Here is a 240863-nt window from a genome sequence, read left to right as displayed (position 1 = left end):
TTCCTGACCAAGTCCTACTTGCTATGTAGCCAAGTGACCTCAAATTCAGAGATGCACTTGCATCTGCTTCCTGAGTGCTGTGATGAAAGGTGTGCCACCATGCCCAGCTAAAAGCAAAATCTTGAATTCATCCTGGCCTCTACCTCTGTAGAACTCCATGCAGAAGGGACAGGGCGAGTCCTTATTTCTCAAGGGAGCCCTATTTTGTACTGAAAACTGCCTCTTTAGGTTGAGCATAGTGGTTCACACAACCCCAGCACTCAAGAGGCAGGGGCAGGTGGATGCCTACGAGTTCAGGGTAGACTGAGACACAGTTATTGAGGATGCACGCCAGCACACATGTGGACGCCAGGGAACAGCTTTTGGGAGTTGTTCCTTCCACCCTCTTGGGAATCAGACATGCGTTGTCGGGCTTACCCTGAAACAAGCAATTCTACCCATCTCTTTTTTCCTGCTTCTTTTCCAGTGTGTCTGTGTGCTTACTCCTGGCTGTCCCAGTTTTCTGCACTCTCTTGGATTCCTTCTCCTGGCTATTGTGTGTCTTCCTCATCACCTGTCTTCCTGATTGTAATTCTGTATCTACCATATTGTTACATTGTGACTGATTAAATTATTACTGGTGAGCCATGTAATTGCTGAAGTAATAACATCCTTGCCAATACTTATCTTGGCTTTAGTTGCTGTATATTCCAAACTCAAATAAAGACCTTGAGTCCTTATCTGCTATCAGTTTTTTATCTGTACCATACGAATTGGTATGACCTCTTGCTATGACCTCTTGCGTGTTTTCCGTTTTCCTGGGCTTAGCTTGTTTTCCATGTAGGTTCTTCCTCTTGGTTTATTGTTTTGTAATGGGCTGGAGAGATGGCTCAGCTGTTAACGGCTAGGCTCACAAGCAAAACTTTGTACTTTTGAGACTACCTTTCTGATAATTAAAGTTGGAACTGGCTGTCCGTCACATTGAATGACTATTCCTGGGAGAGATGAGCAAGTATCTACTCATCCCAGATAAGGAATCAACAGTAGACCGAAGTCCAACTTGGTGAACCAATGGAGTTGATTAGGGTAATTTATAGGAATATGGATGACTAAAACCTGGAGTGCATTAAAACCTGGAGGCAGCTCTGATTGTCTAAGTGTGGCAGCAGTCCTTACTGCTTAGATGTGCTTACTGAGGTAGGAGCATGGTGAATCAGTTACAGGGACTTCCTGAATCCTTCTGAGTTGTTCAGTTCCTGAACTTAAGAAGCTTCCTGCAGGATGGAGGGTTCTGTTTCCCCTTCAAATGCCCTGTGTCTTGAACTTCCATGCACATAGACTGTTTTATCTCCGAGGACATCACTATACAACACCTGGGGAGTTTGAGGGCACTAATACTTTGTAAATTTGCAGGTGTTATGAAATGTCGCCGTGTACACACTTTGAGACAGGTGTGTTGTTGGGCAGGCCATGATGAGTTCAGAATGGATCCTGCCTTTTTCTGGGAAGTCTTTCTTGCCTTATTTGTTAATAATTTCCTTCCATGGCATGCCTGTGACAGTCTAGGGACAACTTTTGGATTCTGGGTGGTCAAGTTGAGGTCAGGAGCTTGGCAGCAAGCACCTTTCCCAATGAACCATCTAACCAGCCCGTGTTTCAGTCTTTGGGAAAGTTGATTGCCCCAGGTTGGTTTTCTGAACATTCTGGGGTGTAGTTTTGAATGTAATGGTTCCTGTTCCTTGATGGTAGTGTCTTCTCTGGAAACATTAATGTATCTGATGCTTTTGTCTCCTCACATAAGTTTTTCTACTTTTTTGGTTTTTGGAATCCCATGTTACAGATTTTAGATTGCCTAACAATCATTAGTAATCTGTAGGATTACTAAAGATTGCTAATGTGTGTATATATTACATAAACACACATACACACGTGTGTGTTTTGTAATAGTAGGAATATCTGTAGGGTGGTCTGACTGCTAGGAATTGAACAGAGCCTTACGCATACTAAGGAAGCACTCTGCCATTGAGCTAGCGCTCAGCCCACTGTCTTAAGACTTTCCTGGTCTTCCTATATACAGGAAAGTTTAGACTGCAGGAATCTGTGGTATCAACTGTCCCAGCAAGGAAAGTTTCTTACTGAGTATTCCATACTTAAGTGTGTAGGATTTTTTTTTCTACCATTGGCAAAAGGCAATTAGATTTACAATTGTCCCTGAAAAAAAGTAGGCAAAATACATGAAACCAGTTTTCCAAATCCCAGGCCTCAGCTATTGAAGGAAACTGATTCTTAATAAATAGCTTAGGTTTCTGGGGAGTGCCAGCCTACAATCCTATTGCCAGAGAGTCTGGGAAACAGAAACTTCATTTACTGGCTGGTTAAGTACTGAGCTGAACTCAAGAAAGCCAGTATCAGAGAGGGAGGACTGATGATCAAAGGGATTAAGACTGGGCTGGTTGAACCCCCAGAAACAGCTGACCAGACAAAGGTTAACTCTTGAATCCCAGGCATCAGCCTGGGAATCCAGCATGGGACTGATCAAGACCCCCTGAATCTGGGTGTCAGTGAGGAGGCCTAGGTAATCTATTGAGCCTTGGACAGCAGATCAGTACCCATCCCAAGTATACACACGGTCTCTGGACTCCCATAGAACAATGTGAGGTGCACTCTCACCCTGAACTCTTGGGGAAGGGTCTAGGCCCTGCCCTATATGAAATGACAGACATCCCCATGGAGGGCCTCACCCTCCCTGGGGGAATGAGGGGATAACGGGGGGGGGGGAGGGCACGGGAGGAGGGGAGGGAAAGGGAGAGGGACCTCGTACTGACTTGTGAAGCAACCTTGTTTCTTATCTAAATTTAAAATGGAAAATAAAAAAAATATTAATAAATAAATAAATAAATAGCTTAGGTTTTACAAAGAGATTCACCCTTTGGACCAGAAAGCAGGTCTGAACCTTACTGGAGTCTGCCTTCATGAAGAATCAGAGCTAAGAAATAGAAGCATGGAGAACCCAGGGTATCTGCAGGTTGATTTTGAGAATTGCACAGAATACAGATCGGCATATGACTCAGAAAAGGCTACAGTGAGCAGGAAGGTCTCTTGGTATAGACCTCAGATGCTGTCTGAAGACACTTTTAGCATTTGAGTTGTTGAAGGCTCGTACTTTTACCTGATAATCACAGGATATCAGGACACACACAGAGGGTGATGATTTGGGGGACCAAAGATAAAGGGAGATGATTTGGCTCTGGATCTGACAAATTACAATTCTCCACAATCAATCAGTTTTGAATCTTTAATGGGTGTGGGATTTTTCTAGAAAAATCAGTTCACCTAGAGACGCACTAAGGTCAAGAAAAGAAAATGATTGATCACAGAGAACACTAAAACACAATCAAGGCTCTTTGTGACAAGCGTCAGTTATTTAGGAGGGAAACCTTGTCTATAGGCAAGAAAAATGGCTTTTTAGAAATCCAGTCTTGCCGGGCATTGGTGGCACACACCTTTAATCCTAGCACTCAGGAAGCAGAGGCAGGTGGATCTCTGTGAGTTCCAGGACAGCCTGGTCTACAAAGCAAGTTCCAGGACAGCCTCTAAAAACAATACAGAGAAACCCTGTCTCAAAAAACAAACAAACAAACAAAAACAAAAACAAAAAAAAAAAAGGAAAGAAAGAAAGAAAACCAGTCTTATTAATTTTATATTTTTATTATTGAGTGGAGGCGTGGGTGCCGTGGGGGTACATACGAAGGTCAGAGGATAATTTTCAGGAGTTGGTTCTCCTTCCACCATGGGATCCAGGAATCAAACTCAGGTCATCAGGCTTGTGTCCTTTTACCCATTGAACTGTGTCACAAACCCACCAAACTGACATTTAGCATTCAATATAGTAAATAAAAGTTAAAAAAAAAAGAGATATCTTTACCGTTTCCCATTTTTAAAAGATTTTTTCCGGGGAGGGGGGGTCGGGCAGGTTTAAGACAGTTTCTATGTGTATCCCTGGCTGTCCTGGAACTGCTCTGCCTCAGACTCACATAGATCTGCCAATACAGAGAAACCCTGTCTCAAAATTTGGTAGCTCCCAAATGCTGGGCTTAAAGGTGTGTGCCACCACTGCACAGTTTAAAAGATACTCTTAAGAAATTACAATAAATTATATTTAAATAGCTGAGTTTTGCTGTTTTGTTGCTGTCTGGTATAGAAAGTTTATTTGCTTGGGTTGCTCGGGAATCTTTAGGTTTACATACTTCCTCTTATGTGTATGAGTGGTTTTCTTTCACGTTTGTAGCCGCACTATGTGCATGTTCATTGCCCGTGGAGGTCAAGCAAGGGCATCAGGTCTAGAGCTGGAGTTAGGGATGGTTGTGAATCCCCTTGTGGTCTCTATAGGAACCAAACCTGGGTCCTCAACAAGAGCAACAAGTGCTAATAACTGCTGAGCCAGCTCTCCACCCCCAAACTTAGGGTTTAATGTCTTTATCCTTTAGGATAAAGTTGAGACTTATATTTGAACTGCATTATAAGGACAATAATGTCTGGTGACATGATGTGACTTTTACATGGTACTATTATGGTTGTCTTTCCAAATGTACTTTCATTTTTATTTTTTTAAAAAAAAGGTATTTAGAAAGCCTTGCAGAGTTTCGAAGATGTCTGAGTAAAAATGCTTGCTTCACACAAATGAAGACCTGAGTTCAATGACCAGCAGGATGTAAAAAGCCTGGCATGACCGTGTAAGTCATATTGTAGGGTGTGGACAGGTTTGCTGGCTGCTGGCCAAGCACCAGACAGTGAGAGACCTGGTCTCAAGGAAACTAGGCAGAGATAAGTAGAGCACAGCTGTACATGTGTACACACACCCCCACAGCTGTACATGTGTATACGCACCCCCAACACACATTTGTACATGTGTACACCCCCAACACACAGCTGTACATGTGTACACACCCAACACACAGCTGTACATGTGTACACATACCCCCACACAGCTGTACATGTGTATACACACCCCCACAGCTGTACATGTGTACACACCCCCACACAGCTGTACATGTGTACACACACACCCCCACAGCTGTACATGTGTATACGCACCCCCAACACACAGCTGTACATGTGTACACACCCCCAACACACAGCTGTACATGTGTATACGCACCCCCAACACACAGCTGTACATGTGTACACACCCACACAGCTGTACATGTGTACACACCCCCAACACACAGCTGTACATGTGTACACACACCCCCACAGCTGTATATGTGTACACACACCCCCCACACACAGCTGTACATGTGTACACACCCACACACACAGCTGTACATGTGTACACACACCCCCCACACACAGCTGTACATGTGTACACACACCCCCACACACAGCTGTCACTGTTATGGACAATATGCAAGGAAATGAATATAATAATCTAATTTGTCAAGTAAAAGGTTACAGTAGCTTATGTGTGTGTATAAGCAACACTTTAAAGTTAAATTATTTAACCTTTGACTGAATTCAGTAACTGAAAAATAAAGAGGGCGTTACATTTGAGAAACAAACAAAAACAGACTAATTATCAGGTCTTGTCTCATCGGTGAGGAGCAATTAGCCTGGACAAGCACTGCTGTGGACCTGCCTAACAAGTCATAAAAGCAATACTTAAAAAAATCAAATTGTTTTTCCAAACCAATTAAGTATATCTTAGAGTAGACTGGGTATGGTGATACATGCCTGTAGCATCAAGATGAGCTTAGGCCAGACTGGATTACAGAGTAATTGCCGGGTCTGCTTGGGCTAGAATGAGACTCTAGCTCAAAGCAAAAGAATTTCAAAAATGCATATAGTAGAGTACCACTAAAAAAGATGATATAAGAATATAAAAGTATCCAGCATCTTGGTAAAATAAATAATGTCTGGCATCCACTCAAAAATTGGTAGGTAATCAGAAGATAGGAAAGCACAATCAACCAATAATGAGAGTAATCAAAAGAAGTCCGAGCTGATACAGATGTTCCATGAGCAGAGAATGGTATTAATAGAATCCTTATAACTGCATTTCATATTCAAATAGCTAAATAGAAGAGTTGGAGAGAGTTAAGAGTGCTATTGCACTTGCAGAGGACCCAGGTTCAGTTCCCAGCACATGGTGGCTCATTCTAGGGAATCCAGCACCATCTTCTGATCTCTAGAGACACTATGCACATGATACACAACATTTATACACATAAAATAAATATTAAGTAGAAAGTTTTGATAGGAGAGTGGTTGGGGAGAGGAGGAAGAGGAAGAAAATCTCAAATTGAATTTCTGGGTGTGATTAACAGCATATTACTCATTTCACAAGAAAACCAAACTGAACCTGGCAGCTCAGACCTGTAATCCCATTTACCCAGGAAGCTGAAGCAGGAAGGTCAAAAGTTCTTAAGACCGACTGAGTAATTTAATAACATCCTGTCTCCAAAAAGTCACAGTCAGGTGTGGTATAGTGGTTTGTGTCTGTAATCCCAGACCTTGGAAGATAGAGGCAGAAGGAGCCGAGTCATCCTCCAACATACAATGAGTTTAAGACCAACCAAGATTACATAAGATGCCCATCTAAAAAATGGAGGGAAACAATGGTCTGGGGATATAGCTCAATAGTAGAGGCTTGCCTAGCATGCATGGAGCCCTAGGTTCAATCACCAGTACAGGTAAAGAACGAATATGAATTTGAGGCTTGTGGTGCTTTGAATGAGAATGACACCAAAGGCTCATATATTCCTACACTTGGTCCGCAGCTGGTGGAACTTGCTTGGGAAGGAAAGTTGATTCCCAGTGTTCGCACACTGCTTCGTGATTGGATCAAGATGTGAGCTCTCAGTTTTTCCTTTGCTTCCTATCATGGACTCTGAAACTGTAAACCAAGTAAAATACTTTATTTTATAAGTTGCCTTGGACACGGTGTTTTATCACGGAAATATCAAAATAATAGAGAAAAGACAAACTAAAAGAAACTACCCAAAAATTAAAGAGGGTAAAAAGATGGAAAAAGTGAACTGTGGGGTACTTCAAGTGACCCAAAGGAGTAACTGAAACACCCAAAGGAAGAACAAAAGAATTATTTGAAAATATAATTGAAAGACCCCTACCCAGGACCCCCTAGGAAAAGAAAAGCAAGGCCAGGCCAGTGCCTAATGAAAGAAACCCAGACCAGGTGTTTCACCCTCAAAACAGGATGTCTGTGATCACTATAGCAGTCATGGGACCCGGATAATAATTGCTGAAGCGTGCTGGGAACTTTCATATGACAATACTAGAAAACCTAGTCCTTGGCAACTACCCTGGCCCCCAATTGTGTCTGATCACTATAGCAATCATGGGACCCGGATAATAATTACTGAAGCGTGCTGGGAACTTTCATATGACAATACCAGGACACCTAGTCCTTGGCAACTACCCTTGCCCCCAGTTGTGTCTATGATCACCATAGTAGTCATGGGACCAGGATAATAATTGCTGAAGTATGCCTGGGTCTTTCATAAAGTAATACCAGGAAACTTAGTCCATGGGAACTACCCCTGCCCCCAAGATGAGCCAATGAAATGCCTGTTACTTATGTAACCATTGAAACTCTATAAATATTGTACTCCCTGAAAGCCCGGTATGCTCTGCACCCGAGTTGCAGTAGCATCCGCAGGCGCCTGTGTACTCAATAAATCACCTCTTGCATTTGCAGCCAGTGGTCTGGCCCTGGTTCTTGGGCAGAGGGTTCGGTTCAGTGCCCGGCGCTTTGATGCTGAGGTTTTTCATAATGTTCAGAATTTTTCCAAACTTTATGAAAATTAAACCCATAGATCCAACACACATGTTGTGGAGTATCATTTAAAGATGTGTTACATTGTTTACGCTGTGGAATATTTAATGATACCGTGTTACTTTGACTGCTTAAAACACCTGATTGGCCTAATAAAGAGCTGAACAGTCAGTAGCTAGGCAGGACAGGGATAACCAGGGTTGGGCAGACAGAGAGAATAAACAGGAGAAAAAGAGAAGAGGGAGGAGTGAGGAGAGGAGGATGTAGGGGCCAGTCACACAGCCACACAGCCAGCCACAGATTAAGAAGTAAAGAAAGGTATATAGGATAGAGAAAGATAAAAACTCAGAAGCAAAAGGTAGATGGGCTAATTTAAGTTAAGAAAGCTGGCTAGAAACAACTCAAGCTAAGGCTGGGCATTTATAAGTAGTAATTAGTCTCCATGTGATTATTTGGAAGCTTTCGGGGAAATGCAAATTAAAACTTCTTTGGGATTTCATCTTGGCTGATCAGAATGGCCAAAATCAATTTAAAAAAATGATGGTACATGCTGGAAAGGCTTTTGGCAAAGAGGAGCACTTACTCATTGATAGTGGAACTGCAAACTTGTACAGCCACTATGGAAATCAGTGTGCTGGTTCCTCGGGAAGCTGAGAGTTGATCTACCATATGATCCAGCTACACCACTCTTGGGCATATGTCCAAAAGACCCTACATCTTTCTGCAGAGCTACATGTTCATCCATGTTCATTGCTCCTCTACTTATAATTGCCAGAAATTGGGAATAGCCTACATGACCATTAATTGGTGAATAGTGTGTAACTCAGACCTGAAAAGCAAATATTGCATGTTTTACATGTGGATGTTGACTTTTAAGCTTTCAATATGTGTGCTACACTCGAATAACCACAGAGATTAGGCATCTAGTAATAGATGGGGTGTAGGGAGGAGCATCTTCCAAGAGTTATACAGAAATAAAGAGGAAACTAGGAGGATAAAGTGGAAGGGGGAATGAGAGGACAGGGGAGGAGGGACAGCTAACACTTTTGCCCTCAAATGTGGTAAAATCAAGATGATGCCTAACTAGAAGCTTCACCCCTACAGATTAACATCCATGGTACTTGAAGGTACTCTACAAAGAAGAAAAGTAGTCATCAATATCACCCAGCTACATAGCTGAGTGGTGGTAGCATACACCTGTAATCCCAGCACGCCAGGAGGCAGATGCAGGTAGATCTTGAGTTTGAGGACAGCCTGGTCTACAGAGCAGGTTCCAAGATGGCCAAGGCTACACAGAGAAACCATGTCTCAAAAAAAAGGAAGAAAGAAAGAAAAAAGGAAGGAAGAGAGAGAAAGAAAAGCACCCAGCTACAAGCTACAAACCCTCTTTGACTGGTGGCACAAATGTTATAGGAATAATCAACTTTTGATTGGACCACTCCACTCAATAGAATCCATACCCGACACTGCCAGAATCTGAGAGTATGCGCTCCAGGAGAAAACCTACTGCTGTTTTTTCTGCTAAAAGAACATAGAAATAAAATGACATCTAATGACATGTTATTCTAGACAGGCCATGAGCTCCAGGAGAAAATCTACTACTAGTATTCTGCTAAAGGAACATGGCAATAAAGACTTCTAATGACATGTTATTATGCCCATAGATCAGCCCATTGCTCAACCCCCATCAGAGAACTTGCCTTTTTTCAGTGGGTGGTGATTAACATACAGACCCACTGCTGAACAATATGCAGAAATTGAGAGGCCTTGGAGCACATGGTCCTACATGGGATGTCTTTGCCAAATCCCTCCTCTCAAGACTCAGGGATCTATAAGAAGTGGGAGTCAGCCCGGCGTTGGTGACGCACGCCTTTAATCCCAGCACTCGGGAGGCAGAGGCAGGTGGATCTCTGTGAGTTCGAGGCCAGCCTGGTCTACAGAGCGAGTTCCAGGACAGCCTCTAAAACAATACAGAGAAACCCTGTCTCGAAAAACCAAAAAAAAAAAAAAAAAAAAAAAAAAAGAAGTGGGAGTCTGTAGGCTCCAGATGTGGTGGATGATCCTAAGGAAACAGTGTCTTCCAGACACAACGGAGACTCTAACAACATGCATAGGCCCTGCACAGCTTCGGCACTGAGAAAGGAGAGAGATAAGTAGTTCCATCTCTGACAAGAAGTTCTTTGTAGCGATGCCTTCTGGGAGGGGGAAAATCAGTTTCCTCCAGTAGCATTTCACTGAATCTATCAACCACAATCCAAGACAGGCTACATGCTCAGGAGTAGTTGATGGACTCCATTTTTTATGTATGGTGTGTGTGGGGGGGTACTTTTTGTTTCATTTTGGTATTTTTTTATCTTACTGTTTTTTGTGTTTCCATTTTTTGTTTTTAGAAAGAAAGAACTTGAGGTTGAGTATTAGGGAGTCAGAGAGTATCAAGAGGGGAAGGAGATGATCAAAATATATCGTAAGAAAAAAAAAACCAAAGTAAATATTAAAGGAGAAGGATGCAAAGGGTCTGAGAGGAGACTGGAGAGACTTCACTGTTTAAGAGCACTCTTGCAGAGGACCTCAGTTCCCAGCACCCGCATTCGGTGGGTTACAGTCATCTGTAACTAGGTCTCCACACACACACACACACACACACACACACACACACACACACACACACACTTAAAAGTAATAAAAATAAATCTCTTGCTGTGACAAAACACCACAACCAAAAGCAACTTGGAGAAGAAAGGGTTTATTTCAGCTTACAGTTCCACATCACAGTTCATCACTGAGGGACCTCAGGACAGGAACTCAAGTAGGACAGGAATTTGGAGACAGGAACTGACACAGAGGCCATGGAGGGGTGTTGCTTACTGGCTTCCTCCTCCTGGCTTGCTCAAGCTGCTTCTTATAGATCCCAGGACCACCAGCCCAGGGATGGCCCTACCAACAATCACAAATTAACAAAATGTACCACAGTCTTATGTATAGATAGACCAATCTCGTGGGCACATTTTCTTAACTGATTCCCTCTTCCCAAATGGCTCTAGCTTGTATCAAGTTGACATAAAGCCTAGCCATTAATAATAATCTAATAATAAGTGTCACATGACTCAGTATCAGTTAGGCACATTTCAGAAGAAGGAATATCACCAGGATAGGATAAGAGTCCTTCCATGACAATAGCAGGGCAATGGTTCATGGCAGACCTAAATGTTTATGCTCCCAGTAATAAATCTTCAGAGCATACAAAACAAAAAAGTGGTAGAACATCAGTAAGAAATAAACAAATTCACACTTAAAGTCAGAGACTTCGGTGTTCCACACTTATAGTCAGAGACTTCGGTGTTCCCACTCAACAGATCAAACAAATAGGGAGAAAATCAGCAAGCATAGCTTAGACTTAAACAATACTATCAGCCACCCTGACTTTAATTAACACTTAACATCCAGCAGCAATGGAATATACATTCTTTACAAGCAACAAATTTACCAGTACTGGCCATATGATGAGCTGTGAAGCTAACCAAAAAATTCAAACAGCACAGAGCCACACTGCATTCTCGGACAATAGTAAGTTAAATTAAATCCATAGGACCAGCGAGATGGCTCAGTGGGTGGATGCTCTTGCTGTACAAGCCTAGTAACCTAAGTTCAATTCCTGGAGCCCATGTAGATAAAGAAGAAGGAAACTAAGTTCATATAGTTGTCTTCTGACCCCCATATGTGTGCCATGGGACGTGTACCCACCCACCCCTACACACCACACTAATCATTACCAGTGTTTTCAGTTAGCAGCTATACATGGGAGGACCTGAAATCCTGTACGCTACTGGTAAGACTGAGAAATTATATAAAGACCTTGAAAATCAGTGTGACCCTTTCTTAAAGTGTTAGAGATACCTACCATGTGTCCTAGCCATTCTTCTCTCGATGGTTGAGATATGAACAGTAGCCCCTAAAGGCTAATAAGCTGATGGCTTAGCTGGTGGTGGTCTACAGAGGAGACTGGATCATTAGCGGGATAATTCACCAATGGGTTTAGAATTGGAGGAAAAAGGTCGCCCAAAGTCTCCCCTTTTCTGCCCCCGCCCTTTCTCTCTTTTCTAGCGGCCACAAGGTGAGTGACTTTGCTTGAACACGTTTCGCCTTCTCTCAGGCCCAAAAGTGTGGGGCCAAAGGACCGAATACACGTGGAGAGACACCCCTGAAATAACAAGCCAAAGCACCCCTGAAATAACAAGCCAAAGCAAATTCTTCTGTTCCTTGGTTGTCTTTCTTAGGTATTTCCTCTTAGCAACGGAAGACTAATTAACACACATACCCAGGTTCTTACTCAAGAGAAATGAAATGCTCACGCCACAACTAGTACAAGAATTTTCACAGCAGCCTTGTCTGTCATAGCCAGAACCTAGAAACAACCAAATATCTATCAACAGGTTCATGGGTAAACTGTGGTGCACCCACGAAATACTATTCAAAAAGCAATTCTTGATACATGCAATAATATAGGGGAGTCTGAAAATAATGCTTTCTTTAATATGTATATAGTACATATGTATGTATATGTAAAGTACGTTTGTAGGATCCCATGCACTAATCTAAATCTAGAAAGTGGAAACTAATTTATGGGGCAGAACAGGCTAATGGCTTTTGAGTGAGGTAGGCGTGGAAGGAATGGGGTTGGCAGACAATGCAGCAAGCTTAGGGATGACATTTACTGCTGTGGTTGTCATGAATGTGTAAATGTGGCAAAACTATGCTGCACACTTTAAACTTGTCACAGTTTGTTTGCTTTATGATGTTGCAATTTTATGGATACTTACTACATAGCCAAGGCTGGCCTACAAGCCTGTGCTGACACACCTAGCTCATAATGACTTGCTTTTTAAATACATTTCTGTTTTTCAAAAAAAAAGTATACAGTTGGGAAGAAAACAATGGAGGTCTCTGTTGGTAGAGATGACAGTGGTGGTGGTGGTGACTGCAATGATCTCCCAGGACAAGTGCACTTTCCCTTTCCACCCGGAGAAAGCCTTGGTGCAACAGGGACCAGTTGTCTATGATTCTGGATTCTCAGAAAGATTGTGCTAGGCAACAGTGGCACAGGCTTGTCATCCCAGCACTCAGAAGGTGGGTGCAGGATGATTGAAAGTTCAAACCCAGCATAGGCTACATCACAAGACTCTGGCTAAAATGGAAAGCTGGGATATAGTGCAGTGAAAAAGAACTTGCCTAGTGTGCTTCAGGGCCAGAGTTCGATTCTCAGTGCTAAACAGACAGGCAGGCAGATGGTAGGTAGGTAGGTAGGTAGATAGATAGATAGATAGATAGATAGATAGATAGATAGATAGATAGATAATGATGATAGCAGATAGGTAAAGATGATAGACAGACAGACAGATGATAGATGTGTTTTCAGCCTAGCTCTTGCCAAACCTCACCACAGAGAGCCTGGATGGACTCCCTGATACTACAGCATGCTGGCCTACACCCCTCATGTGACAGGCTCTTTTCAAATCTCATTTCCTCCTCACTTCAGAAGGACAAGAAGGACTTTTGTACTTAGTTCCCAAATGGACCACACTGGTAGAAAGTGATGGTCTGGACCATGGATGGGTTTGTGTGTCTCCAAGCTGGCACCCGAGCAAGGCCCTACATGCTTCCTTCTCTCCCAGCCGAGGCTCTCCTCACCACCAAACTGAATGGAGCATACTACAGGCTTGAATCCCTCCCACAGAATGCATGCACTGAAAACCCACCAGGTAAGAGACACGATTTAAAGAGTGATTAGGTCTGCAGGGCTCTGCCCTCATGCATGTAAGTCCTTATTGCCACAGTGGACCCCCTTCCATGCTCTCCAGACGTGTGATACATACAGTGACAAAGCAAGAACTCCCTCACCAGATGCACGCCTTCTGTCTGACTTCTCAGCCTTTGGAACCACGAGCTAAGTAGACTTCTGTTGTTTATAAATTACCAGGATGTGGTGTTCTGTTACAGTCGCACAAAGACAAGACACAGCCCTCACTTCTGGAAATCTCTGTCCCTGCCCATGGAATCTCCCTGCTGGTTAGTCATGAAAAGTCCGTGAAGGGCCAGGACCACTTGCATAGCAAGCAGCGAGGCCAACTTTGGCCACATCTCCTAAGCCGTCTCAGGATCTGGCTCAGCTGCTGCACCACTTGCCTGTAAAAGGTGGAGAAATTGAGACCATCTGCTGCCACCTGGATTTGCCTGGACACCGCCTGGGACACCTTGCTCCGGACGTCACACATCATCCTAAGAGGAATCTCGCTGCACAGTGACATCTAAAGGTTTGTGGGCCCACCTCAGACCAGCTGTGGGCAGAGAGTAAGAAGGCCAGGGCAGACCCCGAGCTCTGGTGTGGTCCGGGAAGGAGTTACAGGGAGAACTCAGCTTCCCCGGGCATGTGACGGGGTTATCAGTCTGCTGGGCCCAAACCTGGCTCTCCCTTCACTGCTGGCCCATACTACACTCAGCTTTGCCTGGCTCCAGAAAGCCCAAACCCTTGTCCCGAGTTAGTAAGGCACAGGGAAAGTTCTCTAACTCCAAGCCACATCTTTAAAACAAGCGGGGGTGGGGGAGAGACAGAGGGTGAGGTTAGTACCCCTAGATGAAGCACTGAGTGCCAGGATCCAGGACAGTCAGTTCTGTTTGACAGACAGGGGGAAGTTGGGTTAAAGTAGAGGGCACAGCCAGTTCCCCAGGCAAGTAGACAGCAGAGCCAGAGGCCTGCGTTCTCATTGTCCCTTGATAAGCAGTTGTCCAAAGCAGTGGAGCATGAGGTGAAATCCTTTCCCTCACCGGACCTGTTCCAGTCCTGGGAGTGACATAATCCAGCCCACTCCCGTCTTGGCCACTGGTCTGGGGATCTGCTGAAACTGATGTTTTTGGGGGTGCTAAACTTACTGTCTGCCTGGAGATGGACAGGGAGGTGGGTGGATCAGAGCTGATGGGCTCTAGGCACATGGGTCCAGTGTAGACTCCCCACCCCCAGGCTTTACCAGGGCCCTCAGGCTGCCCTCTGTTACCGGGTCTCTCCATTGTCACCAGACCTTAAGTCTTGACTCTACACAGAGACCTTAGGCCACTGATTTCCCCACCCAGAGCTTCTCTGAGTCCCTTTCCCCACATGCTCTGTACGCCTACTGGTTGAGCTAAAAACTCTAGTCTCCTAAATGGGGCAGTGAGGGTGACCAGGCACTAGGCTTCTAGTTGGGAACCCACCTTGAGAGATTTAGGGGAGGAAGACGTAACTCCCCATAGAGATCCCTTAGGTCTGTTGTGCTGTACTCTCCCTCCACCCCTAACATGCTGTGTGTGACCCCAGAGCTAGAGGAAACACCATATCTCATCTCTAGCCAGCCAGATCTCCTCACCCTGTACAGGAAGTCTGGGGACCAGAGCTGGGGAGAGTGGGCAGTGCTGTGCCCTGTTGGGGACAAGCACAGACTCAGCCCCCTCAGATCCACCGTGGCTTTGCCTTTGGTGTGTGAAGCCTTTTCCCCAGCCCAGCGCACACTGAAGGGCCCCCGACTGCACTTGGTGAGGGGCCCCATACAAAGCTCGGCCTGTCTGTGACTCCCAACCTGCTCCCCTGAACCCCCAGATGTATAAAGCTCAAATGCTGCCCAGATGTCATGTCTCCTCTCACGGCCAAGTCCATACCATTGAATCTATGACCCCCTACACCTCGGTCTCCATTGAGCCTTGTCAGTGAGCACTAACAGGCCATCAGCATAGCTCTGGTTGGCTCTGGTCCACCCATTCTTGGCAGGTGAGGTTTCCCTACCTCTGCAGCAAGCCTAAGCTCAGTGAGTCTGAAGTCCGTAGAACAGAAAGCCTGAGGTGAGGGCCACCATGCTTTCCTGGAAGGTCTGGGCTGTGGGGCCCCTCCTTGCTGGGTGAGGTGGAGCCCCTAGCCTGGGCTGGCTGACCTGTCTTCCATGAAACCCTTCTCCCGCCCGCTTCATCCCAAGTTGAGCATTTGCGCTGACTCTCTGTGGGACATTGTGGGTCCTCGATACCTCGTTCTTAAAAGACCCCAGTCAGTAGCAATGGACCAGACCAGTACTTAGTCACCTAGCACAACAACCCTGAGGCTCTGGTCCTGGCTCGGTGGCTGCAGAGCCCCAGGTGGAGACAGCAGCGGTGGCCTCAGCCACGCCACCCCCGGGCTCGAGGTCCAGACCCTCATAGATGGTGGGGAGGGAAGTGTGCTGACTCAGGCGCCTTCGCAGGCCAACCAGCAGGGGCTGGGGAAGCGAGGCCACGTCCACATTGTTACCCAGGTCCACCCAGGCCAACACCGGGAATTTGGTGGTGTCCTTGATAGCCTCAGTGAGCTCACGGGCAGCAGCTCGCGTAAGTCGGTTGCCATTGAGCAGCAGCTGGGTGAGGCGGGGCAGAGCCCAAAGGCTGGGCAGCAGCAGGTGCAGCAGCTCATCGCTCAGCCCCGTGAAGCTCAGGTCTAGGACCACCAGCTCAACGCCGTGGCTGCCCAGGTAGCGTGTTATGTGTTGCACATCTCGGGCGGATAGCGGGATGCCAGAAAGGTCCACAGTCTCCCCTACCAGCAGAGTCTTCTGGAGGCTGCTCTTGAGGCTACGGGAGAATGCAGGCGGGTGCACTGAACCAGAGCCCAGGTCCAGGCCTGGGCCGGACACCACCCGCCGCAGACAGTTACCCACCAAGGGCAACCTAGGTCCCCTGGCCTGGCAAAGTCTGCTTTAAAATGCCACTTCTGGGACTGGAGAGATAGCTTAGCCATCAAGAGTACTTGCTGCTCTTTCAGAGGACTCAAGTTCATTCCTAGAATCCACATGCTGACTAACAACTGACTGTGTCTGCAGTGCCAAGTAATCCAACACCCTCTAGTCTTTTCAGGCTCCAAGCACATGCACAATGTGCATGCATGCATGCAGGGAAAACACTCATACACTTAAAAACTACAAATAAGGAAATCACTTTTAAGCCATTTTTTAAGTTGGTGGCCAAAAGCAATTCTGCAGATCTCTCTGAGCACAGATTCCCCTCTGGTGAATGGGGGCAGGACTGTAGTGAGGATTACACAGACGATGAAGGATCTATTGGTGGACTATTATCATGGTGCTCTGTGCACCTGTTAATACTATTTATCTTCACGTTAGCCCAAGGGTGTATATAGGTGAGAGCCCATTCTACGAAGGAACTAAGAGAAGTGACAAAGGTCCTTTGGCTGTACATCACTAAGTGAGGACCAGGGCCCTACATCACAGTGCCCTGACCCCGGAGCCTATACTCTTTTCCCTGTGGCCCTCTATAAGCAGCATCCTTTAAGATAATGAAAAATTTTGCCATGAGTGGATATGGTGTCATTCTGGTCCTCTCAGTGCTTGGGGTCTAGAGATGGGCCAGGCCCAGGATAGCCAAGAGTGGGAAGTAGACAATGAGGCTAACGGATTGCTAGGGGAGGCCTCCCTGTGTTAAACCGAAAGAGGCACTAGAGACTGGGGGTGCCCTCCAGGGCCCCTGGCACACTTTATCCACGGCCCTCTAGGAGGACAGGACCGCTTTGGGTAAGAGCAGTGAGAACACTGCCAGGGCCCCATCTGCTGTGTCAAGAAGCAGTCTCAAGGGTTCTGGGTTCACCTTGGGTCACAAGGTATAAGAACGGAACAGGTCGACCCCCAGCTGTGGTTCTAGGCCTTTGCTTCTGGGCTGAGACTGTGCCATGGGGTCCCCAAAACAGGCAACCACAAGCAGAGCAAGCTGTCAAGAGGCTGCGGAAGTCTCTGCATCAGGACGCCTGGAGCTGATAGGTCCCCAAAGGCTGCAGGGTGATCAGGGAAGGGGCGACCTTAGGCAAGCTACTTTCCCCATCCTTACTCAGCCTTCCTCCCTGTGAAATGGGAGACTCAGAATCTGTCCTTATGAGGATTTTACCTGATATACCCAAGGAGACACAGGTACTGGAAAGGGACAGGGATGGAGGGTCCAGGGGCTGGCAAGAGGGTGTCACTGTCCTGGAAGAAATGGGAAGCAGCTCACATGGAACACGCAGCTTGGTTTAGGGGTATTGCTGCTGTGGGCCAGGGTGGTTGCCAGGGCTGGAGCCTTAATGTAGACGAAGTAAGAGAGCAACAGAGAGAGGTCTTTGTGCACTTAGCTCTCAGAGAAGGGACCCTGAAAGAGGGCGCAGCGGATGTGTGGCTGGGCTCTCCTTACCTGTTCTGGGTTTTCCGGTGGGGCTTTCGCTTGGAGTGAGGAGTCAGGTGGTAGATGAGCTGCCGACAGATCTTATCAGAGGACTTCCAGGGCTCGTGGTCCTAAGGTGGCGGGGAGGGGGGAAGGACGGGGAGGCGGGGGAATGTCATGGTGAGGATGAGCCTGAGCCCCTTCCATTCTGCCCCGGCTGTAGCCTGGCTCACTGCCAAGAGAGACTGCTGCGGGGAGCTGGACAGGCTCGCCTGAGTGAGGCCCGCAGTGCCCGGTGGGAGGAAGCCCAGACAATGAGCCCTTGTTCCCTGTCCTCAGGCCTAAGGCCAGCAGCTCAAGCTATCAGCCAGCAGCTTGCCACCCTCAACACCCCCAAGGGACTTGCCACAAGGAAGAGGCCACACCAGGCCCCTTGAGGGAGCCCTATTCCAGAGACGCCAGTCCCAGAGAATAGGAACGAGCCAGGTCAGCATGTTATATTCCTCTCATTCTCCAAGCTATGCTGCGCCTGTGGGGCCTGTGGGGCCTGAGGGGCCTGTGGGGCCTGGGTCTGGGCTGACAGGGCCGGGCTCGCTCGCTCCATGTTTTACTGCACCACACGGTTCTCTCTTGGTCCTAATTGTATCCCCAAAGAGGCCCAGCTTGGGGGCACACAAAGTACTTTCCACACAGCTGGCACTGAGCACATTCCATATGCGGAACAGTCCTTTGAAGCAGCCCCCAGAGCTTGCAACACACACACACACACACACACCACACAACACACACACACACACACACACACACCACACAACACACACACACACCACACAACACACACACATGCACACACACACACCACACAACACACACGCACACACACACACACACCACACAACACACACACACACCACACAACACACACACATACACACACGCACGCACACACACGCACGCACACACACATGCACACACACACACACACACTGCCGATTAGGTAGCTACTGGGATGACTGTGGATTAACCGGCTGAATACTGACGTGGGTCCAGAGCTGACAGTAGACCCCTTATTTCATATCCATTGTGTTGAAGATTCTTGGGGCCCCATGGCTGTCCACAGATCTGTAGGCCAGTGCTGTGCCCATGTTCACAGTAGGACATCAGCAGGTGTTGTCAGAGCAGGGTCCAAGGAGGTAGAGGCTGTAGGCAGCAGGATCCAACTTAGCATGGCATAGGACTTGTGACCCAAGGGGCAATGGAAGGGATTGTGAACCCCCATCCCCGAAGGTGTCCAATTAGGACACAGCAGCTCCCTTCTGACCCAGGAACAAGAATACATGGTTCTGACAGTGGATGTGTCAAGACAGACTGTGTTCTGGGTCCTTATAGGTCTTCTCAGGTGGGGTTCTACCTAGGAGCATGGTTTGGGGGCTCAGCAAAACAGTTCACACCTGCTCCTGAAGCTGTTCTTGAAAACCGGTAGTGGCTAGCCTAAGGCCTAAGCAAGCATGAGAAGCTAAGTTCCCCGGGCCTATGCCTGCTGACCTCACCTTCTTGGGGCACTGCAGGTCCCGGGCCAGGTTCACCAGCAAGTCATGGGAGATGGGGTCCACCAGGTTAAGCAAAGCCACGTTCCTGTAGAGGATGTCAGTGAGGAGGTTCCCTTCAAGGCCCAGGTCCTATGGGTGGTGAAGAGATGGTTGGGTAAGCTGGGGGAAGGGGTCAGGGCTTTCCTCCTTCCATCCAGGCAGAAGATACATGCTTTACTGGTTTACACGCTTCTAACACCCTCTACCCACACCCCTGGCTTGCTGGAATCTCTCAACATATGGTAGCAGCCAAGTGTCTAGAGAGAGAGAGCACAGTACAGCCTCAGTGTGTGTGTGTGTGTATGTGTGTGTGTGTGTGTATGTGTGTGTGTGTGCCTATGTATGTGTATGCCTGTGTGTATGTATGTATATGCCTCTGTGTGTGTATATGTCTGTGTGTGTATGTATGCCTGTGTGTGTGTATGTATGTATGTATGTATGTATGTATGTATGTATATGCCTCTGTGTGTGTATGCCCGTGTGTGTATGTATGTATATGCCTGTGTGTGTGTATGTCTGTGTGTGTGTGTATGCCTCTGTGTGTGTATGTCTGTGTGTGTATGTATGTATGTATCTATGTGTATATGTATGTGTATGCCTCTGTGTGTGTATGCCTGTGTGTGTATTTATGTATGTGTGTATGTATGTGTATGCCTCTGTGTGTGTATGCCTGTGTGTGTATTTATGTATGTGTGTATGTATGTGTATGCCTCTGTGTGTGTATGCCTGTGTGTGTATTTATGTATGTGTGTATGTATGTGTATGCCTCTGTGTGTGTATGCCTGTGTGTGTATGTGTGTATGTATGTGTATGCTTCTGTGTGTGTATGCCTGTGTGTGTGTATGCCTCTGTGTGTGTGTGATACCGGGTTACTCATGCTAGTTGTTGGGTGTATAATGTCTTGCTGCGATACCTTACTCGTCTAATAGTCTTGACTCTGATGTCCCTAGTACTCCCTTTGGGCCCTTTCTTCCCCCCACCCCCGAGGTCACTTGACTTGTTCTGCCACCTTTTTTTCTCTGGGAGCGAGCCTCTTCCCCAGATCATGTTCCCCAAGGCAGTGCAAACTCAGCCTGCTCACTTGCTGACTTTGTGTCCCTTTCCAGGGTGCAGTAGGGGTCCTACGATGTTCCCTCTGTAGGACTCACTTAGCACCCTTCCCCTCTGTCTCCTGCTTGCCAGGTGGGGCTGCTGCCGCCAAGGTTCAGACCTCCTACCCAGTCACCTTAGCTCAGGGTTCCCAGCCTTCCATGTTCATCCCTGGGCTACCGGGGCCACTCTACAAAACACACATGACCTTTACCCTTCATTCCATTGGTGGAGACTAAACACTAGAAGCTGTGCCACCGGAGACTTACAGAAAGTGCAGCGTCATGACTCCGTTGGACTTGGCCATCCCCCCTTCCCAGCCTACCAGCCTTCTTCTCTTTAGCCAGACCTCAGGGTGGGGGGCCTGGCCCTTCATCCATCAGCCTTTTCCAATCTACACCTATAGGCCGGATGTAAGGCTGAGCATCTTAATTTATTTTTATTTTTCAAAACAGAGCCTCACTGTGTAACCCCAATTGGCTTGGAACTTGCTGAGGCTGGCTTGGAACTCAGAGATCTTCTGCCTCAGCCTCCTGTATACTGAGATTGATGGCGTGAACACAATGGGTTTTTTTGGAAAATACAAAGGCAGCCTACAAGCACCCAGCCTCCATGTGCCATTTTCTCACCCCTTAGCCAGAGAAGGATATGCCCTGAGCTGTCCTGAGCGCACAGGAAGTCAGGCTAGGCAGCAGGAATGCAATGGGTTACAGTCACAGACTTCCTGTAGCTTATGGGGCAGGATGGGTCCTGGATATGCATCGAATCTCAACTTCTAGGAAATGAGGAGGGGGCTTAACTGGTCTCTGAGGTTGGTCCCCTCCCAGATGCTTCCAGGGAAAATGCAAGCCAGTGCCTTGGGCTCCACCATTCCAAACAGCGATCTGTATTTCTAGGCAGTATGCCTGGCTGGGTGCTGCTTGGCAGTTGCTCTCCTGTTTGTATTTTCAATATGGTTCAAGCCACAGATGCCAGCAAAGGGGGAGGATCCAGAGGGAAGGAGGCTGGTGAGTCTGGGCAGACCTAGACGAGCCCCAGGCAGCAAATTACCTTCCACTGGCCTGGTCAGTGCCTCTTAAAGTGACAGGTCCACTTTTCCAGACTGCTGAGTCTACAGGGAGGGCACCCAGTGGTGGGGGAAGAGCAGGGTAGGAAGTGTCTGACCCTGGGTGGTCTCTGAGATTCTCCCCAACCTCCCTCCCTCCCTCCCTCCCTCCCTCCCTCCCTCCCTCCCTCCCTGCCTCCCTCATTATAAGTTGGTCCTGAACTTGCTATGTAGCTGAGGATGACCTTGAACTCCTGATCTCCTGCCTCCATCTCCCAAGTGCTGGGAATACAGGCGTGTACCACCATGCCAGGTCTTTCTTTCTCTTCCTTTCTTCCTTTCTTCCTTCCTCCCCCCTCCCCCCCCCATGCTAGGATACATAGCGCTCGGGCTTCTCAAATGTTCTAACAATGACCGACATCCCTAGACCCCTCCTCTCGGTTTTCTGTCTGGGTCCTGGCTCATCACTTCTCTGTCTCTCCATCTCTAAGCATCTACCTTCTACCTTCATGGTGGGGGCAGCAGCTACTGCAGGGGGGCGGTGAGGAGGCTGAATGGGAAGTGATTTCCCCAGGGGTAGGGCTGGGACAGGCATCCCTGTCTCCTAGGGCAACTCAAGGCTCAGGATCTCTGGCTAGGGTACCAAAAGTGTCTCCCAAGGGCCCAGGTGCGGCACTGTCATGTACTAATGTGATTGTGCGTTCTCAGTGGGTTCAAGCTGCCTGTTAGAATGGCTGGTGCGTGCACTGTGGCTTTGTCTGGGCTGTCATGATGTCTGTCTCCAGGCGCACCCGCAGGCCATCTGAGCCGTGCCTCCCAGAGCCCTTTCTCCCGGATCTGGTGCTTTCTTTCTTCCTGCAGGATGGGGAGCTGCGCTCTTCCCATTGTCCTTCCGCATGAGATGCCCCTACCCTCACCCACTCCAACTCTTGAGAAGGTCCAAATGCGGGCTCTTAGCTCCAGACTGGTGGAGGTCCCTCCCTGGCAAATCCCAGTGCCCCAACACGCCAGCCCCATCTTTGGCAAGCAATCCCCCAGCCCCACCTGGCCCTCACTTTAACCCGCGCCCTCCCTTCACGCACGAACCTCAACGTCTGCAAAACCCACCGTGAGCGCTAGGAATCCACCCATCCCGAAGCCCGCAGCCCCGGCTCCTCCCTGACCCCCCCAATCCCGGACCGGCCCGCTCCTTCTCTCGCCTGGCGCAGGAGGCGCAGCAGCTGCCGAGCGCGCTCCGGCCGCCGCTCGCGGAGCGTGGACTGGATCTCTCGCAGCCAGCGCACCCGGCGCTCGTAGGGCGCGGGCCCAGCTCCCGCCGCCGCAGGGGCATCTGAACCGGCCGCTGCCCTTGCCCGTCGCCCCAGCCGCGCCCCCATGGCCGCCGCGGGCGGGCGGGCGGGAGGGCTCCGAGACGGTGGAACGGAGGCGGGCTATCTGCGGCCGCGCCCCGCCCGGGATGCGCGGGGTGGGCAGCGCTGGGTCTACGGCTGCGCGCCCAGGCACTGGTCGCCAGCGTGGAGCCCAGGATCACTCCTCTTTGGCAGAGGTTTCCCTGTCGAGGGCCCCGCCCGCGAAGGACCTGGCGTTGGAGCTCTTTTCCCCGAGGCGGCCAGGGGAGATGCCGAGGACGAGGTGGCATTTGGCACCTCTCAATCATGTGGCCCCAGTGCTGACTGACTGGGCGGGGGCATAGTCGTCCACTGGACAAAAAATGCTTAAGGTGGCTGAAGGTGCTTTCGGCTGTGTCAACGCCCCCACTTTGGGGAATCCCCCCCTGCGAGCAAGTGTATCTGTCTTGTCCACTCTGTGTGGCTGTTACTGGTCTTGGCAAATCTCAAATAGACACTTCCTGCTGTGAGGGGGACAGAGACAGGCCTGGGCAGGCTGAGTATACCCGATCTCCTCTAACCCCCATGCCTGAGAGATGAACAGATTAAGCCCAGCTCTAGAAAACCTGGTACCAGGCTCTGCATACGCTCCTGGTCCAGCTTTTCCTGCCTAACAAAAGGGGATGGTCGCGCCTGCAGGGGGTCTCCGGCTCCTCCGAAGACCAAATTTGAACTCAGATCATCTAGCTCTAGAGGGGTTTCCTCCGCAGACCCTACTGGAAGCCCGTTGCCTGCTGCAGCCCTACCTGGTCCCAGTTCTGAGCTTCTCTCATTACGTAGGAGGGGGCCCTCTAGCCTCCCACCCCCACCTCTAGTTAAGGAACGTATCCAGCCTGAGTCTGGAATGCCGGGCTGGGCAAGTGTGCAAGCCTAGTGGAAGCATGTGCGGGGAGACCTATTTCAGGGCATTTAGGAAGGGATGTCTGCCAGGATCCTTCTCTGGGTCAGGCATTGCTTGACCAGAATGGAGGTGGAGGCGGAGACTGGTCCTCTGGGACTGAGACCCTCCAGACAAGGCAGAAGTCAGCAGAATGGGTAGTGACTTGACTACTCCCAGATACCCCCTAACCACTTTTACCCTATTCCTAGGCTTCCATTTTCCTCAGCAGCCTCCCGTCCCCTCCTCTGCAGCAGTATTGTCCTAGGGCCACCTTGGCACGACAGGTTTCCTCCCTGGCAAACCTGCCTGACTACCCAGCCTGCCCTCCCCTAGGGCCAAGGCCGTTGCTGAATTGACAGTGTGTGAAAGCCAGAGCTTTGCCCAGCAGTCCAAGTGTCCCAGGGACTTCTCAGACCCCTTGCCCAGAGCTGGAGGCCAGGTAAGCGCTCTCCCTCTCTCTTCCTCCCTGCATCCTCAGGGCTGGAAAAGGACCTGGATGCCTCCCAGATGCCTCCCAGATCCTGACCATGTCGTTTTCCCCGAGGCTAAGCCAGGCCTAAGTATCCTACCTTGGAGCATGAGAAGATGAAGGTAGGAACCAAGGGGGAGGAGAAAGGATCGAGGAGTACAGAGCACCACGTTGGAAAGGAACAAGCTGGCCAGTGGCTCAGTCCTGCGGCAGGTAGAGAACTGCTCCCGCCCCTCCTCTATAATCCTCACTAGCCCAGGGATTCCTAAAGGCCTTTTTCCAGGAAAAGAGAAAGTTTGGTATCTGGCCCCAGATCCCTGGGTGAGCTTTCCTTAGCCTGCTGTCGAGGTGCCTAGGTGAACTGGCTCTTGGGCACGGTTTCCCGCTCAACCTGACGTAGACAAGAGCCCCCATAGAGCTGTCTCCTCAGGAGTGGGCATATCACCTCACCACTCTCTATGTATACTGAACTGGAAAGGCTGCCATCCTTCTCCCTGGTTGAGGCAGACGCTAATGCTGCCAACTCCATCTTCAGGAATGATGTAGGGCTTAGGGGTCTGACCTGGGTACTTCAGGACAGACTCGTCACCCTTACAAAGCCCACGGGGCTATAAAAATGTCAGTCTCCAGGCCTTGATGAGGACATATGAGGCCCCAAGTGGGAACTGCCTGAAGTATTGGCAACAGTTGCATCTTGGTTCTTCTAAACCCTTAACTGCCCATGTGGTAACCCACCGGGAGTGGACAGGAACCCAAGGTCTGAGTGACCCCACAAGTAGTGTGGAGGGCTTCAGAAGGACATGGAACTTAACCAGTCCCCCATCCAGACTCTTTCTCCATCTACCCAATGAGAAATCTCCCCTCTTCCCTCTCACACACACACGTGTGCACACACACAGGCACCAACTCAAAGCTATTATCTCAGCAATAAATCGTGTAATACCGATCTCAGCAAGAAATCACGTGATCCCAACCAAGCTGGGCTTCCTGGGAGCCATGACAATCTTTGTTGTTTGTTTTTTGAGATAGAGTTTCACATAACTTAGGCTGGTCTCAGTTATGCTGGCTGAGGATGGCCTTGAACTCCTGATCTTCCTCTGTCCACCTCCAAAGTGCTGGGATTACGGATTTGAGCCACCATGTCCAGTCACAGAATGGTCTTGAAACCTTCACTGGGAGGAAGAATAGGTCCTCTACGGAGACCGTTCCCCTGAGTTTACTCTATCAGGAGATGAAAAGAGGCAACAGATGGGATTCAGATTCCCCGGCGGCTGTTTGCTGAGGGTGTAGCCTTAGACAACACAGGACAGAATATTACTTTCCTGTGGTTGCTGCAATCAATTGCAGCAAGTTCATTAGCTTAAAGCAGCCAAGCTCTGGTGTTGGAAGCCTGGAACCCGAATGTTAGCAGAGCCATGCTCCCTCGAAGAGTATGGGACCAGATCCTTCTTTGCCTCCCCTCCTTCCGAGCTCTTTCTCCAGCAGTCCTTGGGGCTGTTTGGCTTGAACTTGTCACTCCAATTTCAGCTTCTGTCTTCACATGGCTGCCTTCCCTGTGCAGCTGCTCAAATGGCCATCTTGTAAGACCACTAATTACTGCATTTAGGGCCTACCCTAATGCAGTATGATCTCATCTTAACACAATTACCTTGTGAAGACTCTATTTCTAAATAAGGTCATACTTTGAGCTCCCTCGAAGTGGGCATGAGGTTGGTGGTAGGGAAAAACAACAAGCTGCAGAAACCTCGGCAAACCTCAGTTTCCTTGTCTGTAAAATGACAAAGGCATTGTAGGGTTGGAGACGTGAATAAAGGGGCTGATGTGGCATAATTAATCTTCTGTGGCATTTCTTCTTCTTCTTCTTCTTCTTCTTCTTCTTCTTCTTCTTCTTCTTCTTCTTCTTCTTCTTCTTCTTCTTCTTCTTCTTCTCCTTCCCCTTCCTCTTCCCCTTCCCCTCCTCCTCCTCTTTCTCCTCCTCCTTCTCCTACTTCTTCTCCTCCTCCTCCTCCTTCTCCTACTTCTTCTTCTTCTTCTTCTCCTCCTCCTCTTTCTCCTCCTCCTCCTCCTTCTCCTTCTCCTCCTCCTTCTCCTTCTCCTTCTCCTTCTCCTACTTCTCCTCCTCCTCCTCCTCTTTCTCCTTCTCCTCCTCCTCCTCCTCCTCTTTCTCCTTCTCCTCCTCCTCCTCCTCCTCCTCCTCCTCTTTCTCCTTCTCCTTCTTCTTCCGTGCCGATGGTTGAACCATTGAACCCAGGGTTCTTTGCATGCTTGGCAACCACTCCGCCTTTGAGTAACACCTCGCTCCTCGTTGCGGCTTTACAGTGAACCCACCCCACCTGCCCACCCCTCAGCCAGCACCGATCCACTCAGGAACAATTACTGGGTGCTGTGAATGCCGCCCAGACTATGTACGGCAGAGGAAGTAGGAGTGACAGCTTACCCACAGAGTTCGGTGCAAATAAAGGTTAAAGAAGGTGGTGTTGAAATAGGGGGTTTGAGGAAGACTGGGCCAAGGTGGTAGCCTGTAAAATGTCCTGGCAGGAGCATTGAGTGCAGAGAGAAGGCAGGGCAGGCACCAGCAAGGCAAGAATTTCTCTGCAGGGCAAAGGGAAAGGGGGCCTTTGAAGGGCTTTCCAGTGGGAGAGGAAAGTGTTCCAATTTACATGTTGAACAACACTGGAGTCCCATTAGAGAAACAGCCACATTACAGCCTATGGCTGGGCGTCACCAGGTGATAGGAGTGGCCCGTAGGGGCTGGTGGGGGAGGGTGTTAGGTGTGGCTTGGAGGAGGTCACAGATAGCACCAATTGGAAGGGACCAGTGGAGGCCTCTGAGGGGCTGGACTCTGGCTTTTGTGGCTGGTAAAAGTGTGAGGAGGGCAGTTGCCTGCTCAGGTTTGGGCATGTTGACCTTGGGCATCTGACACAGCCAGTGGCTCAGACTTGGCATCCGTGTGAATAATGCAGTAGTTCAGCATCCAAGAGGTAAGAGAGGCAGAGGAACCGCTGCAAAAGAAGGGAACTCTAGGAGCCTGGGGAAGCTGGGCATGGTGTGTATGGAAAGTGTTGGGTGGTCTGCGTACCAGTAAAGTCACAGGGGATGGGCGGGTGAACAGGAGTGCTTGGCTTGTGGTCCAGGAGACTGTGAGACAGAACTAAGTTTGGCTTTCCTGCAGACTATGGCATGTGATGGGGGGACCAGGATGTGGAGAGGGCAGGACTTCTCTCCCAGCTCCCTGGAGATCCCAGACACCACAGAAGATTACCAGGTGACATAATAAATGCCACCTGAGCAGGGAGGATAGGACAAACAGGAAGGGGACACTTGGTGTCTTTCCTCTGGATTGCTCATCGGGCAGAACAGACATGACTTCAGCTCTGAGTGCCAGAGGCAGGCTAACACTGAGGCTCCTAGGTCTCCTGAAGTCCGTCTCATTGACTCTTCTAGTTCCCTAGCCTCTCTGGAGAGGAAACTGAGGCCAGAAACGGAAAGGCTTCCCGGGACCCCATATCAGCTCTCGGTGAGGTCAGGTTTGAAATGGGTCCTGTGTCTCTGTAATTCTACCCTTAGGTTTTGGAGCTGGACTTGACCCGCCAAACGCCAGACTGTCCCTGATTGATGCTCAGGGTTAACAGGCTGACAACCCTGGAGAATCACACACTTGGCTCAGGTTTCACTTACGCCAAAGGTGAGTACTGGATGGTATCAAAAAACCAGGCTTGGGGAGGGGAGGGGCGCACAGGAGCTCTGTCCCTGCTGTGGTCAGCCAGGGCTCGCCTCCTCAACACTATTGGATGACACTAGCCTACTTGAGAGCTCTTCTGCCCAGCCAGTGTGTTCTGTGTGGTTCTGAGAGGTCATAGCCAGGTAGCCACAGGGCATGGGTGTCCCCTGCCTCTCTGATCTGTGGCCTCTGATGATTAGAAGGGTCTGAGACCAGACGCATCCAAAATGAGCTGCCTCTTATAGCTTGTAGAAGGCATCACAAGAGATAGGCTGGGGCTTGTCAACCACTTTTGGAGATGATGAACTCCCCAACAGGACAGATGTGTAAGCTGATTTTTCTAGGAGGCTGGAAAATCAGAACAGACTTTGGGAGTCTGTGATCCTAAAGTTGATTAAGTTGTTATGATGTTTGAGATCTGAAGTCATTGTCATTCCAGCAGTTTACTAAGACAAGAGGGGGAGAGGGGGGGCATAAAATTTCCTGATGGTATCGGAGTTCTTGGCTTCCGGGGTGAGGAGGGTGATACTGCCCCAGGGAGTTCTAGAGTGAGGGGCACATGCTGCTACATCTGGGCCCGCCCACTTTGCTTACTCACACTGAATGTGCTGTTTAGAACATTGACCTCACTTGTAACCCTTACCCACCAGGGGTTCACTCACACTGTTGGGGTGTGGTCAGCCTCCTGGACCTGACAGTGATGTGGGGTGTGGCTGGAGGCTGCAATGAGATGCTGGTTTCAGAACATGGTTAGCACAGCCTCTCCTTGACAGGTTTCTGCCCTGGTGAGTGGCTGTGGGCAGAACCCCTCCCCATGCCACTGGACCGCAGCGACAGCATTTGTTTTCCTGTCTGATAGCACAAGTCTTGCTTTACCCACACCTGTGAGATGGGGTTGGGGGAAGAAGATCCTTTTGAAACAGGGAGTACCTTGGGGCCCCACCCCACGCTGTGAATCCATTTCTCTAGAATGTTCTCCGGGGAGGGGGGCTGGAGCAATTCCTGAGCCTCCCCCTAGATGTGTTCCTAAGTCTCTTGCCTGGCCGAGGCCTCTGAGGCTCGGACTGATGGTACCAGCACAGAAGGAATTGGAAGATGAAAGACACAGGGATGGTGGTGTGACACCCTCAGGGTACCTAACCCTGCCAAAGGTCCTGCAGGAGTAAGCAAGGCAGGAGCCCAGGTCAGCCCTTACCAAGGCCCCCAGCAACACTCCCTTCTCAAGGCTGTCCTCCGCCCAGTTAGCTCCCCACCACTAGCTAAGGAGTGAAGAGGCACCCGCAAGGGTCTTAATGAGCAAGCCAGGGTTAATGGGTTACCCAGCATGGTGATTTATTCACCAGCCTCCCCGGGTTCTCAAAGTCCAGACTGGCCCGGCTCTCAAGGTCTAGGCTTGTAGGCTTGGCTACCCCCATTTCCAGCCTTGACACCTTAGAGTTCAATGCGGGTCAAGAGAGGTCAAGAGGCTTCCAGGCTGCCCATGGATCTGTCTGAGGCTGCCTCTGCAGGAAGACTCTAGGTCCGGCTCCAGACTCACCTCAGGTTTCCTCATGCCTCAGTCCAGCCCTGGTCCTTTCCTGGGGTTTCCATCCCAGCCTTTGGTCCTCCTAGGTCCTGGCTTCCCTAACTGGCTAAAAGCAGTGTTTGTTTGTTTTGTTGTTTTAATTTTGTTTCCTGTGTCTGTGTTTGCTTGCATGCATGTCTGTGAACCACACATGTGCCTGGTGCCCTGGAGACCAGAACAGAGAGTCACATCCCCTGGAACTAGAGTCACAGACAGTTCTGGGCCACCGTGTGGGTGATGGGAATCGCAGGTCCTCTGGAAGAGCAGTCAGTGTCTTAACCTTGGGACTATCTCTCCAGTCCCTGGGTTTTTCTGTTTGTTTCTTTTTTTAAGCCTTTCTTTCAAGTTTGTTTTTATTTTACTGTTTTGGAGCTGGAGAGATATCTCAGTGGTGAAGAGCACATAGTGTTCTTGCAGAGGATTCAGATTCAATTCCCTGTAGCCACCGAAGGCAGCTCACGACTGCCAGTGACTCCAGCTTCAGGGACCTGACAGCCCTCTGACCTTCTCATACACAGACAGACACATGCACACATAAGTAATAATAAAAGTATTCTAAGTTTTATTTTATTATTCTATGTGAATGCCTATGCACCACATACATGCAAATGCTCCAGGAAGTCAAAGAGGACATCAGAGTCCCTGGAACTGGAGTTAGAGATGGCTGTGAGCCACCGTGTTGGTGCTCGGAATCAAACCTGCACCCTCAGAAGAAAGTGGTCAGTGCTCTTAAGTGCTGAGGCATCTTTTTAGCCCCAACATTTATTCATTTATTTCTTGTGTGTGTGCACGTGTGTGTGCTGTGTATGTCTGTGTGTGTGAGCGTGTGCGGGTGTATATGCGTGCATGTGTGTGTGAGTGAGTGTGTGTGTGTGTGTGTGTGTGTGTGTGTGTGTGTGCTGTGTACATACATGTGCTCCATAATGCGCATGGCGGTCAGAGGACAGCTTTCGGGAGTCAGTTCTCTCCTACACCACACAGCTTTAGCCTTCCCTTTCTCTGGCTTCGCAGGTTCAGCAGGAACCGTTTCCTACTGAGCCATTGGGCAGAGACAGAGAGCTCGGTGTTATTTCCAAGCAGGTTGGAGGCTTCTCAGGAGAAGACCTCAGAGGGACTAGGAGTAGAAGGTGGGGAGGGGGATTGAATGAGTGAGGGGAAGCTGAGGGCCGTGATAATGAAAGAAAATCTAACAGGCTGGGAGAACCCAGAGCCTAGGGGCTTGGGATTTCCTCTCAGTTGGAAACTGACCCAATCTCATTTAATGAGAGATTGTGAAGGCTTGAATGGACTGTTCCCCTGCCAAGTGCACCGCCCCGCGCTCCCCCCTCCGCCCCCACCGGCCAGATTGCCTTTATCTAGAAATTTAGGGATTAGTAAAGACTTGGGTTGTGAGACTTCCTTTAGTCCAGGTAACCAAAATTAACTGGGAGGAGGGGTTCCAGAGGGCCAGCCTCCATCTGCCAACACTCCTTACACCTTGGAGGGTCTCAGAGGGTTTCAGCCATACCTCTGGCTGCGCCCCAGCTCTATGTGACCCCTATTGGAAGACGGGAGCCACAGTTGTCCCTCCTCCTTTTGAAATATTTGAAATATAGTTTCTTTAAGATCTACCGGGTCCCTCTGGGCTCAGGTTTCTCATCGGGAACCTCCCAGGCTCTGAGCTATCCCTACTGTACCAGGTTACATGGCACCAGGGATTGGATTGGGAGCCAACCCTCTCTCTACCTGGAGTAGTCCCTGTACCTTTAAAGCCTCCTCCCATCCCAGGCCAGCTGGGGGAGGGAAGGGAGGAGTTGGGTCACAGCTGGGGATGGGGACTTAGTCTTCAGCCGGTGTGGAACCGGGAGTGAATGCAGCACCTGTCTGGCTGTGCCCCAGCTGCTGTGTGACCCCAAAGCTCTCCTCACCCTCTCTGAGCTGCTGGACATCGTAGGTGGGGCAAAATAGACTTGGGAGCCCTTAAGAATGTGTGAAGACCTGGTTCTGCCCCTGGGCTCTGTCATGCCATTCTGGGGGCTCTAGTGATCCCCTCAGAGCCTGAGGGTAGCCACCGACGCAGCAGGAGCACACCACACTTCTGGTTAACCGGGCGGCAGGCTCCTGTGCCCTGGTCGCTGTGGGTTCACACAGGTAGGCAGAGCCTGGCAATTGGGCTCCAGGGGCCCTGCCCAGGCTCTCCTCTGGCTCTTCTGCAGGTGTAGAGGGTGGCTGTTAAGTGTTTGGAGTGGAGTCACAGGCTTCTCAGAAGCAGCCTTTGAGTCCTGGTTCCCAGAAAGTGAATTTGGGACTAAGAGTGAAGTAGCTGAGAGCCAGGAAGATCTGACAGTCCTGGCTGCAATGATGGTCAGCGTTCCCGAGGCGCTGTGCCCTCCAAGCCTGCCCCTCTCTGGGTTTGGGGTGGGGGCGGGGCAGGGACCATTGTGCAATGAGTAATTTACCCAGCTCCAGGAGGCTCTGTCACCTCGAGGTCTGTGCCTAGACATTTTAAGCGCTTTCATCAGGTTTCCAGCAAGCAGTGCTTTTCAAGTCATTGGAAGGCTATAAGTGTGTAAGGAGTATAGACAGGTGTGTGTGTGTATATATAAGGGTTATAGGTGTGTATAAGAGGTATAGGTGTGTGTGTGCACGAGTAAGGGATGTAGGTGTGTGTAAGGAGGTATAGGCATGTGTGTGAGGGTTATAGGTTTGTGCATAAGAGGGTATAGTTGTGTGGGCAAGGAGTATAGGTGTGAATAAGAGATACAGGTGTGTGTGTGAAGGAGTATAGGTGTGTGTAAGAGATATAGGTGTGTGTTTATGAAGGAGTATAGGTCTCTGTAAGAGATATAGGTGTGTGTGTAAAGGAGTATAGGCGTGTATAAGAGATATAGGTGTGAGCCGGGCATTGGTGACGCACGCCTTTAATCCCAGCACTCGGGAGGCAGAGGCAGGCGGATCTCTGTGAGTTCGAGGCTGGGCTGGACCAATAGCCTCCAAAACAATACAGAGAAACCCTGTCTTGTAAAACCAAAAAAAAAAAAAAGAGGGAGAGATAGGTGTGGCCTTTCCACGCTGCCCTGGGACCGGTCCATACAGGCGTCGTTCTTGATTCCCATTGTAATTTAAAAGGGAAACTTACACAATGTCTGGAGCCCTTGATGTCCTGCAGATGAAGGAGGAAGATGTCCTCAAGTTCCTTGCTGCAGGAACCCACTTAGGTGGCACCAACCTTGACTTTCAGATGGAGCAGTAGATCTACAAAAGGGAAAGTGATGGTTTCTACATCATAAATCTGAAGACGACATGGGAGAAGCTGTTGCTGGCAGCCCGGGCCATCGTTGCCGTTGAGAACCCCGTTGATGTCTGCGTTATCTCCTCCAGGAACACTGGGCAGCGAGCTGTGCTGAAGTTTGCCGCTGCCACCGGGGCCACTCCAATCGCTGGCCGTTTCACTCCTGGCACCTTCACCAACCAGATCCAAGCAGCCTTCCGGGAGCCACGGCTTCTGGTGGTCACTCACCCCAGGGCTGACCACCAGCCCCTCACCGAGGCGTCTTACGTCAACCGGCCCCCCATTGCTCTGTGTAACAGACTCTCCTCTGCGCTACGTGGACATTGCTATCCCATGCAACAACAAGGGAGCTCACTCAGTGGGTCTGATGTGGTGGATGCTGGCCCGGGCAGTACTCCGCATGTGTGGCACTATCTCCCGAGAGCACTCATTGGAGGTCATGCCTGACCTTTACTTCTACAGAGACCCAGAGGAGATTGAGGAGGAGGAGCAGGCTGCTGCCCAGAAGGCTATGACCAAGGAGGAATTTCAGGGTGAATGGACGGCACCTGAGTTCACAGCTGCTCAGCCAGGGGTGGCCGACCGGTCTGAGGGTGTGCAGGTGCCCTCTGTACCCATCCAGCAGTTTCCTACTGAAGACTGGAGTGCCTGGCCAGCCACTGAGGACTGGTCAGCAGCTCCCACAGCGCAGGCCACTGAGTGGGTTGGAGCCACTACTGAGTGGTCCCGAGCTGCTCTGCAGACACCCGAGCAAAGGGAAAAAAGGTGGAAGGAAAATAAAGTTTCTACAAGCTGAAAAAAAAGATATAGGTGTGTGTAAAGGAGTATACGTGTATGTAAGAGATATAGGTGTGTGTAAAGGAGTATAGGTGTGTGTAAGAGATATTAGTGTGTTTTCTGATCCACTGCCACCTACACTAGTTTGGGCAGCAAAATTCAGATAGATTCCAACCTCAGGTCTGGGAGAAGTTAGTGTCCTTCTGACTTACAGGCATGACTGGGAGACCAAAGAGATGTATGTTCTTGTACCCAGGTGTCCTTACAAGCATGCAGAATGGGATGGAGTGTCCTGGCCCGTGTGTGCTCCGCTGACCTCCCAGGGACAGCTGATCTCAGACAAATTGCTTTTGTCCAAACTTCAGTATCTTTTGTTTTCTTTCTTTCTTTTTTTGAGACATGTCACTATGTAGCTCTGGCTGACCTCAAACTCACAGAGATCAGTCTGACTCTGCCCAAGCCCCAACCCCTCCAGTGCTCAGGTTAAAGGCATGAGCCACCATGCCTAGCCTTACAACTCATTTCTTGCTGGTGGGCATGTTTAGACTGTGCCCAGTTTGACTCCTGTGTCCCTGAGACATCATAGCAGCCCTCGGACTCCAGTGGATCTGCTGCAGAGACGTTTCAGTCCGGTTGTCAGTTTGTCTTTCTTGTATTTGCATCATGGGAACCTGCTATACTCAGCCTAGATTCAGCTGGGGGTGTGTGTGAGTGATGTGTGTGTGTGTGCAGTGTGCATGTGTGTGGTATTGAGGGTTGTCTGAAGGATAGCACTGGCAGCATCGCAGCCGTCAGCATCTCTAGGTATACGAGGTTTGTACACTGATGATATAGGGAGTTCACCACACTGGGCTGGAGTCAGGGAACTGCTCCTCTTGGCCAATGAGGACCAAGAGGGAATAGTATGCCCTTTGGGGCAGACCCACAACTGTGTCTAGTTGAAACTTCATTGGTGAGCTAGTCAGAGACATGCAGCAGTTTGGGACAGGATTGTCCTGGTGGGTTGTGTGACTGGCCTTCTCTGGGCCTTACCTTCTAGTCTGTTCCTGTTATTGATTGAACCCATGGGGCTTATGTTCCTTGATTGGTGGTTGAACCGGTCTGGACACTGAGGCCCTAGGCCCTGTTCCAGGAATGCACCTATGTCCCTGACCAGTAAGGTACAATGAGGTCTCTTGGATCTGGGCTATGGTGTAATGCCAGAGGGCACCCCTACTTCACTGCCTCAGGACCGTTTCAAGAACATTGCGTCTGTTTTAAAGTCACAGGGGGACTTAACAGAAGCTCTCAGGAAGGGCTTACCTGTGGCTTCCTCCCTTTGGAGAGAAATCTAAGGAGAGTCCCTTTCCCAGGCTCTTAGCACCTCCTACCTCCCTGCCCAGGGTCCTCCTGGGGCTGTGTGAACTTTAGTCACCTGGTGACAAGTCTAACCACTGCCTCCTTGCTGCTGTGACGTCAACACTGACCGGCCTCCCAGCCTGGCTGGACCTCTTGCAGAGGGTTCCCTATTCCACACTCCACTCAGAGGCTTCCAGCTGCCCTTCTGGGATGCTGGGCACCCCTTAGCTGACCTCCTGCCCCTCTGGGATTAGGTAAGCACACGGGTCCTTGACTATATACCAGCCCATTCCTACCTCTGCCCTGAGGAGATGCTCAGCCTCAGATCCTGATACCAAGTGGGGGCGGGGGGGGGGCATTAAGCTGTTCTACAAGGCTGATAGGCTTGGCTCTGGCTACTTCTGGGAGTGTGTGGGGGTGGGGGTGGTACAATCAGTTCTGCGGCCAGGATTTCCTGGGTAGATCCATTTACCTCTTCCTTCCCATCCTGCAACTGTCCTTTGAGGAAGAGGGGGGCTCTCTCCTAGGTCCCCACTGGCTCCAGGGCTAGTTACAGAGAGGGAGGGGTCTGGGTTTGAGGAGCAATGCCTCAGTTTCCCTCCCAACATGGATTTGGGTGGAGCCGTGGCTTCTGGCCTTACATATTCAGTTAGTGAGCCTTTGAGAAAACTTGGGGTGGGGGGCTGGGAAATGGAAGCCCAGGCTCCCAGCAGGGTGTCTTCCGCTTGGACTGAAACATCTGCTTGCAGGAGGCAGAGCCAGCCCTCCCCATCACGATGTCCCAGGAGGAAGGGACAGGGTTCAGGGGTCAAGGCTGCCTACTTCCTTCCCCCGGCCTCTTTGGAAGAGGGTATCCTGCTGGGTGCCCTTATGGGTTGTGCAGCGGACGGACGGATGGATGGGTGGATAAGGAAGGGTGACTCATGTAATATGGGAGCCACAGATGGCTCTCACCTCAGGGCCCTGAGACTGCTTTCAGTTTACAGCCCCAAACCTGGGAGAAAAGAAGCCCAAGACACCCCAGTTGGCCCAGAATTGCACGAGACCACGCCCATTCCCTTCCCTACTACACAAATGGGAGCAGAGCATTCTGTACTAACAATGAATGATGCCACGTGTTGCCGGTCTGGCTCCTAAGACCCCTTGAAACTGCAATGTGACTTTCTCACCAGGAATCCTAGAGTCTGACCTAGGCTCTCCCCAGGGCCCAGGGTATGTGCTCAGACGGCTGCCAGGTCTAGAGAAGAGTATAGACTGTCCCTTGGACAGCGAGGACAAGGTTCTGGTTGCTATGGTGAATAGAAGGAACCCTCCAGCTGCCTTCTGGAGGACCAAGCTGGCCAGAGGAATTATAGGAATGAGACTGTGACTTCAGGTCAGATCCATGCCTGGGTTCAGCCAGGGAGAGCTACCAGGGATGCTACTGGGGACACAGGCTGGCATCCCCTCTGCCCTGAGGCTGTTTCGCGCCCCCCTCTGCTTTAAGAGTTGTAAATCTACTTGTCCACATGAGATAAGGCACCAAATCCTGTTATACCACTCACCACCCAATCCTCCAAGCCAGGGGACAGGAGTTTTTCCATTACGGAGTCAGTAACTTTCTCCTTAGGTATGGGGAGGGGACAAGAACTCCATTCCTAGACCATGGAATAGCCTGTCTGATCCTGAACCTGAGTGCTCTGAACAGGGACAGAGAGAAGCAGAGAGGGAGGCAGCCTGAGGCTTCCCGAAAAGGTTCTCCAGTGGACGCTACCCTTTGGAGGAAATAGAGTCTGGGAAGGGCACCCCACGCCTCTGTCAACACGTTTCTCCCTCTTGTTGAGTTACATCCTCCCCACTAGCCTCAGAGTAGGGCTGGGGTTTTCCTTCTATGTGTGGTCTGGAAGGAAATCCCCAAGGGAAATAGCTAAGAGGCACACCTATTTTTTTTTAAAAAGATTTGTTTACTTTATTTTCTGTGTATGAGTGTTTTGCTTGCATGCCTGGTGCCCTCAGAGACCAAAAGAGGGCATTAGATCTGTCAACTGCCGTGTGATTGCCGGGAATGGAATCCAGGTTCTCTGGAAAGGCAGCCTGTGAGTGCTCTTAACCACTGAGCCATCTGTCCACCCCCACAGCCCCTCCCCCTTTTTTGAGACTATCTCACACTGTAGCACAGGCTAGCCTAGGACTCACTAGGTAGCCTATGCTGGGCTTAAATCCCTGGCAATTCTTCGGCTTCTGCTTCCTCAGCGCTAGCGTTACAGCTGTTAGCCACGATGCCCGGTTTAGCACTTCACGTGTTCTCATCCAAGTCAATCAAACCCCCCCCCACCCCCGCAAGTGAGAGCAGTGCTACCTACATAAAGGAGTCCCACAGCAGGCAAATGGCAGCTCCGGCCGATGCAAGGGCCTGGACCCTCGAATCCCTTTGTGCACATGCTGTCTTCCTTCCAAATCCTGGGCTTCCACATGAATGCCCCAGCCCCTCCCTGCCCTGCTCCATGACCCCATCCCTGGGCAGTGCTTGAGAGAAGTCATGCATACATGTAAGCGCTGGCTGCCTCTTTGGCTCCAGAGTTCAATGGGAGGCAGAGATCAGCCAGAGGCAGAGGGAAGACTATCACATCAGGCTCTCCAGGAAGTGCTGGGCCAGCTTCACGCTTCACGTATAACTCTGTGACTTCTAGGGGTCTAAGGAGGTGGCCTGCTCTGGGAGTTTCAGGGGAAGCCTGACCGTAAGTTTCTGCGGAGTGTGGGGTGTTCCTGCCTATCTACACAGCTGTTTTCAGGAGTCACCTTCCAGGGAAGTTGTGGAGCTCTACTGGGCGGTAAGTCCCGACCTATGTAGCTAGTCTACTTATTTCAGAGACTGTTGGGTGCCTCCTTGGAAGGCATGATAGATATCCAACCCCAAGCCACTCTAGGGGTCCATGAACAGGGCCGGGCCCTTGGCTAGGGTAGGGGACACAGAAGGAATGTGGTGAATCCTATCCTTCCTGGAGTTTATCTCTGGGCAGTAGCATCTCAGCTTCTGTAAGCAGATCCCCAGGGCACATGGAGTCTGAAGGGTCTCCTTGGGAGGGTCTGTGCTGGGAATGAAATCCATACAAGAATGAGCTCTGAAAATAAACAGGATTTGTAACGGCAGAGGTGGGATCCAGAGCTTCCGGCAGAAGGAATGATCTGACCAAAGGTCTGGGGGCTGGACAGCCCACGCATGTTCTAGGAGGCTAAGAGGAGGCCCGGGGCTGTGTCCCTGAGGTTTGACTTTAGACTGTGCCCTGTGGGGGATGGTCTGGAAGTTCCCAAGGCTGAACCTGACCCTCCTCCTTCTCACTGGGCAACAGAGCCATGAAGAGTCGGTTTGTGGTGCTGGGCCTGGTGGCCGTGGTTCTGGTATTTGTCACCATCAGCCTCTGCATCTGGCTGCCCTACACTTCCAGGAAGCAGGACCATGTGTATCCCAGGGCAGCTGTGGCCACAGACGCCAAGCGCTGCTCAGAGATCGGACGGTAAGTAGGTCTGCCAGCACCGGGACAAGGCGCAGTGGAAGACAGCAGCTAGTGAGCTTGGGCAAGACTCGGGTTCCCCATCTGTAAGCTGGGCAGAGTGTCTGATGAATGGGGAGCTGTCCACCCTTTCCCTGGACCTTCTTGGTAGCCTCTATCGGAACAGGGATTCTGATAGCTGGGTATTAATTTTCCCACAGTCTACTTGGAGCCCTCTTTTTCAGTGCTGTCTCTGAAAAATGCTGCTATTCCGTTTACATTTTAGATTGTGGATTTTTTTTATTAAAAAAAATTATGGCAAGGCTGTGGTGGCACACGCCTTTAATCCCAGAACTCGGGAGGCAGAGGCAGGTGGATCTCTTTGAATTTGAAGTCTTCCTGGTTTACATAGTGAGTTCAAGAGCTGCATAGTGAGAACCTATCTCAGAAAAACAAAAAGCCAACTTTGGAGCTAGTGAGATGGTCCAGTGATTCCGAATGTGCGCTGCGCCTTTCAAAGAGCCGGAGTCCAGTTTTCTCACACCCGTGTCAGGCAGCTCACAACTGCCTGTAACTTCAGTCCAAGGGATCTGATGGCCTCCTCTGATCTTCATGTACTCTCTCTCTCTCTCTCTGTCTCTCTGTCTCTCTGTCTCTCTCTCGTCTCTGTCTCTCTCTCTGTCTCGTCTCTCTCTCGTCTCTGTCTCTCTGTCTCTCTGTCTCTGTCTCTCTGTCTCTCTCTCTCATCTCTGTCTCTCTGTCTCTCTCTCAGATAAAACAACTCCTTAAAAAAAAAAGCCAATCCAAACCAAAAATTTCACCTGTCCTCTCAGCCTCGGGATAAGACCCTATCTCAATAAACTAAAGCAGGTGAACGAACAAGGAAAACCTGGCCTGCTGACTGCAGCTCAGCTCAGCTCTCCTCTCAGGAGGCTGGGGTTTGAGGCCAGTGTAGGCTCGCTCCTCTTTTGTCTTCCTTTGGGCAGGGTGACCAGAGAGGGTGGCAGGGTAGTTCCGAGAAGCTGGGAGGCTCTCACCTTCCTATGTGCTGCCTGTAGGGACGTGCTACAGGAAGGCGGCTCCGTGGTGGATGCAGCTATTGCAAGCCTGCTGTGTATGGGGCTCATGAATGCTCACAGCATGGGCATCGGGGGCGGCCTGTTCTTCACCATCTACAACAGCACCACACGTGAGTGCCCAGGGGGAGGAGGGTGAGTGGCTCAGTCCGTCCCCACAGTGACTTGGACTAGAACAGCATAGCTGGGTGACCGCTGGGCTCCCTTGACAGGAGGGGTTGGGGGATAACCTGGCCCGCCAACACGTTTCTTTTTATAGGGAAAGCTGAGGTTATCAACGCCCGTGAGATGGCTCCCAAGCTGGCCAGCACCAACATGTTCAACAACTCGAAAGAATCTGAAGAAGGTGAGCCGTCGTATGGGCCACAGGTGTGGCTATGCATTCACAGGGCACACACACCGCCTGCCTGAGGTCTGGGGCAGCTCTGGTACCCATAACATCCTCCTGTACCAAGTGGCTAATCACCATCGTGAGGGGAGTGGATAATCACCACTGTGAGGGGAGTGGCTAATCATCATCGTGAGGGTAGGGTAGGTTCTTTTATTTCTCCTCAGCCCTGTATGCAAATGGACAATCACCAAGGGGCCACAGAGGGCCTGGGTTTGAGTCCTAGCACCAAATGGTGGCTTGCAACCACCTGTAAACTCCAGCCCAGGGCAATCTGATGCCCTTCTGATCCCCTCCCAGTCATGTACAAGGTCACGGTACACACACATGCACGTGGGCCAAGCATTCACACTCATAAAAATAAATAATCTCTTCTTTATTTTTTTAAATAATTTACTTTATGTTCGATGGCGTCAGATCCCCTGGAACTGTGTTACAGACAGGTGTGAGCTGCCGTGTGGGTGCTGGGAAGTGAACCCAGGTCCTCTGGAAAGGCAGCCAGTGCTCTTAACCATTGAGCCATCTCTCCAGCCCATAAATAAACCTCTTTATAAAAGCCCCATTGCTTCTATATTGAACACACTAGACTTTATTCCTGTCAACACTCCCAGACAGTCAAGTGGACAGCTAGTTACACAGCCTTGACAGGGCATTAACTACCGTGAGCAATCATCAGACAATTAAATACACAGGAAGGTGCTTCATTTAAGAGATGTGGGCATCCATGAATTTTGGTATTCTTGGGGGGCTTCTGGATACTGACAGATTATTCATCCTTCCCAGGGGTCACTGGGACTGCCCCCTTGCCCGGTGGTATTTGCTGAGGAGGCTCTTGTATCCTCCCTGTACCCCTGGGGCTGGAGAGAAAATGCCATGTTTAATTCCTGTCCTACAGGTGGGTTGGTAAAACCCAGCAAGGTCATGCAAACTGGGTGAGATTACACAGCTAGAAGATGGAGCTAGGGTGCGCTGTCGCCATCCTGTGTTTTTAATAGTAGAGATGAAATTCATTCATCCAATTAGTCGCTTCTCCATTTGTGGAGACAGCTCACTTAGGTATGGGTGGAGTCTCTCAGGGAGGTGAGTGAAAGCCGGTGTTCCCCTTGGAGTAGAACTGGAGTAGATTTCAGAATAAGAAGGCGGGAAGTGGGGGCGGGTTGGGGCGACGCCCTCTGTGCGTCCTCTCTGGATTCCTCCCCTGGCAACTGTCTCTGGACTCCCATTTATTGAGAAACTCAGGATGAAATCTCTTGGGTATGAGACTACTTATGGGCGCTTAGAGCTCACTGTTTAACCAGGGTTACTGGAATCTCTTACGGCACAGGGTGCTGTTTCCTAAAGCCAGGTTACAAGGCAGAGAGGATTGATGCTACTCATGACCAGGACAAGAGCCCTTGCAGGAGAATTGAGCACAGGGCAGGGTAATTTACATTGCGAAGGGGGCAGAAGGTAGAGTTCCACCCCCACCCCCACCCCCATCCCCTTCCCCCCACCCCCACCCCCCGCACCTCTGAGTCTGGGCAGGTGTGGGATGTGTGGGGTGGGAAAGTCATGCTGGTGTCTCAGGAAAGGTGGGGAAAGGTGAGGGACCCAGGAGGAGGGATGGAAAGTAAGCCTCATAGAGACCCAGGGAGGTGGCCAGGAAGTGGCCTGAGAGGAGGGGAGCCTGGTATCCGAGGAAATGGCACAAGTGGCTTGGGATCTTATAGGTTACTAAGCACCTGCCTCTTGTCTGATGGCTAAATGGGACCCCCTAAGGCTGCTGTGTAAGGAGCAGGGAACAAATAAGGACATATTAGGAAGGCATATTAGTTACCCCAGTAATCCATGGTCAGGGCTAAAAACACATGGATGAAATCAAGGTCCATCAACTCTTTTGGGTGATATATGATTACAGGAAACCGGGGTGACCCACCACAGTCTTTGGTCTGTGCCTGGGTGGAGAGGGTAACCTTAAGAGAGGCAGACAGGGATGTTGGAGGGTAGGTTTCAATGGTTGTCTGGGGCATGTGAGGTCTGAAGCACTTGCTTCCTGTGGGTAGGTGGGATCCTGGGATCTGATGAGGAGGGGAATGATCCAAGCAAGAGGATAAACATGAGAGGCGTCAGCAGAAGTTCAAGGCGAGAGCTGAGAGACATCACTGAGAAAGAGACAATGTCTCAGTGGGTGAGGAGAAGGAAGACGGGCAGACATGACATAGGTGTCTGAGGAGAGTCATAACCCAGCGAGACTTAGGCGGGATGCTGGGTCGGACAGTGCCAGGGTCACCAGCCAGCTTCACAGGCAGGGTGGTGTGAGACCAGAGAGAGCAGGAGAGGAGTGACTTGTTCATTAGCTGTTGCTGTCTGCGGTACTGGGAATTGAACCCAGGGTCTCACGCTTGCTTGGCAAGTGTTTGCTCGTCTCTCACCAAGCTACTTCACCTACCCTCAACGAAGATTACCCTTTTCATGTTTTGTTTTTGAGACAGGGTTTGCTCTGTGTTGCTTTGGAGCCTGTCCTGGAACTCACTCTGTAGACCAGGCTGGTCTCAGATGCACAGAGATCGATCGGCCTGCCTCTGCCTCTCAAGTGCTGGGATTAAAGGCGTGCGCCACCACTGCCTGGCACGCAGATTGCTCTTAAGATGGCACGGATCGTGTGCTGGGCGTAAGGTGTGGCTTGTGACTGCAAGGCGGGAGCAGAAAAAGCAGCAGCTTCGGAGTGTCTGAAATGGGCCCTGGTGACCTCAGTGGTGAAAGCAGGGGGTTGGGCTCGGAGCAGGTGGCAGTCATGGCTGTACTTTAATAGTCAAAGAGGTCAGGATCTGGCTTCAGGTGTCATTCGGCTTAGGTGGGCAATGGGGCCTGCTGGGGAATCCAGTATAGGAATGTGTTTCTGACGGACTCATTGGCTCCTTAAAGGTATGAACTGGAGGGTAAGACCCATCGGGTCAGATGGGTAAACTGAAGAACGCGGAGTAAACAAGGCTGGGATTGGGGCTCAGGTCAGTAGGAAAGAGGAAAGACCCTGTCTTAGTTTGGGTTACTATTGCTGTGGTCAAACACCATGGTCAAAGCAACTTGGAAAGTGAAGGGTGTATTTCACTCACCCTTCCACACAACAGTCCGTTATCAAAAGCAGTGAGGACAGGATCCTGGAGGCAGGAGCTGATGCAGAGACCATGGAGGGTGCTGCTCACTGCCTTGCTTCCCATGGTTTGCTCAGCCTGCTTTCTTATAGAACCCAGGACCACCAGCATAGGCTGGGCCCTCCCCCATCAATCACTAATTAAGAAAATGTCCTACAGGCTCACCTACAGCCTGGTCTTGGAGGCACTTTCTCAGTTGAGGCTCCCTCCTGATGACTCTAGCTGTGTCAAGTTGACTTAAAACTACCCAGTGCATGGCTCTTGCCACAGAGCTAGCTCACCTCATTGCTGACCTTGCTTTGGTGTATTCTAGAGGAGCCCAGGGACAAGAATGACTGAGGTAACTCAGACTGGGAGTTGGGAGGGGTCCAGCTTTCCCCCAAGTCTCGCATATAGCCACAGGCCTGATACAGGATCTCTCCTTTGGAAGACACATCCACTCGTCTGGGGCAGCACACCTTCCCGCACACCCACCTGCTCCTCGTTCTGTGTCCTGTGAGAAGTGTTTGGTCAGTGCTTCTTGCCTGTGGAGCTCAGCTATGATCTTAAATTTTTTCTTTGCCTGGGATGGGGCTATAGCTCAGTGGTGGAGCCCTTGTCTAATACTCAGGAAGTCCTGGGTTTGAACGTTAGTACCACCCTAGCAGCAAACCCCTTCCCTTCCAAGCTGCTCTAGACCCAGCATCAAATAGGCCTGGGAAAGCGCCTGGGATTCTGCTGCTGCTGCTGCTTTTTTTTTTAAAGATATATTTATTTATTACATATACAGTGTTCTGCCTACATGCCAGAAGAGGGCACCAGATTGAATTGTAGATGGTTGTGAGCCACAATGTGGTTGCTGGGAATTGAACTCAGGACCCTGGAAGAGCAACCAGTGCTCTTAACCTCTGAGCTTCTCTCCAGCCCTGTGCTGCTTTTTTTTAAAACATGGATCTGGGAACAAACCAGAACCAGATCAACACTCTACCAGAGTAACCACACCAGCCCTTTATTCATTTTCTTTTTTTAATTTGTTTTAGAGATTTATTTATTGTACATGTAGTGTTCTGTCTGCACATATCCCGGCACACCAGAAGAGGGCACCATGTGGGTGCTGGGAACTGAATTCAGGACCTCTGAAAGAGCAGCCAGTATCTCTGAGCCATTTCTCCAGCACTTAATTTGTTGTTGTTGTTGTTGTTGTTGTTGTTTTGAGACAGGGGTCTCTGTGTTGCTCCAGCTGCCCTGGAACTAGCTCTGTAGACCAGGATGACCTTGAACTCATGAGATCCACCTCATGAGTAACAATGACGAGACTCAGCCTCTCTCTCTGTCTCTCTCTCTCTGTCTCTGTCTCTCTCAAACTCTGCTTCCTTCATCCCTGGTTCCTAGGTGGCCTTTCAGTGGCAGTTCCTGGTGAAATTCGTGGCTACCAGCTGGCACACCAACGGCATGGGCGACTACCCTGGGCTCGCCTCTTCCAGCCCAGCATTGAGCTGGCTCGCCATGGATTCCCTGTGGGCAAGAGCTTGGCAGCAGCCCTGAAACAAAAACGGGACGTCATTGAGCAGACACCTGCCTTGTGGTGAGTGGCCTCATGTGTAAGTAGCCCAGCTGGGAGAGCTGGTGGAGCTGTGTTCTCTGCTTTTGGGAGCCTGCCATTCACCCAGGTTAAAGTTGTTAGACTGATCATTTTGTGTGTGTGTGTGTGTGTGTGTGTGTGTGTGTGTGTGTGTGTGTGTAGGCCAAATTGTGCTGACTTTCCTATTGCTGCAATTAAAAGGCCTAACAACGGGATAATGCTGTTGAAACTCTCATGAATTTATGTTTAGGCTTAATCAGGCTATTGTAGCGATAAATCCAATATCACCAATACGGTTGTAGAGAATGGCTTGAAGTGCTTCTGTGTTGTGTGTGTGTGTGTGTGTAGACACATTTAGAACCTGGTTCAGAAGCCACAGTGTTGACTATGACCTGAGCAAGATGGGACACTAGAAGCCCCAAGTGAGAGGACAGCCCACCCGAGATGGGTGTGAGGTATGACAGGTCCAGTTTGTGGCATCTGATACCTTACATGAGTCCTCTCTGCCCCAGCGAGGTATTCTGCCGGCAAGGAAAGGTGCTTCGGGAAGGAGAGACAGTGACTATGCCAAAGCTGGCGAAAACGTTGGAGGTGCTTGCCCAGGAAGGTGCCCAGGCCTTCTACAACGGGAGCCTCACAGCCCAGATTGTGAAGGACATCCAGGAAGCTGGTAAGTGGGTATGAGTGAGAAACACTCACAGAAGGAGCACTGAGTGAGGCCCAGCTGGCCTCTGGGTCCCCAGGGAGCACTTAGCAGGGGAGGGTCAGTGTGGACCACTCAGATCCATAGCTCCTAGCTCATCCGTAGAGCCTGGGCTGCACAGGAAAGTCCCTAGAGTGTGAGTAGGGGTCTGTGGTGATATCTTTCTTGCACAAATAAAGCCTGTCTGGGGGGGGGGTCAGAGAATGGAGCTTGCCACTAGCTAACCATAGAGGTCTGCAGGTCTGTACAGACAGACAGGAAGTGACGAAGCTGGGCGGAAAACAGGATATAAGCAGGGAGAAACAGGAAATCGCTCTCTTCTCTGCTGAGATGCTTAGGAGTATCCAAAGGTTGGACAACAGTGGAATAAGTCAGATCAGAGCTTCAGAGTCTTTGGACTTGCTTTGGTGGTACCTACCACACCTGCTGGCCAGTCAGTGTTTTATTCATCAACCAATAAGAGAAACATATACAGAAGGACGTCCCCCGTCAGGGGTCTAGTAGCCTTGGGGCTGAGGAGGAACTGAAGGATGAGGGCCTGGGAGCATGACCTGTGAGAAGTGAGATGCAATGGCTGGGTAGAGAAAGGAGAGCGTGGGCTAAGGGAAGAAGGAAGGTTTGACTCGCTGACAGGGTTACAAGGTCTGAGGGAGAATTTGTGAGAGGACCTCTAGGGGGTTTTGGTTGGGGCAGCCCAAGGGCTTGGCTGTGGCCTTGTTTATGTTAGTTTTGTCCTGTTTCACTGTCATATTGACATTTACTGCTGTAAATCCTACCCAGATCCAATTCCTCAGAGAGCCACATCTTCATTCGTCAATGAGGGAGGGGCCTGGTAAGGGGTGGGGGATGGAAGCAGGTAGTCGGCACTTGGGAAAGACCCTTCGGCTGCAGAGATGAAAGAAGGTTGGCCAGGAGGCTGTTGTTTGGGCCTGGCATAGGTGATAAGCACCGTTAGTGCCTAGGGCTCCCAGCAATGGTCAGGGTTACCAACTGATGGTCCTGTGGCCCCTTCTGGTGGTATAGACCATCTTCTCACTATGGTACAGACTAACTTCCTTCTTAAACAGCCCTGACTTCATAGTGTACCCTTGGCCATACTTCTTATTTCACCCTGTACTCTACCCAGTGGTAAACTGAGTCAGTAAGCCAAGTCTCACAGGCTGCAGCCCTGTCCCCAACCACAGTACAATCCCACTGAGCTGCTGTCTCATGGCAGGAGGCATTATGACAGTTGAGGACCTGAATAACTACCGTGCCGAACTGATTGAGCATCCAATAAGCATCAGCCTTGGGGACTCGACACTGTATGTGCCCAGTGCCCCACTCAGCGGACCAGTCCTGGTTCTCATCTTGAACATCCTCAAAGGTGAGAAAGCTCCCTCTAGCCCTGCTGAGGAACAGGAACACTCTCCAGAAGCATGGTGTTGGTGCTCCATATTTGCCGGGTCTCTTTGCCAGATTATTTTCCATCAGTGAACTGGTAGAGTGTCCACCATGCCCCATGACTTGTGACCTCCTGGAGGCAGTGTTGAGAGCAAGAGCTCCCCCATGGCGGGTTGGAGGGGGTGACAACAGCTGGAAGAGGAAAAATGCTCAGGAAGAAGGAGAGTATGGCAGAGGCCTTGTCCAGTGTGTTTCTAGCTAGTCTAAGTGGTCTTCCAGAAACCTATAGACCTCTAGCTGCACCTGTCATGTCCATGTTGGTATGCCCTTTTAAACCGCGTCTTTCTCAAATGGCCATTGTTGGTCATTGCGGATTCCTTTTCCTAAGGCAGAGTGTAGGGAACATAGTTCAGAGATGTAGTGTAACCCCTTGAGCCCCTCCAGGCCCCAATTGCCTGTCAATGTGTGCTTGGATATCACTCAGGATACAACTTCTCTCCGAAGAGTGTGGCAACCCCGGAGCAGAAGGCGCTGACGTATCACCGTATCGTGGAGGCCTTTCGGTTTGCCTATGCTAAGAGGACATTGCTTGGTGACCCAAAGTTTGTCAATGTGACTCAGGTAAGGGGCTACCCCACAGTGGGTAGGAGACCTACCAGAGAGGTGCTGGGTGAGCTCTGAAAGGCACCCCCAGCTTCATGTGTGCTTTCTGAACCCATTAATAATTCAGAGTAGACTTGTTACCCTATACCCTGACCTCCGTTTTGTGGAGCTCAGAGTGCGGGGGAAACTGAGGGAAGCCGACTTGAGAATGGATAATTGGTGTGTCGTTCTCCCCCCTCCAAGCCCCCCACCCCCGAAACCCGGGGATCCTGTCTTAGATCCTTTCGTACGCTTGGGCCCTTGGCCTGGAAGATTCTAGAATGCTCAGTGCAGAAGGGGGGAATGGATAGAGAGGTTGCATCCCTCAGGAATGGTGAGGGATATGGGAGGGATTAAGACCAGGTGGGCAGAGAGCCTCACTGTGTAGTCCAAGGTGGCTTCAACCTCGGCCTGGTAGTGCTGGGGTTACAGGCGTGAGCCAGCAGGCTCAGTCCTGCTTCCCTTCATGTCATAAAAATGGACCCACAGACAAAGCGATCTAAAACATCAGTGCGCACCTGCGGGCTTTTCCTGGAGCCCCTACTTGATTGTGAGCATTTTGCTAGAAGGCTTTTCCTTTCTCTCTACCGCCTCCTTTCCTATCCCCACCCCCATTTCCTGAACGGGTCAACACACCACAGTCCAGGGCGTATTCCCTAAGAGCAAGGCTTCACACGGTGAGTGGGAAACCCCACTCTCTGCCAGTGGTGGAACCCCCACCCCAGGGTCTCAGTATCTTTTAGGTGCAATATTCATCAAATCACACCTTACACTTTTCCATGGTGCATTTTTTGGGGGGGAGGGGGTTTGGGACCAAAGCAAGCAAGTCCTTAACTGCCCCTACATCTGCTCCTTCTTTAACGTTTACTTTCCCAGTTAAAGGCAACTCCAGGCCAAAGACCTCAAGGACATCCTCTATTCTTTTTTCTCCCACCCACAGTGACATTTTTAATCTGGTTGTCCAGAGTCTTTTCCAGAGGGACCCTATGTAAATATTTCCCAGCCTGCTTGCCCTCTACCCTAAGCTTCTGTGTGACTCTGTAGCAAAAGCCGAAGTCCCTCTTCATAATGAGGTCTTACAGAATGGATGCATGCTAGCCAGCATCCTCTCCCCTCATTCCATTCATTCTTGGTTATCCAGGGCCTTTACACTTAACCTTTTAGGCTTCATTCTGAGCTCTTTCTAGGTACCACCTCCACCAAGATGCCTTTTCCATCCCTGTTTTAGGGCCTCTCCTTTCCAGGACTCTCCCTGCCTGCTAGGGAGGCAAGACCCGTGGTGTCTCTTCCCTGTTGGTTCCTCAGCTTTGAGGACGTGGCCCACGTTCCATAAATAATTGCACAAGTCGTGTAAGATGATGGCAAGAGTCCAGAGGCTTGATGGATGGGCAGACACCAGCTGGAGGTTAGAGAGGGCGTGTCAGACAGGGTTTAGAAAGCGCTGCCCCCGGGCGGTGGTGGCGTGCACCTTTAATCCCAGCACTTGGGAGGCAGAGGAGGCAGAGGCAGGCGGATCTCTGTGAGTTCGAGGCCGGGCTGGACCGACAGCCTCCAAAACAATACAGAGAAACCCTGTCTCGTAAAAACCAAAAAAAAAAAAAAAAAAAGAAAAGAAAAGAAAGAAAGAAAGCGCTGCCCCTGGTCCTGGGGGCGGTGGTCCTGGTTTATCATAGAGGTAAGTTGTCGTCAGATCCAAGGCTGGGGCTTCTTGAGACTTCCGGGGACAGCCCTGTTGTTCTCCCCTCCCCCTCCTTCCCCTAACCTCCTCAGGCCAGCTCTGGGGTCTCGGCAGGTCATCCACAACATGAGCTCTGAGTTCTTCGCGGCTCAGCTTCAAGCCCGCATCTCTGATGAAACCACTCATCCAACCTCCTTCTATGATCCGGAATTCTACAGTCCTGATGATGGGGGCACTGCTCACCTGTCTGTGGTTTCGGAGGACGGCAGTGCTGTGTCTGCCACCAGCACCATCAACCTCTAGTAGGGACTGCGCGGCTGCTGGGCGGAACCGGGATATGATCAGCGGGTTGGGGGCTACCTTCATTTCCTATGAGGGCCTCCCTCCTCTGTGTTGGGAAACAGGCTCCGCCTTGGTTGCACGCCTGGGGTGGGCCTCCTAGGGAGCACTCTTGGCCTGGTGTGGGTGGGCACAAGGGTGGGGAGTGGCTGGGTTGTGCGTATATTGTTCTCTGAGCTGGCTATCTTCAGTTTTGGCTCCAAGGTCCTTTCTCGGGTCAGTGGGATCCTGTTTAATGACGAGATGGATGACTTCAGCTCACCCAACTTCAGCAACCAGTTTGGGGTGTCCCCCTCACCGGCTAACTTCATCATCCCAGGTGCAGGGTGGGGGCCCTGGGATAAAGGACTTGAGTTGGGAGGGGCTGGTACGCTGACAGGCAGCTGACCGGCCTCTCTGTCCCCTCCTGCGGACCGCAGGGAAGCAGCCGCTGTCCTCCATGTGTCCCTCCATCATTGTGGACAAGGACGGCAAGGTGCAGCTGGTGGTGGGCGCCTCGGGAGGCACGCAGATCACCACATCCACCGCCCTGGTACGTGACGCCCGCCTGCCCCTTCCTGCCCCCCTCTCTCGCGCTGCCCGTGCTCCGGGGCTGCGCTGACATCTTGGCTGTCCTGTCCTGCCAGACCATCATCAACAACCTGTGGTTTGGCTATGGCGTGAAGAGAGCGGTGGAGGAGCCCCGACTGCACAACCAGCTTTTGCCCAACACCACAACAATAGAGAAAGACATTGATCCGGTAGGCGGGGGGCCGGGCAAGCAGAGTGACGGTGTGGGGTTGGAGGACATCCTTGGCTGGGGACCAGCATCTTTTGAGTCACCAGAGCAAAGAGCAGCAGCTCTCCCCTGTCCAAAGCCCTCAGCTTTGGGTCATGTCGAGCCCTTGTCAGTGACAGCCAAACAGACTGCTCCCGGGAGACCTTAGAAGCGCGGGTGTCTCTCGGGTTCTCCCTGCTCACTGGACCGGAAGTAGCGCCCACTGGACCGGAAGTAGCCCTAAGTGGGTGTGTGAGGCCCATGACCACCGAAGGGTGGTTTCGGCCACACCCGTGACCCTGCTGAGACGCCTTCGGCCCTCTCACCCCCAGGTGGTGACTGCAGGCCTGGAGGCTCGGAACCACTACACAGAGGTCACACCCACCTTCATCGCTGTGGTCCAGGCCGTCGCTCGAACATCCAGTGGTTGGGCAGCTGCTTCAGACTCCAGGAAAGGCGGCGAGCCAGCTGGCTACTGAGCGCTCAGAAGGGGGGCAGGACAGACCTGCAATCCAGGGACAAGATACTGACAAAGAACAAGAGTGGGACTTTGGAGGACGTGCTGTCCCTGTGTGGGACCGAGCAGCAGAATAAATGGGGCCAACGGCCAAGCTCCGGGAAGTCTTGCTGGCTGGACTTCCCATATTTCAGGCTTTATTGTCTTGTTATGAAACGGAGCCATCTGGCTGGGAGAACGATGAGGCAGGATCCTAAGACTTACTACTGTTAGTGATGGGGCTAACCTCAACCTTTAAGTGGGGGGAGCCCAGTGTGCCCGCGAGTTGTGACCCTCGTCGTAAATTGTCCTAGGCAGTAACACCACCCAGTGTCGGTCACTAGAGGGCGCCCCGACCGTGCCGTTAACTGGGATAACCGGACCTTGAGAATGCTTTCACATTGGGGATGGGTGTGGGCTCTCATTGCCCGGCACTTAATGGAGGTAAAACTGACAGGGAGTGAACTAGACAAGAGCCATACCTTGAAGTCACTTTCCAAGTACAGACCCAAAATGAAATGCAAAGAGGTCCAGTTCTCAATGAACACAGGCCAGCAAGCTACAGGAAAACCACAGACCCATGAGGGGAACACAGAACAGCAGTTAGGCACAACGTCCCTCTGTCCTAGTAAGGGTTACTGTTGCTGTGATGAAACACCTGGGGAGGAACTGGTTTATTGGGCTCACCCTTCCACATCATAGTCCATCTTCAAAGGGAGTCAGGACAGGAACTCAAACGAGCAGGGACCTGGAGGGCAGGAGCTGATGCAGAGACCCTGGAGGGGAGCTACTTACTGATGGCTCCCATGGCTTGCTCGGCCTGCTTTCTTTCAGAACCCAGGGCCTTCTGCTGCGCCCTCCCCCACCAATCACTAGTTAAAAAAAGGCACCTTCTCAGGTGAGGCTCCCTCCTCCAGCCAGGGTCTGTAGAGCTCACAGCTATCAACATGAGGTCAGGAGCCACTGAAGACATGTGGAAGTGGGCCTTTGGGGCCCTCACATTCTGAGAGCTAAATGTCGCCCCTAGAAATGAGCACAAGTTGGAGTCCCTGAGGGGAGGGGCCCGGTGGCTGGAGGAGGGACCCAGGAGGTTAGAAATCCCGGTGCTCCCAACCTGCCCACAGGAAAGCTGGGTTCTGTGCCTGTGGGTGTGAACCATGTCTGAGCCCTAAGGGTCTCTGTCTCTGGGGTTCCCTGGGGAAGACACATGGGCTGTAAGGGGTGGCAGTCATTCCTCCATAATCGCAGTGGAGAAGGCAGGCCAGTGTATTGACCTGTCATGTGTCACAGTATTCCATGCCCCATGCCAGAGAGTTCTGTGAACCCAGGATGCCAGAGGTGAACCTCACTCTTCCAGAGCTTCTTCGGGGACTTGGGGACTTGAGTGGCCTTTCCATCCCATCATCCTTTCCCCCTGTCAGGGCCAGCAGAACAGGCTCCCCCCCCCCGCCAAGTCCAAGCCCTTTGGGGATTCGCAGAGCTGCCTCTTTGCTCTGGCCTATGCCTGACCAGGATGGGAGGGATGATAAGCTGCCCTTGAGTCTGCTTGTCCCCCACTGCTTTTGTCTTTAGAGCTTGAGGGCCACCAGTGGGTGGGCTGGCCCACACTCAGGAATGTGCTCTGGCTCCTGGCTGAGCAATGACACGGCAATGTGGGTGACAGTTGGGATGGGAAAATTCCCACAGACACTGCCCTAGGCAGATGTGGGAAGGCTTACAGGAAACGGTCTGTCTGGCCCACGCTGAGCAGGGTGTCTGGATGTGACACTTAACAGGCTGGCCCTCGTATTTATTATGTATACAGGGTTCTGCCTGCATGTACGCCTGCAGGCCCCCAGGGGCACCAGATCTCATTATGGATGGTTGTGAGCCACCATGTGGTTGCTGGGATTTGAACCCAGGTCCTCTGGAAGAGCAGCCATTGCTCTTAACCACTGAGCCATCTCCAGCCCCCCCTGGGCCTCGTTTTTGGAGATGGGAGGGGGCCATGCTCAGTGGAAAGAGAAGGAGGGATGCTGCGAAGGTATTGAGACTGAGAGAAAGCTGAGCCCAGGGCTCTTCTGCCCTGCCAGCCTTTTAAGTCTGCTCAAGGGAGCACCTCAGTGGGGCCTCTCTCTCCAACTGCCTCCCATTTGAACATCCCGAGGCCAGGGAAAGACAGGTCCCAAGAGGACGGGGCTCACCAGCACAGGCACAGTCCTCAGTACCTCCGGACCCAGGGAGGCAGGCTAGCAGCCAGTGGGGCTCTGAGCTGCAGGAGTGAGGGTACCCAGGCAGGACAGCCTCATCCCCTAGAGGTCTAAGGTGGTGCTTCTGGGTCACCGTGTCCTAGGGTGGATGATGCAGTGGCGGCGGGGGGGGGGGGGGCAGGGGTTAGACATGTGGTCCATCTGCTCATCTCCTTCCTAGGCATGGGTGTGGCTGTGCCAGGTTGTGGTAAATGGTCCTGAGCGGCTGCCTTGGTCCATTTTCAGCCCCACCCCTGTACCATGTGGGTGCCTAGATTGAGCTGCTGCCTAGATGGACCCAGCTGGGGGTGCAGGGCTGGGGACTAAGGAGCTCCACCCTGCAGGAGACACCCTGGCCCTGAGCTGCTGGGAGCCAGGGAAGTGGCGGGAGAGTCTCCGTGAGTCCTGTGCCGCAGTTCTCCTGGGTACGGCAAGCATCACATTGCCAATGGCACTGGGATGGGGAGCCCCTGGGTGCCCTTGGGCCATCAGGAAAGGCCACGGGATCGACTGGCAGTGAAAGAGTTAACGGCAGCAGCTGGGCCCTTCTCTTCGAGGAAAAAAAAAAACCTCCCTGTAGATGCCTGGCCTGCCTCCAGGGCCAAGCTGTAGGAGCTAAAAACTGGGAAGTTCAGACCTGTGGCCAGATCTGCTTCTGTAACAAGCACTGGAGGAGCCTGGCTGCCGTGTCTGCCCGTCTGTCTGTCTGTACGTCTGTCCTCTGTCTCTCCATAAACCCATCTGGCTGGCTGACCAGCTTCCTGTTGATCCTCTGTAAACCCGCCTGCCCACCTATCTGTAAGCCTATCTATTATCTTTTCCATCCAGCTGTCTGGCCTGTGTGATAATTTATCTTTATCTCCAGATCCATTGATTTTTTTCCCCCATCTATCTGTTCGCCTGAGTTTACCCGTATAGTTTCTTTTCCATTCATCTGCCAGCCGGTTTGCTTCTCTTGTCTGTCCACTGCCCTGTGTGCCTGCCTGCCTCCCCTGCCCTCTCTCCCTGGACCTCAGAGCCATGGCCTGGAGTCACAGGACCACAGTGTGCCTGGTTCTGCTAGGTCTTGGTTTGGGTCTGGCCATCATCGTGTTGGCTGTGGCCCTTTCTCATCGGCACGCCTCTTGCGGCCCCGGGGCCTTTGCGCATGCTGCCGTAGCTGCTGACTCCAAGATCTGCTCAGATATTGGACGGTGAGTAAGAGGGGGTGTGAGTTTGGTGGCCCTTGGTGGCTTCGGGAGACTGTGTGACTGTGGTAGGGGTGTGAAGAGGACATGTGAGTGCCATGCTGGTTGTGAGGTAAGGGCCTTGTATGTTTGGCTTCCCACATCAGCCCCAGGGTCCCTACATAGAGCAGTGTAGGCGTGTCCATAGGGAAGATGGGGACTCAGGACAGAGTTGCAAAGACAGTGTGACTCTATTGCTCAAGAAGGCCACCTGGACAATGCTGGTCGGAAAAGCAGACTAAATGAGGCCTGCTCCCTTGCCCCTGCCTGTTCTGACCAAGGCTGGAACTTTTTTGGGGGGAGGGGTTCAAGACAGGGTTTCTCTGTGTAACTTTGGAACTTGTCCTAGAACTTGCTTTGTAGACCAGAACTCACAGAGATCCTTGCCTCTGCCTCCTGAGTACCAGGATGAAAGGTGTGTACCACCGCTGCCTGGCATGCAAGGCTGGAACTTTTTCAGGGGCCTAGGCAACAGGCTTTAGGGTTCCATATGTAGGTCCTGCCTACCTGCCACATACAATGATTCCCAGGGCCAAGCTTCTTCTCCAAGTCTTTGAGAACACTCACACACACATGCATACACGTACACTCACACACACATGCATACATATACATTTACACACTCATGCACACATGTATACACATACACACACTCATGTATAAACATATACACATAGACACACACTCACACACATGTGCATACACATACACTCATATATACTCATGCATGCATGCATACACACACTCATGTATACACATATACACATACTCACACACTCATGCACACATGCATGTACACACACTCACACAGGCATGTACATGCACACATTCACACACACACACCAGTGCCACAGCTATCAGGACCTCCCCCTCCTCGGCAGGGTCTGGGTGAGCGGAGTGACTGATACTAGTCGGACTAGGAGGAAAACAGAGTGACAGGAGCCACAGTAGGTATTCCCTGACCATCCAGGAAACCCAACCCACGGAAGCTTCTGCTACCCACCACGCTGCCACACACCAGGCTGTGGCAGGAAGCCACACTTAGTCCCCTGCCTCCAACTGGACCCCCAGTAACCTGGGCAAACCTGTTCATCCTTCCAGCCATCTGGGCCTCCTTCCCAGAGTATTAGCCTGGCAGCCACTGTGAGGGGTCAAGTGCCTTACACACCCAAGGCTGGGTTCTGCAACAGAGAGAATGGTGGTCTCCACCCAAAATACCACTCTAGCATGCTCTTTTACTGTTCTCGAATTCACCCACCCCTTATCCTTCCTTCCTCCCTCTTGTCCTTCCTTCCTTCTTCCCTCCCTTGACCCATCTGTCTGCGCATTCTTTCCCACCCCCCTGCTCGTAGCAGCCCCCACCCCTGCTGACCTGGTCCTCTACGTTCCCAGACTTCTGTCTCCTCTGTGCGTGCGCGTCTCCATTTAACTTGGGGACAGAAGCTCGGATCCGTAGAGGCCGCCCTCTTTACTCCACAGGGTGTTCCCAAAGGAGGCAGGAGTTAAGGCCAACTGTTGCTCTGTGCTATGAGACTCAGTGTCTATTTAATCCTCCCAGAATGCATGTGAGTATGTGTGTGTGTGAGTGTGTGTGTGTGGGGGGGTGGGGGCACACACACATACACGCGTGTGCACTCAGGCCTCACAGATTACCAGCCAGATGAGCCGCACCCATGAACAAAGGGGTGTTTCTACGAATCTCTGAGGGAGGTCTTTGAACAGGACTTGGTCTAGGAAGGTTGGGCTGTGATCGGCGCTTGGAGCTTGGGTCCTGTAACCCCTTGCACTCAAAACTCTCCCTGTTGGAAAGCGGATGTGGGTTCCCTCCAGTGTTTTGTCAAACGGTGGCTCTCCCTGCTTCCTGTTCTAGTGTTAAGAACCCAGGAGTGGGAGAGAGCCTCTGACCCCAGCTACTTATGGTAAAGGAAAGGTCAGAGACCATAGTCAGGCTAGGCCTCTGACCCCAGCTGCTTATGGTAAAGGAAAGGTCAGAGACCATAGTCAGGCTAGGCCTCTGACCCCAGCTGCTTACGGTAAAGGAAAGGCCAGGGACCATAGTCAGGCTAGGCCTCTGACCCCAGTGTCTCCCTGCCAAGCTTTCCATTTGACTTAGAAGGTTTGCCCAGGGGAAGAACCTGGCCAGTGTCACAGCAGACAGTCTCGGAGTACTGGAGTTTCCTCCTTACTGTTGTTACTGCTGCTCCTGCCATGGTGGGAGGATTGTGAAAGGGGCAGTCTTCCCCAAGTCCCCTACCCCTCCCCTTCGACCCCAATCTGCCCAGCCCTGGGCACATGACGGCTATAGCTTTATTTACCAAAATTGCAGAAGGTAGGACTCCCTTGGGTTTCTGGGCAGCAAGTTTCTGCAGGGCCACTGTCTGGACTGTGACTATAAGTGTGGTGACAGTTGAACCCCAAGGGCTTCGTGTGGCCTGTTAATCCATGTCCACCTGGTGTCTGGGGAGATGAATAACACAGGCCAAGCTATAGAATTGCACGAGTCTCAGTTTCCCTTCTGGGAGGTGGCGTTTAGGCTTGCACCGCCCTCGTAGGATGCCTGTGAGCTCACAGGTGTGTTTATCCCCACACTGGACATGTTCCCTTAGTAGCTCTGTACAGTGTCATCCGCCTGGGTTGATCTGGACATGGCCTGCATCTGAGGGAAGATTAGCGCCCGGCGCCTAGTCCCTCCCTTCCAGGACCTTGGCTGGAATTTCCACTCTTCCTTCCAGCCCGACACTTGTTCTACGAACTTCATGTTCTCTGAATTCCTGGCCGCCTCATCAGGAAGTAACGCCTTCCCTGGCCACTGGACCTCATAATGAAAGTCCCTTGGCACCTAGGGATGGTATGCGTGTATGCAAATTTCTGTGTGAGCCCACACATCCGATGAGCATGTCACGGAAGTGGTGACAACAGCCCGCTGGTTCCTTGTGGACAAGTGCCCTTGATATGTACAATTATCCTGCTGACAAAAACATTTCTCAGCGGAGAAAAGCCAGGCTCCGGAAACTGAGTTACCCGCCCTCCCCCCCCCCCCCAGCCTCTTGCAGCTGGCTAGTAGGAATATAGTGTTACTATAGTGGGACTACTGTGGCCCCGGGCTCCCAGTCTGTGTCCATGGTCGGGGGTTGGAGATACATGTGGGTAATCCATGGGCCTGTCTCTTCCCTGTAACATGTAATACTTTCGTTTGTCATGCATCAAGTATGTGAGGGGTGGTGCCTGGTTCAGCGGCACAGCTTTACCTGACATACACGGGGTTCTGGATTCCATTTCCATAACGGTAAATTAACATGTGAGGAACCCCTCTAGTCTGTCATGGATTAGGGACACCGTAGTAAGCAAGGGGGACAGAACACCCACCCACCCCCAGCAAACAGATCTGTGACTATGTTGGATGTTGGGTGTGGTCACTGTTTATCTGAAGTTTCTGTTTTATGAAAAATCTCCTCTCTATTGCCTGGCAGCATGGGGCACTTCCGATACCCTCTTTCTGCCATTTTTTTAAAATTAGGTTGTACATTAGATTTACTTTCTCTTTTTTCTCAAACATCTATTATGTATACAGTGTTCTGCCTGCATGTCTGCCTGCACACCAGAAGAGGGCACCAGATCTCATTACGGATAGCTGTGAGCCACCATGTGGTTGTTGGGAACTGAACTCAGGACCTCTGGAAGAGCAGCCAGTGCTCTTAACCACTGAGCCATTTCTGCAGCCCTAGCTCTATTTTTTTTAAATCTTGTTATTTCTCCCCCTTTAAAATGCAGTATTAAGTCACCTTTGTGTTCCTAGCACAAATTCAGCTTACTAGTGATTCAGTATGATTTTTATATCATAGACGATAAAAATATGATATGCTCATTTTTGTCCTGACAGTCTGCAGTTTTCCTTTGTTACAATTGTTTCCTCAGTTTAGCTGTGTTCAGCGCGTGAATCCAATCCAGGGCCTCGCGCCACGCTAGGCACACGCCATTCTTGCATTTGGTATGGGGCTCATGCGGATCTCATAAAGAACTGGGAAACTGAGCTTTCTTTCCCCATGGCTGTTAAAATACCCTGGTGACAGCAGTTTGAAAGAGAAAGGGTTTGTTCTGATTGACAACTCAAGATACAGTTCATCGTGATGGGGAACTCAAGGCAACAGGAACCTGGAGCAGCTGAGCGTGCCACATCCGCAATCAAGAGACGGAACAAGGACCGCCTGTGCCCTGTTATTTTTCTCCTTTCTGTACGATCCAGGGCCCCCAGTTCCAGGGGCCAGCTGGGACAACCCACAATGGGGGAATCCTGGCACCTCAATTAGCCTAATCAAGAAAATCCCTACGCACATGCCCAGCGGTGTCCCAGGTGGTGCTAAAGCGAGGCTCCCAGGTGACACTGTTACAGAGGCATTCTCTCCCCGCCTCTCTCCCTCTCTCTCCCTCTCCCTCTCTCTCCCTCTCTCCCTCTCTCCCTCTCTCTCCCTCTCTCTCCCTCTCTCTCCCCCTCTCTCTCCCTCTCCCTCTCTCTCCCTCTCCCTCCCCCTCCCCCTCCCCCTCCCTCTCTCTCTCTCTCTCTCTTTCCCTCTTTCCCTCTCTCTCCCTCCCCCTCTCTCTCCCTCCCCCTCTCTCTCCCTCTCTCCCTCCCTCTCTCTCCCTCCCCCTCTTCCCCTCTTTCCCCCTTTCCCCCTCTCTCCCCCTCTCTCCCTCCCCCTCTCTTTCCCCCTCCCTCTCCCCCTCAGTTCTCCGGAAGAAAAGCGTATTTCGTGTTATTTTAAAATCGGCTTATTCCATCCTGCCTTGTTTAAAAGAACTTATGGCTGAGCCTCCGGCACCAGCTTAGATCTTAAAGGTCGTCTCAAGGTCGTGTGGAATGTCGAGCTCTCCACTTGGTGGGACATGGGTGAACTTAAGGGGTGGGCAGAGTGGGGGGCCTCGTGAGTACTGGGGCATGCCCTGGAAGAGGACTGTGGGACCCCTCTCTCCTCCATTTTTCCCTTGTCGCTGTCAAACACCACAGCCCTTAGTCACAGAAGCAAGTTGCCTCAGACTACAACTTCTGGGCAATGACTCAGAATAGACCTTTTCTTCTTAAAAGTTGATTATTTCAGTAATTGTTATAGTAATAGAAAGCTATCGGTCCCTCTATGCTTGAGTTATTTGTGTATGTGAATGCGGAACTTTTAAATCACGACTTCTGTGTCTTTAACAGGTACCAGTTTCTTATGTTTTAAATATTTTACATTTATCTGTTTGCTTGTTGAAGGTGTGTGTGTGTGTGTGTGTGCGCGCGCGTTATGTAGGTCAGGTGATAGCTTGTGGGAGCTGGTTTTCTCCATCATGTGGATTCTGGAACCTGTGCTGAAGTCAGCACACTTGGCAGCAAGCCCCTCTACCCACAGAATAGGCCCACCAGCCTGTTTCTGTTTCTTTGTATGAATCACCAGAAGGTAGTAAATTCTTTTCAAGAAATGTGTCTAGCATGTGCAAGGCCCTAAGCTAATTACCAGCATTAAGAAAAAAAAAAAAAACCACCAGGCAATGGTGGTGCACGCCTTTAATCCCAGCACTTGGGAGGCAGAGGCAGGCGGATCTCTGTGAGTTCGAGGCCAGCCTGGTCTGCAGAGCGAGTTCCAGGACAGCCTCCAAAACAATACAGAGAAACCCTGTCTCGAAAAAAAAAATTGTTGTGCCCAAGTCTTGAAGACCCTCAGAAACTACCAAGGAGCTAGACTCACCAAACTGCAAACATAAGGCTCTTTGGTTTAATCCTACTGGTAGGGACTCAGTCTAGCAGACTAATGCAGCAGCCTCCAGAAGAGTGACGTCCCTTGTCTATCGCCAGAATTTAAAAAAAAAAAAATCACAGAATTACATCAGTAGGTGTGGGTCGGATCCTGATTGGTTAACATTTGGGGGACAATTAGGGGAATTTCCCAGAGTCAGGGCAACTGGTTTGTTAGTGTTTTTGATTGGTTGGCTACAGACGGGAGCATTGGTGGTTTCTATGGCTTTGTCTGTTACTTGCAGGTAGCCTGTTCTCATTGGTTGGTGCTGGGAGGGAGCATTCTGTGGTTTCTGTCTCTTGGAGGTGGTTTGTCGTCAAACAATTTCCAGGAAGGTTGTCATGGAGTTTTACTCACAACATAAGAACTACAGGCTAGGGGACTGGATTTGTTTTGAAGGCTTTCCCACAGCCTTTACATTTATATAGTTTCTCTCTAGCATGAATGAGAGTTGAATGGGAACTTAAGGCTTTGCCACATTTATATAATTTCTCCCCCGTGTGATTTACTAGAAGTGAAGCCTTTGAGTTTAGCTTACCTCTTTCAGTATTCATGCTGAATTTATGTTTCCATACAGCTTAAGAAACAAATTATAGCTGGGTGGGTAGTGGCACACGCCTTTAATCCCAGCACTCAGGAGGCAGAGGCAGGTGGATCTCTGTGAGTTCAAGGCCAGCCTGGTCTACAGAGTGAGTTCCAGTGCAGCCAGGGCTACACAGAGAAACCCTGTCTCAAGAAGAAAAAAAAAAAAAAGGAGAGGAAGGAAGAAAGGAAGCAAATGAGAACAAATTATGACTTGTTCCTAAATTGTAAAGAAGAGGCTTATCTTGACTCTTGGCTCCGGGCCAGTATTGAGTAGCCGCACGTGGTGATGGCCTCTTGTTGGCAGACTCCAGAGGAGTCACATGACTAAAGAAAGGGACAAAAGTGAATTCCCAAACTTAATGATTTCTTTGTTACTCACTATAATGACCCTCTCTAAACACCATCTCCACTCCCTGACCTCAAGTGCTTGGGTGTTTCTGTTGACTCACAGATAACTGCTTTGTTTTATTATTCTATAATCCCCAGTTGGTTTTATTTAGTTTGGCTTTTTCTTTTTCTTTCTTTTTTTTTTTTTTTTTTTTTTGGTTTTTTGAAACAGGGTTTCTCTGTGGATTTGGAGGCTGTCCGGGAACTTGCTCTTGTAGACCAGGCTGGTCTAGAATTCACAGAGATCCGCCTGCCTCTGTCTCCCAAGTGCTGAGATTAATGGCGTGTGCCACCAACGCCAGGCTAGTTTGGCTTTTTCTTTAAAGAATTATTTTGTGTGTGTGAAAGTTTACAGACATCCCACATGTTTGCATGGTGCCCAAGGAGGTCAGAAGAGAGGGCATCGGGTCCCCTGGAGCTGGAGTTACAGGTGGTTGTGAGCAGCCATATGGGTGCTGGGAACTGAACCTGGGTCCTCTGCAGGAGCAGCCAGTGCCCTTAACCACTGAGCCACCTCTCCAGTCCCTTCCTTATTTTTTCTAATGCTCAAGTTGTCACAACATGGACACAAAAGGAAACTAGGGGTTCCTTTACGTCAGAAACTATGTATTTTTTACTTTTTAGATTTATTTGTTTTTATGGGTATTTTGGTGCATGTATGTATGGGTACCACATGCATGCCTGGTGCCTTCAGAGGATGGAGACACTGGATCCCCTGAGACCGAAGCCACAGGTGGCTGTAAGTTACCATATGGGTACTGGAAGTCAAACCAGTGGTCCATGCAGGAACAACTAATGCTCTTAACCGCAGAGCCATCTCAACAGTCCATAGCCAAGTCCTTTTGCACATTGTGTTTCGTACATGGGGACCTCCCCATCCCCACACTCATCAGTCTCGGAGAGCACTCCTATCAACTAGCCCAGGATGTCTCTGCATCAATTTGCATATTCCTTTGACCAGCCCTGCAGTCAAGAGCTAACCAAGGATGGCATTCGTGTATGTACTGTGCACGTGTATTTCCAGTTATTTTGTATCCCTGGCTGGCTAGCTGAGCCCTCCCTCCAGCCCTTAGTCACCATGTTCAAGGAAATCCATTCGTGTGGCTATGATTTTCCCCCACTGTAAAATTTTTATTCTGTGTGCACTGTACACAGAATACAGAGTACAAGGCCTGCCTGAGTTACTTGAGTTGTGGTAGCTTGTCGTGCCAGTCAGGTTTCCAATACTATAATAATTACCCTGATAATCCATTTATAAAGAAAACAAGTTTACTCAGGCTTACAAATTTGCCAGTTTCAGCCCATGACTGGTTGGCCGGTTGACCTGTGACGAAACAATGCATCAGGGCAGAGTGTGGGAGAGGGCACAGCTGCTCACCTCCCGGCCAGGAATTGGAACAGAGAGTGAGAGAAGGGAGCAGAGGAAGGTCCCATGGTCTCCTTGGTGGACACACTCTCCCGTGATCTGAAGTCTCCCACTAGAACCTACCAGTGAAAATTTCTATTTTGGCTGGGTGGTGGTGAGTTCAAGGCCAGCCTGATCTTTGGAGTGAGTTCCAGGACAGCTAGGGTTGTTATTACAGACAAAAAAAGAATTCTTTTAAAATAAATGTTTTAGCTGGGCATTGGTGGCACTCACCTTTAATCCCAGCACTCAGGAGGCAGAGACAGGTGGATCTCTGTGAGTTTGAAGCCAGCCTGGACTACAGAGCGAGTTCCAGGACAGGCTCCAAAGCTACACAGAGAAACCCTGTCTTGAAAAACCAAAATAAATAAATAAATATTTTTAGTACTTATTACCAGTAATTATTTTATTTATAAACCCAGAGCCATACAAAAAGTTTCATCCATAAAAGGTGACCCTGTTTTTAGAGAATATTTTTAAGAAGCCATAGTATAATTCAATACAAATTAAAAAAAATCCAGGCATGGCAACATGGGCCTATGTTCCTATCTGAGGGAGACTGATGCAAGAGGGTCACAAGTTCAAGTCTAGCCTAGGCTACATAAAACACACACACACTCACACACACACACTCACACACTGTCAATAGCAAAAGCATTGTCTGTGGCTATACACAATTTTATTATTTATTTTTATACCCAATTTCAAACTGATATATTTTAATGGGTCTTTAATCCATGGCTTGGTTTGTTTTTTTATCCACAACTTGCTTTGTGTTTTGTTTTTGTTTTTGAGACAGGCTCTCATTGTGTGTCCCTGGCTGTCTTGAACTGACTACCAAGACAGGATTAACCTAGAACTCAGAGCTCCGCCTGCCTCTGACTCCCCAGGGCTGAGATTAAGGGTGTGCACCACCACGCCTGGTCTCGGCTCTGTGTTTCCCATTAGTTCCTCTCCATTCTCGCTGCTGCCTTTACAGAACTGCAGTGCCCTGTGTTTTCCCATTAGTTCCTTTCCAGTCTCGCTGCTGCCTTTACAGAACTGCAGTGCCCTGTGTTTTCCCGTTAGTTCCTCTCCATTCTCGCTCTTGCCTTTACAGGACTCCAGTGCCCTGTGGTTTCTACCTTCTTGTATCTTTTATGTCTCTTAATTTACTTCCTGCAAGTTCTCTTTTTCTCTCCCCTGTTTGGGCTGTGCCTGTGTGTAGGAATGTTAAGTGTGTGTGAATATAAGTATGTGAGAGTGTGTATGTGTGTGCACAGGTGTGTCTTAGTCGATGTTCTTTTGCTGTGGAGAGACATCATGACCAAAGGAACTCTTACAACAGAAAACGTTTAACTGGGGACTTGCTTACTCTTTCAGAGGGTTGGTCCATTGTCACCATGGCAGGGAACATGGAGGCAGGAGTGGTGTTAAGCAGTAGCTGAGAGCTATGTCCTGATCCACAGGCAGAGACAGAGAGAGCCTGGCTCTGGCATTGGCTTTGAAACCTCAAAACATGCCTTTAATCCCAGCACTCGGGAGGCAGAGGCAGGCAGATCTCTGAGAGTTGGAGGCCAGCCTGGTTTACAGAATGAGTTCCAGGACAGCCAGGACTGTTTCACAGAGAAACCCTGTCTCAAAAAATAAAATAAAATAAAATAAAATAAATGTGTTTGTGTGTGTGTGTGTGTGTGTGTGCGCGTGTGTATGTATGTATGTATGTGTGTGTGTCTAGTTATCTACTACAGGGCTATCTGGTGGCAAGTGGCCAGATTATTTTATTGAAATGTACAGAAATCAGGCAGACACAGGAGTCCAGGTCCAACAGGTAACTGTAGCCACCAGATGATGCTGGATAGCTTGGACTAGGGTGGTGGACAGGTGGAACTCACAGAGATCTCTCTGCCTCTGCCTCCTGAGTGCTGGGATTCAAGGCAAGGGGTACCACCATTATGTCGTTTTCTAAGTCTGTGAAGACAGCAGCCTCTTGTGGAGGTAGAGATGGGAGGGAAAAAACACTGCAGTTTAGATCATGGTGCATGTGCAATGCTTCTTAGCCCCCAGTGAGGCCTTTGGAGATGGCTTCACAGAAGTCTCCAGACTTTGGGAAGAGGACTTGATGTGGAATGTTATTGTAACTAGGCAGAGGTGTGTTACATTTGTTTATGCTGCCTTTGCTAATGACATAAGGATTTGTTACACTTATCTGAACTGCATTTGTTTAATTATGTAAAGATGTGTGGCGTTTGTTTCGCCTTGCCTGCCTAAGGCACCTGATTGGTCTAATAAAAGGCCGAATGGCCAATAGCTAGGTGGGAGAGGAACAGGTGGGGGCTGGCAGGCATCGAGAATAAGGAGGAGAAATCTAGGCTCGAAAAAAGAGAAGAATGAAGAGAACGAGGGAGAAAGAGAGGGACATGTCCCGGGTAGAAGCTGGGCCACCAGACAGACATGAGAAGCAGAGAGAGAGAGAGGAAGGGAGGGAGGGAGGGAGGGAGGCCCAAGGTAAAACATAAAGAGAAACAATAAAATAAGAGCTAAACTAAGATCGAGCATTTACAACTAATAAGTCTCTGTGTCATGATTTGGGAACTGGTTGGTGGCCCAAAAGAAAACCTGTTACACGAATATTATAGAAAATAAATTCAGAAATCGTAAGTATAGTTTGCATTTCATGGATGAGCTCAAATATGGATCAAGGACTCACATTAGGAGGTCAGGGAGGTGAAGAAAAACACAAGATGGAAATCAAAGACGCTGAGAGCAGAAAGGGCTTGCAGGGGGAGGGCAGCAGAAGACAAGCTTGGCTGCTGCTGAGGGGCCCCAGAGCCGAGGCCTTGGCTCCGGTGGGTTTATGTCACTTCTCCCTCTCCCTTCAACTGTATTGATGATGTTTATTCTGTACTTACCCAGCTGGAGAGAGGGGTCAAGAGCCCACGTCGGGGTCTCACATCCACTTCTAACTCTAGCTTTGGGGGCCTTCATGCACACACACACACACACACACACACACACACACACACACACACACACTAAATCTTTCTTGAAAATTGTACTTATGCCTGAATCTAGCAGTTTTGTTTCAGTTATGCCTCTTGTCCCTTTCCGTTCAAGATTACATGTATGGTGATGGGGTTCCCATGTGTATTAACATTGAGGTTAAGGAACCTGTACAGTGAGGCAGAGTGGAAGGAGACCGACCAAGGTATACTCTTGTGGGCCTCAAGTTCCTTATCGTACCTGGAGGTTAAACGGTAATCCCAGAGTTGCTGGGGAGGGTCTCTGGGTATGAAAGAAGGGCGATCCTTGGTGAGCTGTGTAGGATGTACTGGTACAGTAGCCACTGTGACACAGGCCGGTCTCACCAACATTTTGGAGTTGAAGGACCTGCTCCTGGGACCTTGGACAGATGAAGAAGCTGAAACCCAAGTGCATCGTCATAAACTTGGGGGTGAATAAAAAGATGTAGGGCTCATTAGTCCAAGCACTGGACCCTAGTAACAGGATCCTGGGGTCACCTGCCAAAGGCCAGCTTAGACAGTGGAGACTCAGAATGGGTCTTAGGGGTGTGGCCTAGGCCAGGTTCCACCGGTTGCAATGAGCCAGTGTTTCTGGGAGCTCCGGAGGAGTATCAGAGTCATTTGAAAATGGGAACTACCTTATGTGTGGCACAGGGAAGTGTAAATACCATCCTGCTTTGCAATCTATTGGGTGTGGTGATGGACCGTTGAGTAGCTGGATTTGAGGGGGCAGCTCAGCGTGTTTTTTCACCTAACTTGGTTTTTGGTGCCAATAGATAGACCATCAACCTGTCACTGCTTCCCGGTAAACACCAGTCACACGAGCCCAGGAAGAGATGGGGTAGGGAAGTCAGATTATTGATGTAGGGCACATGAGCCAGTCAAAGATGGCACTGAGGGCAATTCAGATGGGTGAGTCCTGAGTTGTTTACAAAAAAGGATGATTGGTTGCCTAGATTGAACCAGATGAAGTCAAGAACTACTCGTGTTCACTAGGTAAAGCATAGGGTGCCTAGACATACGACAGGCTGACCTTTAAACCATTAGCTGTTTCCCCACCCTGTGGCTTTTTCGCTTTAAAATGCTTGCTGTGTGGTAATAAATGAGCTCCTGCTTGACTAGAGGCCCTGCTGTGTCTGATTGTCTAGGGATCCTGGGAGGCTGAGGAATGGGTGAGCAGCACACTTACCCTTCCTCAGACCCAGCCCAACCTTCCATGGTTGGGCTAAGACTCTGCAATCGATTCTGTGTCATGACCCCTAGAGCCATCCTCCAGCAGCGGGGCTCGCCTACCGACGCCGCCATCGCAGCCTTGATCTGCACTGGTGTCGTTAACCCGCAGAGCATGGGCCTGGGCGGAGGGGTCGTCTTTACCATCTACAATGCAACAACAGGTGGGCCCTGGTGTAATGCCCCCTGGGGAGGTGGGCTTCCCTTCAGTCCTGGGGCATGAATTTCTTGGGCCTTCTTGCATGCTTTTTCCCTGGTACTCTTGGGATTCTGCCCTGCCTTTGCCTCTATGGTGTAAATCCCTGGTGATATGTAGTGTTTTAAGGGCTAGCACAGAGACCGAAACTAAGATATAGAGCAAGTTATAGCCATCTCTTACCCTGCCTCAACTCCAGGGAAGGTGGAAGTCATCAACGCTCGGGAGACAGTGCCCGCCAGCCATGTCCAGGGCCTGCTAGACCAGTGTAAAAAGGCCCAGTCACTAGGCACAGGTAAGGCCTTTGGAAGGGTTCTTTAGACAACCTGACTCCCTCTGATATGGGCCTGTCAAGAACCCCCTCCCCAAAGAGTCCATATGACTCATGAACAGGCTGTGACACGCTGACATTGGACACAACCTCTGGATATGGGAAACTGTGGACCCCTGACCATCTTGGATGGGTTAGAAGGCTTCTTTGTCGTGAAGATTCTGAGGATGGGGGTGGGGGCATAGGGAGGGACTCAGGGTAGTGGTTGTGGGTTTCCAAGGGGGAGACCAGTCTTGGGGAGCTCAATGGATCTGTGTTGGTGGGACAGGGGTCCAGTTTACTTGAAGGCTGAGTAGGTTCCTGGAGGGGTGGGGTGGTGTAGCCTGGGCCTGGTTCTGTCTACTACAATGATCCAGTGCCTGGTGGTCTTTTTATATGGAAGGCAGGTGGGAACCACAAGAGGTCTATGCAGGGATGCTGTGGTCAGGCGTGGACCCTGGAAGCTGGGAGAGCAGGCTGGCATGAGATGGTTGTGCCGGGCTGAGCACGGGTGCATATCGTGCAGGGGCCCAGTGGATTGGGGTCCCTGGGGAGCTCCGTGGCTATGCTGAGGCCCACCGCCGACACGGCCGCCTGCCTTGGGCACAGCTTTTCCAGCCCACCGTCACTCTGCTCCGGGAGGGTTTCCGTGTGCCCTCTGTCCTCAGCCAGTTCCTCAACAGCAGCTTCCTGCGGCCCTCATTGTACTCATCAACTCTGAGGTGAGCACTGTGGGGGGGCCCTCAAATCTATATCCTACTGTCCAGCTGTACCTCGGTCGTTCCTCAACTGGAGGGTTGACCCTAAGGCACCAAAGTCCTTATAGCCAGGGTAGCCAATGCTTTTCCCTGGTCATAACCTAACTTAAGTTAAGGACGGCTTATCCCTTCAGCTCTGGCTTCCCTTTGCTTCTCTTTGGGAGTGGCAGACAGTCTTTGGCTGGCCCATTTTGCTTACTATACTAGCTCAGTGATAGGTCCTCCCAGTAGGTGACAAGGTGACCCTGGGAGAAACACACACCAGAAAGGTTCCAGGGCCAGGAGTGCGGGTGGTGGTGCCAGCCCCACCTACTTCTAGAGAACACGTTCCCCAGCTCTTCAGTACTGGGGCCATGACTGTTCTCCCAGAAGAATCCTGAAGATTTCTCTAGAACCCAGAGGAATGTGAGTGTCCGCTGGGGTCTGGCATCTGTCTGAAGTTGCCTCCTACCCAATCCCCTCCACCCCAGACAGCTCTTCTTCAATGGGACAGAAACCTTGAGATCTCAGGACCCATTTCCATGGCCCGCACTGGCCAACACCCTGGAGACTGTGGCCACGGAGGGTCCGGAGGCCTTATACACAGGGAGACTGGGCCAGATGCTGGTGGAGGACATTGCCAAGGAAGGTTAGCTACACTGAAGCTCCAACACCCAGCCCAGCTAGAGAAAAAGCCCAGTTCTGGGCACTGGGGATTAAAGTCACACCTTTCCCCAGGCCCTTCAGAACTACTGGGTGCTCCCGGGATTCGGGAAAGGCCAGGTACCCATCTAGTCCAGCCTAGCCATTGCTAGCCTTTGGGGCCTCTGTGGTCAAGAACCTCGAGTGGCAGAGCTTTTCGCAAGTCTGCCTGTAAAGAGGCAATGGCAGGCTTGGGTGGCTGAGTTGGCTATTGCTCTCATCCTATTTCCTACTTGTCTTCCTCAGCTTGCTACCTGTCCACCCTATACCGCTGCCCATGCACTCGCCATCACCCCTCTGGGACTACGGTCTTCATGTGTCCTGGGATGAGTAGCAACTCTTCCTTGCTCTTTGGTGATCCCCATCTGTACCTGGAACTCTCACCATCTCTCTCCAGGAAGCCGGCTGACAGTTCAAGACTTGGCTGCCTTCCAGCCTGAAGTGGTGGCTCCCCTGGAGATGTCCCTAGGAAACTACACTCTGTACTCACCACCACCACCTGCAGGGGGTGCTATTCTTAGCTTCGTTCTCAATGTGCTGAAAGGTTAGATCTTCTCAGGCCTTCTCTCCCCCCTCCAGCTCTGCCCTGCAGGGGGCCTGAGCTCCCAGCTCGTCCCTAACTTTGCGGGACACATTAGCTTTCTGTCACTATAGTATAATGCTGGACACAGCTACCAATCAAGAACAGTTTAATGCTGGGAGTTTAGCTCAATGGTAGAGTACTGGTTTCCCAGGCTTGATTCCTTCCGTATCAGTCCTCTTGTAGGAACTACCAGAGTCACACGTGGACCACCACCAGACAGCAACCTCCCTGTGACCTGAAGACTTATCAGGTCCTACCTCTTAAAGGTTGAGCCACCTCCCAATGGGGATACTATGGGGATCAAGGCTCCAATCCCATTGGACCCTCGGGGACACCCAAGACATCCCCATGACAGCGTGTGGTCTTTTTTGACATAAACTAAGGTAACAGATGCATGATATCCAAGACTGTCCAGGGCCGTGGACAGTGATCAGGATGGTATGCTTTAGAGTTAGTCTCTCTCAGGAACTGTGCAGAAGGAAATGACATCCTTTTCCAACGTTCACGGCCCAGTCTCAGGGCACAGGAGTAGAAGGCTCTGTGGGTAGTGTGCTGCATGTCGGGTATAAACACTCGGGGCCGACACACAGCACAGGGAGTCACAGCCCACAGGGACTGCCCAAGGCCCCACAGTTCCAGAAGCTCACAGTCACATGGCAGGTTGTGTACAGGGCTGGTTCCCTCTGGAGTCTCCCAGGGAGAATCTGCCAGCTTTCCTTGTCTTGGGCTGCATCACGCTAGGCTCCGCCCTCATCGGTTCAGATGGTACAAAGCCATAAAGGTGCTACTTGTTCCCCTATGGCTACACTTGTGATAGTTTAATTATAAACTAGGGACAGTCAGACACAGCCTTTTCCCCTACAGGAAGCACTGTATGACTTCCCTTTGGCACAGGTAAATCACCAGCATCACCATCGTTGGTTAGCTTTCTGTTATGATAACATATACCTGGGATTAAAAACCCACTTGTAGGGCTGGAGAGATGGCTCGGAGGTTAAGAGCACTGACTGTTCTCCCAGAGGTCATGAGTTCAATTCCCAGCAACCACATGGTGGCTCACAACCATCTATAATGAGATTTGGTGCCCTCTGCTGGCATGTAGGCATAATAAATAAATATTTTTAAAAACCCACTTGTAAAGAGAAACAGTTAATTTTGCCTCACAGGTTTGCGGTTTCTGTCTGTGTTTGGTTGGCTCCATTGCTTTGGGGCCTGTGGCGAGGCAGTGCATCATGGCAGGGACGTGTGGTAGAGCAAGAGCCCCTTCTCAAGGCTGCTGGGAAATGAAAGAAAAGGAAGGAGAGAATACCAGCCCCATCTGAGCACATGACCTAACCTTCCCACCGGGTCCCACAGCCTACAGTTCCCAGCAGTGCCACGCTCAGAACCAAGCCCACGAGTGCGCACTGGGGCCATTATTCACTAACATAGGTGATTATTCACTAATATAGGTGGCATCTTGACATAAGCCCTTCAGTATGGTGACAGTTGACCTGATCCTAGAGATGGTTAATGAGGCCTTTGAGCTCAGCGGTGGAATTCTTGTGTAACATGTGCCAGGTTCTGGGTACCGGTCTCAGTGCTAGGGCGGGTATTAAGAAGTGATTAAAGAGCAGGCAGCATGTGCAGTATGATCCATTAGACAACGGACTGGCTCACATCCGTGTGATGGAGCAAGACGGCACAGGGTGTAACCATGCTACTCAGAGGGACACTCACAATCGATGAGTTGTTGACTCTGGAACTTTCCACTTCATGTTTTCACACAATGACTGACTGCAGGTAACTGAAACTGTTGAAAGTCAAAGACCACAGACAAGAGGGGTCGTCTCTTCTCATCTGTGTGTCTGACTTAAAAGATGCATGTGGCTGGCGTGGTGGCACACGCCTTTTATCCAGGTACTCAGGAGGCAGAGGTAGTCAGAACTCTGAGTTTGGATCTTTGAATTTGAGGCCAGTCTGGTCAACAGAGAGAATTTCAGGACAGCCAGGGCTCCACAAAGAAACCCTGTCTTGAAACACACACACACACACACATACACACACACAATCATCACATTTAGGGTTAGCCTACATAATCTACACAATCCAGGGTAAACACTTCCTCTCAAAATCCTTAACATATTTTGCCATATAATGTGATATTAATTCTAAACCAGTATTCATGGATTCTGGGGCATAAAGAAATGAATAAATCCTTTGGGGGCCAACATCCATCCCACTACATAAAGTAATACCTCTGAACTCCATTACCTCCCCAGGGTTCAACTTTTCTGCAGAGACAGTGACCCGGCCTGAAGGGAAAGTGGACATGTACCATCACCTTGTAGAGACACTCAAGTTCGCAGTAGGGCAGAGGTGGCGGCTAAGGGACCCTTCCAGTCACCCAGGGACACTGGTAAGACTCCCTGGGACCGATGGTGTTGTCTCCCATCTCTTCCCTAGAACACAGCATGGGTCAGAACTGGCTGTGGGAAGGTAGAGGAAATTTCTTTGTAGTTCTAGGTAGGGATATCCTGGCAGTGGTCCTCAGAGGTGGAAGGGACTCTGAGGTGGTAGCTGTATCGGGTAGGATCTGGGTTTGACATGGGTTCAAGGAAGGCCCTTCTATGACAGACTGGAGAAAGGGTCTCCCGGGGGTAATCAGCTCATCTGACCATCTGCTCAGAGGACCCCAGCCTGCTCCTCACTAACTATCTGACTGCTTACCCCAGGACACCTCCCAGGACCTCCTGGGGGAGGCCCTAGCCGAACACATCCGCCAGCAGATCGATGGCCGCGGTGACCACCAACTCAGCCACTACAACCTGACTGGGGTCAGGGGCATCAGGATGGGCACCTCTCATGTGTCTGTGTTGGGAGAGGACGGCAGTGCTGTGGCAGCTACCAGCACCATCAACACACCGTGTGTGGGACCTGGGGAGAGGCGGGGTGGACAGGGTTCAGGGGCAGGTGGGTAGATCCCTCCCTTTTGCTCCTGACGTCAAAGTCTCCTTTGCCGCAGTTTGGTCTACACCCTCTGACCTCCCTTATTAGTCTCTAAGCAGACAGTATCTTGCTTTCGCTTTTCCCTCTGGCACCAGGGACATTCCTTGAGGACAAAAGCTATTGCTAGGTGGCCCTGAGTCAAAGGTGTCCTGATGGGGACCAGAGGGGATCTTTGGGATCTGTGGGTGGGCTCTGGTATGATGGAAGGCACTATAGTGAAGGATCCAGAGAGGTTGCAGCCCTGTGTTGCTGGGAGCCAAGGCCCCAAGGTCAGACTCCACCTTACCTATCTGCAGCTTTGGAGCGATGGTGTACTCGCCTCGGACAGGCATCCTCCTTAACAACGAGCTACTGGACTTATGCTGGAGGCACCTACCAGGTTCCGCTGTCACTCCCCCACCTGGTGAGCGCAAGGCCTCCCGCCCAGCTTCCCTTGAAGAGAGAAAGGAGGGTGGGTGGGCCGCTAACCCCTGGATGAGTCACTCCCATCACGAAGCAAAGCATGAAGGAGGGCGGGTGGTACTCCTGGAGGGTGTGGGTGATGCTTGGTGACCCCAGTTCCAGGTGAGCGCCCACCATCTTGTATGGTACCCTCCATCTTGGTGAACAAGGCCCAGGGATCCAAGCTGGTGATTGGCGGGGCTGGGGGAGACCTCATCATCTCTGCTGTGATCCAGGTGAGTCTGAGGGTTCCTGGCCAGGCTGTTTCCTGTCTGGCAAACTCCGTGGGGCAGGGATGGGAGTGTTGTGACAGGATGGCCAGCGCCTCCCCATTCCCTCTTACCCCTTCCAGACCATCATGAATAAGTTGTGGCTTGGCTTTGACCTGACGGAAGCCATTGCAGCCCCCATCCTACACGTCAACAGCCAGGGCCATGTGGCATATGAACCCGAGTTCAACCAGGTGAGACAGAGGTCCCACCTGCCTCCTGAAGCCCACGCTGCTCCCTGTCCCCTGTAAAGAATTCAGTAACTTCTTTCTCCCAGGGTGAGGACTTGAAAACCTTGTTCTGTGTTTACCATTTCCAGAAAGCTGGCTTTTCTGGCTGTGGCAGTTAGGCGCTCCTTCCTGGTGCCTTATTCCCACGTGTAGTGTGGAACTCACATTTGAGTTCCATTATTCGTGAAAGAGCTGACTTTTCCTGTGGCGTTTTGTTATGGAGCATTGAGGTCATGCTGCTGTTACCTCCAAACATGCGGTTTCCCCCACTAAAGCCCCAGAGCAGGACCAGGGGCTGAAGTCTCTTTAGTGGCTACCACCTTGCTTCCCAGAAACTTAGCTTTGGGGAGATTTTTGAAGCTAATTTGGATGCTTCCGTGTGGAACACATACAAATATTAGCAGCTTTGGGGCTGGAGAGACAGCGCAGTGGTTAAGGGTACTCAGTGGTTCTCAGTACCCACAGCGGAACTCACAACCACTCTACACTATAAGAGATCCGACACCCTCTTCTGACCTCCACAGGCTCCTATATGTGGTCTGCGTGCGCGCGCGCGCGCACACACACACACACACACACACACACACACAAGAATAGATAAATCTTTCAAGAATAAACTAGCTGGGCTGTGGTGGCTCACGCCTTTAATCCCAGCACATAGGAGGCAGAGGCAGGCAGATCTTAATGAGTTCAAGGCCAACCTGGTCTACAGAGTGAGTTCCAGGACAGTCAGGACTGTTACACGGAGAAACTCTGCCTTGAACAACTTAATTAATTAATTTATTTATTAAAAAATAAATCTTCAAAACAACCATTAGCTGTTTGAGGCCATAAACTTTGTGTTCAGGATCATTTCAACTATCTGTGTTTCAAGATTTTGGTTCCCAAAGCCATCTTCCAGGGCCCCTTAGAATTCTAAAAACCACCAGGCGTTGGTGGCACGCCCCTTTAATCCCAGCACTGGGAAGGCAGAGGCAGGCGGATCCCTGTGAGTTTGAGGCCAGCCTGATCTACAGAGCCAGTTCCAGGACAGGCTCCAAAACAATACAGAGAAACCCTGTCTCAAAAAAACAAACAAACAAAAAATTCTAAAAACCCTTAAACTAGGAGGCCTTTAGTAAAAAGTGGCATCAACAGACGGTCCTTGGCTCATAATAGTTTGGCTCATGAATTGTTCGACTTTCTAATGGTATAAAGGCCATATGTGCAGGGTTGGGGATGTAGCTCAGTGATAAGGTATGCACAAGCTCCCAGCACTACAAAAGACAAAAGTAATGTGTATTCAGTGGAAACCATTTAATGTCTATTATACATCAGTGGTAATTACTCACATAGCCACTCTGTGTTATAACTTCAGGACAGTAATCAGAAAATTACACGTGAGTTGTTCAACACTTTATAATAAAATAATCTTTGTTTTAGATGACACTGTAGGCCAAAGTGAGTGTTCAGCCCATTTAAGTCAGGCTACTGATGATATTTCATAGGTTAGATGTATTTGATTTTTTAAAAAATTATTTTATGAGCATTGGCATGAGTGTGTCAGATCCCCTGGAAATAGAGTTACAGACAGTTGTGAGTTGCCATGTGGGTGCTGGAAATTGAACTCAGGTCCTCTGGAAGAGCAGCCAGTGCTCTTAACCGCTGAGCCACCTCTCCAGCCCTGATGTACTTGATTTTTAAGTAGATTTATTTTATGTGGACAGTGTTTTTCCTGCATGTCTGCATGTGTACCATGTCCATGACTGGTGTTCATGATCTCTGGAAGGGCACTGGAATCCCTGGAACTGGAATTATGGTTATGAGCCACCCACTGTGTGGGTGCTGAGAACCGAACTCAGCTCCTTTGCAAAAGCAACAAGTGCTCTTAAGTGCTGAGTCATCTCTTCGGGTCAGGCATATTAAATATGTAAATTCATTTTAACTTACAATATTTTCAAGTTGTGATGGATTTATTGGGGCATCGTCATCCCATCAGAAGTTGAACAACATCTGTAGTGTTGAGAACTTGTTGTTCAGATCCTGAGGTTCAGGGCTTAGCCCGTTGGACTCAAATTCTTGGCATTTTTGCATCTATGCTGGGTTCTTCCAGCGACCTGAGATGTTCTCTCAGAGCACCAGACCCAAGGAACTAATGTTTAGAGGATGCAAGATCCAAGACAAGTTCTTTTAAGTCCTTGGATCTTGAGCTTTGACTCTTGAAACTAAAGATCTGTCCTCAGCGAATATTAATCCTTAATACTTGGCACTCTGAGAACCTTTGAGAATTTAGAAGATGACACATGGTCTGGGAATTGGGATTTATGAAATCCAGTGCCCTGTGAAGCCAAGATTGTCAGCTCCCTCAGGGCGTTAAAATGTCAGTTACACAGACCCAGGGCTTTCCATGGAGAAGCTCATAAACCCTGGCTTAGAGACCTCAAGTCTCCAAGGACCCTCAAAAGCAAAAGCCACCAGCAAAGTGAGGAAGGGCTTGGAGTTTGGCCACTACATTCTGAGAAATGGAGCCTCCGAGGACTCAAAGTTTAACCTTGGCTTTAGCACTGAGGACCTCAGCCCTTAATGCCAAGACCCTTGGGCAATTTATACAGTAAACAGAAAAACTTAAGAGCCCAAGGAGTGCCTCCAAATCTCACCTTGCCAGTGGCTCAAGTCACATGATGTCACCTGATTATAGGGACTGCAGAGATGTCGCCACGCCTGGACAACTGTGGATAATGGGCCACAGTGGACAAAATTCTTGGCCCATTAATCCAAAATAGCACATGGAAGTGTGGGACGGAAGAAATGCAGTTCTGAGGGGTTTTGCTCCCTTATAACATGATAAATGGCAGTAGTGGGGGGTTCATACCCCGAGGATATCAAAATCCTTAACACCAAAGAAATCAGAATTGCAGGGCTGGGGCCTTCAGTAGTCTCTACCTCCAAATTGACAGATTTAGTGTCTTACACCTGAGCAATTAGGACCCACGTCCTGAATGTCTCCCACTACCACTTCAGGGTTCTACTTTTCTTGGATTCATATGAGTTTGTTTGCTTTTGAGACAGAAGTTTTCTCAGGCTAGCCTTAGACTTCCTATGTAGCCTAGGCTGACGTCAAATCTATAACCCCGTCTCCTGCTCTTGCCCCCCAAGTGTTGTGTTGCAGGTATTCACCGCCATACCTGGCTGGATAGATGAGTGTTCCTTTATGCATATCTTTACATTCATGAGCACGTGCGCGCACGTGCACGCGCGCACACACACACACACACACTCACACGATGCTTCATGAGTTTACAAGTCATCCTTGAGCAAGGGCCGTGCTAATCTTTCTGTAATGTTCAATTTTATCGTATGTGTTGCTGAAGTGAGCATAGTGCAGCGCATGGACACCCTGGACAAACAGGATCAGCAGCCTTGGGTCCTCCTAGACACCCCCTTATCAGCCCTAAAGTTAGAGGCCCCCAGGAGTTTGACTGCTGCGTATCTCAATATTTTAGGTCTCGAGTCCTTGTGTCTGTGTTGCTGTTGTCCTATATGGTTTGGCAGTAGTCAGGTTGATGGCCCTGGACACCTAGTATCCAGTACTTCGTCCCTCTCAATGTCCCAGGACATCAGTGGATTCCAACGGGTGTTGCTTTGAAGAGATTCAAAATTGTGGCCACTTAGCCCAAGTCTTCTAAAGCTACCTTCTCCATCCATGGTAGCCCCTAGATACCTCAGATTTTGTCCTCTGGATCCACAGTGAAGTGGACCCAAGAACAGAATGAACTTGGTTCTGGATGGGTTGCTGCTTTGAGTTCACTGTCCTTCCATAGCCCCTCTGATACGTTCAAGCTGTAAACTCCATGCTCTAGGACCAGTTCCTGCCTAGTCTTTCCCTACCAGGGTCCTCGGGCCCTCCTCCCCTCCCCCACCCAGTCCCATCTCTCTAGGTCTGTTTTCCTATCTTTCGGTCAGTCACTCCCTTGTGTGCTGAGGGGACTTGCGCTGCCCTCTCTGTGAACGTCCCTTCTCTCTTCTTCAGGAGGTGCAGAAGGGGCTGCGAGAGCGGGGCCAGAGCGACAGCCCGAGACTGTTTTTCTTGAATGTGGTCCAGGCTGTGTCCCAGGAAGGACCCTGTGTCTATGCCGCATCTGATGCCAGGAAGGCTGGAAAGGCTTCGGGATACTAAGGCAGCTTTGCCCAGAGTTAGGATCTGACCCACTGTGTGCCCCACATGGATGAGGCTGTGGGTCTAAGTGTTCCAGGACCTGGATCCTTGGCTGTGAGACCAACCTGGGACTGAAAAGAGACTGAAGAGGGGGGATTGACTTGTCCGTGGTCCCTTCCCAACACCTGTGGTGGCCCTGCTTTGGCTCTTCTAGCCTCCTTAGGCCTCATGCCCTGACTCTACATGGAGTGCCTACCATTCCAGGATTAAAGAGGAGCCACACTATGGACTGATTTAGTGGTTCTAAGCAGGGAAAGGGACCCCCAGATAATAATGCCCAGTGGCACACAAGACGCCTCAGACTCCTATGGTCCTTCATGCCTCAACATCAAGGCTGAGAGATGGGCCAGGTTTCTTAAGGCTCAGTGAACAGGGGCAAGCATCCCACCCGCCTCTGCTCTGCTCAAGCTACAGTGTGTTTAGGGGCTTTGCAGTGTGTCCGTCCCCATCTCGCCTGTGACTGAGAAGGCAGGGGTGTGGCTTGTAGCACTTGTCCTCAACTCTTGTGAGGCCCTTCTCCACGCCAGGAAAAGGTTAGACGGAGCACAGCTTGCGGGCCCTTGATCAGGACCTAACATTCCACGTTCTTGAGACTAGGGCTCATTCTCGGTAGTACTGACACACGCGATGAACTCTGTTGTGTGGAGCTGTCCCTGCATCGCTCACCCTCGACACTATAGCATCTCCTCATATACTCCCGGATGCAACAGCACAAACTGTCTCTGGACAGGGATACGTCATCCCTGGCTGAGAACTGCAGGCTATCCAGCAGGGTGCCCATGATGGAGGTCTCTCTGGGAGCGTCAGGTACTTCTGTGTGACCCCAAGTGCCTGCAGGAGTTGCTTCGGTGAATCCAGGGTGCTACAACAGAAGTTCATCACTCTGGTTCAACAGTTAAGAGCCCTTTTCTTCGAGGACCCAGGTTTTGATTCCCAGCACCCACATGCTGGTTCATCACCTTCTGCAACTCCAGTTCCAGACACAGTTCCCTTTCTTACCTCCACAGGCTCCAAGGATGCATGCAGTCAAAACACTCACATGCAAAATTAAGTGAATAAATCTAATTTCAAAAATTTGAAAAAAGCTGAAGACTCATAACTCTGAAAACCACGCCGTCTGAGATAGAGATGCCAGCAGGTTCAGAGTTTGGTGAGGGTTTATCTCACAGATTGTCATCTGGTGGAAGGAGTTTGGTGAAGGTTCATCTCCTCACAGAGAGTCTGTCATCTGGTGGAAGGAGTTTGGTGAGGGTTCATCTCCTCACAGAGAGTCTGTCATCTGGTGGAAGGGGTTTGGTGAGGGTTCATCTCCTCACAGATAGATTGTCATCTGGTGGAAGGAATTTGCTGAGGGTTTATCTCCTCACAGAGAGTCTGTCATGTGGTGGAAGGGGTTAGGTAACTTGCTAGGGTTTCTTAAAAGACGTTAGAGCCACCCCTCACTATCTGTAGAAGATCAGTTCCAGCAAAGAAGACTGAGGTCTGTGGATGCTTCATCCTTTATATAAAACCGAGTGGTGCTTGGATCAGCTGCTTGTAAAATCAAGAGCTGCAAGCTAGGAGATTAAGTGAAGTCCAGATGGGATCTTTTGATGCTCTTGGTTACAATCAGATCTTCATCTCTGTCGTGGCGTTGTGGTAAGGTGTGGACTCCCCTCAATTCTCTCCTCTCTCCTGACCACAGCTCTCTGTGTGTCCACTTCTGTACCTGCTACAGGGCTTTCCTGGTCTTATGACTGTGCCCTCCAAGCTACTTAGTCTTGCTTCCCCACATGAACTTCTAACTCCTGCTACACCTGTGCTAAGCTGACTCAGGCGCTACCGAGCACAGAGGGGTGGCTACACCTTCTGGTATGTCTGTTGCCGTGTGATGACGTCAGTGTGTTTTCTACGCCAGACTAAAGCAGTAACATCAGAACTCCACCATGGGTTCTGTTCTTGAGAGACAATTTTACCTAGTATACTAATTGGGTTCTAAGAGGAACTTAGGGATTCCCCTATGACTATGTACCTCTGACACATTGTGACTGGAAAGAAATGGCAATTCAGGTTTCCTCCTTGATCCTTAAAAGAAATGAATGCCATATCTGAGAGAGACAATCATACCTTGTTCCTACTAATAATTCATCTCTTGATGTATAGTAGGATAAATTTAGTTCCCAAGCTTGAAAAAGAAAGAGGTTGACTTTGCTATGCACAATGCCACTGGGAAACTTATGTTAAATGTTGAAGAGAACAACCAATGATAAGCAATTTAACCTTTAATATCAGCTAAAACAAAAGGCAGTGAGATGTTCCTATGTCCAAACTTCCCATCAAGACTGGTGTAACTGACTCTCTGGGTGTTCAACAAGCAAACATGGAGGCCAACACCAATACGTATATAGAGACTAAGAGGACAGCCAATATGTTGGTCCTTACCCCAAGGTTAAGGCACATGACAGGACACATCTCAAAGTCTTCTACAGCTCTGGTAAGTCAACTGTCCTATCCTCTTGATGAGAGAAGCTACGCCAGGCCAGGGGAGCCATGGATAAACTTGTCTGAGTACAGATTAGAAGACAGACTGTGAAGAGGTTGGCTTTTAACTGATGAACAGTTGGCAAGAGGAAGGTTGATAACAGAAGAAATGTCTTCAGAGCTTCCAAGGGTCAGCAAGACCCTGACTCAACCCAGTAGATGACACAGCTCGTAGAGGAAAGACTGAAGAAGCCAGTCTTCTAAGAAGACTAAGAAGCTACTCTTGAGTCCCTAAGAGTAACCCCTAAAAAGCATCAAATGTCTTGAACAATAAAAACCGGTTGTTTTTTTACTATGCCTTGGTCTTAAACATCCAACAGGAAATATACCCAAAGAGCAAAATGATTGGAAATAACATTGGACAAAAAGAAGTAGACTGAACTTCAAAAGGAACAAAGACTCTGGCCTTGGACCTCCTCATGGGCTTTGAGCAAGACAGACAGGGTGATTACATCTTAGCTCTTTCCTACACCTGACACTGCATAAAGCGCATGACTAATAAGCATCTATCAAAGCCTTCCTCTGATTCACCGTATCACTCAGTGGACCCAGGGGACCGAAGGACATGTCGCTTGAAATCTGTTTCAGTGGTTCTCTATATTGACTCTGAAAAGAATATACTATTTAAATTTTTTACATTCATTTTCTGTAGGGGGGGTGTGGTGTGCATGCCTGCGCTGTGCCGCACGCAGGACAAGCTACCCAAGTGGGTTCACTCCTTTTACCACATCAGCTCCCGGGACTGAACTGGGTAGGCTTGGCAGCAAGTGCCCTTAACTCCTGAGTTATCTCATAAGCCCCTTTTTATCATTAACAGCACATTCCCAGGCTGATGAGATGACTCAGAGGTTAAAATGTCTGCCACACAACTGTGAGGATGGGGGTTTGGATCCCCAGAACCTATACACATGCTGAGTTGGGGTGGTGGCCCGGCACTTGGAAGGCAGAAACAGGGGATCCCTGGATCGAGCTGCCTAGCTAGCCTGTCTAGCACCAGCAAAGTTCTGCATTCAGCTGAGAGGCCCCGCCTTAAATGAATAGGGTGAAGAGCAACTGGACAAGACTCTTGACATTAAACTTGGTCTTCCACAAGCATATACACCCATGTACAGGCACACCTACACACATGTGCCTTGCATGGACAAACACGTGCATGCAAGCCACACACACACACACACACACACACAGATGAGGAAAAAATTCTGTCAATAAAACCCCCCAATAGATTGCATTGTGGGAATGGTTTAACTGGCCATCGGTGCCTAGCTGCCTGTAGATGAGTTCAACTTGTTTCTCTTCTTTCTGCCCTAGGCTCTAATCTGGTGAGTTAGAGCTGAGAAAGTAAAAAATGGAGTCGCTAAATTAAAACCCTTAGCTTATCACTTTGTGTCTCGAGATAGAAAGACAGGAAGAAAGGGGTGTCAGCTCATGACCAGAGTGGTACGGAAGGAGCTGAGGGAGTACAGGGAGCCTGAGACTAGCGTATTAGAAGATGACGGTGAGCCGAGCGGTGGTGGCACACACCTTTAATCCCAGCATTCGGAAGGTGGAGGCTGGCGGATCTCTGTGAGTTCGAGGCCACCTGGTCTACAGAGCGAGTTCCAGGACAGCCTCCAAAACAATACAGAGAAACCCTGTCTCGAAAAACCAAAAAAAAAAAAAAAAAAAAAAAAAATGACGGGGACCCGCATGCCGTGAGCTTTTCCTGTCCCCTCCCTGCTTATTACAGGGCAAAGTAAGGGCACACAGGGAATTGTGTAGGACTTCAGCGGTGTGGAATTGAGTTTGCAGAATCATTTAAACCGCTTCCCTTTAAGCACCAGACCACCTGGATACGTAGACCGTGGGACAGAGAGGGAGGAGTTATTTCTGTGGTGGGAAATGGTGTTGATAACACGGTGCCCTTAAGCCTTTCATTTGCCTGTGCAATGCCTTCCTGACCCAGGGAAATTGTCCCTTTGTGGATTGGCCCATCTAGGGCACATGAGAGGCATGCCAAAGGAAGAGTATCACGTGATAGAGGGCAGATAGAGCTGCCGGGTGGGCACGCTGAGTTTGGAGGAAACAGATTTAGAAAAGGGGGTGGTTTTGCAATCTGCTCATGGAAACTTCCATGGCTCTATTTGGTCAACAAGAAAAAGTCAGATGGAAGAACTTGGAAAATGAACATAAGTTATAGGGAGTCAAATATGGCGATGTTTCTTATCTGTGACACCGTGCCTAACAGTACCTACTTCCGGGGGTGTCTGTGTCATGGCTCCCTGAGCTCAACACCCGCTGTTTGTTCTATGGTAACGTTGATTCAGCACCCGTGTGAAACTGGACCCACAAGACCAGTTCACCCTCAAGTGGGAAGAAGACGGGTAGACACTTCCTGCTGATGGCCAGTAGACACTCCCTGCTGATAGCCAGTAGACACTCCCTGCTGATGGCTGGTAGACACTCCCTGCTGATGGTGTTTGGTTCCCTCGTACCCATGACAGTGTGCCAGCTGATACAGATTGTACTCTCTTACAGGACACTAGAGGATGCTTGCACACCTCTACACAAGGGATGGGTAGAAAGCACCCTACTGCCTACCCAGTCCCCAGGTATATTCCAGTCAGTGAAACCTGTCCAAATGCAGACATGCTGTGAAATAAGGCACACATCTTCTCTGTGGGGAGGGGCATTAAGGCTTTTGCATGACTCCTGGGCTGTTGATGGCTTTCATTCTTCATCCAGTTCGATGCCCATGCCCACTGAGTCCTCTCCTCAGGAAGGAAGTCAGATGACTTTGGGGCGGTGGCTCAATGGTAGAGTGTTTGCCTGGTGTGTACGAGGTCTTGTGTTCTCTAGAACCACAGCAAACAAACACTTAGAAATGGAAGGGGGGCTGCACAAAACTGAGATACTCCAACTGCGAGATTGCCTCTGCAAAAGCAAACACTCAGCAGCCCATCTCAGACCGTGGGCTCTGTTGGCACGAGCTTGGCTTTTCCAGCAAGCAGCAATGTAAAAGGCAGCTCTGGGCTTTTGCTCCTAGCGCTGAGGGAGCTAACCTAGGCTTTCTCGTTAGAACAGCCGTTTCGAGCAGTGCTTCATGCCTTAGAAGAGGAGGATCCACTGGCCGGGGCTTCCAGTCACAGCATGAAGTAGCCTGTCTATAACGGTGTAGGTGAGTGGCTCACTTCACCTGCCTTGGCCCACTGTCGTGTAGATCCTGCCTTTAAGTAAGTGCTGTTGTGTATCACAACATAGTTTTCTCAAGAGCTTCCTGACTCCTGAGCCACAGACAGTGTTAGGTCTGGCTACCTCTAAAACAGCCTCCACCAGGGTGGCATACATACAGATAAGTAATAAAATAAATAAATAAATAAATAATAATAATAAAAACACCAAACCTCTAGGGCTTTGGAAAAAGTGAACATAGAATGAACATAATATAGAATATAATCTAACATATATTTACATGTAATAGATAAACTAGCTACTGAATGAATTGAAGGAAGTATAAATGCACAAAATAATACATTAGGATGGAGAACTAACTGCAAATATAGATATAGAAGATGTTAAAATACTATAAAATATTATTCATTCTTATTAAAAAGGCAAGTATTTTGACAATAAATGCTTTCTAGGAAAAATGAATAAGGTTTCAGTATTGGGACACATTCAGACTAAATACAATGGTATTTACCTGAAATTTAGGCTTATTTGGCATCTTATATTTTTATTTGCTATGTCAAATGTGAATAACTAATGAGTGTGACATTAAGAGCAAAGATCTAGGCTGGGTATTGGTGGCACATGCCTTAATCCCAGCACTCGGGAGGCAGAGGCAGGTGAATCTCTGTGAGTTCGAGACCACCCTGGTCTACAAGAGCTAGTTCCAGGACAGCCTCCAAAGCCACAGAAAAACCTGTCTCAGAAAAAAAAAGAGCAAAGATCTAAACATATTAGTGGCTGTCCTGGCTAATTTTATGTCAACTTGACACTGAAAGGGGTAAACTAAACTCAAAGGCTTCACTTCTAATAATTTAAAAGTAAAGGGGCCAGACCCTCACTCAGCCCCCTGCTTTAGAAGCCATGGCCGGCTACAGAATACCTGACCCATCCTGATCCGCCTGAAATGCTTACAGGGACCAAAATCTCCCCTGTAGTCTCCAGGATACAGTTCTGAAAACTATTGGTATCTATGAACAACAGGCCACATGCAAGTGACAAGACAAAGCCATAGAAACCACAGAATGTTCCCTCTCAGCACTGGCCAACGAGAATAATTGGTACACAGATATTTCTGCCAAAACATGACTTTGAAAAATTCTCCTAATTGTTCCCAAGTGTCAACCAATCGGAAACCAACCCATACCTACTGATGTAAACTTTTGTCTTTAAAACCTAGCAGTAGACAGGGACTTCACTCCCGCTGGAGGCTGCTGTGTCAGCTTGCTAGACTGGAGTCCCTGTCATGGGTGGATGAACAATCAATAAAACCTTGCTTTTGCAGTTTGGTGGGTCTGTCTTCCTCGTGGTCTCTGGGGACTTTGCCAGTTGGGCACAACAGACACAAGTTAGAGTTATCTCAACTGAGAAAAGGCCTCCATAAGATCCAGCTGTAAGGTATTTTCTTAATTAGTGGTTGACATTGTGGATGGGGTCATCCCTGGGCTGGTGGTCCTGGGTGCTATAAGAAAGCAGGCTGAGCAAACCAGAGGAAGCAAGGCGGGAGGTAGCAGTCCTTCGTGGCCTCTGCCTCAGCTCCTGCTTCCTGGTTCCTGCCCTGCTTGAGTTCCTGTCCTGGCTTCCATCAGTGATGGACTGCAATGTGGTAGTGAAAGCCGAACAAAGCCTTTCATGGCGTTTAATCACAGCAGTAGTTATTCTAACTAAGATAAATTGGGGCCAGGATAGTGGAGTATTGATCTCACAGACCTGACCCTGTTGTTTATGGGAGGACCGTGGAAGGACTTTGGAATTTCGAGCTAGAAAAGCCATTAAGTGTCGAGAGCTCAGTGGGATGTTCTGTAGGAACCTGGAAGATAAGAATGCTGAGAGCAGTGTGGACGATGGAGACCCGGCTTGTGAAGTTCCAGAGGGAAGCGAAGACTATGGGGCCATTTGAGCTAAGAATCTGGTACTGGCCAGCTGGAGCTGATGATTAACAAGAGACTAGCACTACTGAAGTGAAACTTTTGCTTTTCTGGGACAGTGGATGCTGGCCAGCTGGGGCTGAAGAAGCAGCTGTGATTAACAAGAGACCAGCATCACTGAGATGAAATCTTCCTGGGAAGTATTTCCTAAGAGTCAGCATACGAAGTTGTGTTTCAGAGGCGGCCAAGGTTGTACCTGGTGCCGGCAGCTGAACTTGGTAGTGTAAGAGTCACCCAGGTGGTGCTAGATTTGAAGGCACGAAGGGGTCATGGAGAGCAGCTGAGGCTTGGCACTGTGTGGCAGGGCTGGAGTCCCTGAAGGGAACCTGTTGGTGAAAGGGACCCTAGCATTTTGAAGATGCCAGCACCATGCAATGACCACCAGGAACAGCAGCGGATGTGGAGCCTAGAAGACGAGCTGTGTGCTGCAGAGAGCAGAGCCAGAGACGAGGAGGAACTCTCTGAAGGGGCACACAAAACAGTGAGTGAATCGCAGATAACTGGACGCTGAGTTATTTTCCCTTTCGTAGTTTTGTTTGTTTTGTTCAGATTGTTATGCGCCCTGGTTCTTCCCTCTTGAAGAACGTATTGAACTTATTTTTTATTTTACAGAGGTCCACAGTTCAAATACTGAGTTTTAGAAGAGATTTGGATTTTTTTTTTCGAGACAGGGTTTCTCTGTTGTTTTTGGAGCCTGTCCTGGAACTCACTCTGTAGACCAGGCTGGCCTCGAACCCATAGAAATCCACCTGCCTCTGCCTCCCGAGTGCTGAGATTAAAAGTGTGCGCCACCAGCGCCTGGCAAGATATCGATTTTTAAGGAGACTGAATTTTTAAAGTGTTTAAATTTGTAAAGACCGTGGGACTTTGAGAGTTTGCAAATGTTTTATATTGTGACGTTGGTGTTTATTGGTGATCTTGGGGATGAACAAGGAAAGGCTATAGTGTAACAATGATAGGTTGTGTCAAGGCTAGTTTTTTTGTCGTTGTTGTTGTTGGTTTTTTGTTGTTGTTATTGTTGTTTTGAGACAGGATTTCTCTGTGTAGCCCTAGCTGTCCCAGAACTCACTTTGTAGACCAGGCTGGTCTTGAACTCAGAGACCTGCCTGCCTCTACCCCCCCCCAAGTTCCGGGATTAAAGTTATGTGACGTAACATCCAGCTCATCCTGGCTAGTTTATGTCAAGTTGACACACACTAGAGTCATCTGAAAAGAGGGAACCTCATTAAAGCAATAGAAACTCTAGGACAATGACTCTCAAAGAAATCGGGAGCCTTGCCTGAACCAAACCCATGTTAATCCCCCTTTGAAAAGTAAGTGTGTCCTACTATTAGGTCCAGGAAATTCTTTTATGAGTTAAGTCCCACAGTGTAAAGCAAGGAGGAAAATGTCCACATTTAACTTCATAAAGCCAGTGTCAATTCCAAACCTAGCAAAGAAAAGCCCAGACAAATGGGTTTCAGTACAATGCAAACTCTTAAATAAAACCCGGGCAAAGAGAATCCAGCCATATACTCAAAAGAATAGCATGTTGGGGCTGGAGAGATGGCTCAGTGGTTAAGAGCACTGGTTGTTCTTCCAGAGGACCTGAGTTCAAGTCCCAGCAACCACACCATCTGTCATGAGATCTGGCGCCCTCTTCTGGCCTGCAGCATACACGCAGACAGAACACTAGCAAGAGTAATCAACTAGACATTTCTTTCTTGCTGAAAACTTTTTTTTTTTTTTTGGTTTTATGAGACAGGGTTTCTCCGTATTGTTTTGGAGGCTGTCGGTCCAGCCTGGCCTCAAACTCACAGCGATCCGCCTGCCTCTGCCTCCCGAGTGCTGGGATTAAAGACATGCACCACCACTGCCCGGCAATAAATAAATCTTAAAAAAAAAAAAAAAGCATGTCCCACCTGCTTTGGTGGCGCTGGCTCTCATACTTCGAGAAAGATTTCTCAGTATAGCTATGTACATGACTTTTACCTTTGATCTTTCACTAGAAAAGAAACATGCAGGGCATCTCTAGAGGATGCAGAGGCATTTGACACTCCATGGCGTTTGGCATCATTCTTTTGTGTGCGTGGAGGTGAGGCAGGTGCCACTGTACTCAGGTAGAGGTCAGAGGACAGCCCTTGGGAGTCAGTTCTCTCCTGCCATCTTGTGGGACAAGGGGTTGTACCAATAGAGTCATCTTGCTGGCCATGCATCTGTGTGTGTGTGTGTGTGTGTGTGTGTGTGTGTGTGTGTGTGTGTGTGTGTGTGTGTGTGTGCTTCTGCATGTGTGCATGTGCACCACAAGCATGCAGGGGCCCATGGAGGCCAGAAGAGGGTTTTGAATCTTCTGGAACTAGAGTTACAGGCAGTTGTAAACCACCATGTAAGTCCTGGGAACCAAGCCCCAATCTTCTACAAGGCCAGTAGGTACTTTTAGCCACTGAGACGTCTCTCCAGCACTCCCACAGTAATCCTTTCTTTTCTTTTTATTTCATGTGCATGGATGTTTTGCATATATGCCCATGCACCACGAGCATGCAATGCCCAAGGAAACCAGAAAGGAGGCATTGAATCCCCAGGGACTGGAGTTACAGGCTGCAGTGAGTTTTCACATGGGTGCTGGGAACCAAAACCCAGTCCTCTGCAAGAACAGTCAGTGCCCTTAAACACTAAGCCATCTCTCCTGCCTCCCCTACCCCATCCATCCACAAAACCAAAACCAAACAAAATCATTTGGGAGGATGAGACAGGATGATTGCGTTTGAAGCAAGCCTGGGCTATACAGCAAGCTCTAGGACATCCTGGCTAGAGAGAGTGATCTTGTTTCAAAATAATATTTTAAAACACAAAATAAAAGAAAAATGTGAAGCAGGATCCTATTAATCTTATCAATAAAGATTAATCTTATCAATACCCAGAGTTCAGATATCGGGGTAAAAGTTGAAAAGATCAGAGAGGCAGAGCAGCAGCCACCGTGGACTTTCTGAATTCTCTGACCAAAAGGGTCCAGAACCTGTCTCCACCCACTCCTTATCACTTCCTGTCTCCACCCAGCCTTATCACTTCCTATCTCCTGTCTGTACAGACCTTCAGACCTCTAAAGTTAACTAGTGGCTAGCTCCACCCTCTGATCTCCAGGCAAGCTTTATTTGTTCAAACACAGCACTCGGGAGGCAGATGCAAGCGGATCTCTGAGTTCCAGGCCAGGCTAGTCTACAGAGCGAGTTCCAGCACAATCTCCAAAACAATACAGAGAAACCCCGTCTCAAAAAAATCAAACAAAAACCAAAATATCACACAACGCGAATGGAATGGATGGAGGTTCCCTCATAACACACACACACACACACACACACACACACACACACACAATGTATGTATCTTTTCTATTTGTTTTAATGTGATGTGATGTGTGTGTGTAGTTTTGTGTATGTGAGTACAAGTTCCCAACGAGTCCAGAATAGGGTTCCAAAATCCCCTGAAGCTTGAGTTACAGGTAGTTCCTGGGTTGTGAGCTACCCAGTGTGGACATTAGAAACTTCAATATTCTGAAGGAGCAGCAAGTGCTCTCTCTGACCAATGAATATGTATCTTAAACATAACACTTTTTGTTGGGTACTGACCATGGGCTAGGCCTATCACTTTACCTACTCAATTTATAGATTTTTTTTTTGAGTCAGGGTCTGTCTATGTAGCCCTACTGGCCTGGAACTATATATAGACTAGGCTGGTCTTGAACTCACAGAGATGTGGTTGCTTCTGTCACCTGAGTACAGGGATTAAAGGTGTTTACCCACAGTGCCTGGCCTCAGTTCATAGAATTCTAATGAAAGGAATCAGAATGCTCTCAGCTTCACCAGATGAGCTTACTGGAGTGTTAATAACCCAAGGGTGACCCAGAATAGAAGCAGAGCAGAACAGACACACTTGCAGGTGATCCCAGTAAACTCACTGCTCACCAATGAGCCATCTGTTCTGAGACACTATTCCTGGAGAGAAGAGAATAAGTGTCTACTCACCGCAGATAGGGAGCTGAGGACAGACCAAAGTACGAATCCTACTACCAAAGTGCAACTTGATGAACCAGTCAGTTTTACTGGGCTTACTGACAGGAATACGGGTGAGGGGTTACTGACAGGAGCAGAAAGGACTCTGAAGACAGAGGCATCACCGAAGTCCACCCCAGTATGCGTGAGAGCTCACAAAAGCTGGGAACCCAGAGCACACTTCACACCCTGCAGGCAGCTCAACAGTCTGGTGGCTCAGTTGGCCTGAGCTTCTTTTAGGCAGCCTGGTGGTTCTGGTTTCTTCTAGGCCAGCGGTTCGCAGCCTGTGGGTCATGACTCCTTTGGGGGACTGGAATGACCTTTTCAGAGACCATGGGAAAACACAGCTATTTATGGTACAATTCATAACAGGAGGAAAGTTCCAGTCATGAAGTAGCTATGAAAATAATGTTACAGTTGGGGGAGCACCGCCACATGAGGAACATGTGTTAGAAAGTATTAAACAGAGCCGGGCGTTGGTGGCACACGCCTTTACTCCCAGCACTCGGGAGGCAGAGGCAGGCAGATCTCTGTGAGTTCGAGGCCAGCCTGGTCTACAAAGTGAGTTCCAGGACAGCCTCCAAAGCCACAGAGAAACCCTGTCTCGAAAAACCAAAAAAAAAAAAAAAAAAAAAAAAGAAAGAAAGAAAGTATTAAACAGTGTTAGGAAGGGTGAGGACCACTGCTCTAGACTGTGACACTGGTCTCTGCTTCTTCCAGGATGCTTGTATTTGTTTCTTCTGCCAAGCAGGTTTGGTCTGAGCCTCTTCTGAGAGTGACGTCAGCAGTCTTAGTGCTTATATAATCTGGAGGACAACAAGGGGCCTAGTGAATGTGCTTAGTACAGAGAAGAAAGTTATTTCAAAAATTGGGGCCATTGAGACAGCTCAGACGATAACCAAGGCTGATAACCCGAGTTCAATCCCCAGAACTCATAGGGTTGAAGGAGATAACTGAGTCCCACAAGTTGTCTTGTGACCCCATATATGCATCATTTCACACAAATGCCTCCATCCCCCAACAATAAAATGTAAAGGAAAAATGGAAAAACCAAAATAAACCCTTTATTTCATAACAGTAATATATGCTAACAAAACAGAAGACTTATTTTAAAAGTGAAACCACAAATAAAACAAATAGAAAAATGAAACCCTTATTGAGCCTGGTGAGCACCTTTAATCTCAGTGGTCAGGGACAAGGGCAGGCAGAGCTCTGTTTGTTGGAGGTCACAATGGGATCTTATCTCATAAAAAATATCACTTTTTACATCTTGAATAAAATAACTGCATATCTAGTAAGAAAACTGATCAATTTAAACATAAAAATTAAAATTTTAATTTAGGAGACACGCAACTTAATCCCAGCACTCAGGAGGCAGAGGCAGGAGGATCTCTGTGAGGTCAGACTGGTTTATGTAGGGCGTTCCAGACCATTCAGGGCTACATAAAGATACTCTGTCTGAAAAAAATTAATTAAATTTAAAAGATAATATGAAAATATCTGAAATAACTAGTGGAAAACTTAGAGAAAAGATTTCAATATATAATATGATATGGGGCCCATTTCTTTAATATTTAAATATTTATAACTAAAGGCCAAGATCCATTAGAAATGCTCACTGGGACATGACTCATTCATCCATTAGAAATATTACAGAGGCCATGACTCACTTGTCCACGGAAAAGTCCTTCAAATGGCCCTTTCAAAATGCAAAAAGTTACTCAACTGAGCTCATAAATAAGCACTGCCAATTAAAACAGTGCCGAGATCCGGGAAGGGCAAAACAAAGAATTCATGGGGAAAAGTGTCCTCCACGAATCCTTGCAAACACAGAGCCAGGAAAACAACAGCAGTCTCTCACAGACTCTTCCAGAAAAGGAGAGGAAACATTTCCCAGCCTAAAACCTGACAACCTCTATGCAGGCAGCCCAGGAGGATTTTAGAACAAGGAAGTACAGCCAGAGGGGAGGAAGCCAAACCCAGGGACACAGAGTAAACCCCATCACCAAGGACACAAGAAGTGTTAAGTTTTAGAAAGACAAGCAGTGTGGTTCAGCACACTCACAGAATAAACAGAGAAGCAAAACTGACCGCCTTAATCGCTGTGGAAACGCATTTGATAAAGTTTGGCAACATTCACTCATGATAACAATTTGGAAACTTCCTCAATCTGATAGGATGTGGTTTAAAAAAAAAAAACCTACAGTGTAGAGAAGTTGTTTGACATACCAATGTCTGGCAAACAAATTTACTATGTCTAGTAAATGTCTAGTAACCATGCCTAGTAAACAAACATCTAGTAATAAAAAAAATATGCATCAGTGCTCATAAAAAATCTACAGTAAAGTATCATACTCAGTGGCAAAACAAGACAAAAATCCTTCCTTTTAACATCAGGGGCAAAATAAAAGTCACTTAGTTTTATCTTTTCCTTTCAGTAGTAACATAAGGGAAGTCCTGGCCAGTAGGTACACACACACACACACACACACACACACACACACACACACACACACACACAGAGAGAGAGAGAGAGACAGAGACAGAGAGAAGAGAGAGACAGAGAGAGACAGAGAGACAGAGACAGGGCATTAAGATCAAAAAGAAGAAACGTAGGGTGTGGGTGTGTTTCGTGGTAGACTGTTTTCATAGCATGCTAGAGTTCCTGAATTTCAAACCCAAGTAATGGGAAAAAGCAAGGAAAACTGTCAGGGGCGGGGACAGTGTTATCTACAGACCCTGAACTAGGAAGGCCTGGCCATCACGTCAGTGTAGGGTGGGTACAAAGTAAACAAATTGACTAACGGAACAGAGCTGGGACACCAGACCTCTGACTGATTCGACGTGCAATGCGGTGAAGAAGGGACAGCTTCTGTAGAGTCATCTGGACAGGGACGATTGCAATTTGACCACCACCTGAACAAACAATCTATTCCAGATGGTTTGCAAATCTAATTATGAAATATCAAACAACAAAACAGTTACAGGAAACCAGAAACCATCCCGGGACTTTCAAATAGTGAAATAACCAACCCTAAGAGAAAAAACAATCCACGGATCAGACTACATCATCAGTGAGAGCTGAATGGAGGATCAGGAATTAAATGTCTGCCTGGGGTTCGGAGCAAAATCCTAGGAAGAGGAGGAGAGGTAGAAGGGGACGGAGGGAGGAAAGAGGGAGGGAAGGCTTGCTTTGAACTTGGAAGTGGGCCTCAAGGGTGTTTTTCCGGCCTTGGGAGTAGAGCCAACTAGATCAGTTCAAGGTCATCTGCAGCTATGCAGCAAGTTGAGGCCAATTAGGGCTGCATGAGTCTTCGTCTACAAAAAAGCCAAAGAGATTGACTTTGACGGCTTCAGTTCGTGATGGTTCGCGCGCTGGGCGGGGGCGGTGGGGGTAATCGTGTTGAAAGGGCTTGGGTGAGGAAGGCCCCTTCTCTCAAGGCTGGGGCTTCACGGTCCCTCTTAGGGCGTGGCCATCGACCGGAAGACCTCCCACTAGGAGGAATCTCTAAAAGTTCCCTTGCCTCCTGATAAAGGGCTGGTGACAAAGTCTTTAGCAAATTCGGGCCTCTACAGAAAACATTTATCCAAAACACAAAAGATTAGGTGCAATCTATTTCATTATATAATTATAGTCATCTAGTAAATTTTCCACGATAAGGAATACACGTGGCAAAAATAGCCAACTTGGGCCTGGCATCTTAACCCAGATGAACCTTGTAAACGTAATTTGCAACAGAAGCTAACTGTACTAAATATAAAAAAAATATCGTTCCGCAGCTCTCTTTAAGTCAAACACCAGGCAAAGCTTATCCACAGTGGGGAAGTTCAGACAGTGCCAGGCAGGACAGTATGTCCCTGTAATCTCAGCAGCCAGGAGGCTGAGTTGGGCTAGCAAGACACTATCTGAAGAAAAAAAAATTGCCTGGCATGTGAGGGTTGCCAAAGGGAAGAAAAAGGAGAGGGTGGTGACTGTGGAAATGGTCGGGGTGGATGTGGTTCATTCTGGTCCAACTGGTGGCTGCCCGTGTGTAGTCAACTTTGGGCTAATCCATGGGGCTATGTCCTTAGCAGGTTAAGAGTTTTCCACTTCTAGCATATGACAGCCTCAGGGCTTTCTGCATAGCCCAGGCTAGCCTCAAACTCTTGATCCTCCTCTTGTCTGGCTTCCCAAATAGCAGAATCAGAGATCCCCACATCCAGAGTTCTCCCATTTTCTTCTTTACTGTTTCTGGTTAGAATGAGCCACAAGAGAAGTCCTCTTGCAACAGTAGACAGGAAGAAATGTCATTTGGGGGCTTACCCTCCCTGCTGATAATCTGTGGGATCAGTTTCTTGGGCTTAGCAGAACCTAGGCCTGAAAGCACCCCCACATCCTTCTTCAGCCTTTCTGATGAAGGGTCCCAGCTCCTGAAGGAAACCTTCATCACCCATCACCCACAGCCCTTTTATTTATTTATTTATTTATTTATTTATTTATTTATTTATTTATTGCTTTTTTGAGACATGGTTTCTCTGTGGAGATTTGGAGCCCAACCTGGCACTCACTCTGTAGACCAGGTTGGCCTCAAACTCACAGAGATCCACCTGCCTCTGCCTCCCGAGTGCTGGGATTAAAGATGTACGCCCCCAATGCCTGGCTCCCATGGCACTTTTTAAATTAATTCATTTTTTCAAGAATATTGAGTACAGGGGGCTGGAGAGATGGCTCAGTGGTTAAGAACATTGACCGCTCTTTCAGAGGACCTGGGTTCAATTCCCAGCACCCACATGGCAGCTCACAACTGTCTGACTCCAAGATCTGACACCCTCACACAGACATACATGCAGGCAAAAACAACAATGCACATAAGATAAAATAAATAAAAAATGTAAAAAAGAAGTATATTGAGTATACTGCAAGGGAACAGCAGGATAGGTAATAGCTAGAATACTGCCTTCTTACAATTCATATTTTACTTATGTTTAAGTGTACATGTATTATGTTGCATGTGTGTGTGAGCATGTGTGTCTGGGTGTGGGCATGCCACAGCTCATGTGTGTAGGCCAGAGGAAAACTTACAGGAATTGGTTCTCCCCTTTTGTCATGTGGGTCCTGGGAACTAAGCTCATGCTGTGAGTCTTCGAAGCAAACTCCTTTACCCACTGAACCCCTTGGTCCTTAATTCCTATTTTTAAAGACCAGTTAGGCCAGGTGTGGTGCCAGGCACCTGTAGTCCCAACTGCTACAGAAACTGAAGCAGGAGAAAAATTTGACCTTCGGAATTCTAGGCCCACCATGGCAACTGGAGGCGACCTGATCACAAAAAAAGGTAAATTGGGCTACAGAGATTGGTTCAGAGGTTAGGAGCACCGACTGCTCTTCCTGAATTTATTCCCAGCAACTACATGGTGGCTCACAACCACCTGTAGTGAGATCTGGTGCCCTCTTCTGGCCTGCAGGCAAACATGCAGACAGAGTACTGTATACTAATAAATAAATCTTTAAAAATAAATTAATTAAAAACAAAGGGACTGAGGGATACATCTCTGAGTGTTTGCCTGGTATGTCAAAAGCCCCAGATTTGATCTCTGGAATGGTAAGGGACAGAGAGAGAGAGAGAGAGAGAGAGAGAGAGAGAGAGAGAGAGAGAGAGAGAGAGAGAGAGAGAGAGAGGGAGAGAGGGAGAGAGGGAGAGAGGGAGAGAGGGAGAGAGGGAGAGAGGGAGAGAGGGGGAGGGAGAGGGGGAGGGAGAGGGGGAGGGAGAGGGGGAGGGAGAGGGGGAGGGAGAGGGGGAGGGAGAGGGGGAGAGAGAGAGGGGGAGAGAGAGAGGGGGAGAGAGAGAGGGGGAGAGAGAGAGGGGGAGAGAGAGAGGGGGAGAGAGAGAGGGGGAGAGAGAGAGGGGGGAGAGAGAGAGGGGAGAGAGAGAGGGGGAGAGAGAGGGGGAGAGAGAGGGGGAGAGAGAGAGAGAGAGAGAGAGAGAGAGAGAAAGTCTGGCTTGGTAGCTCACACTAGCCATCCCATGAGAAGAGGGGCTGGTCCAGGCGGATCTGGAGTTCAAAACTAGCCTTGGCTACAGAGAACTTGTCTCAGAAATAAAGGAGCCAGTAAACAACAAAGGCCCATAAATTGGGAATGGTGGTCTACACCTATACCCAGCACTGGGTTGGCTGAGGTAGGAGGATCACTGTGAGTTTGAGACTAATTTGGCTAGATAGTGGGTTCAGAGCCTGACTGTGCTACATGGAGTCTAAAAAACAAAAGCAAACCAACAACAAAAAGGAAAGAAAGAAGAAAGAGAAAGAAGGAAAGGAGAAGGGAAGACGGGGAGAGGAGAAAAGGAGGCGTGGTCCATGGGATGCTGGGGCAGGTGGCTCAGTGGCGATTGTACTCTGCGAGTAGGAAGCCTGGGGTTTGATCTCCAGAAGTCCACCCATGCCTACAGCTATCAGAGAAGCAGGTCCTGCAGCCGTGGGAGGGGGTGCTCCGACTGTCTCTAAATCTGTCCAGTGCTCTGTGATGGAACTTGAGATCCATGGGGCAGGAAGTCGGGAGGGAAAGAATGTGACATAGGGCAGGGGCCTCAGAGCTGGCTGGAACACCCGGTGCAGACTGATCCCGGGAGAAGCATTGACTTCAGGAGCTGGGACCTTCCCCTGAACGTCAGGCCTGGGATTCTACACAGCTGAAGGCCAAAGCAGGGGAGTGAGGGACACTTGCAGGCTAGGCTCTGCTAACCCCAATAAGTGGATCCCACGGATCATCAGTAGGGAGGGTGAGTCCCCAAATGACATTTCTTCCTGTCTGCTATTGCAAGCGGATCTCTCTTGTGCTCCTCCTAATCAGGGAAGAGGAAGGAAAGTGTGAGAATCAGGCAGTCTAGCTAAACCAACAAAGCCTCTGGGCTTTTTTTTTCCTGCCAATTTGGCAAAGAGCAAAACCAGAGAGATACACTTGTGCAATGATGGGGTTGGTAGTGTCAAGTGTGCATGGGTGTATGTGTGCACACGCATGTGTGTCAGGGGTGGCATCTGGCTTTAGGAGGGTGATGTGTGTCCTGGTTCATCAGCCAGCCCGTGTAGATTGCTTCTCCAAGGAAGCCAGACCTGATTGCCTGATCCTGAAGTGTGAAGTCAGCCAGGGACCCCAGCGGATGCTGTGTTCAGTAAAATACTTCTCAATTGGAGGCTGCTTTAGCTTCGACATTTAGTTTCAAAGCCAGCGGAAAATGCAAGGCCAGGTTTTCATAACTCTCTTCCTCTGGTGTTAATGTTTTTATGGTGGTGCACAACTTTAATTCCAGCACTTAGGAAGCAGAGGCAAGTGGATCTCTACGAGTTCAAGGAGACTGTCTCCTGTTATTTTGCAGCAGGGTATATAGCTCAGGCCTGAAACTCAGCTTCCCATGTGTTGGGACTAGTGGCAGGGACCACCTCGTCCTAATTTGTCTTCAAAGAGACCCTCTGTTGCAACAAATACCCGCTCCAAACATGTCATGGCTGGATCCCAAAAGAGGTTTATTTCTTGTTTTCCGCATTCTACAGGATGGCTGAACAGATTGGGGTGAGACTGGGACACAGGTTGGCATGTCTTCCAACGTCACCCTTTGGGTGACAAGAACAGGGGAAACAGCCTAGAGGAGTGCCAATAGATTGCATGGGCTTGGGCTAGAAGTGTCCCAGTCAGACATGTGACCACCCCAGGTGCAAGGGAGGCTGGGAAATGTAGTCCAGTGCATGGCTGGAAGGTGGGTCTGTGGGTGTAGGCTGCTGAGGCAGGAGCAAGGAAGCATCCAGTCAGCTTTCTTCATTGACTGATGCTCATTCTCAAAAACTCAGCTGGGAACAGGCACCGCCTGCTGCTTCCTGACTTGCCAGGGTCGCACATGCTACACTAAATACCTCTTTGTCTTCGTGGTACTGAAGTTGAGGGTGGGCGCCTCTCAAGCAAGCCCTGGAGAAGCCTTCCATTGCTCACCTGCTGACTCTCAGCCATTATGGAGCTTTTCAAGGGAACCATTTTGGTAGAAGAGGAAGGATCGCACACTCTCCCTCTGTGTTTGTTCCCAATGGCTCTTAGCCAGTGACAGGCCCTAGTTGCTCAAGTTTCCAGGCCTGGGAGACAGAAGAAAAGCGGGTACTTTCCTTTGCTTCAGCAGCCAGAGTCTGCAGTGACACTGTTGCTTCTGTGGCTCTTGCTGGGTATACCTACATGCATGGGCTCACCGTTCCGGCTTCTGTTGGTGCCTGGGCCCCACCAACAGGAACACACATCTCCTTTAATCTCTGTCTAGAGGCGATGCTACGAGCCTGCAAGTGCTTTCCTGGCTCCTGTTTGTTCTCCTGCTTCTCCCATCAACAGTTTCCAAGCCCCTGCATCCCTGTCTAACCTTTGCCCGTGGTAAGAGCTGGAGGGCAGACCACTGGGTTTGGATATTTGGATATTCTCACTCCAACCAGGGATAGGCTGTTCCCACTGTTGCCCTCCTGCAAATCCTGGGGCTGCCATTTGAAAGGCACTTCGCTGAGGTAAAGGCCCTTCCATGCTCTGAGGGTCTTTGCTCTGGAATCTTCCACCTTCATACAGGCTGAGCAAGCACCTGTGTAATGTTTAGTCTTCCTGCCCACCGCCTGTTTCCTGTTGCTGCTTTCAGCCCCCAAATAACACACAGGACACTATAATAATTATGAAGCTGTTGGCCGTCTGCTTGGTTTCTTATCAGCTAGCTGATTTGATTATTAACCCATAGTCAGTCACTAATATGTATTTTATAAGAACTTATCTTTTTGAGGATGCACTCCTGAGTGCCCATTGCTCCCGGGAGATCACATGGCGAGAGCTCTCCTCACTAAAATTCCCAGAATTCTCCTAGACTCCTAGTCCCACCTATCTTGTTCAAACAAATCAGACACATATTTACAGAATGATGTCTCCCAATATCTCCTCTTTTCTGTCTAAAATAAAAGAAAGGTTTTAACTTTATCATAGTCAAATTATATATAACAGAACAGTTACCAAGTAAGAACTATAGTTACAATATTTTGTCCATCACATTTAGTAAGATTTAAAGAAAATATTTTATCTATCCTATTTCTGTGAGTCTAAAGTCTTATATATAGCTTATCTTTTATCATAACTAAGGAAAACTATAATTACAACTATCTGTCTTCAACTCTATTAAAGGCCACAGAAGGATAATACATAAACACTAAAATTGACAGAGACATCTCACTACCTGGACAGTCACCCGAACTTCCTCTGTAATGTTGGGACATTCATCTTCAGCCCATAGGCCACAGTGTATCTGGAAGATTTCTCAGTAAAGCAGGAAATTTTAAACTGTCCATCTGCATTGGCAGTCTGCTAGTTATTTTCTGTGTCCTGCAGAAAGTCTGGCAGACTCTTCCATGAAGCAGGAACCCTGAAGGACTGTCCAAATTCAGTAGTCTCTTTTCTGTGGGTCTTGCATGTCCAGATTATATAGCGACAGTCAAACAGTCTAGGCAAGAGCAGTTTCTTGCCCAAATGGCTAATCTTGCCATGTTGAAAGCAAACTCCATAATGAGTTTCTTTGATGCCCATCTTCCTCTCAGATGTAATTGATATGCCAGGAGCAGACATTTCTCATTGTCAAGAAAAACCCTAAACCATTTTCTGAAGATCTTTGAAAGGTTTGAAGACAGTCTATCTCTTTCAAATATATCTCTATATCTATAAAACCTAACTAACCTAACTATAAGTTAGGTTATGACTATTATAGTACTATCTATAATCTGTATTTAATTATGTATTACATTTTTAAAAGATCAGTATAAACACAATACTTAATCAAGAGGAGAAATATACACATCACAAAATTGACCTTAAATTTGAATCAATAAATGAAAATCCATTCCAAGCCAGGCATTGGTGGCGCACGCCTTTAATCCCAGCACTCGGGAGGCAGAGGCAGGTGGATCTCTGTGAGTTCGAGACCAGCCTGGGCTACCAAGCGAGTTCCAGAACAGCCTCCAAAGCCACAGAGAAACCCTGTCTCGAAAAACCAAAAAAAAAAAAAAATCCATTCCAAGACAAAGTATTAATTTCTATACCATATTCCCTTTTTTCCCTTTAGAAAGAGATTGACTGTGACCATTACCATTTATAAGCAACCCTGTATAAATGAAAACAAACATTTAACAATATTTGGGAATTTGGGCGCTGTTCATTCCAAACTGCTTCTTGCTGATAGGGAGCGCTATCCATACCATGGGGATCATGACAAAACTCAGAAATCTGGCCAAGTCCTTGTTTTTGTAGTCCATAAGGCTGCATCATCTCAGCTGTTTCAGATGCTGGGTCACCTGGGCCACTGCTTCCAGGGGTCTTGGTTCATCACACCATAGAAGCCTGGAAGGAATTCACAGCTTTCCATTTTCTGTGGAAACATAAATAAAATCTTTTTTTTTTCTCAAGTAACCTATCCTTATGTTCAGATTTAGAAGTCAAAGCATTTTGAAAATATATAAGTTGGATTAATTTAGCAGTATTTATAATCAAGTATATTTTAGCAGTTGTTCCTTCCTTAGCAATTGAACAATTGAAAAACACAGTATCCAGACTCTTTGTGAATTTTTCATCTTTACATGGCTTTTTTTTTTTTTTTTTTTTGGTTTTTCGAGACAGGGTTTCTCTGTGGCTTTGGAGGCTGTCCTGGAACTCACTTTGTAGACCAGGCTGGCCTAGAACTCACAGAGATCTGCCTGCCTCTGCCTCCCAAATGCTGGGATTAAAGGCGTGTGCCACCAACGCCCGGCTTTACATGGCTTTTTTATTACTCCGTATCTTTTAATTTTCCTTTTTTGAGACAGGGTCTCTCTGTGTACTTTGGCTGCCCTTGAACTCGCTCTGTAGACCAGGCTGGCCTTGAACTCACAGAGATCCGCCTGCCTCTACCTCCTGAGAGCTGGGATTAAAGGCGTGCGTGCACCGCCACAGCCAGCTACTCTCTTTATTTTTTTCAGTATCTTGTTTCTTTTACTCTCCCAAGTCTACCTGTATTTTTAAACACAGTATAAACCTTTTTGAGATTTTACTTCATCTGTATCTGACTTTACTGTAAAACTTTATGCTTATCTGGCCACGTGTCTTATGTAGGCTAAAGAGCACTGCTAAAATTAAAGCAGAAATAGCCACTGGCTTTCCAACATGGTGGGCTTAAGTTTGCCACCAGGTCACTGGGAGCTGTGCTCACCACCTAGCCTGTGCCAACATCAAGCAAATGCTGCCAGCTTGGAGATGTGGCCACTCCCACTGTCAGCTGCAAGTACACGCCATTCAATTGTTAGCAGGGCCTCTTAAAAGATCCTCGAAGTTTTTCCACTTATGCTGACTCAGGAAGACTTCCTTATGTGAGCCACTGTGAGTCTCTGCTTATCTCTAGCAAAAGAGCTCACCCGAGAAAAATGCTACTACCGAGAAGAAGCTGTGCTTCTCTCTGTTCTTTTGTTTCTAAAATCCCTTTTGCACTTTTGTCATTTTATGTGAAAATTCACATCCCACATGCTGACACCATAATATAACGCTTAGTCTTCTAGTCTGCCCGCCGCCTGGTTCCTGTTGCTGCTTTCAGCCCCCAAATCACTGCTGGCCGTTTTCTTGGTTTCTTATCGACTAGCTCTGATTTGATTATTAACCCATAATTACTAATATACATTTTGGGTTTTTTTTTTTTTGAGACAGGGTTTCTCTGTATTGTTTTTGGAGGTTGTCCTGGAACTCGCTCTGTAGACCAGGCTGGCCTCGAACTCACAGAGATTCACCTGCCTCTGCCTCCCGAGTGCTGGGATTAAAGGCGTGCACCGCCAACACCCGGCTTAATATATATTTTATAAGAACTTTTTGAGGATGCACTCCTGAGCACCTGTTGCTCCCAGGAGATGACATGCCGAGAGCGCTCCTCACTAAAATTCCCAGAGTCCTCCTAGACTCCTAGTCTCACCTATCTTGTTTCCCTATTGGCTAACAGTGCTTTAATCACACCAGTCAGACACATATTTACAGAATGATGTCTTCTAACACACCTGGCTTCTCTAGACCCCCAGGAAGGTCCCTGCCAGGTTGTGGGGGCTTCCCAGTCCAGCCTGTCCTGGCTTGGAGCCAGAGCACCTGTTTTCCTTCTTTAGATAGGAGGTGTGGGCACAGGTCTAGGGCCCATCCCAGGTTGCAGTGGAAACAACTTCAGGCCAGGGTAGGCCATGGTTTTTTTTGTTTGTTTGTTTTGAGACAGGGTTTCTCTGTGACTTTGGAGGCTGTCCTGGAACTAGCTTTTGTAGACCAGGCTGGTCTTGAACTCACAGAGATCTGCCTGCCTCTGCCTCCCCAGTGCTGGGACTAAAGGCGTGCGCCTCCACCTGGCTCCCGGGGTAGGCCATGTTTTACTCACAATGAAGTCTGGATGCTTCAGCCCTGGCAAGAGACACACACTGAGTGTCCCCCATCTATCCTCACTGTTCCTCAGACACACCTACAAGTTCTTAGGCTGTTCCTTTAGCTGAAGTGACCCTGACCACTGTCTTTTTTCCATGAGACAGGGGCCTCACCATGGTGCATAGGTTGGCGTCCAAACTTATGAGCTCAAGCAATCGTCCTGTTCAGTCTCCTGAGTAGGGGAGACTGCAGACATGCTGCCACACTCAGGTTAGAGCTCCTGGGGTCCTGGTGTACAGAATATTCTGACGGGCCTGCGGCTACTCCCCGCAATGGGACTCCCTGCTCCCCCACATGACACATAGGCCCTGTCCAAGACACTAACCTCTCACTCAGCTGCCAAGTGACTGGCCTGGCTCGGGGACCTCTGGAGACTCGGGCAGGAGGAAGCAAGCCCTGCTTTACCTCCTCTGTGAGAGGAAAGTGCCAGACTGACAGCCAAGACAGAAACCCCCAGTCCTACCCTGCCCTGAGCTGCAAACCTAAAGAAATAGAAAAATGAAGCAGCGGGGGTTGGGCAGTCAGAACCTAGGAGGCCAAACCCTCCTCCAGCATTCTAGGGGCTCCATCCTCCAGGCCTGTAGTTTCCAGTCGTTTATCCCATCATGCGGTTCTTCTTTCTGGAACCCCTCTGAGGGAACTGCCCTTGCCACTCAGCTCTTCCATTTCTGGTCAGGACGCCTGGCTATCGGTAAAGCTACATAAGTAGGAAGGCTGGAATTACTCAGCTAGTAAGCTGACAAGCCTGTACAACCTTTCAGAGATTTCTGAGTCTGGAAGAGATGGGCTATGGGACATGGGCATGTGCAGGAACCTTGGCCTGGAGTATGACCAAGCTAGCAAGGGGTTGTCATGCCCAACCACCTAGGATCTGGTGCCACCAGAATTCACTGTTCCTGCCCACCTCTGCCCTCATGTGGCCGCCCCTAGAATTGCAGATCACACTATGTCCTAGATGTCCGTCTGGGCTATATTGTCAGTGAGTTCTGCCACATTTTTTGTCTGAGCCCACCCTACTTGGCCTAGGCCCTTCAGAGCACTCATTCGGGGGTCCTTCAACAAAGGAGAACCTTGGGTCCCCGCTTGTCCCTCTGCTGGCTACGGATATGTTTCCATGACATTTGCTCCAGGACTAGGTCTACGTGAGCAGGTCAAATAAAAGAGGTTTAGTTCTGTGCCTAGCTTCTTAGGTATGGCCCCCACAGTGATGGCACCTGGGCAGGGTTTGGAGCCCAGGCTTCCTGCAGCACAGTAGGTCGTAAACAGGGGAACAGTGTCACCGTGGCCAGCCCCTCGAGGGTGATACACAGGCATGTGGCTGGGGAGGAGGTAGGACAAGGCAAAAGGTTCCCGTCTCTTCCATCTCCAGAGGAGCCCAACGTGACAGCCCTGCTGAGCCTTTTGCAAGCATAGGCCTTCTCCCTGGTTCCCATGACTCTTCTTACACCTGGAAAAGCTTGGGGCGGACTATATCAGACGAAGCAGGCAGGGTTCAGCCTCTGATGCTGTCAATGAGAGACCGCACGGGCAACCATGGAAGAGTGGCGAAGCAAAAAGAGACACACATCAGGGCAGAGAGGGGAGGAGCTTGTTTTCTTGTTGTTCAGGCAGGGTAGGGTGTTCCTGAGTACGCGATGCAAGAGGTAGGAGTACAAGCCGCCTTCTAGAGGACTCGCCGTCTCTGCTCAGGCCCTGAGGCCTCTCCTCACTGTGGGAGTTGGACCTACCTGGGCTCTCAAGTTGGTACAGGAGCCAAGTCAGCTCAGTTCTGGGGGCCCTTCCAGGAGGGCAGGTGCCAGCCTTAGTCTGTCAGGGTTAGGGAGGTGAGGGGCTTGTGAGCTTTCAATGAAGGAATATTTGGGCTTGGGTCATAGGCACTCCCGTTTTAGGACAGGGGTCTGCAGTGTTGAAGGCACAGATATTAGATGGGGGAATCATAGGGACTAGGGTACGTGTGACTTGGGCTTCTCCTGGGAGGCGGGGTCTTGGTGACCACATGGCACGATGCTGTCAATCAAATGTGCTCCCGCCTCAGGGCTGTGAACCCCACATGGTCCTGTAACAGATAATGAGTTGAAGGTGGCACATGGGTCCCACCAACTACTTCTAAGACTTAAGATAGGTAAAAAGGGACAGAGGTGGGGGGTCTTTAGTGATGTCCCCACACAGGTACACTCTTACATGTTGCCCTTCCTGCGGCGGTGCAGCAACACATAGATGATAGAAATCAGGGCCACTATGCCCAGGCCTCCAAAGATGATACCCAGCAGCACCGCGTAGCTCCGTCCTGGCAGAGATGAAAGTAGTGGCCGTGGGCATGGGCAAGGAGACACAGGTGTGCAGAGGCAAGCTGGCTCGTGGGAGAGGCATCTCACCTGGCTGACACTCTGGGGTAGGCATAGACCAGGTACCATCAGCTCGGCAGATGCTAGTCTCTGATCCTACCAAGTTGTAACCACTGTTGCAGCTGAAACTCACAACGGAGTCCACCAGGTACTTCACGCCTTCCTTGTGCCCATTCGAAGGTGGGGGTAGCCAGCCACAGGACACCACTGGGAGAGGGGCAGAGCAGAGAGAGCAGGCCTGAGCTGCCGGCCACCGAGAGGTTGCTCGGCAACCTGAGAGGTCCACCCCTCGGCCCCGTTCCCAGCCCTACCGGCCTGCAGGCTATTCAGGTGATGTCGGTGCAGTTGGTGGGCAGCCCGGGTGGCATTGCCCACACTCAGGTTCCCTGTGCTTATCACGTCGAGGATGCAGAAACGGTCACCCTCACACAGTCTGTTCACCTCGTCTGCCTGGCTGGGGCTGAGTGCGATCTCCTCAGGGAACAGTGGTTTGAAGTTGGGGTCATGCTTGGGTTGGTTCAAGAATTTGTAGACCAGAAACCAAGAGTCATAGGTGAACAACGAAGAGGTGTTGGAAACAACCCCTGTAGAGACAGGCGTCAGTCTTGTGTGGGTACGGTCCCCCGCCACACGGGGATCCGCTGTCACCCTGTGTTCAATCCCTTGTCACCCTCCCTGCCATGCTTGTACCACCCGGTCACTCACAGTCCGCTCCAAACTGAAACACCTGCTGCGCGCTGGCATTCGGGGGCAGGATCTGCCCGTTGCGCAGGGTGAAGTCATCCTTGGGGTTATCGTTGAGTGTCCCCAGGAGGCCACGGGTGTGAGTCAGGAACTTCTCAGGCAGCAGGATGGTCACACTGAGGAAAGGGCCTTGTATGCCCACCTCGAGGCCAGCCCCCGATGACAACATGATTGATACCTTATCCTCAGAGGTCACTGACAGAAACATGCCTGTCCACAAGCAGAGATGGGTTAGGGTTGCCCTCTTGGGCCCTGTGTGTGGGGACACCAGACCTTCTGTGTTCTGCCTCCCAGCCCTCGCCACAGCACCAGGGTAGGGTGGAGAGTACTTGCAGGAAGACGGAGATGTACCTAGGACTGCCTGCTGACTCTCGCCTGCCACTGCTCCTACCCCACATCCGCAGAGGGTCTCAAGGCCACCCCCGCAGGGATTTCTCCTCCTCTTCCATGTTGAGGCCACGTTTGGGTCAATCCCTGATGTGACTACAACAGCCTGGCCTGCGGTGGCCCTTCCCGAAGGTCTTTGTGTACGATGCTCCCACCCACCCCACTAGGAGCTGTCTCATTGTTCGACTCTGGGGCAGTATGGCGTGGTGGCAAGGGTGTTGGATGCCACTGCTGTGGCTCCCGGCTGCCACTTCCAGCCTGTGTTCTTACATCGGCTGGGCCGGCGTCTTTGCAGTGGGTTTTGAAAGTTGAACGAGTAGCCACAGCAGAGAGGTGAGCCCCATCACCGTGGTCTTGGGCTTCTGTTGGCTATATGGAGGACTGTATTCTAGTCCTTGGCCATTCAGGGCCCTGAGTAGGTCCCATAGTTATGGCAGGTGGATATGAAGGTCTGAGAACAGACCTCAGGCTGAGCAACTGCTCTCTGTGGCCCACAACAGTCCCAAACAGGGCACGGATCCTCCAACCTGCAGCCATGTGCATCTTGACCTCGCCAAGGCCCAAGGAACCTTGGCGTTTGCGTTTGTGCCCCAGATTCTACCACAGCCTATGGCCAGGGCTAGGAGGAACGGTATGAAAGTCATGGGTGACCTCTGGATCATGCTTGGCCATGTGACCCTGTCACTCACCCTTCAGGTCCATCCAATTCTGCTCGGTGAAACTGAGGGCCTTCTGGTTCAGCAACACTTGCAGGGCCTGAGGCCTGTCAGTTAGCCGCACCTCTACCACATCCGAGTTGTCTTCTTGGACAGCCACTGCCATCAGCCCCGTGCCTCGGGCCTGGGTGCCTAGGTGGTGGGTGCAGAACGGGTTGTTTGGGTCCTGTCTACTAAGCCTGGGTGACCCCCAGATAGAGACCACGGGGCCCTGCCTCACCGTTGGGCATTCTTCCTGGTCGGGCCCGTCCCTGCACCCTCAGGTCAGTAAGTGTCGTCTCCAGCAGCACATACTCGCCACTTCCGCTGAATGAGAAGCTGGTGCCATCGAAGGTGACAAAGTGGGGGTCCCCAAAGGCAGAGGCTGAGGTGAAATCAGAGGATCAGGTAGATTTCTTTGAACTTTCCCAGTCAGGCATGACCCTCCCTGTGCAGGCACTCGGGCGCCCAGGCCAGCACCCACCCAGGCGTGGCGGTCGGTAGCTGCGGCAGTCGCTGGAGGGTCGCCGTTTCATGTAGCGGGAACACTCGGGAGCCCAGAGACAGCAATAATAGAAGCTCATGACATCATACAGCCAGTGGGACATGCCGGGCACACGGGGAGGGGTGCGGTATGGGGGTGCGCCCCAGTCATGGCCTCTGTCAGGGGTGCTGCCGCTCGTCGAGTCTGAGGTCAGGAGTTGTGTGCCTGCTGCGGTGTAGCAGCACTGCTGGCCGGAGCCATACCTGGGGCTGGGGTAAGAACAAGTCAGGGCCATTGCTGGCGGCTGCCCCGAATCCCTGCCCGTCCCCCGTCCCTGGTCGGGTAGCTCACCTGGCCTGCACGGAGCGCACACAGTGCACAGCCCCTGGGTGGTAGGTGCAAACACTGCCTTGCTCAATGTCACAGCCATAGTCAGTCTGCAGGATATCCAGGAGTTGTCACCTGGGCTCTGCATCATTCCCTCCCTCCCCGGGAACCAACCCCAAGGAGACCTTCAGATCCCACCCTACCTCCTGGTGGCCTCTGTCTACCTCAGTCCTCCCCCGTCTCTGGAGCCCTAATAGGTTCAGGGGCTTACAAAGAAGCGGCCAGAGTCAGCCCTGGCCTGGGCCAGAGTGCAGGGGCAGTCTGGCAGCTCCTTCAGGAAGTCGGGCAGCTGGTCTTCCAGTGCCTCCCAGGCCAGGCACTGTTCCCGGGCCCAGGCTACCGAGTCTGCCCGGAAGTCATCACCCAGGTGCCAGGCCAGTGCGTGATCATTGGTCCAGAGTGCCAGCACATCCCTGAGGAAGAAAGGACGCACCGTCTAAGGGCTGCTTTCCAAGCCTGAGCCCGGGGCCTTCCACAGCAAGCTCTGCCGTCTGCAGGCAGATGGTCCCGGCGGCGTATCATCTGCTAGGCCCTTACTGTTGTCCTTCATAGTTCCTGCTGTTGCTGATCCTCAGGGCGCCCACTCGCCACCTCTGGTGCTCAGGAGATGCGGGTTTGGGGATGAAAGTAAAGAAGCCAGTGTTGGGGGTGTTTCTAGTCAGAGAGTACAGATAGGACCACTTTGCTGTCCAGTTCTCAGAGTAGGGTTTCCCTAGAGGAAGAGATGACCATTGGTCAGCCCTCCCAACGACACCTTCCTTCCCTCAGTCTCTGGAGCTGACCGCCCGAATGATAGAAAGAAAGCAAATGGATAGCAAGATGGTCCCTGTGGATGGTCATGCGCTGATGTTTCAGCAGGGTCCCCGGCTCGGGTGACCAGTGGGGACACACGTGAATCACCGGCTCTGGTCCATGACAGGCCCAGAGAAGATGGAGCGGCAACGGCTGCTTCTGTCTTCAGCATACACCATCTACTCAAAGGTCACAGCATCCACCACTCCTACTGGCTCTGGGTCCGCCATGCATGCCGGCGGAAGTTACTGCTGTTCTTTTCCTCTCTCTGCAAAACCCTCCCCATCTACAACCCTCCCACTTGCAAACGGCTTCCCATACCCCTGCTTCCTTCCCCTCTTGGGACTCATCTTCTCCCATCTGAGCATCTGACGTTTCCAACACCTCCAGCAGCCCTTGGCAGGCCCTACCTGTCTCCTCATAACCCCACAGCTCAATGGCGACAGTCGGTGTGGGCAGCAGTGAGGTGTTCCAGGTGAGGCTGAGGTTCCCACTGGTGTCTGAAGTGCCGTAATACTGCCAACGGGTCTCATTCACCAGCTGGCTCTTCTCAGACTCGGACACTTTGTAGGGGTGTGCTGGGCAGGGGCGAGTGGGGAATGAGTAAAGACTTAATTGCACACCTGGAGGGCTCTGGGAACCTCTCAATAACAAACTCTGAAAGGGACTAGGTGATGTCTCCCTCAGGGTCTCTTGGCAGGAAGTCATCATGACAGGAGGGATGAAGGAGATGCAGAGCTGAGGAACCACGCCAGATTACTCTTGTCATTTGACCCTTCCCCAGACCCTTGTTGAGGGACTATCAGGTCTGGGCCAGATGGGGACCCCATAGCTCCAACTCCTTTGTGGGCTGGGACTCCGGTCTAGATGCCACGGGTGGAGTAATGAATGACAGAAACCCTTGCCCAAGGGACTGGTCGAGCCAGAGAGACAGGTAGGCAGACTGGGTCTAGTATCAGTGTGGGTATTAGCATTGGGGAAAGTCCCATGGCCTTGGATTGCAGATGGAAACCAGGGCCCACGGAGGGTGGGGTCTGCGGGCTTACAGCCTAGACCAACTTGGCAGAATAAGAGCTCACCAGCAAGCCAAGTGCCTGCGCGAGGGAAGGAACGTCCATTGTCCAGGGAGATGGTGAAGGGAATGTGGCCACTTTCATAGAGCAAGGGTGATATACAGTGAACTCGATTCAAGCTGTCAACATAGCCCAGGGTCTGGACACTGTCCTTAAACCTGAGGGACAGAGATGGCAGAGTCCAGCCTGAGTCAACAGCTCTGAGGGAATGGGTTAGGCTAGGTATCCCTGCACCCTCCTGCCTGCCCTTGGTCCCAGGGCAGTACCTCTGGGCCCCCCTCCACACATGGGCTGAGGGTATGGGAGCCCGGATGGTCCAGCTGCGTCGCCCTTCCCCCCCACCTGCAAATGACGCCGTCAGTAGAGCCAGGCCACTCTAGATGCTGCACCACGAAGTCTTTGCCACCCATCATGGAGCCCGAGGAGGGTGAAATCTCGAGGCAGTAGTTGAGAATGTCTTCACAACAGGTGCCAAGGCCAGAGCAGGTTGGGTGACAAGAGCAGGCTCCATGCTGCTCCCCACAGCGCAGGGAACAGCTCCCCCGGGCACCTGGGGAAGAAAGCCCTGTGTACTGGGGTCAATTACCCGGGGCTCCATGGATACCTCCCGGGAATTGCTCCAGCTACCAAATGACACAGGGGAAAGTCACAGACCCCATAGGCTGGGGCCCATCTTAGCACAGGTAATGGAGTGGCTTCTCCATGACTAGAAAAGGGTCTTCTTGCTTGCCTGGGGGCACAGAGCCACCCATAGTCCCACTCAAGGTCCAGGAGGGAATGGTATCTGGGCGGAATTTTTCCTATCTCTTTCTGGGGGTACGGTAACAGTCGACTCCCAGAGAGCCCCACCCTCTGTGAAGGCAGCCAGGACACTCCCTTTTAGGGGACAGGGGTACATTCCAGTGGGGATTCCAGCACAATGCACTTGGGAGGACACCACAGGGGCTGTGAACATTCTGTCCAGGCTTTCCTCTACGGGCTGTGGAGACCTATGGCAGGGGTGTATTTCAGCCCCAGGGCTACAAGGCCGTGACTGGGGTGGGGTGTTAACTTCCCAAGCCAGACCATATTCCCTCTCCCACCTGGCCCTTCCAGGCGCCTGGGGAAGGCGGTTCACCAGGGGTCAGGCCTGGGCCTAAGCCACTAGTCCACTGCACTAAGAGGAGAGCTTGCACTCAAGAGCAGCAATAAATATTTATTGGCTAAGGATTTAATGTTGGCAAGGGGTGTGGGAAGATGCTTCATGATGCCATGAGATAAAAGTGTCAGAAGGGTGGTGGCACTTTCCTGCAGTGGAAGATGGGGTGAGGCAGGGGACTGTGGGCCGGGAACTCCCAGCTCAGCTCAGGGAGAGGCCCTGGCTGTAAGCTCAGCAGCCTTCTCACTAGACTTTCTGGAGTCTGATAATAAGACCGGCACAGGGACAGACAGAGACCGGGCTCCCTGTGCAATCACAGCCTTCCCTGGGGCTCAGGGTGCAGGCCCGGGGCTCTTTGGTCTCCCCTGCTCCCTTCTTAGGCCGTGTTCTCGTCAAGAGCTCGGGTTGGGGTTGATTCAGATCTCCCGTCTCCACCAGAAATGTCTAGAAGCAGAGGCCAAAGAATTTCTTCCCAGTACTCCCCAGCACACAGCCCCAGATGGACCGCCAGATGGACAAACGCCGAACCCAGGCGGGTGTCTGCTTCGGGCCTGCCTCATCAGGCAGATGGACAGGGAGGGTCTGCAGGGCAGAGTGGGGCATACCTGCTGTGGGCCTGGGACCTGGGATTGTCACCAGCAGCATCAAAATCCAAGGCAGGAGGGCCAGCTTCATGGCGTGTCCCGTGCATGCAACCAGCTGGCAGCACAGTGGCTCAGAGATTGCAGGACAGGCTCCCTCCCTGCTGGCCTGGCCCCGCCCACCAGCCCCGCCCAGCGCTCTGCGGCAACACTCCTCCCCTTCCTTCGTTCCCTTCCCCCCTCCTCTCAAAGTCCACAGGTGCCCAGAGACCAGCAAAGCCTGATCTGCCTAGTTAGCACATTCTTGTCCCCTCATCACAGCCTTGGGACCCTGGGTGAGAATGAGGGGCTGGAGCGCCCAGACATTAAGACCTTTGACACGCAAGACGCCAGATGTCTTGAGGCAGTTCAGACCCTGGGTCACACAGTCCAGTCTTATGTGCAAGGCTTCTGCAGGGCGGGTGATGCAGTCCTGGTCCTCTCAGGACAGACCTAGACCTCTGTTTTCCTTAGGGAGGTGTTCTTCCTCTCACAGGCAGAGGTGGAGCACGGAGTTAGTCTGCTTGGAGTGCTGCATGGACTTGAGACTGGGTCATGTCTGATTCACAGCAGGCTTCGGTCACCACCCAGAGGAGCCCAGAGCTGAGGCCAGCCTGGCCCGGGTGTTGTCATTATTGACACCCTGTTCTGGCTTCTCTAAGCTTCTGCAGAGGAGGATCATGACGGAGCCCCTCACAGGATGACGAGCTAGGCAGGCTGGCTTATGAGCTGAAGCCATCTGGGCTGTGATCCTCCTCTGGTCCTGGGTCTCAGCCAGCCCATTGTTCTATGGGCCTTGTGCATTCTTAGCAACTAGTCAGGGCTGGAGGTCACCTGTGGGTCTCCCTTGAGTATCTGAGGAAACCTGTGCCAACTCCACAGGTGTGTGTGGTAACAAGTTTTCCAAGGCTGTCATGCTCACCTTGCAGAGGGGGAAGAAAATCTCCCAAGCCACAGGGTACTCTGGGTGCACACAGGACCCGTGGCAGGGAGTGGCCTGTGCCAGCACCCAGGCCCAGGACTGAGGGTTCTCCCTACCATGGCGGGTGGGGATATGGGTAGGCAGAGGTGCTTCGATGAGTGACCGCAGTCCCTGGTTTCTTGGCTCTTCAGGTGAGGACTCATCTTGGGTTGCCATATTTCTAGCTCCAAAGGGCCTGGATTAGGGATCTAGGGTCTAGTCTAGTTTCTTCCTTCTCAGTTGAGGGCATTGGCTCAGCCCACGAAGGCACAAAAGGGTACTCCATCTCCTTTCTGGCCTAGAGCTTTCAGGAGAGACAAATAGGGCTCTGAAGTGCTGTGGGTGACAGTCATGACAAGCAGGTATGAGCCCCTGGAACATAAGTATCTCCAAAATAAATGACATGGAGCCCGGGAAGGGAAACGGCCAGTATCACAGTCTGTTGCAGTCATTTTTTTTTTTTTCGAGACAGGGCTTCTCTGTATTGTCCTGGAACTTGCTCTGTAGACCAGGCTGGCCTTGAACTCACCAACGACTCTATTGTGGTCTTAAAAGTTAACTTTTAGGCTAAGCGTTTGTGGCACACGCCTTTAATCCCAGCACTTGGGAGGCAGAGGCAGGCAGATCTCTGTGAGTTCAAGGCCAGCCTGGTCTACAGAGCGAGTTCCAGGACAGCCTCCAAAGCCACAGAGAAACCCTGTCTCGAAAAACCAAAACAAAAAAGTTAACTTTCAGCCCAGTGCTGTGGCACATGCCTGTAATCTTGCTCAGGAGGCTGAGGCATGGCCTGCCCAGGCTACAGAGCCTATTTGGTTACATAGCAAGATCTTGTCTCATGGTTTCAATCTAGTGTCTCCCCAGATCTTCCGTTTCTAATTTGCTCATGTATGTCTGTGCACCACGTGTGTGCAGTGCCTGCGGAAGCAGGAAGGTGAGCATTGGCTCTCCTGGAACTGGAGTTGGAGCTGGATGTGGACTGCCATGTGTGTGCTGGGCACTGACCCTGGCAGAGTAGTTGGGGCTCTTGACGACTGAGCCAATTCTTCAGGCCCCAAATCTTCCTTCTGAGCCAGCAGCCCACATGTATTCTGTCTGGGCTGCACATGGGTGTACCTGCTCCTGTCAGGCACACCCCCCTGCTCCTGAGCTGCTTAGTCCCCTCCGAGTCCTTCTGTTAACTCCTTGGCATCACACAGCTCTGCCTTCTTTGTGTCCTTACACTGCAGAAGCTCCAGGAAACCTGACACCTTCTCAGACACAGGCCCATCCTCACCAGGAGGCTCCCCCAGCAGCCCAGGGGCTTTTAAACAGTAGTACCATCCCCCGCACCATGTGGGCACCCCCTCAGGGTAAGCAGAGAAACAAAGACCATTTTCTCAGCTTTATTAGAAAAGAACAACAATGACAAAAAAGGGTGTGGTGTGAGCTAGGCTCTCTGATGTCTCAGCAGAACCCAAGCTAGCCTATCTTGGCAATGAACTGTGGGCCTGGCCTGGCCAGGAGGGCACGGGCTTGTAAAGAAAGTCAATATTCATCAAACAAAAGTGCCAGCCCTTCTGAGCAGACCACAGCCCGTTCATCCTCAAGTGCCTAAGACAGGTCATCTTCCTCTGGACAACACACTGGTGTGGACAGCCTCAACCGGGGCAGGATGCTGTAGAGAGGGCTGGGCAGGCTTAGGGAAATGGTACCTCACACGGGCTTCTGGCCTTGCCCAGGGTCTGGACCACAGGGATTCCAGGCCTAGCTTTCGCTCTGGGTATGGCTGTAGGGCTCTGGGTGGGTGGCCCCCCCCTCCCCTCACATATCCATCCCATATTCGTCGTCATCGTCTGTCTCACTCTCCAATGAGGACTCCTGGCTGGACGTCTCCAGAACCTCCAAGGCTGGCTGGCACAGGCTCTCCTTCCTCACATTGGCAGCTGACTGGGCGGACAGGATGGCTGACTGCACACAGGGCAGGGCAGAACATGGTCAGGAGTGACTGGCCTTACCCTAACCCTCTTGACATCAATCCAAATTCTCACCCACGCCTCCCCGTAACTCAAGTCCCTTCCCTGAGCCCCACCAGACCTGGTACCCAGAGTCACCTTCAGCTTCTGCTTGGTCTCCTCCGAAATGCTTCCTTTGGGGGAAAGCAGGGTGGGGGTAGGTGGTGTGACGGTGATCTCAGGGGGAAACTTGGTGGTGGCTGAGGGGATCACCAGTTTTGGCATGTTGGACAGGAGGCGGGATTTGGTCCTGCTGGATTCAGCCTTGCCTTGGTGGCTCTCGGGTGTCTGCGTACTTCCAATGCTGGCAACCTTAGTGCTGGTGGCTGTTGGGAGACCTCAGAGTTTGAGTTCACTCAGCCTCTCAGTCTGCCTGTCTTTTCGCTAAGAACTCAGTTCCTCCTATGGAAGTCAGAGGGTCCATGCATGGATTCTTTTCTGGCCTACGCTGACGTAAAGAGTTCTGGGCTCACCTCGGGTTGCAGACTGGCATGATAGTTTTGTACTTGCAACTAGGAGAAGCCTGGGCTCTGAGGAGCATCGGTGGACTCCAGCAGTCTCTCTGAGATTTCCCAAAACCGTTGTTTTATCTTCTGAACTATTCCACTCCAGGGGGCCCAGTACACACTTTGTCTCTCACTCCAGGATGAGTAAGGAGCTGAGCCTCCTGGAGGCAGTCAAGGCCATGGCAGACTGCGGATCTGAGACCTGGCAGCCTCCAGGGAGCTGCGTGAACTGGGAATAACCCAGCTGCCCTGGCAAGGCTCCACATTCTTTTAGCCTCATCTCTTTAAAAGGAGTTGGGAGCTTATCCAGAGCCTTGCCCGGTGTTCGTGGGCTGGCGCCATGTCCTTCCATCCTGAGTGGTCTATGGGAGACCTGGCCAAATGGTCTCAAGGGGCTGGTGGATTCCCACAGAGAAACTTCAGTGACAGGTCCAAGCTCCTCCCCATACAGAACTTCCCCTCTGGGCTTAAGAGAGACTCCAAACCCTACCGGTAGGACCCTTCTGTGGAGCTGGGGTGAAAGGAGGTCTAGGGTCCCAATAACGGTCCCTGCCAGGCTCCAACCAGGGCTCTTCCTCATCTATCCTCCAGTCTACCAAGTGGGATCCTCTGTGGGGAAGCCTACCTACAGTGTCTGAGAACAGCATGGTGGAGCTGCGCTGGGCTGCTCTCCACTGACCTTACCTTGGCTACAGGTGGGCTCGGCACCTGTCTGGCAAGCAGCCTCCACTGACCAGCAGTGCTGCTCAACCAGGGGACCTGTGACAGCCATTTTCATCTGGTGACTGTGCCGTGGTTCCTGGGGTGGGAAGCTGGCACCTTCTGCCACTCCTGATGGCTCTTCTCTCTCTATGGAGACACAGACCAACTGCAAGTTACACCCCATTTCATGGGGATGGGGACAGGTTCCCTTGCCAGATCCCTGTGCCTCTGTGACAGGCCTTGTAGGCCCAGACTATGCCCTAGAACATGTGGTCAACATGGGAACTTTGGGATTAGGTGGCTCCCAACTCCACAGGAACCAGGAACCAGCATTCTTCTGCTGCATGAAGGCATAGGCTGATAATTTCAAGGTATTTATCACACCTCAAGGGGAGGGAGAGAGGAACGACACAAAAGAGAGGGACACAGAGGAGACAGGGAGAGAGAGTCACCAAGTGGAGCAGCTGTGCCTGACATAACCAGAGCCCTGCCTATCTTTATGGGCTGATGCCCTGTCCGTTTGTCCTGACATAACCAGAGCCCTGCCTACTCTTCATGGCCTGATGCCCTGTCCGTTTGTCCTGACAGAAATGAGCCACAGAGAGAGATATGTCTGTGCCCTGTCTCAGCTGCCCACAGGGACTCAGCTCTTGACCTCGGTAAGACCTCACCACATGGCTGTCGGGTGGGCCGTCCCTTTTCTGGTTCATAGGAATGGAAATCACAACTGCAGTCAAAAACCATTCAAGCCACTAAGGCCAAAGTAGACAGAGAACATGAGGGCACCATATCTTCCTGCTGGGCAAAATTCCTCCTTCCCTGGCACAAGGCAGGGGCTTGGAAGTGGTCACATGTGCCAAAGACGGGATGGAATCAGGGCCAACAGCATACCTGTATTACTAGTTAGGATCTGTTTCCCGCCTCCTTGAAGGTCTTGCAGGTGGCTCCCTCCTTCCTGCTCATTCAGCTCATTCAGGTGCACTATCTGCTCAGCTTTCACCCTGCCCCCCAGGCTTCTGCCAGGAACAGCCATCCCCTTCTTCCAGCAAGGAAAAGGCTGGGGCCTGAGTGCCACAGAACTGTCCCACCTAAATCTCCACACAGTGCTCCAGGGTCCAGAGGTCTCCTCTTTCTCATCTCTTTATTTACAGAAGAGCTCTTGCTATGGAGCCCAGGAGAGGTTCATGGGATGGCTAGCTTCAGCCTCCTGAGGAAGGTATGCACCACCACACCCAGGTTGGAGAAGACCATATCTCCCCTGATCTGAGCCACTCCCCGTCTTGTCTTCAATGCCTGGCAGTTTAGGTCATAGACAAACAACGACTAGCAGCACGGAGCACCTCAGGGTTCTCCTGCAGCATCCCCAGCACCACCTCCTATTTGCAAGATAGAAAGCTGGGTACACACCCACCAAGCTGCCTTCCCTGAGTCCTGAGCCAATACTGTATCTGCCCATAGGGGGCAGCACTCAACCTGATGTGGCCGGATGGCCCCTTAAGCAGGGGTTCCTTGAGTAGCAGAGGTGGGGGTCAGGATTCACAGGTAGGGAGAAGAAATATCTGTCTTTGAGTTGGGTGTGAAGGCCCGTGTCTATGATTTCAGCATTTGGTGGGTTGTGACAAGCTAGAGGCCAGCCTGGACTACCCGAGACCCTGCTCAAAAAGCTAAAACCAAACAAAACCTCATCTTTCTAGGTGATATGAATCAACAGGCCTGACTTCTCTGAGGTGGGCTCAGAGGCACAGTCTGGTAAGGCAGCAGCAGGAAAGCAAAGTTGGGGCAGCCTGGTAGGGAGGCAGAGCTGTCTGCCTTGGAGAAAGCACCCAGCAGGGCCTCCTTGGCAGTGCCCTTCTGGTTCGCCCGCCCGCCCGCCCGCCAGTAAGTTCCCTGAAGTGCGTCCTACAGGCATCTCAGCCTTTGCTTAGCCCCGCTTTCTGTTTACTATTGAAGTCCCCTCTGTGTCTGTCACTGAGGGCTTCTGTAAGCAGGCTCTACTATCAGAGGAACAGCAGACCCAGCCTTGCTGCTACCACCAGCCAATCAGGGATCTGGAGCCGGCTGGTGAGGCACTCTTTCCATGAAGGTTCAAATAGTTCCAGAGATGTAGGGTATGGACTTAAAAAGACATGTCTGTCCCAAACTGGTCCCAACATCACCCCCAGAAAGCTCTGGTGTCCACGGAAAAAGCCCCCAAGCGGCATGTGCTGACAGCTGGTACAGGAGGAGAGAGCAGGCTGGTTAGGGGATGGGAGAGGGCACGAGACTCTGTTGAGGGTTATCTCTATCCCATGTTTCTTAGAGTGCCACTGTGGTAAAAAGCCATTTACTCTAGTTTTGGGTGATTAATTCTGGTGAATATATACCTAGAAATAGGTACTCTTTCTCAGAGCTAACCTTTTGTGGGATTTTGCTTGCTTGGAGGCAGACAGGTGAGGGAGAGGAGGAATACAGACAGGTAGCCAGCCAGCTTCAAGCAGTCTTGATGTCTACTGGCTGTATCTACCAGAACAGCTGACACCAATAGACTCAAAAGGCAGTCTGTGGCCCAGTGATGCTCAACCTTGGAAACTAGGCTGCAAGAGGTGCTACGGCTCCCTCCTTCCCCTAGCAGGGCTCTGGCTCTCAAGAGGGAGAACACCAGATTGTCTACAAATAGACCCACGAGGGAAGATCACCCACTCAGGTGATCAGCTAATGACCTGAATGCAACTGCATAGGAAACCTTAACCAGGAATATTCCACCCAACACTGGTGTGGAGCCCCAGTCCCCAGACTCTCCAAAGCCATGGGGCACAGAGGGTTAGGCAATCTGAGGTGAGGTTAGACAACCTGATGTGAGGAGCAGGTTAGGCCTTTGGGGGCCTGAATGCCCACTAACAACTAACTTTCCTGGGCCTCCTGCATTTGAACTTGACGACCACACACTGTGGCTTCGTTTGTTAAGAGTGAGGACGAGCGACCAGACACCTGGGGTGGAACTGTCACTTGCAGCTTTCTGACCGCTCGGTGTGCCACCTTCATGCATGCCAGGGGCGCCTCTAGAACAAACGGTGACACAGAGTACACCTGTAAATGAGGGGCTCCCTACAGAGGCACAAATCGCAAAGTAACCCAGGGAGTGAGTGAAACCCCAGGGCCTGTCACTGAGCAGTCCCCCGGCAGGCAGCCCTAGCCTGGACTAGAGGCTAACTGTTCTACTGAGCCGATGAGAGGGGAGACCACAAGCCTGTGACTGGGATGACAGGCAAGCTCTCGGGGATGGCTCCAGGTATGGGCAGGTGACCACGCAACTATGGTGCCCAGGACACAGACCAGGTCCAAACGGTGAGAGGAGGAAGGGTGGGCAGACCGGTCTTTGCTGGGCAGAGAGCTACGCCATGCTGGTAGCTCCTATCTGATTAAGTCAGCCTGTGCCATCTCCATCCCATCCTGTATTTTCTTCACAAGCCCATCGACCTGGTCCTGCTTCAGCTTGTCATGCCTACACTTGGGGACAGATGTGGTCCTGGAGACTCCTGGGGGCCTCAGACTGACAGAAGCCTGGCCTATACTAGCTCCTGATCTTCCTAGTTATCGTGGGGCTCTGCTGGGGCAGAGACTAGGACAAGGGCACACTCTCCTCCTCATAGAGGCTGTGCTAGTTTGAATGTAATTGGCCTCCATAAGCTCAAATAGTGGCACTATTAGGAGGTGTGGCCTTGTAGGAGGAAGTGTGCCACTGTGGGGGTGGGCTTTGAGGTCTCTGTGCTCAAGCTACTCCCAGTGCCACAGTCCACTTCCTGTTGCCTGCAAGATGTAGAACTCTCACCTACCTTTCCAGCACCTCTAACTATAAGTCACCCAATTAAATATTTCCCTTGTAAGAGTTGCTGTGGTCATGGTGTCTCCTCACAGCAACAGAAGCCCTAACTAAGATAGAGGGCAAAGTTACCAGAGTTATGGACACAGGCAGTTCCAACTAAGTCGTAAATACTGCCAGCAGCCAGGCGGTGGTGGCAGAGGCAGGCAGATCTCTGTGAGTTCCAGGACAGCCTCCAAAGCCACAGAGAAACCTTGTCACACACACACACAAGCCTGCCAGCAACGGCCACCTGGACTAGCAGTTGACTGCACCCGGGTCACCCCAGGGGTGCTAGAGAGCACCCCCCAAGTCAGTTCGATAGGGGAAGGATTGCTGGTAGAGGGGACTTGGCTCTGGGAAAGCAGAGTATGAAGGTCTCAGGTTGTCAGGTGGCTGGAGATGGCACTCACCAGGACCCAGAGAAGCCATGCTGGTGGTAGCCTCTGGCCTGTGCGGCCGGGGCATTCTGGGATCTGTGGACAAGTCTGTGGTAGAGGTTGATGCTGAGGGAGGGGAACTGATGACAGCTGTGGCAGAAGCCAGTACAGTTTGAGGCTTGATGTGGGAGTCACTGGGCCTCTGGAGCGCATCAGTTGGCGAGGGGTCAGGTGCTGTGGGGGCCACCGTCGCAGGGAAGAAATTCTCTCTGCTGTCCTTGGGGTGCTTGGGGGTGGTGGGTGTATCCCCTGAGGCCTGTGACAACAAAGGCAAGGTGAGGAAGGGCAATGGGGCAGCCTCTGAGCATGTGCTGCCCAGACCTACGCCAGCCCAATTCAGTCCCACAGGAGACACCATGCATCACTCCGAGGTTCTGGATGGTCGTGCCAGAAAGCTCAAACATTTTGCCAAGACACAGCTGACATCAGCACACAGCTGAGAGTCCAGATCCTCCTTCTCTGGAGACATCCACCCATGCTAGCAGGGCCTCATGAAGACCTGGCTATTTTACTTCTCTGTCCCATCTGCAGTGCCAATCTAGGAGGAACCCATTCTTTTATGTCTCTATGTAGAATGTAGGGCCCAAGCTTGGAGCTGTAGGGATGGGTGGTGAACCTAGGAGAGTGACTTTCCAAGGGGAAAAATGAACTATCTATCCCCAAGCTTGAGACCCTAAGGCATTACTAATGCTACCAAACTTGGTCAAGCAGGTCTTTCTTTCGCCTGCAGCCTGGCCTTTGGTTTCCTGGAAGCTAGGCTCTTAGAGGCCTCTGACTCTTCATACAGTTCCCTTTGCCTTAGTACCCATGACATTTGTTTCTCTTAAAAATGTCTTACATGGTGGAGACAAGTCTGCTATGCGGTGGGTGTCTGATCTGTGGGAAGCCAGACCTACATCTTGGCCTCAGAAGGTCACAGGAATGTTGGGAGATATTATTCTGTAAATATGTGTCTGATTGGTTTGAATAAAGCACTGTTGGCCAATAGGGAAGCAAGATAGGTGGGACTAAGAGTCAAGGAGGATTCTGGGAAAGAGACACAGGCAGATACAATGAAAGCCGCCAGGAGTAAGAGGTCTGGACCCTTTTCTCCGGTAAGAGAAATACTTAGGTTAACAATTATGGGTTAAATACTTAAGTCAGAGCTAGCCAGTAAGAAACAAGCAAACGGCCAACAGCTTCATAATTAATATAGCGTCCTGTGTGTTATTTGGGGGTTTAGACAGCTCGGCAGGGCCCAGGCAGATGGAGAAGACTACACATTACACACAAGGAAGACAAGGCCTGCATCCCTGTCTTCAATCAGGAACACCTGCAGCAGCCAGTGACTGCCTCTAAGGAGCCCACACGAGGCTGCCACATCAACTAGAAATTCATAAAGGGCAGGGGCTTTTGGCTCTGAATGTCTGGTGTCTTCCTATTGCCCAGAGATGGGTCTAGGCCATCTGCAACTGTCTCAACTGCCCTTCTCAAAATGCAGGCTGTGGTGCAAGTGGAGTGCCTTGGGAAGATACTCGGAAGAACAGCCTGCCCACTGGGATGATCATGGGATAGTAAGAAACGCCACCACGGCTTGGTGGAGATAAACACTTGTTGAGCCCAGCACTCATGAAGCTGAGGCAGGAGGATTGCCATGAGTTATAGGCCAGCCTGGGCTATACACCAAATAGCAGGCTTTGTGGGCAATGATTAAGTGGTGAGGCCTACTGGCTGGTTGGTCAATCCTGCCAAGGACTCTGCTTCTCACCTAGGAGGCTGACCCACAGCCGGCATCTCAGAGATGAATCCCTCAGCCCCTAGACCGAGAGTCTGGACAGTGTAGAGGCCCTCATGCCCCATTCTTCCAGGAGGAAGACTGTCTGGACCCCTAAGATACTGTCAGCTGCTGGGGCTCCTAGGACAAGGCAGCCCAAAACAAGTGGACAAGAGGACAGACCCGCCACGACATGGACTGTGACCGCTAACAAGAAGGCTTGCCTTGACCGAGGCACCCTCTGACCTGCAGGCTCTCAAGGCTTGACATGGGGTGCCTCTTAGTTCTGCTAGGCCACCTCCCAACTCCTCCTAGGCTGTTCCCTGGCAAGATTCAGCATGAGTCTAGCCCACATCCCCCTTTTTGAGACAGAACCTCTCTATGCAGTATTTTCTTTTGGTTTTTCGAGACAGAGCTTCTCTGGATTGTTTTGGAGGCTGTCCTGGAACTTGCTCTGTAGAACATGCTGGTCTCAAACTCACAGAGATCCGCCTGCCTCTGCCTCCTAAGTGCTGGGATTAAAGGCGTGCGCCACCAACGCCCAGTCTCTATGCAGTATTATTTGTCCTTGAACTCACAGAGATCCGCCTGCCTCTGCCTCCTGAGTGCCAGGATTATAAAGTGTGCGTGCGCCACCACAACTGGTCACCAGGAGCTCTAACTTAAGTCTGGAGGGGCTTCTCTCAATCCATGCCAGGAGGATCTTCCACTCACTGCCATCCCATGTGCTGGCCTTTCTGGCCATCTTCCCTTGCATCATCAGCAGCTGGATATCCTGGCCTGGGGTGACCCCTGAATGGGCTCTGCTTCGATCCTAGTTAGTCAGCTTCTGATATCACTTGTCTGCCAGTCACAAAGGTTAAGGCCCTCTCTAGCTGAAGCCAAATGGCTCAATCCTGTCCGTTCTACTTGTGAAGGAGCCAAAGCATAGCACCTTAGGATCCATGTATGTTTGAGTCCTGTCAAGGCACTACCAGTTTGGGGTCATGACCCGTTATCCAGAAGCCTAGACACCCTGAACCCCCATGATGACCGCTGGAACCAGCCCCATGGCACATTTGCTTCTGGGCCTGCAGCCCAAGGCTCTGGTGGGACAGGTTCTGCATGAAGGGCTGGCATAGGCTGGAGGGGGTGGTGTGTGTGTGCAAGGCAGAACCTACCTGTCTCTGGGTAGCAGCTCCGAGGTGGACCTGACAGAACTTCACAGCCTGCTCCAGCGCGGTCTCCTCATCCACCTGAATAGAGAGATGCCTGAAATTAGGGAACCTAGGCCACAGCCAGTGTCTGACCTGCTCCCAGCCCTGTTCCCTTAGGGGCTGTATTAATCCAGCTCAAGAAGGGCATCCTGGGCTGGAGAGATGGCTCAGTAGTTAAGAGCACTGGCTGTTCTTCTAGAGGACCTGGGTTCAATTCCCAGCACCCACATGGAGGCTCACAACTATCTATAATGAGATTTGGTGCCCTCTTCTGGCATGCAGGCAGACACACAGGGCGAACACAATACGTAATAAATCTTAAAAAAAAAAAAAAGGCATCCTGTGTGGCTTATCATGAGGACCAACACCCAGCACCCAAGTTTGTCATCCGGGTAAGGATGCAGGCCAAAGGCCCATGTACCAACTGCTGCTGTCAGGGCTCTTCCAAGTTAACCCTCAGGTCACATTTCCAAGGCCAGTCATTTATGTCCTCGAGGGCTGAGATTGACAGAGGTCTCAGACCCCAATGAAGGTTTCAAACTCAGCTGAGAGTTGGGCTTTGTGCATGCTGGTTTTCATGTCAGCACTTGGGAGTCAAAGGCAGGACTGAGTGTCTCAGGCCAGCATGAACTACACAAGACCCCGTTTCAAAACAAACCCGATGTTAGAGGCCGTCACAGGCTGGTTTCTCATCTGCCTTGGGAGTGGGTTGCTGATTCCAATGGCAGGTGCCTTCGACAAGCTCAGTAGGATAGGAACCCCGGGCCACACTAAGTATGCACCATAGACTGAAAGCCTAACCCATATGGAGGGCAACAGAGACTGGAGGCATAGGGTATCCCGAACAGACAACATAGGAAACAACCAGGTCCTCTGCAGGAAGAGCAGCAGCACTCACACTGCTCCCACGATTCATGGGAGACAACGCTAGGTAGGTGGAGGATCGCAAAGGCGCCATTTGGGAAAACCGACCACCTGGGACAGTCACCCCATTCGCACTGGCACAAGTCCTGAAGGATTCTTCCTATGGGAATAACACATGTGTTCGTGGGGTGGGGGTCAAGCAAATTAAGAGGGTGGCAGACTCTTTGGGGTGGCATGTTTGGGCTCCTCCCAGCTCTGTTCCTTCGGCTGGTACCACAGCCGCCTATCTCAGGAAGCGGCTCAAATGTATCCAGAGCCCTCACAGCGGTGGCCCCCACACCCCAGCGCTGGGTCTGTACTGTGGTTTGTCTTCCTCAAAGGCTGAATTCACATGTATGCCCCACTGTTATCTGAGTCTAAACTTATTGCCTGCTCATTAGAGAAAACCCCTAAAATAAAAAGCAGCACCCCCCCAAAAAAGGGAAAAAAGTACACAGTATGAAAAGGGAGCCCTGACACATGATGCCCACCTCAGGGGCGGGCCCTGGCACATGTGGTGCCCGCCAAGAAGGAACCTCCTGGAGAACACAAGGCCCAGGCAACAAAGGCGTCTAAGACAGACGCGGCCCCAGGGTCGTTGCAGTGACTGCCTACCTGCTTGATGAGCATGTAAGTCTCCGACATGATCTTCTCAATGCGGCCCAGGTCATAGGCCACGCCCTTCTGGCCCTGCTGCCACACGCGGTAGGCATCCAGCAGGAGAGTCTTGCCAGACTCAGTGTCCTCCAGAAGCTTCCTTTTGCGATTAGGCCTTGGCGGTGCCTCCTCAGGGTGGCCACCTCCCTGGGCTCCCATGGCGGGGGGAGCAGCGGCGGTGGTGGGTGTTCCTGGGCTTGGTGCAAGCGGAGCGGGTTGCTGTCGGGAGCTGATGCTCAGCTCCTCTAGGGACAGCTCAGTGGACCGGCTCTCGGGGCCCCGGTCCCTTGGGGGGCGGCCTGGAAGCAGAGGTGACGTCTGTTCTAGGTCTGAGTGGCGAGCAGCAACCTCACTGGTGTCCATGGGTTCAGTGGACCCTGCCTGGGGGCTCTCTTTGTCTTTCCGCTCCCCACCCTGGTCTGTGCTGTCCCTTGTGTCTGTGGCCGCTGGCAACTGGTCGAGAGGGCCCACTTTGCCCCCCGGCTCAGGCCCTGGTCCTGAGCCATCAGCTAGAGGTAGCTTCTTGGGGTGGGGGAGGCTTTCCTGGCCATCCTCGGGACTGGCTTTGTGTGAGACATCGGTGGTCATCTTGGCTCCAGAGAGGCCACAGGCCTTGGGTCCCGGGTGTTCTGACCCCTGCAAGAAAAACAGACAAGTTAGTGGCATTTGCCAGTCTCGGCCCCTCTACCCGGTGCCATCCTGCTTGTGTACACGTGCCAGCTGGACAAGGCTGGGCTGGCCCAGGGCCCCACCCTCCTCACGAGTAAGCGAGTGTCGGGGGGGGGTAGGGGGGCAGGCTGGGCAGTGGGACTCACTTCCGGGATGGCACAGCCTGGCCTTCCCGGAGCATTGCGATGTGAGCTTGGGGGAGGCTGACATCAAAGAGGCCCTGTGCAGGGCCACCAAGTGTGGCTGCAGCAGACTTTTCTTAGCCCCTAATACACAGGCCTGGGTTGAGGTGTGGCAGGCTGACATACCTCTGCAAGCTCACTCAGGGTGTCCTCCAGCACTTTCACAGTGAGGATGAAAGCCCGCTGGGCCAGGACCTGGCGGTCAGCATCTCGTAGATATTTCCTGTGGCCACACAGAGAGAAAAAGTGGGACAGTGTCAGAAACCATGTAGTACAGCACTTACCCCAGAAGCATAGTGACTGTGTTCCCACCTATTTAAGTCTGTTCCCCCAAAGTGCCCTTTGGACCTCTGACTTGGTCCCAGTGACTGCCCTGAGCCCTCTGGACTACAGGTTAGCCAGACATCAGTGCTATGGTGGGCTAAGTGTTGGCTCAAGGAAGGCTTGGGGGCCAAGTTCCTCTTCCTCAGGTTGGTTTCTGGGATGCTTATGCTTTACAGAGCCTAGCCCTGTGCGAGCTGCATCTCCAGGTATACCATCCCTAACCTGTACACATGGCAGCTGGGGCAGACACCCTCTGTTCTGTGTGTCCCATCCTTCTGGACAATGAAGCCCCGATAGCTCTTGAGGGCCAAGACGTCTCTGGTGCACACCTATTTCCCCGGGGTGCTAAGGGTACTCTCTGAATGACTACTCCCTACAGCCCACACTAGTCAGTGTTTCTGAGAGCACCAGGTTGGGTGGAAGGGGAGATTTCTAAACATGGAGACTAGTGGCATGTAGTCCTAGCGTGCTTGAGGCAGAGAGGTGGAGTCCTTGAGATCTAGATACCAAGAGATGTCCCTCAGGGAAGGCCGTGTCTTCTGGACCAAAAGATCCCAGAACCATGTGGGAGCAGTGGGGACAGGCCTGGGAAGGTGACCAGCCAGGCTGTGTGTGGTGTCTCACTCACTTGCCCTGGTCTGGTGTCCGCTGCAGCATGGAGGACACCTTCAACAAGGTGCTGTGGTCCCGGAGTTGGGCCAGAACCTTGAGTAGCAGCACGATGGAGCGGTTCATGTGCCAGGCAAAGCTGCCTGGCCGGTCAATCTCATCCACCGGGATCCGCCAGATGCCCTATGGGATAGGCAAGGACAGGCTAAGGAAGGTTGCCATCTCTCTGGAGCTTTGGGGACACCCCTCCTGAGGTCCCCTCAAGCCTGCCACTGTGCATAGGGTCTAGCCAGGAACCTCTCAGGCCCTTCTTGTCACCCAGAAGGGGAGAGGCACATGGCTGCCTCTACCTTTCCTCCTCATCCATGGCAGAGGACAGTACAAGTGAGGTTCTATAGCCATTTTTCCAAGTCAAAGTCACACTGAGAGGGCTGAGTCTGCTCACTCACAACCCTCCTGCCTCGGCCCCCCCCCTCTTTAGTATGGCCGTTCCACATGGTCACTGCACCTGTTCCCTGCGGTGGCTTGCATACTGTGCATACATTTCTCTGCACAGGTTCTGGTAAAGATACAGAAACAACTCCTAGGGGAGGAACACTGAGCCAGAGGGGACTGGTTACACTCTAACTGCTGCTGGGGGCCAAGTCCTACGGTCTCACTTCCCTCAGCTCCGGTCCCCAACTGCAGCCCCGAAGATACCTAGGCCCCCACCACTTCAGTCACATCAGTTGGCTTCCGTAGAGACTCTCTTCTCTTCTCTGAGTCTACATCTAACCATGAGGCATTGCCCACTAGCCCTCCTCCCTCCCTCCCTCCCTCTCTCCCTCCCTGTGGTATACTGGTGACAAGCCTGGGATCTGACAATCACTTGGGGTCCATCAGGGTGCAGGGGCAACATGGGTGCTAGAGGGAAGAAATGATGAGCGAACACACACTTGTGAGACTTATCTGGCACAGGACCTCGGCAGCCTGAAGAAGCTGACAGACAGATCCCTGTGGGGTCCCTGTAGCCAACCCCTGGAGAAGCTCCGGCTAGCACAGGCCCTGGATCTTCACCACCCCACAGCTTTGAGGAAAAGATCCCTGTGGGTCTTCACAGGGAAGCCTCCACACCTGGCTGCAGCAGCTCTTCAGGCTGGGTGGTAGAGAGAGCCACCCTGACATCTGGTGTGACCAGGTGCCCTTTTCCAGATATCCCCCCAACCTGGAGAGATCTAGACTCAGCCTGGATCCAGATGTCTCCCCACTTTCTTTAGGCAGAGAACGGCAGAGGGTCTGCCCTACTTCTCAGAGATGCATGCAGGGCCAGGCACAGTGGTGCACGTTATGCTTCTAGTGCTCAGGAGGCAGAGGCAGACAGATCTCTGTAAGTCAGCACAGCAACTTCCAAGCCAGCCAAGGCTACAAGGACAAACCCGATCTCAAGACCCCCCCCCCAATTTGATTTGCTCTTCAGAACTGTGCGGAGTATTATTGGGATTAGAATGGGGCTGACTTTCCTCTAGGAGCAGGGACAGGCAGGGGAAGCGGCCCTACTCCCAGATGTTCACCTCAGCCTCCAAGCCCGTGGTACAGAGTGCAGACACAGGCAGGCCGAGGAAAGAACTGGTGTCTCCAGGGTCCCCAGCTAAGAATGGTTGGATTCCACTCTCTTGTATCAGTTACACATACTGGAGCCAATCACCCGGAGGTAGCTAGAGTCAACTGGCCTCAGGACTTTGGGTGAGCTAGACAAGCACTGTTAACACCAAGAACATCCCTAGTCCTTGATTGAGCCAGGTTACACTATATACACAGGCTGGTCTTGAACTCTTGACCCTCCTGGCTCAATTATATACGTGTGTACCAAGCTAGGTCTCACTGGCCTTTTTAATTTTCTATCTCAACAGCCTCTCCAACTGCCCCGAGTCCTTTAACTGACACAAGCCACAAACTCCATGCACATGAGCCTTTGTTTATGCCTTCCACCGCCCAGCCAACACTCCTATGTCTTCCCAGGCCACGTGCTATCTGCTCCCTCTTCCAGGAAGCTTCTGCGACTTGCTTTCCTTGACATGGTGGGGATAATTCAAGGCCAGCCTCCCCAATAGCTTTGCAGCTGGCAGTGTTCTGGCCAGGGACAGTCTGCTTTAGCTCTAGGTCCCAAGGGCCCTGACACAAACTTGGCAGAGCAGTGGGGTATCCATGCCTAAAGCTTTCTGCCTCCCATTTTATTGGGTACAAGCAATCTGTGCCAGGCAATCCTAGATATTGTCCCCCGCGCTGCCCCCCCCTTCCTGGAAATTTCCATGTTCAACTGTATGGGGCAGGTGGGAAACAAAGCTCTTCCAAGCTCCAAGTGTATACAAATCCCACACTTACAGGACACAGGAACTGCATACGGATAACTGACCTTCCCCTAAAAGGCAGCCAGCGCCATGTGGCGATGGTATGGTTCTGACCAGTGTTCACTGAGTGCGGTTACACCATGATGAAAGAGATGAGAAGGTGCTACCAGCCATAAAGGGTGCTTGGTCACATGTAGGGTGAGTTGGGGAAGCAGAAGAGACTTGGCAGATGTTAAGGGGCATAGGAGGCCAGGACTCCTGGAAAAAGCCCTCATTCTCCAAGCTGAGGATTAATGGTTCAGCACCTCAGGTCACCTTCCCATGCAGGCAGAAGGACCCAAACCCCTCTGGGGGCTAAAAAAGATTGGTCAGGCAGGTAAGACAGATGACTGAGACAGAATCATATTCAATACCAGTGGAAGAAGAAAACGACCTAAGTTCTTAAAGACACCTACTTCCCAACAGGGAGGCTCTGTTAGCAACAGTATTGCAAGTGGGCAGCATGGCTGGCTGAGGGAGCTCTCCTGCCAATGTCTCCCAGAGCACCTGGTGACAATCACATTCGTGCAGATGGATCTAGTCACCGCTGCACTGTCCAGCATGTGGTCTGGATCCCTACCTCCAGCTCACTTCCTTTTATAATACAGCAGTACTGATTTCAGAAAGAATGAGCCAGGTCCCAGGAAGAGCAGAGAGGAACCACAGATGCCGCTGACAAATATTCCAAATGAGCCCTTAGAGGCGTGAAACCCAGCCCCTGCAGAGAGTGCTCTACTCTGGCCTTTTCCTCGAGGAAGGAAGGAGTGCTGAAGGCAAGGTCTGGCTCACCCATTCCTCATCTGTTCATTCACTGCTCCACAGGACTCTTGAATTCACTGGGAAGCACCTCCTCCCGTTTTCTGTTAACACATCCCTTCTCTTTCCTGGGCATGCAGCCAGCAGGTAAACTCCTAGCAGGAGCCCCTGGGAATACTCCTTTGCCCTCTCAGCATGGGGCTGTGTGCACATGGAGACAAGCCTGGAGGGGTGGGGGTCGGGGGCGGTGTTCTTGTGGCCACCAAGCTGGCCTTTGGAGACAGCTGTACTGAGGAAGGGCAGAGTCATGAGCCAGCAGGGTAGAAAACAAGCCAACTATGCCTTCTGCCTGAGCTAAGCAGTCTGGCTTCTGTGTTTACAGCTCCAGGATGAACTGGGCAGAGCCCTCTCCAAAAGGAAAGGCTGGAACTCATCTCTCCCTGACTGCTCTCCAAACCCACTTCCAGAGAAGGTATCAGAGGGCCTTTCAGGATGAAGGTAGGTATCCAGCAGGTAGATACCTGCTCTGTTCTGTCTCCATCATCACAGCCCACCAAGGAAAAGATAGGGGGCCAAGCAGAGGCCACACAGCACCCAGCCCAAAGCCCAGAAGAGAAAGGCGCTGACCTCTGGAAGATGCTAGGGAGAAACAGGGTCTGGGCTGACCAAACGAGTTAATATGGGAGGCATGGGCAGCAGGCATGCCCTAGTATGAAGGAGGCATGGCAGATGGAAGGAGCCTGAGATGAACTGATGTCACAGTTCTGAGGGACCGGCCACTGTCGGAGTCAGAGAGCATCAGGGACCCCAACCCCTACAAGGAGGGCCTCCATAGGACTATGCTTTTCCACCCCTGCAGGCATGAATGCTGTCTTTAATCAGCCTCACTTGAATCCTGTGCAGTGGTGTCACCAAAACTGGGTTCCCTGGTGGTCAGAGCACTATGCTGCAGGCAGCCAGGGACCTTCCCAGCAGCCCTAGAGTACTTCCAAACACCACACTGTGCTCAAGATTCTCCTGCATGCCCAGTACTTCATCACAAGCATCTCAGCCCATCTCCGCTCCTCAGAGTAGTTCTGGGCTCCTTGATGACAGATGAAGTCACCAAAACACACACTAACAACTGAATAATTTATACAATCCCAGACTGTGGGCTTAAAGGCTGGACACAAGCTCCCAAACCCTCCTCACAGTGTCCTCTTAATGCTGTGGAGACAATGAGGCTTCAGGAGCTGTACCCCACAGTAATGTGAATCTCGGGGTACATGGAGGCGGAGCATGGTCACTGCTCTGAGGGTTCCTGAAGCCTTTCTTGTGGGAGCAGAGAGCTGTGCTAGTGGAGGTAGTAGGTTAGCCTGTGGTAGCACCCACAAACGCTCATCTACTCACAATGGATGGGAGAGCAGTGTGGGAGGACAGGCCTGGCCAGGAGGTGGGTGAGGCTCTGCTTCCACTAATGGCAATCTCGGTGAGTAGTACACCCCAGAGCTCCTGTAGGTATGGAGCACTCTGCCTGGGTAAGGCTGTGCCTGGGCTACCATCTCATGACATCCCTGCATACAGCGGTCAGGGGGAGGGGGCTCATTCCTGATGAGGCCCAGGCTCCTCTTTCTCTATATTACTGACTCAGCAGCCAACCCATACTCCCCTACAGGCCTTGGTGTAGGCAGAAGAGCTCATCTATACACACTTCTGGACCTCAAGACCTAAATACCTGACCTGGGGGCCGCTGAACACAGCCTCTTTTATTCAGCCCAGAGCCAAATATCCCAGCAACCAGATGCCACAGACTCAGATTTAGATGTGGTTCTCCTGGAGCACTCTGGAGTAACAGTACAGAGTAGCCCATGGCTGTTCTGAGATTCCTGCCATTCAGTCACAGAGTCTCCAAGAGCCCCTTCTCCAAGGCACAGAGAACCCCAGGAATCTGCTTAGAAGGGTGTCTTTGGAAAGAAGTTGGGGGAGAGAAATAGCCCAGGCAGAGCCAGATGGGAGTGGGGGAGGAGGGGTGAGGCCTTGCCACATTGGCAGAGACGCTCCAACACAGTCCTCTTTCCCAGAAAGGGTAAGTGAGCTCAGGAGACCTGTTCAAGGATGTCCAATGACGGTGGGACCACAAAGCCTCTCCCAATGGCTCTCTCTAATACTCCCAAAGGAAGGAAGGGGCACAGAGCAGGCTCAGCCTGGAAGGCTTGCTCACAGATGGGGGGCTGGCAGCTAGCTGGTGTCCCTCTACTGGTAGCACAGGTGCTGCAGAGGCCCACTGCAGGAGATGGCCTTCAGCCTTGGTCCTCCCAGGGCTTAGCTGTTTTCCCTAGCTGTCCCTTGCTGCCACAGGACTGAGATATGACACTTGTTCTGATTTGCCATTCTCAGTGTCATGCCCAGGAGGGCAAGAGAAGGGAAGATCTCATCTGGGAGTACTGACAAGGAAAAGGCAACAGATTGTGGACAGGATGCATGGCCTGAGGGAACAGGTGGACTACTAGGCAGATGGCAGGAAACTTTCCCCTCTTCACCTTACCTAGGGGTCTGCATCTGCCTGGGGTCTTCATGGGCTCTGCCTGGCAAGCTGAGGCTTTGCCCACCAAGACTGACTCTAGCTCTTGACCTCAGTCCAAGGGCCTTAGCCTTGGACACAACAGTTGCCCTGGCACAGTCCCAGGACACCAACTGCTACAGGCAGGAGAGCAGATGGGTAGGTAACAGGGCTGTGCTGCTCTTGATCTCATATCCTCTGAGGAAAATCTCAGTGGGTGGGGGCTCCCAAAGCCCCCAGGGAAGAGGAAGTCCACCAGTACAAGAGTCCAGGAAACAAGACGGTACACTATCACCTATGGGGCCTACCTGCAGAATGAGCAGAAAACGAATGTTCTGGATCTAACAACAACACACTGACTCCAACTCTCTTAAAGAAGGGGTGTGGGGCAACATTCCTGCCATCCAGGTCCAAGTACAAAAGACAGGCTGGCCTGTGAAATAGGAGGCCAAGAGAGCAGACTCTGAAGGGTGTCTGGACAAAGCCAGAGGAGACAGGAGTCAGAGGCGGTGCCTCTGCTGAGCAGACAGAAATGGGAAATGGGTAGCTGAGGGGGGCGAGGCAGTAGCAATTTCCTTGGAGTCAGCTCCACAACTTGGGGTATCCTGAGCACAAGGAGGTATTTCCCATGTCATCAAAAACACTTCTTGATAACAACCACAGAATCCTTTGTCCCCTAGTTCATAGTACATGGGCTACATTTGACACCTGAGCTAATTTTCAGGGCCCTTATGAAGAATGGGTTGGAAAAGGTAACAGACAGGAGACTGGATCCCCAGAGTGGGACCTGGTGCGTGAGCTGACAGTCGGGGACAGCTCATGGGACAATGGAGTGAGCAAGGTTTTCTAGAGTAGAAAAGGTAACAGACAGGAGACTGGATCCCCAGAGTGGGACCTGGTGCGTGAGCTGACAGTCGGGGACGGCTCATGGGACAATGGAGTGAGCAAGGTTTTCTAGAGTAGCATACTCTAACAACCCTGCCCACTGGAAACAGCACTGTAGCACCCAACAGAGAATCCACCCTCCCCTCACGGAGGTGTTCCCAGGGCCCCTCTAGGAACGGACACAGTGGTGAGCAGGTGAGGGAAGAATTCTATTCAAGAGCAGAACACATGGGTCATAGGTGCAGACTGCTGTTAGGAATGAGTGGCCGCAATGGAGTAATGCTGTCCCAGCAAGGATAGAGCTCAGCTCCCCCTCCCCCAGACCCCAGGAAAGCACAAAAACCTGTGCAGACTCCAACACAGCCTCAAAGTTATCAGCCCCACTCCAAGGAGTCAGGGATGGTCCCAAGCAAGGGACAAGCACAGTTCGGGGGAGGGGCATCCTCTAGTCTTGAGGTGACACCTGTCACCCACTCATACACACAAACCACTCAGACAAGGTAGTGGAGAGGTGCTCTCCATGTCACTGAGCTCCTGGACTGACTACATCTCTGGGGCAAACAACTCTTAGGTGAATGCCCAGCTTCTCCCACATCAGATTTCACTTTCCGTGCTCTGAAGAGACTAGCTCCTTTGTGAGCTAACAAGCAGCAGGAAGCTGAGGCTACAGCACAACTCTCCTACCAGCCCTCTGCGTTTTATACCTCATTTGTCCCCAGGAAGGAGAGAGTCAAGGATGCTGCTAGTCAGCTGGGTAGCACCCATGGCCTCATGTACAGACGCTCCCTCTGACACCCTCCTGCTCAGGAGTCTCGGTGTTAGAATCCCGGACTGCTTTCTAGGTAGGTGGCTCCTCATCTTTTTTGATGTCCCGAAGAGAGAGCTCCCACCCCCTGCAGCACTTCTGCTCCGTGCCTAAGATGGAGGGGCCCCGGGAGCTCTCCCCTCCCCTGCAAGGCAAGCACCAGCGGGGACAGAAGTTTCTGCAATAAGCACCTCATAACCATATGGAAGGCAATCTGGTCTCAGGACTGTGCAGAGGGCATGAGGAACACCTTCCCTCTCCCTCATAAGGACCTGGCTGTCTAGGCAGGGCTACTGAGGGCAAGGGATTCCCCATGCCATTACAGGTAATGAGTCCTCAACCGACTCAGGCAGGGGCTGGGGAAGCCTGCAATTTGCCTGCAGCTGGCGTCTGCCGTTTCCAGCTTTTTCTGCCAAATGAGACATATCATGCACTAGGTCCCCTCCCCTCCCCCTCCTGGGAAAAGCAGAACCGACAAACAACTGAGCTTGGGGAGAGCCCGGCGGCCAGCCCTTCCCCCACGTGCGGAACTAGCAGTGCCCCATGCCAAAGCGACCCCTACCCCAACCCTAACCCTCCTCCTTGAGGGCTGAGTGGCTAGGACCCTGGGCCCGGTGTTCCGAGCCGGCCCGCACTTGCAAAGCGCTGGCACCATCTTCCCGCCCCCGCACAGTAGCTATTTATAGCTTAGGGAAGCACCGCGCCCGGGCGCCGCTGCCCATCCCGCCCGGCGGCCCGCTCACCATCCCCGAGAGCGGCACCGCGCAGCTTTTCGTCAGCGCCTTCTGCCGCGAAGTTGGTGCAGCTAGTGGCTTTCGTTTTCGCAGGCGCACACCCACGCCTGGGCTCCGGCCCGGGGCTTGGTCGGGCTGGGCTGTCCTGGGCTTGCTGGGCGGGCTCAGTTCAGACTCCACCAGCGCCAGCCGCCCCCGCGTGCCACTACCTAGGCCGGTCTGGCCTCCCACCTGACGTTCGTAGAACGCCAGCCCAGTCTGGACATGGGGGGCACTGCACCCACCGCAGGCGACTTCCTCTGTAGAGGCGCCGGGGAAACCACGGCCCTCGGGCTTGCTTCCTGCTGCGCCCGGGGTGGGGGCAGCTGCCCGAGCCCACCGCAGGGGAACTGAGCACAGAAAAGCGGGAGAGCCAGGCAGGCAAACAGGCAAAGGTGAGGTGGTCGTGCAGCCCTGGTCCCAATCCCCGCCCTCGGCCGCTGGCAAGTTCCTACCCGCCGGCTCCCCGGTGGCATCTGTACAGGAGAGCTAGTGCGGGCGCCAGGCCATGGCCGCGGAGGCTTGCTCCTCACTCGTGGCGGGCCAGGGCGGGGCAGGCAAGAGCCGGACGGGCCCGGCGGTCGCTTGGCAGCACAACTGAATTGCCGGGCCAATCCTGGTGGGGTCCCTGGCCTAGCCGCCAGGGGTTCAGTGACAATGGGCTGCCCAGTGGCTGAGGGGTATCTTGTGCACAGCCCTTGGCACAGGAAGCTGTGGGACCGGGAGGTGAGGAGTTTGGAAGGCAGGATGGCAATGGCCAAAGACAGCATGCAGGGGCAACCTTCCACCTGCAAGGGGGCCTCAGTGTGAACGGAACCCTTCCCCCGTTTGTGCCACACAGGCCTTGTGGAAGGGAGAAGTGTGAGTTGTAGGAGGGCCACATAGAGTTGTCAGTCGAGACTAGAATGAAGACTTCTGGAGCAACATCCTCACAGAAGAAGGCATAACAAAGATGCCATGATGAGCCCTGCAGTGAGCTCTCCAGATGGAAGCCATCTATTTCCCCACAGGGATAAGAGTGTGGAGGCTGAGCCAGGTAAATGAGGATCCTCCGACCTCTGCATTACTGTGAGCGGCTCTGTAGTGCCCAGGGAAGGTACTGAGCCTGTTCTACAGGGCAATAGCTCAGGAGAGGAAAGTGTTTCCTATGTTGTATAGAGCGGCAGCCACGACGCTGGCCTGCACAGGCATCTATCTTCAGGCTGCACTGGAGCCATCTACCAATCCCTGCCCTCATCCAGAGAACACTGCAGGGAGGGGCAGACACCCGGTGTGGACTGTCGGGAGAAGACACTGTCTCCACACACTTCCTTCCCCTCGCTGCCACACCCCCAAGTGTCAATGGTCACACTTCTACTGCCACTGCTTCACCGTAGCTTCTGCCACCAGTGTCCCTACGCATGGTGCATTTAAACTACACGAGCCTGGGTCCACCCCTCCCAACCTAGAAAGTGAACCAGTTTTCTGCTCCTGGAAGATGACGTTCCTGCTCAGCGATGGGCTTGCTGCTTGGGACACGGAAGCAGCAGACTTGGGCTCTCAGAGACCATCTACTTGCTGGTACACGCAAGAGCACAGGCCTTCTGTGGGGCTTCGAATGCATGCTCCCCTTGGTAGGATTTGAGGACTATCAATCCAGTGTCTCTCAACTCACTACTTTCACAGCATCCACACTGCTACTGCTGTTTGACAGACAACACAAATGGGAAGAGGGTCAAGGAATTGACCGCTGTTAAGACCGGGACCCATCACACAGATCTAGCCAGCTCCCGCTTCTTGAAGTTGTTCCCAGTTGCTGGCTGGAGTAGATTACATGGCCAGGTGACAAAATGTCACTTGTATTTCACATAACTCATGACCTCACTTCATACTTTTCTATTTCCTGAAAGGCCAAGTCAGATCAAAGGAAGCTGAGAACGTGCGCTCATCACCTACCCAGGGCCAAGAAGAAGCTGTGTTATCAGTGTCCAGGTGGCCTCCGAGCCCAGTGTCAACACCTACTCTCAGAAGCATACCGCCCTGCTACAGACAGCTCGCACACACACGGTGGTGAAAGGTCTGCTGCCATCGTGTTACTGGTCAGCACAAATGAGTGCCCCAAGGGTCCTGGGGAAGGGTGCCGAGTGGCCTGTTCACAACAGCAGGGAAGCATGGAGTACCTAAGAACTTGCAGGGCATGGGTTGCATGAGCAAAGTTTCAAGAGGGACATCCCTGGGAGAACGTCTATTTCCAGTTGAGCTCTGGAGGCCTTGGCATAGCCACCTTGTTTTTGATGTAGGGTCTCACTGTAGTCCAGGCTGTCCTCAAACTCATGGCAACCATCCTACTTGGGCCTCCTGACTGACGGCCAGGATTGTAGGTGTAAGTCACTACCTCTCTTGCCCTAGACTCTTAAACCCTGTTTTTACACCATGTGACACCTTGTACTCCACACCCTGGCTTGTGCCAGCCAGCTCTCTCCAGAGGCATCATCAGCAACAGCAGAGCCCCGGTGAGACATTTCTCACAGGGTGAGAATCACCCTTCTTGTGCCTGTCACCAGAGGGATGCTTCTGAGTGTACGTTTGGTGTCAAGTGACAACACTACGATAGAGCCTGGTGGGCCTGCATGTTTTATATCCTTGAGAACTCTTTGGCTTCAAAGAGCCTTGAGATCCTGGCACTTGTCAGTAGCCTGAGTGACTGAGCCCATAACACACCTGACTGTAGGTGTGGACTTCCACCCCTACTCTGCAGAGAGCCACTCAGTCACCTCAGGACCTCCTGAAGTCCCGAGACTGGGGGCTCTAGCAGCTCTCTGCCAGCCATGGAGGCTCAGATGACCAGGCCATCTTGAGTGGCCACAGGTATTTGGCACACCTGACCAATGGCAAATAGACATTCATGACTCAAGTAGGGGTGCGTTTCTGGTTTTGTGATGCTAAGTTCTGGATGACAGAGTTTAGCTGTTCCTAAGCTTTGCTGGCTGAGCTACCCAGGGGATCATGTAGCCCCAGTGGTATCTTACAGCTGTTCCTTCTCAAGACCTGAGCCCTGTAGATCTTCAAATCTTTCTTGGTTCCTTTCTTACAGGCTTTCCTTCTGGGCTGGATTGAATGCTGGGACAAGAATGTTCCTCGAGTCTGATTTTCTAGCGTTGCCTCCACTCACCTGCCTCCCTCACTACTGTGGGACAATGGCTCTGTGTAACATGGGATCTGGCAACTTTCCTGCTATGTATGGCACAGCCAGCTTTCTTCTTTAAGAGCATCTCCAGGCTGCTACTGCAAGGGCTCTGCTCAAAGACTTCTGCCCTAGGACTAGAGCGACACGCACTTCAGCAGACAGCTATGGTGATGTGTGTACCTTCCATGCACAGGGTCACTGTTTCCACCAGCACTCTTGTGAAGGGAAAAGGCAGTCCCCACACATCAGGAGTCAGAAGAGGTAGGACCTCAGTCAGTCCCCAGGGCTCTTGAGAAAAGGCAGTAAATGGGGCATGTCAACAGCTTAGCTGGCCCCTTCAGTCCAGCTACACAGCAGACCACAGAAAGAGTGACAAGGACGGGACAGGACCATGATTGCTGTGTGGGAGACTTGGCAGGCAGTGCTACTAGGTGGGGAAGAACAGGAAGTCTCTCCAAGCAGGGACCAACAAGAGAAGGAAAGGCAGCCCACAAAAAGGCAATATTTGGGAAGGCAAGTGTCCTTATGTGGCAGGTGATAGTGGGTAATCTTCATAGAGAAAAGTTACCAGAGGACAGAGGAATAAATCAGGCAAGTGAGGCCAGAGCTTCTGAGGCAGCCTGGATGTGCTGAGAGGCACTGATTTTGACCATGAGCTCCCTGCCTAGGAACCTGTGGTTGGTCTACTACTGGTAGATCCGGACAGACAGCAATGGTGGCATCAGGGTCAAACAGGCCTATTTTGCCTTACCCAGTGGTGCCTCTCCTGTCCACAATGCCTCCCTTTACTTTCTCCCTTCTAAGCAGCTGTGAACTGGTCTGGGTCTCCCAGTGCCTCCTTAGGATACCGGAGGGCTTACAACCGTCTCCTCTGGGCCCTGACTTCAGGCTGCATGGGGAGCCATTGCAAAGCTGCTTTCATTTCATCTCAGGAGGGGAGCCTAGGAAAGCCTCCTCTGGCCAGCACACTGAAAACAACTAGTGTAATCTATCTATCTATCATATACATACATACATACATACATACATACATACACATATGCCTACTGATCCCCGGTCCCTAAAGAATAGCTGTTAGGGCTTGAGGGTTTTAGTTCTCTGGCTGGTCTAGGGGAGTGTTTGTGGGAGGGTCATGAAGAAACAGCAGAGAAAGGGTACAGTCTGAGATCAGATGGTGGTCTCTGTCAGGCATTGGTACTCTGGCAGACAGGAAAAGCTAGGCATGATGGCTTGATCACAAGACAGAAAGGGCTGAGCAGAACTGACAGCTTTGTGGGCATTCCAGCTCCCAAGAAGGCCCATGCCCCACTGTTTCTGCCTGCTCCATAATGGCAGTAGGAAGGAACCCTTTGAAGTCCTGGGTGATGTCAGAAGAAGAACACCCTACAGAGCAGGATCAGCTCCACAGAGGCACAGTCATCCCCTAGCCAGAATGGTGACATATCAGATGCAAGTACAAAGGTTAACCTGGCATAGGCCTCTTCTGTGACACCCAAGCGAGAAGGCCGGAAAAGCGCTTACCCACCAGGAATGGGGTCACCTGGCGAGAGCAGGGGCCCTCTGATGACAAAATACGACCCAGGACCAGCACTGTGCTGCTCTTTCTAAGCCAAGCTGAACTCGACAAACGATTATCAGAACATAACCCCTCCATGTGCATCCTCAGCATGAGGGCCAGGGATCTTCTCAGCCCACCTCAGTGCTCTCCCTCCCGGCTCTGTTCTACTTACTGGTGCCTCTTACATGAGGGACACACTCCACACTACTTCCCTTTGGTTTTCTGTTTGCTGTTTCCTCACGAAATGCCTGCTTCCAGATAGTATGACCAAGTTCTGTTCAGGCTTCCAGAAGTGTTCCTGGCAGACAACCATCTCCAGCACCCACATTCACACCACCCCAAGACCCACACTAGGGGTGCCTGGGCTAAGGCTTGGGCATGGACTCAAGTTTAGGGAGTTTAACAGTGGACTCCAAGCTGAAGGGAGCATTCCCTTACTATGTGCCCACACATAGGCATCCTGTCTTCTATACAGGGACTCCCCATCCATAGCCTTTGGAAGCCACAGTACCTCTGCACCAGATGCCTCTGCCCAAGGCAGTTATGCCTGGTTGATCCATGCCAAGTTATAGCCGAAGCATGGTCCCCAGTGAAAGACACTACAGCTAGGGAGAGTCTACTCCGGAAAAACAGCCCCATGTTAAACCAATGGTTGGTCTCCCTTGTAGCCCTCAGCTGGCCCTCATTTGCCTCATTGCCTCAAGAGCCCCATTCCAAATGCTTGAGCCCATGACTGAGTGTTCCTCTGCAAAGAGGGAACAGTGTTTAGGGCACTAGACAACCTGTACCCTGCCAGTGATGCGCTGGGGTCTATCTCAAAGGTCCACAAGGCCTCATCTTGGCTTATCTTGTTTTGTTTTGCTTTTTGAAACAGGGTTTTGCTAAGTAGCTTAGCTGGCTGACTTAGCCTTGTGAATACTGAAACTACAAGCAGGTACCACTATGCTAGGCTCAATCCAAATTTGTTTCTGGAGTGGAGCAAGAGCACAGTTGGTCAAGATACTTACTGCTGAGCCTGACAAGCCAAGGACCCACATGGTGGAAGGGGCCTGCAAGCTGTCCACATACACTATGGCACACATGTGGACTCAGACATGCATGTGCCCGTACACACATGTGCACCCACCCACACCCACATGCACATTTTTAACCAACTATACTTCTGCAGTTCCTTTAGGGCACTTTGCTAATCTGCCTGATCTACCTCACTTTCTCCAGTATCAATGAACCTTGTCACCTATGTCCTTTCCTTATCAACTGCCCCCTGAACATGATGGTCATGGCCATTGTTGCTCGAGGTATCCTGTTCTCATGTGATCTTTACCCTTACCCTGAGGTAATGCCAGGCCCTCTGTGCAGATGAAGAAGCAGTCTACAAACACTAACTTGCTCGCTGGCAGCTACTACAGAATGGGATAGAGCCAGCTGTGGAGGGGGCTTTCCTCCGGAGAGCAGAGGCAGGATAACACAAACACCACCAAGACCTATGTATGTGATGGAGTCTTTAGCCTGCTCCTCTCAGGCAGTTCCTGGTCCCAAGAGCCTGTCACCATGATAACCAGGCAGGGGCAACAGAGTTCCAACCCATCGTCTTAGAAGTCAAACTTTCCAAATAAAGAAAGCAGGGGGAGAGGGAAAAAGGGGGAAAGGAAGGAAAGGAGAGGGAGAAAAACAGGGAGAGTTGAAAGTTATCCAAAGAGGAGGCCTGGCCCTGAGCTGAGAAGGGGCATTAGGCAGTGAGTAGTACATGGCGGAGAGGACGCCCACAGGCTCTCAGCGATCCTACCCACCCCTGTCCAGAAGCTGGAGGGTACAGCTAAGCAAGCGGAGCTTGGCCCTTCCTGCATCTTCTGGAGTAGCTGCCATCGCATCTGCTTTTCATTGGCCATGTGAAAAGGTTCCTTCTGGAAAAGGAGATGGAAAACCACTGACCTTATCCAATTGGCCCACCTTTGGAGATGGAGAAACTGAGGTCAAAGGGGCTGGGGACAGGGAGTCTAAAGAGGGGCGGGGCAGTGTGTGTACACTGGGTAGATTTGGCTTAGGTGCTCACCTTCCCAGCCCATCCTGTTATGTATAAGCCCACTACAGAGACTCTTGGCTAGAAGCTCCAAACTGGGGCAAACCCAATGGCATGCGGGGCAAAGAACACAAGCCCCTGAAGAGCACAAGGCAACCTTTTAGACTCTCTGCTGCCATAGGCATTGATCACAAACTTAACCTGATGACCTATAACCTGCTGGAAGGACATACTTTTCTATGGGAGCAATGCAACAGGTGGTACTGCCCAGCCCCTCACTCAGCTTCCACGGTGACGGCTGAATAAAAGAGTCGAGCACTGTCACATCTTCCCTCTCAAACAGCGGCATTCCTAGAGTGACCTCCCCTTCCTTGGAACCCCAAGATACGGGTTCCCAGCTTCTTGCTCAACAACCATGGACCGCCCAGCCTCTTTCTTTGCCCAGGCCATCTACTCTGCCTTGCTCTGCTCCACTTGCCGAGATCCTATGCACATGACTAAAAGTCCCTCTCTCCTGCTACTCCCCTTGGCTGGCTCAGTGCTGCTCTGAGGCCTGAAGCAGTGGCCTGGGGGCACTGCCTACGCTGAAGCCACCACATACGGGCATCAGAAAGACATGGTAGGACCAATTAGTCAAAGAGCAAATCTCTGAAAAAATGATTTGCAGCAGGAAAAGAAGTCTGTGCTGGAATGTTCTTCTCTGTGAAAATGCTGAACAGTATACTCTTGACTGAATACTCACTCTGAGCAGAGTGGTTGGGGATGGAGGGAACCCAGGCTGAGTTTAAGCTAGACCTAACCACTAACACCATAGTCCATCTAGGGAGAAAACAGCAGTGGTCCTCAGTGGCGGTGCAGAAACTCTGGCACGGAGGCTGGCCCAACAGGATATGGTCCTGAGCCCTGGGCTCAGTTCCTTGCTCTGCTGCTTGCTGGTTGTGTGGCCTTGGGCAAGTAATGTAGCATCTACAGGGACTTTTGCATCCTCTTCCAGGATTTTCTTAAGGACTCAGGCCATAAATGCAAAGGGCTTGAAAGTTCACCCTCACTTCTGCCCATGCATTCTGGTCTTGCCACAACTCTCAGTACCTTTAGGCAACAACTGCCTCTGGTGGTTAGAAAAGAATGCACGCCAGAGGAAGACATTCTAAAAGCTGTTTACATTTGACTTTTGTTGCTTTAAATTAGAGCCGTGACTGTAGCAGCCTGGCTTGGCAAGGCTTCTAACTACCACAACCTGGGCCTGAGCACTCTATGCCATGGCTCCGCCACTGTCTTACCCCATGTCCTCACAGTGTGCCTCTTCCAGACAGGGTAGGAGACTCACAGCTTCTCCTCACGTCATGCCCAGCGAGGGCTCTAGCCTGAACCTGGACTAAGCCAGTCTGAGCTGTGTAGTTCCAAAAAGTTCAGAAGCTCGGAATATGGGAAGGCTGGAAAGGTCAGCGTGGGCTCCGAGTTCATGCTAACCCCTTTAAGATTCTCAAGAACAGGACTGCTTCTCCCTGGAGAACTTGAAGTGTTTCTTTTGTTTACTCTGCTTGAGCAATTGGCCCATGGATCATCTCAGCAATGCTAAAAATAGCAGGATTGCAGCAATTCCAACTACAGCCCAGAAACTCCCATTTCTTCAATTGAAACTTTCCCGGCTTTTCTGTCCTGATTCCCACTATGATGTGACTGGCTCCCCTTTGCCCCAACAGCAGTAAGTTCCTGTTGTACGGCTTGCACCATACTTGTGAGGAAGCAGCAGCTAAATTAAGCCAGGTGACCTATCAGAGTGACAACAACCAAGAACTGAGAAGAGGGCCAGTTTTCTCACCAGCCAGGGGTAGTTATGCCTGCTGCCGTCAGTGACAAGATGTCATGGGGAAAGAGAAAAAGTCACAACCAATGTCAGACAATGTCTTTTGAGACCAGAGACTCTTGTTTTAGATGAGGTACTCCGGGTTGGTAAAACAGACAGCGTTCTCCTAACATGGCCTCACAGGGCACGTTCCCTGAGGACCACTGCTGGCTCCTCAGTGGTACCCTGGTGTCTGTCCCCTGGAGCAAGCCTGCTGAGCCCTAGAGCCCATCCTTCGCTTTCCTACATTCTCTGTCTTTATCCCCCTGACTCATATCCTATCAGTCTGTCTCTGGACCCGCCAATGGACCAAGGCCCAGCCTAGGTACTGCGCAGTTTCCCTGTCTAAGGCAGGGGGCTGTCAAAAGTCCATGAGCTGTTGTGAACAGAAGAACCAAGGGGTGGCAAGTGGTACCCTGACCCAATCTGTTCCACTTTGCCTTGTATTCAGGAAGCACTCCTTTGCTGGCACCCAGTGCAGCTAGGCCAACTGGAGAGTGACCTATGGCAGACCAAAAACAAGGGTCCTGAGCTCTATGGTCCAAGGGGAGAGGCCAGGCCTCTGAGAAGCCCCGAGGGCAGAGGAGAGAAGAGAGCGTCTGTTCTCACAGGCTGCAGCACTTTCTGGGTGTTCACCATTTCCCAGCAGCAGAGATCAGGTTTAGAGAGGGTTAGCACCAGTACATAGCTTCACCAATGGGAACGCCCCCAAGTAAAGCCTCCACGGAGCCCTCCCCACTAAGTCCCAGAGCGGCAGTCTGGGCCAGGTGTGAATGCGGCAGTGCAGCAGTCAGGAGGAGCCTGCTCTTTTTCTTCCTGGGAGAAAATGCTACCACAAAGACTCGATACAGCTCACAGCCAAATACAGTCCAGCTCAACACTATGGCCTACCCACTGGCCCCCAAACTAACCTTACTCCCCAGGGGAGGGCTAGATGTTTTATGTCCTTCTGCTTGTTGCCACCCTATGCCCCCCCCCCCCCCGAGGTAGTACTCCTGCTTGGAGCAGCTGGGCCAAGTCCAGTGAAGGTGCAAGCAGATCACTGGTTTTCTTCCCCCGAGTGAGGCTACCAACCTCTCTAATCATGGGCTCTAGCGCTAGACACGTCAAGGCTCACAGCTCTCCTTCTGCACAGAACAGCCATGAGACCTGGGCCAGGTGACGTTACCTATCAGCATCCCTGGAAGCAGGGACTGACAGTTTGACTAGTGATTTGAACCCTGGCTGACTATATGGAAGGCTTGGAATCTGGCACATGGCATGATTACAGTGGGTCAGCGTGTGCCTTGAAGTGCGGGCACAGTGACAAGGAGTTAAGTAGCAGTCACAGTTGTTTCCAGGTAGGAAGATGATGCTATGGGACTGACCTAAGAGAGCTATAGACTACTGCAAACCAGGCAGTTGCTATCCTGACATTCCCCGGCTCTGACCATCTCCCTGCTGAGGCTCAAAGGGCTTGCTGACACTGAGCTTCACGGATATCTACCCAAACAAGCCCCAACTTGGGGCTGGTGTCGGGACAAGGATGATCCATGGCCCCACCGAGCATGGTGCCTCTTTGAAGCCAGAGGAATAAGGAAATCTCAAAAGATGGGGGATCTTTGAGATCACACAGAGTCACTAAGCACCGAGCCAGGGGAAGATGCTTCAAGTGTGACAGTGATGTTCTTTTAGGTTTGTCCGGTTCTATAAACTGTTCCCTGCCTGGCTCCACTGGTATCCAGTGGCTCTATGGAAGGCGAGTAGCATGAGTAGCAGCCTGAAAAGTGTATATCTATTCACTGGTTAGGGGAAGGGACTCCACCAAGGCCTAGGAACAACCAAATAAGTAGTTCAAGTAGAGCAAGTATAAGTCATCCCTGCTGAGAACAGTCAGTTGGGGGTCTGTAGAGGAACTTTCTCCTTCTCCATCTCTGGCAGATGGCTAGTCCTTCAGTAGGCCCCACCTTCTTCCCCCTTAACCACATCAAGGCCCTTGCAGGCACTAGGCTCTAGAAGCAGGGAAAACAGATACTGAAAAACAAAGAAGACTCACAATGCCCATCCCTTCTATTGGTTTCAGCCACAGAGTTGGGACAAAAGACCCACCTGGGCCTCTGTGGTGGCTGTCTAGTAGGGTCGAGAAAGCCCAGAACCTGGGGACACAAAAGAACTAGCCTCAGGTGTGGGAAGGGGCTCAGGCTTCCCCAGTCACCTGCACACAGAACAAAACCCATACTCCTCACCACACCTTATCCATAGGCCCAAATGAAAGTCATCTGGGAAGGACAGCCCCACTCTGTGGAAAGAGTCTGACTGACTAGCAGTATATCAAAGCACTAGGTGTACAGGGATCGCTCCCTGGCCTTTGGGCATCTGTCCTGGAGACTTGCACAGGTGAGGTGGCTGTAGCAAGGCAGCAGGCTTTATCATGGAGGAAAACATACATCTTCAGAGAGTGGGGCAAGACAGACGAGATGTAGCTCAAGTCAGAGCCAAGAAAGTGAGCGAGAGCTGCGGCCACAGGTACCAACTCTCAGCCTAGGTCACATAGCAAGGGACTGGTATAGCACACAGGCCAGCTACAAGTATGCTTTAGTCTGCCTCCTAGAGCCAAGGTAGGCCTTATGCTTCTGGAAGACCTCAGCCACATGGGAATCAAGGTGTCCACTGCCCCCTACTTCAATCCTGTCCCTTCTAAAACCAGCTCTGGCTGCTGGGATCAGTGGAGGACCTCTGGGGTCCACATGGGTCCATCTGCAGTTGCAAGGATGAGCTGTATGTGTTCTATGTGCTGGGGACACTCATGAACCCACCTGTAGGGACCATCCTGCTCCAGGAAGCCTTGGGCTTTGTGTGAGGCCAAAGGGGTAGAATGGCCAAGAAGTGAGCCTACCTGTGCCTCAAATCTAAGTTCTCCTCGATGCAATACCCGGTGCTTCTTTCAGAAAGGCTAGAAACTGGGTTAAAACAGGAAAAAAAAACCCAGTCTGCTAAAATAAGCAAACATTTTTGGGGAAGATGAAAGAGCCATCTCTGGCTCTGTTACTATGGGAACACTTCAGAATCAACTACAAGATAGGGAGAGATGCTCACCCTGGACAAAACAGCCTGGTTTCAGCCCACGCAAGTCTGCCTGCCTGCCAGCCTGGCTGCCCAGAGGTGAACATGCTTGCACAGAAAGTGCAGGAACCTTCTGGATACCCAGAAACAAGTCCCTAGCTCCAGTGGGGTGGGCAAGCTACCCAGAACCACCTGTCAGTCTGACTTGGCATGTGCCTTCCTGGCCCCCTTTCCAGGCAAGGACAGCCCCTGCTCCTTGCCCCACTCTGCACTACCCCTAGCCTGGAGCTGGTTAAGCAGGGGCCTTTTCACATGCCTGCAGGCCCAGCCTCAGCCTGTCTCTTACCCCTGAATCCAATGCTTTCTGTCAATTCCTCCACATCCTGCAGAAGACGGAAGTACAACAGTGCCAAGCTGGGCCCCAACCAGGAGTGCCCAGGAACTCCACCTCTGTTTGGGCACAGATGAGACTGTCTGCTGGTGTGAAAGGCTGGGGAAACAAGGGCCTTCTGCTGGCCATCAGCCTCTTGTTGCAGAAGCTCCAACGTAGGAACTCTGATCTGCTCCTACCTCAGTCTCAAGAACCGATACACACCCCATTAAAACTATTGTTGTGGGAGGAGGTACATACATGTGTGTGATTACAGGTGTGCATATGCCATGGAGCATATGTCGAGGTCAGGGGACAATTTTCAAGAGCTGGTTCTCTCTCTTGTTTCACTGAGAAAAATAGGCTGGGGCTGAAAAGCCAGCTGTGATTAGGAAGAGCCCAGCATCACTGCAGTAACAATTTCTGGAAAATATATCCTCAGGGTCAGCACACAGTAGTGGCGGTCCAGAGGGGGTCAGAGGTACATTTCAAAGCTGGCTGCTGAACTCAGTGTTACCAGTTTCTGTAGCACGAGATCTGAAGGGTTAAGGGGTCATGGAAAGCAGTTGAGATCTGGTGCCGAGAGAGGCCAGGAAAGGCCATTGGTGAAGGAAGGTGCAGCCTCAGTTGCAGTGGAGACCTTGGGACAATCATCAAGGATAGTGGCAGGTATAGAGTAGAGTGTCCTTGTCGTCCCCCCAAATTAGAGCCGTCAAGACAGAAGGACTTGCTGTGCGAGCCTAACAACTTGAGCTTGATTCCCCAGAGCCCAAGACAAAGGAGGAAGTAAAGAGCGGTTCCACAGTCCTGGCCTCTGCCTTTATGTACAAGCCACTGCATGCACACCACGGCACACACATAAACGCTCAACAAACGTCAGAACCATAAAGCTAAATACTAGCAGCCCTGATGAACTGATGAAGTCTTGAGAAGAAAAGTGTGTGCAAAGGTGAGGTGTGGGGCGATCTTGGAGTGATATCTGCTGACACTTTAAAGAATCACAAGCATTTTAACCCAGGCAGGGATTCTACTTCTAGACCTTTTCTTATAAATGGACTCCCACAAATGTACAGCAGCAGACCGGGAACAATCTAAACATCCGCCAGTGGGTGATGATGGGCACCCACCTGGATACTGTGCAGCTATAAAAAGAATGGTGAGGATGGCCTAGACTTCCAGGATTGGGGAGGAGGAGGCGGGAGCATCTGAACCTCATCCCTGACTACTCAGTGAGTCTGAGGCCAGCCTAAGCTAGAGGATCTGACTCAAGAAAACAAACCAAAAGCGGTGAGCTGGATACAACAGAGCATGTGTGTAATTCCAGCACTCAGAGGCTAAGGGGGCAGGACTGCAAGTCTGAGGCCAGCCTGGGCTACATGCAAGACCCTTTCTCAGGCAGGGGTACAGACCACTGTACAGCACTGACTTAGCCTGAGGAAGGCCCTAGTTTTAATTCCCCGCACTGCAATAAATAATAAATAAAACTTAAAACGCTCTCTAAGAGATGCTATTAGGGAAAAACCAAAACAAAAACTAAGGGCAGAATTGTGCATGTTTCTGTTCTCTATGTGTAGATACACACTGGCTTGTGAAAGATCTTCTGGAGAATGCACTCTTGGGACAAAGAACTGCTCCTGCAGCAGAGCAGGGCTATAGTCTAGGCAAGGGATGTGTGGATGCCCCTTTTCACAGCAAATCCTGAAGTGCCATGTAGTTTGATTACCAGTGACACCTAGTACCTGCCTATAAACGACAAAATAGGAGAGAGCATGGGTAGGTACAGGGTTCTAGACGAGTGACTTCTCACCCACAAGTTAGTTTGGGAGAAAGGATGAGCCATGAGACTGGACACTCACCACCTGCCTAGCTCTCAGTGAGGGCTGTGACAGCCCTCTGCCACAACCCTCCTGATGTCAAAACCTTTGTAGGCAAGCCCTGCCTTGAACTTCTCTCTGAATATCAAGCAATCGGGGGAAATACAAGAGAAACCAAAGCTAAGAGGGGTCGTGTGACATGTCAAGGCCACCTAGTTGGGAGTCAGCCATGCTGGGATGGTGCAAAGGATGGAGAAGACCTAGACTAAAGGTAGACAGGAGAGATGGCCCCCTGTCCCTGGGTGGGAGGCTGGGCTGGCAGGTGTTGAAGAAGGCAGATGCTTTGAGGTAGGCAGCCCTGGAAGGTGGACGCTGACCCACCCATCAAATACTGCCCTCCCCTTACACGGAATGAATGGCAGGCTAGCAGGAAGGGCACTGAAGGCCCAGTCTTGGGAAAACTTATTTTCAAGCAGTAGAGTTAGCCTTAGCGAGAATCTCAGTACCCAAGAACACACGGGGGGAGGTGGACCTGCTCCAGAGCTATAAGCCCCAAGTCGTTTCTCTCTATTACCCATAGAGCCCCTGAACACAGAGGGCACATAGAACGCATCCATGCCTCTCCCTAGTGCCCAGAGGGAGTAGTACTTGCTAGAAGTCACTCAGTTAATTACAGACCCGTATCAGTTCTGAATTCTCTTGTCTGTATCCCGCTGTCTGCCCTCTGAGAATGCCACACACCTGAGGCTCTGCAAATACCTGACCAGGGGGCGACTCACACAGCTTTAGTGAGAAGCAAGCAGCCTCTGAAATCAACAAGGCAAAGTACTCACGTTGAAGAAATTGGTCTTGTTCCTCTCACAGAAGAGCCCCTGTGCCGGCATGTGCTGCAGTTGTTGCCATGGGAGACTGCTGCCTAGCAACACATCACGGGCCCACTGGAGGTTCTGGGGAAACAAGAAGTAGGTTGGAAGTGAGTGTGTGGGCTGCTCAGGGTGCCCATGGGAAGGCAGGTGGTCCCTTCTTCATGGCTGCACTGGCAAAAACTGTGGCCAACAGCAGTTCTGTGGACACTGATCCTACAGCTCGCTCCAGGAAGCTCTGGATGAGAGCTCTGAGCACTTGGTTGTGGGATGCATATTTGGAAGGGATTTCTTTTCTTTCTTTCTTGTTTTTTTTGTTTTGTTTTGTTTGTTTGTTCACCATAGCAGACTTAGGAATGTTGCCTCAGACTGCATAAGGCAGTGGGCAGAGATGGACCCCTTACCTTGCCCGACCCTGCAAAACTGCCATATAGACTCAGTGTCCACATATTACTTGGGACTCCTATTAGCCCCAAAGGCAGACCCTACTCATTTATCACGCATCCTTTCTTATAACCTGTAGCAGAGTTGCCGTAGAGGCCTGGGCTTTGCTTGGGCCTAGGTTCTCTTGGCAATGGGGATTCTTCCTGGAACCCATGTAGGAGTCCTGAGAGGTAGAGGGATAGACATTCACAGAGGAAGACACTGAGCACGAACTAGGAGACCACCTATGGGGTGTGGGAGACACTGAGCATGGACTAGGAGACCACCTGTGGGGTGTGGGAGAGCTTTGTTTTTGTGCAGTGCTGGGAATCGAACACAGGGCTTGTCTATAGTAGATAAGCACTCTACCCTAAGCTATATCCCCAGTCATTCCTTTTCCCTTTTCTTTTTTTTAAATTTTGAGAGACTGCCTAAGTTACCGAGGCTGGCCCAAACTCTTGATCCTCTTGCCTTCACCCTTCAACTGCTGGAATCACAGGCATGTCCTGTTATTATTGGCTTTTTTTTTAATCAATCTGTAACTTTACTTATTTTTGCATAGCTGGGGATCAAACCCAGGACCTTGGCCATGCAAGGCTTGAGTTCTAATCCTGAGGCACACCCCAAACCCCCATCTGTACTTCTAATACCTCCAGTGATCTACCTGGTCCTGGAAGCTGGGTACAAAGGATACCCACTTTTGACCTCATCTGAAGTCAAAATGGGTGATCCAGGGCAGTGGCTTGCACTAGACTGTTTAAAGGGCTGAGAGATGCACTCCGGCAAGAGTCCAGCCAACCAGGGCGCTGAAGACCAGTTTGGTTAGTACAAGAGCTAGGTGTGGCCACCGGTGAAGCAGAGACGTGCCCTAAGCACACACAGGCTGTGCAACCTCTCCCTGAGGTGGATAACCCCAGGAGACTCAGGACAGGGACCTGGTCTGTGCTGCACAGGCTCGGGAAAGGTTACCACAGTGTGCAACACAAAGTGCCCCTGTTGCCCCCGATGGACGTGTTAGCAGTGTGTGGGCGACCTGCATGAGTAGCAGCAGTCTGAGGTGGGGAGGAGACAGAGCACCGCCTCAAGAAGCATCTTCACAGTAGCCACGACTTCCTTGAGGAAGCCACGGTGAGAAGACATCCTTTTGGCTGGAGACATGAGAGAGCAGTGTGGGTGCCAGGGAGGGGGAGGGGCTGGTGCAGGCCTCTGTGGCTGTGGGAGAGGACTCACGTGCCTTCCTGACTCATAAAGGGGCAGCAAGAGAAGCTTCACAAAGAAAGCAGAGAACACTGGCTGCTGAACGGAACCTGTATCACAGACTGACCGGTCTTTCAGACTCGGCTCTCTAGTGGAAGGAAGCACAGTCCCCAGCTGTTTGCAGGTTACAGAGCGGCTGAGTATGAAACACACACAAGCTCATGGCAGCGCTTGACTAATGCACGTGGAGGCCCAGATGGGAGCTCAAAGGGCTCAGGAAACTGTCAGGGAAATTGGCAAGGGCCACCCTCGGGAGTGGGAAGAGGACAGAGACTGTTGGACCACTCTCTCTGTGGGGGAAGGTCCTTCAACACACAGCCCATCCTGCAGTTTTATAGCAGCTCAAGGTGTGACCGGGCGATGGTGTCACCCAGGGTGAACACAGCATTGCCATTCCTTATCGGGCATGGGATTTCCACTCTATGACGAGAAAACTGAAGTAAAGAGAAGTTTAGGAGCTTGCCCAAGCTCCCAGGACCAGGAAGAGCCAGTCGTTTGTGAGAAGACTAGAAGGAAGACAATGGGATTTTGTGCTTTCAGAAAATGGAAGGTACTTCCACTCAACTGAACAGTCTGGGGTGCAGTGGCGGGAAAAAGCAGTAACTAGAAGAAGAGGGAGGCTCCTCAGGTACCCAGAAAAAAGTAGATGGGGGTCTCTGAAAGCAAGAAAGGGACCATAAGGGTAGGCAACAGGGTCTTTGGCCACACTTGGGGCTGCCTCAGCTACTCCTAAGGCCTGAACCAGTCAAGCCAGGCAGCCTATGCTCCTGGACTTAACTGTGTCTGTCTGCTAATTTGTGCCAAATTACTACCCAGTCAAAATACAAGGCATATTAGACTGGCTTCCACAGTTATCAGGAGCCTGAGACCTCTTGCACAGGAACTGAAGTCGTGGGGTGGGCTGCCTATGTCCCTACCTGTACCTTCTCAACTCTACACACAGGGAGAGCTTAGCAGTGCCTGATGACTGGAGAGGGAAACAGAGCTACTGTTATGCAGAGCAGCTGCAGTACCGAGACAGTCAAGGCTGCAAGGGAGACCTGATTTCAGACAGATCTACCACTACCATGCGGATAACTAAGATGACATGTGCCTGTGTCTCTTTCACTAGTGAGAAAACCAATGACAGTGGTCCCACAAGGAAAAGCTGGGCACACAGACCCCTACATCTGCCTACAACAGGCAGCAAAAGCGTACAAATAAGGCCAGTTGGTAGCTATGGGCCTCAGCTGGGATCAACCCGTCACCTGACCATACCTTAGGAGCTGGCTTAGAGGTAACTCATGGAATACATGAAAAAAATCAGGACTGGTGGGGATCCTCCCTGGAGAATGCCTTCTGCAGCCTGTAGAAACAGCCTGCTCTATCTCCTAAGCGTTAGGATCACTGGCTGGGGCCCTTGAAGGGCCAGGGGAGGAGCTGGAGCAGACAGCTACCGTGGATGAGGGATGCTGGTGGTAGTGACCCCACAAAGCTAGGACACACCCATTGAAGGAAGGGTTTGCCTAGCAATAAAGGATCCTTCCTTCTACACCAGCGGTTCTCAACCTTCCTAACGCCGCAGCCCTCCAATCCAGTTCCTCATGCTGTGGTGACCCCAGCCACAAATTGTCTTGATATTTCATAACTGTTATTTGCTACTCTGTTATGAATTTTAATGTGAATATTTGATAGCAACCCGAAGGGTTATGACCCACAGGTTGGGAACCACTGCTCTATATTCCTCAAGAACCTCATGGGAGTGAAGACATGAATGCCTCCAAATCCTGGACCCAGCAGACTTAAAATCAATTTTGACCTTTTCAATAATAAAACAAAATGACAAACATCTCCATGTTTAGAAAAAGCCTAACATGGAGCTGGTGAAATAAAGTGTGGCCCATTCACCCAGAAATGTAGCATGTCCATTAACATTGTTATAATTAAGAATTTGTGTGCACGGGAAACAAATTTTAAAAAAGCAGAATCAAAGCAATGTGTGCTATGTATAAACAAAACACGACAGGCACAGAGACCCAGGTGCTGCAGCACAAGCGGCCGTCCCCACACTCAGAAGGTGGAGGCCAGAGGACCGTGAGTTCAGGACAACCCTCCCATGATTCTTGGCAATATTACTCAGTGGGAAAAGTAGTCAATGAAGAATACTTACTGACTCTGTGCCCTATGGGGTCACAAACATGGCCCCTCGGAGGCCACAGCTGTAAGAGGTCATCAGCCTCAGGGGAACAACATGGATGGCACTGTGTCATTCCTGCCCCTGTGGGGTTATTCTACTCTCCATTCAGGCTCTTCAACAAGTGTTGCTTGGATCCTACTAGGTTTCCAAAGCACAACTGCTACTTCCTGTCTGAACCATAGTCCTAAGGTCACACAATGTCCAAGCCCCCAGCCCCCGACATTGCAATGGCTTTAACCTCACCTGCAACAGTGTCCTTGAAAGTTCTACTACCTAACGGGTCCTAGTGAGCCTATGCTCACATCCTCTCCCCCACCCCACCCCTGTCCACCACTTTCCACCAGGCCCAATCTAATTTCAAGATGGGTATGTAGCCCTATCAACCACCTGGAAGCCTCCTACTCATGACTTCCTCATGGGTTTCAGGACTCCACTGTTGAGTCACAACTCTGGTCAGAAAGGCCATACCATACCATCCCTTCCATTCCCTTACCCAGTCTATTACCTCCCAGACCTATCACTAGCTGCCAACAGAAGTGTTTCCTGCTCCCTGATAACCAATGGGCACACTTGGGAGCTTTCTTTGAATCCCTGGCTCCTCAAGAGGGTCTACCACATGGTAACTGCTCAGTAGACAGATGATGTACCCATCTAGATACACAGAAAACATTCCACATACTAAAACACAACCAGTTCTGCTACTTATTCTATGGATCATGGGACAATGAGGGAGGCCATTCTACTTTCCAAGCTTAAAGAATCTTACTCGCAATAGTTGCTGCAGGCAAGTGTTCAAACCCCTTCAGACTTCTGCATCTCTTTGTGGGAGGGAGAGCTGGGAAACAGCAACCTTTATGGAACAATCCGCCTCACTCCCTCTGGCCCTCAAAGGCTCAAAAAGACTCTTCAAACCAAAAGGTAGACAGACTGAATGCATAACCAAGACTCCCAAGTTGAGAAAGGAACATTGTAACCTCAGTACTAGGGAGACTGAGGCAGAAGGTTGGCCACAAGTTTGAGGCTAACCTCAGCTACAGGTTATGTAACTAATAGGTTTCAGGCCATAAGATCCTGTTCTCCAGCACCAACTCAACCCCAAAGATTTACATGCTGAAAAAAAGTCAAGTCCGGTCAGTTGTCTTTTTTTTAAATCAACTTCTAAAAGCCATAGTTGGTTGGAAGAGGAACCTTGATTGAGAACATGCCTCTATCAGATTGCCTGGAGGCAAGTCTGTGGGATATTATTAATGACTCATGTGGGAGGGACTGTGATCTGAGAGTTAGTTGTAAGCTGAAATAAACCCTAACTTAAGACATTATTCTATAAATCACACAAGGTAAAGCCTGCTAAGACCTTACTGAATGTAGTGGCCCAAGACATTGTTTTGATAATACTAGGCAAAGCATCATTTTGCCTGTGGGGCACAGGAAAGGAGCAGATATTGAGGGAAGGTATGAATACCCAGTTCAATGACTGATATACCTAACACTTGGGCCCATGACCTAGCGAGCCCAGGGCTCAGGGGTCCTTGGAGATTCCACAGTAGAATGTGCAGTATCATGGGGCCTCATCACAGGAGTTGGCTTCTGACCAAACCCAAAAAGTAGGTTCCTTCCATACAGGCCTTGAACCAAAGCAGCAAGTTCTGATTGGGCTAGTGTGGTCTGGTCACCCCTACACAGATTATATGAATGGATTCAGTGTTTGACTTTTTGTGGCTAGCTTGTTTCACTGAACACAACATCCTCAGGATCATTCATACTGGTACAGGATTTCCTTCCTTTTAAGGACTGAATAACAACCCACACTATTACGGACTATAGACTTTATTACTATATTGTTGAAACTGGAAACGTATACTACCAACCTCATTTTTATTTCGCTGCTTGGCTCTCTGCACTGGACTGCTTCTAATAGTTACAGCAAAAACTGGAGGACCTTGGCTCCAAGGTGGTCATATCTCATCTTTTATTCAGACCTCTACTGGTAAGGATAGGAGCCCAAATGATAAGATTATCCTGATACACACATGGAGGGCAGCAGAGATTCCCCAGGAGAAGACACAGTCCTCAGAAGGCCTAATTGGGGGTGGGGCGGGCAGCAGCTACAGAGATGCAGAGACAGGGGAGATGGGCCTGGCTAACGGGAAAGAAGGGCTGTTTGCCCACCCACCCCTGTTATCACAACTCTCTATGTGAATCACCACCAGTCTCTTCCAACAAAACGGCCCTGAGCCTCCAAGAGCACCCAGCCACAGAGCCTGGGCCTGTCCCTAGGAGGGGTCTTGCTTCAGAACACACAGCAAGGCCACGCTTCACCCGGAGGGACCTGTGAAAGGTCTAAGGCTCAGCAGCAGTTAACTCTCCTGCCCTGAGCAGCTCTGCCTGTCGGATCCCAGAGTAGACAGACACCTGACACTCCAGTTGGCCACTGAGCCATAAAAAAACAGCAACAGGAAAATGCCACTGCTAAGCCTATAGGCGGGTTTTAAAACAAAATGTGCTGCTGTCAAATACACACACTGGGAAGTGTTTGTTACCAAACAGCTATGTGGAAAGAGGTCACTGCTTGCCAGTTAATGTTTCTGAATTAGTCAGCTACAACTGAGTTGTATTCCAACATCTAAGAAGCGGCTGCCAGCAGAGTTGGCACCCAAGACTCACCCCTGGAACAGGGGTTTGCCCTGAGCAGCAGGAAGGTATTAACTCATATGCTCAGTAGACTCTGGTGTCATTCAAGGTGCAGATGGCAGCTGGTGTTCAACAAAGGCCTGCTGAAGTCCACAAAAGCTCCCCCAATAGATGGAGCCAGCCCAGGGACACAGCTGGGGTCCAGAGCATACCTGGTATGTTCTAGAAACACCCGACACACAAGGCATTCTACAGTGCTGTCTCCACAGGCAGTCTAACATTGAGAAGAGAGTGTCTGCCACAGAGGAATCTCTCTCAGAATCATGGCCAGCATTCCATCCCCACAAATCAAGGAACCTAATCTAGGAATCTGGCTAAGAGAAGAGCCAGCAGAAACTAATGGATATGGCTGGGTTGACTAGGCCTATCTACTACATGGACCACTACAGAATGACCAGAATGACCCACCCGAGGGACATTCCTGGGAAGAGGACAAGGGAAAACACATTACACATAGGGGGACACACAGTGAAAGACAGTGGAGTGGGCCTGGGTCCTGGGTGAAACCACTGGGCCAGTTCCTGGCCAACACTTGGTTCCTCCACTCAGACCCAGTAAATGTGAGTCCAGGTCCCCAGATGCAAAACAACAAGGCTTGCAACTAAAGTACCCGATGCTCCAGACGCTCCCACATTAACCTTGTACACAAGAGTCAGAAGCAGTGCCAGGCCTCAGAGTTTGCTTTAGGGCATGGAAACGAGGTTTTCTCCTTCCCCCACCCCACCCCTTCCTTCACGTCTTCTCTCCTCCCTCATCTCTTTCCTCCTCTTTGGCATCTTGAAGCCTAGCTGGCCTCAAATCCAAACTCTGTTACCAAGGATCGCCCTGATTTCATAATCCTCTTGCCTCCTCCTCTCAATTCCTGGGCCAGTAGGTGTGCATCACCCCGGCCGGCTTCTGTTTTCCTTAATTCTGACATAAATATGACTTTGACAACTCTCATCCAACAAGATGACATCTTTAACTAGCACACACTATGTCTGGTGCCCCCTCAGGACTGAAAGAAGTCCTATAGCAGGACACAGAAGCTTGGTGGGGCGGTACAGCACCCAGACTGTCCTCCTACACGAGCCTGCACCCTCTTCTTCCCCCTTCCACAGGTGACAATCCACACTAGACATCCTGCACCCCACATTCTATTTCAGCCTTTGCTGGGAAAGGCACACTAGAACCAGAACTGTCTGAGCTGGGCCCGGCTGGCAAGGCTGGCCAGCTGTATAGGGAATTTGAAGGGGACTGATGACTGACAATGTCCTCACTGTGACTTGAGAGGCTCTTAATCAGAGCTCTCTGCTCCTCAAAGAGGAAAGGCTTATTAGAAGAAACCAGAGCAGTGAAGACGTGCAGCTCAAGCCTTCAGCAGTGAGGACACGTGCTGGTTGGGATTTAACAACCCTCAAGTCCCTGGGTACAAAAAGCCTGGTGCAGAGAGGTGAGGTCCACTGCCGGATGCAGGCCAGCTAGAGAGTGAGACCAGTTTCTCAGAGTAGGGTCAGTAGCTGTAACAGGCAGCAGACGGCCTCGGGCAGCTAGGCAACCCAGTCTACTGATGCTCGCCAGTACATACCTTAGAGACTGACGATGTGAGCTCCTCCTCCCCTGCCCTTCTGAGGCTAACTCTACCTGCTATGCTCTCAGAAAACTGGCCAAAATTGGTCACTGTAGGGACAAGGCTCCTGGCACCTAGTCCCCACAGATCTGTGAAGTAACTAGTACCAATCAGGCTCTGTTTCTCTGGCCACCTACCCTACTTGGTTCTTCAAAACTCCACAGAGAATGCAGTGGAGCTCAGAACGGGGGGGGGGGGGGGCAGCGGGAGGCCTCTGGGAAGAGACCTTGACTGAACTGGGAGGGTCACATGAAGGATGGTCTCACAGCACATTATAAGCCGCCCTGCTCACCTGGGCACTCCCACATGGCACTCTCCTGGGCTGCTGGCACTGTCTGTCTGTCTTTCCTCCCTCAAGCCTTACCTGCCTGTTGCCCACACACTTCAGGTCACAGCAGCAGCAGGCTCTGTGCACCCCGCTACTTTCTCTGTCACAACAGAGCTTTGCTTGCTCATGTGTGTATTTTTAACTGGCCGTCCCCTTAGAGTATAGTTCTGTAGGAATGGGCACCAGGGGCAGGGACTCTCCCTGTCACCTCTTGAAGAAGGAATGACTGGAGGAAAAGAAAGTCACTCTGGTCCTCCCACCAATGCTAACAGCCAGAAAAAAGGGGTCTGATTGGAAAGCCCCAGGTAGTGCTGAAGCCTGGGGCGCAGCCACTGCTTTCCAAAAGAGCTGAGAGAGGCTGTCAGCACTCAACATCTACAAAGCAGGGGCTGCAAAGATGGTTCTGGCAGCTGTACCCATGAGGCAAGCCCCGGGCAAGGTGATGGCAAGGAGGCCGATATTCCAGGACACACGCCCACACCGTGGGCCAGCTCTGGTTCTGTAGCTCTTCATACCCCTCCCAGGGGAGCTAGCCAAGCCCTGACCCCAAAGCCCCAGCCAGTCTTGTTCTGCCTGTCAGTCTCCCAGGACACCTGTCTGGCTGAGGCAGCCATGCACACCCATCCTTTGAGGGCCCTTCTCACCCTGTGAGTCTTGCTGTAGGTGTAGAGAAAGGCCAGGCGGTAGAGACTCTTGTAGTGCTGGGGGAAGCGGCTCAAGCACAGGCAGAAGGAAGAGATGCACTGCTCTGTGAGAAACTGGCGCTGCTCCTCAGCCCCCGCTGGCAGTCCCTGGGGAAAAGCCATCGGCTCCCCTAGGGGGTCACCCCTCTTCTTCCCATCCCACAAGGGAGGCGTGGACACTGGGGGCTTGCTGGAGATGGAAGCAGAGGCTGAGGAGTCTGCCACAGGCTTCTGGATGCCTTGTTCTACAACCCGGAAGGCCTCTGCACTCTCTGAGGACTCCTCAGTTTTTCCTACAGTTAAACAGAAGAAAGAGAAAGTCATTGTGGTTTTAAGCTCTCTTTATGCACTAGTCTGTCACAAATGGTAGAAACACCACAATGCGGTGATAGGGACAGCTGGATTGATGCCCATGCTTTGATGGGTAATGAACCCAGCAATGAGAGATACAGGGCCCAGGGCTGGCTCTGGTATGATTCCTATCAGCTATGACCACGTAAACTCCTGGCCCAAAGGCTACAGAGAGGAAGAGTTCCAAGCTGGACTCTGGCTCCTACCTAGCGAGTATGACAAAGGTGTTATCAGGGATGGGATAGGTACAAAAAAAAAAAAAAAGAAAGCAGGTCACAGAGGGGAGGACACATCACCACGGCTAGTCAAACAGCCAAGAAAACAGCTTGGCCAAGCGGCACACCTGTTCCATCATAGCACAGTACCTCAGCCTACGGGCTCCACAACATCTTTCTTTAGGGCTGCTGCAGGTGTGCCAAGTGTTTATGCACAGCACCTGCTTGAGAAGTTCGGTACCTCAACACCCAGCCCTGTTCCTCAGGCAACACCGAGGAGCCCAGGACAGGTCTCAAGATGGCAGTACTGAATGGCCTCAGACCACCCATCCTGAGGCACAGCCTCCTTGGCTGCCTGTGGAGAAGGCTCTCTGGCCCAGAAAGCAAGAGATGAGGTGGCTTTTGGCCCGTGCCCCTGAGGTATCCTTGGATTTGGCATATCCCGCATAGCCTGCCTGGAGAAGAAGCCATTATCACCTATTCTGAAGACAATCTGTACTGTGGGTGGGGCCTTGGCAGTGCTCCCCCTACTGTGAGGGAGGCCTGGATGTAGCTGAAGCCTATTATGGCAAAGTCAAGAAGACAAGGACCAAGACTCCACGTTCTCCTCCCAGCAAGTACCGGCATAACTGGGCAGACCTCGGGTATGTGGCAAGGTTGACTACCATTGTTCTTTTTGTCATTCTTTGTCCCCTCAGCTCCTGCTATCCCAGCTCCTCGGAATACCTCCTTTCCATCCACTGCAGTTGCCTTTTCTTGCTTCCCTCACCTGCTCCCAGGTTTCCCCACCCTGAGGTGGGGTTTGTAGAGGAAAGGGACAAGGCCGTCCTTTCCCAGCAGCCCAGAGCTTACTAGGAGCCTGTTCTCCTAGCTCCTACCATCTGTTCCTGTTCTGCAGTGCTACAGCCTCACACCAGCTCCAGCCCCAGTATTTGAAGTAGCCTGAATGTGTGCTAGAGTCTCTGTTGCCATGCTACAGTCTCCTCTCTCGTGGGCTTACAATGCTGTGTGGACCCCTAGCTTAGAGCCGGCATCCACCTTACAGGCGTGTTTCAAATGTGGCTTAGCTAGCTTATGGTGCAGGGCAATGAGGCTGGCAGAGTGGGAGCTCTAGGGAGCAAACAGGCCTGCCATAGGGAGCTGGCTCTATCTAATGGGTTCCATGGGAAGGTGGAAGGACAGCTAAACACCAGGCACAGACCTGTCAACCACAGACTATGACACTAAGCTCTATTCATAGTAGGATGTGTGCCCATGGCATCATGTTCACTACATCAACTATACTGGTTACCGACAACTTCTATTTGGGTTTTACATTCTACAGAGTGAGCTTGTGTTTAAGTGCTGAAATTCTAAGCAACGTTTTTACACACACACACACACACACACACACACACACACACTGCTACTACCTTCACAATCTAAGCACGTATTTTGAAGCTCTGACTCCTGCAAAGGTGAGCTTCAGAAGGTAAAACAGCCAACAGTGTAAACTCTTCCCTGGTCTCTCGAGGTCGGAACCCTTCACACTCGCTGCACACTGTGGGAAGGAAGACAGCTCAGAGATGGACATGCTCTGGGGAACAGACCTGCGCCCTTCAATCCCAGCGCCCGAGGTAGCCCTGGGTCTGCCTCAGTCTGCCGCTAGAGGACGCTGGATGCATGACAAGGGGGTGGCAGGGCTGCTGGGAAGAATGGACCTGGAAGGTCAGGAGAGTGCAACAGACTTCAGTGCATACTGTTCGAGCTCTGGCTTTCTCAGGAAGGCCGAGAGCTGCTCAAGGGCTAGAAGAGCAGCTCAGAGGCACAGAACTCAGCTAACTTGCGGGGAGGGGACAGGAAGGGACAGGACACGGAATATGTCATTTCAGCCCACTAGCTGAAAATGTAATGGACTCTGGTTCTACCCTAGCATTCCTTACCAGTGGTCAGCAATGTGCTGTCTGCCACCCGAACCCCCGCCCCCCAAAAAACTAGAATACTAGGATACTCCTCATCGGTCTAGAGGGGCCATGCCCACACATGGTGGAGTGAGACGGTTGTAGTCTGGATGTAAAATGTACCCTATAGGTCAAGTGTCTCAACATTTGCTTCACAGCTATTTCAGGAAGCTGTGGAACCTTTAGGATACAGCCAGAGGAATGCCGGGTAGTCAGACGGTTCAGAGTGCTAGCCAGGTCCCAGTTTATTCCTTTTTGATCTGTTGAGACGTACCAAGTCTGGACACAGCTTCAACCGCGAAGGACAGAGCTCTAGTCCTGTAGACCACACCCCCAAACTGTGTGAACCTCCCATAAGTGTTGCTGTCGTGTGCCTGTCACAGCAAAGCAAAGTGAGTCCAGGGCGACAGCTGCATTGCACGGTGGGTCACATAACATAGATGAACTTTCTCACTTGTCCGAGAGTAAAAAAAATCATATTTTAAAACTAAAAATGCTGTATTAGAATGTACAGAGTATATTACTTATTTTCTTTCTATTCTAAATTTCCAACAGTGTATTTATATCCATTATAGAATGTCAACACGATGGGGATAACAATGATGGCTGAAAAAGTGAGGCAGTGGCTGTATTTCTCTTTTCTTTCTGGTTTTCAGAGAGAAAACTTGCTCTGTAGCCCAAGCTTGTGACCCGCCAGCGTCAGCCTCTGAGTACTGGGATCACAGGCGTGTATCACCACACCTGGCTTTATCCGGGCCCTCTTCTTTTGTTGGTTTTTAGACAGTCTCACCGTGTAGTCCTGGTTGGCCTCCAACCCACAGAAACTCACCCGCTTCTGCTTTCCAAGTGCTGGGATTAAAGTTATACACCCCCAAACCCAGCTTTAACCTTGTCTCTTGGTGGGAACCAGGCACAGGTGAACCTACCTGATAAAACATTGCTGTAAGGCCAGCCTGGGACAAAGAGCTACAAGAGTCCTGTCCTCCTCCAAATGGCTTTGGCCCCACTGCACAATTCCAAGGGAGCCTCTAACTTACATAGAAACTTGCTAAGGTTAGGCCCAGCCCACAGAGCAAGCAGGTTATCCCCATCCAGCCTACCCAGAAGCCAAGACAGAGTAGTGGCTAAGACTGAACTCCTTAGTCTATCTCAAGCTCTTTGCCTAGGAAATAGGAAAGACTTTGACACTTCCTTTCTCAGGTGGCTGAGAAGGCGGTGTCTGACCTGGGACACCTGAGCGTGGGACTGGGCTGTCTGATAAGTACATACACTTTCGCATGTCTTTAGCAAGAATGGGAAAGCTCTTGGGAAGACAGTTTAATGGGTAGGGGTTTGCTGTGTAAGCATGAGGACCTCAACCCAGATTCCCTAAACCCATGTAAAACTGGACACAGTAGTGTACACCAGCATCTCAGGCAAGATAGCAGGTGGATACAGGGGAACCCACGGGAGCTCACAGGCCAGCTAGCCTGAGGTACACAGCAAACAACAAAAAGACCCTGCTCAAACAAGGCTGAAGGTGTGGACCTGCACGGCACACATTCACCCACACATACACCCATGCCCACTGTCACACACATTAAACAAGAAAGGAAGCTTCAAAAACATATGGCAAACTAGCCACAGTCTGTGAGTGGCATCAGGGATGCCTCAGCCTGGGTATAGTCGTGCTACAAACTTAGCAGTGGGGCTCTGCCTAGAGATCCCAAGGGAGCTGGGCATATCCCAGGCTTAGATCAGCGCTCTCTGCCCAAAAAAGGCAGATTTCCCAAGAAGTTTGATGTGATTCAGACTAAAAAGAAAACATATTTGTGACATTCAGAATCCAGAGACTTTTTCTAATAACCATTCACCAAGGCCCCCCGCAGACAGACATACTCATTGTGCACACAGCTTTCCTCAACAGGCTTTGTGTCATTACTACATGACACGTATCACAAAGCACACTTGGCAAGCCCCAATAGTGCCAATACTTCCAAAAGCTGCCCTATTTAACCCTCATAATCCCTGGGATTGGGCACTAGGACCATTCCTACACGACAGTGAGACCAAAGGACCAGGAAGGTGAGTAACTTTCCCACTAACATCCCAGGGCAAAAAAAGCAGAAGCATCAAGGCAGAAGCAAGGCTGTGAGGCTCAGCTTTCCAGGACAGAGTCCTCAGTTCCTCCTGACTGTCCCAGGGGCCAGAGCGGGCCCGCGTTAGCAGGTTAGGCTTCTTACCTCTTTCCTCCATGGGTCCCAGAAGATCTTTCCCAGTTGGTCCCACTTGAGCACTGAGCCCAGAAAGCCTTTTCTCTGCCAAGGGCTTTCGAGAACCCTCCAGCAAACTTGTAGGCTCGTTAAAGAAATCCTGCGTTGAGCTGGAGTCTGACAGGGCCACGGCTGTGCTGTCCTGACTTCGGTCTGAAGGGAGGAGGGAAGAAAAGGTAGGAGCATGAACTCACAACACCTCTGCCATAGAGGGGTCTTTCAGGGCTAGGTTCCCACAAGGCCCAGGACTGTCCCATAACAGGGTCCCCTCAGTGTACCGCTCTAACTTTGCTGAGCCTAACCCACCTAGAGGCCCTGAGCCACTCAGAAAAGGCACTAATTAATCTCTATGGTCAACCTTGTTGATGTGCATTGTCTACTGTGGGAACATCCCTACGATGGCTGATTTCAAGCTACCAGTGTGCTTCTGGGAGGTGTGGGGCTGAGAAGAGACGGAACAGTGACCGTCATGTAGTGTTGCTATAGTATAGACATAAAGAAACTGCAGTGGCAATGGACCAGCAAACATTTTTAGGTCGATGTACATTCTAGAACACAGAGTCTAGATTCCTTTACATCTTGGACACAAAGGTAGTTTGTACTCACTCCCTGGCTGTTCTCAAGTCTCCATAGGCACTGTAGGAGAAACACTAGAGGCAGGGCTGGGAGGAGGCTTGACGATGCCTGGGAATGCAGGCCTAGGGAGGAGGGGCAGGCAGTACTATAAAAGATGTGAGGCTTATCTGAACCCTTATCTCTAAGGGACAAAACCTTCAGCTTTAGGGGACAAGGGCAAACCTTGCTGCCTCCAGGATACAGGGGAAGGGAAAAGGCAGGAAACCCACCACTAGGAAGGGACAGGGTTACTAAAAAAGTTGTCCCTATGATGCGGGACACAGAGCCTTCCTAAGTTTGTGGCTAAATCAACAGCCCATGTCAGCCAGCAAGCACCCACTAGCAAAGCAAGCAGAGCAGCCTCTACTGCAGGAGAGAGGAGCAGGCAGGGGGAGCCTGCAGAGGCCTAAAGCGGAAGAGAACCAGAAAGCTGAGCCAAGTCTTCGTGTCAGGGAGTGTGAAGCTGGTAGCACACTGAAGGCAATCGTAGCAACAACAAATCGCAACCAGGCTCAAAGGCCCAGATGTAGACCAGGCAAATCTACTCCAGGAGTAAATGTTATTCATTTCAGATAGTTTCTTGGATCCTACACGTGATATCTGGTATTCACTATAAAATTATAAGACAGATACATATATGTTAAGAAACACAAAAACTCATACTGTAAAGAGGCAAAATAATCAATAGAACTAGAATTGGAAGTGATCGTGGACTATTTAAAATAGCACCAATTATGTGATGCATAACTATGATTAGGATAAGGCAGTAGGGAAAGCCTGTACACCACCCATGAACAGATGGTGAATCTCGGGGTGAGCTAGAAATTATAAACAAGAGAAAGCAGTGTCTAGAAACAAAAGACAGTAGCAGAGATGGGTGGAGCGCTTTTCTGCTGGACTTCTCAGCAACCTGACACAGCTGGGATGGAGGAAGAACAATCTGAAGCTAGAGGGCTGGCGAGAAGATGCCTCAGAGGTTCAGAGCACTGGCTGCTCTTACAGAGGACCCAAGTTTCGTTCCCAGCATCCCACGGTGGCTCACAAGTACCACTTCCAGGGGTCTGGTCTCTGTTCTCTGTGGGCATGGGGCACTCCATATCCATGGAGACACAATACTCATACACACAGAAAAAAATAAGCAAATCTAATTTCTGGTACCACAAACTAGTTAAGCATAAATAATCCAAATGGGGGGGGTAGTGGTGGAGAAATAGAACAGAGCACCCGAAAAATCTAACCCATTAACCAGAGTCACACAATGAGAGAAGCAGGAGAAACCCTGTAAGAGACAATGACTAGAGCACTCGCCTTAGCCATGCAAAGTCCTGGGTTTGATCCTGCACTGCAAAAACCAATACATAGAATGACCTAGAGTTTTCCAAAAATAATGAAAGACATCGAGTCACCAAGAATCTCAGAGAACACTAAGCAAGGAAAGGCCCTCTACACATAATGGAGGGGTCACATACGAGCAGACTCAGACTGCTAAAACCACAAGACAGAAAATCCCAGGGGAATTCAGCAACACACACACACAGGAACAAAGGCAGAACAGCGGGCTGGACAGACAGCTCAGAGGTTGGGAGCGCTTGCTGCTCTTGCAGAGGATCTGGATTTGGTTCCCAGCACCCACACGGTGTTTTACAACAATCCATAATTCTAGGGTCAGGGGGTCTGACACCCTCCTCTGACCACGCAGAACACTCAGACACATTAAATAAATAAATCTTTTTAAAAAGCTAAGAAGCTGGGTGTGGTGGCACATGCCTGGGAAAGACAGGTGGATCTCTGTGAGTTCAAGGCCAGCCTGGTCTACAGAGTGAGTTCCAGGACAGCAAGGGCAACAGAGAAACCCTGTCTAGGAAAAAAAAAAAAAAAAAAAAAAGAATAAATAAATAAATAAATAGAGAAAGAAAGTCCTAACAGGTTAAGGAAAAAAAAAAAACTATAAACTTCTGATCAGAAACCATGCATCAGATATCTTTGTGCCCAACTTGGGGAGGAGGGGACAATAGTAAATGGAGGTCTCTCTCAAATAAGCAAAATCTGAGTAAATTCAAAGCAAATATGGGTCACACAAAATGTTGTGGCAGAATGAGTAAAAACCAAGACAGAAGCTGGGCCTGTACACTGAAATTAAGCCCTCTAGAAACAGCTAATGCGATGAAGACCTTCCTGCCAGGTGCGGTGTTACCACCTGTGGGCCAGCACTGATGAGACAAGGCTTTGTATCAAAGACTAGTGAAGTGATGACACGGGCATGTGGCCTTGTAGACTATGTAAATATAAAGTGAGTAACGACAGCACAAAAGGGGACGCTGCTGTGAAGTAGTACAGTGTCTTTAGAAGGCTGCTGGTGATTGACGTCTATTCTGCTAGCCCTAAGGCCTAAACTACATTTGAAGAACACACGAACAAGAGGTAAACAGCCTGTGTATCTGAAGGTGAGCAGCTGTGCTGGGAGACAGACAGCACCTGCTCTCTAGAAACCCTGAGGGCAGTCTCCCAGGGGCTTCTGAGCACAGGGGCAGAGGCAGACAGTCCCTGTGGCCCTTCCCTGCGTCCCCCAGAACCTTAGAAATCAAATACTGGTGGCTCTGTTAGCACCTAACAGGCAATCCCAAGGCCTGTTTGAGGCACTAGATGGGCAAATCGGAAACAAGGCTGAATTGTTTCCACAGAGTGGAAAGCCTGGACTTTGGAAGAGCAGGCTGTCAGTGCTGAAACCCTGATCCTCTGTTGCCTAGCCTGGAGATATCTGCACCTTGGTTTCCTTCCATGCAAAGGAAGGAGCAGTGCTCACTTCCCAATACTGTCACCATAATTACATAGGTTATTAAACACAAAGTGCCTGAAGCAAAGCCTGGCATCAGAGGTTTCATTTGGAATGGAGTTTTACTGAGCAACACCACAGTGGTCATAGGTGCACATTCTTAACTGGTGCCCACACAGACCTCAAGCAGGAATTAGCTCTAGCCTCCAACACCTGCTCTACTGCTCTGGCTTTGTTTGGGGCACAGGTGTCAACATGCAGCACGGTCCTCTGCCCCGTAAGTGACAGGTCATACATTGCAGCAGGCCAGACACAACAAGAACAGAGGATTTGGGCAATGGTTGAGACCCCAGCTAGAAGCGGGGAGCTTTTTGTTGCCTCACATTGACAAAGAGCTCTTCCCACTTTCATTCATTTCAGGGGCTTCCTGAGCACTGAATGAGGGGTAAAGGTCAGGCCTGCTACACTCACAGAAATTCTAAATGTGAGTCTCCACTATAAAGAAATCATTTCTCCCTGTGGTAGTCAGAGAGTCTATTTGCTAACTTTGTAGAAAGAGAATGACAAATGGAGACCCTGATGTTTCCATATCAAAAACAAAACAAAACAGTGCAGTAATCATAAAACTATTATTATTGGGGTGGTGTGCGCGCACGCGCGTAGGGAAAGGCCACAGCACATATATGGAGGCCAGAGGACAATTCTGTGGAATCGTATATTCTTCCATCGCTATTGGGCTCCAGGGGTGGGACGCAGGTAACCAGGCTTGCTCAGCAAGTGCCTTACCAGCTAAGCCATCGCGCTGGCCCTTGTTGAAGAACTTTGAACTTAAGGGTCTCATGGCCACATTCCAATCTCAGGTCTGCCACTGACTCGATGGACAAACAGCTGAATAACTGCTGTGTTAAGGCCCCCATTTCATGTTTTGTTTTGAACCACAAGTTTTAGTCTCCTGAACATGGGATCTCCATGGGTTCTATTTCCTGACACACATAAATGGCAGCAGTCACTCTGGCCTGGACAGAGAACATAGACAGCCTGGGCAATGCTGCAGAGGCCTCAAAAGCCTCCAAAAGATGGCAGCTCTTACTCTTGCTGTTAACGTCTCCATGAGAGCCAGGCCAGGGCCAGCTCATCTCAGGCCCCAGTAAACATGCTCCAGTCAGTGCTGCCAGAGAAGCGCATCCAGCACTGGGCTTCAGGAAGCGAGCCTTGCAGGATGATCTCATCCACTGGCAGGCTGCCCCAGCAGCTCACTGGCTCTCAAGCTGTTAGGCTCTGGGCCTAAAGGAATTGCCAGTTTGGTGGAATCCCAGCTGTGATCATTACAAAAACAGAGGGTTGACTTAAGCAAATGGGTATTTACTCCTAATGAGCTAATGCCCTCTTGACACTTATACATGAAGGGACCAGGAATCCACCAGCAATGTAGAGAAGATTACAGCAGAAATGGTGTGGGCAAGCAGAGATGACAGAATGGAGGCTTGCGCTCCACTGAAAAGCAACACCCAACTGAGACAACACTCGCTTAAGCCTCTTAGAGTAACACTGACAGTCAACAGCCATGGGGAGGGACCCAGGAGGGACAGGCCTATGAGGTCTTCCCCACGCCGCTCACATGTATGAGAACCTCTAAGAACTGGCAGAGCCCAGGCTGCCATTGGTCCTGAAGATGCTGTGGGAGTTACCGGGGTGAGCACAGTATGAAGCAGCCCTAAGAAAAGCACAGCTAATGGAGCCAGAATCACCAGTCCTGCGGCAACACCCAGAGGTCGCAGTGCAAGGCAGAGCCTGGGGGTTAGAGTTTGTACAAAACAGACATGGCAGAACTGGGTAGCTGAGGTGGAAGGGGGTGCTGGTGAGGCTGCTGCTTACTGGTGGGATTCTGGGGGTTTATATGCATTAGGAATAGAAGACAAAGGGGGATGTAGGTTAGTCAGTAGGATCTCTGTCTGGCATGAATAAAGCCCTAGGTTCAATTCCCAGTACCACTTAAACCAGATGTGGTGGTGTATACCATACCTGTAATTCTAACACTCACTAGGAGACACAGTGAATCAGAGCTTAGTCAGATCATCCTTGGCTACATATCAAGTTTGAAACAACCGAGATCACATGAGATGCTGTCTTCAAAACAATACCAGAACAACAACAACAACAACAAAAAAAAAACTTTAAAAAAAATCAAAGAGGACAAGTATCTTTTCCCTCCTACTTCTTTCAAGACTAAAAAAAAGTTAGGATTTACCTTTGTTCTTTTTAATTATGTGTAGGTATGTGTGTGCATGGGGCACAGGTGATCTCAGAGGCAGAGGTGTTTAACCCCTGAAGCTGGAGTCACAGGAGGTTGGGAGCCACATGACCTGGGTGCTGAGAGCTGAACCGGGTCCTCTGGAAGAGAAGCAAGTGCTCTTAACCACTGAGCCAGCCTCTCCGGCGCCAACATCAGAAACGTTAGAGTCCACATCTTTTTATTGTGTGTGCGTGAACATGTATGCACACATGTCCCACATGTGTGTCCTCAGCTTAGTAGATGTGTCTTTTCCTGGTGACTGAGCCATCTTGCTGCCCCTCTACCCCTCTCCTTCCTCTTCCTTTGAAAAGAATCCTACTATGCAGCCAACAATGCTCTGGCACTCAGGGCCCTCCTACCTCAGGCTCCTGATTTCTGGGATTGCAGGTGGGAGTTACCACAGCCAGCTGAGGTGAATTTCTTCACACGACACACGAATGGGATACAGAGTTCAGGGCTCCACTTTCTCCTGCTCCTGCAGGTCTGGTGAGTATGAAATGGTGGGTGATTTAAAATACTCCTGATTATAAACTGCAAGAAGACACGCAAGTTCCACACCAAGAACCCAACTGTTCAGAAGGAAGTCAAGTTTCCCTTCTTTTGGAGCAACAGGGTAAAGAGAAATGAAAAGCTCTTAAAGAGTGATTTCAAGCCTGGTGTGGTGCTGCACATCTTTAACTCCAGTACTCAGGAGGCTGAGGTAGAATCTCTGACTCAAGGCCAGCCTAAGCTACCTGTCGGAATCCCATCTAAAAATAAACAAATAGGTTGCTTTAGTAGGGCATGCATACAGAGCCTCCCTTCTCCTCTCCTAGGGGGTCACATCTCAGGTTCAGTTGACTGAGGACCTTGGGGAGGCAAACACTCAAAGAAAACAGACAAGGTTTGCCAGGAGCACTACAGAATATGATAAAAACGCCCTCTTCCTGCCACCAGCTGATGAACGGACAGCTCAGGGGCTGAGTGAAATGGGGCAGAGATGACAAGAGAGTCTAGCAGTTCTCCCAGAACACAGGGCCAGCCTTAGAGTCTGAAGTTGGATCAGTTGCTGGGGAGTAACAAGGAGAACTGTGTGTGAAGCCTGGGCAGCCTCTCCTCCTGAGCAGAAAGCCTTGCCCCTGAGGCTTGCCAGGGGGGCAGAGAGAAAAAGGATGCTACTGACCAGTTTCCTCCTGACTTCCAGAAGGCCCTCTGCAAGGGTGTCTTCTCAGGACACCAGGCGTATAGCCAAGCAAGGAAGGGCCAGTGCACTGAAGGAGGCCAGGAGTTGGGGAGACTTCTGGCAGATCCAGGTCAGCTTCCTTTTGGGTGGGGCTCCCACTCATCACTTTGTGCCTTTGGGGAGGGGCTTACTCTCACCTCCCTGGCGAATACAACATCTCTTTCCGGGGTAGCTGAATGCAACTTGGTCCCAACATCCACAATGCATGGCTCAGACACGCTGGACAAAGAAACCAGGGATTGTCCTTCTTCCTCTACACAGCTGTCCCTGGGCTCTGCAGACCTTACCTGGGATCTTGTAGCTGAGGGTCCTAGAGAGGCTGATCCTAAGCACTCAGAGGCCTTGGTGTGGCCTGAGTGGGGGCTTGGCTAATGCTACTAAAGCCAAGACTACTCTCCTCGCGGCTTACAGAGGGCCATGTGTATACCCTGTCTCAGCCACCAGCTCCATCTCTGAGGGGGTCCTGGGATGGAGACTGCAGGGTAGCTTGGACTTGAGACAAAGCAAGAAGTCTACAGAAAGCCCTTTGACTTAGGAATATCAAGATTCAGTCCTGGGACTGGAGAGATGTCTCAGCACTGACTGCTCTGCTAAAAGATGTAGGTTGGATTCCCCCATGGAGGCTCATAGCTGTCTGTAACTCCAGTCCCAGGGGATCCAACATTCTTTCTGACCTTCCTGGGCACCAGGTACATGCATGGTACACAGACATAAATTCAGGCAAAATAACCATACACATACAAATAGATTTTTTAAAATGCAGTCAAAGTTACCATCAGGTTGGGTGACACAAATGGAACCTCTAGGGACCACACACAGTTCAGTTCTGCCTGAGTCTCAGAAGCTGGACTGTATTTTTCTGAAGAAGCTGCTTGGTGGCCAACAGGAAAGATGATTGACACCAGAAGCTGGCTGCAGGCTGGCCCTGAACTTTTCTGAACGTTCTTTTTTTCACAGTAATGAATGTTGGGGCAAGGTTAGAGATATCTGAGTCTCTTACTCATACAAAGGCGCAGGAACCACTCCAGTCTGTCCTCTCTGAATCCTGAGGACACTACAGCTGCCCGGCGTCTGTCGACGAGGCCCTGATACCCTCCACCTTGGACAGGATCCAAAGGAATGACAGTCCACCATAAAGAGAGAAAGTGGTGGGCTTGGTGACAGAGAGGCAGCCTGTCCCATCTGCTGTTGAGTCTTTCTTCACCCAGGTTTAACTATCTCAATACCACAGAATGCCCCAGGTAGCCTGAGAGATTTTGCTTATGAGATATAAGTTTGCAGAATCTCCTTCAACGTGTTTGTGCCACTTGCCCAGCATAAGACTGACAACAGCTCCTGCTTACTCCCCTTAGGCCAATGAGCATGCGGAAAGACATGTGACCACGCGGTCAGACCGCAGTGGTGCTAACCAATGAACCTAAAGAGATCGGAATGTCTGCTAGTCAGAAAACAAAGTTTCTAAAAACCACACGCTCAAGTAGAATCAACATTCTGAGAAATTTTCAGCTAGGCAAAATCTATTCCAGCTCGTTTTTGCTAGTCAGCTACCAGGAAAGGATGGGTCCACCAGGAATTGGGCTGGCCATGGGAAACAGAGGCGCCCACAGCAGGCTGAGGAGACGCAAAGGCACCAAAACGAGACACCAGAAACAGAAGTCCTGAGAGAAGCAAGCAGCGGGTGGGCGGCATGGGGAAGCAGGTTGCACTCCTACCCTGTCAGCCTGTTTTCCTGGGTCAGCGAAGCAATGCCGGAAACGTCGAGCTCCACCTTGCTCAGAGAATGGTGCTGGTAGTTTGATATTCACAGGAAGGAAAACATGGCTCTTCTGTTTTTCTCACTCTGTATCTCTTGTCAGAGGAGATACTGGCCAGAAAGAACTCAACAGGCTTCCCACATTCCTAAGGCTAGTGAGCAGTGCGCTCTGAACTCAGTCGCCTAGAAAAGAGGACACCAGGACAGCTGGCGGCACACAGCTAGCAAGTGTGTTTCCCAGGTGGCACGGTCTATCTGATGGGATTGGCAAAAGTCATAAAGCCAGCACAGCTGCTTGACCAAGATCCAGCAAACCCGAGCCACATGTTTGCTGGGGGGTAATATCTGTGTAACTTGGGGATATTAGGTTAATGGGAAATTCCTTAAGAATCATTTGTGTGCCTTCTCCCAGGAAGGCTGCTTGTAAGTTTTCCAGAAAAGTCCTGAACACACTGCCTTCCTGAGTAGGGGATATCCTTATCCACTTGAAGTCCTGAACACACACACTGCCCTCCTGAGTTTAGGGGATATCCTTATCTACTTGAAGGTATTCCTCATGCCCTGGAAGTTGTGACGCACATAAAAGAAGCCAGAGATCGCCTGATGAGGCTGAGACATTCTTGAACATCTGCTCCATAGTTACTCAGGAACAAGATAATCAGGACAAAGTACAAGCCTCTTCCCACTATACACTCAGGTGGTTATGTGGCATACACAACAAAGTTAGATTGGCTGCGGTTACCTCTGCCCTACACAGGGACTTACACCGATGAGCAAAGAATGGTGTGGAAAGATGACAGTCGAATGAGGGGTCAGGATTTCCCTTGCTTAGAAAAGTTAACCTGCGCAGAGCCACCATGATGATATATGACCAAGGAATAAAAGAATACCAGGATTAGACATATAAATTCTAGATATATAAAATGTAACATTGTATCATGCCGGAAATTGAACAATGACTATAGCAGCTTTAGCCTGAGGATTTTTCTTCAGCCCTCTGACCATGGCCATCTGCTCAGGCTGGCTTGGAGATATTCTTTCTTTCTAGCGCTCTTGAAACCAGAAAAGCTGCCTAGTAGTTGGGTTATGGGGTTGATGAGTAAAAATGATTGTAAAAGAAAACTTTGTTTTGTCCGAAAACAAAAAAGACGTGATCTCTGTTTTGGAGCAATACAAATGTATCCCTGCTTACTGAATTCTGTACAAATAAACACTCAGACTGCAAATCAGTCAGGCTACAAGATTCTCCAATGACCAATGGCCTGACTCAATAAAAGACAAGGAGAATCTGTCTGGAGCCAAGGTAAGAGCCCCTGTGGCCCTGCCCCTCTGCTGCTTGCACAAAAGAGTCCCACCTCTTGGAGCCCAGCTGCTCTCCCAAGTTCTTTCCCCACAACATCCTGTTGAGCCCACCCTGACCACCCAGAAACTAGACACTGCAGGGCTCTCTAACCCACATTCTCTTTGCCCACCCCCAAATGTCCCTCAGTGCCCTGCAGACTTATAGTCACCCTATTCACAAACCCCAGAGACCCAACCACTGTCTCAAGGTACCACCTAGGGACATGTGGGTCCAACCACAGCAGGGCTCAGGGCACTCTCATCCTGACTTTCCCCATGGTGCCCTCTTCCATTCCTAGCACAGAGCAGGAGCTGCTGAACTGCCATCATCAACAATGGCCTGAAAGAGGCTCTCAGGAAGGTTAAGGATAAGACGGGGGCTGGAGAGATGGCTCAGAGGTTAAGAGCACTAGTTGCTCTTCCAGAGAACCTGAGTTCAAGTCCCAGCAACCACATGGTGGTTCACAGCCATCTATAGAGAGATCTGGTACCCTCTTCTGGTCTGCTGGGATACATGCAGACAGAACACCATCCACACAATCAATAAATAAATAAATAAACAAACCGTTAGAAAAAGGAAAAGAGAAAAAAGAATAAGACATGGAAGCAGAAAGGAAGTGACTGGCTCTGTCCCCAATCACATGAGTTCCCCTGGAACTCTCCCATTTTGGTCAGGTCCATTTACAGGAACACGGAGCTCCAACAAAAGCCGACCTACCCTTCTCCCTAAGAAGACAGGGTGAAGATCGGGTTCAGAACTGACTCGAGTCATTTGAAGCCCTGGCCCTTAGTAGTCAGGGTCACCTCAGTTTTGGCTACTGTGCCCAATCTTCAGTTTTACACTTGTCCTCCACGTGAAGGGAATTTGGTATCTTAAGAGTCTGGTGCCTTTTTGTTGTTGTTTTAAGAAAGAATGAGCAATGGAAATACAGGCCTGAACTACCTGTCAGGCAGGGAGACAGGAGAACTGCGGGAGAGAGGCTACCAGTGCCTCTGTATCAGGCCAGAGCTGGGAAAATGGGCAGTTGGCAGAAGCCAAGCACATCAAACACACATTCTCAAAATCACAGGACCGGCAGACATGAAGGTGCTCCTGGTCACAGGGGAAGCAGGGAGCCGGACTGAGGGCTGAGCATGCGGTCGGCACTGTTCCCTGAAGCGAGCCGTGACAGGTGCAAGCAGAAAGACAAAGCCTGGAGAAGAGAGTGTGGGCAGGGTTAGGGGCAGCACGGGCAATATTGGTGGAGGCGGTGTGGGGTGAGCGTGAGGATGAAAACAAACAGCACACAACAGTGACAGGATGGTGGGTGAGGATGGACGGCTGTAAAGAGGGCTTGGTACCCTATATCCCTAGGAAGCCCGACCGACCCTCTACAACCTGCGGCACGGGGCTCCTTGGTGGCTCTGTCCTGCATCACCTGCAACCACGGATGCCAGCTCCCAACTGCCATTTGACACGTATGCATAGCAATCACTGGTTACAATGCCCTTTTTACTTCTCATGTCACTTTCCCTAGACGGGAAGTCTCAATATAAAGTATTTGGGCCAATTCCAGGAGATACATGGGAAGAAGTTAGTTGATGGGACAACAGCTGTATCATCTGGACACTCCCTCTCTACCTTTCTCTCTCCTCCTCTCCCTCTCTGTCTTAGTTTGGTCAGTCTAGGGTGCCCTTGTTACCTTGCTAAGGAGAGCTGGCTATTGTGGCCTCATATTCCAAAGCTTTCACTAAGTATAACAGACTACAAGAAATGTCCACCTCTAGTGCAGGCAACACAAGGTTGCAAGTCAGAACAGTTCAGACAGCGAAGCTGGGTCTTAGGAAGGAGCTGCATTTAAATGGCAAGCTACTTATATCCACCTGATGACAATCATTTGGCAGTGCCTACATGTCTTTGGATGCCACACTCCAGTTACAAAGTTGGGGTAGAAACCAAGACTGATGACATACCCCAGGACCTGGGCCTCTCGCTCAATGTACCTACTTCACTGATGACCTGAAGAACTGCGTCTAGCAAGAGGCCAGGCTGTGCAAATACTTTTATACCCTTGAGCAACCCAAAACAGGCCCATGTCTCAGGAAGCTGAGCTGGTAAGCAAGGGAGCCAGGCTGGAATTCAGGTCTCGACTCCAGGCCTCTACTGCCCTTGCCCCTCCATCTGACCTCTAACAACTCCCTAGTCAAAGTGGCACTGGGCTGCACTGGGTGGGTGGCTGTGACTAAAGAGGGAGCATTCGTACCTCTATCCCCAGTCAGATCACGAAGCAGAGTAGCAGTGGGCAGTGTGGCTTCAAGCTACCACAAACGCCTTGACTTGCAACCTGCTTGCTGCTCCCTAAGGTCTAGACCTTTCCCTAGGAGCCAGAGAAACTGACGAAAAGGGCACTACATCATCTGAAGAGTATCGCTATTTTAGGGCTCTGGTTATTTTCCTGTTACAGACATTTCTTTAGGAATGCAGGAGGTAAAGAGGCTGGGGGGCTCTAAAGACATGCTTCACTACACATTGGGACTGGACAAAGAGGGTGTGGGAACACAGTGGCTTCAGTTAACAGGAATAATTCTGAAACCATTGGAAGTATATCTGAACTTACTTATTCTGCAGACTTCTAGAAGAAATAATTAGGTTGCCACCATAAACACACCACACCCAGCACCCAGTTCCTGGCCTCTGCAGCAGCCCCCTAAAGGCTCTCTGGTCACACATGTGCCTGTATGGCTTAGCAAGGCCATCAGTGCCAAGTGATGACATGGTTTCCTCTGAGGCACTCCTGCCTCCCTCCTCTTGCTCTTCAAAGCATAATTAACCCTGTGGGCTGATAGCCAAGCCCATGGTACCTGCAATCTGGGCTAGACAGGGGGCCGCAGAACTGGTACCGGTCCTCCCTGGTCCAGAAGCACATGACAGGGTCCCATAGCACAAACCACTGAAAAAGGAAGTCCTCTCTCCCCAGGACTTTGGCATGGTGTCTGAATCCTCACCAGAAGTATCTAGCAGAAACTCACAGGGCACAGATCTACTTCTACTGTGTTTTCTCAGTATCTTCAATAGTCATGGATTGGAAAGTAGGGTTCTCCTGATTAACCTGACCTAACTAAGAAGGGTAAGAGGCTCTTACGTAGAGAGATCTGCTGAGCTGGAGACTGGAGGACCCCGGGGTCAGTTCCTCTCATCTCTGCTCTGGAGAGCTGTAAACACAGGGACTTATCAAAGACAACCCAGTGGGAGTGGCAGAGACACAGTGCACACACAGACCCCAGCCTCTCCTCAACACACAGATGCAGGCCTAAGTCAAACCGGCGAGGGGATGCTCAAGGGTGCTATTCTAGGCAACCACCAAACGCCAGCCCCAGAGGAGAGGAGCCCTGGCCACTGTGTCATCCTTCCCTGGAGCTTTTCTGAAACTCATTTCAGTGCAGTGAGCAGGAACAGACGCCCATGCTCTCCAGGAATCTGCATACCAGGCAGGCCTGGGCAGGGTGGGAGCCAAGGCAATGTAGTTCTGTCCTCTCAGCTCCCTGCTTGACCTCAAAGTGACATGGGAAGAGCCCTGGTGCCAATCTTAGCCACCCAGGAGTGTCCATCACCATCCTGGAAGGCTGAGCAAGGCCTGTTTGCCCACAGCCAGATGAGATGAGTGACATGGAGTGACAGTACCTTTCAGCATTATTTCCACCTCTCTAACAGCCACTTCAGTGACCCTCTAAGTCCATCAATTTGCTGACCCCAAGTACCCTGTCACCAGCTTGTTACTGTACAGGTGAGAAATGAACACAATAAGCTACAGGCCAGCATGCAAGCCTCCTAGTGTTAGTAAGGAATGTGACTGAATAGTCGCCACCTGCCTCATCCCACGTGGTAGAGCCTTACAAACGGGCCTAGCTGACCCCATCAGCATCCTGTCTGGATGCCCAAGCATGGCAGATTTAGAATTGGTTATGGCCCGCCTACAATCACCAAAGGACAGAGGGCCACAACAATATGCTGCAGTTGGACACAGACCACATGGAGCTGACAGTGCCAAGAATCATTCCCGGCGGCGGCCTATGGGGTCTTTCAAATGTCATTCAAAGAAGATGTTGGCATCCCTGTTTTGCACGTAGGAAAATGTGAGCTCAAAAGCAAGTTGCCTCAGTCAGACCTGCTCCTCCCCTGCCTCCCAAGTGGGCAAGTAGCAGATGGCGACTCTGAGCATGTCTCGGAAGCACAAGAAGCATCGTGAATCCATGAGGTAAATGAGCAGCCGCAACATTGCCCGTGTCACTCCAGACCCAACACCCCCCTCACCAAAACAGAGCGACAAATGAAGTCGCTCGAGCACCCTCCCCACAAACTGGCGTGCCACCCTGGGCACAGTAGGGAGAACAGGCACTATACCGTCCGGCGTCGCCTGCTGATGGGGTTTTTTACATTTGACGTAATCGTGGTCAATCGGAGTGGCTGTGTAAGGTGGGGATGTCAGACCTGGGCCAGAGGAGGAGGGGAGGGAGGCTCCGGGGCCCGGCAGTGTCCCAGCTGAAGAGTGGGAGTCCTCATCCACCAGGCAGGCCTTCTCCCTGTGGGGCAGAGGCGCACATCAAAGTCCACATCAGATGAAACGCACGCACACGCACGGCTACGCGTCAGCACCCTCCCCAGGGGCTGCTGCTCCACATACCTTCAGTGGTCCCTGTCCCGTCTAACTACCGCTCCAGGGAGGACTTCCTCCATACCACCCCATAGCTTCCAGCCTCTAACTGCATGTTGGCCAGCCTGTCTGGCCAGGCTCTAACAGGCACACGGTCTCTGGCTCAGGCGACCTTTCAGGGGACATGACAAGCACTGCCTCATGCACATCAAATCAACCCTTTCTGCACAAACAAACGAGTACACTCTGTGTACCAGGGCTCCTGCTACAGCACTGCTAAGTGGGGGACAGCAGAAACAGCCTTCATAGTTGTGGAGATAATCACATAAAACACAGAACTTCCATGCTATTAGCAGCAGGTATGAGGCAGGGGAAGTGCCAAGCAGAGCAGCACAGATGGTGTCCCAGACCCACTGTTGAAGGAAAGAGCAAACTAGAATGACACCTTCAGTTGTTCTTTTCTTTGCTGAAGACTGAGAAGAATTTTTACTGGAGTTTGAGAGAGGAAGAAAAATCAGAGCCAGCAGGTTTCTCATTTGGGTCCTGCATAACCCTATGCCAGGTGGGGCCTCAGAGACGGGGTGAGCAGAGTGGAGCCGTGAGGTGGAAACACCTCAGTACAAAGTGTCTGGCCCCTAGACAACTTGTGTCAGGGGAAGAGTGGTCAGTCCCCGGGCAACTGAGACCCTGCCAGCGTCCTGCTTCCTTCCAGGCTCTCTCGGTACTCATGGGCACTCCACAGAACAGGCCACACACTGGGCATGCCACACACTGGCCATACCTCAGAGGTCACCCAGCTGGAGTCTTGGGTAAGAGGAAAAAGCAAAACTTAATATTTATCTACATAGAACAAAGCTTTGTTCCACTGGAGCAGGAGAGAGGGGCTGGCTTCTCCCTAGGACTCAGCCAATGCCACAGAGTAAAGAGAACAGGGACAGTAGATTTAACAGAAATGGGTTGGCCCTGCGACCAGACTCTGAGGTCCAGTTTATCCAGCAGCCCTCCTCTAAAACTGCCCTACAGAAGATGAGCCACCCAGGTCGCTGCAAGCTAGTACTCACTTTTCAGACGCTTTGGGTGTATTCTTCTCCTCGCCCCTGGCAAAAGGTCCTTCTGCTGCCTCCTTCATAAAGCTGACCAGGACCTCTGCACCAACCCCAGAGTCAGGTTTGCCCAGGAGCTTCAGGATGGAAGCATGGAGCCGGAAGTACACCTAGAACAATACCTTGGGCATAATAAGCAGCCTTCTCCAATCCAAGCCCTGTTTCACAGGTAAAGCAGCCAAACTGTAAACAGGTCGCTGTCCCAAGAGACAAACCACCGCACATTGCCTGTCTTCTTTAGCTTTTAACCGCCCCCCAGCACAAATAAACTTTGAAAATTAAAATGGGTACTGTCAACATTCTAACTTAAACATGCACCCAGTAATCCAAGCACATGGTGGTAGGATAATGATAGCAGCAGCCAGTGGGCACTGCCTCAGGATCTGATGTAGCCCAGGGTGGCCTAAATCCTGCTAGGTAGCAGAGAGTGGTCTGGAACTCTTGGATCCCTGTTCTCAACTTGCCAAGTGCAGTATTTTGTTGTTTGATCACAAAATTGGCAAGTATTAGAAGGAGGTTCTCAGCATGGCTAGAGGACCAACATGCTTGCCAGTGTCATTCTCCAGAGAAGCCGGATGCCACGGCCAGAACTGTAAGTAGTCTACAACTCCACCTCTAGCCCTTGGCCCCTGGAAACACTCCTAAGAGCTCTCTGACACATTCTCCAGAGAAGCCGGATGCCACGGTCAGAACTGTAAGTCTACAACTCCACCTCTAACCCTTGGCCCCTGGAAACACTCCTAAGAGCTCTCTGACACATTCTCCAGAGAAGCCGGATGCCACGGTCAGAACTGTAAGTCTACAACTCCACCTCTAACCCTTGGCCTCTGGAAACACTCCTAAGAGCTCTCTGACACAGGCTAGGGGAGCGTACTTCCTCACACTAACTATCCTGGCAAAGGTGAGCAAATGCTCTGAGCAAATGGAAGGTACGGGCAGGCAGGAGAGCTTTCTATACATCCTAGCACATCCTGTCCAATGAAAACAGGAGCCGCAAAAGCCTAGGACAGTGTTCCTACCCCCACAGTAACAGGGAAACACACCTAGACCTTCAAGAACATAGCTAGACCATTAGAACAGATTATGGGGTGGGGGACACCAGGGTCATTACAGACTTTCCATGTTTTATATTCTTGAGAACTTTATGACTCTCTTTAAAAAACAAATGAATACATATAAAATTTATAATGCGGGTGAAACAACAACAACAAAAACCTGTGCCCACAGAAGCAGGAAAACAAGAAATAGATTCTGCCCTAATTCTAGGACGTGCACCAGCCATGTGGGACGGGCTGAGGGTCGGCGCTCGCAGCCTCCGAAAGGGTAAAGCAACGATGGTCAGGGCCTTGGGAAGCTTTGAGTCCTAGCATGAGAAAAGCAGCACTAGATTTCCACTCATGTTCTTTGTTTCCTCGCCCCTAAGAGTGCTTGCTGGTCAGGACTGCTATCAACAATAGTGCGATCCTTCATCAAAAAAGATTCAAGAAATCCTAAAAGTGAATCCCGGCAATAAAGTACTGCTCTGGCTTTCCGCAGCAGTGGGAAAACACAACACAACACAACACAACACAACACAACACAACACAACACAACACTGTGTGATCAAGGGCAGCCAGCTATTATCCTGGCCTAACCCTCTAAGCTGGTGGGCCCGAGCACAAGTGGAAGCCTCACCTGGCCTTAGGTGCCTATCTGCATCTTAGGTACAAGAGTGACCACCCTCCTTCCGCCATGCAACAGGTCTGAATGCCTCTGCCACTACGGACGCAGCACTGCGTGGTCAGTTAGTGTGTGTACGCTGCAGAGGAAGCAGTTTCCTCAGAACCGAAAACAAAACCCTCATTCTCTCCAAAAGGATGGCAAGCACTCTCAGGGCAACAGAGAACAGGCTTCTTGAATTAAACTGAACATGAAACTGCTGAGGGGGTTGCAAGGGAGTCACTAGGCCTGTGAGCTCCATCTCCAGGGAGACAGAGCCAACAGACCCTCCTGCCCTGCCTCCCTACCCTGGGCCTGCAGTGTTACCTCCAGGGCTTCCATGGCCAGCTCGGGTGGGTTGTGGTAGTGGATCTTCTTAGGATAACGGGCAGCCTCCTCGTGCAAGTAGTGGCCAGCCTGCCGGTAGTGCAGCAGGTACACAGTTGGTGGCTGCTGCTGCTTCTCGGCCACCTTGCCCAGCATGTAGTGGATGAGCCATTCCTCCTCGTCGCCATCGCCCTCGCAGCGGGCTGCAGAGGTAAAACAGTGCCGGGCTGTCTCCAGCATGCTGTCGCGCCGATCCTCCATCTATAACAAGATCACAAGCCTGCAGACTAGCCTTAGGTGCAATACCTGCGCCTGCCCAGGGATCATGGCTTTCTTGGATGAATGAAGCCAGCTGACTTGTTCAGACTTAAGTTCTTCTCAGCGAACCTGAGACCCAGAACTGTCGTCATCATTTTTTAGCTGCAGACAACGAAATGTGGAGCTGAGGAGTTCCTTAAAAGCATGCAAGGTCCAGAGCTGGACTTAAACTCAGGCCATTTCTCATCAACTCAGAGATCCTTTCTTTTAGATTCTTCCCATAGCACCTAACAGTAAAGTTTATGAAGTTCCTATTGATCTCTCTCTAGGGTCCCAACTATAGCCTGTGTGGTGCCCATCATCCACCAACATAAAGAGGAAGAAGGCTGATGCGACTATGCCTTTATAGAACTTAAAAAAACCAGGCATCCTTTACAGTGTGAAGCCTCCAACTGCAGGGAGTGAGTACCTCGCTCCCACCCTCTCAGTGGGGCCGGCTCACAGAGCTAAGGAGGAACCCAGGCAGCACTTGCCCCACAGCACTGGAGAGAACCACACCTGGTACGCTATCCCCAACTGGCAGCATTGGAGAGTGTGAGCCTCTGGGGTAAAACAGCTTCCTGCCTTCACTAACCCTTTCAGAGAGACACACTGCAGATTCCTGGGTCCCATACAAGACCCTCTGACTTGAGTGTGTATTTAGCCAGAGACTCTGGCCACCCTTTTACAAAGGCCAGCAACAGCCATGATGGAAGGTCAATTTGCAAGAGGCCTTACAACTTAGTTGCTTTTTTTCCACGTCTTGGCAGCAGCCAAGCATAGTTCCTTTATTCAGGAACTCCCAGGCTGGGGACAGAATGGAGAGTGCTGTACTTTGGGCACTCCAGGTCTCTGGCCCCTCTTCACTGTGCCCTGGCTCGAGGCAGGGAGGCTGTAGCCTCTCCCCAGCTCACCTCAGAGCCCAGAGTGCAAATGTACACATGCACATAGGCGAGCTGGGGGAGGGGTGCACAAGCGCCAGTCTCAGACAGGGAGCAGCTGCGCATGCTCTGTCCTACATGGCACCTGCCCTACCTATGTTTGCTCGGCAGAGGCTTACTTTTGTGAACATCCTACAGCCGTAGCTCACTTTGGGGGCCATGTGCTACCCAGACATTCTGTCAGTCATTCTCTAAAAAGAAACTGGGCACCTAGGAACTACAAACCCATCCCTGAATGAATTATAACAAAAAAGAATCACAGTACAGGGCCAACCATGGCACGGGGATTCTATCACATTGTCTGCCTGTGGCAAATCTGTCTAAGGTAAGAAGGCAGGAGCTTAAATGTACTTCTTCTGTTTGAACTGCTTAACAGCTGTGTGGCACTGCAATGTCCCTGTTTTTGCCAAGGCGAGCAGGTACAAGTCCACTCAGGAGGAAAAGGGACAGTCACCAGGAGTGCATGTCTAGAAGCTCTGCTACACAGCTCCATACTGGCTTGTCATCCTCAGAACAGAATGGATACCCTCCCTTCTTCATGAACTCCAGTCTCCCCATGTATTGGGTCCCTGTGCTCATGAAGTGGCTGAGGCAGGCATCATGACTGACCTCGCCCAATGCTGTTACTCCCCACCAAATCACTTGGTTAGGAAATTCTGGTCCCCAACTCTTTCCCCATGCCTTAGAACTGACATCATAGGGACTGTTTCCACTTCCCCACATCACCTGTGGCAAGTCTGTAGGCAAAAACTAAACAACACAACAAACATGTTCAACAGCCCATTTCTCAGACATGGTAAGTCCAGACACAGCTCAAACAACCAGGGACTGCATCTAAGGAAGCTGCCTCCCCAGAGGTGGAAAGAGTCTACGGAACACAGGGCAGTCCTACATGGCATGCCCCATGTGCCCCAGATAAGGAGGGCAAACCTCTCCCTTCCTCCAGGACTCCTGCATCCCCGGGCCTTCCGGTTGTCCTGATAGCCCAAGAGCAGTCTCAGGACCTCAGCTGCCTGGGGTAACAGTGGCCATCAGGCAAACACTGAGGTCTAAGTAGAAGGGAACCAGACCAGGGGCAAAGGTGGAGGGTGTCAAGTGCACCCCTGCCTGCGGGAGCTGTACAACAGGCGCAGAGAAGGTCCCTCCTTGCTCTCAGGACACGGATGTCCTGGAAAGTGTAAGTGGGAATCTCACCAGGATCAGAACAAGGAGATTAGGGAAGGGATCCTAAGATCCAGGCCACCTTACCTCAGTGTGTGTACACAGAGGATAATTGTGTTCCTAACGTTACAAGGCCACCCACGGAGTCAAGTTTTATGGTGGCCTCGGGAGGAGGGGGATCTGAGCCTATTGAAACACAAACAGAAGGTGGTAAGGAGGTTCTGTATGGTCAGCTACAACAAAGTCAGCTCACACAGTTTAAAGTGACCTGAGGAGAGCTCAACAGTGTAAGCTGAAGACAAAGGGAAGCCACACGCTACATTTAGTACAACAGTATCTAGACGGAAAGGAAAACTCTAGTAGGCAAATCCTTGATTCTTCTCAGACAAACCTCGTGTGTGTGTGTGTGTGTGTGTGTGTGTGTGTGTGTGTGTGTGTGTGTGTGTGTGTGTGTGTGTAAAAAGGTTTGGCTTCCCTTTGAGGTCTAGAAAGACACAAACTGATCAGTAGCGTCTAAAGAAGCTGATGTTTACTTGATAGCCCTGCAGCCACTTCTCTGCCCTGTTGTCAGGGTCCGCCCTGCAGAGCACTGGATGTTTGCCTTCTGTTAGCGGTGCACTGGAGCCTCTAACATATCCTCTGCCCCTGGTGTCGAGCCTGACCCTACGATGGCACATTTAAACCACTGGGGGAAAAAAATTAAGAAAATAATAAAGGAAAACACAACCACCCAGGAGCTTGCAAAAGCACAGCTTCTGTCTGAGGATCCCTGGAATTCCTTTTAACAAGCTCCACACCCATGCAAGAGATCCAGACAAGGATGGGAGTCGCTATTCCTACTCTTCTGTGGAGTTCATACAATCTGGGTATTGAAGGAAGGAATCTTTGGGACCAAATTGCTGAGAGTCTAGAACCCAGAGGCCAACTCCTGAACTGAGGAACTGTAGTGCTCTGAGCACTGAGGGAGAAGGTGATGTTACTGGGTGAGACCTCAAACAACAGGCAGCAGTAAAGCCCAGTCAGTGTTGCGTGCCCAGCCTGCCACACTCCCAGGCAAGTGTGACAGTCCTGAGTCTTTATGCATGAGGACTGAGAACTAACCCAGCTGGCCACTGCCTGAAAGACAATATTCTGAAAGGCACAGAAATGCAAAACCTGGGGGAAGGGAGGCAGTTCCCAAAGAGGCTTACAAAAGCAACTTGCTAAATTTAGGCCGCAAAGGTGAAAGGTGTGTGTCACATAATCATCCAACTGATAGAAAGTTGACTCCCAATGAGTCAACTTAATCTTTGTTCACTGAAGAAGAGCACATACTTGGCATTGTCAAAGTTCTAGTTATATAAGATTCAGGAGACATTTCACTATTAATTTTTTTCATAAAGCCCAATGACATCTTTTATTCACTAGTTGTTACAATAACTCAGTCCTCATTAAGTAGATTCACTTCATGACTTTTCCAGGGCTGAGGTCCTCAAACAGTAGCCTCCTTGTATTCATTGTAGATTGTTAGGGATGCGACTCAGATTATAAAACTGGCAATCTCTAGTGGTGAAATTTACTGTTGCATTCTTCATCGTGCTTTCCAATATCATCTGAAGAGTTCAAAGGCTCTGGGAGCCTGTTTGTCACTCTGTAGGGTCCTGGAGGCAGTAGGGACGCTGGCTCAAGGAGACAGCGCTTTCAGAGGACTGCAGTGGTGTGACTGCCAAGGGTCTCATTGGCCCTCCAGCAATGTCACAACACTGTTAGCAGTGCCATCATCTTGCCTGGGTTTTAATCACAGATGATCAATGCAAAACCTGAAACCAAGCACTGTCTACCTGACTGGCCAGCTCCTTCAACACCCTGCTCTCCTTTGAGACCTTTCTGAGCTGTGACATCTTGTTGCCCTGATGGCCTTACCTTGCTGGCATGACGGTAGCTCTGTGGCAGTGTGTGCTCACCAGGCACAGGACCTGGGTTGGATCCCCTACACCCTTTGCCCCTCCCTAAGCAAACCCCAAACATGTCAGCATGATTCCTTCATTGCCATAGGAAGGAAGCAATGGTGCTCTTTCTGAGCAGTGACTGCAGGTCAGATCCTGAGTCTTACCCTGGAGGAATGCTGCACATCAAGAAGCTGAAGACCCTAATGCCAGGTCAAGGATTTTACCATGGCCCCAAAGGGAGGAAGAGGAGCCTACTTCAGATGGCCAACATCTCTTCTTTACCACTTAACTACACTCAAGCTGATGACAGGCAATGCGGTCATAATAGTTAACCTCTGAAATTCCTGCCAACGTACTAGGTGCCCCGACCACTGACCAGGACACACAAAGAGCAGAAGGGACCCTAGGGCAGTCTAGCTAGACAGAGGATGGTGGACCCGTCTGCAGCACCCCTCCTCACCTGCTGTATAACCTCAGGAGGCAGCTCGGCTCTCCACTGCTTCAGTTGGCGGGAGGCAAACGAGTGTAAGGCATAGGACATGGTGCCATACTCAATCCACAAGGACAAATTAGAGCTGTCAATCTCAAGAGCCCTCCGGAAGCAGTTCAGAACCGGTGTGGCATGTTTCCAGATGGGTCCATCACTCTTCAGCTCATTTGAGTTCAGCTTGTCCTGAATTCGGCTGGCCCGGGCCAGAGCCATGCCTGCCCAGGAATCGAACCTAGGGTGGTGACAAAAGTACCAGCTAAAAACACTACTGTCCCAAGGACATGGCAGACACTACAACCCAGCAGTCAGACAGGCAATATGGAAAGAAGTTCTGCTCCCACACAACGGGCTTGGCTATTCCATAGTCAGGGTCATGACTTGATTCCTACATCATCGCATATATCTAAGAAGGCCTACCTATGAGAATGACGAATGGTGTGCTAAGAGACAAAATGTTTCTTCTATGTCCCTTAGCACTCTACAGGCACTCAATGGCAACTCTTCTAGATGGACTTTTGGCCTCTACTCCCAGCAGTAAAGGGTTGCCCGTGGCACTGCTCCAGTGGAAAGGAATGGGACACTCCAAAAGGCTTCACAAGAGGGGTCCAGCTGAGGCAACAAAGAGACTTCAGTGTCCTTTCTGCCTGAGGCTCACATTCTCACCAAGAAAGAGCTCAGGGAACAGAAAACCATTAGGCCCCAGCCACTCAATTTATTCCTATTGACTCTGGGACCCTATTTATTCTTTCAGCTCAGATACCAAGAGTAAATTGAACAAGATGACAAGTGATGGTTCTGAGATCACCTGAAAGAAGCTGAGGCAGGAACACACAAGACTCTGGGAGAAGATGAGTAGCCATGGAGACACCATACCAGGACCAAGGTGATTTCTGAGCTCCTGGAGAGCTGTTTTCTGAGTGCTAGTCCAGGAAACAGAAAACACATCAGCCAAAAGAGCCAGTGCTGCCCTCCTATATGCATCGGTTCAGCCCACCACACCTTTAATTCACAGTGTGGGCTTGCGCTGGCTAACTGCTGCCCACAACTCTCTGATAATCCCGAGAACGTAAGGAAAGAACTCCGAGAGGCTCAAAAGTGCTTTCAGTGCACTCCAACCAAAGATGACACCGTGTCCACAAAGGAGCAGGAAGACACCAAAGACTCAAAGGTGACAGAAGGACAGCAAGGATGAAGGCTTCACCCCGCCATGTGAGAGGCTTCTAAAGGTAGCCTCTCTTCCTCAGGGGCCTGGGGCACAAAGGCACCATTTCTTCCCTGGGAGCGCATGCCTGCAGAGACACCTGGGGCTCAGGGACCCCAGGGAGAAGTATCCAGAGTCTACATTCCGGGCTCTCATTTGTTCAGAACAGGCTGAGTCCTGGTGCCGGGCTCAGATCTGTTTCCTGCTCAAGCTCAACTAGGTCTTAGCCCCCCCCCCCTCCATTCCAAAATGCCTGTCTAATTTGGTATCTCTTCCAGTTGAGAAAAAAGCAGGAAAGCTCCATGAAAGGGAAGGAAAATGCCAGTCGATCCTCACAGGAACCTCTAACAGGGCAATCAGGACCCCACCGTCTACCCAGACTTCCAGTATGGGCTTCACCCCACTCAAAAGGCTTCAAGGAAGATTACAAATATCCAAACTTGTACTTCAACTAGTACCAAGGACTAGACGGAACTCCAGTCTCCACAGTATCTGCCTGTGGAGTTCAGCATAAAGGCAGCTCTAGGCCGAGAGCTGGCACAGGCTGACAAAACTCTTTCTTGTTTGTTTTTCGAGGCAAGATTTCTCTGTGTAACAGTTCTGGCTGTCCTGGAACTCACTCTGTAGACCAGGCTGGCCTCTAACTCACTGAGATCCACCTGCCTCTGCCTCCCACGTGCTGGGATTAAAGGTGTGTGCCACCGCCATCCGGCAACAAAACCCTTCCTACACTGAGGCCAGTCCTCAGTGGCGACATCTGGGCACACAGTGGGCTGGGTCTAACAGGTCGACAGCCTCGAAACAGATGGTGTATAGACTGGTGCAGTGGTTCTCAACCTGTGGCTTGTGAACCCTTTGGGAGTCGCATAACAGTAGCAAAATTATAGTTGTGAGGTAGCAACAAAATAACTTTATGGTTGGGAATCACCACAACAAGAGGTCACAGTGTTAGGAAGATCGAGAACCACTGAACTTGAGGGGGTCTAAAGTTGAGCCTTTAGAGTCCTCACTCATTGCCTGTGGGTCTGCAAGAGAGAGAAGCCATGCCAGGTGCCTGTCATCAACACTCACTTTTTATACGGGGAAGCAGGCGACAGCAATGTCATCCACAGCACAACCTCAGCCAGTGTAAGCACAGGTCTGTGCAATCACAACTGAAGTGGTGACCCCAAAGATAGCCAGGGCTTTACGCCCATGGCTGAGCACAAAGGGGCCTTCTGGGGTCCTTTCATACAGGTGATGCCTTACAAACCTGCTTCTCTATTCAGAGCCCCTTCTTCCCTGCCCAGCAGGCTTGTGGGAAGGTGGATTCTGTGGTTTCCTAGGGCAGGGCAGTTCTGTGCTCGTCCATGTCCAAGGGCAGCCACCACGGAAGCCCTAAGAACTTCTAGAGAGTTTGCCTGAAGGGCTTTGCCTCATTTGACCATGCCCAAAGCCTACCTTTCCAGACAGTCCCTTTAGTCAAGTGTACTGAGTATTATGAGTACAGCAGAGCCCTTCAGAATGTCTAGTTCTGAAAGTTCATGACATTACAAGCCGTGTGCACAGGGCTCCTACACATCATCAGGACAGACCTCTCTGCCAGTGATGGCACATCACAGCAAGGCAAAAACAAGCCTCGGGCTCAGCTTTCCTAGCATTCCTCTTTCCTCAGGTAGTTCATTTTATACATGTGTTTGCAGGTTATGTATGTATGCGCACCATGTGTGTGCCTGGGGCCCACAGAGGCCAGAAGGAAGTTAGATCCTGCAACTGGAATTACAGTGGCCATGTGGGTGCTCTTAACCACTGAACCATCTCTCATCTCTGGTACTCCCTCTTAACTCCCCACCCCAAATAACCCTAATAAAACAAATAACATACAGTTGTCCTGTTCCTGCTACCAGGACAGGAAGCAGCAAACGCCTCCTTGCACTGCACACCAGGACCCAAAAGGTCACCTTGTACCTTTGCTGACCCCAATACACCCCCAGAGGACCCTGGAAGAGAAACCTCTGTTTGAGAGTGCAGAGCCATTCCTTGTTCATTATCTTGCTACAGACAAGGAAAACTTTAAACCGGCTCACTGGAGAACTGGCTGAAGTAGCCAACAGGCTTGCTGGCGGCAGCCTGGCTCCACACATCACCCACCTGTTGGGGCAGATGCAAATATCGTGCATGTAGAACTTGATGGCTTTGGACTGCTCCTTGTTTTTGAAATGATAGTCAGCCAGGAGGTAGTAGAGCTCATTCACCACTGGAGGGGCGGGATCTGCCCCGTCTGGAAGGCAGGGTACCTGATGCAAGAGAGGGCAAGTTTAGGAGAAGAAAGAGATGGGGTCAAGTACGCAGGTGTAAACCATCTTCCTCTGGTCCCTAACAGGTGGTCCCTGTCTTCCTCTGGTCCCTAGCAGGTGGTGCTGAGCAGACAAGAAGCAGAGACTAAGGGGAAACCCCAGCACCCCATGCTCCCTGAGGCCCACCTCAGCTGAGGTTCCCTCAATGTAGGCAGAGACTTTGTCCATGCTCAGGGCTGGCTTCTCTGTGCGGGGCACGATGGCAGCAATTCTTTTCAGCAGGTTGGCCAAGTCAGCAGAGACAGTGCTGGTCTTGTAGCTATCAAATTCAGGTAGGGTCTTGGGCTTAAAATACTCAAACATAAATAGGGCATCCTCCCATATAAGATCCACCTGAAAAAAAGACAGATGCAGACTCATAGTACATGCAAGGTTAAGAAATAAGGAAAAGCTCCTCTCCAGGAGCACACTGTGCTCAGTGCAGTGAGGTCTCAGCTGGTGAACCAAAGCATGTTAAACACGAAGTTCTTAGTACTACTAGTCAAGAAATTTTTTTAATCTTATACTTACGTGTATATGTATATGCTACATATGTGCAAGTGTCCACGCAGGACAGAAGAGGGCATCAGATCTCCTGGAGAAGGAGTTAAAGGTGACAGCCACCTGTTATGAATGCTGGAAACCAAACGCAAGGCCTCTGCAAGACCGGCAAGTGTCCTTAGCTGTTGAGCCATCTCTCCACTCACCGCAATACCTGGATCTCATGTAGTCCAGGCGGGCCGTGAACTCACTATGAACTTCTAATGATTCTGCATCCACCTCCCGAGAGACGAAATCCAGGGCTTCATCTACACTAGGCAAACACTCTATCAACTGAATTACATCTCCTGCCTGAGAATGGCTTTTAGGACTCATGCTTGATTAGGTCTAGTCTCTAAAAAAACAAATGTTGGACTCTGAAGGTTATGACTGATGTGACTTTGCCAGATGAATGTGGGGGGGTAGGGGAGGGGCCAAGCATAACTGGGAAGCTTAGGCTCCATACCTCTGGGTTAGAGTAACGTGTTATCCTAAGGGGCCTATACTTTAAGGTATAGAATATCTAAGACTGGAGAATGGCTGATGATATTAGCCATGACATAATGTACCCAATAGTGCTCTGGAAAAAAACAAATCAAGAAGAAAAATATCTATGGAATTACGAGTGTAAACCAAACTGCAAATAAGCCCGGGAACAACAAAATGCCAGCCAGTGCTGCAATACAAATCAATATGAGTTACAGTTTGTAAGACAAGCGCTCGCTTCCCTTTGATCAACCACCACACCATTGTAGTGGGGCTCTGTGTAACAATCTGGTGTCCTGTAAGGAGCTCTCCTCTTCCTGAGAGCCCTGCCCCCCACTGCCCCGCCCATGGGCCTGGGCAGCAGGCTCACCTGCTGAGCCGAGTGTTCCTCCAGGTATCTGGCCTTGCTCTTCTTGCTGGGAAAGCTGTACAGGCAATAGAAGCACTGCTCCAAGGCCGTCTCCAGCTCCTCCTTGTAGGGGTGAGTGTCTTCAGAGGCAGATGCGGCAAGCTCCTTTTGGAGGACTTGCACCTATGGCAGGTGGGACGAGAGGCCTGAGGAAATGGGTCTACAGCCTTAGTCTCCCTCCCAGTCAGCAAGACCCCAAGGAGACCACCAGTTTACGGATTTCTTTAACCTGACATGGTAATACCCGGGGTCCCTGTGTGGCTAGATTCCAAAGACCTGCTTCCTAGGAAAGTCTTGTTATCTCTCCTGAACTGCTCTGGGTGGATCTGGCAGTAGACTCCTCCACAGCGTGTGACACTATGTCCAGGCAACATCTCCACCCATTTGCTAAGTGTGCGTTTATTGAGCAGCTTCTTTTATGAGGCAGTCTGACATAAACCCTACTTTTCAAAAGTTCAGATTCCAATGGATAAAATGGTGCTGAATACTTATAAACAACCAACTCTAAGTTCCACTACAGAAGAGGAAAATCTCCCTCCAATAAAACAGTACTGAGAATCAGACAGAATAAGAACATGTAACAAACCAGCTATATCTCTAGATGTGAAATGCTGTGACAATATTTATACCCAACTATTGATACATATACATTCCTTTCAAGCATCCATAAATTTCTGCCAAACTAAATAAAGTGTAAATTTATTTGTCTATTTATTTCTTTTTGCAGCAAGTATTTTACCCACTGAGCCACTTCCTAAGCTCTAGGAGTTCTCTCCCCCACCTTTTTCTGTGTAGTCATAAAACTCGCTCTGTAGATCAATCTGGCCTCTAAGTAACAGAGATCTGCTTGCCTCTGCCTCCTGAGTGCTGCGATTAAGAGCATGCACTCATTTAAAGGGAGGCGAAAAGCAGAAACTATCTTAGCAAATAAAAAGGGGAAAATTACTAGAAGTACCTAGAGATGTTTTAAATGATAAGTTTAACACCAGAACCTCTTTAGTTTTTCTGTGTGCTTGTTGTTTTGGTTTTTCAAGACAGGGCTTCTCTGTGTAGCCCTGGCTGTCCTGGAACTCATCTGTAGACCAGGCTGGCCCCACATTCAGAGATCTTCCTGCCTCTGCCTCCCGAGTGTTAGGATTAAGGCAGGCACACCACCACCAGCTGCTTTACACCAGAGGGACACTATTCTAAAAAGTATGACTTAACAAAAAAAAAAATCTATAATCAACAAGTAATTAGAATTAGCGGTAGCTAAAATTTACAGACAGAAAGACCAGATTTGGGGTGGGGGAAAGGAAAGGACAAACTACTGCCCATGCGCCAAATCTAGAGACTGTCAGGTTTTTGTTTTGTTTTTTATGAGTTTAAGAATAGTGTACTCGAAGTTAGGGGTGAAAGCAAGAGTGGGATGGAGGTGAGTATGATCAAACTACACTGCATGAAACTCTCAAAGAAGTAATAAAAACGGCATATAGTTATATAAAGAATAGCATTTACATTTTAAATGACTGAAATAAATCAGAAGAAGGAAACGATTTTGTAGTCAGGCGTAAACCTGATATCTCAGCTATTCAAAGACTGAGAAGGAGAGGTCAAAAGTTCAAGGTTTGCCTCAGTTAAGTTCTGTTGGGAGATGTCATTCTGTAAATATGTGTCTGATTGCTTTGAATAAAGCACTGTTGGCCAATAGGGAAGCAAAATAGGTGGGACTAGGAGTCTAGGAGGATTCTGGGAAATGTAGTGAGGAGATTCATTGCCATGTAATCCCTGGCATTCTTGGAAAGATAAGTCCTTATAAATATATAAGGTGATTATGGGTCAATGATTAAGTCAGAACTTGCTGATTAGAAACCATAGCAAATGGCCAACAGCTTTATAATTAATACAGCATCCTGTGTTATTTGGGACCTCAGACAGCTCGGCAGGGCCCAGGTGGCAGGCAGGAAGACAACACGTTACAGAGTTCAAGTTGCAATTCAGGGAAACCCTGTCTCAAATAAAAATAAAACAAGGCTGGGTCTACCTCAGTGGCACAGTACTTGCCTACCATGCACAAGGCCCCATCTGCATCTCTAGTGCCATTACACAAAAGAAAACTACTTTATAATACAAAATCTCCAAGTGCCGCTGCCTTTGTACTGTCTGAGGAGCTACAACAGAAACCATCTTGCTCACAAAACCCAGAGATTTTATGCTTTCCCCTTTAGTGAAAAGGTGTACCATTCTGTGAACAGGTGCTAAGACAAAGAAAGGAAAGAGAAAGCCATACAGATTGAAAAGAAGGGGAAAAATAAGGCATCCATAGACTATACTGAAAATTCACCAAGTCTATAGTCCATTACAATTAACCAAAACAATAAACTAAGGAGTTATATATAAGAGAACCACACACAAAAATCTAGGATTCAAGCAAAATGCACATGTAAGACTGAAATCAATGGGGAGATATACTCTATTCATAACTAAATAATTCAATTTGGGCTCTTCTCTCCCAATTAACCAAAATTCCAGGGAGAGTGCAGTTTCCCAAAATTTTATACATTGATCTTACAATGTTACAGAAAAAGGATCCAAAAGAATATAATATGATGGAAATAAAGGTAAGCGGATGAATCCTAGCAGTTATCAGACTATCAAAGTAAGTGTGTTACTGGCACAGGAGTAGACAGGCTGTGTGTATCAATAAAGACAGCCTAATGATAACCTCCTCGCACTCACAAATAAGAGACGAAGGAGACACAGGTGCAGCAAGAAAATTCTTGCTCAGACCAACTGGTCATCCATATAGAATGTGGGAATGGACTGACCTTGTCTTACAAACAAACAAAAAGTCTACGTGGAATGAAGAGCACACACGACAACAAGCCAGGAGAAATCTATACAATGTTGTGGGAGGGAAGGATTGTGTGTGTGTGTTTCTTTTACAGATACGGGATCTCATGTGCCTGAGGATGACTTTGAACTCCTGATCATTCTGCCACCACCACCCAAGTGCTGAGATTCCAGGAATGAGCCATGTGTTATGTCCACCCTCACTCTCTCCCCTCCCTCCTTCCATCTCTCCCCACCCCCACCTCTGTCTCTCTCTTGCTCGCTTACATTTATTTATTTGCTTCATATTGAGGGAGTCAGCTCTCTCCTTCTACCAGTAGGCTCTAGGGAGCAAACTCCTTATGCACATATGATGTGTGTGTGTGTGTGTTTTGATATCCGCAAGAGTATGTGTATACATGTGTGCAGAAGCCACAGGCTGACACTGGCAGTCCTCTTCAATTACTTTCTACATTATTCACTGAGGCAGACAGGCAGGCTCTCTCAACTGAACCCACAGCATGACAATACAGCCAGTCTAGTTAGCCAACTTTCTGTGGGGAGGCTGTCTTAGACTTATAAGCAGTGAAATTACAGGCAAGCTGCCATGCCCAGGGGCACTTACACAGTATACTGGCTAGTTTTATGTCACGTTGACACAAGTTGGAGTCATCAGAGAGGAGGGAGCCTCAGTTGAGAAAATACCTCCATAAGACCTGAATATAAGGCATTTTCTTAATTAGTGATTAATGTGGGAGGGCCCACCACATGTGTGTGGTGCCATCCCTGGGCTGGTGGTCCTGACTCCCGTAAGAAAGCAGGCTGAGCTAGCCCTGTGGAGCAAGCCAGTAAGTAGCACCCCTCCACAGCTTCTGCATCACCTCCACCTCCAGGTTTCTGCCCTGCTTGAGTTCCTGTTCGGACTTCCTTTAGTGATGGAAATAGAAACCTTTATTTAAATAAACCCTTTCCTCCTCAACTTGCTTTTGGTCATGGTATTTCATTATAGCAGCAGTAACTCTAAGACAAATAGGCTCTAGGGATCTGAACTTTGGTCCTCATCCTGTACAGCAACCACTGAGCCCCAGCTTCTCTGCATGAGAGAGGGTCCTGAGGAGACCTCCTAGAAGCAGACAGGCTCTACCAGGGCAGTGGCTGATTCCAGAGTAGCAATACAGACTTTGCAAGCTGGCAGGTCCTATGCAGACAAAAGCTCTATACACTCTTAGTCTCCTTCAACCCTGTGATGACTATATTGGTTGTCAAGCTGACCACATCTAGAATCAACTAAAACCCACACTGCTGGAAACTCCTGTGAGCTATTTTCTTAATTGGATTACTTTACATGGCAAGTCCCACCGTAACTAAGCTATACATTCTGGTGGCAGCCTACATGCACAAAAGGACATGGAAGAAGGAAGCTTTGCTTTTTGCCTGCTTGTCTTCACTGACAAGTTCATTTATCATGTTGCAGCAAGTGGTATTATGTAAAATAAATAAAATTATGTATAAAAAAGGGTCAGTTTTCACGATTCCCACAGACTGAAAACCAGCAGCTCTCCAGGAATCCTCCCGGACTCCAGCACCAGATTGGAACTCTGAACATCCAACCTCATGGACTGAACAACTACTGATTCTCAGCTTTGCCACTGTGAGGCAGACATCATTAGACTACCCAGACTGTGTCCTGAGTCAGCCTACTAAGTCTCCTTTAGGTCAGTCCATCAGACCTGCTCTTCTGGAGAGCCCTGACTCTCACACCTGTGTGCCAGGGGCTGTATTAAGTGCTTAGATTCAGCCACGAACCGAGGAAACAAAAATACCTACTCTCTCTGAATGTAACACCAGCAGAGAAAAGTTAAATAATAAACACATGTGTGAAGTATGGAGCGTGCGAAGATGATGGGGGCAAACTGGGGAGGAAGGCTCCGGCTGCAGAGGACACGCCCACCAAACAGAAGTTACCCAGCAGACAGCAAGCTTTTGAAAGGGCAAAGAATAAGGATTTTAGGCCTTGCAAGCCATACAGACTTGCAGCTTCTTGGCCCTGTCAGTGCATAGTAAAAGCAGCCATAATTGCTATGTAAATAAATGCCCCAATAAAACTTTGCCAGCAGGTATGCAGGCAGGGCTGGATGTCTCCCCCTTGGTACATCAAAAAAACTTGATGCACTGTTAATTTGTCTGTGCTAATTGGCCTCCTACTCAGCAGAGACCAGGTTCATGCTGTGTATCTCCAATAAGCCCAAAGCTATCACCAGTCAGTTCCAGTGGGCAAGTTCAAAAAGACTGTCCCCAGTCACTATAATAACTACCGACCGAACAATCAGGCCCTGTGCTTTCATCAAAGATAATGGGGTCAACTAACTATGGACTAAAGTCTTTGAAATCATGAGCCATAAGAAACTGATTATCTCATGTATTTTGTCACAGTAACAGAAAAAAGTCGTAAGAATCAAGTTCAGATTTTCTTCAAGTTTTAGTAATTTCACACATGCATTAATCAAAGATGCGGACACCCCCATGGAGGGCCTCACCCTCCCTGGAGAAATGAGAGGATAACGGGGGGGGGAGGGCACGGGAGGAAGGGAGGGAATGGGAGAGGGACCTGGAACTGACTTGTGAAGCAACCTTGATTCTTATCTAAATTTAAACTGGAAAATAAAATTTAAAAAAAAAAAAAAGATGCCCAATGGGAACCCCTACAGATAGATAAACACAAGCCCAAGAGAACCAACAGGCTCCGTTGCCTTTCCCACTTGCCCAACCTTGCACTGGCAGCCCATGACCCAGGGGAATCACTCACATAGAATCGCAGCAGCGCCCCATCTGAATTGCAGCACCAGGACCTCCTGCCCAAGTACTCATGAGCTGTGTTGAGCAGCATGAGGGAAGATGGGAGCAAGGGCATCTCCGATATCCCTAGGAAAGGCCGGACCACAGACAATCAGCGCAAACATGCAGTGGCAAGAGGCCTGCATCCACGCCTCTTCTTTGTTCTCTCTCTGCCATATGAACACTAATTGTTTTCTTTCCTTTTCCTGTCTTCTAAGTAACTACTGACCTGACTTTAATAAGCAATCTATGTTTATCAAAAACCAAATGAAATCATACAGAAAAATGCAAATGAGTGCTTCATTCACAAAACAAAACAAAAGCCATTAGCACCTTTTAACTGGCTCTTTCTTGGGGGTGGGAAGGCAAAGTAAATTAAAACAAACATATTTAAATAGAAAACACCAGAAGGTACTGCACACAGTTACACACAACTTAAGTGTCTTTTACAAAAATTTACTACTGGCCAGTCCCAAACAAAAAAGTAAACACTACTCCCCAATGCCTTCAGATCATAAAGGTTCAAACCATTCCAGCCTTCACGGGTTCTTTAGTTTGCATTTTTTAAAGATTTTGTTTTTTTCACTTTTGTGTATGTGTGTCTGTGTCTGTCATGGTGTGGGGGTGTCTGTAGTAGCTCTGGATCTGGGGTTACAGGTGGCTGGGAGTTGCCTGGCATGGATTCTTAAAAAACAAAACAAATAATTTTTGTTTTTCTGCCAAACAAAAGCTGCCTCTCCTTTCCTAAAACTACAGTTTGAACTCCCCACATGTCTGCAGAGGTAGAAGAGGCAGCAAAGGTTCCTCTCTTTCTCTCTTGCTGAGATTTCCCTAAGGGCAAGACTTGCTATCTCCAGCTGTCAGCTCCTTCAGTGTCTGCAGCAGCTGCAAGACTCACTCTATCTGAGGCCAGGCAGTCCACAAGTCCCCATCCAGTGACTAGATGAGACAGCAGGACAGCCCTGAAAAGGCACTGCCACTGCAGAGCCCCCTGACAGTCTAGCCAGCATTTGTTGGGCAACACCTCAGGCTAACTTCTCCTGGCCGATCTTGCTGCTTCTCCATGCATCTTACAACCCCGGTGTCTAACAGACAACTGTCTCAGTGTCAGCTTTGGTAACTGAGCTCATAAGGCCTCTCACTGCTCAGCCCCAAATGCACTTCATTTCAAGCCATGTCCTTGGGATTAGATCAGCTCATAGAACAGAAGTGGAATTAAGTCTCCTCATAGGACAGAAGTACCCCTTACCCTGCCTTCCTCTGAAAAGGCCAATCAGTTTTGAGGGGAGGGGGCTCCCCATTAGCCAGTTCTCTATAAATAGGAGGATATTAGATTTTGTCCCAGAATTTAGTCAACTCCCTCAGTATGGGGGGTGCCCTCTGTGGCGCACACGGGGACAGAACTGACATAGTACCATGCCCACCTGTCTGCAGAACACGTCCATTCCTCCCTGGGCATGCTACTTTCTTGCTATTCTTTATTTCTTTCTTTTCTTTTTTTTTTTCCTTCGGAGACAGGAAGGATCTCTCTGCGTAGCTCTGGCTGTCCTGCTATCTAGACTAGACTGGCCTCAAACACACTCACAGATATTCACCTGCCTCTGCCTCCCAAGTGCTGGGATTAAGTGTGCATACCACCATGCCCAGCATTTGCCAATAGCTTTTAGAAAACTCTTTAGTATACATAATTTTCATTTTTATAAGAAAAATAATAAACATAGTTACATATTTTTTACTAGTAAAGTCTTTGGGAATACAATTTGGTACTATTTGTCAAGAGTTCTACAGACATTCATTCCTAGAAGTTTATACTTTAAAACAAATACCACAGTGCCCACCTTCCTCTGCTGGGTTCTGGAGCTGCTGCTGATGGCACAAGGAACGGAAGGTGTCTTCCTCCTGCCAGATGATCCTGTGCAAGATGATCCAGGGCAGCACAGAGGAAACATACGGCTCCTTGGGCTCCTCTTGGACAGCCATGCTGCAGTCGATGACCTGGCAAAGGCACAAGGGCATCACAGCACGCCAGCCCCTCCCAGCCCCTTGAAAGAGCCCATATCACAGTGCCTTCTGGAAGAGGCGAGGCATACCATCTGCCTACCCCAACAGCTCTAACGTGCGGATACTGACCCACAATGCCCAGGGAAAATCACATGTTTCCTCATGCCGCATGCAATTACTGACTGTGGCAAGGGGAGCTAACAGCTCAGGGGAAGGCAGGCATGGAGAAACAACTGATCCTGTGGGCATATACAGATGCTACCAGACAAGAGGGAGCAGCAACAGGGGCCTCAGACACAGAACGACCAGACATAAGCCCCTGAGGTGTCCAGGTAATGACTGCAGTATGCCCAACACCCAGAAGGGGCAGTGCATGAGGGCAAAGAAGACACTCACAGGCAAGGATCCCAAAGGGTGGCCCAAAATAGCTTCCGCCAAGAAAGTAAAAGAGGAGAAGCAGGCTGGGGATCAGTGTACCTTGGCCCACTCCCTGGACAATATGTGAAGGGTTTAGATAAGGGAGGAGACACTCATATTTCAGGGTTTAAAAAGTGCCTCTGTGGCAGGATAGTGGCTGGGCTAGGAAGGAAGGTACAGAAAGAACTACTATAGGGCTAGCACAGTTTATGACAGATGTGCCAGGTGTGTGGACTTGGCTGAACAAAATGAGGGTAAAAATAAATGCTAGCATGGTAAAGGTTTGGTAGGGCTTACTCATGGCCAGAGAATGAGTTCAGAAGATAGCAGAGGGCACTCAAATGAAGGTTGTCTGCCTCAAAGCCTACCTGGGTGACACAGGGTACTATGGCCAATCTATGGCTTGAAGTGCTACCCCTCAAATGGAAGTTCTAAGGTATTGAGGGGGTAGGGAACCTCAGCAGGAAGCCAGACCTGGGCTCTAGTCCTCCCTCTTGGTATACTGAATGCAAACAGGACCTCCTCTCTAAGCCTATCTCTGCCCCTCTGGAAGGAAGTTTGAGAACCTTTGTTATCCCATGTGCTACATCAACTCTAGACCTGTAGACAAAGCAGTCCCCAGAAGGTTTGCATCTGTGTACACCTCCTCAAACGCTGAAGTTCTAGCCAGAGAAGCCAACATGCCCCTTTGGGGTACATGAGTCACAGTGAGTATCAGTGAACCTCGAAGGCTGTATCAGAGACACACCCGATGAGACAGCACAGAGCAAAGAGGAGCCGGAGGTACCTGGATGAGGTTGTTGGTGAGCCGGACAAGGCCAGTGGCGGAGGAGGATTCCTTCAGGATGCTGCCACTACTGTCTGATGACAGTGCCTGCTCGATACCCAGCAGCAACTGGGTCACTGTGGCTACCCACTCTTCCTTGGCAGCAGATTCACTGGAGTTCACCATCTGCTGGACAGCCTCATTCAGAGCCACGTCGGAACACTCAAAGCACTGCTTGTGGTCCTTCAGCCGCAGCAGTGAGTCCTGAGCACAAGAAGCAGTCAAATGAAAGCTCTACACACCAGGACCTCAGGCCTGGGACTGAGAAAACAAAGGACAGTACCAAAGAGCCAAGAGCAGTCGCCAGCTCAGCAGATTTCATCCAGCCTTGAGGCATCTGCAAGGGCACACACTGACTTGGGTGCAATGGCAATATGGTAGGCCACCAGCCAAGGAGCTTTTGGAAAAATGCTTTACTTTTGTGCCTGATCTTTCCATTTATAAAGCTGGGCCTCCATGAATGAACCACAGAATTGCAAGCAGCAAAACTGAGACTGAGTGGCTAATTCCTTTGTTACCTCTTGTTTGGTATGAATGAGAATGGCCCCCACAGACTCATATTTGACTATCTGGTTCCTAGTTGGTAGAAGGAGGTGTGTCACTAGGGAGGGCTCTGGGGCTTTAAAAGCCCACATCAGGCCCAGTCTCACCTCTCTGCCTCCAACTTGCAGATCAGAATGTATGCTCTTCGCTACTGCTCCTGGGCCTGCCTGCTGCCACACTTTCTGCCATGACACCCTCTGAAGCAAGTCTTCAATTAAATGCTCTTCTATAAGTTGCCTTGGTCACAGTGTCTCCTCACAGCAACAGAAGAGTAATTAAGACACTTCTCCACTGCCAGGTCTCAAGGAATGAGGCAGGGTGAGGCAATGTGCTAAGGAGGAACTATGGGCACAGGAGGGAACTGACTGAGGCCTCAGAAGGACAACTGGTCGGTAACTGATGAAGTCATCCTTCTATGCACCCCTCTTCCCCAATGCCCATGCGGGGTCAAGGTCTGAGTCCCTCTTAACCTCAACTATGGCATCACTCCTTGAAGGTCCTATGAGTATTCCATGAACTTAAATGCATACCACACTGAGCACGGTGGCCAGGATACAAACAGCTCTTAGAACACTACATAAGTCATGATTTCTATTTTAAAGGCGCTGTGGAAGCCATCTGCTTTCCAAAGCCCCTTTGAGGAGGGAAAGAGAGGGAGGCCTACACTATAAGCCATTTAAACACCAGGGAAGTAGGCTTTCATTAGTGGCTGGTGCTTCAGCAAACAGTCTGTGATTTACAGACCTGATGGCAGCTTGTTGAACCAACAGGAAGCACCTACTGCCTGCCCTGTGTCCATCTGACTCTGGTCCACACATTTCCAACCCCAAGCCTAGGCCAGGCGGCAGCTCCTATTCACCTTTCTCTGGAGTGACACAGGTATGGGAGCAGAAATGCCTTTGGAATATATAGCAAAATTTGAACATAAGACTTTCTCCCAACTCACCAAGCCTGGAAAAGAAAACTCTGCTTCTTAGAGAAAGCAGACTCCTTGAACAGGGAACCACTGGGGGAGGGGCTACGGAGTATACCTGTGGGGTATACGCAAACCCAACGTGACTCCTAATCAAAACTAAACATGCAAGGGGCAGATATAAGACAATGTGCACACAGATTTCTGTCCAAGTCGGCAAAAATGAGGAAACGCCAATAGTGCTCTAACCGAACTCATGGCTAAGGACCAGAATGAGCAAAGCAGTATACTAGCTGCCAACTAAAGTAGAAACCAAGTTACCACTTTCTGTGGGTAACACCACCACATACCCAAACAAATGAACAGGAAACAGTAAAAAGAAGGAGGAATCTCATTAAGAGACCAGGTTCAAATAAACAGACAAAAATCAATAATGTTCTTACAAACCAACAATGTACAGTTAAAAAGGATAGTAACAGCCCAAAATAGTAACATCTAAAAATTAACAAGAAGGAACCATTGCTACACCGAGGAACTTAAAAAGCAGCTTGCTAAAGAGGGACCTCTTTCTTGTACCCCCCTCACCATGAGAAGGAGTCTGAATTTCATCCCCACTTCAGAAACGCCAAAGCAGGCAAGTTAAACATACAACCCATAAAACATGGCCACTGAAGTGGGTGAGTATACTGTGATTAGTGCATAAAACATACGGAGACCGGAATTTAGGCTTGTCATCAAAAACATTACACCATCCATGCTCGTCTCTATCTAGCTCAGGACAGAGGGGAATAATGGTAATAACAATAGGGCAGCTCCACAGCGCTTACTGTGTGGCAGGTACAGCATCAACATCACGAACAAGAGGCATGAGGAAGTCAGGAGGGAACAGTGACTTCAAACAATGCTACCGTTTTCTTCACCATGCAGTCAAACACGAGCCTTGATTCTTTACACACTACAGATCTTACCAATTTTATATCTACTCAAAATTAAGTTAAAGTGCAATAAAAAACAGATTAACAATGAGTAGGTGGATGATATCTTAACCATTCTTTCCTCCTGCCTTACAAAAGTTCAGTCTGGTGTGGGCTCACCTTGAGCCACGCTTAATACTAAAATCTGAACTCCTAGGTCAACACTATCCCAGTCTTGACCATATCTTTGATCTAGCATCATCTTTGAGGGTAGGCTAAACTCCCACTGCTCTCTTCCAGTTGTTTTCAAAGTTTAGCTCAGAATTTCCAGAGCTGCACACACATGCACACACACGCGCATGCACACACACCCCACACAAATAACGGCAATACAAACTTGACCGGAGACGCTGGCGGCGAGCACACACCTGCAGCAGAAGCAGCTGGGCTGGCCTCTCGGGAATGGACGTCATAAACTCCAGGTGCTTGGCTCTGTCAAACCCACTGGTACACAAGGTGGGCCGGAGCAGATGCACCACAGCCTTGTAGTCACCTGCCTCAAACAACCGCTGAATCTCCTCCAGCGACTGGCATCTTTCCAGAGACTTCAGGTTCTTATCAATCTGAAAAAGGTCCAAAAATGTTGACTAATGGCAAATCCCTCACCCTCCTCCCTGAACTTAGCCAATGTTTCAATCCTCCTTTCTAAACAAGGAAGGCAAGATTATACTCTAGCATTCTGTTTCTGCCTAAATACACTAGGTTTCCCACTTAACAATATCAGTGTCCATACAATGTGTACTCCTTCAAAAACATTTATGTCAGTACCAAGGTACACTCAAGTCTCTAAAAATAAACACACACAGCCACTGCAGAAGCAGAGGGTTCTTGAATACTATCTGCCAACAGTGGGAAAGCTTCATGGTCACAGTTCAGAAAGCCAGACTTGAACAACCATGTCTGCCTGGCTGCCGGAGACTCACAGAAGGAGCAAGGGGTTGACACACATTATCAACCCACAGGGCTCTTTCCTCAGAGGACCCAACGCAGCCCCGGCGCACAGGCAGCAGTGTCTGGCCTTATCCTAAAGCAAAGGGGAGGAATGCAGAGGCCGTCAGCCACGTGAACACATCACAGAGGGCAGAGGGAGCACGGTGAGAAGAGTGAGGGCAGAGGGAGCACGGTGAGAAGAGTGAGGGCAGAGGGAGCACGGTGAGAAGAGTGAGGGCAGAGGGAGCACGGTGAGAAGAGAGCGGGCAGAGGGAGCACAGTGAGAAGAGAGCGGGCAGAGGGAGCACGGTGAGAAGAGAGCGGGCAGAGGGAGCACAGTGAGAAGAGAGCGGGCAGAGGGAGCACGGTGAGAAGAGTGCCATCCAGCAGAGGCCTGCCACATCCGCTGTGCACTGCTCTTCCAGCCCCGCGCACAGCCAGAGCAGCACTGGTCTGCCCAGCCAGCACTTCCCTCCAGTCCTGCTGGGGCTGAGCAACAATTATTCTAAATCACTCTTGGTCACAGTGTGCACACTTGCCGGCTGGACAAGCTTTCTGCCAGTGGAGTCTGTGCCAGGGCTGTCTCCCTACACCTGCACTGCCCCTCACCCCCACTCAAGGACTGTCTGTTCAGATCGTGGGCATCTCTAACAGATTGTGTCTGGTCTGACAAGACCAACCAAAGAAGTCTTACACCAAGAAAATACCACTAAATACTCACTTCCTCCAGAGAAACAATGGAGTCATTGTGAAGGTTGGGCAGCCGGATGACAATGTCTCCTGGCTCAGCTCCTGCCTCTGCCTGGATGGCACTGGAGTTCTGGAGCATTTCAGTGCAGATGTCATAGTTCTCCAGGGCTTGTTCCATGTCTCCCTGGTCAGAAGAAAAACCAAGAAATGGGGGCAAAAAGTAGAGAGCTAATGGTGCCGTCTAGTCCCGTACATTCCTGATCTCACTAGACAAAGATGCAAGTAAGCTGGTTTCTGCTTATCTGCTAAGGGACAGGGTCTCATAGGCCAGGCTGATCTGATACTATACACAGGCTGGCCTTAGACTCTCTCCTTCTAAGTGCTGGGATTGCAGACATGTGCCACTAAGCTAAGGTTTTTAATTCAACTATTGCTATGTCCCTCACCAAAAGGGCTAAACTGAGGTGCTTCCCAGGACGGCAGCCACGCTTGGACAGCTGACATGCTGGCAATCCCCACCATGCCCCACTTCCTCACGCCATGTCCAGCAGAGTCAGGAATGTCTATTTCCAGAAAATAGCCAGTTCTCTGCCCTCCCTCCATGCCCGGTGCCAGGGCACGTTCTGACCATGGAACCTACCTGTAGTGCCAGGAAACGTGCTTTCAACCAGTAAACACGGACAACGAACTCCAGCCAGCCATCCTCAAACAGGTCACGCTGAGATGAGGCTAATGACAGCTGCAGGAGGTCACCCAGGCAGTGGGATCCTGGGAAGTCAGGTCCAAACCTGCCTGTCACCACACCAGCAGGGCAGTTCCGGGGAGACACTAAAAACATCAGGTCAATGTGATGCCTTCATGTACATCATCCAAACCCTCCCACTCCCCAGAGGTCTCCTTTAGCACTCCTTATAGTAGCCCGCAAGTGGCCACGATTAGGGTCTCTGAGTCCTCAGGGACTCCCAGCCCCTGAGCAGCAGGAAACAGAGTAGCTCAGACACAGTCGCAGAGAACATGAGAGCTGCTAATTCCACTGACTGAACTCTGAACATATCCACATTCCACCAGGTGGAATTGTAAAAGAATGACCGAGAAAATGACTGGAGGCACAGAGAGCACCGAGCAGTCACTCCAAAGCTGACGTTCTACTTCCTTAAATCCCAAGCAGCAACAGCAGTAAGTGCTACAGCTGCCTCTATTGCCACCTCCTCAGCCAGGAGATTTATCGGGAATGGTGCAGTCATCTCAGAGAGAGAGCCCAGGGAGGTGCATGACCCAGCATCACCCCGTTAGCTTCCTCTAGCCTACTGGGGTTCAGAAAATCACCACAACCTGTCGAGCTTCTGCCCTTGGTCAGCAGCCACTGGTCCAGTTGCAGCTCCATGCAGGAGAGAGACATCAGCATCATGTCCTGCAAGACAAGTGCGGGAAGGGCGGGATAAACTCACAAAGATTTATCAAATCATGAGATGACCAAACTAAAATGAGCTTGTCTCGTGCATCCCAAGCTTGGCCTCAAATGAATATGCAGCATGGCTGGCCTTGAGCTTCTGCACCTCGTTGTACTTCCCAGATACTGGGCTTACACACCGTGCCGCCATATCTAACCGTTTGTTCAGGGCTAGGGAATCAAGCCAAAGCTTTGTGCGTGCATGGTAAACTTTCTGTGAGCTACATCCTAGGCACAGTTTGCTTTTTACAAACCTGCTTGAATTTTGTTTATTTATGTATTTTAATGTTGTATTAATGTGTGTATGTGCATGTGTGTGTGTGTGTGTGTGTGCTGTGGTGTGTGTGTGCTGTGATATGTCAGAGAACTTGCAGAGTTGGTCCTCTCCCTCCACCTCTACATGGGTTCCAGGGATCAAACTCAGGCTGCCAGGGCCTACGTAGCAACTAAAATAGATGGCTCTCCATGTTCCTACCTCAGCACCTGGCATTCCATCTTCTACAAGAGAAGTGGACCTGATAGCCTGCTTGCTTGAGCTCTAGAAAACACTACAGTAGGAACCCGTGATAGAGAATGTGGTAGACAGATTTGACAAGGCATGGCTCCCAACTGCCAGAGGACTCAACTACTCCCCACCTAAGCATCCTCCTTACCCTGTATTCTGTTTTCTGTTTTCTCGCCTGATAACTGTAGGAATGGGGCAGGGATGTAGCTCAGTGGTAGAGTGCTTACCTAGCATGGACAAGGCCCCCAATCCCACGCACGCACACAAAGTCACTTTTTACAGATTAGTAATGGTTCCTAGCCTGTCAAATACAGCAAAGGCTTCCTTTTCCTTTCTCTGCAGCCACTCATCTCAGTAAACGTCACTAGGCACCATCCCCATGGCTTCTTCTTCTTCCTCAAGTCCAGAGATGTTGTGTTCCAGAGCCTCAACTCCACTGCACTGCCATTAATGGGCTCTGTCACCCCCATGGCTCAGCTGGCAGCAGCCTCCTTCTCGTCCGCTACATTCATTCTCACCCCCCGAGGATTACAATCAGTCTTTAGGGGACTTCTGGACACACACAGGCCATGTGGCCCCCTGCTTCAAACTGCACAACGCCCTAGGTTCCAGACCCGGAACTAAATAGAGCAAGTGGGCTGGACACACCAGTCCTGCACCAAAGAAGATCCCGACACTGTCTCCTGGTACCACTGACACTAGCCCTTAAGAGGCCCCAACCTTGATGTGCTTGTTGCTGCAGTCCCTCAGCAACGGGTTGGGTAGGCTGGTGCTATGCCTCCTCCAGCTGTGGTAGACGCTAAGAACGACATCCGGCAGGCCGGGGGGCCACTTCAGCAAGAACTTATGGCCCATGCTCTTCAGATAGCGCATCATCAGTTCCAGGATGCCCCCATTGGTCAAGTTTTCCATCAGGAACTCATGCACATCCTGCTTCTCTGTCCAAAGAAGGAAAATAACCTCACCAAGATGAACAGCCTTCCTGTGGTCAGTTTCTCTTCTCTTCAGGAGAGATCAGCGTGGCTCCCCGCTCCCCCCACTCAATCTAGGTACAGCCACACTGCAGTGCTAAAGCCAGGCTTGCCAGAGTTCAGTGCTGACTCCAGCACCTATCAGTGGTGAACAAGCCTCTCAAAGTTCCCACGTCTAAGATGGGTATCAAAAGGGCTGACCTCCAAGTGCTGCCATGTGCAGTGAATGAGATCATATGCACAAAACACAGGGACACACACAGCACACACAGAGCACATGTGGCATGCCTCTGATCCAGTGTTAGAGACACAGCCTCAGGAGCACAGCAAGTATGCACCTGAACCCCTCAGCTGACCATAGGCAGCTCCTTCACTATTGCCCATGAAACACCCAGAACATCATGCAGAACAAAACCTAGGCAGTACAGGTCGACGGAAGGAAGAACTCCAGCAGTGACAGATCACACTGCTGATTCCTACCAGACTCCATGAATGTGGCTGAATCAAAGGACAGTCGATGAGGTCCCACAGTGGAGAAGCTCTCCAGCTTGGCTTCTGACTGAACTTCATAGTTATTAAATGGGTCATCTTCCTCCTCGGGGTCCAGTTTTCTTAACCTACATGGAACATGCTCAAATCACAAAAACCATACCATTCACTGTGACAAAGCATCCCAATTCCTCCTAGTAGAGCAACTATATTGAGCCAAGATGAAGTATACTGAAACAGCCCAGACCTTCATGAGGTGCTGCCTCTCTCCAGACTTCCTAAGCCTGTGACTGGTCTATACCCACGCTTACTCATTTATACCACTACTTGACCACTGCTGAGCATCAGCCATGTGCCAAGCACAAAGCTAGGTACCAGAAAACAACCACAATATGGGGATGGCTGACGGGAAGCTCTTCTCTTAGTGGGAGAAGGGGGCTATGAACAGGTGCTCACACACAAGCAACCAAATAAGGACCAACCACAGCGCTTGCTTCAGACAAAGTCACAGGGCCCTGCCGTGGGGAGCAGAACCACAGGGCACACTCCCGGGCTGACAACGGAGAAGGGTTAAGCACAAGCAGAGGGTCAAGCCAGAAGAACACAGATGTGCTGTGAGGCCCATCTGAGCTTTATCCCGCCATGGCTGACACTGCAGACACCACCCCCAGACTCTTCCCTAGGACCATGCTCTGGCCACCCCTGTAGCTTTCCCAACCAGCACCTGTAAATGTTGCTATCTGGACACTCACAGTAACAAATGTTCAAACTTCACAGAAACTGACTCAAATAAAGTAGGTATAACTCCACATAGAGAAGACAGGGAACAAGACCCCAGCGGAGGCCAAGCAGGGCTAAGGGGAAGACAGGATCACTCAACTACAACACAATCCTTCACTCTTCCTAGAGAAACGCTTTCCTGTACCACATATCAGGAAAAACCCAGGAGAGGGCATGACATCTCCACCTTGGTCCTCCTTAGCTGTATACTAAAAACAACCTTTATCTAAGAATTTTACCTTCGTGGGAGAGATGGAGGGAGGGAAAAAGAGAGGTTAAGTATCCTGATATAAAATGGATGTATTATCTGCTAAAGCTTCTGGGTTCCTCTTGCACTCTGACGGAGTCATCACTGAAATAACTGTCACTGGTCAAAATGACAGTCAGAGGCTCTAAAGCTCCTGATAGTGTACTGGTCAAACCCTACTCAGGTAACTGTGAAGGGAGAAAGGGCCTAAACTCACAAAGACACAAGAGATGAGAGGAAGTCCTGGCACTCAGATGTTATAAAGAAGCAATGTGATGGACCAGAGCAAATTCCCTGCTCTCTTCACTCTACTACAATGAAGAAACAGGTACCAAGAAGCAGGCCCACTGGCAAGACAAATCCTAGGAAGGCTCAGGGTAGAGACCTGGGGCTTCTGAAGAACAGACAAGACCAAAGCAGGAGGACCTGTAAAAACTTAGGTCAGAAGCAGAGGCTCAGGTCCCTCCTGTTTCTGAGACAGCACCTTCTGCCCTAGGATCCTTTGAGGGTCATGAGGAATCAATAACGGAACGAACCAGCTCTTCCTGTCTTTTCAGAATGCAAGGGAATCATGGAAAACAAAGCCATGCAGGCACATGCCCACTCAAAGACAGGTGGCTTCCTTCGTGGGGTTTCCATAAGCATGTGCAGCGGCCCTGAAGCAGGCCAAGAAAAAGTGGGTGTCCTGACTATGCTGCCCCTCCTCTCTGAGTCATTCATCTTGTGGTGACTCAGGGAGTACCTAATCCCCAGGGAATAAACCGTCACAGCTCCTGTATTCAGGAGAGGTGAGGAAAACCCAAGAAGCCAATCTAGTGCAGGCTACACTCTGTACCCAAGCAAAGGTCAAGAGAAACAAGGGAGGAAGCAAAGGGAGGGGTGATAAAGGATGAGAAGCCTGCTCCTGAGGTAAAAGGACAGCGGCTCCGGCTACTTCACACAAGACACAAGAGCACAGCACCTGGACGGCAGGAATTTCACCAGAAGTCCCTGGAAGTCCACTTTCTCTTCCTTTTTGCACTTGGTGTTTCGGACACGGGCGGACCTCCGCTTTGCTGTCTCTCCACTTTCTTCCACAGTCTTCTTACGCTTCACTCCTTTCTTAGATTTATCTCCCCCAGAGACATCACCTTCACCAAGAGTGAAAACTGAAGTATTAGATAATAGCAGGAGAGGGAAACAGTGACACACACACATACCTACTGATGACAATTCCGCCAGCACTGAACTCTTTCCCTTCAACAACAAAGACTCCTGAATCCCCCTTAAGTCTGACACCCTTCTTGAGCTGAAGGGAGCCCCAGGCCAGGGCTCAGAACACTTCTCTCCAGCACTAGCCAGGTGCATGGGCCTCTGGGGCTCAGTCCATGTGCCTGGGCAGAGACAGTGGCACTGACCTTAGCCAAGACCCACCAAATACCCAATGATAGGAAAAGAGCAAGAGAACCAGGAATTATGTAGAGAACGGAGGAATGTCATATGTGACTGAGAAAAAGAAACAACCATGCCCACAGTCACTCACAAGCTTCTCAAACCGCCAGATGTTCTTTTGTACAGTGACAGAAAAATCAGGAAACCGTATCGCAGCTTTTGGTAAAAAGTTTTTATAAGTTCAGTGCTAATAAAAATAAATGTACTATCACACATGGTTTTAATTGTTTTAAGGTCAACGAACACAGAATGCATGCATCTAGCAAGAAAGCATGACCAGTAGCAAGGACACACAGGTCACATCACAAGGGGGAGAGAAACTTTTAGGCAAAGACTTAGCAGTTTGGAAGGGAATCTGCCAAGAAGCTACATCCAGAGCCCCATCCCCTGAACGTCAATGCTTCTGGGCTACCCTGGGGCCAGGCTGACCAGTTTTCCACAATGCTGGAGCTCTCACTTCACTCAGGCCACAAGGACCAGCATGAGGCCTTTCCCTGGAGATGCCTGTGATGCATTCCCTGGGGATGTCAAAGTCCCCACCCTTGCTCCTGCTGGGCCCAACACATGCAGGCTCTCCAGAATGTACCTCACAGGTTCTACTCACCCACGGGAGCACTTGTGTCTAGCAGGCCAGGACTGTGCAGTGGGAAGCTGGCTGTGGTCACTGAGGTGTACGACAGCACAGGCTCAGCCACAGCAACAGTTGGGTTGGTGCTAACAGGACTCGGCTGGACCACACTGACCGGTGTAACCACTACAGAGGATGCTAGTAGCTGGTTGGGATCCTGGTAGTCAGACAGGTCAATCCTCTTGCCAAGGCTGGGCCTTGGGGGTTCACAAGTGGTAAGGTGATTATACATGGCCAGCAAGCTCTCTCCTAGGCACTTCCACCTACAAAGAAAAGGCCACCATACCTGGTTAGCACCTGTCACAGAGGTCAACTTGTCTGTATAGATTCAGCAGAACTATTCCCAGAGCTGTAACCTCAACAGAGCAGAGAGAAGGCAGTCAGCATGTTATCACTATCATAGCCAACAAAGTGTTGACTCCAACATGCGCTACAGTGGAGAAGTCCAAGCCAAAGCTGGTGCAGTGACTGGTCTCTTCCTGTTCCTCACCCCAGCAGAGACCCCTAGTGTTCTATTCCATTACATCATCCCTTACAAAAAGAGGGGTGCTGTCCCAGTTTTTAAGGAATAGCATGTAATGTCCCCAAGGTCACCCAACTATCAGCACCAGGACTTCTATGAAGGGCCACAGTGGCAATGACTCTGAGTAAGGTCACTAACTGGCAAAGGATTAGTATACTGATGCCAGGACATGCTAAATTTAAAGACTCAAGAATCTGTGTGCATATGTATGCTTGAGGCAGTCTCATTATGTAGCCCTAGCCAGCCTCAAACTCACTATGAAGTACAGTCTGGTCTGCTTCAGCCTCCTGAGGTCTGGGATTTCAGGCATGAGCTTGTCCATAACACCAGAATTTTTAAAGCAAAACTTAAATGCCAAAGCTTACTACAGTGCTAAAGTATCCCAGCTCCAGTGGGCCACCAATATCAGCTCTCCCTTCAAGGACAGAGAGGCCCTCTTACACATTTCAGGGCTCCAAGGGTTATGCTGAGGCCCATCTTACAGCTCATTTGCCCCTGACATGAACACAGACTCAACAACCAGGAAAGTCTGTACCTGTGACAAACTTCAGGGTGCCAGGGTCTCTCTTGGTTTATGGCTGCCATATGTTGGAGAAGGACAGGGACATTCCTAGTGCTTGGAGAGAGCAACTCACTGGGCATGCTTAAGAGAGTTAACCTGTCTGTGGCAGCCTGCAAGTAGGTACCTGCCTCCAGTTCTCCAGCCTTTGTGTGCCAGCCTTACCCCCGCCTCCAGCCCCGGATCTGGCCTGGGGTCTCTCCCTCCCGTCCAGGGAGGATCTTATCAGCCAACCCAATATTCCTAGAGACATGGATGACCTACGTGAAGAAAGGAATGGGCTGCACTAGTTTCAGGTCTGGTTCCTTCTCCCGCACGATCAATGCTTGCCTCTTCTTCCGCAGCCCCAGAGCCTCATCCACAATGGCCTGTGTCTCCGCTGCACTCACTGACACATCGTGAATTGACATGTCACTGAAAGTGTACAAGACAGGAGAAAATTTCAGTGTTAATGCTAGAGTCAATGCTAAAATTTTACAGACAGGAACATTTAATACCCTTTGATCAGCAATTGATTCTTGCTGAACATAAATCACAACATGACTCTGATCTCCAATGGGTAGTTATCAGCATTTGTACACCATACACTGAAGATCACAAAAGCCTTTGTACCACAACTCACAACAGGGCAAAGAGTTTTTGTGTGTATTAATAGTGTATCACCTTTGTGTCTGAAAAGCCATAGGAAAAGTCTCAACTGTCTGTTCTAGTGAAGTCATTAGATAAATTATGTTCACCAAACTCAATGGTGCCTCCAACATACAAAAAGGTCTCAGGTGACCACTCACAGCCCAGCAGGACGACTCCACTAAAGCCACTCAAGAGACTCAACAGTCTCCCCAGAAACATTAGTTCACTCAAGACACCATGAGCATGGGGTTAGGCTTACAGAGAACAGAGCCTGAGACAAACAGCAGCACAGATTAGCACAGTCACAGGGTCGAAGAGACAGGATGGACACAAGGGGGTCAGGTGTAAAGGAATCTGAGAGAGAAAAGCAGGAAATAAAGGGGGAGAGAAGGAGAGAGAGCCTGGGCTGCAAAGGGCCTCTGGGTGATGCAGGTAGGAATGAGCTTTGCTGGGGCATGTTTGAGACACTGACTGACAGCTACATCTTGAGAGGGGCTGCACCGTGAATTCAATCGCTATCACCTAACCCCGCCACACAAACAGGCAGGTCAGAGTGAGCTCGTGGATGAGGACGGCACAGGTGACAGAGGCCTGGAGCTCTGAGACTCCGACTGCACACAGATCAGGACAGAGGAGGGGATGAGGAACGCTCCGGTGCTTACCAGCCTACGTGGTGATGTGATACAGGCCTTACCATTTGAGGAACATTCGGAGTGAGTCCTTCCGGAGACAAGGCTGCTCTTCAAAAATCTTCTCCTTGAGGACCAGGCCTTTGCTGTACTGGCAGTCTTTCTCCAGTGCTTTGCAGATGAAGTACAGACATGCTAGCAGGAAAGAAGCAGGTTAGGGGCTACGACTGCCTTCACAACTCTAGCCTTCCAGTTAACACCAGGAAAATGCTCCCACTCTGGAACCGAAATGCACAACAATAATGGTGAACTGGCATCCTACCCAACTCAATTAGTAACGACTGCTGGGACTACAATACCAAGAATACACCAGAACACACACCTGCTGGTGACAGAAGCAGACAGACTGTGACTTTCCTGTACAGCCTTGACCCTGTGATTCCATATTTAATAACTGCTGCAAAAAAACCTAAAGAGCTCACAGAAAAGCCGAGCATTGGTGGTGCACGCCTTTAATCCCAGCACTTGGGAGGCAGAGGCAGGCAGATCTCTGTGAGTTCGAGGCCAGCCTGGTCTACAGAGAGGGTTTCAGGAAAGCCTTCAAAACAATACAGAGAAACCCTGTCTCGGGGGGAAAAAAAAAGAGCTCACAGTGATTAGCTATTGGCTAATATCCTTAAAAATATCTGACCAACTCAGCTATGAGAGTGACACTGCCACCCAGTGGGCCTAGAGGACAAGAGCATCAAACCAAAGACAATTATTACTAAACCTAAAGACTTAATGAAATTTGCTTTACTAAGTTCTGGGTTTATCTGGAAGTTTTCACTCCCCACCCCCTCTTTTTTTTTTCTATTTCTCACTTTGGGGATACACAAGAGAAGGTTTATTCTACAAATGGCCCAACATTATAGTTGGAGCACATAAACTTATCTGGCTAGGCCAATGGGTAGAGAAGAATGTTGCTTCAGGATAAATTACACCTCTAGATCACTCACACATGAAGTGGGCTCGCCTTCCCTCACATTTTCCAACCCTACTCCAGCAAGTAAAGCTACAAGAGGTGTCAAACACAGAAGCCAAAACCAGACACCAATCTGCTGGCACCCTGATCTTAGACTTCCTAGCCTCCAAATCAGGAGAAATAAATGTCTCCCATTAAGTCACTCAATGTGACAGGCATTTTGAGTTTAAGACTAGCTTCGGTGACACAGGAGACTTTTTCTCAAAAAGAAAAAAAAAAAAAGAACAACAACTCAAAAAGACAGGACAGTGTACAAAGGAAAAGGGGAATCCTTTAGAGAATACACTACTATTATCTTACTCTACACGTATAAGCATCTGGTTAATGAAGAAAGGAAAACAGAATTAGCAAGTATGTAAAAGCATCCCCATTCTTCCTCAGTTTGGCAGAAAGTCTACAAAGATCAATTTTGCTACCAGCTTACCCAAGTCAACCTCTCTCATCTGTCCCGACTCACTTGTGTAGTCACTGAGGGTGTACAAAACAGTGATGAGATTGTCCAAGCAAGGCCAGTGGTCAGGGTTACATCGAAGCCCTTCCTCAAAAGCATGGCGAGCCAGGGGAAGCCGGATGAGCCTCAGGGCCACGTGTCCAATTTTATACCAAAGGTTGACATCTGTAGAATCCAGCATCACTGCCTAGAAGCAGTATAAGCAGAGAGTACATGTATGCCCTTAATTACATTTCTCCTGAGCAGGCAAAGTGGGGTCAAAAGGACAAAGCATTGGCCCAGCCATTCAAATTACCCAGGGAAATGTCAAGACAGCGCCTACTTAAAATACAGCTGGTTCACTTTCCTGGAGTCACATGTTTCCAAGATCCAGAGAAATGACACATAAAAAGTTCCATGGAGGCCAAGAGCACTCAGGAGACAGAGGCCAGCTTGGTCTACAGAGCTAGTTCCAGGACAGCTAGGGCTGCTACACAGTGAAAACCTGTCTCAAAAAAATCACTGAATACAGGTATCAGGCTCTGGTCTTCATACCTAAAAATGCATCAACTTGTTTTCTTTGCTCCAAAGTTGCTATGTGATTCTCCAACCTCAGCCCCTCTGCTGCTTGGTTTATAGGTATGTACCACTGCGCCCAGCTTTACCCTTTTTTTTTTTCTCCTATTACACATTGGTATAGACCTGGAGGTTTGACTGGATTAAATAAGTCACCTACAGTCACATGTGTACTGATGGTAGAAAATGTCACATAGAGTCCTTTGCACTGAAGCCCATTCCAGTCCCTAGCCCTGCTTTCCAGGCCTTTCTGCATTCAATAACATCTTGGGCTCAGTAGCCTGGTGGGACACCACTAAAAACCCTTCTTTCAGTCAACAAGACCACATCATTTCCAATTCATCGATTCTGCAAATGGATATCTGAGTAGTACCAACTCCATACCTCCAAATAGAATTCCATGGCTGTCTCTAGATCTTCTCGTTGGGCTGCCAGCTGGGCCAGGTTCTTATATGTAGAGTATTTCAGTATCAGTCCAGGGTGTTTCAACCCTTCTTTCTCATCTCCAGATGACACTGCCTGGGAGAAAAAAGAAGAAGAAGTGACACCATAACCCTACAGCTTCAGCAAGGAATCGACAGGGTACCTGCTTTACAGTCAGGCACTGCCTGAGACAGCCCAGTCCACCTCACCTGGGAAGTCCTTGGCAGACCCAAGAGTGCCAACCATACAAAGAAAGGCTAAACCACCATGAAGCACTCTGTGAAATTTGGTAATCAAGGAAGACAAGAGACCCCTCTCCACCCCTGCTACTGTACCTGGACTGCTTAGTGGAACTGATAACATTTATCAGTTCTGACAAACCAGCCCAGCCAGTCCCCTATTCAGGGACAGTGTGAAGAGGCTTCCTGGGACGAGCAGGCAGGACCTAAAGCTTTGTCCCAGGAGGACAATCTCCTGCCTCTGGATCATCACACAGTCACCTATCAAGGTATTCTAACTAAAGAGCTGTTGTCAGTGAACTCTATAATAAAAGGACAGTAATTCCTAGCCTGGACAGCAAATGTGAACACAAGATCAAATAGTATAAGGATTATAAACATCTTTAATATAAACACAAAAAGTTATTTCATTGTTGCTTTTATAGCAATGTCTTAAAAACATTTATTCTTCCAGGAAATCAATGAATAAAAACTATTGCCACAGCCAGGTGTGGTGGCACATGACTTTAATCACAGCACTGAGGAGGCAGCGGCAGGAAGAACTCTGTTAAAGGTCAACCTGTCTACACAGAGAATTCCAGGCTGACCTGCACTCAGCACTCAGGAGATGGGGTAGGACAATCAGTTCAAGGCTAGCTTTGGCTACACAGCAAGTGAGATCCTGTCTCAAAAAGAAAAAAATGAAAACCAAACACACACGCATACACACATGTACACATGTGCAAAATAAGACACAGACAGACACTGAAAAGCACTGGGTAGGGTGTTCCATGCTTGCAATCCCAGCATCTAAGAGAACCAGGAGTTTCAGGCTAGCCTGGACTTCAAAGTGAGACTCTCTCAAAAAACAAAGCCCAGCCTCCTCCCAGTAACTCACCTCCCGCAGCAGGCGCGCCTCCAGGAGCTCATGGTAGGCCTTGGCAGACTCCTCAAACCTGTCATGTTTCTGTAGGTCTAGGGCCTTGTGGTATAAGGCAAAAGCCTCTGCTTCCTGCAAACCAAGATATGAGATGTTTCACAGCACACTAAAACTGGTCCTTTTAAACCAAAAATGTTTGTAAAGGGAAGGCTATAAGTCACTGCCAAATTAACTGACAGCCACAGCCTCTAGAGCAAAGGAAATCTGACGACTCAGTGTCCAGACCTCACTACTGGGAAAGTGTCCCGTTCGGGCACACACAGAGAGACGCAGGCACCACGGAGGGAGGCAAGAGGCAGCAACACCAGAGCAGAGTATGGAGCTCATCAACACCACTCTCCTGAGAGGAACAAGCTCAACACCAGAGCAGAGTATGGAGCTCTTCAACACCACTCTCCTGAGAGGAACAAGCTCAACACCAGAGCAGAGTATGGAGCTCTTCAACACCACTCTCCTGAGAGGAACAAGCTCAACACCAGAGCAGAGTATGGAGCTCTTCAACACCACTCTCCTGAGAGGAACAAGCTCAACACCAGAGCAGAGTATGGAGCTCTTCAACACCACTCTCCTGAGAGGAACAAGCTCAACACCAGAGCAGAGTATGGAGCTCATCAACACCACTCTCCTGAGAGGAACAAGCTCAACACCAGAGCAGAGTATGGAGCTCTTCAACACCACTCTCCTGAGAGGAACAAGCTCAACACCAGAGCAGAGTATGGAGCTCTTCAACACCACTCTCCTGAGAGGAACAAGCTCAACACCAGAGCAGAGTATGGAGCTCTTCAACACCACTCTCCTGAGAGGAACAAGCTCAACACCAGAGCAGAGTATGGAGCTCATCAACACCACTCTCCTGAGAGGAACAAGCTCAACACCAGAGCAGAGTATGGAGCTCTTCAACACCACTCTCCTGAGAGGAACAAGCTCAACACCAGAGCAGAGTATGGAGCTCTTCAACACCACTCTCCTGAGAGGAACAAGCTCAACACCAGAGCAGAGTATGGAGCTCTTCAACACCACTCTCCTGAGAGGAACAAGCTCAACACCAGAGCAGAGTATGGAGCTCTTCAACACCACTCTCCTGAGAGGAACAAGCTCAACACCAGAGCAGAGTATGGAGCTCTTCAACACCACTCTCCTGAGAGGAACAAGCTCAACACCAGAGCAGAGTATGGAGCTCTTCAACACCACTCTCCTGAGAGGAACAAGCTCAACACCAGAGCAGAGTATGGAGCTCTTCAACACCACTCTCCTGAGAGGAACAAGCTCAACACCAGAGCAGAGTATGGAGCTCTTCAACACCACTCTCCTGAGAGGAACAAGCTCAACACCAGAGCAGAGTATGGAGCTCTTCAACACCACTCTCCTGAGAGGAACAAGCTCAACACCAGAGCAGAGTATGGAGCTCATCAACACCACTCTCCTGAGAGGAACAAGCTCAACACCAGAGCAGAGTATGGAGCTCTTCAACACCACTCTCCTGAGAGGAACAAGCTCAACACCAGAGCAGAGTATGGAGCTCATCAACACAACTCTCCCGAGAGGAACAAGCTCAACACGAGGTGGAGCCTGCCATCATCACAGTGCAAGTCCCCTGAGAACTCCACAAAGGAGACGCCTGGACTCATTTAGAACATACCTGGGCCTCCTTTGTCTGGACTTTGTGGCCTTTGAAGCTGCCTTCATGGTCATCCTCAACTGTGGAGCTGGCATTTAAGGCTGCAATTCGAATCTGGAAATGTTCAGAGGAGCAGCACAGTGCTCAGATGAATACAATCCTGCTTCCAACACATTCTGGGCTACTGTGAAAACCTATGGCGGAATGAGCCACCAACAGCCACCCAGAGGAAAAACTAGAATAAGAATTTGTCTGTGGGACGATGCCAATCGGGATGGAAACTGTCACCACAAAATGAACAGACGCTGGGGGGGCACCCAGCTTCTACTTAACACAGTACAAGACCTGTGTGTCAGAATAACAATCCCAGCCAGGCGTGGTGGTGCACACCTTTACTCCCAGCACTTGGGAGGCAGAGGCAGGAGGATCTCTGTGAGTTCGAGACCAGTCTGATATACAGAATGAGTTTCAGGACAGCCAGAGCTGTTACACAGAGAAACTGTGTCTTGAAAAAACAAAAAAGAAAAAAGAATAACAATCACAATGGAACATGTCAATCATGTGTCTTTCCTACAAATGTGATTGAAGCCCTACAAGGAACAGGAGTCAATATCCTCACCCACAGGGGTACCAGCAGCCTTCCAAGGAAAATGTCCCTTACCCCAGGAGTAAAATGACAACACTGTCACCAACAACTCAGGCAGGCCTCAGCTCTTACCATATTTAGAAATTCAGCACCACCACGGAGGATCTCTTCCCATCACTGGTGGAGGGCGTGCCAGTCCACAGTCCCCTAAAAAGGAAACAGGGCCAGGGGTTCAAGAAGAGCCAGGAACAGCATAGTGCTAGGGCCCACCTGTGCCTTAGGAATTTGGGGAAAAACTTGAATGAAAGGAAGGCTGTAAAAGATACTGGGGTGGCAAGAGTGTGGTGACACTAGAACTCCAGATGCTGCTCCTGATATATAACAGGCCTGCGGAAAACGCACTGGCAGCTCTCAAAGTGCTAAACAGAGGTAGCATGTGATTTATTCATTTACTCAGAAGAAAACATGTCCACACCAAAACTTGCTCATGAATGGGCATAGCGGCATTATTCCTAAGAGCTAAAAGGTGGAGCCACCACAATATCCATAAATGAATGAACAAATAAAATGGGAAAGTTCATGGAATAACACTGTCTACTCAAAAAAAATAATATTCTGATGCATGCTACAATATGAAGGAACCTGTAAAACTAAGCTAAATAAAAGATGGCACATGTAAAACTGTCAACACTGTCTGGTTCCAGTTATGTGACGTATCTGGAATAGGCAGAATAGACCAGCAGGCAGGGAAAATGTTAGGATCAGCAGTGCCCCTGCTTGCTCTACGTCTATATTGTGTCAAATTCTGGTTCTTCAGGCGGTGCCTTGCCCTCAGAGACTCCACTTTACAAGCAGCTTTGGACTTCCTTTTGAGAGTGGAGGATAACTATGTACATGGTGGACATGTGAACCATCCACACACACAGCACAGACTGATAAATGACTTATCCTGGGAGTAGAAAGGTTGCCATACTATAAATTTATCGGGTGAACTGGGACTGTAGGAGCACATGGACATATTAAAATTATATCAGGAAAACTAGGCCCAACAGCTTGCTGGACACGCCAGACTAAGGAAAGAGGTGGGCAACTAGCACTGTGTTGGCAGCACCCCGCCCATCTGACCATCTGGTGTGTATGTTCATCATAGGGCTGACGGGCAAGCAACTCCAACTTTCCCAGGAGCTTCAGTACAGCTATGTCCCAGCTGCTGACAGAACCTACCCAACAGCGGCTGCCTGTGCTAGCTGCTCTCCTGTTAGTCCGTCCGCCCATTTGATCATCTGGACCCAGTACTGACTGCCCTTTCCTCCCTGCCAATGAACTCAACCCCAGCTTTGCTCTCAAAACCACAGCCAGCAGCAGTCTGACCCACAACAACTTCCCCAGAGGTGGACCACTATGTGCATTTCCACCAGCTTTCCTACTTCTCAGGACTTCTGGAGACGGAGGGACGGAGAGAGAAGGAGAGTATGAGTGTGTGTGTGTGTGTGTGTGTGTGTGTGTGTGTGTGTGTGTGTGTGTGTGACAGACAGAGAGAGAGAGAGAGAGAGAGGGAGGGAGGGAGGGAGGGAGGGAGGGAGGGAGGGAGGGAGGGAGGGAGAGAGAGAGAGAGAGAGAATATCCTGGATTCAGGATACTTGGAAGCAGCTGACACATGAGGCTACTGTCTGTGCACGGCTAAAACCATGGTAATTTCCTAACAACTTGGACATTTCACATGCATGAAGCAGGAACCCAGGCTTTGTTTCCTCTTCTCTTCTGAAGAGGGGTGAAGGAGCTCCTTTGCCATGCCTTGTGAATTTGTTATTTTGTTGTTACTTATCATTACTTTACTATTGTTGTTGTTGTTGCTATTTTGGGGCTGTAGAAAGACAAACATTTGCATCTATGTCTCTGACATAGTATGCACCCAGGAGAGTTCTGTGGTTTGAAGTAGTATTTGTCCCCTCCAGAACTCACACTGAAATCTGGTTCCCAATGTAACAGTGTTAAGAGATGACAGGGCTGGACTGGAGAGATGGTTCAGCACTGAAGATCACTTAGCTCTTGCAGAGTACAAGCTCAGTTCCCAGCACCCATGTCAGGCAACTCACAACCACCTGTGAGTCTAGACAATGCAACATCCTCTTCTGGCCTCCGGGGCTCCCCCTCCTCCACCCATGTACACATAAATACATAGCCGCACACACAACTAAAGATAAGAAATCTTATGTCCAAGATCTAGTGCTCCTATAGCAAGAGGAGAGGTGGAGACAGGAGATGCCCTGGAAGCAGGCAGGGCAGCTAGGCTGGGGTACACAACAGTGAAAAGACCCTGATTGCAGAACAAAGAGAAGGGCCAGGGAGCTCACTCAGCCTGGAAATGCACAAGCTTGACGACCTGAGTTCAATGCCCAGAACCACATAAACATGGAAGAGAAAAACCCCCACAGAGCTGTCCTCTGACCTCTGCAAGTGTGTGTTGTGCCATGGGTATATACACACACACACACACACACACACTAAACTGGGATGCAGAGATGCTCAGCAGGTAAAGGTGTTGCTGTGTAAGCCTTACAACCCTGGTTCAATCCCTGGAGCCCACAGAGGTGGAAGGAGAGAACGAACACCAAAATGTATATTCTAACCTCCACACACAAACATCATACACACAATATTTTAAATTCTTATTTATTTATGTGTATAGGTGTTTTGCCTGTATGTATATCTGTGTGCTACATGTGTGACTGATGTTTGCAGAGGCCAGAAAAGGGCATCAGATCCCCTGAGACTGGAGTTACAGGCAGCTGCTTGCTGCTATGTGTGTGTTGGGAATCTAATCTGGGTCTTCTGGAAGACAGCCAGTGCTCTTAACCATTGAGGAATCTCTCTGGCCCCAATAATGTGTGTTTTTTTTTGTTTTTGTTTTTTTTTGGTTTTTCAAGACAGGGTTTCTCTGTGGCTTTGGAGGCTGTCCTGGCACTCGCTTGGTAGTCCAGGCTGGTCTCGAACTCAGAGATCCGCCTGCCTCTGCCTCCCGAGTGCTGGGATTAAAGGTGTGCGCCACCAACGCCCGGCCCCAATAATGGTTTTAATTTAAAAGGGAAGGGGGGTGAAAGGCGAGGACCAACACCTAAGGTTGTCCTCTAATCTTGACATCTTCACTATAGCATTGCACACACATACTTTCCATAAACATTACTAAAACCAAGACAGCTCTGATGAAAGCCTGTACTAAGGGCGAAGACAACTCCATTGATAAAGTGGTCACTGTGCAAGCATGAGGACCTCAGCTCAAGAGCTCCAGTGTGCATCTACAAGCCTAGAATAGGGAAGAGACTAGAATAGGGAAGAGACTAGAATAGGGGAGAGACTAGGATAGGGGAGAGAGACTAGGATAGGGGAGAGAAACTAGGATAGGGGAGAGAGACTAGGATAGGGGAGAGACTAGGATAGGGGAGAGAGACTAGGATAGGGGAGAGAGACTAGGATAGGGGAGAGACTAGGATAGGGGAGAGAGACTAGGATAGGGGAGAGAGACTAGGATAGGGGAGAGACTAGAATAGGGGAGAGAGACTAGGATAGGAGAGACTAGAATAGGAGAGACTAGAATAGGGGAGAGATTAGAATAGGAGAGAGACTAGAATAGGAGAGAGACTAGAATAGGGGAGAGAGACTAGAATAAGAGAGACTAGAATAGGGAAAAGAAACTAGAATAGGGGAGAGAGATGGAAGACCCCTGGAGCTCTCTGGCCAGCCAACTACTGAGAAGTTCCAGGTTTAGTGAGAAAAGCAACAAAAAAAGCTTCTAGGCAAGCTTTGTTGACACCCATGGGAAGCCTGCCCTTTCTGGAGTGGAGGGGGGAAGGGAGAGAGGAGGGTCAGGAGAAGAGGAGAGAGGAGAAACTATGGTTGGGATGTAAAGTAAATGAAAAAAATTAATTAAAAAAGTAAGTCAAACTAAAATAAAAGAAATATAGCAAAACAGAAAAGTGAAAACATGATTAAAGCATGTTAAAAATCATACAATTATGTCCATAAGGAGACAGTGCAGCACTTAAAAGCACTGGCTACCCTTGCTGAGAACCCAGGTTCAGCTCACATACCAGGTGGCTCACAACCACCTGTAACCCAGTTCTAGTGCCCTCTTCTGACCTCTGCAGGTACTGTATGCTCATGATGCATATAGAGACAGGCAGCTACACACAGATGTCTTAAAACAAATTAACTTCTTTAGATTAAAAACACCTGAAAAGCCAGGCATTGGTGGTGCACCTTTAGTGCCAGGACTCGGGAGGAAGAGGCAGGCGGATCTCTGTGAGTTCAGGACAGCCTCCAAAGCCACAGAGAAACTCTGCCTTGAAAAACCATTAAATAAATAAATAAATACACCTGACAAAATTCAATATCTATGAACAAGAAAAACACTTGAAGAAAATGGGAACTGAAAGAGAGCTTCCTGTCATGATAAAATATAAACACCTTGGTCCTAAAGTCAAAACAGTATTTAATGAAGAAACGCTACAAACAGGAATAAAGCAGGATGGCCACCATCTCTGCTACTACTCACTATTGCACTAGGATGACCAGCCAACAATGAGAACAGGAAAAGCAAGCTGAGGTTTAAGAATGGGTATGAGAGGTAGGTTTAGTCTCAGTACTGGAGCCTCAGCACTGGGAGGCTGGGCAGTGCAACTGTGAGCTTAAGGCCAGCGTGGGCTACCTGGCAAGACCCTATCTCAAACCAAATAAAGGCCCGAATAAAAAGTACAAGTGTTACTAATTGCTGTGCTGGTAATACAATAGAATACCTTAAGAAAAAAGTCTTCAAAACATAATCAAGGCCGGGCACTGGTGGCACACGCCTTTAATCCCAGCACTCAGGATGTAGAGGCAGGCAGATCTCTGTGAGTTCAAGACCAGCCTGGTCTACCGAGAGGGTTCCAGGACAGCCTCCAAAGCAATACAGAGAAACCCTGTCTCGAAAAAAAACAAAACAAAACAAAACAAAAAAAACAATCAATGGCAAACTTACACACTACTAAAAAGAACTCAGTGAAGCAGCAAAGTATACCATTAGTACAGCGCCAATCAGCATGGAGCTGGAGCATGGCTCTGCAGAAAAGAGCGCCTATTGCACTTGCAGAGAACACAAGCTTAGTTTCCAGCACCCACGTCCAGTAGCTCACAGCCAAAGCTCCAGGGAACCTGATGCACACTTCTGGCCTCCCTGGGCAACTGCACTCATGGGCACATAACCACACACAAACATATACAAAAACATAGTTTTAAAAGGTGGCCCATGCCTTTAAACCCAGCACTTGGGGGTTATGCTAAAGTGTGGTGAACTTTGGCGGATTCCACCGCAGGCAAGGACGGCCTAGGCGGAGGGACAAACAAGCCAGGCAGACAGAACTTAAGTGAGAAGTTTTATTAGGAAGGGAAGGGGTGGGGGGAGAAAACAGGGAAAGAGACACAGACACAGAGAGGACAGAAGAAAAGAGGGAGACAGGAAAAGTGCTGTTTGCCCCAGGAGAACAGCAGGAGAGAGTGGAAAGAGAGCGGCAGTGGGTGGAGGTCTTTCTTTCAAAGGGGTCCTTTGCACCGGGGCTGACCAGGGTACTGCCTGAATGCATTCTGCCAGGTGATTGCAGGCCAGCATAATGCCTGAATCCTTACTTCGAGAGGCAAAGGCAGGTGGATCTTTGAGTTCAAGGCCAGCATGGTTGACACAGAGTGAGTTCTAGTCGTCCAGGGCTACACAGAGAAAACTTGTTTTGAAAAAAAAAACTAAAAATATTTAAAATTTAAAAATAATAATTAAGATCATCTAGAGATTAATATAAAAATCGATGCATACAGGCAGGCGGCGGTGGCCCACGCCTTTAATCCCAGCACTTGGGAGGCAGAGGCAGGAGGATCTCTGTGAGTTTCAGACCAGCTTGGTCTACAAGAGCTAGTTCCAGGACAGTCTCCAAAGCCAAAAACACAAACAAAAAAGAATCGAAGCACACAACCATAAACAGAAACTATGAGGGTATAGTTTCCATGGCCCAAGGTCGTATGATAAAGAACTTAAGCCTCTCAGCACTGTCACCTAGTGATAACCCAGGGCCTAGTGGGGTCTAGAAGGCTGGCAATCTTTGGGGGGAAAGGGCGGGGAACTCGAGACAGGGTCTCACTATGTAGCTCTGGCCGTCCTGGAACCCACTATGTAGACCAAGTTGGCCTTGCATTCACAGACATCCAGAGTATAGCCACCCCAAATCTAAAACATGATTAAAAGTATGGTCATTCTTACTAAATTTGCAGCATGTTACAACTGTATCGACATATAAATATATTGACAAGGGTTTGCCAGCCCCGGAAGGAGACCATTCCAAATTCTGTTTCTAAACAAACTGTCCACACTCATGTCCCATTAAGAAGTCGAGTCTTCAAGAATGAAGCAGCCTCCCAAATCCACAGGTGTACACACCACACTCACCTCGCTGGGCGGCTGTGAAGGTGAAGGAAAGGACGCACAGAAAGGGGTGGCTTCGCGCCGCTGTCACAGTGACCCACCCAGGGCACCTCGGGGCGGCGGGAGTCGCGCGGAAGAGCCGGCTTGGGCAGAAGGCCGGCGGGTCTCGGGGCTGCCTTCGGCCCCGCGGCTGGGAGGATGCGGAGAGCCGCGGCCTTATCGCGTGGTTCCACCTCCTCGCGCCCACCGCAACTGTGCGCACACCCGCGGGCCACCCGCAAACGGTACTCCCCGGAACTCGCCCGGCGTCTCCACGGCAACGGCTGGAGCACCCAGACTCCTGTGCGCCGCACGCTCAACAAGGAGCGTTCTCATTGGCTGCGGTGCCGGCTGTGTCAGCCAATCGGCGCGGGCGCTTGCGTCGCTGTCTGAGCGGATTGGCAGGCGCCCTGCGCGCTGTGTCTCTGTGATCCCGGCGCGTGGTGGCGCTCGCCCGCTGCTGGTAGGGTTCGAGAGTCCTGAGCTCTTGGGCTGAACGGATTGTTTTTAAGTTTCATTTATGTGCGGTGGCGTGAAGGTGTCAGATCCCGTGGAACTGGAGTTGCAGACAGTTGTGAGCGGCCATGTGGGTGCTGGGAATCAAACCCGGGATGTCTGGACAGTAAGTGGTCTGTGCTCTTAACCGCTGAACCATCTCTCCAGCCCCCAATTTTGTTCTTTTTGAGACAGAGTCTCACACCACAGTCTGAGCTGCCCTCGGCAGCTCTCTTGCTTCGGTCTCCGGGCTGCTGAGGTTACTGGCCGACCCCAGCACGTACCACCACTTGCAGCGTTTATGAAGCGCGAGTTTGTAGGCTGAGACCCAAAGGTCACTAAAAGAAGGGCATTCCTGCCCAAGACCCGGGGCAGATGTCCTGAAGGTTATGGGAACCTGAGCAGAACTCTGGCAGGACTAGATAGGGAGCTAAAAAACTTGCTCGGTTATTATGTCTCCCTGGCCTCACCTCTTCCTGAAGGAAATCGTTAGATGTTTATGGTTGGGTTTTGTGTTCCTGCCTGGTCTAACCTCAAACTCAGAGATACGTCCTGGGCTGTATAAGAAAGCAGGCTGAGGAAGCCATGAGGACCAAGCCAGTGCCATTCATCCATGGTCTATGCTTTGACTGCCTGCAGTTTCTGCCCCGACTTTATTTCGTGATGGACTACAACTGTAAGGTATAAGGTGAAATAAACTCTTTCCTCTCCATTTTGTTTTCTGTCTCTTTTTTTTTTATCACAGCAATAGAAAAGCAAACTGAGACACCTTCCAAAAGTTAGATGAGAAGTGACACTGGCTAGGAAGCACGTCAGTCGAGCTGCCCGCACGTGGTTCACGGAGCTCTGCTTTTTTGAGTGGTCACTCACACTGGATAGGCTTTTCAGTGTTGCATCTATGTTTGAGTCGCTCATGTTCTGTAAGTAAACTCCCACCCACATTCATGTAAGTAACTTTCTTTGCTCTGTCCCTAGTGCAGGGTGAATAGACGTCTATTAATGTCTCCCCAGGATAAGTCACGCCACATCAGGTGTGTGAGTATTAGCATTCAGCCTGCAAACATCTCTTGAGCTACTTTGACAATCAGGGTACCTTGGCAGGAGGACTGAGTGCAGAAACAACTGGACAGCAAGACAGGAGGAACTCCGTGTCTACATTTTGGGAAAGGCTTCACTGTGCTGAAATTAAAACGCAGAAGAGACAGGAAAATTCTTTATTTGGCAACTATGTATACTCCACAGGACAAGATTCTCAATTTGATGTTTCATTGGCACACACTAATAATGCAGATCATTAACTGTCTATTCAGGAAAGCATCACTAAGCAGAGTTCAAAGTTCATGCCTGTCAACGGCCATGCAACACCTGGAAAAGCAACAGAGATGGAGACATCCTATAAGCCCACTGGACCTCTAAACATTGAAATACAAAGGCAAGATAGGATATGTAAATGGGACATAGATGCCAGTCTTACAGCATCAAGTGACAATCAAGGAGCCTGTGTATGGGTTAGGGTTGTGTAACTTGGTTTTCTTGTGGTACTCCTAACAGTGGAAGCAGGGACTGTCTGACCCTTTTCCTCCTATGGGTTGCCTCATCCATCCTTAATATGAGGGGAGGTACCTACTGTTATTGCAACTTGCTATGCCATGTTTGGTTGATATCCCTGAGAGGCCTGCCCTTTTCTGAACAGAGAAGTGGATCAGGAGGGGAAACTGTGGTGGGGATGTAATGTATGAAAGAAGAACAAATGAGTAAAATTTTAAAAATGGCATTCCTTCGGTTCCAGTAACAGGCACTGCATTTCCATGATAGACATGTTGGGATGTGATTTTGCAAGGCACATAAACTGAGAATTCTCAGCAGAAGTAAAAGAAGAAGTTCATTTTCTTAGAGGGATCCGAGAAGGTCCGGAAAGCCTAGCCAGCCCTATTCCCTGCCCATCCCAGCACTCCATGAAGACTGAATGCCCAGGTCATCCAAACCAGAGTACAGGAGCCTCAACATATCAGGGTGTTCAGAAAGTTCCAGGCAAGACAAACTGCACTAGCTTAGAAGTGGTTATAGGGAGCATTACTCTCCAGGCCGAGGTTTTTGCCTCCAGGTTGAGTCAAAGCCACGAGAACAGAAACATACCACTTCCATTATTAAATAAGTCCAATCTTCATAGGCCAAATCCACTGCCCATGGCAGCTTAGAATGCCAAGGAAGGAAGTGATGAGGAAAAGAACTCACATTTAAATGAGTTCTCTTTGTTTGACATAGGGAAAAACCATTGTGAGGTCACCAACACTTCTGCATGGAGAGGTACCGGAAACTGACACCCATCTATGGCTCTGCTAGGAGATGTCCCTGGAAAAAGCATCCAGCTCACAGACGCTCACAACCCTTTGTCCCAGTTATAAGAAAGTTAACAGAGAGATTGCTCAGCAGTTATGAGCATTGGCTGTTCTTCCAGAAGACCAGGGTCCAATTCCCAGCACTCACACACACCAGCTCAGAACCTTTTGTAAGTCCTGTCCCAGGGAATCCAACACCTCCTGACCTCTGAAGGTACCAGGCAAGCAAATGGTACATAGACATACATGGAGTAAAGCACCCATACACAAAAAAAGAAGAAAGTCTCATTCTCAAGGGAGACACTCTCTGTGCCTGGTTTGGCTGCCAACATGTCAAGGCTCCGTCTCTACCTGAGCAGACATCCACAGGTGCACTGGCTGGCTTCAGGAGGACCTGCTGTCCATAATGCTACAACACTTCGGTGGCGTAGAGAACCCTTACCCCTGCCGCATCTGGGCTGGCTCTCCTCCATCTTTCAAGTGCCTTTGAGAATGGGTCACAGTTCCTAAGTCCTGATTTAGGTAAAGGTTCATGCAACATACCCCTTAAGGAGCATTACTCCAATCCCGCCATAATAGCCATGCCACAGGGTTTTAAACAAGTTACCTCCATCTCAGAAATCAGACAACTTTGCACACTGTGGAAAATGAGCCCCGATCCCTGAAGCGGTACAGAGAATGCTCTCCCTGCTAGCTTTGGTGACCAGCTGTTTGCCAAGAAACTGGTGGAACTAGGTTCTCGTGGCCATTTTACCCAAAGCCTTACGCCATTTCTCTGAAGATTGGCCAGTGAGGACTTGAAGTAGCCAAACAAGGGGACAATACTCTTGCAAGAAACAGCTGGAGTGCTCGGCATTGGCAGTCTTTTCTCTGCAAAGACTTCCATTTCCATACTGTTGAAATGTCTTTGCTTATTCTTAATGTGAATTGTTTCCACCTAGTAACTGTTTGGGGAATAATGTCTATAGACAACTATGATTCCTATCTTCACTCCCTCGAAAGTATTTCCAGGTAGTCCAGAGTATGTAGAAAGTAAGGGACAGGACTAACTTCTGGGAGCTCAGAGGTCAAGGCACACGGGGAGGCACACAGTGCTCTGCACCTTAGTTTTGGCTGTGACACAAGGTGGTTGGACTTGACGGTTTCTGGTGTTCTAAAGCCCTGGATTTTTCTTTTTTAAACAGAAAGCAACATTCCCTGGAAGATGTGCCTGTGCCCACCATCACCATGGTTCACCCTTAGGATTATAGGCCTGGGGGTGTTAGTGGTCAGGGACCTTCCTTGTTCCTGTGGCTTAGATATGGCCTGATGTCAGCACTGGGGAAATGCAGTGAGAAGATAAGGTACCCTAGTCATTCTCTGGCCATTTGGGGAAGCATTTTCACTCCCCTTATGGTGCAGAGGAGGACTGAAAGGTGAGTTGCCAAGGGCCACACATCAATGCACTGGCCCATCCCGTCATCTGATCTCAGCGTGTCACAAAGGAAACAAAATCTCATGAATTGCAGGAGGCAGAAGTCCAGAGAAGGATTCCGAGAAGAATAACTTGGGTCCATCCCCACCATCTCCCCAGGATAGACAGAGCTAGCAGCGAGGCCACTGACCCCCTCACTCTCCTGGGGTGAGATCATCCTCTTAGGTGACATAAGGGCACTGCTACCTATCCTCCAGGAGTTTCTAGAATCTCTTATTCCTCTTAAAGAGGCTCACACCCCATATCCGGGCAATGCTGCCTGAATACAGCATCTCAATCACATAGTTGTTAAGAACATGCTCTATGAATTGGACTATGTTCCAGAGGTATTGTATGGTCTCAGTAAAGGATACTGTCAACATCAGACACAAAGCTGGAGGCTGACTTTGTCTCCCACTGTCCCCCACATCAATGGTCAATATTTCTGCAAGCCCTATAGCTAGCACCGTGTTCGACATCACTCAGCCAGCTGCTCTCACCTGGCCCTACACATTAGTAGCTTCCTCACCCCACTCTGGGATATAAAATACAAGGTCCCAGCATTGTCACTCACAAACAGGAGGCCTAGGCAAATACCACTGGAAACTAACATTAGCTTACAAAACCAAAAGCTTAATGTGATGCTTTCTTGGTGTCTAAAGATGAGGATGGCCAGCCATCTAACTATGCAAGGGTATCTACATGTTATAAGCTGTAAGTTCTGCACAGAACATATGGAAAGGAAGAGATGGGGACTTCCTTTGGGCTCCTCACCCCACCTGTAGAATCTGAAATACAAAGCCATGTAGATGGGGGGTGGGCACAGCAGCTGTCCCAGTTCTAGCGGAAGGGATCCCAATCCATACTTGGCATGCTAGCAGATACTACATTTCCCACACTTGGCATGGCTTCTGCAAAGTGCACGGTTATCAGCAAGAGTCAAGGTACACAGTGAAGCCCCAGGAATGGTCCTTGAAACGCAGCCAGCCTTACTCTCCAGGCCCAGCCAGCAGTCAACAGTGATAACCCAGGCCAAGATAAGGGTTCTCTTTATACCAGGCCAGACCACGCTCTCATGTCCCCAATGGTCTGTGTATGGGTGTGGAAAGCAGCCAAAGCCTGCACCCCAGATTTTAGCAAACATGAAACTGCAGCCCCATGAACAGGAAACACCCTCTAGAGTGTCCAGGAAGCCAAAGGGGGATTACAGAAGCCAAGAAGTCATGTTGGGAATATGTCCTCTTCAATTATTTGATTTCATATTTATTCATGAGGCTGGGGAAGAAAAAAGTGTGCAGTAAAGTCACAGACAAAAGAGGTATTTGGCAGTGGCATCTACTGGGCCACAACTCTGTCAGGAGTCCTCTCCAGAAGGGCTTTGGGCAGGCTCAGCAAATGTCCTGGATTCTTTGTTTCAGTCACAGAAATGTCATAACGGTTCCTTTCTTTCCAATCTGCCAGGGCTCCAAGGGGATGAAGCGGATCGTTATCCTTTAAGGAAGCAGAAAAAGAGATGTCAACTCCTTGATAAACTCATCTGCCAAAGTCCCTAGCAAACGTGCCAGGCTAAGATCTCAGGCCAGCCTCCAGCCTGGTCTACAAGAGCTAGTTCCAGGGCAGCCTCCAAAGCCACAGAGAAACCCTGTCTCGAAAAACCAAAAAAAAAAAAAAAAAAAAAGATCTCAGGCCAGCCTCTATCGGCCCATAGGGTATTTTACCAGTCTGCCCACCCCAGTTAATGATCCTTGCACTGAGATGGTCAGGTGCAAGACAGTGGCTATACATAGGCCCAGGACAGACGTAACTCAATGGTAAGTATACTTCAGTATATTCTGTGCACAGTTGCATATGTCAGGCTTATATGGGCTAAGAGGGACAGTCCTCCTACTAACTGCAGGCTCCTGTGAGCATGCCCAGGGCACCGGCCATTAGTTTTTAACCAAAGCCCAGCTCAAAGCCAAGCGAAGGTCAACCCTGATTCAAATCTATGGAATAAATGATCCAATAACCACAGAGATAAAATTTTAAAAAAGGTGCCTAGTGATAGTCTGGTACCAGGGGGGACAGACAGGGCTGACACCCACAGGTTCCCATCTGTAAAGTTGGTCTAAGGCAGTTAGCTATCTCATGAAGAAACCAAATCTGCACACAGAGACCCTGGAAAGCCCTTGAAAGGATCAAATGGGAAATGGTGTAGAGACCCTGGCACATATCAAGCTTGAGAGTGTCACTGTTATAACATATTGTGTCTCCTCCACTGAAGGGTGGAGTTTGAGCACCCACCGCAAGCACCACAAGCAACTTTCCTGAGCCAAAAAGGACTCCATTCTGGAAGATTCTTTCAAAATTATCCCCTTAGTTCCTCACAGGCATGGACTAGGCTCAGGAATATGAAACTCCAGCCCTGCCTCAGAGTGAAAGGGAGTTTGGGGGGAGAGGGGAGAGCACCTTCTTGGGGGAGGGGAGTCATTTAGCCTGATCCACGGCTTTTATGGAAGAGAAGGCTACAAATAGGAGATAGTTTGTACCCAGGTTTATCTGGGATCTCTTAGACCGTGGTAGCCTTCTAATCAAGGAGCTTAGCTATCTGGGCCAATGGTCTTTGTAGCTACCCGGTGACTCTCCTGGAGCCTTATCTAGTCCGCAGGTCTTTGCCTCAGGAGATAACCTCTGGAAAAGTTCTCGATGAAAACCAGACACCCTGGTACAGACACAGAACAGAGGCCATCATCTCAGTGGTTCTGAGGGTACCTAAGCACATTGTCAGTACACACACACACACACATACACACACACGGAAACACCGGGGTTTCCCAAGCCATCCTTGTTCGGGGCTTACAGGGATGGCTGCAGATCTTCGAAGGAATCAAAATCTTGCAACCATTCTGAGCACAGACCCACCTTTCCAGTGCCTAAGGAACAGGTGCATCTCCTTGTGCTAGGTCCTAGGGTGCTTTCTGTGACCAACAGATAATGTAACACCTCCCCACCCCACCCCACCACCTCATTCAGCAGGCCCGGAGTCAGGATCACTGCTCTGGCGGCACAGCAGTCGCAAGTAAGTTCCCTCACTAGTCCTACACACCGGTCCTGGTCCAGGGACAGCTCCTTGGTGAGGAACTCGAAGAAGCGGGAGCTGTGGCTGCGGTTCTGCTCTGCAGTGCCCACAACACCGATGGAAGAGACCAGAAGCTGGACACAGGGCTCTGTGGATCCGTTCATCAATAAGGTCATGCCAGGTCGTAATGTAACGCTCACGCGCTGCAGGGAACATAAAAGTCAAATTCCGGAAGCTTGGGTAGGCCGGGCTGGTGACCTGAACCGGGCGCGCCAAAGTCAGAACGTGGGGAGTCTGAGGGATGAGGGTTTGGAGTACTGGCCAGGAACCTTGGAAGTTCCTGGCTAGTGCTCCAAGAATCGCGCCTGGGAGGGGCAACCAGGAAGAGACCTGGGGAGGGAGGATGGGACACGGAAGGTCAGAGGTTAGCGGGAGGGTGGGGTCTCTGGGGGATAAGAGTAAAGGTCATTGGAAAGTCTGACCCCTAACCCACAACTTCCGCGCACCCAGGGATCCCCGACCCCAGCTCACGTCTTCGGGTTTGTCCAGGATGGCGGCGGTTGCCGCACACAACCGCTTCTCTAGCCCCGCGGGCACCCGGCTAGCTGGCAAGTTCGTTTCCAACTCAATGAATGGCATATTGGAGGGCGAGAAGTACCGCAAAGCTGCAACTGCACCGAGAGTGGCCTGAGAAGCTGAGGTTCCAGAAAAGGGGCACGGGGCGTGGCGTGGGGCGTGGCGTTTCAGCTAAGCTTCTCATTGGCTAGGCAGCGTCGGCACTACTGGATTGGCTACCAGGGCTACGCCTCCTCTGCAGTCACTCCAAATGACCGGAGTCCTAGCTTCACCGCCTTTGGCCTCCCAGTCAGCAGGGGGCTCTGTTTTCCTCTGAGTGTCCCAGCTAAACGCCCACAACGCTTACATTTCTGTAGGAAACGTCACACCGCCAGGCTTGCTTAAAGTTTCTTGATTGTGATTATTTCAAATTCAATATGGGAACCACACTTCTTTTGAACAATCTTGAGAACAGGTATCACCTGTGAATGAGGTGTGCCTGGGCAAGACCCTAGGGCAAGTGCATCTCCACCTAAGATACCGGACTTTGTAGCCTCTTTTGTGAGTAATGAATCATTGTCCATCAGAGGGCAGCAGAGTCATTTAACAAAGCAACCTGGCCGGGAGGGGTTTGGTGCACCTAGGAGGGAGGCATAGGCAGGGGGATCTATGAGTTCAAGGCCAGCCTAGTCTACAGAGTGAGTTTCAGGACGGCCAGGGCTATGCAGAGAAACCCTCCAAAACACACACACACACACACACACACACACACACACACACACACCACACACAAATAAAGGCAATCAAAGCGTGCATACAAAAGGAAACAAGCAAACAGGCTGACACAACCATCGCTCTTGTTGTTTTGTGAGCAGTTTATTGGGTAATGCACATACCATAGGCCCTATGACACAAGAATAAGAAGCTTGAAAACTTGGAGCAGGAGACATGCAGAAGATAGCAGTCAGGGTCAGAAGACTTGGAACAAGCGACACTGCTTGGCAGAATTTGGAAAGTCAGGACATTGCCAGGGACTTCACCCCTGCAAAGGGCATCATGAACCAGCCCTGCACCCTGTCTATGACAGGCATCATCACCCAGAGGGGAGAGACCCAGAGGACAAAGACCTTTCACTAGTCACGCCCTACCTGTGACATGTGCTCAACCCAGGAATCATAGATCCTGCGCTAGGAATGAAGAGCCCAGAGGGGCCACGTGGTGACAAATGTCAAAAAATATAGAGAAAGGGCAAAGAACACAAGTGCAGGGGGGATGGGGGGGGAAGTGGGGGATGCAATGTGATAGCATGACAGGAGCCAGAAAGGAATGCTTCCACCTTGGAGGGTGGGGCTAGGTTACGAGTTCAATGGTTTGAGTTTCAAAAGAGGAACATGACCTGGTATTTTCCCAAGTGTTTTCCTGTAGCTCTCTCTAGAGGTCAGGTAAAATCTGATTTTACAGCTCAAGCAGGGTGGGGACGCAGAAGGAACACTGCTGGTGCCTAAAGGGAATTGTAGATCAGAGACGTCATGTCCTAGTGACAGCCAAAGTTACATTCTGGCCATCTCTTCATTTGCACAACCCAGCGTTTCCCTGGATGGCGCCGCAGGTACGGGCTGCTTCCTCAGTGCAACAAGCTCTGCACGGAGAGCTTCAGTTTCTCCTTCAAGGTGGGGTCCATCAAGGGAGGCATGTCCTTGACCTTCAGGACAACTGCATGGGCCTCCTGGAAGAGGTTCTCCCCCACCGCAGCTTCCACACGCTGACGCCATGCAGCCAGTTTGGGTCGGCTCTCGAAGATCTTGCAGCCAGCACTGACAGGCTGTGGGGAGAAGTCAAGCAGAGGGACTAAGTTCCACCATCTACCAGGCAGCACGGCCTGTTTCTGTATCCCCCGCTGCATTGTCATCCTCCATCACGAGGGAGGTGCCTCTCAATGCCCCCATAGAAAGAATTTGTAAGGATTTACTTGATGATGCTAAGAATCAGCGACGGTCAAAAGCTCAGTCATAAATCAGGCATCTTATGTCACCCTCTCCCAAGGCTGAAGAAGTGGAAAGAACGTAAGAGCCCGAAGAAAAGGAAAGGAAGCCATGGAACACTGACTTCCAGGAATGGAATGGCATAGCCTTCGCATATGATTGGGTCCATTAGCATCCTGTCACGGAGTGGAGCATCGAAGGACACTTAGGGTCTCATCCCTCCCTGAGGATGATGGTTGTTGGGAAAGGGTGACATTTTCTTCAGTGGCCACTGGTAAGGCACCCATGCTATTGTGAACAAATCCTCACCCATCCTCCTGTAAGCAACCTTGATGAAACGCACTGAAACACACACACACACACACACACACACACACACACCATCGTGATAGCAGAATGGAAGCTAGTGAGAGACAAGTCAGTAGGAGGGGGACAAGAGATGGCAAAGGGGGTGACCATGATCAAAATACATTATGTACATGTATGGAAGTATCACAACGAAACCCATTTGTTGTAATCCAGGCAAACTTGGCCCCTGCCTCTCACCCACCTGCCCATGGCAGGCCTTTGTCGCCTGGCTCTTTCTGCTGTCTTTTCTCGTGCCCCTTTGTCTTCCGTCTCTGTACCTCTTTTCTCTTTCCTTCCCTTATTTTCTTACCTCCCCCTCAATAAAACTTCCAACATGAGTCATGTTCACAGGTCTCTGTTTCCCCATCCACCCACCGTCTATCACCCGCTACGGGACTGGGGACCTGCCACATGCGGTCCCAACCCATTCCAATGTATTAACCGTGCTGATTTATTCCTAGCACCATTGTTATGAGCAACTAACATATGTTAATAAAACATTCTAAAATCCTCTCTGTAGATGAAGAAGACTACGGCTCGGGGGGGAGAAGTGACTTATCCAGGGCCCCACAGGCAGAAAAGTCAGCATGAGCCGGGGCTCCCTCCCAGAACTCTCCATCATCCATCAGGTCACCCCACTCCACAGCACTCACGTGCATCAGCTCTGTGATGGCCACCAAGTCAGCCACAGAGATATGGGATCCCGTGAGGAAGGCCTGGTTCCGCAGGAACTTGTCCTCCAGCATCTGCAGGCACCTGTCCAGTTCAGCCAGAGTGGATGCCAGTATCTCAGGGGGTACCGGCTGTTCCAGGTACTTAGGAAACATCATCTGGTGGACCAGCAAAAGGAAAGATTTGGCTCTGTCTGCCTCTCCTCTTCTGTCGTACTCTTACCCGTCCACCTCAGCTCCTGGGACCCCTCCTTGCCCTTTTCTTGCATAAAATCATTCCTGACTCTCGGGAGCAAGACCTCAACACAAAGCCCTCTCCAGCGTGGCAGCTGCCATCCCGTCCCCATTCTGGGTCCCCCTTTACTTCAGGTGGGACTTTCCAAGAGAGACGTGGCAGTTGATGCACGGTTGAGGGAATTACTGGGCTAAAGCCAGTACTCAGGAGGGCCACCAACATGCAAGTCTGACGTTCCATACTGGAATTCTACGATCCCCCAGTCTAAAAGTTTAAACAACATGCAAGTCTGACGTTCCATACTGGAATTCTACGATCCCCGAGTCTAAAAGTTTAAACAACGTCCCGTTCAAATTTTACTTATTTTTATCTGTTTTGAGTGAGTGCACACATGCTCTCGCGCGCCTGCCTCCCTCACCACAGCAGGCTTGTGGAGGTCAGAAGGCAACTTGCACAAGCTGGTCCTCTCCTTCCACTGTGTGGGTCACAGGAATTGAACGCGGGTTGTCAGGCTTGGTGACAACTTCCTTTACACCCACTGAGACCTGTCGCTGGCCCAAGAGCTTTTATTTTCAACCGTCTCTGAAGGCTCCTGAGAGGTAACACGGCCCTCGGTCCCTGTGGCTCACCTTCTGCCACATGGCCCTGGTGCAGCAGCTCCGAAGGGCTGTGTGCTGCCAAGACAGGTACTCATCCACACGAGCTCGAGCCTGAAGGTCCTGAGGGTACCAGTGGTCAGGGACCTTGTACTTTCTACTCAAATACAGCAAGATGGCCACACTGGAGGGATGCAGAAGGGAGAAGAACATTCTTAAGTCACCTTGGCCTAGGGCGGGAGTGTCTTGTTTTGTACCTGAACTTCCACAGGCCTTCTTATGCAGCCTGGGGACCCTTTCAAATACAGGGGGGCTGGGAGCTGTCCTCTGCTCAGATCTTCCTGAGGCCCTCCCTGCCTACAGGAAAGATCAGAGCCTTTCCCTCCTCCCCGCCTCCTCCCCACACTGCTCTGCTCGCCTCCTTCATACCAGCAGTGCTGGCCTCAGCCCTTCAGCCTATACCCCTCCCTGCACGGGCTAACGCCATGCCCTTCGCCTTTGTCCTTCCGGCAAGAACACACTCCCCATTCCTGCTTGCTTAACGCCCTTGTAGCTGCTCACTTGAGCTCCCACACCACCCCCTCCAGCCTGTCTCTTCTCCACTGCACTCGCCGCCTCCCACGTTAGTGTCATGCCTCCCTCCAACATACGATGAGTTCCATGCAGGCCCGGGTTATGTTCTGCTCAAGACCCAAGGATAGACAGCGACCTGGTGCTGCGGGGTGCTCATCGGATGGCTACTAAGCTCAATGGGTGATCACTGGCTCCAAGGAAAGCAGCTCCCCGCCCCCGCCCCCTAGGGTATGTGGCAGATGTATTCGCAGGGCCTGGTGCTCTCTCTTTGGCACTGTTCTTCCTCCGGAGGGCTGGACTAGCAGGGAAGGGGTCGGGAGGCAGCCTGCCCTCCCCCACACCCCAGTCTGTAGGGCCATCTTGCCTTGCCAGTGAACTTGTGGTATGCAGTATCAGTTTCCTCATCCATAAAATGCAGAGGGAGGCAAGCATACCATGTCTTTAAAAGTCCTATCTCAGCCCCAGGTACCTGCTGGAGTTTCATCCAACCATTTACCCCTGGAGCTGACACAGAAGCCACACAGTCCAAGTGGCTGGCAGTGGGCCCAGACAGGTGGCCTGCCTCATACGGTTTGGTTGCCAGCCAGGAACTCATTACCTCTCTGCCAAGATGAAGTCCCCATCCTTCAAAGCTGGCACCTTCCTCAAGGGGTTCACCTGGGCAAAGTCATCAGTGTAGTGCTGACCTGCAGGGAGACCAGAGAGGTCAGGGAAGAAGACCCCGGCTCCTTAAGGTCTGCCTGCAGCCTTCCCTGCATTCAGACACCAGTTTTCCACAAGAAGGCTCAGGGAAGAGGAAGCCACCATGCTGGCCAGTTGATCACAGATCTTTATCCTATCCCAAATCCATTTGCCCCTGTGAAGCCTGGGTGTCCACTTGAGTTTGGGAACCAGGTGATTCTGTGAAGTTATGGCCTACAGTCATCCGCAGGCAGACACCCAGTCTCATTCCTGGGCTCTGATCCATCTCTGTCCCAGGCAGAACTCGGTAGGTTCTTCTGACCAGACTAGGTGACCTGTGTCCACCCCAGAGCCCCAGCCCTCCCTATTCTCAATTCTCAACACGGTCTTGCCAGGAGCAAGTGCCCATTCATCCATCTGGCCTCTAGCAGCTCAATTCTTCCTCTTCCGTGCCTAGCCCTCAGAGCTCACTCCTCACTTGGGGTTCCCAGACCAAACCCACTGCCTCTCTCCCGACCTCCATGCCTAAGGCAGATCTGATGATACAAGCGAGGTTGCTCAGTCAATGTGAATAAAGTCAGGCCCTTTGGTGAAGCCAGGGTCTCCATCCACTGAATGTCTGAATGGACCCCATCCCCTTTGTCCAGGCCCCTTCCACAAGCTGCCTATGTGCAGCTCCTGTCCTGTGGTCCAAGTCGAAAGTACCACAGACGGCCACTCGGGGGACTCAGCTGAACAGGATGTGACTGTGTCCAGTTGTAGCCCTGCCCCCGGCTGAGTTCTGCTTCAGTGACTGGTTTATGTTTATGTTTTTTTTCTTTTCAGACTAACCAGAGTAACATTCCAGCTCCAGTGAGAGTGCTGGCCTCTCCCACTGTCCTTTCACAGAGCCCTCTAGCTGACCGGAAAATCCTATAAAGCAAACTCTGGAAGCAGGGGAGGTGGGGCATGAAGCTGTCTTGGCAAGCCTGTAATTCCAGCTATGTGGGAAACTTAGTGTTTGACTGGGGTAAGTGTGAGTGCAATACCCAGACAACCCCACAGCCCTGTCTCAAAGTGACAAGCAGAAAGAGGGCTGGGGTATAGCTCAGTGGTGGCATGGACGATAGATACCCTCCCTGGTTTGGTCTTCAGGGAAACACACACACACACACACACACACACCACACACACACACTCCACCACACACACACCACTCACACACACACATGCACACACATACACACACACCACACACATACACAACATACACACACCTCACATATCACACACCACCACACACACACCACACACACACTCCACCACACACACACACACCACACACACACACCACACTCACACACACACCACACACACACCACACATACACTCCACCACACACACACCACACTCACACCACACTCACACACACACCACACACACAGTCCACCACACATACACACCACACACAGTGCACCACACACACACACCACACTCACACACACACCACACTCACACCACACACACACCACACTCACACACACACACCACACTCACACACACACCACACACACACCACACTCACACACACACCACACACACAGTCCACCACACATACACACCACACACAGTGCACCACACACACCACCACCACACACACACACACAACACACACACACCACACTCACACCACACACACACCACACACACAGTCCACCACACATACACCACACACACAGTCCACCACACATACACACCACCACACACACACACACCACACTCACACCACACTCACACCACACACACACAAGACACACACACCACACACACAGTCCACCACACACACACACTCACACACACACACAACACACACACACACCACACTCACACACACAACACACACACACACACCACACTCACACACACACCACACTCACACACACACCACACATACACTCCACCACACACACACCACACTCACACCACACTCACACACACACCACACTCACACACACACCACACATACACTCCACCACACACACACCACACTCACACCACACTCACACACACACCACACACACAGTCCACCACACATACACACCACACACAGTGCACCACACACACCACCACACACACACACACAACACACACACACACACACCACACACAGTGCACCACACACACACACACACACACAGTGCACCACACACACACACCACCACCACACACAGTGCACCACCACCACACACACACACCACACACACACACACACAACACACACACACACACCACCACACACACTCACACACACACCACCACACACACACACACACCACACACACACACACCACACACACACACACACACACACACACACACACACACACCACACACACACACACACTCACACACACACACACCACACATACACACCACACACAGTGCACCACACACACACAACACACACACACACACCACCACACACACTCACACACACACCACCACACACACACACACACACACACACACACACCACACACACACACACTCACACACACACACACCACACATACACACCACACACAGTGCACCACACACACACACACACACCACACACACACACAAGAATGGCAAACAAGCCGGGACACTGCAGCGGACTTGACTCTGGTCCAAAGATTCCTAAGTTGAAGATCTCACACCCAAGTAAAACAACTCTTTTCTGCACCCCCCCCCCAGAATGCAGAAATGCAAGATGGTGATCCCTCACTTGAGAAATAAATTAGTTCAACTTTTTTTCTCCAATGCAGGAAGTAGGATTTTCATGCCCTGCGTGTCCGGTTCCTGTCCCTTCCTCCTCTCTTCCCCCTCCCCGTGTCTCTCCCCTCCCACCTGTCTCCCCAGACCTTCCTTCCACTGAGCCTTAGCATCTGGTATTTGGAATCTGCTATTCACCAGGCAAAGGTTCTTTAAAAATTCACAGCGGAGGGGGCTAGAGAGATGTAGGCTAAGTGGTTAAGGGTACTTGCTGCTCTTTCAGAGGACCTGCGTTCAGATCCCAGCACCCAAGTCTGGTGGTTCACAATCACCTCTAACTCCAGGTCCAAAGGATTTAACGCCTTCTTTAGGCCTGGGGTGCCCGTACACACATTGCATACATACATGCGTACATACATACATACATACATACATACATACATACATGCGTATGTAAACAAATAAAGCTTTTTTTTTATCACAGCTTATAACTGATACAACCGCCTCCTCACGGGAGCAGCTGACGCTTCCTCTCCTGTTTGCACACCTGGCCTGACCGTTCACCAGCTGCAATCGGCGGCGGCGGGCGGTGCAGGTACACAAGGCTGCAGACTACCCAGCCCTCCAGCCGGGCCCACCTTTGAGCAAATCTATGGTACGCAGCTGGAAGGGGATGTCGTTCTTCTTGGCGAAGATGTAGACAGCACGGCAGGGCTGGGACATCAGGTCTAGGTAGAGCTCCAGACCCATGACGGAGGCTGTGGCAGTGACGGCTGGCAGATCTCGGAGTCTGACCGCGGGGGAACTGCCTCTGGGGACAGAGTTGGGAGCAGCTGCAACGGCGAGCGGGAACGGCTGGGTCCCGGCCCTTCGAGCTCCTTATTCTATACCAGAGCCCGAATACATCCTTTCCTCCCATTGGATGCTCATGAGAACTTTGGGCCAATCAGAGGCGGGCTGCCAGTTAGTTCTGCACAGATCAACCTGTACTGTGTGCCTGGGTCGTGCTGTCCGCCAAACTCCTCCCCTCACCTTCGTGTTTAGATCAAAGGAGGAGCGGAACACCCTAAAGAGAGAAGGATGTGAAGGGCGTTTCCATCGGTGAATTTAATGGCAAAAGGGCTGTGCTGTCTGTCCGCGGTTCACTTCCTCTCCCTCCACTCAGGGACAGGGCTGAGAGAGGAGTGGCTTCAGAGACCCTTGGCACAGAAAAGGAGAAAGGAAACGCACTCGGCTCTCCCCGGCCCAGGACTCAGGATGGGGGGTGATATTTGTCCTTGCGTGCAGAGGCTAGGCCCACACCCTGTGAGGAAATGATCCGGCCCTCCCCATTCTTATTTAACGGGGGAGGGAGGATTGCAGATGCACCTGGGATTGGATAACACTTCTCCACCCAGGGCAAAAAGCCTTCAGTGGCTCTCAGGGGCATCTAAGGCCTAAATGACATCATCATTTCCCAAGAGAAACCCCCAGTTTCCCAATTGACAAATACAGAAAACGTGTCCTGGCAAGACAATAGGTCATTGGGAAAGTTGATAGTAGCTTTGTCTTCTTTGTCAAATGTTCTCATTAAGGAAGAACTGTCCCCCCCAGGAAAATGTCTTCTTGCCATAGTGGGAGGGAAGGCCCCCCTCTCCATTTTCCCATCTCTACTCTTCAGGGCTTAACGGTTCTCCACAAATTTCCCTTGCCTACCCACCCCACCCACACCCCCAACTAAAGCAACATCCAGTCTCTCCCTCTTCCTTCCCAGCTGCCCTCTAATCTACCCCCCCACCCCGCCCCCAACAGATAGAATATGATACCCCTCATTCCTGCTTACAGTTTGTACCCAAGATTTGAGCATGACCTTTGACCAGGACAGCTGCTGTGGGCATTTCTTGACCTGAGAGACCAAACCAGGGCCATTTCAGAAAAGAGGGCCAGAAACAGAATATGGGGACCTCACCCCATGACCTGTGCAGCTGGCTCCAGGAAAAGCAGACCCTTGGGAAGAACAGATAACCCCAAACGGCCCTGACCTCGGGTTAGCCAATTAACAGAGTTGCAAAAGCAACCTTTATGGGCTCAGGTGGCATCAGAGAG

General features: G+C 50.3%; 7 protein-coding genes, 1 long non-coding RNA gene, 1 other non-coding gene and 1 pseudogene across 15 annotated transcripts; 4 read left to right on the top strand and 6 right to left on the bottom strand.

The window, feature by feature from the left end:
• Positions 1 to 10626: 10626 nt before the first annotated feature.
• Positions 10627 to 23063, bottom strand: Lrrc75b (leucine rich repeat containing 75B). Its single transcript, XM_005070756.4, has 4 exons — positions 22885 to 23063; positions 19513 to 19641; positions 17993 to 18093; positions 10627 to 16390 (listed from the first exon to the last, which is right to left on the bottom strand). Exons 1-4 carry the CDS (start codon positions 23059 to 23061, stop codon positions 15865 to 15867), a joined length of 933 nt encoding a protein of 310 aa, XP_005070813.1. The 5' UTR covers positions 23062 to 23063; the 3' UTR covers positions 10627 to 15864.
• Positions 23064 to 32709: 9646 nt separating this feature from the next.
• On the top strand, positions 32710 to 33781 carry LOC101834360 (annotated as a pseudogene).
• A 1426-nt stretch (positions 33782 to 35207) lies between these two features.
• On the top strand, positions 35208 to 50842 carry Ggt1 (gamma-glutamyltransferase 1). Its single transcript, XM_005070754.4, has 14 exons — positions 35208 to 35347; positions 37763 to 37903; positions 38423 to 38587; positions 39622 to 39752; positions 39899 to 39985; positions 44530 to 44722; positions 45232 to 45389; positions 46639 to 46788; positions 47290 to 47426; positions 49240 to 49427; positions 49656 to 49783; positions 49884 to 49996; positions 50091 to 50204; positions 50554 to 50842. Exons 3-14 carry the CDS (start codon positions 38427 to 38429, stop codon positions 50698 to 50700), a joined length of 1707 nt encoding a protein of 568 aa, XP_005070811.1. The 5' UTR covers positions 35208 to 35347; positions 37763 to 37903; positions 38423 to 38426; the 3' UTR covers positions 50701 to 50842.
• Positions 50843 to 53339: 2497 nt separating this feature from the next.
• Ggt5 (gamma-glutamyltransferase 5) lies at positions 53340 to 78869 on the top strand. Of its 3 annotated transcripts, XM_013113836.3 has the most exons (12): positions 53344 to 54138; positions 66582 to 66712; positions 66944 to 67039; positions 67581 to 67776; positions 68283 to 68440; positions 68891 to 69037; positions 71338 to 71474; positions 71791 to 71981; positions 72361 to 72467; positions 72623 to 72741; positions 72858 to 72968; positions 77014 to 78869. In XM_013113836.3, the coding sequence occupies exons 1-12, from the start codon at positions 53966 to 53968 to the stop codon at positions 77158 to 77160; spliced, it is 1713 nt and encodes a 570-aa protein (XP_012969290.1). In that variant the 5' UTR covers positions 53344 to 53965; the 3' UTR covers positions 77161 to 78869. The 3 variants fall into 3 exon arrangements, with proteins under 3 accessions (XP_021083191.1, XP_012969290.1, XP_040588314.1); XM_021227532.2 differs by lacking the exon at positions 72858 to 72968 and having other exon boundaries at positions 53340 to 54138; XM_040732380.1 differs by lacking the exons at positions 53344 to 54138; positions 66582 to 66712; positions 66944 to 67039; positions 68283 to 68440 and having other exon boundaries at positions 67665 to 67776.
• Positions 76257 to 76361, bottom strand: LOC121134409. The gene has a single exon (XR_005871482.1). It is a non-coding gene; the product is annotated as a U6 spliceosomal RNA (small nuclear RNA).
• Positions 78870 to 84430: 5561 nt separating the features above from the next.
• LOC121134342 lies at positions 84431 to 139918 on the top strand. 2 transcript variants are annotated; one of them, XR_005871431.1, is made up of 3 exons: positions 84431 to 85335; positions 128231 to 128346; positions 134740 to 139918. It is a non-coding gene; the product is annotated as an uncharacterized LOC121134342 (long non-coding RNA). The 2 variants fall into 2 exon arrangements; XR_005871432.1 differs by lacking the exon at positions 84431 to 85335 and adding an exon at positions 127816 to 127995.
• Susd2 (sushi domain containing 2) lies at positions 103192 to 110126 on the bottom strand. Of its 2 annotated transcripts, none has more exons than XM_005070751.4 (15): positions 109981 to 110126; positions 108580 to 108787; positions 108244 to 108395; positions 107575 to 107742; positions 106910 to 107084; positions 106584 to 106785; positions 106337 to 106422; positions 105986 to 106254; positions 105743 to 105886; positions 105496 to 105654; positions 104381 to 104629; positions 103987 to 104259; positions 103706 to 103882; positions 103512 to 103617; positions 103192 to 103386 (listed from the first exon to the last, which is right to left on the bottom strand). In XM_005070751.4, exons 1-15 carry the CDS (start codon positions 110048 to 110050, stop codon positions 103362 to 103364), a joined length of 2463 nt encoding a protein of 820 aa, XP_005070808.1. In that variant the 5' UTR covers positions 110051 to 110126; the 3' UTR covers positions 103192 to 103361. The 2 variants fall into 2 exon arrangements, with proteins under 2 accessions (XP_005070808.1, XP_012969448.1); XM_013113994.3 differs by having other exon boundaries at positions 108580 to 108802; positions 109981 to 110116.
• Positions 112325 to 223334, bottom strand: Cabin1 (calcineurin binding protein 1). Of its 3 annotated transcripts, none has more exons than XM_040732462.1 (37): positions 223045 to 223334; positions 216708 to 216782; positions 216011 to 216103; positions 214330 to 214443; positions 213175 to 213309; positions 212209 to 212422; positions 210826 to 210955; positions 209766 to 209915; positions 208396 to 208682; positions 207322 to 207490; positions 205325 to 205461; positions 204594 to 204811; positions 203251 to 203329; positions 202559 to 202746; positions 201950 to 202102; positions 200667 to 200861; positions 197830 to 198072; positions 196463 to 196619; positions 194596 to 194711; positions 188940 to 189101; positions 187691 to 187897; positions 187359 to 187504; positions 183998 to 184259; positions 179211 to 179471; positions 177144 to 177295; positions 175833 to 176011; positions 161425 to 161607; positions 156658 to 156989; positions 147500 to 147613; positions 124746 to 124909; positions 123920 to 124016; positions 122901 to 123578; positions 121347 to 121421; positions 118407 to 118689; positions 114138 to 114302; positions 113047 to 113273; positions 112325 to 112903 (listed from the first exon to the last, which is right to left on the bottom strand). In XM_040732462.1, exons 2-37 carry the CDS (start codon positions 216708 to 216710, stop codon positions 112757 to 112759), a joined length of 6615 nt encoding a protein of 2204 aa, XP_040588396.1. In that variant the 5' UTR covers positions 216711 to 216782; positions 223045 to 223334; the 3' UTR covers positions 112325 to 112756. The 3 variants fall into 3 exon arrangements, with proteins under 3 accessions (XP_040588396.1, XP_040588398.1, XP_040588397.1); XM_040732464.1 differs by having other exon boundaries at positions 175920 to 176011; XM_040732463.1 differs by having other exon boundaries at positions 212242 to 212422.
• A 5249-nt stretch (positions 223335 to 228583) lies between these two features.
• LOC101844189 (D-dopachrome decarboxylase) lies at positions 228584 to 231134 on the bottom strand. Its single transcript, XM_005070750.4, has 3 exons — positions 230936 to 231134; positions 230432 to 230607; positions 228584 to 228837 (listed from the first exon to the last, which is right to left on the bottom strand). Exons 1-3 carry the CDS (start codon positions 231041 to 231043, stop codon positions 228765 to 228767), a joined length of 357 nt encoding a protein of 118 aa, XP_005070807.1. The 5' UTR covers positions 231044 to 231134; the 3' UTR covers positions 228584 to 228764.
• Positions 231135 to 231816: 682 nt separating this feature from the next.
• LOC101843938 (glutathione S-transferase theta-3) lies at positions 231817 to 239676 on the bottom strand. Its single transcript, XM_005070749.4, has 5 exons — positions 239417 to 239676; positions 235963 to 236050; positions 234825 to 234975; positions 233943 to 234119; positions 231817 to 232781 (listed from the first exon to the last, which is right to left on the bottom strand). The coding sequence occupies exons 1-5, from the start codon at positions 239526 to 239528 to the stop codon at positions 232584 to 232586; spliced, it is 726 nt and encodes a 241-aa protein (XP_005070806.1). The 5' UTR covers positions 239529 to 239676; the 3' UTR covers positions 231817 to 232583.
• Positions 239677 to 240863: the final 1187 nt, after the last annotated feature.

This window comes from Mesocricetus auratus, unplaced genomic scaffold (genome assembly GCF_017639785.1).
Source record: "Mesocricetus auratus isolate SY011 unplaced genomic scaffold, BCM_Maur_2.0 Super-Scaffold_100027, whole genome shotgun sequence".
NCBI lineage: Eukaryota > Metazoa > Chordata > Mammalia > Rodentia > Cricetidae > Mesocricetus > Mesocricetus auratus.
Note: the sequence above shows the minus strand (reverse complement) of the source record. Positions and strands in the feature narration are given on the sequence as shown.

Bases quoted from the DNA above. Each gene is read 5' to 3' on its own strand.
- Lrrc75b (XM_005070756.4), bottom strand. From the start codon at position 23,061: ATGGGGGCGCGGCTGGGGCGACGGGCAAGGGCAGCGGCCGGTTCAGAT. The intron at 19,642-22,884 runs GCGAGAGAAGGA...CACCACCCATAG, and splicing joins TGCTGCGCCTCCTGCGCCAG to GACCTGGGCCTTGAAGGGAA. The intron at 18,094-19,512 runs GTGAGGTCAGCA...CCGCCACCTTAG, and splicing joins ACCTGCAGTGCCCCAAGAAG to GACCACGAGCCCTGGAAGTC.
- Ggt1 (XM_005070754.4), top strand. From the start codon at position 38,427: ATGAAGAGTCGGTTTGTGGTGCTGGGCCTGGTGGCCGTGGTTCTGGTA. The intron at 46,789-47,289 runs GTGAGAAAGCTC...GATATCACTCAG, and splicing joins CATCTTGAACATCCTCAAAG to GATACAACTTCTCTCCGAAG. The intron at 49,997-50,090 runs GTACGTGACGCC...CTGTCCTGCCAG, and splicing joins TCACCACATCCACCGCCCTG to ACCATCATCAACAACCTGTG.
- Ggt5 (XM_013113836.3), top strand. From the start codon at position 53,966: ATGGCCTGGAGTCACAGGACCACAGTGTGCCTGGTTCTGCTAGGTCTT. The intron at 67,777-68,282 runs GTGAGCACTGTG...CCTCCACCCCAG, and splicing joins TTGTACTCATCAACTCTGAG to ACAGCTCTTCTTCAATGGGA. The intron at 71,475-71,790 runs GTAAGACTCCCT...TGCTTACCCCAG, and splicing joins CCAGTCACCCAGGGACACTG to GACACCTCCCAGGACCTCCT.
- Susd2 (XM_013113994.3), bottom strand. From the start codon at position 110,050: ATGAAGCTGGCCCTCCTGCCTTGGATTTTGATGCTGCTGGTGACAATC. The intron at 103,618-103,705 runs GTGAGATGCCTC...CATCTCTGCCAG, and splicing joins TACCCCAGAGTGTCAGCCAG to GACGGAGCTACGCGGTGCTG. The intron at 103,387-103,511 runs GTAAGAGTGTAC...TATCTGTTACAG, and splicing joins CGCCGCAGGAAGGGCAACAT to GACCATGTGGGGTTCACAGC.
- Cabin1 (XM_040732462.1), bottom strand. The intron at 210,956-212,208 runs GTAAGCTGGTAG...CTTTCCTGCTAG, and splicing joins GATGAGAGAGGTTGACTTGG to CATGTCTGTACTTCATCTGC. The intron at 198,073-200,666 runs GTGTGTGCTCGC...TCTTGTGCTCAG, and splicing joins CCCAGCTGCTTCTGCTGCAG to GACTCACTGCTGCGGCTGAA.
- LOC101844189 (XM_005070750.4), bottom strand. From the start codon at position 231,043: ATGCCATTCATTGAGTTGGAAACGAACTTGCCAGCTAGCCGGGTGCCC. The intron at 230,608-230,935 runs GTGAGCTGGGGT...TGTTCCCTGCAG, and splicing joins TCCTGGACAAACCCGAAGAC to CGCGTGAGCGTTACATTACG. The intron at 228,838-230,431 runs GTGTGTAGGACT...GCTTCCTTAAAG, and splicing joins CTGTCCCTGGACCAGGACCG to GATAACGATCCGCTTCATCC.
- LOC101843938 (XM_005070749.4), bottom strand. From the start codon at position 239,528: ATGGGTCTGGAGCTCTACCTAGACCTGATGTCCCAGCCCTGCCGTGCT. The intron at 234,976-235,962 runs GTAATGAGTTCC...GCATCCCTCCAG, and splicing joins GACTTCATCTTGGCAGAGAG to TGTGGCCATCTTGCTGTATT. The intron at 234,120-234,824 runs GTGAGCCACAGG...CTGGTCCACCAG, and splicing joins CCAGGGCCATGTGGCAGAAG to ATGATGTTTCCTAAGTACCT.